Consider the following 288,358-nt stretch of genomic DNA (forward strand, 5'->3'; position numbering starts at 1 on the left):
TCAGCCTGGCCAACATGGTGAAACCCTATCTCTACTAAAAATACAAAAATTAGCCAGGCGTGGTGGCGTGAACCTGTAGTCTTGGCTACTCAGGAGGCTGAGGTATGAGAATCGCTTGAACCTGGGAGGTGGAGGTTGCAGTGAGCCATGATCGTGCCACTGCACTCCAGCCTGGGCATCAGAGCGAGACTCCATCTCAAATACAAAAACAAAAACCTGAGCAGAAGCAAAGGGAATCTAATATTTACTATGTGTGAGACACTTCGCACAGATGATTTTCTTTAATCCTGACACTCTATAAAATGATATTATAATCCCATTTTACATACGAGGAAACTGAGGGTTAAATCCTTGCTCAAAGTTACTCAAATTCCCAAGTCCTACCTCAGACCCATTAAATAAGAATCTCTATGGGTATTTCTGGTGATTACTGAGGCTCAAGAACCACCATGTGGCCTACTTAAAAGTGGTCCCGCAAACCATATACATGCCCATAAAGAAAAAGAACTAGAGAAAAACCATCATTCGGGGGACATGCAGCCCATGCAGCCAATGTTCCAGACACATGTGCTAGTTTCTGCCCCTACCCCCATTATCAGTGCCCTTCCTGGGAATCTCTGCAATACTCATTTGTTCATTCATTCAACAAGTAGCTATTGTGGGCCTCTTTTGTGCCAAATATAAATCATCATTCATCCATTTATAAATATTTTTTGAGCACTTAGCTAAATGCCATGCTTTGTCCTATGCTCTGGGAATACAGTATTGAACAACATAAAGGAATGCCTGCCTTACAAAGTACATGTTCAAACGGGGAAAGACAATAAACAACTAATAAACAAATAAGCAAATATATATATCTAGGTATATGGTGATAACTACTATGAAAAGAAATAGAGTTAAAGAGTTAGAGAGTTTGGGGGCAGGGGTGGGGAAGGTGTAGAGAGGAGCGGGGACTGTTTTATATAAACTAATCCAGGGAGACCTTGATGGCTTGAACAAAAAGGAGAGAGGGAGCAGTAATAATACCTGGGGAAAGTACAGCAAGCACAAAGGTCCTAAGACAGGAGTGTGTATGTTGTGTTCAGGAGACAACAAGGAGTCTCCTGTGTCTGTAGTGAAGTAATCAAGTGGTTGAGATGAAGCAAAATTAAATTTGCAGGCTAGGTGTGTGGCTCTGGCCAGTAATCCCAACACATTGGGAGGCCGAGGTGGGCGGATCACTTGAGGTCAGGAATTCGAGACCAGCCTGGCCAACATGGTGAAACCCCGTTTCTACCAAAAATACAAAAATTAGCCGAGCCTGGTGGTGTGCGCCTGTAGTCCCAGCTACTCAGGAGGCATGAGAATCACTTGAGCCTGGGAGGCGGAAGTTGCAGTGAGCCAAGATTGCACCACTGCTCTCCAGCCTGGGCAACAGAGCGAGACTCTGGGGGAAAAAAAGAAAAAATTAGATTTGCAGATGCAGTCAGAGAAGTGGCTAGGGGCAGGGCTTGCAGGCCATTGGCTTTGACTCCGAGCAAGGTGAGGGCCACTAAAAGGATCTCAGTGGAAGTGGCCCACTCTGACTTAGATTTCAGTGGGATCACTGTGGAGAGCCAAGTGCGGAAGCCAGGGCGGAAGCAGGAAGACCCCTGAGGAGGCTTTTGTAATAATCCCGATGAGAGGGATGGTAGCCCAGCCCAAGGTGGGCACAGAGGAAAAGCACTGGACTCTGATACATTTGTTTGAGAGTAGAGCTGAAATACAGGATTTCCTAATGGATTAAATGTAGAGTTTAAGAGGAAGAGAGGAGTTAAAGATGCCTCCAAGGTTTTTGGCTCAAGCAGCTAGAAGAATGGAATTCCCATTTGCTTCAGTGGAAACGACTGTGAGAATAAAGTCTTGAGGCAGGTATGAGATCACCTAGTGGGGTTTACTGTTCTAACCGCCTTGTCTCTATGAACTCCTTCAGTACTCACGACAACTCTCTAAGATAGGTACTGTTTTCATTCCTGTTTTATAGATGCGGAATTGAGGCTTTACCCTACAATGTGCCTCAGATTCCACGTCTGTAAAATGAGAATAGTACTCCGGAGTTTACAGTTGCATTGCCTATCGGGGAAGCCAGACAATTAGATAAGCAATATAATAATCTACAGTTATTGTAGGGAAAGTCTGAGGAGCTATAGTTACACAAAGCAGAAGCATCTTTCCAAGTTTGGGGGTGGGGGCAGAAAAACATCAGGGAAGACTTCTAAGAGGATGTAATATTAGACTAAAAGCTAAAGAATCAATAGTCATGCTGCTGCGGTTTGAATGTGTCCCCCAAAGCTCATGTGTTGGCAGATTAATTCCTGATACAACAGTGTTGAGAAGTGGGTGATTAAGAGATGATTAGGTCATGAGAGTGCTGCCCTCCTGAAAAGATTAATGTTATCTTGGGAGTGGGCTCATTATCACGAGAGTGGGTTTGTTATAAAACTGAGTTCCGCCTTCTCTTACATGCATGCTTGCTTTCTCTCTCTTTTTCACACACACACATATGTGTGCACACGCACACACACACACACACCCCTTTGCGATGCCTTCTGCCATTTTATGAAGCGCCAAGAAGGCCATCGCCAGATACAGCCCCTCAATCTCAGACTTTCCAGCCTCCAGAACTGTGAGCCAAATAAATTTCTGTTTGTTATAAATTACCCAGTCTGTGATAATCTGTTACAGCAACTTAAAACAAACTAAGACACGTGCTAAGAGAAATTTTAGGACTAGGGATAAGAAAAGAAGGAAAGAGTATTCCAGGAAGAGGGAACTGCTTGTACAGAAAAAAAAGAGGGGCGATTTTTAGTAATTGAAAGGATTTCAGTGTAATGTTTGTACTCTCTCAGAGCACCTTATTGATTGGTCCCTGCTGAGAGTTTTTCTCCACAAAGTACATGGTAATGCTGAGGCAGGCTAGGTAGTCAAGGAAACGACCATGTTCTTGGAACGCAGCAACCATGGTGACCATACAGCCAACACAGTAAGCCTCAGTATTCGCATTGGAATTGAGTTCATTGAAGCAAAGCTATCTGCAGTAGGGACTTTGCCTTCTAAAGAGCATGCACATTTTGATTTTACCTGTCCTCAAACTGACCCTTGGCTCAGTATAATAGTAAAAAACACACCCCTGGGTGGAGATTTAAGATGCTAATGAGACATGTGACATATGAACAAGCATGAACAGCTACTGTGCATGTGCACCCAGAAGACCACCCAGAACATGCTTACTAGTAACACTTCTTCCAACCTCCTTATGAATAACCATGTAAGACTGGGAGTTTCTCCAGCAATAATCAACGCTGCCCCACCCTTACAAGCAGCCCACCCTGAATTCTCTCTCTTGGGATGTGCTGTCTATTCTGCATGTAACTTTCAAAATATTCTTTTTCTTTTGCAAGAAATTACTCTATGCCATGCGTCTCCTGTTTAAATTCTTTTAAACTAAGAAGACAAGAAATGAGGTTTCAAAACAGTTGTCAACAGTGCTTCAAGGGATTTCTATTTCTGCTGTCTTTACAATGTATCTCTGAGAAGGCAGAAGTCCACTGTCCTTGAATGCTCACTGGGTCCCTGTTGTTCCTCAACCATGCCCATGAGTTCCTGCCTCCAGACTTTAGACTTGCTGTTCTCTTTAACTAGGACATTCTATTCTCCCAGAAATCTTCCCGGATCCACACCCACCACGTGGATTTAAGGGTCTCAGTCCTCTTTGTTTCCATAACAGCCATTGAATAATATGATCAACTCTTAAAAATACCAAATCATAAAGGTTTGCTTATCTGTCCATTTCTCTACTAGGTTATCAACAGCTTCTTTATATCTCAGGCTAGCATAATGTTGTTAGCCCTAAGTGAATGCTCAATAACTTTCCCCCTGCAATCAATGAATGGATACATTTAAATTTATCTCTCTTTACCATTAGTGGTGCTGCTACTGGCATTTTGATTTTCTATTCTGATTCTAGCAGAATTATTAATTTATTTTAAAATCTTAATTGTATATTACAGTATCTTGGCTTTCTTAACCTGATTTTGTTAGGTTTTTGCCAGGAGACAGGATTTCCACAACACTGGGATGTTGAAGGCTAAGATATTTTTCAGGAACATATAGGCATTGACTGCTCTTCTGAGGGATGAGGGTGTGCCCTTCCCTACACTGTTCGGTTTAAGGACTATGGAAACTCAATATCTGTTACCATTCCGTTAAATGGAGGCTCATCTATACACAAAAAGACTTGCATAAAACTGCCGATAGCAGCTTTATCATAGTAGTACAAAACTGGAAAGAATTCAAAAGCTCATCAACAGGAGAATGAAAAAACTAACTTGGGTATATTCATCCAATGCAATACTACTCAGTAATAAAATGAAACAAATTATGGATATGCTAAACAAAATTGTGAATCTCACTAACATTATTCTGAAAGAGAGAAGGCCCTGATAGAAAAAAAAAAAATACTAGGCTTCTGTACCAAATTATTCACAAACTTAGTAGCTTAAAGTAACACAAATTTGTTATCTTACAACTTGGTAGGGTAGAAGTTCTAATACATGTCTCATTGCACTAGAATCAAGGTGTCAGCAGGGCTGCATTCCTTGTAGAGGTTCTAAGGGAGAACTTTATTCCAGCTTCTAGAGGCCACTCACATTCCTTGGCTTGTGGCCCCTTTTCTACCTCTTCAAAGACAGCAATGTATTAGGTTGGTGCAAAAGTAATTGCGGTTTATGCCATTACTTTCAAAGGCAAAAGCCGCAATTACTTTTGCACCAGCCTAGTAGCATTTCTGAGCCGGCTTCCATCCTCACATCTTTCTCTGCCTCTCTTTTTCTGCCTCCCTCTTCCACTTTTAAGGGTCCTTGTGATTATATTGAACCCACCCAGATAATCCAGGAATCTTTATTTTAAAGCCATTATCAAACTTAATTTCATCTGTAACGTTAATTCCCTCTTGTCCTGTAACCTAACAGGTTCCAGGAATCAGGACAGGTACTCATTTGGGGATTGTAGGGAGCATTATTATGCCAACCACACTGTGTGATTTCATTAAGTTTTTAGAGAAGGCAAAACTCAGCTGTGGTTTTAAAAAAAAAAAAAAAAGAAGAAGAAGAAAGAGGAAAGAAGAAGAGAAAAAAGAGACTAGGAGAAGGGAGTGGGGAGGGGCAAGGGGAAGGAGAAAGAGGAGAAAAAGAAAGGTAATTGCCTTTAGGTGGGAGGAAATTGACTAGAAAGGCACATGAGGGAACTTTCTGGGGTATTGGAAATTTTCTGTATCTTTAGAGGCATGTGGGTTAAACCTGCATATGGATTTATCAAAACTCATCAAATTTTACATGTAAGATTTGTGCAATTCATTGTATGTAAATTATACCTGTAAAAAAAGAGAACTGTAAACAAATCTTGATCTCTAGATTTGCTTTTCATAGTGCTATGTGTGAGCAGGTCTGAAACTAGTTTCTGAGTATGCTGAATGAAAGTAAGGTTTCCATTGGTGTGCTGCTAAACTGTCTCTCTGGGGGAAAAAAAAAAAAAGAACACACACATACACACACCTTAATTTGTAGCATTTGCTAATTGCTATGTTGTAAATAGCCCCATAGCTGATTTGAAAACCAGCTCACAAAATTATAAATCTTTAGTAATCAGCCCTATGAGCTGATTCAAACTGGCATACCACTGCAGGTTTCTCATCGTTTAAGTTTTAAAATATGCATAAATAGATACAGAAATATAGATCTATGAGAAGATGAGTGTGTGTGTGTGTGTGTGTGTGTGTGTGCATGTGTGTATCTGTCTGTCTCCTTGTCCTCTGCAATGAGAGGACCTAAAAGCTGGGACATATTGGTAGCAGGTGCACATTTCGCTTCCAGATGTATCTTTCTACATACCATTCTCCACTTGAAAAGGAACCAGTGTTCCTTGGGGAAAAGGCTAGTTCCAGGGCTGGAGTATAATAGAAAAGTACAAAAGGAGCTTGAAATAATGGATTGCACCAGAAATTAAGGAAGTGCTTAAAAAATGATGGACGTTGGCCAGGTGCGGTGGCTCATGCCTGTCATCCCAGCACTTTGGGAGGCCGAGGAGGGCGGATCACTTGAGGTCAGGAATTCAAGACCAGTCTGGCCAACATAGAGAAACCCCAGCTCTACTAAAAATACAAAAATTAGCTGAGCGAGGTGGTGGTGTGTCTGTAATCCCAGCTACCCAGGAGGCTGAATCAGGAGAATCACTTGAACCCAGGAGGCGGAGGTTGCAGTAAGCCAAGATTGTGCCACTGCACTCCAGCCTGGGTGAGAGAGCAAGACTCTGTCTCAAAAAAGAAAAACAAAAAGAAAGAATGATGGACATATATAAAAAGGATATTTGCATACTGAACAAGTTCTACTTGGACAATTTTAGTATCAAGTATAATAAAATTACTGTTATATCAAATGTAATAGTAATGGACTAAAGCTCATTAAATAAAGATACATGTGTCAAAACTGATATAAATAAATAAATAAGTAAATGGGAGAACAGAAAGCTCTGCCTCACAGTAGAATATCAACTAATACATAAAGAACAAATAAAAGCATTAGAAAATTGTTAGTAGACAGAAAAATTCAGGAGTGAAAGTTTGGTAAGGGACAGGATGTTGACATATATCCCCACAAATACTTGTTAATTACAAAGAGGAAAGTAGTAATTCCTTACTACGTTCTTTCTTTCTTTCTTTCTTTTTTTTGAGATGGAGTCTTGCTCTGTCGCCCAGGCTGGAGTGCAGTTGTGTGATCTCGGCTCACTGCAACCTCCACCTCCCGGGTTGAAGCAATTCTCCTGCCTCAGCCCTTCTGAGTACCTGGGATTACAGGAGCGTGCCACCACGCCCAACTAATTTTTTTTTTGTATTTTTAGTAGAGACAGGATTTCACCACATTGGTCAGGCTGGTCTCAAACTCCTGACCTCATGATCCACCCACCTTGGCCTCCGAAAGTGCTGGGATTACAGATGTGAGCCATTGCGCCCGGCCATTCCTTACTACTTCCAGGGTGATTTGTAATAATCACCCTTACCCATGTGATTAAAGTTAACATCACCAGTAAGGTTCACCCTTCAAGTTCAAGGGTGATTAGTAGTAATCACCCCTACCCATGTGATTAAAGTTAACATCACCAGTAATGAGACAAATCTACATCATGGGCCTCCTGGTATGATACAGTGAGAAAGATCCAGTATCACTTCTGTGGTATTCTTGGCAAAAAAGTATAATCTGAATCTAATCCTGAGGAAACAGCAGACAGACCTAAACTGGGGGACATTCTAAAAATTCTGTAGCCTATCCTCTTAAAAAATGTCAAAGCCCCAACAGACAAAAATGACTGAGGCACTGTCACAGATTGATGAGAGAAAACTGAGTGCAATGCATGATGTTATGTTGGATCCTGTACTCGGAAAAAAAAATGAAGCTATACATGATGTTATTGAGACAATTGAAATTTAGAAACACACACTAGATTCCATAGTAGTACTATATGTTAAATGTTCTGCTTTTGATCATTGTTCTCTAGGTATATGAGAATATTGTTGTACTTAGAATTTATACACTGAAGTATTTAGGGATAAATAGGCATAAAGTCTACAACTTGCCCTTGAATTTTTTTTTTTTTAAGTTTGGAAGTAGGAAGAAAGAGAAAGAACGAGATGTGATAAAGCAAAAAAATGGAGCACAATGTACCCATTTTTTAATCTATGTAAAAGGTATACAGGAGTTATACTCCTGTTGCAACTTGTTTGTAAATTTGAAATTATATCAGAATAAAAAGGTACAAAATAGGGTACCTGTAGTGCCAGCTGCTGAGAAGTTTGAGGTTACTGTGAGCTATCATCGTGCCACTGCACCAGCCAGGGCAACAGAGCAAGACTCCATCTCTAAAAAAAAAAAAAAAAAAAACTTAAAAAAAAAAGTGGGATAGGCACATAGCAAGCTACTTTGGCAGGGCAGAGAGGTAAAAGCCCTAGAAAGGTAAAAGCCAATGCGAAGAGGTAAAAGTCCTACAAAGATATGCCCTTTCTGGTCCTGTTCTCTGTAGCCACCCCTTTTTCCCATATTCCCTGTATTCTTGGCTAAATAAATCAGGAACTGATAGGCAGTGTGTAGGTGGTGTGTTTGGGCAGCTTCAAAGGGAAAGACAGCTATTGTGACTATATGAAAGTATTCATTTTGAAATAATTGAGACCTCTCTGTCCCAGAGAGCAACTAGGGGCCCTGTAACGGTTTGTAATCAGAATATGTAAACTTGCAAAATGTTCTTAACATGAAATAGATAAAAAAGAGGTAGTGTAGGATGAGGAAAAAGGAACAGTACAAACTGTACACAATTTACTTATGTAGAAAAGAAAGTTTCCTTGCAGTCCTCTCCCATTATTTAATTCTTCTATGTAGCCTCTTTTCTGATAGTTTCTATCAGATTCTACACCTGTCATAAAACAAATCATCAGAATGCATAGACATCGGCCTAATTATTCCTATGTCTCCTAAATACTTTTGAGGAAATGCTAGTGACCTAGCCTGATATACTTTGTTTTGCTAGAACAAGATCCTGGAGAAGAACTACACAGGAATAAAAATAACTAAAATTGATTAAAATGGAACAAATATTGTTGATCAAAAAACAATGAATTATATAATAGGAAATTCTTCTCCCCTGCTATAAATCTGAATCTTTGTGTCCCCCCCACCTCAGATTCATATATTGAGACCTAACCCCCAAGGTGATAGTATTAAGAGATGAGGCCTTTGGGAGGTGATTAGGCCATGAGGGCTCTGTCCTCAAGAATGGGATTAGTGTCCTTATATAAGAGGCCTAAGGGAGCTTGTTCACCCCTTCTGCCATGTGAAGACTTAGCAAGAAGGCACCATCTTTGAAGCAGAGAGTGAGCCCTTACCAGACATTAACTGCTGGCACCTTCCTAGCCTCCATCACTGTGAGCAATACAGTTCTATTGTTTATAAATTGCCCAGTCCAGCGTATTTTGTTACAGCAGCTTGAACAGAGTAACACATTCCCCCTGACCAGGTGCTGTTGCTCAGGCCTATAAACCCAGCACTTTGGGAAGCCGAGGCAGGAGGATCTGTAGAGGCCAGGAGTTCATGACCAGTCTGGGCAACATAGTGAGACCTCATCTCTACAAAAAAAATTTAAAAAATTAGCCAGGCATGGTGGTATGCAGCTGTTGTCCCAGCCACCCGGGAGGCTGAGGCAGGAGGATTGCTTGAACCTAGGAGTTCAAGGCTTCAGTGAGCCATAATCACACCATTGCACTCCAGCAGCCTGGGCAACAGAGCAAGACTCTCAAAAAGACACTGCCCACCCACCTCCCTGTGCACATTTTCACCCTTTGTTACTAAGTTGTCATTTCTGATTCATTGATATTTAGCACAATTGAACACCAGTCTTTTTTATGCCATGCCATGGGTGAAATTTTGAGGAAGAAATGATGCCCTACGCTATGTTCAAAATTCAACACTTAAAAAACTAATTTAAAAATTCCAGCACATGAGGCAGAGAATCAAGCTAAGTCCAGTTTAAGATGGCTAATCTTCAGAATAGTAGTCTACTAGAAATAAAATCCTGCTTCTCCACCAGTGGAAATATTATGTTGCTGGAAATCAAAGCATTCCTTTGACACAAATGTTTTATTTTATCCATACGATCAAAATAGGTTAAGAGCTAACCAAAATAAATGATTTGCACTATAATTACACCATAATATTCAGCATTAATATACATGTATCTAGAGATAAAATAGTTTTAATTGGCAAAATTAGGTAATTAAATTAAATAGATAATTGTTCCTAAGGGCCAGGTAATAGCAATTTGAAAACTTACCAGCCTAAATACTCAGTTTGGATAGTCTCCTGAAGATAAAAACTGAAGCTGAAAGATGAAAAATGACCTTTTAGAAAAACCTCAAAATTATCAACCCAGAATTACACATTGCAAATATTATTGTCTGTAGTAGACCTGTGGGTGCCTCCCTGATTTCCTTGCATCCTCCCCTAAAGCTACAGCTCTGCCTTCTGGGTGGGATTGGTCCCGTCCCCCGGCCAGCTGCAGGCGTGGGACCTGATTCAGAAAATTCCACTTCCCTTGTCTCAGCTAGTTTGGGCCTATGACTCAAGTTTGTTACTTTGACATTTTAACTTTTAAATGCCAATCTTATTTTACCTCATTTCCCTCAATTTCCTGAAAAAAGTTTCAATTTTTTTTTTCAAAAAGAAACTCAGGAGTTTATACACATATTGCCAGTTCAAATTTAAGATTACAGGAGTGGGGCAGTTACTGATTTTTTTTTTTTTTCTTGTACAAAAAATCTGAGATCTGGCGAGGCGCGGTGGCTCACGTCTGTAATGCCAGCACTTTGGGAGGCCTAGGCGAACGGATTGCTTGAGCTCAGGAGTTCGAGACCAGCCTGGGCAACATGGTGAAACCCTGTCTCTACCAAAAATACAAAAAATATTAGGAGTGGTGGCACATACCTGTAATCCTAGCTACTTAGGAGGCTGAGGTGGGAGGATTGCTTGAGTTGGGGAGGTGGAGGTTGCAGTGAGCCAAGATTGTGCCACTGCACTTCAGCCTGAGCCACAGAGTGAGACCCCATCTCAAAAAGCAAACAAAATCCAAAACAAAATCTGAGATCCAAATATTAACATAATTACTTATTTGCTTTATCTAAGAATATCTATATAGCAGTTTTTAAATAACCATACCAATAATACTACTAAAAATTAAGATGATTCAATTCATTGTAACAGCCAATCAGCAATAAGGTCCAGGTTCAGTTTCATATGATTAGAGCTTGCCCATAATAATGACTGTAACATACATGTAAATCAACCAACAAATTTCTTATATTTATATTCTTTTTAAATATCTTAAAATGTTTAACAGTTATCTTTTTTTTCATATCATTTTCCTGTACCAGAAGCAGCTCCCTTCCCCCTGCATTGCTCTTCTTGTTCAGAGCCTGTCTTGTGGCTATTGTCTTATCTTTTTATACAAACTTTATAATCCATTTTCTCACTCAAAGGGAAAAAGTACCTGATGAGATTCTTATTAGCTTTGTGCCAAGATCATGCTACTGCACCCCAGCCCTGGAGACAGAATGAGACCCTGTCTCAAAAATAATAATAGTAAAATTAGCTTTTTTTGCAGTTTTTTTTACCATTTCTTTTCAATCCAAAGATTGCTTAGAAATATGTTTTTACAGTTTTAGGTAGAAGAGACTTTTATTAAAAAGTCACTATTTTAAAATTATATTTAATTGTGGTCACAGAATATAACATATCATTTGTATTTTTGGAATTCATTGAGATTTTCTTTGTGGCCTATGATATTTCAATTTTGTGAATACTCCATGTGACTTCAGAAGAAAGTTTAATCTCTATTATCAGGGTTCAGTGTTCAATATATATTTACTAGATCTACTTTATCAATGATTTTATTTAGCTCCTCTAAATCCATACTAATTTTTTTGTCTAACTGGGTCTATTCTTTTCTGAGAAATGGTATTAAACTTCCAATTATTAGAGTTTTTGCTTATGTCTCTTTTTATTCCTTTTACTTTCTGCTTTTTAATGGTTGTTGCTGTGTTATTAGGCACACGAATATGAATGATGGTTTTCTTGTTTAGATCGTGTCATTTAGCATCATAATGTGACTTTTTGTCTCTTTTTGAATTTTTGCTTGTCTAATAACAAAATTGTACTCCACTTTGTTTTTACTTGCATATGCCTGGTTTATATGTAATCACCCTCTTATTTTTACTATTTTATCTTTTATTTTAGATGAGAGTTTTGCTCTTGTCGCCCAGACTGGAGTATAATGGTGCGATCTGGGCTCACTGAAACTTCTGCCTCCCGGATTCAAGCAATTCTACTGCTTCAGCCTCCTGAGTAGCTGGGGATTATTGATGCGCACCACCATGCCCAGCAATTTTTTTTTCTTGTATTTTTAGTAGAGATGGGGTTTCACCATGTTGGCCAGGCTGGTCTTGAACTCCTGACCTCAGGTGATCTGCTCACCATGGCTTCCCAAAGTGCTGGGATTACAGGTGTGAGTCACCGTGCCCAGCCTAGATAAGTCATTTCTATCCAGCATAGAATTGAATTTCGACTACTTATCCAATCTGAAAATTCTTTTTCTCTTATAAATGAGTTAAGCCTATTAAGTATTGCAGGTAGTAATACAATTGATATGCTTCATCTCAGTTTTGTTTTTATAAATCATATGAAGTCTTTCCTATGAAGTCTGTTTTATTTGCTCTCCTTTTTCTGTTTTTGTGTATTTTAGTATCTAGGAAGATTTGTATTTTGTTCTAATAACTTTATATGATACTATTCAGACTACTCTTATTTTGATATTGTCCTTTATCTTCCTACTATCAATGGTATTAAAATTAGCTAGTAACCTCCTCTTTTCTGTCTCCCTTTGTCCCGAACACCTAATGTAACATACTTTTTATTTCATCTTTTAAAAGCAATATTTTTTCTTCTCAGATAGTTTCAGCCTTCTCCCCATTTTTGATTTTTATATTATATCTACAGTATCAATACCTATAAAAATTAAATACTTTTTTTTTTTTGAGATGGAGTCTCACTCTGTCACTGAGCAGTGGCACTGTGTCGGCTCACTGCAACCTCCGTCTCCTGGGTTCAAGCAATTCTCCTGCCTCAGCCTCCCGAGTATCTGGGATTACAGGCGCCCACCACCACACCTGGCTAGTTTTTATATTTTTAGTAGAGATGGGGTTTCACCATTCTGGCCAGGCTGGTCTTAAACTCCTGACCTCAGGTGATCCACCCGCCTTGCCCTCCCAAAGTGCTGGGATTACAGGCATGAGCCACCATGCCCGGCCAATTAAACACTATTCTTTCAAACTTATTCCCATTGTTTAGCCTCAATTCTACTGTAAAATGCTCACCACCATAACTGGGTGACTCTGGTTCAAGGTCTTTCAAGAGGTTGCAGTTAAGCTGTTGGTAGAACTGTAGTTTCATCAAAAGGCTCAACCAGGTTTGGCATGGTGGCTCACACCTATAGTCCCAGCACTTTGGGAGGCAGAGGCGGAGGACTGCTTGAGCCCAGGAGTTTGAGACCAGCCTGGGCAGCAATGTGAGACCGCACTTCTACAAAAAATTAAAAAATTAGCCAGGCATAGTTGGCATGTGCCTGTAGTCCCAACTACTGGGGAGGCTGAGGTGGAAGGATCGCTTGAGCCTGGGAGGCAGGAGGTTGCAGTGAGCCGAAATCATGCCACTGCACTCCGCCTGGATGACAGAGTGAGACTGTCTCAAGAAAAAAAAAAAAAGAAAGAAAAATGGCTTCACCAGGTAAGGACCTGCCTCCAAGCTCTCTTACGCGAGAAACTCATACAAGGAACTGACAGGATTCAGTTCCTTGTGGGCATTGAACTGAAAGTCTCAGTTCCGCCTTGGGTATTGACTGGAGGCCAATCTCAGTTCCTTGCCATGTGGAACTCACACAGGGTAACTCACAACACGTCAGCTGGCTTCTCTCAGAGTGACAGAAAGCAGCAAAACAGAAGTCACAGTCTCTTTGTAGTCTAATTTCAGATGTAACACCCCATTACTTTTACTGTATTTTATTCGTTAGGAGCAATTCACTATATTTAGTCCATACTCAAGAGGAGAAGATTACATAAGGACATAAATACCAGGAGATGGGATCCCTGGAGGCTATGCTGGAGACTGTCTGCCATGTGACAAATACCTAGGAATGGAATTTCTGTGTCATAGGGTACACGTACATTCATAAGAAACTGCTAACCTATTTTCCCACGTGGTTATACTATTTCATTTTCCCTCCCACAATGTATGAGAGTTCCCAGTTGTTTCAAGGTTTCTTTATATATATGTATATATATATATACATATAGATATGTATATATGTATATATATGTATTTATTTATGATACTTTAAGTTCTAGGGTACATGTGCACAACGTGCAGGTTTGTTACATATGTATACATGTGCCATGTTGGTGTGCTGCACCCATTAACTCGTCATTTACATTAGGTATATCTCCTAATGCTATCCCTCCCCCCTTCCCCCACCCCACAACAGGCCCCGGTGTGTGATGTTCCCCTTCCTGTGTCCAAGTGTTCTCATTGTGGAAGACAGTGTGGCGATTCCTCAGGAATCTAGAACTAGAAATACCATTTGACCCAGCCATGCCATTACTGGGTATATACCCAAAGGATTATAAATCATGCTGCTATAAAGACATGTGCACACATATGTTTATTCAAGGTTTCTTAACCTTGGCACTATTGATATTTTGACCCAGATAATTCTTTGTTCTGGAAGCTGTCCTTTGCTTTGTAGAATGTATAGCTCCCTGACCTCTATGCATTAGATGCCAGTAGCTCCCTGCTGATTGTGATGCTCAACAATGTCTCCAGGAATTGTCAAATGTCCTTTGGGGCAAAATGACTCACAGCTGAAAACCACTGAATTGCCCCACATCCTAACCAACAAGGTATTTCTAATCTTTTTAGTTTTAGCCATTCTAATAGAAATGTAGTGTTTTTTCACTGTAGCTTTAATTTGCATTTTTATAATGACGAGTGATGTTACACCTCTTTCTATTTGTTTTACATTTGTATGCCTTCTTTGATGAAGTATCTATTGAGCTTTTTTGCCCATTTTTATTGGATCATTTGCCTTCTTAATATTGAATTGTAGTAGTGTTTATATTTTCAGATACAAGTACAGTCATGCATCATTTAACAACGTGGATACATTTTGAGAACTGTGCCGTTAGTTGATTTTATCATGTGAACATCGTAGAGCATACTTGCATAAACCTAGATGCTGTAGCCTACTACACACCTAGGCTATGCCGTGTTGCCTATTGTTCCTAGGCTACAAACCTAGGAGCATGTGCAGCATGTTACTGTACTGAATACTGCAGGCAACTGTAACACAATGGTATTTGTGTATCTAAACATATCTAAACATACAGAAGGTACAGTAAAAAATGGTGTTATAATCATATGAAAACACCTTTGAATATATGGTCCACTGTTGACTGAAATGTTACTGTGTGGTGCATGCCTGTATTTCATTAGATGTAGGTTTTGGAAATATATTCTCCCAGTCTTGGCTTACCTTTTCATTTAGAGTAGCATCTTTCAAGAGCAAAATATTTTAATTTTGCTGGAGAAAATTTATCCATTTTTCTTGTATGATTATAACTTTTATGTCTTGTCTTATTCCATTCAGGCTCCTGTAACAAATTACCATAAACTGGATGGACTATAAAAAATAGAAATTTCTTTTTTTTTTGACCTCTGAACTTTTTATTTTCCTCCTGCTCCCCAAAGGGTACCCTGCTTCTGCTGGATTAATGCCTCAGAACTTTGGTGTCCTTTGTCTCAGACAGCACTTTGCCATCCACTGTCCGGCGGTGGTGGTCTTTTGGATGGTTTGCATGGAGTTGCTGCTGTCCAGGGCATCACCAAGATTGAACTCCTTGCCATCTTCCCCCAGGCAGGGGTAGGTGTCGATCTCAGCCCCTAGCTTGACCTTGATGTTCAGCAGGGCCTCGTACTCCTGGGCCTGGCGCTGTCCCTCTTCCAGGGTCTGTGCCAGCTCTGACTCCAGGTGCAGCAGGATCCCGTTGAGCTGCTCCATCTGCAGGGCGTGGCGGGCCTCCACCTCCCTCAGGCTGTCCTCCAAGCTGGCCTTCAGATTTCTCATGGAATCCAGGTCAACCTCCAAGGACTGGAGTGTACGTCTCAGCTCTGTGAGCGTCATCTCAATAGCTCCAACCTCAGTGGGCTGCGTGGTGACCACTTTGGTGATTTCCTCAATTCTTCTGAGACCAGTATTTGTCCAGCCCCTCCTGGTTCTTCCGAGCCAGCTCGTCATATTGGGCCCAGATGTCTGCCATGATCTTGGCAAGGTCCTGAGATTTGAGGGCATCTACCTCCATAGTCAACCCAGAGCTGGCAATCTGGGCTTGTAGGCCTTTTACTTCCTCTTTGTGGTTCTTCTTTATGAGGAGCAGCTCCTCCTTGAGAGCCTCAATCTCTGTCTCCAGCTGCAGCCGAGTGACATTGGTGTCAACAATGACCTTGCAGAGCCCATGGATGTCATGGGCCATGGCCAGCTCTGTCTCATACTTGACCCTAAAGTCATCAGCAGCAAGACAGACATTTGTCGATCTGCAGAACAATGCAGGCATTGTCCACAGTGTTTGCAAAGATCTGAGCCCTCAGGTCATCGATGATCTTGAAGTAATGGCTCCAGTCTCTGACCTGGGGTCCCTTCTTCTCCAGGTGCTCCCGGATTTTGCTCTCCAGCTTCTGATTCTTGGTCTCCAGGCTCCTCACTCTGTCCAGGTAGGAGTCCAGGCAGTCGTTCAGGCTTTGCATGGTCTCCTTCTCATTCTGGATACCTCCCATTCCTGCCAGACCCCCAGCCATCTCCACGGCCAGGCCCCTGGACTCCATGCAGCCCGGAAGCTGATGAAGCAGGACACAGAGATCCAGGAACCAGAGCCCCTGCTGCCTGCATAGACGCTGGCCGCGCTGCTGACCGGCCAGGTGCCATAGCTGGGTGCCTGGACAGAGCCCAGGGACCAGTAGTTGGTGGAGAAGGTGGAGCGAGTGGTGAAGTTCATGGTGTCCAGGGAGGCAGGCAAGAGGACAGGACTCAGACTTTGCCGATGACCAAAAAATAGAAATTTATTTCTTAGTGTTTCTGGAAGCTGGGAAGTCCAAGATCAAGATACTGGGAGATTTGGTGTCTGGTGAGGAAGAGCTTGCTCTCAGGTTCATAGATGGCCCCTTCTTGCTGCATCCTCACTTGGTGGAAGGGGCAAGATTGCTCTCTGGGGCTTCTTTTATAAGGACAATAATCTCATCCATGAGAGCTCTGTCCTCATGACCTGATCACCTCTAAATTCTCCATCTCTTAGTACCACCACCTTGGCAGTCAGGATTTCAACCTATGAATTTTGAACGGATAATAGCATGTTTTATCTAAGAAAGCTCTGCCTAAATGAAGGTTACAAATATTTTCTCTTTTTTTCTAGAAGTTTTATACTTTTAGCTCAAGTTTGCCTTTCTGATACATTTAGATTTAAATTACATTTGTGGTGTGAGGTAAGAATCAAGGTTCATTATTTTGCATATGGATCCAGTTATTCCAAGACCATTTATTAAAAAGAGTAACTTTTCCCAATTATATTACCTTGATACCTATGTCGAAAATCAATTAACTATATATGTGTGGACCTATTTCTTGGATTTCTATGCTGTTCCACTAGTCTAACAGTCTATCTTTACACCAATACCACTCTGTTTTGACTCGTTATCTTTATAATATGTTCTCAAACCAAACAGTGTTATGTCCTAAAACTTTATTCTTCTCTTTCAGAAATGTTTTCCCTTTTCATTTTCATATAAATGAAAGTTCTTTTCATTTCATATAAATCTTAAATCCAGTTTCTCAATTTTTACAAAACAGCTTGCTGAGATTTTGACTAGACTGCATTGGGCCTATGTATTCATTTGAGGAGAATTGACGTCATAACAGTAATGAGTTTTCTGCCCCATTAACATGGTATACTTCTCTATTTAGCTGTTCTTTAATTTCTTTAACCAAGCTCTTATAGTTTTCACTGTAATCATCTTTCACATAATTTGATAATTCTATCCCTATGTATTTTGTGTTTATATTGTGAATAAAGTTATTTTAATTTCCCATTGCTTGTTGTTAGCATATAGAAAAATGGTTGATTTTGTATATTGACTTCATATCATGCTACCTTCCCATATTTATTTATTTATTCTAATATTTTTTGTAGCTGGATCTTTGGAAAAAATCAATAAAACTAATAAACCTTAGGATTTTCTATATAGATGATAATCTCATTTGTGAATAAAAAGTTATAATCCCTTCTTTCCAATCTTTATGCCTTTTATTCTTTTCCTTGCCTTATTGCAGCAGTAAAGACCTCTAGTTAATTGCTAAGTAGAAGTGGTGAGAGTGGACTTCTTTGCCTTATTCTCAAAATTAGAGGAAAAATATTTATGATGTTAGCTGTTGATTTCTCATAGATGTCCTTTATTGGATTATGGAAATTTCCCTCTACTACTAGTTTGCAGGGAGCTTTTTATCATGAATAGGTATTAAATTTTGTCAAAAGATTTTTTTGCTTCTACTGAGACGGTGACATAGTTTTTTTCACCTCAGTCTGCTATTAGGATAAATCACATAGATAGATTTTCTAAAGTTAAAACAACCTTCCATTTCTTGCATAATTATATTTGGTAACAATATATTATCTTTTTTATGCATAAAGAAATTTACTTACTAAAATTTTGTTAAGAATTTTTGCATCTATGATAAGGAATATTGGTCTATAGTTTTCCCATAATGTCTTTGTCTGATTTTAATATAAAGCTCACCTCATAAAATGAGCTGGGAAGTATAATCATTTCTTTTATTCTCTGGATGAGTTTATGTAGAACCTCTATTATTTCTTTCCTAAAAGTTTCCTTTAACATATCAGTGTTATGGCTGATGTTTTCTTTATGAGAAGATTTTCAAATATGAACTTTTTAATAGAAGATATGGGGCTATTCAGGTTACCTATATTTCTTGAATGAGTTGTAGCAGTTTGTGTCTTGCATAGAATTTATACATGTCATCTAAATTAAAAATCTAATTGCTAAAGTTTTTCAGAATATTCTCTTATCCTTTTGATGTGTGCTAAATTTGTAATAATATTCCTCTTTCATTTTTTTTTTACTGATAATTTGTGTCCTCTCTTTTTTTTTCCTGATTAGTCTGGATACAAGTTTATCAATTTACAGATTTTTTTCCAAATAGTCAGCTTTTTTAAAAAACATTTTTCTATCGTGTTTATTTCTTATTTTACTCTATTCTTTATTATTCTCTTCCTTCTACTTGATTTGAATTTAATTTGCTCCTTTCTTTCTAGTTAATGCTGAAGCTTAGATAAATTTTTGAGACTTTCTTTTTAAATATAAGCATTTAATATTATAAATTTTCCTCTTTGCACTGCTTTTGCTTTATCACACAAACTTTGGTATTTTGTGTTTTCATTTTAATTTTGCTTAAAATATTTTATAACTTCTTTTGTATTTTTTGACTCATGAGTATTTTAGAACTGAATCGTTTAATTTCCAAATATTTGGAGGTTGTCAAAATATCTTTTTGTTATTGATTTCTAGCTTAGTTTAGTTGAGATCAGTTAACTCTGCATTATTTCAGTTATTTTCATGTTTTTTTGACTTGTTTTATGGCCTTGCATATGATCTATGTCATTGATTGCTGTAAACACTTCAAACAATGTATATTCTGCTGTTGCAGTGTCTGTATGTCAATTAGGTTAAGTTGGTAGATAGTAAGTCTTCTTTATACTTATTGGTTTTATGTCTACTTGTTCTATACCAATTTCTGAGAGGAGAGTGTTGAAATCTCCAAAAGTAATATAATATTTGTCTATTTCTCCTTTTAGTTCTATTAGTTTTTGCTGCTTATTTTATAAAGCTCTGTTATTAGGTGCAAACACAATTATTGTTATATCATTATGACAAATGTATCTCTTTATCATTATGAAAAGTCCCTTTTTATCTTTGGTAATATTGTTTTGAAATCTATTTTGTCTGATAGCAACATAGCTACTTCAGCTTTATTTTTGTTTAGTATTTGCGTAGTTTATCTTTTTTAATCACTTCACTTTTAACCTAACTATATCTTTCCAGTTAAAGCAAATTTCTTGCAGAGAGCCTACAGTTGGATTTTGTTTTATCTAGTCTGTCAATTTTTTTGCCTTTACATCTTTGAACAATTGTTATGGTCTGAATATTTGTGTCCTCTCAAAGTTCATATGTTAAAATCCCAACCACCAAGATGATGATATAAGAAGTGGGACCTTTAGGAGGTGATTAGGTCATGAAGGTAGAACCCTTATGAATGAGATGATGCCCTTATAAAGCTGCCTTGTCCCTTCCACCATGTGAGAATGCAGCAAGAAGGGGCCATCTATGAATCAGAGTGTGAGCCCTCACCAGAAACCAAATCTCCTAGTACTTCGGTCTTGCACTTTCCAGCCTCCAGAATTGTGAGAAATACATTTCTTTTATTTATAAGCTACCCAGTTTATGGCATTTTGTTATAGCAGCCCAAATGGAGGAAGACACCAATTAACATCTAATGTCATTACTGAAATGGGTATAGCTTACCTGTACTAGGACATTATTTGTTTTCTATTTACCTCAAATGTTCTTTGTTCCTCTTTATTTTTTATGTTTCTCTCTTTTGGATTAATTGAATATATTCTATGGCACCATTTTTTTTTGGAAATGGAGTCTCACTCTGCTGCCCAGGCTGGAGTACAGTGGCACGATCTTGGCTCACTGCAACCTCCACCTCCCAGGTTCAAGCAATTCTCCTGCCTCAGCCTCCCAAGGAGCTGGGACTACAGGTGCACGCCACCATGCCCAGCGAATTTTTTATATTTTTAGTAGAAACAGGGTTTCACCATGTTGCCTAGGCTGATCTCGAATTCCTGAGCTCAGGTAATCTGCCCACCTCGGCCTCCCAAAGTGCTAGTATTACAGGCGTGAGCCACTGCGCCTGGCCTATGGCTCCATTTTATCTTCACTATTGGCTGATTAGATATCCATCTTTTTAATTTTTTTTGTAGTTGCTCTAGTATTTACAATACAAAATTTTAACTTATCACCATCTATTTTCAAACCCTACTACAAACACTTCACATAAAATATGAAATCCTTACAACATATATTTCCATTTACCACCTCCATTTTCTGTGCTATTCTTGCCATACATTTTGCTTCTATATTTGTTATAAACCCCACGATACATATTTTTTTGCTTTAAACACTCAATTATCTTTTAAAGAGATTAGAAGTAGAGAAACTATGTTTTATATTTACCTTCATATTTTACAAAACTGCTCTTTTAGTTAACAACATAATTTTCTGGAAGGGAGACTAAATTCTGCCAGTGCATTTTCTACACTATCTTGGCAAGATCTGAATGTCTTCATTTCTAAGCTATTCTTAGAAACTAGCAGTGTTGATATACTTTGGATGTGTGTCCCTGCCCAAATCTTATGTTGAAATGTAATCCCCAGTATTAGAGGTGGGGCCTGGTGAGAGGTGATTGGGTTATGGGGGTGGATTTCTCATGAATGGTTTAGTACCGCCCTCATGATACTGAGTGTGGCAACTTGCTCACTCTCTCTTTTTTTTTTTTTTGAGATGAAGTTTCACTGTGTTGCCCAGCCTGGAGTGCAGTGGCATGATCTCGGCTCACTGCAACCTCTTCATCCCTGACTCAAGTGATCCTCCTGCTTCAGCCTCCCAAGTAGCTGGGATTACAGGCACCTGCCACCATGCCCAGCTAATTTTTGTGTTTTTCATAGAGACGAGGTTTCACCATGTTGGCCAGGCTGGTCTCGAACTCCTGAACTCAGGTGATCCACCCACCTTGGCCTCCCAAAGTGCTGGGATTACAGGTGTGAGCCACCATGCCTGGCCACCTTGCTCAGTCTTTCTTGCTCCTGCTCTGGCCATGTGATGTGCCTGCTCCCCCTTTGCCTTCTACCATGATTGTTGGTTTCCTGAAGCCCCCACCAAGAAGCTTAGCAGATGCTAGCATCATGTTTCCTGTACAATCTGCAGAATGGTGAGCCAATTAAACCCCTTTTATTTATACATTTCCCAGTCTTGGCTATTTCCTTATAGCAATGCAAGAACAGCCTTAATACAAATGCCCCGTTCGTTTTGTATAGCGCTGCACCTGTGGGGTACTTCAGATCTCAACCAATCATTCACAAAGTGATTTGAGGAAATTTCCAGTGTCTAGAATCCAGGTTTGTTGAGGTGGTCAATCAATCAAACAGTTAATTAACAATTATTCATTTGTTCATCTTCTTTTTGTTCTTTCATTCATCAAACGCAGATTAATCATTAACTGTGTACCTATTACAAGCTCAGTGCTGGGAATGCAAAGGATCTCTAGATTTATTTAATAGGTTTTAACTGGAAGTAGGAAGATAGTGAAATAACTTTTAAAATGCATTAATCAGTTTTTTTTTTTGTTTTTTTGTTTTTTCTCTGAGACGGAGTCTCGCTCTGTTGCCCAGGCTGGACTGCAGTGGTGTGATCTCGGCTCACTGCAAGATCCGCCTCCCGGGTTCACGCCATTCTCCTACCTCAGCCTCCCGAGTAGCTGGGACTACAGACGCCCACCACCGCGCCCGGCTAATTTTTTGTATTTTTAGTAGACATGGGGTTTCACCGTGTTAGCCAGGATGGTCTCGATCTCCTGACCTTGTGATCCGCCCCCCTCAGCCTCCCAAAGTGCTGGGATTCCAGACGTGAGCCACCGCACCAGGCCCATTAATTAGTGTTTTCTTCCTTAGTGCCTACTGTTATTTCTCTCGTAATTCTTTGTGGCCTAGCTTTTATAACTTGGTATAATATAGTGTTAATTTATTATGATGAACATAATAATGCTGCTACCAGTGAGATGGGATTATTCCCTCGACCTTGACCCCCTTCATGGGCAGGAACTGGAATGTCTCATTTCACTTAGCCTGCTGCTTGCCACACCTCACAAGAGGGAGCATTCAAGTGAGTGCAGGACCCAGAGCGAAAATATGAATGCTGGAACTCACCAGTCACTCCTCTCTGGTGAGAGCAGGCTGTGTGTGGGCTCTGGAGCAATGTCCCAGCCCCTGCCCTCATGGGTTCTTGTCTGGTGTCCAGAAAGAATCAGGTCACATCAACAGATTGAAGGGTAGTATATGTGGAGCATTTTATTGGGCAATGGATGTGGCTCTCAGTGGAACGGGGAATAAGAAAGGGGATGGTGGGGGAAGAAGGTGATCTTTCCCTGAAGCCACACCATCTGAAGTTGGCCACAGCTATCTGTAGTCTCTTCTTGTATCCCCAACACTTAGCCATTTATATTGCTCTGTCAGCTGAAGTCTTTTTATGGGCACAGGATAGGGGAATGGCAGGCTAAAAAGGCAACATTTGGGCAAAAAATGGGGTCAGCTATTGTCACTTAGGGCCACAGTTCCATGCTTTAGAGTGGGGTTTAGCTGGGAGCCCAATCATTCTGTATCACCAGTGCCATTACATACATTTTACTCCTTTTCCTCTTTTATTCCTTATAACATTCCCATGAAGTATTATTATCCTGATTCTACAAAGAAGGCCAGAAGCTCAGGGAGTGATCTGTCCAAAATCACAGCTACTAAATGAATAATATGACACTGGATTTAATCCACTCCAGGCTGATTCTGGAGCCTCTGCTCTGTCAGAAATAAGCAGAAAAGATTGGTCCAAGATTTCTGCTGCTTCTGCTTTGAATCCTATATAAGAGGGGTCTGGGCATACTGCAGGTGGTCAATAAAGACTGTTAAAAGAACAAACAGGAAAGGAAACAATAGAGTGAAAAGGCAACCTGCAGAATGGGAGAAAATATTTGTAAATCATATATCCAATAAAGGGTTAATATCCAGAATATATAAATAACTCCTACAACTCAACAACAAAAACACAAATAACCAGATTAAAAAATGGGTAAAGGAGTTGAATAGTCATTTCTCCAAAGAAGATATATAAATGGCCAACAAGCCCATGAAAAGATGTTCAGCATCACTAAATCATTAGAGAAATGCAAACCAAAACTTCAAGATATCACTTCACACTCACTGGGATGCTCACTGTCAAAAAGAAAGAAGCAACCAAACAGAAAAAGGAAATATTGACAAGGATGTGGAGAAATTGGAACTCCTGTTCACTGTGGAAATGTAAAATGGTGCAGCCACTATGAAAAACTATACGGCGGCTTCACAAAAAGCTAAAAAGTAGAATTACCCTATTATCCAGTAATCCCATGTCTGGGTATGTATCCCAAAGCATTGAAAAGCAGGGTCTCTAAGAGATGTTTGTACAACCATGTTCATTGAAGCATCGTTCACAATGACCACGAGGTGGAAGCAACCAGCACGCCTGTTGAGAGATCAATGGTAAGAAAATGTGGTATATACATACAATGGCATATTATTCAGGCTTAAAAAAGAAGAGAATCCTGTTATGTGATACAACATGTCTAAACCTTGAGGGTATTATTTTAAGTGAAATTGGTCACAAAAAGGCAAGTACTGTATGATTCCACCTACATAATGTATCTGAAGTAGTCAAGCTCATAGTAACAGAAAGTAGAACGGTGGTGGCTGGGCATGATGGCTCACACCTGTAATCCCAGCACTTTGGGAGGCTAAGGTGGGTGGATCTCCCGAGGTCAGGAAATCAAGACCAGCCTGGCCAACATGGTGAAAACCCGTCTCTACACAAAAATACAAAAATTAGCCCGGCGTGGTAGTGTGCACCTGTAATCTCAGCTACTTGGGAGGTTGAGGCACCAGCCTGGGCGACAGAGCAAGGCTGTTTCAAAAAGAAAGAAAGAAACAAAGAAGAAAGTAGAATGGTGGTTACCAAGGGACTGAAGTAGGGATAAATGGGTATAGGGTTTCAGTTTTGCAAGATGAAAATGATCTAGAGGCCTGCCACCACTGAATTGTACAACTAAAAATGGTTAAGATGGTAGATTTTGTTACGTGTTTTTTCACCAATTAAAAAAATAAATTTAATAAAAAAGGATAAAGAGGAGGGCAGCCTAATGTTATGCTCTTTATGCCCGAATTTGGCGAAATCGAGCCTTGCCAGCTCTTTTTTCCTATGACAGTGTCCGAACCTTTCTTTTTCCCAGGGATAGAAATGGCCCCAGCTCCCGCGCAGCCTCCCGGCTGCACCACGCTCGCCCCGCCTCTCTCTCGCTCCTTACTCCGCCCACCGCAGTTTCCTCCAATCGCGGCCCTCTCCCCGCCCCCTTACCCGAGCCTTTTCCCTGCATCCGGGCCTGAGAGTGCAGGCTTGAGGGAAGCATGGAGGTTCATGGCAAGCTCCAGGCTAGCGCGAGTTGTTCGTCGCCCACCCGGGATTCCTCAGGAGTCCCAGTGTCCAAGGAGCTGCTGACGGCGGGAAGCGACGGCCGCGGAGGTGACGGACGGGTGACGACGGCATGGGCCCCACACGTGCGGCGGAGGAGGCGCGGCCGGTGCAGTCTGGGGGCCAGTGGCTCCCTACCCTCGAGGGGAGCCCCGGAGACTGCTGCGGGGCTCCGGCGTGCCCTGCCCGCGGCAGGGGTGGGGACTTTGGGGCGGGCACCCGGCTGCGGGCCCGGAATGGTTTCCGCAGCTAGTGGTTCTTATATTCTGCAAGGTAGTGAGCGCCCACCCTGCCAGGCGCCGCTGCCAGGCACCTGCCCTGCCCTGGAAGCTGGGAAGCTCTCGAATTCTTTCGGGGAAGGGAGGGCTTTTGGTTTGGCTGCCTGCGTCAGAGCAGTTGGCTGGTAGGGGGAAGCGGAGTAATATTATGCTAACAGTCCCTACCTCCTTCACACCCACACAGACCATCCCTTAGTGCTGCTGTCTTGTAGAGGGAGACATGCATCCAGGAAATCCACATAGCATTTCAGACAATATAGGTAGAATTTAAAAGCATGAGTTCGAATCCCAGCTCCACTAGTAATTAACTGGTGGGACTTAGAGTTATTTTCATTCCCTAAGCCTCAGTTTTTGCATTTGGGAAATGGGGGTAGTAGTAATGCCTGTAGAATTTTTGTGAGGAGGAGAATGCGTAAAAAGGCTTGGGCATGTTGTCAGTAAATACTAGCTTGAAGAAAAGGTTTTGTGAGAACCCAGAGATTCTGAAGGAAGTATAATAATGATAACCAAAGCTTATGTAGTCCTTACTATGTATGCCCCAGGAATTAACTCATCTAATCCTCACAACAACCCTTTGCAGAAAATCTGTTATCTCTGTTTTATAGTTGAGGAACCTGAGACATGATTTATCATACAGGTAATTTACTTTCTGGAGATCATGTGGCTAGAAAGTAGCCAAACTGGGACTTGAATTCAAGTAGTCTGGCTCCAGATTCTGTGCTCTGATCACGAATCCAGTAGGCCTTAAGTAGTAGGCATTCAATGGATGTTTGTTGCGCTCTGCTTTGCAGGTGAACAGGATTTGTTTTTTAACCAGAGAGGTAAGGGATTTTCCGGGTATTAGAAATAGGGTGTGCAAAGCCTTGAGTTTTGTAAGTTCCCCTCTTGGAACTCTGATGGGATAGACAGTTGGGATGATTTGAGTAGTGAGAGATGAGGCTGGAAAGGTAGAGTGGGTGACAAAATCCCCAAAAGGCTGCTTTCCTTGGGTTGAACATCTTCAGGGAAGGGGAAATACCAGGCAAGCATGTTTTACTAGTGAAGAAACAAATGCTTGAAGATCAGGTAAGTTGCCCAGTGTTACATAACTAGTAACCATTTCTGGCTTCACTTAACCATTGTTTTGCTCTGTACTGCTTCCTCCGTTCTGTCATTGCAGACCCATGTTTGTCTACTAATGAATTTCTGATCCAGAAAAGTGCAGATTGGTGCGCATTTATTACCTGGCATTGGTGATAGAGGTGAATGAGACAGGTGTAAGAAAGGAGAGGTGGCTGTACACAGAGAATTAAAATGTTGTAATGGAGCTTGGAGTGCTCCTTTAAAAAAAAATTTTGGGGAGTGTGGACAGTCAAGACTTAAGACTGGTCATGTGAGAGGCTTACTGATGGGCCTTTGTTTTTTTATGCTGTAGTAAATTAAGGGTGTTTCTGTGTCTGTATTTTCAGGTATATGGGACAGGCTGCTCATCAACTCCCAACCTAAGTCCAGAAAGACCTCCACTCTTCAAACAGTTCGGATAGAGAGGAGTCCCTGTAAGTACTTCTTCCCCTCTCTCACCCTCTCTAATGCTGAGTTTTGTCTGATTAAGCTGTGGGACGGTCTCTGCCTTCATGGTCAGGTATCAAACCACAGATAGTCCAGTGGAACAAGTCTTACTTGGGATTTACATGATAAAGTCAGTACACAGAATAGAACTTCTTACATTATTTCTCTACTTTAAGAGGGTAACTTTTTCATGAAAAATTGCTTGTGGGATGAATTTTGGGAAGTCAAAAACAATTGTTAATCTCCATGACAAACTTTTTAGAGGTTACTGAGCTTCAAACAATATATATGGATGGAAAACCACAACCACATCCCATTGAGTTGGACACAATTATTTAAATGATAAATATTGCTTAGAATACAGAATAATGACCAGTTCTCTTTATTATTCTGTAGTATTGCTGTACTGCACATTCATAAGTATGTCCCACACTCAGACTTTAAGTATTACACGAATGCCCTCTATGTAATTCACTCTTAATATTTAAAAAAAGGCAAAAATTCAATAAAAACAATGTAAATAAGCATGAAGGTAATGAAGGTATCACATCAATAAACTAAGAAATCATGAGTACTCTGAAAGGATAATTTAACTGTAGCATCATTACTGTAGCACTAAATCTACAATAGCTGAAATGACCATATGGTGGCTGCCCATCCAAAAACCAGTTTTTGTGGACATAGGTTTTTATTTTGAGGGATTACATACCTAGAAGTGGAATTGCAGGTATATATAAGGTGTACATTTTCTTTTTTTTAACGAAGAAGAAATTGCCATTTTGCATTTCCACCAGCAAGGTATGAGAGTTTAGTTGCTGCACATCCTAACCAAAATGTGGTATGGCCTTTTTAATTTTAGCTATTCTAGTGTGGATATAGTGGTATAGCGTTGTGATCTTAATTTGTTTCTAATGGCTAATAATGTTGAGCATCTTTTCACGTGTCACTATTTGTATGTCTTCGGTGAAGTGCCTGTTCAAATCTTAAGCACATTTAAAAAATCAGGTTTCTTATTGTAAACATCATTCTTGATAGTGCAGCTCTGCTGGAGATAGACTTACCAGCCTGTATGTGTCTGAGAAAGTATTTTGCTTTCAAGTTTTTGGAAGATGCTTTAATGGATTTAGAATTCTAGGTTGACAGTGTGGTTTTTTGCTTTTTCTTTTTTCTCCAGTACTTTAAAGACGTCACTACACTTTCTTTTCAGTGGCATTGTTTCTGATGCCAGTGTCTACTGTCATTTTGTGTCATGAATATAGTGTTTCTTTTCTTCTCTGGCTGCTTTTAAGATTCCCTTCATTACTGGTTTTTACCGAGTTTATGGTGATGTGCCCTTTGTAGTTTTCTTTGTGAGTCTTGAGCTTGGGTTTGTTGAGCTTACTGGATCTATGAGTTTATAATTTTTATCAAATTTGGGAAATTTTTAGGGTTGTTGTTGTTGCTTGCTCCTGTCTCGCCTCTTCTGAAGGGACTCCAATCACACCTAATTTTGCCAGTTGAGGTTGTCTCACAGCTCATTGATTGTTTGTTTGGGTCTTATGTTTTGTGTGTTTCAATTTGGATAGCTTCTATTGCTGATTTCCTTGAGTTCACTATTCTTCTATATTGTCTAATCTGTTAATTCTATCAAATGTATTTTTTCAAGGTAGATATAGTTTCCATCTCTAGAAGTTTGAGACTGTTTATATCTTTTTTCTTTCCTTGTGTTTGTGCATTTCTTTTCTTCCTTGAACATACAAAGTATATTTATAAGAGCTGTTTTAACATTCTTATTGCTGATTCTGTCGTCTGCATCATTTCTGAATCTTTTTTTCCTACTCTTTATGAATTATGTTTTCCTGTTTATTTGCATGTTTGCTAATTTTTTATTAGATGTTGGACATTTTGAATATTATGGTGTTGTGTGTTGGATATTATTTAATTTAGAAGAACCACGACTGAACTAGCCTCAGGGTTCAGCATATACTCTCCTAGAGTACCACGGAATTATTTGGCTTCTGAGGATCACAGTTCAGGCCGCACATTTTGGTACTTGTTTTGCTCTACTTGATTCTTTAGTTGGAAACAAAAGCAGGCCAGATTTTCTATCTGTAGCAATACATTTAAATCTGAGGACAGAGAAATACCTTTATTTGTATTAGTAATTTCTCTTTCTGTATATCTGAAGGGGAATGAGAGCTAACATTCACTATTATGTCAGGCTTTATTTGTGTACATGCTCTTAGGGAGTCCTTCCAGCACCTTATTTTACAAATAGAGGTCGTCTACTTGACCTTGGCCACTATTTTCTTTTCTTCTTCCATACGCTGGACATTTTAGTTATCTGTTATGTAGCCATAGCAGTTACATAAGTTTTGAGAGTCTGTTATATGCATGGTTATGTGTTGGGCTTCTTGAGAGAGAAAATAAATATCCTTGTTTGTTGACTGCTCTGTATTTGGCACAGTGACTGACAGTTATCACTCCTCTTTTATAGATTACTACACTGAGGTTTCAAGTGGTAGAATTAAATGTATTAATTAGGATTCTTGGTTGCAAATGACTAAAATCCAGCTCAGATTGCCTTAAGCAAAAAAAGAAATTATGTTGTCTCTTTTTATTGGGGGAAAAATACTCCAGGCGCAGTGATTTCAGGTGCATCTGGATCCAGGTGCTCAGTGTCCTCAGAGGTCAGCCACTCTGTCCCTTAGTTCTGCTTTCCTAGGTATTGGCCTAATTTAGAGCATACTCTTCCCCCAGGTGTGGTGAGTTGCCAGTTTATCAGCAGCTTCAGCCTTATATTCAGCCAACTCAGTCATTCACTCAGAAAGAGTTCTCTCTCAGCAGTTCCAACAAAAGGTCCTGAGTGATCTCTTATTGGCCCCACTAGAGCAGTGTGTCGCTGTGATGCCACTAAAGCATGGTACAGTGGCCAAGGATGTGGAGGATGTAGGCATGTATGGGGTGAGGGGCAAAAGTGACTAAGAGTGACACAAGCTTAAAAGGAAAGCCAGGGTTATATTATCAGAAGAAAGGGAACAGATGTTGGGTAGGCAGAAATAACCACTACTTAATTAACTGGCCCAAGGTAATTCAGATAGAGGTAGAACTAGGATTCTGTACATACCTAGTCAGTAGTACCCTAAAGCCTCAGAACCTGGTGCTCTTAACTGTTAAGTCACACTGCCTCCCTATTTAGTTACTATTTGTTGAATGCCAGCCTTCTAGGAGTTTCCAGTCCTGGGGATATATGAGAAACATAAAACATTTGAGAAACAATTAATTGCTGGATTGTGTAGTCCTACTGCTTTATTCAGAAGAGGATGGAGGGTTTTTAAATGAAGGGAACTAAAAGATATGTAATTATGGTTGTTATTATTAATACTCAGTTCAGAAGTGTTCATAGGAAATCCTGGGTTTCAGAATTTATTAGCATATATGTTGATATGCTGTATTTACTTTCCACAGTATTGGACCAGGTACAGACCTTTCTCCCACAGATGGCACGGGCAAATGAAAAGCTAAGAAAAGAAATGGCAGCTGCACCACCTGGTCGTTTCAATATTGAAAACATTGATGGGCCTCATGGTAAAGTTATACAAATGGTAACTACGCTTTGTTTTCATATGGTGAAATTACTGGTCTGCCTGTCACCTAAGAAGAAGATAACTTTTCCATTTTATTTTCAAGTTTTCATTTTCCTGGTGTTAGCTCATGTTTCCAATGTTGTATAGGTACATAGTCATTTTATGATTTAGTCATTTTAGTCATATGATGTCACAGGAAGGTTTTTTTTTCTAAGTCAAATGCTACATTTGTTATTCTGAAGCATTAATTTACTCAGTGTCCTAACTGGATTTTTTTCTGTCGAAGCCCCAAAAGAGGTAATCATAGTCTGATTTATTGAGTATGCAAAAATAAATGATGTGTGGAAGAGAGCAATTGATTACATAAGCTGTGTGCAAAAATGTTCTCTCAGTTTATACTCATATCTTGTTTCTGCACTGGAATTCCATTTATAAGTGTGTGGAAGAGAGCAATTGATTACATAAGCTATGTGCAAAAATGTTCTCTCAGTTTATACTCATATCTTGTTTCTGCACTGGAATTCCATTTATAATATCTGTGTCTGGACCAAGCTGAGACAATTGTTAATAGTATCTAATTCATTAGCCATTCTGTTCAGCTCTCCCTCCAGAATAGATCCCAAATCCAACCACTTTGTACAACCTCTGCTGTTCCTTTGGACCTTTGTTGGCCCAGGTAATTATGGTCTCTCCTTTGGAGTATTGCAGCAATTTCTTAGCAGATTTTCCTGCATTCACTGTTTCTTCCCTGGGGTCTGTTGTTCACACAGTTTGGGACCTGGGGGCTTCCCATCACGTTTCAAATAAACTAAGTCCTTCAAAGGGCCCATATGATCCTGCCTGCAGTTCTCTGTCTCAGAGGTTCCCAACCCCCAGGCTGTGGACTGGTACTGGTCTGTGGCCTGTTAGGAAGCAGGTCGCACAGCAGGAGGTGAGCGGTGGGTGAGAGCGCATTACCACCTGAGTTCTGCCTCCTGTCAGATCAGCAGTGGCATTAGATTCTCATAGGAGCACGAACCCTATTATGAACTGTGCATGTAAGGGATCTAGGTTGTGCGCTCCTTATGAAATTCTAATGCCTGATGATCTGAGGTGGAACAGTTTCACCCCTGCCAAGGTCTGTGAAAGAATTTTCTTCCACAAAACCGGTCCCTGGTACCAAAGAGGTTGGGCACTGCTGCTCTGTCTGACGTTATCTCCTACACAGTCTTCATTTACTGCCCTCCAGCACCAGTCTCACCGCACCCGGTCTTCTCCCCTGCGGTTTTCTCAGGTAGAATGCTTTTCCCTAGATTTCTCCATTTCGACTCCCTCTGTCTCTTTTCAGTTGTCACCTGATCAGGAGGCCTTCTCTGATAGCTCTATTATTATTTTATCCTGCTTTATTTTTCCATATTGTCACAACCCTACGTTATGCTTTATATGTATTTGTTCATTGCTTTTCTTTCACCTCTGGAACAAGAGTCAGCAAATGTTTCTGTAAGAGGCCAGATAGTAAATACATTAGGTTCTGTGGGCCTTACTGTCTCTGTTGTGACTGGTGAACTCTGCTGTCATAGTGTGAAAGCAGCCACTGACAATACATACATGAATAAGCAAGGGGAAAACATTTTATTGGGGGCAAAAAAACTCCAGGGGTGGTGATTTCTGGTGCACCTGGATCCAGGTGCTCAGTGTCCTCAGAGGTCAGCCGCTCTGTCTCTTGGTTCTGCTTTCCTAGTGTTGGCCTAATCTAGAGCATGCTCTTCCCCCAGCTGTGGTAGGTTGCTGGTTTATCAGCAGCTTCAGCCTTAGAGTCAGCAACTCACTCAGATTTCTCTCTCAACAGTTCCAACAGAAGGCCCGGAGTGGTCTCTTATTGGCTCAATTAGAGCAGTGTGTCACTGTGTATGGGTGCTGAAATGAGAATTTCATATAATTTTCACCTTTCATGAATAGCAGTATTTTAATTTTTTTTTCCTTAACCACTTAAAAATAGAAAAAACATTCCTACTTTGTGAGCTGAACAAAAGTAGGCAGTGGGCAGGATTTGGTCTGCAGGTTGTAATTTACTGGTCTCTGCCTGAAAATGTAAATTTCACCAAAGTGAGGGGTTTGTTTTGATTTTTTTATTGTTATTGAGTCTCTAGTACCTAGTGTAGTGCCTAACTCATGTTAGTATTTGCTGAAAGAATGTTGTTGAATGTGTTCAGGGTATATAGAATTGGGCCGTAGCAGATATTTTAGACACTTAGAGTAAATTTAAATCATCATTATGACAGACCCTGGTAACTAAAAATATAAAAGAGCCATGTTGTATTAAAAACATTTCTTATCCTCGTGGCCTTGTGTGCTGTCTCATGCCTGTAATTGCAGCACTTTGGGAGGGCAAGGCGGGTGGATCATTTGAGGTCAGGAGTTCAAGACCAGCCTGGCCAACAGGGTGAAACGCCATCTCTACTGAAAATACAAAAATTAGCTGGATGTGGTGGGGCACACCTGTAGTCCCAGCTACTGAGGAGGCTGAGAGGCATGAGAATTGCTTAAGTCCAGGAGGCGGAGGTGGCAGTGAGCTGAGATCACGCCACTGCACTCCAGCCTGGGCAGCAGAGCAAGACTCTGTCTCCAAAAAAAAAAAATTCTTATCCTTTATGTTTCAATATGTTTGCTGAATGTTGGTCATTCCCAATATTGTTTTATTATGACTTTTTAAGGAACTGCTCTGAAATAGATTTCCTGTCCACTACTTTTTGCAGGATGTGGCTTTGTTTGAGATGAATCAGTCGGATTCAAAAGAAGCGGACAGTTCAGAAGAGAGTTCACAAGACAGTTCAGAGAACAGTTCAGAATCAGAGGACGAAGATGAGAGCATCCCATCTGAAGTCACCATAGATAACATTAAGCTTCCCAATTCTGAAGGTGGAAAAGGCAAGATTGAAGTTTTGGACAGTCCAGCAAGTAAAAAAAAGAAATAGTCAAATAAATTATCTGAAAAGAAACAGGTGACATATGTCTGCAAATTCTGTGAAAAAGAATGTGATTCACGGGTTCTTTTGCTTTTCAGGCACCTATGGTGCTTTTATATGTTAAAAACTTTAGACAAATTAAATTTGACAGAGTTTCTTTCAGCAAAGAATGATTCATGAGTTAGGTAGCATTGTAAACTGAAAGGGGTTCAGAGACCTCCGCTCTACAGCAAGGAAAGTGTGCTTTTATCAGCTGAACAGAAGTAGAGTACAGGAATAACTTGATGGACTACAGGTAGGTGTTTGCCTAAATAAGGCAAAGAGGAGACCTAAGGCTGCCTGATGTCCCATAGGTATGGTCTGATCTAAGGAGATCTAAGGCTGCCTCATCTGATGGGCTGAGGCTTGGCTGTTTGTGATTGGCCAGACTTGGCTATTTGTTATAAAAATACACTCCTGAGTTAGGTTTTGGTGTGTTCTTGATTGCAGTTAGTAATGGCCTCCTGCTTATTTAACAGTTTCCTTTTGGTCAGTCTCTCGATCTTGAAGACATTGACCAAAACCTTAGGCATCGATGCCACTCTCCATCACCATTATAATGGACTTGTTTGGTCTCAGTATGGAATTCACAAGTCATGATGTCAGGTCAGTAAGACCATTTAACGCATAATGGATGGCTGTATAAAAGTACTTAAGACTATTGAGTGGATATCACACACCAAGGAGACTATTACAGTGACTTTCAGGAGAATAATACCAAGAAACTGAAGTGTACTCCTTGACAGGAGCCCCTATGAACCATACTCATCAAAATCAAACAAGTCAAAGTTCAGGCAATATGGACGGTTCACCAGTATTTGAGACCAGTTAATCATTGTATTTGTTTGGGAAGTAGTGGTGATTAAGGACTGTGGTTGCTGTAAAATGGTCTTATTTAAAGAGGTAGCCATTTTTTGTCATTAGCCTTGTAACAAAAGTCATAGGAATCTGGAGACCCACTGGAAAACATATAAAGATTAGAAAACCTTGGGAAAGCCCAGCTTGTTGTCCACCATTTGGGATGCCTGCAAACTAATCTTTAGCTCCTCCTGCAAACATCATGTGTTCTGTTCCCTTGAGAAATTTCTTTCATGCATATGGTGACAGTGTCCAAAGAAACAACAGTATCAGCTACAAATTGTATTGAATTTTCTGTAGTAGCAAAATCTGGAAAAATAGGTACAACATTCAGTTTTGTTTAGCACCATACATAACCCCCAACATGAGCAAAGAAGAGATCTAAGGCTGCATGATATCCCATTAAGTGCTTTTGTTAAATACTTTTTCAGAGGGTGGCTCCTACCCCAGGAGGTCCAGTTGGTCATAAAATAAGATTTTTCCCTATCTGTGCATTAGTTTTAAATTCCATATGACTAGCACCCAACCACCACAAAGAGTGAGTCCCCAGGAGCCCCACTGTAATCTTTCCTCAGTGGAAACTAGCATATCTTTTTTTTTTTTTTTTTTTGAGACGGAGTCTCGCTCTGTTGCCCAGGCTGGAGTGCAGTGGCGCGATCTCGACTCACTGCAAGCTCTGCCTCCCAGGTTCACGCCATTCTCCTGCCTCAGCCTCCTGAGTAGCTGGGAGTACAGGCGCCCACCACCACGCCCAGCTGATTTTTTTTTTGTATTTTTAGCAGAGACGGGATTTCACCGTGTTAGCCAGGATGGTCTCAATCTCCTGACCTCATGTTCCACCCTCCTTGGCCTCCCAAAGTGTTGGGATTATAGGCATGAGCCACCGTGCTCGGCTGGAAACTAGCTTATCTTTATTTTCTTCATCGATTCCAAGGTTGGTGCTAATTTCAATTGCTGACCATTTTAGACTCTGATAATAGGAGGTATTTATGGGGACTTTTGGGGAAGCTATTTGGAAGGCAGGATTGAACCATGCCAAATAGCAAGATCCTAACCAGTGGGGAGCAAAATGGAGTAAGCATATTTTCTGTAGACCAATATAGGCAGACCCTCTGAGGCTGGAAAAGAGGGCTACCTAGTGGTATTTGAGCATGAGTCAGTTCAGTTCATCCACTGGTACATCTGCATAGCTCCTGAACAAGGTCCAGGAGGAAACTTACTTTTTTATAGTTCCCCTCCTTTTAAAAAGATGTTTTACATTTTATTATTTTCATTTTTTTTTAACTTTTAGGTTCAGAGGTACATGCGGAGGTTTGTTATATAGACAAATTGGGTATTGTGGGGGTTTGGTGTACAGATTATTTCGTCACCTGGTGATAAGCATAGTGCCCAATAGGTAGTTTTAAATCTGCACCCTCCTCCCACCCTGCATCCTCAAGTGGGCCCTAATGTTTGTTTCCCTTCTTTGCATCCATGTGTACTCAATGTTTAGCTCCCACTAATAAGTGAGAACGTGGTATTTTTCTGTTCCTGTGTTGGTTGGTTAGGTCCTGATTATCTGTGTTAGCTTTCTGCCTTGATGATCTGCCTAATACTGTCAGTAGGGTGTTAAAGTCTCCCACTATTATCTAACTTTCTTTGTAGGTCTCCGAATGCTTGCTTTATGAATCTGGGTGCTTCTCTGTTGGGTGCATGTATGTTTAGGATAGTTAGGTCTTATTGAATTGAGCCCTTTATCATTATGTAATGCCCTTCTTTGTCTTTTTTTATTTTTGTAAAAGTATGTTTTGTCTGAAATTAAAATAGCAACCCCTGCCTTTTTCTTTCTGTTTGCTTGGTAGATTTTTCTCCATCCCTTTACTTTGAGCTTCTGAGTGTCATTGCATGTGAGGTGGGTCTCTTGAAGATAGCATACCATTGGATTTTGCTTCTTTATCCAAGTTGCCACACTGTTTCTTTTGATTGGAGCATTTAGCCCATTTACGTTCAAGGTTAGTATTGATATGTGTGGATTTGATCTTGTCATCATATTGTTAGCTGGTTACTATGCAGACTTGTCTGTGTGGTTGCTTTATAGTGTTACTAATCTACCTACTTAAGTGTGTCTTTGTGGTGGCTGGTAACCCAATCTTTCCTTTATATAGGTAGCACTCCCTTCCAAAACTCTTGTAAGGCAGGTCTAATGTTAACAAATTCCCTTAGCATTTGCCTGTCTGAAAAGTATCTTATTTCTCCTTTGCTTATGAAGCTTAGTTTGGTCAGCTATGAATTCTTGGTTGAAAATTATTTTCTTTAAGAATGCTGAATGTAAGCCCCTGATCTCTTCTGACTTGTAGAGTTTCTACTGACAGTTCTGCTGTTAGCCTGATGGGGTTCCCTTTGTAGGTGACTTGCCCCTTCTCTCTCACTGCCTTTAGCATTTTTTCTTTCATTTCCACCTTGGAGGATCTGATGACTGTATGTTTTGGGTTGGTCTGCTTGTGTAGTATTTCACAACGGTTTTCTGCATTTCCTGAATTTGAATGTTGGCCTCTCTAGCAAGGTTGGGGAAGTTTTCATCAGCGATATCCTGAAATATGTTTTCAAAGTTGCTTGGTTTGTCTCCCTTTCAGTCACATCAATGAGTCGTAGATTGGGTCTCTTTACATAATCCCATATTTCTCGGAAATTTTGTCCATTCTTCTTTATTGTTTTTTTCTCCAAGTTGTTTCAGAGAGCCATCTTCAAGCTCTGAGATTCTTTCCTCACCTTGGTCAATTCTGCTGTTAATACTTGTGATTGCATTATGCAATTCTTGTAGTGTGTTTTTCAGCTCTGTCAGATCAGTTTAATTCTTATAATGGCCATTTTGTTTATCAGCTTCTGTATCATTTTATTGTAATCCTTAGATTCCATGGATTGGGTTTGACTTTATCCTGTATGTTGATGGTCTTCATTCCTGTCTATATTCTGAATTTTATTTCTGCCATTTCAGCCATCTCAGCCTGGTTAAGAACCATTGCTGGGGAACTAGTGTAGTTTTTTGGAGGTAAGAAGATACTCTAGTGCTTTTGTCAGTTTTTACACTGGTTCTTTTTTATCTTTGTGGGCTCATGTCCCTGAAGTTGCTATCCTTTGGATGATTTTTTTTCTTTTATCCTACTTTATGTCCTTGTGTGTTTAATTGTGGTATAAAGTGGGTTTAGTCAACTGGCTTCATTTCTAGAAGGTTTTCAGGGGCCAAGGCTCAACTCGGGATTCCTGGACTGTATGCTGTAATTCTGGGGGGCTGATATCAGGCCCCTGGCTTTGTTCTCTGGCCACTGGAGGTTAGGAACCTGCTGTGCTGGAGGGGCCAAGATATTTCTGGACCACTGGTCAGAACACTTCAATGGGTGGTGCCAGCCAAAGTGCTTTGTATGGCAGTGGCAGTGGGATCTGTCCTCATATGCACGTGCCAGCAATAGCAGTGAGGTGTGGTACACACTCATCAGCTTCGGAGGGGTGCTGGCAGTTGCAAGGGTGCTGTTTTTGTGCAGGCATTTGTAGTGGCTGTGGTGTTAGCATGGGGGTGGGGCGCTGTGGCTGCTGCTAGATTTTGTGTGCCCTCTGTGCGTGTGCTCGCACGGGTAGCAGTGGCCACTCAGGGTAGGAGGGCAGGCTGCTGGTCTCCATGCATAGTTTCACACCACTGGCAGTGTTGACACAGGGGCAGGGTACTGGTGGCTGCGGGACTGGTGCCAAATGTGCGCACGTTTATGCTGGCTGCAGTGGCTGCGCAGGGCGCAGGGCAGGTCCACTGGTCACTGTGCCTAGTTTTGCAGCTGGTGGCAATGTTGGTGTTGGAGTGGGGTACTGGTGGTCTCCGTACCTGCAGATACTCCAGTGGCAGTGGCAGCATGGTGGTCGGGTGCAGTGTACTCAAGCCAGCAGTAGTGGCATGGCCAGGTGCACATGCACCCACACACTGGCAGGAAATTGGAGGCAAGGTCTGTGTGCACAGGTGCTGGCAAAGTGATTCGGGGGTTGGCTGCATGCCAGCGCCTGCAGGCAAGGTGCCATGGGGGAGGCTGCAGTGGGAGGAGAGAGTGGGATCAGGTGGTCTGGTGCACGGTCTGTTGTGGGTGGGGGTGGTACTGGAGTTCTCTGCCATTCAGGCACGATCTGCCAACTCAGGTGCTATGGTGTAGGCCCCCAGGACGCACCCAACCTGGGCATCTAAGGCTGCACTGCAAGCAGGGACAGCCAGGCTGAGGCCCAGGAGAGGCCAGGAAACTGAGGAGTGCTTAGTTCCGATCGGCCAGGTCTCATAGGCAAGACTGCCCTGCATTTTTCAAGTCTGATAGTTCCTCTAGGGTTGAAGTCTCTTAGGGGAGCAAGGTGAGTCATGGGTGATGGGCATCCCTGGCCACAATCCACTACAGATGCTCCCGCACCAAAGCCTCTGGGCTTTGTACCAGCTGGAGTTCTGCCCCTACCACTTCTCTAAGCAGCTCTCCCTGCAAGCTCAAGGGTCCATGGGGGTCCTGGGGTCTCCTGCCAGATTCCAGAGGCCTGTGGTGAGAGTCAGTTGCTGCTTGCCTGCTCAACTCACCCCTTTTCCAGGAGTCAGGAGCCAGGAACGAGTCTTAGTGTGTGGTAGCCCCTTGCAGGGTTCCCCGCTTCCTCCCTCTTCAGCGCAGCATCTGTGTCTTCCCTTCATCCACTCTCAATGCCCTCCCTCTTAAGATCTGCTAGGAGTGCGCCGGTCTTCCTGATATCCCAGTCTCTTGGTGGCAGATGTTCCTTCTGGCTGCATCTAGCTGATAATCTTGCCTCCGACCTGTTCCCTTTATAGCATAAGTGTGTATAACCACATTTAGTGGAAAAGCACCTTACTATATTTAATCCAATAACATTATACAAATAATCACCGGTGCCCACATAGATAGTCCCCAAGTCTTGAGTATGTGATGCCTGGAAGCATAATATACCTTTTGTAGGCATCACTTGGTTTGATGTTCTGTATTTGATAGTGGTTAAGTTATTAATTGGAAAGGTTGGGATATTCCTTTCAGTGAGTGTAGGCAAGCAAATAGCAGTGACATTTAGAACATCAAGGATTGCTTTCTCTTCCTTTGGGGTTTCAGGGTAATTCTCTTTGGGAACTCAGAGAGATGTTGGCATTAGTGGAATTGTTTCCTGTGTTTTACCTATTAGCCCACAAACCCAAACAGTTGCTCTGTTTTTTCTGCTAGAATATGAGCCTTACCTAAAGCCATTGCAAATTATGGTCCTATGGATTTTCCTGTAAGGAAAAGGAAAGATTAAGACAATAGGAAATAAGGGAAAAAGAAAAGGGACATAGTTTTCATGATGACAGAGAAGAGAACTCTTGATCCATGATCAAATTCTTACCACCCATACTGCAGCAAAAGTCTTGAGGCTATGAACTTTTGCTGCAGTGTGGGTGGTAAGAATTTGGTATGGTCCCTTCCATAGGGGTTTGAGGGCAGTGTTTCACTGATGTTGTTTTCAGAAGACCCAGTCTCCATGTTCCAGATTGTGAAAGGCCTGGTTGTCCTCCATTGATAGATCATGAAAGGCTTTTTTTTTAACCTGGTGAAAATATACTTTGGCATAATACATTAAGGCCTTGCAGTATTTAGTCATGTCAGTTTATAGGAGCAGGAGATATATGAGGTTTAATTATTAGGGGCATAGGTTTTTCAGTAACTATTTCATAAGAAACTAATTTATTTTGTATTTTCTGTTGAGGTGGATCTAATTGCCCATAAGGCCAATGGTAATACCTTTGGACAAGGCAATTCAATCAATTCAGTTAACTTTACCAATTTCAGTTTAAAGTTTCATTTGTTCTTTTGACTTTTCCAGAAGATTAAGGGTGTTAGGGATGATGGTAATACCACTGTGTTTGATTAACTGTTTTAGCTGTTTTATAACTTGTCCAGTGAAACAGGTTCTTCTATTGCTGGAAATTCCTCCAGGGAAGCCCCAGAAGGAAACATACTTTCTAACAACTTCTTAGTTATTGTCATAGCATTGGCCTTCCTACATGATAAAGCTTCTATCCGACTAGAGAACACAAAGACTTTTATAAGAACATATTGTTATCCCATTAAGGGTGGCAATTGATGAAATCCATCTGTAAACATTCAGATGGTCCAGGAGGCAGTAGAAATGTACCACCTAAAATTTTGATTATCTTTCCAGGATTATGAGCTTGATAAACCAAACATTGGTTATAAACCATTTTAGCAATTTTAGAATAGTCATCCCACCAATATTTTTTCAATTTCTGCCTTTAGAGAGCATAACAGTTCTGGTTCAGGAGAGTCAGGAAACTCTAAGATTATTTGTCCGTCTGAAAGAGAATTTTATATGCCCTTTTGCCTTGGAGAGCAAGTCTTGCCCCAGCAGATTTACTGGGGTAGTATCACATAATTAAAAAGTATGATTTTCTGTAAATGACACCAGTGTCAGTTGGATGGCTTCTGGTATGGGAACCTTTTGAACTTGATTTGAAACCCTACCACAGAAATAATGTTCCCACAGAGTAAACGTTTTTACTCTGAGGGATGTATTAGCTTATTAAGGTAGAGTTTATAGTAGATGAAAGTGGCCCTAGTATCCACCAGAATTGTATAAGATTTTTCATTTGTTTCAACTTTTGTTTTTCCATGTTTGTTTCTTTTCTTTTTTTAATAGTACTTTGGGTTGCTGTTTATCCATGTTTATTTAAAGGTATTATGGGGAGCAGTTCTCTGGAGAATTCCTTGGATGCTCATCAATGTTGATTATTATCTCTAGAGTTAAGACCTTGTGGACTCATTCTAGTGGGGAAGTAGTATGGCCTAAAGGAAGGAGGCTTACTGGTATACTGAAATAAGAGTGCAAAATCTCTTTTTCAGCATCCTACTTGTTTGCAATGAAGGGAGACACCTTAGGGCAAATAATTTCTTGGTCTAAGATCTCTTGGTTTTAGCTTAAAATAAGGGAGAGGAAGTCCCTTTGGTCTTGGTTTTTGTGACTATTGTAATTAGAGAGACATGAGCTTTTTGACCTTTAGTCTTTTACTTACTCTATTCTCTCAAAATGTTTGGCTAGGGCCACCAGTTCAATCATATCTATAACCTCCTATCCTGGTTTGTGTTTTTTATTCAGGTTACTAAGTTTAGGATGAGCCCCATTTACAAATAGAGCAGTTAATCCTGTTTCAGGCACTGCCAGAAGTATCCCTTGGTGTATTGGAACATGGAATGTTTTACAAATAGTCTTTCTGAATGGGCCCTGTAATCTGAAACTGGTTCATTCTATTTTTTGTCTATGAGATTGTATGATGGACCAATCAATTTTTTATAGCAAAATCTTAGGAATTGAATTTCAAAGGTTTTCAACAATTTTTCTAGCTCTCATTGGCCCTACTCTTGATGAGGTTTTGGGGGAGTCTTTAATATCCTGATTAAGTTTTTCCCATTCTCTTGTCCTACATTTTCAAGCTTTGCCATGTCCCAGTATCATATGAATAAATTGGTCAGGGAGTCCTGGCTTGTAAGCTCCTGTGCAAATTCTAAAATCTTCAGTACATTTTTCAGTGTTTTCCCTGGGCTAGGGAAGTCTTTTACCATGTCTGGAAGCTTAATTTTTGACCATGGAGTAAAGGTGGTTATGGCAGGCAGGCCTGGCTGATCAGAGAATCCCATTTTGTAAGGCATTTGTCTAACTTGCCTTTTTTCATTATCTTTAGAATGAAAGAGTAGTTGAGCAAAAAGGTTATTAGACTCAGAGTATTGAGGTAAGGATGGGTAAAGAGAAAGAACAGAACAGGTTTGAATCAGTCAAGATATAGTCTTTTTTTGTATCATCCTTAAGCTGCTTAAGCTTTTCATTTGCCTTCTGTAAGGAATCTTTTACTGCCTGTATGTACCAATCTAAAAAATGCATCTCATTGCTTATGAAGCATTTTGGATTCTTTCTTTTGTAATGTGCCTTGCAAGTGAACAAGTTTATGTAGTTTAAAACTTTCCCACTGTGGGCCACTGGAATTCTAAATTTTTTTTTTTTGTAAGTTTCACTCGTTTTTCTAGAAAAGCAACACGCCCCGAGTCTGTAGTTCTTATACACGAAATTGGCTATAGTTCCAGATGGAGGAGTTCTAGACTCCATGGATCCAGATGAACTCATGATTCCCTGTCTTCTTGTGACTTATCATAGGCCTTCTACTGGACCCAGTCTCTGGACCCTGTTTGGTAAAAGAATTGTTCAAGTAAATTTGGAAAGCTCAAAACACAAATATGTGTAGCTTTAATCTGAAAGGGAAATCACGCACAACCTCCAGTTGCTGTGAGAGAGGAATGGATACAATAGGCCCAGCAAATACATTCATTTGGTCACTAGGGTGCTCCTGGGTGGTTGCTGGAAGTCGCCTTTGGACGCCACTTCGGACATCAAAAACTTAACTGTTAAAACCTCTAGACAAATTAAATTTAACAGTTTATTTGAGCAAAGAACAATTTTATGAATTAGCACTCAAAACTGAAAGGTTCAGAGTGTTCCACTCTGTGGCACAGAGAGTATGCTTTTATAAGTACAAATTGAACGTGGAAGTAAACTACAGAAATAACTCGATTGGTTACAGCTAGGCATTTGCCTTATTTGTGCATGTTTGATAACTTGACTGCCTGTGACTGGCTGAAGCTCAGCTGTTTCTGTCTGGCTTAAACCTAGCTATTTGTTACAAAAGTATTCTGCTAAGTTAGGTTTTGGTTTGTTTATTACTGAGGTACATTTCAGTTTGTTATATAGGAACTACAGGTACCAAGGGAGTCTCAGGCTAATGGCCTCCTGCTTATTTAATTTCACATATGTAATATTGGATGTATTTTGTTTCTCAGAGAAACCAGAGCTAGTTTTTAAAGAGTTGGGATATATAGCATTTGGATGTCTTCCCAGGGTAGAATGATCTTTATTCTCTTCTAAGGTAGAGTTTAGAAAGCTTAATTTTGTGCATGGTGATGAGTGAATTTGTTAGCATCTTTTTTCTTCAACATGGATTTCAGAAACATCATTTTATTTTAAAGTAAAAATAAAGGCCAGGTGCGGTGGCTCACACCTGTAATCCCAGCACTTTGGGAGGCCGAGGTGGGCAGATCACAAGGTCAGGAGTTTGAGACCAGCCTGGCCAATATGGTGAATCCCTGTCTCTACTAAAAATATAAAAATTAGCTGGGCGTGGTGGCACGTGCCTGTAGTTCCAGCTACTTGGGAGGCTGAGACAGAAGAATCACTTGAACCCAGGAGGTGGAGGTTGCAGTGAGCCGAGCTCACTGGAGCCTGGGCGACAGAGCAAGACTCTGCCTCAAAACAAATAAATAAATAAAAATTACCAGTTTCATTTTAAATTATCTGTTTGAATAAAATAACCTAGTTTTTTTAGGTTATTATAAAGTCAAACTTATTTGTCACCATCAAGATAGGTTTAATGAGGGAGGAATATGTGAAAAAGAAAAAAGACTTTTACAAAGAAAAGAATTACTTATACAGTTGATCCTTGAACAATGCAGGAGTTAGGGTGCTGACCCCCCTTTGTGGTCAAAAATCTATGTATAACTTTTGACTCCCCGAAAACTTAACTACTAATAGCCTACTATTGACCAGAAGCCTTAGTGATAACATAAATAGTTGATTAACACATATTGTATGTGTTATATGTATTATATATTGTATTTTTACAATAAAGTAAGCTACGGAAAAGAAAATATCACTAAGGAAATCAGGAAGAGAAAAATATACTTACTGTTCTTTAAATGGAAGTGGATCATCATTAAGGACTTCATCCTCATTGTCTTCAGGTTGAGTAGGTTGAGGAGGAGGAGGAGGAAGCAGAGGGGTTGGCACAGATGGAAGAGGTAGAGAAGAAGGAGAAGGCGCACGCATTGTAACTTTATGGAAATACATTGTAATTTCTGTCTGACTTTCTTACTTACTCATTTTGTTACCAGTGGAGGGTCTTGACTCTGAGTTGTCTGGGTTCTTGGCGTTTTGAACAAAGAATTGGATAAAACATGGAAATCAATGAAAGGATGAAGCAACAAAAGCACAGATTTATTGAAATGAAAGTACACTTCACAGAGTGGGAGCAGGCTCAAGCAAGTGGCTCAAGAGTGCTGGTTAGAGAATTTTCTGGAGTTTAAATACTTTCTAGAGGTTTCCCATTGGTTACTTGGTTTACACCCTATTTAAATGAAGTAGTGGTCAGCAGCCAGTCTGATTAGTTGCTGGGTGACCAATCAGAGGCTGAAATGAAGTTACAGAGTTACACCCTATGCAAACATCTGATTGGTTGTGGAAGGTGAAGTGAAGTTACAAAGTTATAACCCTGCGCAAATGAAGACTAGGCCTGTGACCAGTCTGATTGGTTGGAGGAGGGGACCAGAAGTACTTGCCATTTTTCATCTGTGACACAGAAGCAGAGGAGCTGCAAAGGGAGTAGCCTCTGATCCTTTTGTTACTTGGGCATGGAAAGTTGGGATTTTCCTTTTGATTCAGTCTAGGAAGTCAGTGTGAATTGGCCTTAGGTTCCCTGCCTCCAGACCCTATTCTCCTGGCTCAGTTTCTCTAAAAATATTTCTGTGCAGTACCAATCTTCTTCTACCATTTGCTTTAGTTTTAGTGTGTGTATCATAGAAAGGTCGATGTTATAAAAGAAGTCAAAAGCAACCTTGAATGATCAGAACCCTTCTGCCAGATTGTCTAATGTCAATGTGTTTTCTGATACTGATGCTTCTCCATCTTCCTCATCGTCTGGCATTGTGGCTCAGAAGCATTCATCTCTATCAAGCTGTCTTCTGTTAATTCCTCTGGTGTGATGTCTGTTAGCTTTTGAATTTCTCCAAGATCCCTGTCTTGAAACCCTTCACTCCACCTGCCCCACCTTTTTTGCCACATTCACAATCTCTTTCATGATTTCCTCGATTGGCTCTGTTGTAAATCTCATGAATTCATGCATGACATCTGGACACAGTTTTTTTCAGCACAAATTTATTGTTTCAGGCTTGATGGCTTTCACAGCTTTTTCTATAACAATGATATTGTCTTCAATGGTGTAATCCTTCTAGAATTTCATGATGTTCTATCAGTGTTCTCTTGCATAGCTTTGAAAATTTTTTCCATAGAGTATCATGTATAATGAGCCTTAAAGTTCCTCATGATCCCCTGACCCTAGAGGCTGAATTAGAGGCCTTCTGTTTAGGGGAAAGTAGACCACTTTGATACCTTCAATGTTGAATTCATGGGTTTCTGGGTGACCCTGGGCATTGTCTAATATCAAAAGAACTATAAAAGACAGTTCCTTATTGGCAAGATACTTCTTGACCTTGGAGACAAAGCATTGATTGAACCAATCCAGACAAAGGGGTCTTGTCCAAGCCTTTTTGTTGTACAACCAGAAGACTGGCAACTGGTGTTTATCTTTTCCCTTCCAGGCTTAGGGGTTAGCAGCCTTATAGATAAGGGCAGTCCTGATCATAAATCTAATTGCATTTGCACAAAACAGTAGCGTTAGCCTATCCCTTCCTGCCTTAAATCATGCTCATTTCTCTTACTAATTGATGTCTTTTGTGGCTCTTTTTTTTTTTTTTTTTTAACTTTTAGGTTCAAGGGTACTTGTGTGCAGGTTTGTTACATAGGTATTTTGTGTGTCATAGGGGTTTGGTGTGCAGATTATTTTGTTTGTGGCATTCTTTTTTCCAGATGAGGGTACTTTTGTTTGTATTTAAAACCTGTTTGAGAAGATATCCTTTCTTCTCCATGATTTTTTTATTGGCACCTGGGAACTGGGCCGGTGCCTCTTGGTCAGCAGAAGCTGTTTCTCCTATTATCTTGACTTTTTTTTTTTTAAGTCAAACCTCTAAAATTATCAAAGCATCTTATGCTGGCATTGAATTATCCGGCTTTAGACCCTTCACTTTCCCTTTGCTCTATGTTGTCATTTAATAACTTCCCTTTTTTTCAAATCATATGAGAGTCTGTAGCCTCTTTGATAGCAATCCTGCACCCACATAAAAGCTGCATTTCAACAGGAAATAAAAATGTATTTCACAAAAAGATTTTTGTGCCTGCTAGCGTAGCTGCAGCAATGGCTTCGCAAATTTCCTTTTCTTTTTTAACAATGGTCCTGATGCTGGATTCATTTATCTTGAAATGGTGGGCAACTACAGATGCAGACCTCAGTCTATGGTACACATCAAGCAGTTCATATTTTTCTTGTAATGTCATGACTTTTCTCTGCTTCTTGGAAGAAATTCCAACATCACTAGTAGCACTTTATATGGTTCCTACCTATGGTGTTATTCAAGGTTTACAATATTGCACTAAAGACGAAGAACATGTGATAACCATAAGAGATCACTTGCAGGTTTGTTACATAGGTATACACGTTCCATGACGGTTTGCTGCCGCCATCAACTCGTCGTCTACATTAGGTATTCCTCCTAATACTATCCCTCCCCTAGGCCCCCACCCCCCAACAGACCCCAGTGTGTGATGTTCCCCTCCCTGTGTCCATGTGTTCTCATTGTTCAACTCCCACTTATGAGTGAGAACATGTGATCTTTGGTTTTCTGTTCCTGTGTTAGTTTGCTGAGAATGATGGTTTCCTGCTTCATCCCTGTCCCTGCAAAGGACATGAACTCATCCTTTTTTATGGCTTCATAGTATTCCATGGTATACATATGCCACATTTTCTTTATCCAGTCTATCACTGATGGGCATTTGGGTTGGTTCCAAGTCTTTGCTATTGTGAGCAGTGCTGCAGTAAACATACATGTGTCTTTATAGTAGAATGATTTATAATCCTTTGGATATATACCCAGTAATGGGATTGCTGGGTTAAATGGTATTTCTAGTTCTAGATCCTTGAGGAATCACCACACTGTCTTCCACAATGGTTGAACTAATTTACACTCCCACCAACAGTATAAAAGTGTTCCTATTTCTCCACATCCTCTCCAGCATCTGTTGTTTCCTGACTTTTTAATGATCGCCATTCTAACTGGTAACTCATTGTGGTTTTGATTTGCATTTCTCTAATGACCAGTGATGATGAGCTTTTTTTCGTGTTTGTTGGCCGCATAAATGTCTTCTTTTGAGAAGTGTCTGTTTGTATCCTTCGCCCACTTTTTGATGGGGTTGTTTTTTTCTCGTAAATTTGTTTAAGTTCTTTGTAGATTATGGATATTAGCTCTTTGTCAGATGGATACATTGCAAAAATTTTCTCCCATTCTATAGGTTGCCAGTTCACTCTGATGATAATTTCTTTTGCTGTGCAGAAGCTCTTTAGTTTAATTAGATCCCATTTGTCTATTTTAGCTTTTGTTGCCATTGCTTTTGGTGTTTAGTCATGAAATCTTTGCCAATGTCTGTGTCCTGAATGGTATTGCCTAGGTTTTCTTCTAGGGTTTTTATGGTTTTAGGTCTTACATTTAAGTCTTTAATCCATCGTGAGTTAATTTTTGTATAAGGTGTAAGAAAGGGGTCCAGTTTCAGTTTTCTGCATATGGCTAGCCAGTTTTCCCAACACCATTTATTAAATAGGGAATCTTTTCTCCGTTGCTTGTTTTTGTCAAGTTTGTCAAAGATCAGATGGTTGTAGATGTGTGGTATTATTTCTGAGGCCTCTATTCTGTTATGTTGGCCTGTATATCTGTTTTAGTGCCAGTACTGTGCTGTTTTGGTTACTGTAGCCTTGTAGTATAGTTTGAAGTCAGGTAGCATGATGCCTCCAGCTTTGTTCTTTTTGCTTAGGATTGTCTTGGCTATATGGGCTCTTTTTGGGTTTCATATGAAATTTAAAGTAGGTTTTTCTAATTCTGTGAAGAAAGTCAATGGTAGCTTGATGGGGATAGCATTGAATCTATAAATTACTTTAGGCAGTATGGCCATTTTCACAATATTGATTCTTCCTATCCATGAGCATGGAATGTTTTTCCATTTGTTTGTGTCCTCTCTGATTTCCTTGAGCAAGTTCTCCTTGAAGAGGTCCTTCACATCCCTTGTAAGTTGGATTCCTAGGTATTTTATTATCTTTGTAGCAATTGTGAATGGTAGTTCACTCATGATTTGGCTCTCTGTTATTGGTGTATAGGAATGCTTGTGATTTTTGCACATTGATTTTGTATCCTGAGACTTTTGCTGAAGTTACTTATCAGCTTAAGGAGTTTTTGGGCTAAGACGATGGGGTTTTCTAAATATCATGTCATCTGCGAACAGGGACAATTTGACTTCCTCTCTTCCTACTTTTATACCCTTTATTTCTTTCTCTTGCCTGCTTGCCCTGACCAGAACTTCCAATACTATATTGAATAGGAGTGGTGAGAGAGGGCATCCTTGTTTTGTGCTGGTTTTCAGAGGAAATGCTTCCAGCTTTTGCCCATTCAGTATGATATTGGCTGTGGGTTTGTCATAAATAGCTCTTATTGTTTTGAAATATGTTCCATCAGTACCTAGTTTATTGAGAGTTTTTAGCATGAAGACATGTTGAATTTTATCAAAGGCCTTTTCTGCATCTATTGAAATAATCATGTGCTTTTTGTCATTGGTTCTGTTTATGTGATGGATTATGTTTATTGATTTGCATATGTTGAACCAGCCTTGCATCCCAGGGATGAAGCTGACTTGATCGTGGTGGATAAGCTTTTTGATGTGCCACTGGATTCAGTTTGCCAGTATTTTATTGAGGATTTTTGCATTGATGTTCATCAGGGATATTGGCTTGAAATTTTCTTTTTTTGTTGTGTCTCTGCCAGGTTTTGGTATCACGATGATGCTGGTGTCATAAAATGAATTAGGGAGGAGTCCCTCTTTTTCTATTGTTGGGAATAGTTTCAGAAGAAATGGTACCAGCTCCTTTTTGTACCTCTGATAGAATTCAGCAGTGAATCCTTCTGGTCCTGGGCTTTTTTTGGTTAGTAGTCTATTAATTACTGCCTCAATTTCAGAACTTGTTATTGGTCTATTCAGGGATTCAAAGTTTTCCTGGTTTAATCTTGGGAGAGTGTATGTGTCCAGGAATTTATCCATTTCTTCTAGATTTTCTAGAGGTGTTTATAGTTATTTGTATAGAGTTGCTTATAGTATTCTCTGATGGTGGTTTGTATTTCTGTGGGATCAGTGGTGATATCCCCTTTATCATTTTTTATTGTGTCTGTTTGATTCTTCTCTCTTTTCTTCTTTATTAATTGGGCTTGTGGTCTATCTATTTTGTTAATCTTCTCAAAAATCCAGCTCCTGGATTCATGGATTTTTTGAAGGGTTTTTCATGTCTCTATCTCCTTCAGTTCTGCTCTGATCTTAGTTATTTCTTGTCTTCTGCTACCTTTTGAATTTGCTCGCTCTTACTTCTCTGGTTCTTTTAATTGTGATTAACGTTAGTGTATCGATTTTAGATCTTTCCCGCTTTCTCCTGTGGGCATTTAGTGCTATAAATTTCCCTCTAAACACTGCTTTAGCTGTGTCCCAGAGATTCTGGTATGTTGTGTCTTTGTTCTCATTGGTTTCAAATAATTTATTTATTTCTGCCTAAACTTTGTTATTTACCCAGTAGTCATTCAGGAGCAGGTTGTTCAGTTTCCATATAGTTGTGCATTTTTTAGTGAGTTTCTTAATCCTGAGTTCTAATTTGATTGCACTGTGGTCTGAGAGACCGTTTGTTATGATTTCTGTTCTTTTGCATTTAGCTGAGGAGTGTTTTACTTCAATTATGTGGTCAATTTTAGAATAAGTGTGATGTGGTGCTGAGAAGAATGTATATTCTGTTGATTTGGAGTGGAGAGTTCTGTAGATGTCTACTAAGCCCACTTGGTCCAGAGCTGAGTTCAAGTCCTGAATATCCTTGTTAATTTTCTGTCTTGTTGATCTATCTAATACTGACAGTGGGGTGTTAAAGTCTCCCACTATTATTGTGTGGGAGTCTAAGTCTCTTTGTAGGTCTCTCAGGACTTGCTTTATGAATCTGGGTGCTCCTGTATTGGGTGCATATATATTTAGGACAGTTAGCTCTTCTTGTTGGGTTGATCCCTTTACCATTATGTAATGCCCTTGTCTTTTTTGATCTTTGTTGGTTTAAAGTCAGTTTTATCAGAGACCAGGATTGCAACCCCTGCTTTTTTTTGCTTTCCATTTGCTTGGTAAATATTCCTCCATCCCTTTGTTTTGAGCCTATGTGTGTCTTTGCACATGAGATGGGTTTCCTGAATACAGCACACTGATGGGTCTTGACTTTTTATCCAGTTTGACTGATAGGTCTTGACTCTATCCTGTGTCTTTTAATTGGGGCATTTAGTCCATTTACATTTAAGGTTAATATTGTTATGTGTGAATTTGATCTTGTCATTATGATGGTTATTTTTCCCATTAATTGATGCAGTTTCTTCATAGTGTTGATGGTCCTTACAATTTGGTATGTTTTTGCAGTGGCTAGTGCCGGTTTTTCCTTTCCATATTTAGTGCTTCCTTCAGGAGCTCTTGTAAGGCAGGCCTAGTGTTGACAAAATCTCTCAGCATTTGCTTGTCTGTAAAGTATTTTATTTCTCCTTCACTTATGAAGCTTAGTTTGGCTGGATATGAAATTCTGGGTTGAAAATTCTTTTCTTTAAGAATGTTGAATATTGGCCACCACTCTCTTCTGGCTTGTAGAGTTTCTGCTGAGAGATTCACTGTTAGTCTGATGGGCTTCCCTTTGTGGGTAACCCAACCTTTCTCTCTGGCTACCCTTAACATTTTTTCCTTCATTTCAACCTTGGTGAATCTGACAATTATGCGTCTTGGGGTTGCTCTTCTTGAGGAGTATCTTTGTGGCGTTCTCTGTATTTCCTGAATTTCAATGTCAGCCTGCCTTGCTAGGTTGGGGAAGTTCTCCTGGATAATATCCTGAAGAGTGTTTTCCAACTTGGTTCCATTCTCCCCATCACTTTGAGGTACACCAATCAAATGTAGATTTGGTCTTTTTACATAGTCCCCTATTTCTTGGAGGCTTTGTTCATTTCTTTTTACTCTTTTTTCTCTAAACTTCTTGCTTCATTTCATTCATTTCATCTTCAATCACTGATACCCTTTCTTCCACTTGATCAAATCAGCTACTGAAGCTTGTGCATGTGTCATGTAGTTCTCATGCCATGGTTTTCAGCTCCATCAGGTCATTTAAGGTCTTCTCTATGCTGTTTATTCTAGTTAGCTATTCATCTAGTCTTGTTTCAAGGTTTTTAGCTTCCTTGCAATGGGTTCGAACATCCTCCTGTAGTTCGGAGAAGTCTGTTATTACCAGTCTTCTGAAGCCTACTTCAGTCAACTCGTCAAGTCATTCTCCATCTAGCTTTGTTCCATTGCTGAGGAGCTGTGATCCTTTGGAGGAGAAGGGGTGTTCTGGTTTTTAGAATTTTCAGCTTTTCTGCTCTGGTTTCTCCCCATCTTTGTGGTTTTTTCTACCTTTGCTCTTTTATGTTGGTGACCTTTGGATGGGGTTTCTGTGTGGATGTCCTTTTTGTTGATGTAGATGCTATTCCTTTCTGTTAGTTTTCCTTCTCTAACAGGCCCCTCTGCTGCAGGTCTGTTGGAGTTTGCTGGAGGTCCACTCCAGACCCTGTTTACCTGGGTATCACCAGCAGAGGATGCAGAACAGCAAAAATTGCTGCCTGTTCCTTCCTCTGGAAGCTTCCTCCCAGAGGGGCACCCACTAGATGCCAGCTGGAGATCTCCTCTATGAGGTGTCTGTCAACCCCTGCTGGGAGGTGTCTCCCAGTCAGTAGGCACAGGGGTCAGGGACCCACTTGAGGAGGCAGTCTGCCCCTTAGCAGAGCTTGAGCACTGTGCTGGGAGATCTGCTGCTCTCTTCAGAGCTGGCAGGCAGGAATGTTTAAGTCTGCTGAAGCTGCACCCACAGCCACCCGATCCGCCAGGTGTTCTGTCCCAGGGAGATAGGACTTTTATCTATAACCCCCTTGACTGGGACTGCTGCCTTTCTTTCAGAGATGCCTTACCAGAGAGGAATCTAGAGAGGCAGTCTAGCCACAGCTGCTTTGCCGGACTGTGGTGGGCTCTGCCCAATTCGAATTTCCCTGTGGCTTTGTTTACACTGTGAGGAGAAAATCACCTATTCAAGCCTCAGTCATGGTGGACACCCCTTTTCCCACCAAGCTCAAGTGTCCCACGTTGACTTCGGACTGCTGTGCTGGCAGCGAGAATTTCAAGCCAGTGGATCTTAGTTTGCTGGGCTCTGTGGGGGTGGGATGCTCTAAGCTAGACCACTTGGCTTTCTGTCTTCAGCCTCCTTTCCAGGAGAGTGAATAGTTCTGTCTCGCTGGTGTTCCAGGCACCACTGGGGTATGAAGAAAAACTCCTGCAGCTAGCTTGGTGTTTGCCCAAACAGCCACCCAGCTTTGAGCTTGAAACCCAGGGCCCTGGTGGTGTAGGCACCCCAGGGAATCTCCTGGTCTGCGGGTTATGAAGACCGTGGGAAAAGTGTAGTATCTGGGCTGGAGTGCACCGTTCCTCACGGCACAGTACCTCACGGCTTCCCTTGGCTTAGGGAGGGAGTTCCCTGGCTTCCCTTGGCTTCCCTAGGCTAGGGGAGGGAGTTCCCTAACACTTTGTGCTTCCCAGGTGAGGCAACGCCCCACCCTGCTTCTGCTCCCCGTCCATGAGCTGTACCCACTGTCTAACCAGTCCCAATGAGGTGAGCTGGGTACCTCAGTTGGAAATGCAGAAATCGCTTGCCTTCTGCGTTGATCTCGCTGGGAGCTGCAGACCAGAGTTGTTCCTATTTGGCCATCTTGCCAGCCAGCCGAGAGATCACTTTTTACTGTGATAGGCAATTTACTGCAGAGAGGAACTGTTACACAGAGATGATTAGTGTCACATGGTATCGTGAGTAGATACTTGCAACACGAGCTCATTGCAATAGCAACAGGAGGTGACCACAAAGTTATTACAGTACTAGAGTTAATTTTATGCAGTTATGATTTAATACTGTGTCTTTGCATTTGTTTGTATTTCTTTCAACTGCAGATGGTACTAGGTACCATCTATAAGTGTTTGTGTGGGTAAGTGCTGATAAATTCTAACTTTTTATAATAGATTTATATATTTTTTATGGTAGAAATGATGAGATAGACTGGTATCTACATATATTTAATGCATTTTTGACGTACCTAACTTTTTAATTTTTTTAAGCCATGCAGTTCATCTGTGAATTTTTTCAAATTGTCACAAATCTCCAAAAATGTTAAAAATATATTTATTGAAAATAATCCATGTATAAGTGGACCCACACAGTTCAAATCTGTGTTGTTCAAGTGTCAACTGTATTTAGCTGTTCTCAAACATACCTATTTTTATTTTAAAAATTCCTTTCTACTTGCATTTCTCTGATGGCCAGTGATGATGAGCATTTTTTCATGTGTCTTTTGGCTGCATAAATGTCTTCTTTTGAGAAGTGTCTGTTCATGTCCTTTGCCCACTTTTTGATGGGGTTGTTTGTTTTTTTCTTGTAAATTTGAGTTCATTGTAGATTCTGGATATTAGCCCTTTGTCAGATGAGTAGGTTGCGAAAATTTTCTCCCATTTTGTAGTTTCCTGTTCACTCTGATGGTAGTTTCTTTTGCTGTGCAGAAGCTCTTTAGTTTAATTAGATCCCATTTGTCAATTTTGGCTTTTGTTGCCATTGCTTTTGGTGTTTTAGACATGAAGTCCTTGCCCATGCCTATGTCCTGAATGGTATTGCCTAGGTTTTGTTCTAGGGTTTTTATGGTTTTCGGTCTAACATTTAAGTCTTTAATCCATCTTGAATTAATTTTTGTATAAGGTGTAAGGAAGGGATCCAGTTTCAGCTTTCTACATATGGCTAGCCAGTTTTCCCAGCACCATTTATTAAATAGGGAATCCTTTCCCCATTTCTTGTTTTTCTCAGGTTTGTCAAAGATCAGATAGTTGTAGATATGCGGCTTTATTTCTGAGGGCTCTGTTCTGTTCCATTGATCTATATCTCTGTTTTGGTACCAGTACCATGCTGTTTTGGTTACTGTAGCCTTGTAGTATAGTTTGAAGTCAGGTAGCGTGATGCCTCCAGCTTTGTTCTTTTGGCTTAGGATTGACTTGGCGATGCGGGCTCTTTTTTGGTTCCATATGAACTTTAAAGTAGTTTTTTCCAATTTTGTGAAGAAAGTCATTAGTAGCTTGATGGGGATGGCATTGAATCTGTAAATTACCTTGGGCAGTATGGCTATTTTCACGATATTGATTCTTCCTACCCATGAGCGTGGAATGTTCTTCCATTTGTTTGTATCCTCTTTTATTTCCTTGAGCAGTGGTTTGTAGTTCTCCTTGAAGAGGTCCTTCATGTCCCTTGTAAGTTGGATTCCTAGGTATTTTATTCTCTTTGAAGCAATTGTGAATGGGAGTTCACTCATAATTTGGCTGTTTGTCTGTTATTGGTGTATAAGAATGCTTGTGATTTTTGTACATTGATTTTGTATCCTGAGACTTTGCTGAAGTTGCTTATCAGCTTAAGGAGATTTTGGGCACACCAGTTAGAATGGCAGTCATTAAAGTCAGGAAACAACAGGTGCTGGAGAGGATGTGGAGAAATAGGAACACTTTTACACTGTTGGTGGGACTGTAAACTAGTTCAGCCATTGTGGAAGTCAGTGTGGTGATTCCTCAGGGATCTAGAACTAGAAATACCATTTGACCCAGCCATCCCATTACTGAGTATATACCCAAAGGACTATAAATCATGCTGCTATAAAGACACATGCACACGTATGTTTATTGCGACACTATTCACAATAGCAAAGACTTGGAACCAACCCAAATGTCCAACAATGATAGACTGGATTAAGAAAATGTGGCACATATACACCATGGAATACCATGCAGCCATAAAAAACAATGAGTTCATGTCCTTTGTAGGGACATGGATGAAATTGGAAATCATCATTCTCAGTAAACTATCGCAAGGACAAAAAACCAAACACCACATGTTCTCACTCATAGATGGGAATTGAACAATGAGAACACATGGACACAGGAAGGGGAACATCACACTCTGGGGACTGTTGTGGGGTGGGGGGAGGGGGGAGGGATAGCATTAGGAGATATACCTAATGCTAAATGACGAGTTAATGGGTGCAGCACACTAGCATGGTACATGTATACATATGTAACTAACCTGCACATTGTGCACATGTACCCTAAAACTTAGAGTATAATAATAATTTTAAAAAATTAAAAAAAAATTCCTTTCTAGTTTGAGTTGGAAAACTGATGCTTGTAGTGCAATCACTGTTGGTGACAGTGCAGTCATACAATGCATGCAGAATTTACTGGTTGGAAAGATTAGTTTTTAGTTGATTTTTTTTTTTTTTGTAAAGCAAAACTTCTTATCTCAGCTATTAAAACTGTTCCACACAGTTGCCCACAGCCTGAAACCTATCAAATGTAGAAAATAGGGACATCACAGCAAAATTTGGAGGGCATAGTACAAAGAAAGGCGACAGCTGGTTTTCCCTTCCAAAGGTCAAAATGACCTTAGGCTGGAGTTGCCTTTCTGCCCTATTCTTGGTTTTATTAAATTTATTTGGGATCTCATCTGCCATGAGCCTGACTTTTGCTCAGGAAAGAGGCCTGAGAATTTAAGGACTATCTGTGAGTGTGCAGAGCTGATGGAACTTTGTCTGCTAATGTTTTCGGGTTTTCTTTGAATTCTGTTCTTTCCAATTCTTCACATTGGCCTGAGTCTTCTTGTGATTGCTGTGAAGATAATTATCCAGGTCCTTTCTGATCTTTCTTATTGGAAATTGGAACCAGCTCTCCTTGACTGTGACTCACTTGCTAAATGTGTAGAGAAATGAACAGATCTGAAACAAGATTTTTTCAGCTGGAAAGAGTACACCAACTGTACACAGCCATGAAAAGTTATTGGCATAAGTACTTATTTAAAGATATTCTTCCACTGGATGCTATGCTACCTTGTGCGAACAGTTGCATTTGTCTATTTCACTACTTAGCATAGTGTGTGGTACACAGTAGGTATGGAATAATGATAATAAATGGATTAAATGGGTGCATGAAGGTATACAGGAGACTTTAAGCCATCATAGACGGTTCCAGGCAGGAGAATATGAAGATGTAATTTCAAGTACAGTTGTTATTGTCAGTTTTGCTTTCCACGGTTTCAGCTACCCATAGTCAACCACAATATAAAAATATTAAATGGAACGTTCCAGAAATAATACATAAGTTTTAAGTTGCTGAATAATGTGATGAAATCTTAGGCTGTCCCACTTCGTCTCGCCTGGGACATGAATTGTCCTTTTGTCCTGCATATTCACACTGTATATGTTAGCCACCCTTTAGTCACTTAGTAGCCATCTGGATTCTCAGATTGAAAACAGTGTGTATAGGGTTCTGTTCTATCAAATGTTTCAGGCATCCTCTGGGGGGGTCTTGGAATGTATCCCCCATGGATAAAGGGAGACTACTTGTATAATCTGGTAAAATGGTTGAATTATTCATAAACAATGTCGGAACCAGCTATTTCAAACAAGATTAGATTCTCTAGCCTCATATCATATGCCAAGATAAATTATATATGGATTAAGGATTTAAATGTAAAAAAAGAAATTATAAGAGTTCCATACCAAAATACAGGTTTATATTTAGTAAAATAGTCAAAAAAGGGTTTTTTTTTTTTTTAAAGCATAACATCAAAGCCTAAAATCACAAAGGAAAAGAGTGGAAAATTCATCCCTATAAATATTAAAAACTAGCGTGTTGCAAATAAATTCAAAAGATAAGGGAAATACTGGGGAAAATATCGGAAACATGACAGAGTGTCATTAATATATCATGGGCTTTTACATTTTAGGAAAAAAATGACTGCTATCTCAGTAGTGAAAAGACTATAGGAAATGAAGTAATTCACAGAAAGAGTCAACTGCATTTATCAGAGAAATGCAAATGAAATCAAGATTGCATTCCTCACCTATCAAATTGGCAGATGCAACAATAGCTGGTACTTACTGAGCCCTTTCTGTGTTAGTTACTAGTCTAAGAGTTACCACCACTCATGCATATGTAAAGGCTAATGGAGTTGTAAATTTAACTTTTGAGGACTTTATTGTATGTATGCGTATTAGTCTGTTCTCACACTGCTAATAAAGACATACCCAAGACTGGGTAATTTATAAAGGAAATGAGGTTTAATGGACTCACAGTTCCACATGGCTGAGGAGACCTCACAATCGTGGTAGAGGGCAAAGGGGAAGAAAGTCATGTCTTACATGGCGGCAGGCAAGAAAGCTTGTGTAGGGGAGCTCCCCTTTATAAAACCATCAGACCTTGTGAGACTTACTCACATGAGAACAGCATAGGAAAGACCCGCCCCCATGATTCAATTACCTCCTGCCAGGTCCCTCCTACAACACGTGAGAATTATGGGAGCTACAATTCAAGATGAGATTTGGGTGGGGACACAGCCAAAACATCAGTATGTTATGGCCTTATCTAAAAGTTGTTTTGTTTGTAAGCAGTTTGCCCTACAGTGTGTGGAAAGTGCATCACTGTTGTGCTTTGGTTGTCCAACCCTTTGCTTACTCTGATGCTTAGGTGTGAGTTGATGGCAGTCATTTGGAGAACAGTTGCATTCCTGAAATGAATGAAATGTTCTCTTCAAATTTGTGGCATACCGTCTTTCTGTGGCTCTGTGACAGTTACAGATCTGAAAATTAGGTGTAATGGCTTTTGAAGCAAAAATCTCATTCTGAATAAATCTCCCATCTGTTCCAATAACATTTTAATTGTGCATCAAATATGGTACTTACTTTTAAAAACTGCCTAGCAGGATAGTTTGTGTTCCTCTGCCTTTATCCATGATTGTGATAAGAAATGTAAGAAAAGGCTAGGCATGGTGGCTCACAGCACTTTGGGAGGCCAAGGTGGGTGGATCACCTGAGGTCAGGAATCCAGACAAGCCTGGCCAGCATGGAGAAACCCTGTCTCTACTAAAAATATAAAAATGAGCCAGTTGTGGTGGTGCATATCTGTAATCCCAGCTACTTGGGAGGCTGAGGCAGGAGAATCGCTTGAACCCAGGAGGTGGAGATTGGAGTGAGCCAAGATCATGCCACTGCACTCCAGCCTGGGTGAAAGAGAAAGAGACTGTCTCAAAAAAAAAAAAAAAAAAGAAAAAGAAAAAAATGTAGGAAAAGAGGTTGAGTCTTACTTTCATTTGTATTTCTCTCACTGCCTAGCATAGTGCCTTTCACTCAGCTGGAATATACAATAAATGTTCATTAAACTGACTATTGTTTCCTTCTCTTTATGTCAACAAAATAATTCAGCTTAAACATCAGTTCACAATCCTGGGTCAAAATCCTGAAGCAAAAATACAGGATATGTATGATTTGTAGACTTTTCCCAAAAGTTTTAATGTTGGAATCTTTGTGTTTGACTCCCCACCATCTGTTCATGGAAAACTCTTGCCAGTTACTGGTTTAGGAATGGGCACGTGATGTGAGCCTAACCAGCGAGGCTTATGGAAAGTCTGTAGACTTTTGGGAAGGAAAGTGCAATCATGCGCTGCATAATAATGTTTTGGTCAACAATGGACCACATATACAACAGTGGTCCCATAAGATTATAATACTATATTTTTACTATACCTTTTCTATATTTAGATATTTTTAGATATACAAATATTTACTGTTGTGTTACAGTTGTCTACAATATTCAGTAGAGTAACATGCTGTACAGGTTTGTAGCCTGGGAGCAATAGGCTGCATCATACAGCCTAGGCATGTCATAGGCTATACCATCTCAAGTTTGTGTAAGTACACTATGATAGTCACATGACACAATCGCCTCGTGATGCATTGCTCAGAAGAAATCATGCGACACGACTGTATTTCTCATTCCTAAAAAGGAGGCACATGACGAGATGATTATTGTATCATACAGCCTAGGTGTGTTGTAGGCTATACCATCTAGGTTTGTGTAAGTACACTGTGATGTTCACACAACAAAATCGCCTAATGTTGCGTTACTCAGAAGGAATCGTGACACGTGACTGTATTTCTCATTCCTAGAAAGGAGGCACATGACAAAATGATTCCTTTCTTTTGGAAGGAAGGACAAGATAGCGAGGCAGGAAATTTTCCCTGAGTCCTTTGTGGGTGGGAACTGGAGTGCACAGGCGCTAGAACTAGCCAGCTGCTTCAGTGCCAGAAGGGCCAGACTCCACTCACTCTGTCCCACTGTGTCCCACCCCTTGCAGGAAGGGGAGTACAGGTGAGTGGGTGCAGGAGCCGGGTGAGTGCTTTTGGGCACCAGCAGGAGCAAAACTCCATGTGGCCTCATGGCATCATCTAGGGGGCTGCCTATGACCCCTGAAGCCCCAGAAAGAGGGTTACAGTCCATGCTCTTTTAGCTTCACTCTCCGTAGATGGCTTAAGTGTTAACAGCTCAGTGGGGGGTCAGTGTGACAGCCTTTTGCACCTGCACCCAAATTCTTGTCCAGCGTCCAGGAGGAATGAGGTTGATGAAAATTGGAGAGGGTAAATATGGGGGATTTTATTGCCGATGAAAGCGTCTCTCAGTGGGAAGGGGAGCTGAAAAGGGGACAGAATGGGAAGATAATCTTCCCCCAGAGTCCAGCTGTCCCTGGCCTGGCTGGGCTCCTTTTTGAAGCAACACTCTCAAGCTGTCCCTCTGAAGTCAAGCTGCTTCTCTCCAGCATCCAACCGTAGTCTTTGATGGCCAGCTGCTGCTCCTCTTCTCCCCTCTCTGCTTGCTGGGGCTGGGGTTTTTGTGGGCACAGGATTGGGGTAGGGCGGGCCATGGATAGTTTTGGAAAAGGCAACATTCAAGCAGGAAAATGGGAATGCATGTTCTCATTTTGGGCTGTGGTTCCAGGCTTAAGAGTGGGGCCCTCACTGGGGACCCATCCTCTTCTGCCCAGAATTTTCCTGCCTCCTGTCCCTATCATTATGATGGGATATGATTCCTGGAACTCCTTTCTCGTGGCCATGAATGGAGCCAGCTCTTGAGGGTAAAGTGAGCACACCACAGATAGCAGACAAGAGCAAAGAACATTATAGAGTCACTGCGTCAAATAACCTGTATACTGCACTATTGCTGGGCTCTGTTTTTGGTGGCAGAATAAATTTCCTTATTTTTTTTTAAAAAAAGGCTATCACCTTATGAGATATGCTTATATTGACTTCACAGCTGAGAAAATTGGCATAGAGATACTAAGTGCATAACTTGTAATACACAATGTTGGCAAAGATGTGGGAAAATTGTTGGTGGGATTATTGATTCAGGAATTCCACTTCCAGGTATTTGTTCTAATTACATAAGTATAGCTTTGGTCATAAATTTTATATAAGATTTTTTGTGACATTTAAAATAGCAAAAAGCAAATCTAAATGTCCAACAATAGACAATATGTTGAATTAAAGCCACTGAAATATGCAGAATTGTGTTTATTGACATAGATGCTTATGATATATTGTTAATTGAAAAAGCAGGTAACAAATTAATATACAGTATTATGTTAATTATGTAAAAAAAGTATACATATTCATAGAAAAAGTTTGGCACAATCTCAGATATCATCTGTAGGCTATTTCTGTTGGAAAATAACCAAATAGATTTTTGGGTTGACTCAACAAATTATGGTTGAGTCAATCTTACTTTCCTATTTTATAAATTTTTTTTCTACATCATTGGGTATTTAATCATTTAAAAAATCTACTCAGGCATCATTTGCGTAATAGTAATAATAATTTAATCCCCCTTATTTTTCATGTCTCATGCCTTATCCATCATCCCTCATATCCTACTCTTAGCCCAGATTTTCCTTGACAGCTTTATATTCTTGGAGGGCAGGTATGGGGAACCAAATTTGTTTCCTTACCCTAGCTCTAGCCACTTCCACAAAAGCTTTTATAGATAATGTCCATTTTGCTTATTATTATTATTATTTTTAGTTTAATCAATACTTAATATGTGCCCACAGCTCACTACCCAGGCCCTGATTTAGGCATTAGGAGTAAAAACTATCTCAACTTAGTTAAAACCACCAGATTCATTGCTTGAAAACCTGTTCTGCCACTTAATAGCTGTGTGATTTGAGCAGGTTACTTAACCTCCCCATTTGAAAGCAAACATTTATTGAGCTCCTGTTACATATTAGGACTGGAGATACAGTATTAAAACAAGTACCTGTTCATGAAACTTACATTCTAATGGGAAAAGATCATTGATTAATATACAACAGGTAGTGATAAGTGCTATGAAAATAATGCACTTATAAAAAGAATAAAGAATGACAGCAGATGGGGTGTGAATGTGGGGGCATATGGCTTATTTTAGAAAGCATAGTCAGGGAATGTGTCTCTCATCAGATGATATTTGAGGAGAGACCTGCAGGAAGTGAGCCAGCCAGCCATGAGGTTGTGTATGGACAAGAGTTGTAGGATGAGGCAGTGGTGTGCTAGTGCTGGCTTGCATTTGTTCTGATGGCAGGCATCTCTTCCCAAACTCTGTATTCAGTGAAGGCAAATTAGTGGCTCAAAAATAGCCTTGATGAGAGTATTTACACACAGATACCTGCAAATGCTACAAATTAGGGTTTTCTCCCCCACACCGGAGAACTACTTGTTAAATATTTTACCAGCATACCCCTGGGAAGAGGAAGAGTAAGGACAGAGGCCCTGAGGCAGGAGCAGGCTTGTTCTGTTGAGGAAGTCAAGGCAGTCAGGATGGTGGAACAGAATGAGAGGGAAATTGACAGGAGATGAGGTCAGAGGTAGCCAGGAGCAAGATCAGTAGGCCAGGTAAATACGTTGGACTTTGGTCTACCTGAAATGGGGGCCATTGAAAGGTTTTAAACAGAGGAGTGACACTGTCTGACTTAAGCTTTGAACAAGACCACACAAGAGAGGAATCCAGAAGACCAGTTGGGAGACGAGCAAAGTTGTAGGAAAGAGGTAACAGGCCAGGTGCAGTGGTTCATGCCTGTAATCCCAGCACTATGGGAGGCGGAGGCAGGTGGATCACTTGAGGTCAGGAGTTCGAGACCAGCCTGGCCAACATGGCGAAACCCCGTCTCTACTTAGCCAGGCGTAGTGGCACACGCCTGTAATCCCAGCTACTTGGAAGGCTAAGGCATGAGAATCACTTGAACCCAAGAGGCAGAGGTTGCAGTGAGCCAAGATTGCACCACTGCACTGCAGCCTGGGCAACAAGAGCAAAACTCTTTCTCAAAAAAAAGAAAAAAAAAAAGTAATGATGGCTTAGGGGTAGAGGTAGTAAGAAAAGCACCTTGATTTCTTCATATTTTTCAGACATTGTGAAGATTAAATAACATTTAAAATATGCTTAGCCTAAGGTCTTTCATACAGGAGGCCCTCAATAAATGGTAGCTGTCATATCGTATTATTATTGACAGAAGGCCCATACTGGAGTTGGGGAGGGTTGTTCATATCTAATTAAGAAGGCTAGTAATTTTAGTACAAGTGGTAAGTGCTATATTTGAGACAGGTGGGAATGTTGATGAGAAACAGCCCAGCCAGGGGTAGGAAGGTCCAGGAAGGGTGTTAGAGCAAAAGGGGACAGCTTTAGCAAACGCATGGGGATGGGGAATTAGAAGGAAAGTGGAACTGCTTAAAGTGTCCACACCTCCCGATTCAGGTGATAATAAGATCACAGCTTCATCCTTAGCATTATTAGCAAAATAATCTGTGATCTAAAGCAACAGAGATGATTTTATTACTCTGTGTGTTAAGTAAACCGCCCAGCAGGCTGGGGATCGTGATGTTCCAATTCCAGTTCACTTGGTAACTTTATGTATTATACAGATCCTTTGATTCCGATCAGCCAGATCTAAAAATGTAAGCTGGTAAGAAATGTTTAAAACTTGCTATGGAGAAAGGAGTTCTTAATCTGGGCCCCAAGCATGGCCTTTGGGAGGTTTGTGAACCCCTTGAAGATATTTGCAGAATTGTGTGTGTGCACATGAATTTGGGGGTAGAAGCGGGACACAGGGAGTGTTCATAGCTTTTATCAGATTCCCAAAGAGTTTTGCAGCCCAGAGAATATTTAAAACACTGCTACTGAGATGAATATTAGAGGGTAAAGTAAAATCAGTCTAGAAGAACAGGCATGTTTTTGTCTGCCATTCCATCTGTCATTAAAATAATTTGATTAAATCATATTCTAAATCACATGAAATCAGTTAAAACATTTCACTTACAAGTGATTACTTATAAAAAGGCTTTTGTCACTTTTATTCAAATATGAACTGTCATTTTGGGCCCAGTGAATATTCATTCCAACTTAAAATTTCAGCTGTGCCAAACTCTGGGATGGTAAATGAGCTATAGTATAATCAAAAGTGCTTCCAGGCCAAATTCGCTCTATTTATCATGCTGGGATCAAACCTGCTATTCTTCCCTTTGAAAATGTTCTCTGCCTCTGATTTTGTTGTTTAGTTTTTATTGACTCCCTACAATCCCTCATGTTATTCTGCCAAGTCTCCAAAATGACAAATATTCCCTAAGGCTTCTTCAAAGCCAAAGAAAAAGGAATGTTTACTGAAATTTTATTTTTAAAGGAGGATTAATAGAATTTAACTTTCTGGCTGTCTTCTGAAGACTCATGTGATTCAGAAATTTGCCGCCTTCTAGTCACACATAGATGGTGAAAATTTACTCACCTGACTACTTCTGTCTGCCAATGGGAAATGGGCTGTTAATAGTTTCCATTTCTTCAATGCTATGATCCAAACGCCTTGTTAAGTGCATTATGTATATTATCTCACTGAATCCTTGCAACACCTACTGAGATAGAGATTTGATTCTCATTTTATAGATACTCAACCTAGGCTCTGAGATATTAGATTACTATCTTGCCCAAGATCACACAGCCAGTGAGCAGCAGAACCAATAGGTGGAAAAATGGAAAGTAAGACGTCCCATGAAGGACGAGCGAGCTGCCCAAAGAAAAGCACCCCTTTTCCTTGTACTATTGCCATTTTTCATTGTGTGGCATTTTTCAGTGCTGCTGTATCAGGCATTGTGTCAGAACAATGGATGAGAAAAATATCTAGGAATTGATGATTGAAAAGGGTTGTGGGAAATGAATTCATCTAGTTAATTAAACTATCTCAATATCTTTTAAGAATAATGACGGAGGAAATCAGAGCTAAATTTGAGTACTTACCATGAGCAAAGCATTAATGTGAGGTGCTTTACTTACATTATTGCAATGAATTCTCCTATTAAGGGTCCTGAGGAAGGCATTTACTATCCCTGTTTTAGACAGAGGGAAGCAGAGGCTCAGAGGAGTTGCGAGAGTTTCCCAAAGTCACATAGATAGTAAGATGGTATGATACGACCAGGATCAGCCTTCTACTATACCATACGTAAAATTCGCTTCAAAAGCTATTTACTAAAATTTAAACTATGTGGGGGCCAGCCATCATGTCATTAAATTCTGTATACTCCTCAGAACATAATATAGTACCTGGTACCTAGTAGGTACTCAAGATATTATGTTTCTAGGTTGATCACCCATCACAGTGGGTTAAAAAATGGAACATCAAAGGCACAAAGATGTATCTTATTTCCAAATACTAAAAAAGAACTACCTTCACATTCCTTACAGGTTATACTGTTCCTTAGAAGAAGACTTATAGAAAATCTTTTTAATAACCCCCTATGTATAGTTCAGAGGTTAAAAACCTGTACATATTATACAAAGTTTCCAATAAATGCACCTTGTGTATTATAACTGCGCATGGTACTGACATCTTCAAGATGGAAACCATGAATAGATGTGTCTAGGTAGGGGAAAAGCAGCTTGGTATTTTAGAAATACGTATGATATACAACATAGTCAAAATGCAACAACTCCAAATCACTGGAAGGTGTATTAGAAAATATTCAGGCACATGTGCAAATGCTTTAACATGGCCTGGCCCTCTTCATGGTCCATCTGTGTATTTTTTGGTTTGTGGCTGACACCTCCTGCCTCAACACACCCAATCTTCTTAAGTGTGTCCAGAGTTGAAAAGGGCTGTCTGTCAAGGCTTTCCTGATGATGGTGTTGCTCTAATATTCCAGCGTCACCGTCTTGGTTTTGAGATATTCATTTAGAGCTTCCTCACCTAGGGAAGAGAAAAGCAGTTGACGGACCACATTCAAAGGCAGACATGTGATGTCTTCAGACCTTCAGATATAGGTATACGTAGGTGTCCAGGTCACTAAGTAAATGGAATGTGGCCTAAGCCAGTGCTTCTCACACTTTGAAGTTCATACTAACCATCTGAAGACTCTGTTAAGTTGCAGATCCTGATCTGATTAAGTCTGGTGTGGGCCCAGAGGTTATGTGTTTCTAACCATTCCCTGATGATGCTGATGCTAGTGGTCCATGGACCACACTTTGAATAGTAACAGCCCAGACCAGCTACCAGGCCTTCTAAGGAGCAGAGAGTGTTGGCTGGTCAGCTTCAAACCAAAACCCTTCTCTTTTATTTCCCTACTTGATGACAGACTCTGCCTTTTTGTCCATTTAAGCTAAACAGAAGTAACCAGGATACTGTCCTCTAGATTATATTAATTAAAGCAGAACTGAGCACAGGAAAGTTTGAGATCATTTGGTTTAATCTTATTTTAAAGATAAGGAAAATTCAGTTTATATTGTTTGTTAGAAACACAGGGGAACCTGTCTAGGCAAAAATAAATAGGTCTGCCTTTCTTTGACTGTTTCTATTTTGAGCTAGTACCGTCATCAGTCTCTATAGAGGTTAAAGGGCACTGAATACCATGGGAAAACTAATGAGTGCGTGATTCTGGAAGTTGAGCTAAAACAAGGGCTGTCAACTTTGTCCCCACATTAGAATCACTCAGGGAGCTTTTAAGACTCCTGACCCCAGATCACACCCCAGACCAATTAGATCAGTATCTGTATTTTTTGAAGCTCCCAGGTGATTTGAATCCACTGTGCAGCTAAGGTTGACAACCACTGGGCTAAGGGGTTTTAAAATTGGGGGAGGAAGAAACTATTAGAAAAACTGTAGTATTTTATAGTAAAACAGACCTGAAGCTGGTCAAATACACTCTCTCAAAAGACGGGTGAAACAGGGATGCCTCACTTTCTAATAATAAGTTCCCTAAGAAAGTCTACCGTGATTTGGATTCAGGCATGAAAACCAGATTAAAGACATGGAAAAGTGGGGGGAAAGCCCTTACCTTCACCCAATGGAATTTAAAATGAGAACTACTTTTACTGCTGCAAATACAGTGCCAAAGTCATTAGTAAAGAGAAAATGTAAAAAAAAAAAAAAACTCCAAATGAACTAAACTTATACTTGCAGACTGTAATTTCAGTAAATCACAAACATTTCAGTTTTTGAAACAACATACCAGACTGAGGGGAATAAGAGATGCGCTCCACAGCCAGACCGCCTGCCTTTGAATTCTCTCTTGCCAGTGCCTGGCTCTGTGACTTGAGGCAACTCACCCAGCCTCTCTGAGCCCCATTGTCCTGTTCTGTACAATAAGATAATAATAGTACCTATTCCTCTGAGCGCATGTGAGAATTGCTTTTGCTTATAAAGGCTAAGTAGAATGGGGCCTGGCATGTGTTTAGCACTGAAAGTAAGCTATTGCTTGAAAGGTGTTAGTGTCACTGCTCACAGTGAATTACATTTTGGGCTTTTTACAAACTCTTAAGTCTCATTGCTCAGACTCCCAAAAACCGTGCCAATTGCAGGGTTTTTTCAGTGTTGACTCTGAAAGCCTGCCAAGAAGCTCCAAGACAGGATTTATTCTTGGAGCTCGCTGGTTATTGCTCTCCACCCATTTGCCTCTCTTGGTTCCATTTAGTCTCGTGACAGCTAACCCAAGTTCGTGCCGAATGTCAGATTAAACACCAAACATATTTCAGCTAAAGTATATTGTTGCAATTTCTTTTTCCTTTCAAACATTAATCTTTTGAAAAGAAATATCTTTCCGCACAATGTGTGTACTTTTCTGTATGTATGGTATATTCAATGGAAATGTTTAATATTTTAAAAAATGAGTGCTCTTCTAAACCCAGATCTAACTGCCATGTAGGAAATGCCCCTCAAAATCACACACAAGTCATGAAACATAGAGCAGATTTTTTTGTGATGTGACAACAAAGGGAATGTGAAGCAGAAAAGTAAAGCCATACCTAAGTCTTTTCCAAAGCCAGATTGTTTAACTCCGCCAAATGGGGCCGCCACATCTGTCTTGTTGTATGTGTTAATAAAAACAGTTCCTGCTTCCAGTTTTTCACTCACATACATAGCTTTGTTTATGTCTCTTGTAAAAACCCCTGAGGCCAAACCAAACTCTGTATTATTTGCTCGCTGCAACACTCCATCGACGTCCCTGTGTTTTTAGGAAGACATAAAACTTCATTAAATGTAAAACAAAAGACTCATTTTATATTCTGAAAATTTTCTTATCTATGCTAGAAACAGGAAAACATTACTGCCATCTGCTTAAACGTTTTTGTTGTTGTTGTTGTTTTTTTAGAGACCAAGTATTGCTCTGTCACCGAGGCTGCAGTGCAGTGGCACAATCATAGCTCACTGCAGCCTCCATCTCCTTGGGCTCAAGTGATCCTCTCACCTCAGCCTCCCAAATAGCAGGGACTACAGGCATGTGCCGCCATGCTCAGCTAATTTTTAAAAAAATTTTTTTGTAGAGACAGCATCTCCCTGTGTTGCCCAGGCTGATCTCAAACTCCTGGCATCAAACTATCCCCCAACCTTGCCCTTGCAAAGTGTTGGGATTACAGGTGTGAGCCACTGCGCCCAGCCTGATTAAATTTTTATAAATGAAAATATCAGGCTCACACCAAAAGAAAGTCCCAAAAAAATATTACTAGTATTACATTTTTCATATATATCATGCAACACCTTTCAAAATATGACCCAAAGTCATATATTCAGTCTTCTTCAGTGGTTCTCATTCATGATGTCCCACTCCCTCCCCTCTCCCATGCTCCCACTTCTAGATAGATTTTCAGAGTGTCCTCCCTATTTCCTTCCATCCCTTCCGCTTTTGCACACAAGGTTCAAGCCTCCTTCAGTGCCTGAAGCCGTTTCAGATCCCACCAGTGCCACTGTCGAGGTGGGAGAGTAGGGTGGTTCTATGAGAGGGCTCTGCAGCCAGACTGCCTGGTGACCTTGGGTAAATGACTCCATCTCCCCACGCCTTCATTTATTATTGTGAACCATGGAAATAATAATAGAAGGACCTGTCTAGTTGTCATGAGGATGAAATGAACAAATCATGCCTGGAACACAATCAATGTTCAATAAAAGCCAGCTATCATCAGGTAGCACATATTTTTCCAAACTTAATATTTTGGTAGAACCAACTATATACTGCTGACTTAACTCTTCCTGTAGGTAATGGTTCACTCTCCATAAATTGGAAGATAAAAGCTCCCTGAGGGCAGGGATAACTTTATGTCTCATATACCTCTTTATGCTATGGTGTTGCATTGTCAAATGAGAGTGAATGGGATTACATGTGCTTATTCAACAAAATAGGTCCCGTGATTTCCCTGCCTTTTGACTTAGTTTGTATACACAACTAAACTAGGTTGTGTAGGTGAAGACATGAACCTACTCTTTTCTCAGTTGAGTTCTAATGTGCCTGTCATAGTGTATGTCACCTTCTTCTAGTGTGATCCTAATGCTTAAAAACGCACACATCTTCTACCACATGGCCAGCAAATACAAGCCAGGTTGTTGTTGTTGTTTTTCTTTTTGAGATGGAGTCTCACTCTATCACCCAGGCTGGAGGGCAGTGGTGCAATCTCGGCTCACTGCAACCTTCGCCTCCCAGGTTCAAGCAATTCTCCTGCCTCAGCCTCCCGAGTAGCTGAGATTACAGGTGCATGCCACCACACCCAGATAATATTTGTATTTTTAGTAGAGATTTTGTATTTCACCATGTTGGCCAGGCTGGTCTCGAACTCCTGACCTCAAGTGATCTGCCTGCCTTGGCCTTCCAAAGTGCTGGGATTACAGGCATGAGCCACTGCGACTGGCCAAGCCAGGTATTTCATCTGGTGCTCCAGCAAAGACACAGGATCTGTGCCAAAACTGGAGGAAAAATTCATGCTGAATTTATTGAGACAGCACAGGTTTCAGTGTAGTGCCTTATGAAGGGATTTTCAAAGGCATCTTGACTATCCAAAATTTTAAACTTGCACAAGAAATCTGGAACCTAACCTGGAGTGAACTTGGACTCTACTAAAACTCTCACACTTCTTGATGCATTGCACATGGTAGGGACCCAAATATTTATAAAATGGACTAGAGGGAGAAAGATGGTTTTATGCCATTTCTCATTGAGGACTATCAAGATATCACCATAGCTCCATTGCACATTGTTTACATCTACAGCAGTGACAAGCATATATTGATGGCAGCAGCAACAGCAAATACTTGACTTAGTAATACTCAGAATGACCTAAGGAGGTACACATTGTTACCAAACCATACTCTGTATTATTTGCTCACTGCAATGCTCTATCGATGTCCCTATGTTTTTAGGAAGACATAAAACTTCATTAAATGTAAAGCAAAAGATTCATTTTATGTTCTGAAAATCTTCCCATCTATGCTAGAAACAGGAAAACATTACTGCCATCTGCTTAAATTTTTTTTTTTTTTTTTAGAGACCAGCCATTGCTCTGTCGCCTAGGCTGCAGTGCAGTGACACAATCACAGTTCACTGCAGCCTCCATCTCCTTGGGCTCAAGTGATCCTCCCACCTCAGCCTCCCAAGTAGCTGGGACTACAGACACATGCCACCATGCCCAGCTAATTTTTTAAAAAAATTTTTGTAGAGACAGGGTCTTCCTTTGTTGTCCAGGCTGATCTCAAACTCCTGGCCTCAAGCTATCCCCCAACCTTGGCCTTGCAAAGTGTTGGGATTACAGGCATGAGGTGCAGAGTGGTTAAGTAACTGGCCCAAGCTCAGAGGGTTAGTGAGGGGAGAGGAGGCAGAGTTGGTCCTCTGACCCACTGCACCATCCTGCCTCTGACCCTCTGTGGACTGTCATCTCTGTCTGTCTCCCCTGTTAGATAATAAACTCCTTAAGGACAGGGGCTGTGACTTACCCATGTTACAGTAGATTCCCTCAAACCTGACTTCTAATGTCTGCACGTTTAACAACATCACCATGGGAGAACGTATAATGAGAAATGGCATAGCACGCATCTTTGGATGGATATATCAAAGGTTACTCACTACACCTTATAGTCCCCTGAAGTCTTTTGTACTATATCTATTAAAGACTGAGAAAGTCTAGTCTTTATTTTTTTTCAAGTTCTCATTGGCTGAAATAAATCTAAAGCCATTCTGAAGAATTTTGTGCAGTATACCATGAGACCCCATTCTATTAAGTATTGTTTTATGAGCTCAGTTACCACTTGGTCCTCTTCGATAAGCTGAAATCTTTGCAAAGTTTCATGTAGTATCACAAACCAGCATGTCATTTACAGTTGATTATATGATGATTATGAACATTTCCATGAAAAGTTGAGTATCAAGCTTTGGGGGGCAAATCCCCTATAATAACAGCACTCTTTCTCTGGGGAAATAAGATTTCACAGATGCATACCCTAGGAATGTAAATGTGAAAACCAGTTTTGTTATTTCTCAGTTATTTACTTTGTTCCACAGACATCTCAAATGTCAAGTGCAGAAAAACTAAAATTTAATCAGCTAAAAGCCCATTATGTTGGCCATTAATTGAAGCTGAAAAGCAAAAATATACTATGATCTATGATGGTTAGCAAAAGTGTAACTTCTAATTATTTAATTAAGTTAATTATTCTTATGGTAGAAAATTACATGTTCATTAATCTTATGCTGTGTATATAGCACAGTGGCAAAGGGGAAAAATGACTTATCTAGTCAAAACCTAAGTTAAATTGTGTCTGAAGAACCTACCCATTTTGGAATTTAGAAATGACCATAATAGGCCCAAAGGATTCCTCTTTGGCGAGGTACATGTAGTCTTCCACATCTGTGAACACAGTCGGCTCCATGAAAAAGCCTTTTTGGAAAAAACAAAGAAAAAAATGTCAACTATAGGTTATTTTCAATTAATAGTCCTCTCAATTACATGATAATTTTTTATTTCCCTCTGGCTCAGTAAAAGCAAGAAGAGTTGCATTTCTCTATTTGGTGTTGGCATGCCCAGGTTCTTATTTTTTAATGTCTTTATTATGAAAATGTCAAACCTATGTAAAAGAGAAAACAGTATAATGAATGGTAAAATAAATATCCATATTTTGCTGTATTTATATTTTCCTTATTGAAATATTTTAAAGCAAATTCCAGATATCATAATTTTAGCACTTCAGTATTTCAGTACAAATCTGTAAAAAATAAGGATATTTTCTTATATAACCACTATACAGTATCATGCTTAACAAAATTAGTAAGTATTCCTTATTCAGAGTTTATATTTTAATTTCCTTAATGTCTAGAAATTAGCTTTTTCGCAGTTGGTTTGTTCGAGTTAGGATTCAAATTCTTCTACACATTGTATCTGGTGTTTAGATTTCTTAAGGATCTTTTACTCTAAAACATTTCCCCATTTTGTCCTCCCCTTATTTTTTATTCCATCATCATGTTAAAGAGACTGGGTCAGCTGTTCTATACATTATCTTTCTTTCTGGTTAATCATTGCTTCCTTTGGATGATATTTGTTTCTCTATCTCTTGTATTTCTTTTTTTTCCCAATGACTTTTATTGTGGTAAAATACACATAACATAAAATTTACCATCGTACCCATCTTTAAGTGTACGGCTCAGTGTTATGAAATTCATAATATGCAACCTTCACCACCATCCATTTTCATAACTGTTTTCAGCTTATAAAACTGAAACTCTATACTCACTACAAAATAACTTCCTGTTCTTTCCTCCCTCCCTACTGCAGTTCTTATGAACAGAAAGCTTGGCTTAAAGGCATAATTAGATTCAGCTTAAGCTTTTTTTGGCAGGAACACTTCATAGGTGATACTGTGTATTACAGGTTTTATTCCATCAGGAGACACATATTATCCAGTTGTCTCTCCTTTTGTTTTGTTTTGTTTGAGACAGAGTCTCACTCTGTTGCCCAGGTTGGAGTGCAGTGGCTTGGTCTCAGCTCACTGCAGCTTCCTCCGCTCACTTTAACCTGCCTCCTAGGTTAAAGTGATTCTTGTGCCTCAGCCTCCCCAGTAGCAGGTGTGCACCACCACACTGGGCTAATTTTTGGTAGAGATGGAGTTTCACCATGTTGGCCAGGCTGGTCTTAAGCTGTCGCTGTCCATTCCAACTGAAGAAGGCGGGCACCCAGTAAACTCCCACAGAGGTGATCTTACCTGGCCTTTGGACTTGTCTTCCCCCGTACACCAAAGTAGCCCCCTCTTTCACTCCAGTTTCACAGTATTGCAGCAGCTTTTCCAGATGGGCCTTATGATTTTGGGGCCCATGATCAGTGGATCTGTCAAGTGGATCACCAATTTTCATCTTTTTAATTTCTTCTACCTGTATGTTAGCCAGTCCATAAAAACACAATTCACTGTTAATAATAATGGAGTTTCTACCATGTGGTAGGTGTTATACTAAGGTGTTCATAGATGTATTGTCATTTAGTCTTTACAATAGCACCAGAGGTAGGTGGTTGTTTTTTTTTTTTTTTTCCTTTTTGGAGACGGGGTCTTACTCTCGTCCATGCTGGATCACAGTGGCATGGCACGGCTCACTGCAACCTCGAACTTCTTTTTTTTTTTTTTTTTTTTTTTGAGGTGGAGTCTCATTTTGTTGCCCAGGCTGGAGTGCAATGGTGTGATCTCGGCTCACTGCAACCTCTGCCTCCCGGGTTCAAGCTGTTCTCCTGTCTCAGCCTCCTGAGTAGCTGGGATTACAGGCGCCTGCCACTGCGTCCAGCTATTCTCATGTCTCAGCCTCCCAAGTAGCTGGGATTACAGGTGCCTGCCACCGCGCTCAGCTAATTTTTTTATTTTTAGTAGAGATGGGGTTTCTCCATGTTGGTCAGGTTGGTCTTGAACTCCTGACCTCAGGTGATCCACCCGCATCGGCCTCCCAAAGTGCTGGGATTACAGGCATGAGCCACCGCACCCGGCTGCAACCTCGAACTTCTAAGCTCAAGTGATCCTCCCGCCTCAGCCTCTCAGAAGAAGAAACTGAGGCCTAGAGGGGTTAAGTAAGTGCACACAACCACTAAATACTGTAGACTTTTTTCCACTTGAAATCCCAAGTCCTTAACCACTATCTACTAGCACAATATAAGCTACATACACTATATGAAAATTATCCTAAATGTTAATCCATTAAGAATAGCAAACTAATGTTCTGAAATGTTTATTAATATCACATACTTACACTCTTCGTGGCAAAAGAATTTCTAAAATGGTCACATTGTTATCTTTTTTTTTCCTCCTCAAATGTGGCAGACTGCCCTTGTAAAATTCTCATGGTATAGCCATGCCAGATGACTCACTAGAATGCTCTGATGAAAAATAATCTTTACTGCACAAATTTCGTCACTGACATGTCCTTGTAATTATCTCTTCTACTCCTCAGTTATCTTAACCTACTTCTGCATCTTCTAATGTTAAGTCCAATTCTGGTAAGAAGAATGGGAGTTATCATAACCCAGCAGGTCCATGACTTTGAATTTAGGCCTGGCCATAATCTCTTAGTGCGTTCCCCAGGGTTCTGCACTGGATGAGAAGTTCTGAGTGGCCAGGGACCATGTCTGCCTTGTTCACCTTTATATTCCCAGCATGCAGTGTTTGGTACTAAGTAGGTGCTTGAGAAATGCTGCTGACGAATGAATACGAACAGCATGTTTGTAAATGTACTGATATAGCAAATCCTTGACATTTCTAGTCTCAGTGTTTGAAATTGCAACAACTTGTAGCTGATTGTGAAAGCCCATGACATGTAGCACTGCAGACTGTATTTTAGTGAGACACAAAATTAAATTACACTGTGACGTTCAGGAGGAGCCACTGCCTACCTGACTGCCCTCCATCTGCCTGTCTATATGACTTCCTTTTTACTCATTCTCATGAAGAAAGAATACCTTTGTTTTTTTTGGTGGGTTGGGGTGTAGGGAATTGGCTCTGGGGAAAATACAGCTGGATGCTGGTTTTGCAAATATAAGCAAATTCATGATTAATACTACCTTCATAATGACATATTACAGTATAAGTTAGAGTTTATTTTAGCCACATAATTCATCCTAACACTCCTATAGACGACTTTTAGTCCCATATTTATGGAGTCATGATCAATGTCCTGGGGCTGTTTATTTATTTAGCTAGTTATTTTAGTGGAAGGATTTATATGCTATCATGTCAACTGCAATTGGGGATTCATGGTGTATCTCTCATAGTTTATTTAGAGATTTATAAAAATCTAGGAGCGTAACTCACAAGTGTCAAGGATCTGATATATTACAAATGTAGAGTAAGGTATCATAGCTCTTCAATATACTTTATCAGGTTTTTATATAAACCTCTAACTTTTTTACTATAAAAAAGGCATAAACACATGTGAAAGTAGACACATAATATAGTGAAACCCCATGTACTCATCACCCAGCTTCAACAACTACCAACTCCTGGCCAATTTATTCCCCTACTCATTTCCTGTCCTCCGGGGTTATTTTGAAGCAAATTTCAGACATCTTATAATTTAATCTGTAAGTATGCCAGTATGTAGCTATAAAAACACTAGGGACTGATTTTTTTAAAAACATAACCACAATACTGTTATCACACCTGAAAATTCATGAACAATCCTAGAAGTAGGATTTTTCAAGTAAAAGCAAAATCTCTAAACGACTCAGAGGTAAATGTGAAGGTGCCTCACCACTCTTGTCACAAATTCGTCGTGGATGGATTCTTCCACAAACAACCGCCCAGCAGCAATACAGTTCTCTCCTTTGTTGAAAAATACTGCTCCCATGCCCTTCAGTGGGAGAAGACAAAATATTGCTAACATCATTTGAGAAGTCAAGATTCTCATAAAGTTGTACACAGAGGGAATTAATTGTTTTTGGAAGATAGCAGGCAACATAGATAAGTCACAGACAATCCTCTTGGCCTTGTTAGTAATGAGAGCTTCTTGGAGATACTCTGTTTTGATTTAGCATGATTTGAGAGATTTTGTTTATCCTTTCACCCTTTTGGTCCATGAGGATTTTTTTTTTAAATGTATGTGTAACAATAAAGATGTACCATTAGAAACAAATTTTGTGTTAAAAGAAAATCTAGGCCAGGCATGGTGGCTCACACTTGTAATCCCAGCACTTTGGGAGGCTGAGGCGGGCAGATCACGAGGTCAGGAGTTCAAGACCAGCCTGGCCAACACAGTGAAACCGCATCTCCACTAAAAATACAAAAATTAGCTGGGCATGGTGGCAGGTGCCTGTAATCCCAGCTACTCAGGGGGCTGAGGCAGGAGAATTGCTTGAACCCAGGAGGCAGAGGTTGCAGTGAGCTGAGATCACACCACTGCACTCCAGCCTGGGCGACAGAGCTAGATTCCATCTCATAAATAAATAAATAAATAAAAGAAAATCTAGATTATTCTCTCCTTAAATTTACTTTTTAGAGATAGAGTCCCACTCTCTCAAGCCTCCCAAGTAGCTGGCACTACAGGTGTGCACCACCTTACCCAGCTAATTTTTTCTATTTTTATTTATTGTAGAGACACGGTCTCACTATGTTGCCCAGGCTGGACTCAACACCTGGGCTTAAGCAATCCTCCTGCCTTGGCCTAGAAAATCTAGATTATTCTATACATTTAAATGTAATAACTTGTATACCAAGTTTTGCTTTTAAAAATCTCTACATTAGATTGTATAATCACAATTTTTTAAATTTTTTATTTGTATTTATTTATTTATTTAAGACAGTGTTTCTCTCTGTCACCCAGGCTGGAGTGCAGTGGCGTGATCATGGCTTACTGCAGTCTTGACTTCCTGGGCTTAAGTGATCCTCCACCTCAGTCTCCCTAGTAGCTGGGACCACAGGTGAACACCACCCTGGGCTAATTTTATTTCTTTGTAGAGATGGGGTCTTGCCATGTTGCCCAGGCTGGTCATGAACCCCAAGCTCAAGGGATCCTTCTACCTCGACCTCCCAAAGTACTGAGATTATAGGCATAAGCCACCATGTGCAGCCATAAATCATAAATATTTAGAAAGCCTCTCTAACCCCCTCATGAAAAGAAATACCTATTTTTCAAGGAGAAGTTTGAGAAATCTTTCAAATGAAGGCACTCAAAAATGACGGATTTGGAAGACTGATGAATTTTGTGCATTTTCCCTTTTTAGAAATTCAGTTTCTAATTCACCTGCAGGAAACCTCCCTGGACTATATATATATATATGTATAAAATTATATATATATTATATAATATATATATATTATATAATATTATATATTATATATATAATATTAAATATATATTATATATTATATTATATTATGTTATATTATATATATTATATATAATATATATAATATATATTATAATATAATATATATTTAATATTATATATAATATATATTATATAATATATAATATATATTATATATAATATATTTATATATAATATATATTATATATTATATATATATTATTATATATAATATATTATTATATATATAATATATATATTATAATATTGTATTTTATATAATATAATATAATATAATATAATTATAATTATATAATATAATATAATATAATATATAATATTATATATAATATATTATATATATAATATAGTATATATATAATATATTATATATACTATATTATATATATAATATTATATTGTGTGTGTGTGTGTGTGTATATATACACATATATATTTATATATATAAAATGGATGTGGCTGGGTGCAGTGGCTCACACCTGTTATTCCACCCATTTAGGAGGCCAAGGCAGGAGGATCAATTTAGCCCAGGAGTTTAAGACCTGCCTGGCAACATAGTGAGATCTCATCTCAAAAACAAAAAGTATAATGAATGCTTTGAAATACCATGCTTTTCCTTTGCATACATTTTATCTTTAAACATTACAAAATATGTTGACTATCTTGGGTTTGGGGTTCTTAAATGGTTAAGACAGACTCTTTAAGGTTATATATTCCTAACCCAGACATCCAGGGGAGTCCCGACCCCTGATGTCAGTTTGAGTACCCCCAGCCATTGTCTGTCACTGAAACCTCCAGATGGTCCATTAAAAGGCCCTGGCCGCGGGGGTACTTGGTTCTTCTTCACTCCCAGACCACTCCATTCTCTTTGGGATGCTTACATGATGAAGTTTGGCTGTGAGTGTTCATTACAATTACATTTAGGGGCAATGGTGAACAGAGTCTGCTTAGTGCATAGGCTGGACAGTTGTACAGAACTGAGAAGACCATAAGTTTCCCCCACAATTACAAGAAAGCTTAGCACAACCCATGCCGAGCATTTACTCATTTTATGCCTATATCTCAGGTGTGAAGAATGAGAACTAGGCCAATTTTTTTTAACCTTTACATTTTATTTAAAATAAGCCTTTATACTTTGAAAGTTTAAGGCTCACAAGGTGTTGCAAAAATAATGTGAGAGTTCCTTTGTGCCCTTTACCTAGCTTCCCCCATGATAACATCTTATAAAACCATAGTACATTGTTAAAACCAGGAAATTGATGTTGCTAACTACTTGTTAAATATGAAACCCTTTGTTGTGTCTAAAACGCTTACCAGAAGCTCAATGTGCAAAACAGGTAAAAGTAGGACTGTTCAGGTTGATGGGATGAGATGTTGTAGGGAAAGGAGGGAGAAGCTAGAAGCCCTAATAGAATATCTTTTGAACTTTTTTACATGCCTGCTATGACTTATATCCTGTTTTAAAAACACCTTAGTAGGGGAATTATAAAGACATTATTTTTAAAAACTAAGTGCTCTGAGTATTCCCAAATCTAAGCATAAAAACCATGGTTTTAATTTATGACTAGACACAAACCAGATCTCATTTAAGACCTCTGATAAAAAAGGAGGTGAAACGTGTTTTAGAAGCAAGCACCTATTTTTTTTTCTTTTTTTTTTTTTTGAGATGGAGTCTCACTCTGTTGCCCAGGCTGGAGTGCAGTGGCGTGATCTCAGCTCACTGCAACCTCCGCCTCCTGGGTTCAAGAGATTCTCCTGCCTCAGCCTCCCGGGTAGCTGGGACTACAGGTGCCCACCACCACGCCTGGCTAATGTTTTTGCATTTTTAGTAGAGACGGGGTTTCACCATGTTGGTCAGGCTCGTCTTGAACTCCTGATCTCAAGTGATCCACCTGTCTCGGCCTCCCAAAGTGCTGGGATTACAGGCGTGAGCCACCACACCTGGCCCAGGCAGCTATTTACTTGAATTTGACCCTCTCTTACCATTCGCACAGCCTTGTCAAGTTCACAGTCATTAAATATTATAAGTGGAGACTTGCCACCAAGCTCAAGGGAAACTTTCTTCAGGTTGCTAACAGCACAGCTAGAGGAAAACAAATGAGAAATGAGCATTTAGTTAACATCTCTCTCTCTCACACACACACACACACACACACACACACTTTTTAAGCTATAAATTACCACCTGGCATGGAAAATATATTGAGCCTCAGTAATATTAAGAAACTTATTCAAGGCCAGGCACAGTGACTCACAACTGTAATCCCAGCACTTCAGGAGACCAAGGTAGAAGGGATCCTTTAAGGCCAGAAGTGTGAGACCAGCCAGAGCAACATGGCAAGACCTCATCTCTCTAAAAAATAAGAAAATTAGACAGGTATGGTGGTGTATGACTGTAGTGTCAGCTACTTGGGAGGCTGAGGAAGGAGGATCACTTGAGCCCAGGAATTCAAGGCTGCAGTGAGCTGTGATCACCACTGCACTCCAGCCTGGGTGACAGTGTTAGACTGTGTCTCTTAAAAAAAAAAAAAAGAAAGAAAAAGGAAAAATTTATTCATAGACAAAACAGATGGTAGAATGGTGATTACCATTGAAGCTGAGTAATGAGTACATAAAATTCATTTTGCTTTTCTGCTTTCTATATATTAGACATTTTCCATAATAAAAAATTTTCAAAAATGTTGTGGTCAAATGATTAGAGAATCTCATAAGTTAATTCAAATTCTTTAGAAATTTTGGTTACATAAAAGCCTGGCAAAGGAATTAAACCTCTAACCAGACTACCGAAGCACTGGGAGAAAAAATATCAATTTTTAAAAGTGCGCTGTTTATTTTTCCTTTCCTACAAAAGTATTTTTATTTAAAACATTTTGAAAATACCTACCCCAAAATGCAAACAGAAGAAAAAAATCACAAAATTCCATTCCATGCCTCAGTGACCATTGTTTTTACCATTTTGATATACTACCTATTTGTGATCTGTCCTACCATAGCTTTTGCCTTGGTTCACATAGTTGAGATCATCCAGTGTATACAATGTTATACTTTATTTTTATTTCCATTTATTATTTTAACAACACTTTTCAATGTTATTAAAATTCTCTACGAATGTGACTGCACAGTGTTCCATTACATTGACATATTTTAACAACTGCTTTATTTTGGACATTTAGATTGCTTACAGTTTAAAAAAAATTGCTTTGGGGGACTCCATTTTATAAATAATCCAGGTTTGTCATATAAAATATATAAATTTCACATTTATGTATCTTTTTGGTTTTTTACCCATACTCTGAAAACAATTTGGGCCACAGCTTTAATACAGAAAGTCTTTTGTGCTGAATTGTTAAAACTACCAGTAGGGTGCAGAATTTCAACATAGCTTTGGTTTTATTGACTGGGCTTTAATGCTTTGGAAAGTATTTTATTGTATTCAAATATTTCAATACTTAGCAGTGATAAGTAGATTTCCTTTCCAAATTTGATGTAGTTTTTCTCACTCAAAAAGTACCCTGTTTAAACAAAAATTGAAACCTAGTTTAACAGGATCTGCAGTGAATCAACATATTGAAACCAATACCTCTTCATGATCTGTTTGCCAATAGGAGTGGATCCAGTGAAACCAAGTTTGCGGATGTCAGGATGTTCAGACAGACGTTGTCCTGCTATGCCACCTGTAGAATTAAGGAACAAAACAGGAATTAAAACATACTCAAGGCCGGGCGCGGTGGCTCACGCCTGTAATCCCAGCACTTTGGGAGGCTGAGGTGAGCAGATCACAAGGTCAGGAGTTCGAGATCAGCCTGACCACCATGGTGAAACCCTGTCACTACTGAAAACACAAAAATTAGCCAGGCATGGTGGCACACGCCTGTAATCCCAGCTACTCAGGAGGCTGAGGGAGAGTCACTTGAACCCAGGAGGCGGAAGTTGCAGTTAGCCAAGATCACGCCATTGCACTCCAGCCTGGGCGACAGAGTGAGGCTCTGTCTCAAAAAAAAAAAAAAAAAAAAAAAAAAAACCATACTCAAATTCTTATAGTGAAGATGGCTTTAAATTCATTGAAGTAGATTTCTAAGCTCTCATTGACACCTTAGTTTTACATTTTCTATATTAATTGCAAACTGATAGAAGTCTAAAATAATACCGTTTATGAAATTATCAGACTCCCAAAATAATGATGGGTAAGGCTTGATTTTTATCTTCCAGAGTAGTTTTTGAAAATCAAAATGGAATATCTTAGGGTAATTTTACATGACTCTACAAACCCCCCTCCCCACTGCCACTCACCCACCACTGTATTTCCATTTTAAGATTTTAGCACATGGTAAGTATAGTCTCCCTTAACTGTTTGGTGAATTGTATTTAGTTTTAATACAGTTATAATTCAGGACAAGTCTCTAGTGGTAAAAGAGCCACTCAGCTACCCCAGTACCATTCATTAGTTATAGCACAGTCGGTCATTTAGTGGCTTACCTGAGCCTGGAATGATGTTGATGACCCCCTTTGGAAAGCCTGCTTTCACAGACAGTTCTGCAAACTTCAAAGCAGTCAAGGGCGTGACCTGAGGAGAAGCAGACAGCAATTACCTTCTTCAGGCTCTAACCTGACCTTTAGCCCAAAACCCAGTTTTCCCTTGATAGCTGCACTAGAGCTCATTTTATTTTTATTGTACATTGTCTTATTTTTTTGCCATAATTTCAGACTTACAAAAAGATGCAAAAATAGTACAAGTATTCCTTATATACATTTCCATTCAGATTCCTCAAATCTTAACATTTTACTGCATTTGCTTTATCTTTCTATATATATTTTTCTAAACTATTTTTTAAAGATAAATTTAAGGAATATCTTTTTCTGAACTGTTTAAGAATACAGTAAAGACATACCCCATACTTCTAAATACTTCTGTGTGCATTTTCTATAAAACAAATTATTTTACATAACCATAGTACAATTGTCAAAATCAGGAGATTAACAACTGATAGAATACATGATTTGCAGACCATATTCAGATTTCACCAATTATCCCAATAATGTCTTACAGCAAAAGAAAATCCGACATCTGCATTACATTTAGTTCTATCTGTAGTCTCCAGTAATCTAGGAGAATTTCTGAGTTCTCTTTTCTGTTTCATTACACTGACATTTTTGAAGAGTACAAGCCAGTTAGTTATTTCATACAATGTCTCTTTGTCTGGATTTGTCTGATGTTTTTGCATGATTAGATTCAAGTTATGCGCTTTTGGGAACAATGCCACTGGAGCAATGCTGAGCTTTTCTCAGGACATCACATCAGGAGGCACGTGCTGTAGAATAGTTCCAATACTGGAAAGTTAATTTTGATTATTTGGCAACTGTGGTCTGCCAACTTTCATCACTGTAAGTTACTATTTTATACATTGCAGTTAATAAATATTTTGTGGGGAGATACTCCTCAAATATGTATCCACTAGTTTTAGTATCCATGGATAATTTCTGGATAATGATCCTAAACTATTATGATGGTTGCCAAAGGGTGATTTTCCAATTCCATCATTCCTTTTACGTGTACTAGTTGGCTCTCTACTCTAAGTGTTTTCCTTTCTGTTTAATTAATTAATATCAGTGTGAACACATAGATTCTTACTGTAATCAGCAGGTGATCATCGTTTACTATTGTTGTTGATTTTGATGTTCAGTTGTTCTAGATTTGGCTGAGGCAGTCCCTTCAGTACGGCCCCTTATCATTCTGACGTGCCCCTATTACTCTTTGAGCATTTACATTGCTTTCAGGCCCAACAAGATATTTCAGATTCATCTTGATTCTTCCCTACTCCAGCTACTTCTCCAAGGAACCCAAGTTTCTTTGAGTGAGGAAGGGTATTTTAGAAACCAAGATATCTAGACATTATTGAGGGGTCATCGCTTCTAGGCCCTCTTAGCAGACAGAGCTGGGAAAGAGATGTATGTATACACAACACACACACACACGTCTATATGTATGTGTGTATCTATCCCTCATATACCTATATCCATTTCTTTATTTAGCTATATAAATACATTAAAACCCATGAGTTTACACTGATACCTTTATCCGATATCTCAGGGTCAATTCTATCCTTCTGCCCTTTTTACATTTGTCATTCTCTTCTCCAAGAAAGAGAGACATGGCTCCCATTATCCACAATATATTTACTTATTTGCTTAATCCTAAAACATAGAGAAAGTAATCTGAGAATTGTGAAGCCATGTCCCTATGAAAAAGAAGCCTATTAATTAGAGTTAAATATGTATTTGGGTTTTTTTGTTGTTGTTTTGCGTTGCCTTTATCCTGAGGACATATAGTCCAAAGTTAGTCAAAAGTGACTTGGGTTCATGCTTCCTCACTCTCTTCAATGGGGTCATGTTATTCATTTGAAATATGGCTTAATTTGTTTTGTTTATATTTAATTTTAGGGTTTTGGCCCCATCTTTGTTGATTATATTTCTTTTCTTTGTTGTCATTAAATATGGGGACTATGCTTCCAAAAGTCAGGACTATTCAAAACGTCCATTCAGAGAATGTTGTTCTCCCACCCTCCTTTCCACCCCATCCATCCCATGTTCTATAATCAATTTCATTAGTCTCTAGTTTATCTTTCCTGTGTTTCCTGTTATTCAAATCAGCAAATACATATTTTCTTATTTTCCCTTCTTTCTCACATAAAAAGTGGCATAATATGGATCTCACCTTAAACATCTATTATAGCAATGCAAATCTCCAAGGCAAAATGAAAGCAATACCTTCACACTCTTAAAAACCAACGTCCATTCAATCTTAAGTCAGTACTTTGTTAGCTTGGACTCTAAAAATGGGGTGTGCAAGAGGATCCATTAAGGTGAGAAAAGAACATAGTGGAACTTTTATTTATATATTTTAGCTGACAAAGATATGAAATAAATAAACCATAACTAACATTTGTTGTATGGCTGGATAACGCTGCTCTCACACAGCCTGAATGAAGGTCATATGGTCATGGGTCACAAAGGTACGGGCAGTGTCCCAGGAAAGAATAGCAGCTCACAAGGCCAAGAGGGTGGCAGTGGTTCCTTCCCTTGCTCATTTGTTTTCAGAAGATTGCCCTCTGATGAAGTTTACAGTCCTGATTACATGGGTTCACAGGCTATGTTGTTATTTTAATTAAGCTTGTCTTTGTAAAATGGACAAGTGGCCAAAAAATGTGCATAGAAACTGCACAATAAATAATAATGGTAGCAAACAAACAAGAAAGAGGCAGGGCCACCACTTTTCCTCCTTCTAGTAACAGATCCATGACAGTCACATTGTGAGGTTTGTAAATCGTCAATGTAGACTTAACTCGATGAGATGTTGGCCCAAAATATTTGAAGTTATCAAGACTGTTGAAATAGTGGATTTACATCTAGTATAGTTGAAGATGATCCTAGCCCAAGTATATCTGATTATGCCTTGGTATGAAACCATCATAATTAGAAAGATGTTTAAAAACTAACTATCCTGAATTAATTATAATTCTTTTAAAGTAAGAATATAAAGGTTTTAAAATGTCATTTATAAATAAAATAAATGGTTTCATCTCCATCACAACTCTTTTCATTTTTATTGGTTTTCTTCCATTTGGCTATCCAGTGTCCCTGCAGGATTATAGGTTTGCATAATATATGGGAAAGCCTCTAGTATGGTTCTGGGCAAGTGTAGGTCATTGCTAAATATGAGGTTAATAAAGTCAGAACTTGTCACACCTGGACCAGACCACTCTAGGCCATGAAAATCTGTGCTTTCTTTTGTATGAAGCCAGGAGGGAATCTTTCACACATATAACAAAGCAGATTTAAGAAGAGTCATCTAAATTCAGTCCTCTTGACATTCACATAGAGCCCTAATATTATAAATGCATCACTGCATAATATTATCCAATAAAATTAAAAAAAGTCCAGCATAACAATGGCACCTTTGGGTCTTTCATTCTCAGGATTTAAATTATCTTCAACTATAAAACTGCCAGTTTTAAACTGCAGATAGAGCCAGCCTGTAATTTCCATGGAGACAGAAACTTTGTGTATCTTCTTCACTACTACCTATCTGGCAACTGGTATGCACTCAAAGAATGTTTGTAAATTTTGGACATTATATATACTCATTGCCATTCCTCAGTGATTAGCACTCATTGGATTTCATTTAGTGGTTCTCCACCCGGGCTGTGCCTTGGAAAAATGTGAAGCTTTTAAGCAATACCAATGCGTGGTCTCCAACTCAGACCAATTAAATCAGATCTCTCCTTTTACAATGCTGATATGGGGCTCCATCTCTGCCAGTGGGACCCAATATCAGCATTTTAAAAGGAGAACTTTAGGTGATTCTAATGTACAGCCAGTGTGGAGCTCTACTGGGCTAGATTATCTGTCTCCTCACTTCACTCAACTAGCTTCTTGCTGTTTAATGGGTTGTGCACCATTAAACAGCAAGTTTAATGCAAGAGTGGGAAACAGTACTCTTGTATAATGCTGGTGAGCTAATATGACCCCCATGGATGGATTTGTCAATATCTATCACACAAATACATGTATCTTTTAACTGAGGGATTCTGCTATTAGAAACATATCCTATAAATATACTTGCACATGTGCATTATACTTATAAGGTTTATAAGGTTATTAACTGTAGCATGGTTTATACAGCAACAGGAGAGAAAATCTGAATATCCATAATTATGGATTGGTTAAGTAAAATATGTTTTATCTATACAATGGAAACTGCTAAAAAAAGGAAGGCTTTTCTTTTTGGTAAGTATATAGAATGCTACTTTTTGTGTGTGTTTCTAAAAATTTTATTGTGGTAAGAGCATTTAATGTGAGCTCTACTCTCTTAACAAATTTTGAAGTGTAAAATATAGTAGTATTAATTATAGGTACAATGTTGCACAGAGGACCTCTAGAACTTATTCATCTTACATAATTGAAGTTGTTTTTTTGTGGTTTTTTTTGTTTGTTTGTTTGTTTTTTGAGACAGAGTTTCACTCTTGTTGTCCAGGCTGGAGTGCAATGGTGCGACCTCCGCTCACTGCAACCTCTGCCTCCCCGGTTCAAGCGATTCTCCTGCCTCAGCCTCTGGAGTAGCTGGGATCACAGGCGCCCGCCACCATGCCTAGCTAATTTTTTATATTTTTAGTAGAGATGGGGTTTCACCATGTTGGCCAGGCTGGTCTTGAACTCCTGACCTCAAGTGATCCACCCTCTTTGGCCTCCCAAAGTGCTGGGATTATAGGTGTGAGCCACCTCACCTGGTCAGTAATTGAAACTTTATGCCCATTAATTAGCAATATATACATATACGCATATATAATAATATATATCTACATATAATAATATATATGTCTCTACATATACATATAAAACTACATATTCATAAATATACACATATATATATGTAGAGACTATCTCTAGAATATCTAAGCCACTAATAGATAACAATTAATCACATTGGTTGTCTCTGGGAGGTAAATTAGTTGACTGGGGAATAATGATAGAAGGGAGACATTTCACTATCTACCTCTTTGTATCTTTTGAATTTTGAAAACTTTGAACGTATACCTACTTTTTCAAATAAAATCATTTTTAATGATTAAAACAAAATGGCCATGGCCACATGACCATGTAGCTATGCCAAATGAAACTGTATTTTTTTAAGCTCTGAAAGAAGAAATAGAAGAGAGGTAACAAATTGTAAACTCTTCTAGAATAAAGACCAAGTTTTCTCCATGACTTATGCACCTCAAAATGCCTACTACATAGTAAAGTTACCTGCATATAACAGAAACCCAAGTAAGAAGTTTATTTTTCTTCTTATTTTACATAGTGTGCTTTATATAGTAAAGGCTCAGCCAGTGTTAACTTGGCTGCCATATTTTTTTCTTAAAAAGCTATTGTAACATTAAGAGATATTTTTGAAAACTACCTGAACTATTTCTTAAAAGTATTTTCTTGTTATCCATCTGGATATATTTTTATAATTACGGACATTCTTTTACATGCTTTTCCCTCATCTTCTACATCATATATATATATATATATATATATATTTTTTTTTTTTTTTTCTGTGAGACAGAGTCTCGCTCTGTTACCCAGGCTGGAGTGCAGTGGCATGATCTCGGCTCATTGCAACCTCCACTTTTACAATATTTTTGACAATTAAGTTTGAATACCTGCATAATACTTTTTTTGATGTCTGATAATTACTCTAAATAATTCCCTAATTCTTGGGCACTTGGCATTTTGCAAGAATTGAATTGGTTCGTAGAAAGTCAGTGGACTTCACTGATGTGCACCATGCTTGCTTCTATTATTATGAAAATTTTAAATTGTGGAATCTCCATACAATGTATTAGGTAGCTATTAAAAATGAATATTTACTGACATGAAAAGTTGTCCATGATATATAAGAAAAATGCCATACAATCTCATTTTTGTTTGCTATTTATAAATATATGTCACCTTTTTGAAGTACTGGATATAAGAGAGGGGGCAATTCTGCACCTGGCCCTTTGTGGCCTTACCTGTGCTGGCTTGAGCACTAAGGTATTGCCTGCTGCCAAACACGCAGCACTCTTCCATGCCAGCATCATCAGTGGGTAGTTCCAGGGAATAATAATGGCACAGACACTGCAGGGGAAGAAATTCGACATGCTTAGTTGTTTCAAATAACACAACTCATGATTCACTCAGAGGCAGGCATTCCCCTTATCTTACCCAAGTGGCTCTTTCTTGGTGAAGGTCAGATTGCGATTTGGACGGGCCTGGTTGATTGGAATAGTAGAACCCTAAAGAATAAGAAAAGTTGATACTTATTTTACTAATTTAAATAAGTAAATTTCATCTCAAAGGATCCATTTTCTGTCTTCCTGTCTTACTTTTTGTTAGCTGATATGAAAAGAGTGTTTGTTGATAAGAACTATATTCATGCCAAAGAAGGAACAGCTATTTGTTTCTCAAGAGAACCATGAAACACAGGAGAATAAACATAATTCTAATTTAGTCCATTCCTAATTGCTTGGCCTGGCAGAGAATGTGAGCTGCCTGCCTATTATCCACTCTCCCCTCTGTCCTTAGTAACAGAATCCCTATATTAATAATGGGAACAGGAATATGCCCAGATGAAATACTATGGTTCCCATTCTCCAGATTAGGGATGGTCAGTGGAAGATATAAGCACAAGGCATTGGAAGGGGAATGCTACTTAAACTAGGCTAACTCAACTCTTTTATTCTTCCCTCCATGTCTGCTTCCTCCTTCTTCCTGTTTAGACTGTTGCTGAAATGGCTGGCACTGCAGTGGTTTTCTTGAGACCATAAGTCAACCTTCAGGGTGGAGGTCTCATGGTACTAAAGATGGCCTGGCAAAGACAGAAAAAGAGTTTGCATCTCACATACTAGTCCTGACTGCCTGTCTCTGGACTCCTTGAAAGTGAGAGAAAAATAATAGGATTAAAAAAACAGGAATAGGTTGGCTGTTATATGCAGCCAACTTAATCCTAACAGATTCACAATAGTAGCCTTTAATGAAAGCTATTCATTTGCTTTGCCACATAAAATATTATTGCTACTACTAATAGGGTGTACAATGTCTTAAAACACTTGTAGCCAGTTATGTTTTGGGATTCAGAATTTTTTGGACTTTAGAAGTGTAATATAGCGCATATACCTTATATTATCTACTACCCCAGCAGGATTTGGGTAAGCCTCCCGTAATCAAACACGCTAGTATTTATTCACTGAAATATATGAATATTCACTCTAAGTGATGTAAATAAATATTATTAATAGATTATGTTCATTTAGGTCAGGGTTTGGCATCAAATGAGTTTGAACCAATCAAACAATTTTCAGGTTTCAGAACTATTTGGGTTTCACAATTGGGGATAAGAGATGGACCTGAACTACCATTAGTAAATATCAATATATGCATGACTTTGTGGCTGAACCACGATAAAAACTTCATTTTTGTGCAAACCTGCTATGTTGCAGACTTGTCTAATCCTGTAGTGTACAAATACTTGTTTCCAATCCTCAAAACATAACTTGCAAAGTATGTATTATTGTGACCATTTTATAGAGGAGGAAAGTAAGGTTCTGAGAGATAAAATAACTTTAACAACATCGGCTGATACGGGCCAAAGCTGAGACTTGGACTCAGGTCTGTTTGACTGTACATTAACATTGGTGGCAGCAATGTATGCAGATGAAATGTAATGTTTCCCAGTCTCCTTAGCAGATAGAGACAGCCAAGGAGGGATATGAGCAAAAGGTACTGGGAAGGTAAGAATGCTTTGTTAAATTCCTCTTACCACTCCCTGTTTCTCACTTCCTTCTTTTTGCTGCTGGGAATGTGGTTGCAATGACTGGTACTGCAGTGGTTATTATGAGTCTATGAGGAACATGCATACTGCAGTTTGCTGCAAGCCCTACCTCTCCCTTTTGTATCCCCAGTGCTGGAGCCATTGATCACCCTGTGTTTGCTATTTATTATCATACAGTAAAATGAAATATTTATTTATTATTCCTGTATCTTTATCAAAATTTTTCTTTAAAAAAAATTTTTTTTTTGGCCAGGCACAGTGGCTCACGCCTGTAATCCCAGCACTTTGGGAGGCCAAGGCAGGTGAATTACTTGAGGTCAGGAGTTCGAGACCAGCCTGGCCAACATGGTGAAACCCCGTCTCTGCTAAAAAGACAAAAATTAGCCAGATGTGGTGGCACACACCTGTAATCCCAGCTACTAGGGAGGCTGAGGCTGAGGCAGGAGAATTGCTTGAACCCAGGAGGCAGAGGTTGTAGTGAGCTGAGATGGTGCCACTGCACTCCAGCCTGGGCAACAGAGCAAGACTCTGTCTCAAAAGAAAGAAAAAAAAATTTTTTTTTAATTTATTTATCCTAGGACACATGTTCAAAGATAAAGTTTTTCTTATACTCAGTCTGCTTCCACCATCTATGGTAGCTCTCTGGCCTCTGTAGGTATTTGAATTTGTAAACCCTACATGATACCAGGCTTCTCCAAAATGTCTAGAAAACTATTCAACACCCTCAGGAGATATTATAGTAAAGTGCAAAGAATATCATTAGACTTTAGATTCAGAAAATCTTGAGTTCAAATCTGGTCATATGGGTCACTTGCTACGAATTATAGGAAAGGCATCCATGTCCTCAAGCCTCTGTTTGCTCACATGTAATAAGGGGATAAGAGCTATACATTTACTTCCTTAGTTGTTATAACCATTGCTAGGGTCTGAAAGTGTCCCCTAAAATGCATGTGCTGGAAACTTAACCCCTAATGCCACAGTGTTGGGGGGTAGGGCATAATAGGAGGTGTTTAGGTCATGAGGGCTCCATCTTAATGAATGGATCAATGCCTCTATAAAAAGGGCTTGCAGGAGTGGATTCACTCTCTTCTACTCTTCTGCCAGGTGAGGATACAGCGTTCCTCTGCTCCAGAGGATGCACTACAAGGCACCATCTTAAAACTAGAGGCCAAACCTGCTGACACCTTTATCACCTGCTGACAGTTCCCGGCCTCCAGAACTGTAAGAGAATAAATTTCTGTTCTTTATAAATTACCTAGTCTCAAGTATTCTGTTACAGCAGCATAAAATGGACTGAGACAACCCTGTTATGTTGGTGTAAAAAAATCTACATAAAAAGAGGATCTGACACAGTGCCTGGTACAAACTAATCAATGTTAGTCCCTTTTTCTTTCAGAACAAATAATATTTGTGCTTACCTGAATTTTGTCACACCAGCCAGCAAAATATCTGAATGTTTGCACAGACATTCCAATGTGTGTCTTCAGGGCCAAGGTATAGACAGCCCCTGAATCAAGGGCTTCAATAGTTGCCAGCTCTTCTTGGTTCTCTTCCAGTAGGTCTGCAAGTCTGTGTGGTCAGTGAAAGAAATAAATTCAACAAGTGTTGATTGAGCTCCTGTCACATATAATGCAGTATCCTAAGGACGGAGAATTCAGAGGTAAACACATATGGATCAGATCTCTGCCCTTATAGAGATCATGGCCCAGTAGGGAAGAAAGACATTAAACAAATATTTTCATAAATCATTTGTTTCAAGAATTACAAAGGAGAAGCTGAGGGTATTGGAAGCATATATAACTTGCCTCATCTATGTGTTAGAAGTAGAACAATGACTGAGCCAGTAGCAGTCATTGGAACCACATTCCCAGAACCCACACTTCTGAGAACCCATGAACATTTGAAGATTTCCAGTTGGCACAAAAATATTTCCAAAACTAACTGAAGAGACAAGATAGCAACATACACAATGAATTACAAACACTATAACAGATTTCTGTTTGGTGTTCGGTTTTATGGGAAGGTAAGTGCAGGACTGTATAATGACTATGATACAGTAAAAATTCATCTTTTGTGTTCAACTTCTGTATTTATTTTTCTTCTGTATTTGTAGTGGTTCTCTGAGCTGTTCCTTTGGGGCCACTCTGGAGTCCAGCTTGAAATCCCCCTCCCACAATCTTTGTTCCAGATCTTGCTTGTATTAGTTCGTTCTCAAGCTGCTAATAAAGACATACCCGAGACTGGGTAATTTATAAAGGAAAGAGGCAACAGAGCATGTGCAGGGGAACTGCCCTTTATAAAACCATCAAATCTTGTGAGACTTATTTACTTTCATGAGAACAGCACAGGAAAGACTTGCCCCCATGATTCAACTACCTCCCACTGGGTCCCTCCCATGACACATGGGAATTATGGGAGCTACAATTCAAGATGAGATTTGGGTGGGGGCACAGCCAAATCATATCATTGCTCTAAGAGATCTATTGATCTAGGTCAGATATTGGATTTTAGGTAAACAAGCAAATGGAATTTATGATTGAATCTAATTACTCCTGGTATCCTTCATTACTGATTTATAATATTCTTCCCAGTCCTTATTATTTTTCTTCCTTGTTCCTATTCCTTACACATCAAGTCGATATAAAATGTTTTTTTAAAACAATGGGGTAGTGGATATTCTCCACTTGCCGCTCTCTGTATCCATTCTCCACCCTGCTCTGTGACCTTGACCCTGGTGAATGACCTTTATAGATTACATCACCTGGCTCCCTTGCTCTCCCATTGGGCTCGGCCAGTGAGAGGCCACTGGGAGACACCCGCAGAATATTGGTGAACTGAAGGAAAAAAGTGGCTGGGGAATTGGATTCCCTGGCTCCCTCGCTGATAGGCTGTGGTTCAGAAGCTGCCATGTCCCTCCACTGCAGTGTGGTTTTCTCCTATAGCCACAGATCTTGCGGGATTCCAGTAACAGCTCCTTCCCCTGTCCCTTCAGACCTTGAAGATGTAGCAGCTTTCCCCTGCTGCTAGCCCTGCCTGGATGTTTCAGTATGCTTTATTGGATTTCTTTGACCTCGCCCACGTCTTTGTGAACAGTTCTTTATTAAACTTCTTTTCCAGCTGGGACCTGCCTGATGCAAGCAATACTAACATAATCAAAATATATAGGATTTAATATGAGTCAAGTAACAGAAAACATATTTCATATTAGGTGAATACTAGAATGTTTTGCAGGAATTTTTAAAATCTTGGCAATGTTAGCCAATATCCAAAGGTAGTAGACTCGCTTTGCTTTGCTTTTCTTGTTTTTTTTTTTTGTTTGTTTTTTTGAGACAGAGTCTTGCTTTCTAGCACAGGCTGGAGTGCAGTGGTGCGATCTCGGCTCACTCCACCCTCCACCTCCCAGGTTCAAGCAATTCTTCTGCCTCAGCCTCCCAAGTTGCTGGGACTACAGGCACGTGCCACCACTCACGCCTGTAATCCCAGCACTTTGGGAGGCTGAGGCAGGCGAATCACCTGAGGTCAGGAATTTGAGACCAGCCTGGCCAACATAGTGAAACCCTGTCTCTACCAGACTTACTTTTCTAAAAAATAAAAAAGGTAAAAAATAGAAATACCTGTACATCAATCTTCCTCTTTCTCTTGCATTCATTCTTCCCCATTCACCGTTTTCAAAAGCATCTTTTGCTGCTGCCACTGCTTTATCAACATCCGCCAAAGAAGCATAGGATACTTTGCCTATTGTCTATTTCAAGGTAAGTAAAAATAGGTCACATGAGAGATATGAAAATATGGTTCTTGGAATTAATATTGTATTAATAGAAAAAACAGAGTATTACTGATTTTTAAAAAAATGTCATGATAAGAAATGAGTATATCCAGTACTACGGTAAAGAAAAAGAACAATTTTAATATGAAAATTGTGAACCAGAAATTTGGTACTTCTCGTATCATACTACTTTATGGAAGAACACATTTAGGAAGATGGAAGACTGTAGTTCTTCCAGTGCCTTAGGAAAGCTGAATTTCTTGCCATGAGTCTTCCAAGTCTGGAGAGTTTTTTCACATATATCTCTATGCAGATGAGTGCCTCTGGTGTGTATAGGTAAAGCTACCTGTCTAAATTTATCATAAATGTTCTATAAAATCGGTTACTACAGTTAATAGCAGCTGGTACCAGAATTGAGTCATTGAAAGAAAAGAATGAAGTACATTTGTGTGAAGTGCTTAGAGGCAGAGTGAGAGAATAAAAGGGCTTCTTAAGACTGCCTCTTTTACAATGGTGTATTAACTAAAAATCTACCACCAGTGACCACTACTAACACTAAAGAATCACTCACAGATCCATCTGTTGGGTTGATAGTGTCGTAAGTCTTTCCATCGTCTGCATCTGTGAACCGTCCATTTATGAAACACTGGTACGGCATTTTTACCATCATTTCATTGACCTCCTTTGAAATCTGAGAGAATTATATTAATAGATTCAATGGATTTCCGTGTTTACCAATTTGATGTCAAACAGCAATAAAGAAGCATATTCACGAATGCAGAGGGAGAAGTCAATGGCATTCTAGTTCCGACCGTACAGAAGACATGCATATGTGAGATTTTGGCCTCAAGATGCTTGCCTTGGCCACTGGGGCAGGAGGGTAGAAGCTGTGAAGACAGAAGTGCTCTAGGCCAGGCTTTATACAGATTTCAGATTTTCTTTCTTAACAGATAAAAGGTAACTCACAAGACCTCTAGATAATGGAAACACCACCATCTCGTGGCAGCATTGGTGGAGCGCAGCTATTGCTTTCATTGAAATCATTGAAAATGCCTTTGTCAATAGGTTTGCTTTTACACTGGTGCCATTTTAAGTTTGCTTTCCTTAAGTTCCTTTCGGTTTTCACTTTTTGTTTGTTACACACGTGTTGCCTAAATTGTACTCTCTGCCAGTGGCTGGCAAGCAAATTGAGGTTAGTCAATGAACTTTGATGAGGATCAGTTTTTTTCAACAATGCAATGGGGATAATGATACTGCCTTCATACAGTTGTTGTGAGGAAAAACTGAGGTAATATATCAATGCAAGGTATTAAAAAGGAAATGTAATTATTTAAAGAATTATTTCACAGAGAGGAATTGTCAGTGCTTTAAAAAGAAACAAAAAATAGCAAGAAGGTCTCTTGCCTTCTCCCACACTGAGTGCTCATGATCTATGAGCTATTTCCATTGTGTTTATGTGGGATATAATGAAGGAAATTTCATGGGAATTGATGTGTTCAGTGTCTACAAACAGTCCACTTTTCTAAAATTATCATTCTAGGAGTATGCTGAATATCTTACATATAACACCTAATTTGATTCTCTTAACAATTCTCTGAGGTAGATACTATCATTATTATATAATATATTATTATTATATAATATTATTACCCTGTAAATCTGGTGATATGAGTCAAGTAACAGAATATTTCATATTATGTGCATACTAGAATGTTTTGCAGGTAATAATAATTTCCCAGTCTATAGGGTAATAATAATAATATTATATAATAACATCCATCACAGAGAGTTGTTAGGAGAATCAAATTATATACTCTATAAATAGGGTAAAAATAATGGAGGAAATAATAATAATGGAGGTAATAATAATGGAGGGTAATAATAGGAGCAAACTGTGGCTTGGGGAAGTTAAGTAACTCGCCCAAGGTCACACAGCTAGTAAGCCATGCTACTTGGATTCAAACTTAGGTTGGTCTGACTCCAAAATTCATGTTCTTAACCAGATAATGCTAAACTGCTTTTCAGATTTGCCTAATTCTTATTAAAAATAAATGGGTGAGAAGCACTTCTGGGACAGTAAAGTAAGGACCTCTGAAAATCCACTCCTTCATAAAAGCAATGAGAACACTAGAAAATATTGTTAAAAATCACTTCTCTCAGAACTCTGGAAATTAACCAAAGGCTTGCAATAATCCATTTCAAGAAGAATAGCTGAATCACAGTAAGAAAAGTGAGCTTTATGGTGTATTAACTGCCTTATTCCCATCTTTCTCAAAAGCTCTGCAATAGCCTTGAAAAACCAACATCATTGCAAGTATGGTAGCTGTGAAAACCAGCAGCCTAGTAGCCCCTGGTGGGGATGAAATGAGTCTGGAGCTCTTCACAAGCCTCATCCCAAAGAACTGTTACTATTTGCCCTGCCTGGCAGCTCCCTGAAAAGCTCCACTCTCAGAGATTCTCTGTTTTTAGAGGCAGGGTCTCACTGTGTTATCCAGGCTGGAGTGTAGTGGCTATTCACAGGTGTGATCAAGTGCATCACAGCCTCAAACTCGTGGACTCAAGTGATCCTCCTGCCTCAGCCTCCTGAGTAGCTGGGGCTACAGGCACATGCTGCCATGCCTGGCTTGGGCTTGTCTTTATTTGATCTGACTCAGAGCTTGTTATGCACAAACAGCCCTATTCCTGGGACATTTGTCAAAAATAATCAGTGGCAATTATTTAGTATTGCAGCTGCCCGCAGCCACTAAAAAATGGCTGAGCAAAAAACTTAAGAGGAATAACTGGGAATGAGATATCCATAAGAGGCATTGAAAAGCTCTGACATATTCCTGGGAATCCAGAAGACCAATATACATGCAGGGCTTGTGCATGTGCCCAGAAAAGACCTTAGAAGGCCCTTATCTGTTAACTCTGGATGACTCTGAGGCTCTGTGCAGGCAGGAAGTGTGAAGGTAAGGCAGAGTTGTAAACTGCCTGCTGGAGCACTGAAGGTGTAACCCAGCACACACACAGAGCCCCCTCACAAATGCTGGGAGACTTATTGGCTCAAGGTGTCTAAGAAAATCTATGCCCAATCATTAGATGACCATTAAGGTAACTGAAAAGAGACTTCAGTAGTGGCAAACAATAAAAAATAAAGACTTTACAGAATTATCAAGAAAGTCATTGAACAACAACAACAACAACAACAAAGCAGCAGCAGCAATAGCAACAAATGTTGTGAAGGGAGATGGGGAGAAGGTCTGCTTTCTGGAGTTACCACATTCTATTATTTTAAATGACCACCTTTCAACAAAAGATTACAAGATGTGCAAAGAAATAGGAAAGTATGGCCTATAAACAGGTGGAAAAAAAGCAGCTAATAGAAACCATCCCTAGAGAAGCCTACACATTGGATTTGCTAAAGAAAGATTTTCAATAAGCTTTTGTAAATATGTTCAATGAACTAAAGGAAACCATGTCTAAATAATTAAAGGAAAGTAAGAGAATAATGTCTTGCCAAACAGAATATCAATGAAGAGATAAAAATTATTTTAAAAAGAACCAAATAAAAATGCTGAAGTTGAAAAGTGCAATAACTGAAATAAAAAAATTCACTAGAGGGACCCAACAGCAAATTCAAGCAGGTGAAAAAAGCCTGAACAACAGGAAGGAATAAGAATAAAGAAAAATGAACAGAGCCTCAGAGACTTATGTGATACCATCAAGTATACCAACATATGCATAAAAGGAGTCCCAGAAGGAGAGGAGAAGGAGAATGGAAAGGAAAAATATTTGAAGAAAGAATAGCTGAACATTTCCTAAATTTGATGAAAAACATTAACTTGCACATTTCAAGAATGCACAATCCAAGAAGCTCAACAAATTCTGATGGGAAAATTCAAAGGTTCCACATCTAGACACATCATAACAAATAATCAAAAGACAAAGAGGAAATCTCAAAAACAGCAAGAGAGAAGGAACTCATCATAGAAAAGAGATAAAATTAACAGTTGACTTATCAGAAACCATGAAGGCCAGAAGGCAATATGATGAAATATTTAAAATGATAAAAGAAAAATACCATCCAAAAATTCTATACCCAACAAAAATATCCTTCAGAAATGAAGGAGAAATTAAAACATTCCCAAGTGAACAAAAACAGAAAATTGATTGCTAGCATACCTGGCCTACAAAAAGTACTGAGAAGAATCCTTCAAGTTGAAATGAAAGGACACTAGACAATTAACTTGAATACACATGAAGAAATAAAGAGTACTGGTAAAGGTAACTGCATAGGTAAATATAAACATTGGTATAAATATATTTTTTAACTCTATCTCATTAAAAATACAACTTCATAAAGCAATAATTATAGAACTGTGTTGGTGGGCTCATGATGTATAAAGACGTAATTGATATGACAATAATGGCACAAATTAAGGGAGTATGCAGCAATTATGTTACAGCAAAGCTTTCCTATACTACTAAGTTGGTGTTCATCTGAACTAGATCATTTTAAGCAAAAATGTTAATTATAATCCTCAAGGCAACCACTAAGAAAATAGCTTAAAAATATAATTAAATTTAAAATAAGGGATTAAAAAGGCATACTAGACATATTTAACAGAAAAGAAAGCAGTGAAGGAGAAGTAGAGGAATAAAAAGGTGTCAGACAAGACATATAGAAAGCACAAGTGGTAAAATAACATAGATACATTAGACTTCATCAAAATTAAAACCTGTTGTGTGTCAAAGGACACTCAAAGTTTTCAGCAAATCTACAGAATGAGAGAAAACATTTGCAAATCTTCTATCTGATAAGGATCTAGTATCCAAAATATATAAAGGACTTAAGACTCAGCAATAAAAAGACAAGCCAGTTTTAAAATGAGCTAAGGATTTGAAAGAACAGATATTTCTCCAAAGAAGAAATACAAATGCCCAATAAGTATATGACAAGATGCTCAACATCAGTAGTCATTAGGGAATGCAAATCAAAACCACAATGAGATCCCACTTTACACCCACTACGACAACTAAAAGAGAAAAGACAGATGAGAGCAAATATTGGCGAGGATATGGAGAAGTTGAAACCCTCATACATTGGTGGGATTATATAATGGTGTGGCCACTTCGGAAAACAATTTGGCAGTTACTCAAAAAAGTTAAACATAGAGTTACCATATGACTCATCAATTCCACTCTTAGGTACATACCCAAGAGACTTGAAAACATGTGTTCATGCAAAAACTTATATATGAATTTTCATAGCATTATTCATAATAGCCAAAAAGTAGAAACAACCCAAATGTACATCAGCTGATGAATGGGTAAACAAACTGTGGTATATTTATACCATAGAATATTACTTGGCCAGAAAAAGGGATGAAATGTTGATACAACGTGGATAAACCTTGGACACATTATGCTAAGAGAAAGAAGCCAGAAACAAAAAGCCACATGTTATATGATTCTATTTATATGAAATCTCTAAAATAGGCAAATCCATAGAGACAGAAAAGAGATTAGCATTTTCTAGGAATTATCATGCTATCCAATTTTGGAACATTTTTTGTATGAGGTAGTCCTGGAAGAGTAAAGAATGACTGCCAGTGGGTATAGGGCTTCTTTTTGGGATGATGAAAATGTTCCAAAATTGGATGGCATAATAGTTGCACAACCCTGTGAATATATTAAAAACCACCCAAAATGCACATTTTGAAGGGGAATTTTATGGCATCTGAATTAGATCTCAGTAAAGCTGTTGTTTTTTAAAGGTCATAAATATAAAAACAAATGGGCAACAGGCACATCAGTCTTTTACAGTGTATGGATCTCACTGATTTAGGGTTGCAACATCAAGGAAAAGCTTACATAATCTACAACCAGCTCCACCTCTTGATCTTCTCCTCTCAGTTTCCTCACGACCTTTTGGATAAAGTCTTCAAACTTGGTGGCCATATAGACATCTTCATTCTGCAACTGAAGCCCACCACATTTCTGTCTGATCTCTTCAACCAGCCTTAAAGTAAGAAAGAGCTTTGCGTTACTTAGATTTTTAAAAGGGGTTGGGAAGATTGTGTTATTTGCATTTGTCAAGTTGTTTTGAGGTAAGACTTACATCACATGTCTAATTATATCCTATGAGATCTTCTGTGATACTCGTCAGAGAAATTGATAAGACTAGGGGCAAGAAATTAAAAATATATCTTGAAGGACAGTGGCAGTTTTTTAAAACTTTATCCATGACTAAAAATAAAAGAAATCAAAGTAAAAATATTTTAATTACTCATAAGCAAGGTAGCAAGGATCATATAAAGTCAACTCCTTTCCTTTCATATATACTCAAGGAATAAAAAACAAAGACACTTTCCTAACTGTAAAGATTATGAGAGATGAATGTCATATTATAGACTATTTTCTCTAAATTACAAGTATAAGATGGACATTTGTTTGTATTACATAGTTAACATAGGTACTAGCTAGAACCATATGCAGTAGGTCAATATAATTTTTGAAGTCCTTTCCAATCCTTTGATTTCCACTGTTAGTTTGTCAAATTACAGCTGTTATCTGACATTTCTTGAATAGCAGTAGTGTACGAGGTACAGTGTAGAAAGTCCACCGTGGCTGTGGTTCAATCATTTATTCTCTAAAAGAGATGATACCTTTGTAATCAAAATAATAATATCAGATGATTATGGTAAGCCAGACACTCAAACAGAAAACGAGTAATTCCTGCAGGAGTATCTTGCTAGCAAAAAAAAAAAAAAAAGTATTAATAATACAGTACTGGCCGGGTGCGGTGGCTCACACCTGTAATCCCAACACTTTGGGAGGCCGAGGTGGGTGGATCACGAGGTCAGCAGATTGAGACCACCCTGGCCAACATGGTGAAACCCCGTCTCTACTAAAAATATAAAAATTAGCTGGGCATGGTGGCATTTGCTTATAATCCCAGCTACTTGGGAGGCTGAGGCAGGAGAATCGCTTGAACCTGGGAGACGGAGGTTGCAGTGAGCCAAGATTGCGCCACTGCACTCCAGCCTGGCGACAGAGCGAGACTCTGTCTCAAAATAATAATAATAATAATAATACAGTACTGTGTGTGATGTACCAGGTGTGATGGCTCATGCCTGTAATCCCAACTACTAGAGAAGATGAGATGAAAGGATGGCTATCCCAGGAGTGCAAGGCTGCTAGTGCAAGTGAGCTCTGATCACACCACTGCACTCCAGCCTAGGCGACAGAGTGAGGCCCTATCTGTAATAATAATCATCATAATATAGTATTGAAATATTTAATTAAGCTAATTAGAAGTTTCTGGAAACTCATGAATCACAGCTGAGAAATCTATAATTTGAGGAGCCGAAACTCTTGACTTTAGAAAACACTATGTGCTCTTGAAATGATTGTTTTTGATTTCTGGAATAAAACCTCCATGAATAAAGGGGACCTTGTCTAGTTTACACTGTATCCCCAGTGCTAAAAGTGTCCCTGACATGTAGTAAGTGTTCAGTCAGTGTTGTTAAGTAAATGAGTGAGTAGACAGAATATTCATCAGGAACATTGCTTTGTCAATATGAAGGATTTTGTCAAGAGGAGGAACATTTTTGCCTTGTTTAATTAGTGAATGGCCACAATGTGGCCTGGGATAAAATCCTCTTAGCTTCTATTCTCTGTACCCACCATCAAGGGACTGTACAGTCCCTGGTGAGCTCCAGCTGTCTCGTTATCCCAGTTACTCGAAGAAAAACACCTCTGCAAGATGCTGCACCAGTAGGATCCTGGTCCAGTTTCCTTGCGATAGAGGCTTTCTGGGACTCCAGCACTTTCAATTTGCTCTAAACCTCTGTGGAGAAATTCTGACTATTGGGTGATTACACTTGTCCTTGCAAGTAGCCTGATAACCCTCATTCTAGACCTATTTTACTGGGTAATTTATGGGGGGGCGAGGGTAGGAGAAAAAAGATTTGGGGGAAAGCATAATTAATATCAGATATCAGATATTATTCTGGTAATATTATTATTAATATCAGGTATCAGATATTATTCAGATAATATTCTGGATCAGGCTGCACAGGAAATTCACTGTTAGCATTCTCACCCAGAGCTTCTCAGTTCTGATGTCATATTGGAGGAAAATTAGCTAAGAAACTGGAAGGACAAATTTTTAAAAGATGCAAACAATTCTAAGGGTTGCTTTTTTAGGTATACGGAAGATATGAAAACAACTTCTGGTTAGCAACAAAGAGAAATAAACAGATAGATATATCTGCTTGACCATGGAAACAACAGCAAAGAAGATGAAGAATAAAGATGCGTTGGCCGGGTGCAGTGGCTCACACCTATAATCCCAGCACTTTGGGAGGCCGAGGGAAGCAGATCAGCTGAGGCCAGGAGTTCGAGACCAGCCTAACCAACATGGAGAAACCCCATCTCTACTAAAAATACAAAATTAGCTGGGCATGGTGGCGCATGCCTGTAATCCCAGCTACTCGGGAGGCTGAGGCAGGAGAATTGCTTGAACCTGGGAGGCGGAGTTTGCGGTGAGCCAAGATCGCACCATTGCACTCCAGCCTGGGCAACAAGAGCGAAACTCCATCTCAGAAAAAAAAAAAAAAAAGATGTGTCATAGATAGGTATGATAAGGTAATCACATCCAGAACAAAGGATGTGTGTGGATTTCACTGTCAAAGCCAAAGTCAAAATCTCTAGTGAGGGAATCCCCAGTGAGTCAATAAGGTCGTGGTTTTACCTGGCAACATCCATTGAGCTTGCTCCAGATTTAAAGAAGTCTGTTGAGTCTTCAATAACGGGGACATTGCTTAAAATTCCAGCCCAGATGTCCTACACAAAAAGGAAACTCTTATGAGGGAAGTGCCACATAGAACAATGTGGCAGAGACTGGGCTAGCTCTTCACCAAACCAATTCCCTCTTCACCTTGTACACTCAGCTGTACACACAGCTGGACCACATTTCTCAGCATCTCTCCAAGTTAGATGCAGCCAATGAACAGGAGTGGAAGTGACCTGCACCACCCCAGTCCTAGCCCATGTAAACCTCCTCCACACCCTTCTACATGCCCCTTTGCCCTTCTGCTGTCTGGAAGGGAGACGCCCCCCAGGGAGACCTTGAAAATAACAGAAACTCGGTTCCTGAATGACTTCACCCCTAACTCCCATGCCAACCTGGAACTGCCTTGGATGACTTATGTGAAAAATCAGTTTGTATATACTGTGTTTTAGCATATGAATTTGAAGGTTGATTTCCTCTTGCAGCTAATACAAAAAAAGAGGAAATAAAGTTCTAATCCCACTACTTTGAGGACTGATGGTACCAGTTACGAACATGCTTCAGTTTTCCAAGGTAACAGTAAGATTAAAGTCATCATGTGTTCACCTTGATGGTCTCTGCCACTTTCACCTCTTCTGCTGTCAGTTCTACCACTGACGTCTCACCCGCTGAAAAGTACTGAGAGGCAGGGATCATTTTTCCATCTTCAAACTGCAGATTTCTCACCATCAGCTACAAAATAGCAACAAAACAAGCATAAAAATTGAGGATTGAGACAATAGAAAAGTGAGGCTAGTGGGAGGAGTCCTATAGATTATATGCATATAAGGGCAAGTTTATCTGGAAAAATACAAAAATATGGATTAAAAGCATTCACCATTGTGTGGAAAGGGGCTGAAATGGCACTTGAATAATGGCAGCAGAAAGGAAAAAGTGAGGTCTAGGGATAGGTACATCTCAAAATGGAAAATAAGTCCTGGAAAATGTGACACTTGGATGTAGGTATTTGAATTAGAATCTATTATGAAAATAACAGACACCACTAGTGCTGCTGCAACTCTGCGGCTGCTGCCTCTGAGCACTTGCCCTGCACCACGCTCAAGAATGCATGCATAAATGCTTGCTTCGGCAGCACATATACTAAAAAAAAGAATGCATGCATGTGCTGAAGGATCTTACCTAATTTCATAAAACCCAATGGAGGTGGATGCCATTATTATTCCCATTTTACTGATGCAGAAAGGGAGGCTCAATGAGGTTCAGTAATTTGCTCAGTGCCACACAGATAGTAAGTAACAGAGCTGGGAGTAGAACCCAGAACTAGCGGGACTCTTAAGCCTACAGTCTTAACTGATTTATCCTGCAGCAACTGGAAAATATCTGTAAGCTACAAATTCCCTTTGCACGATTCATTGGGAAGCTTCGCAAAGGCACACTGAGGCCCAGGGCCAACCCTCCTGAGCATAGGCAGTGTAGGTGGTGCCTGTCTGGTGGATCAGTGGCAAGGGGCATCTGAGGAGGGCCACATCCATTTCACTTGATCCTCCCAGAATCTGGCATTGGGAAGGCAGACAGACGAGATTCTCCTCTCTGTTATAAAGATGGCAAAACAGACTCAAAAGGAAGAATCATCCTGCCCAAGACCAGAGAGTGGGAAGTAGGGATTCACATCCTTATCTCGCCACTGAATTCCAGCCTCTTTCCACTTTACACAAGGCAGCCTATGCAGATCTGTGGGGCCCATCTTGAGACACCTCATCTCTATCAGGGCACACAGAGCCAGCTCCTCCCCAGCCAGCAATGGAGTGAAAGCTGTTCCCTTAATAGCTTGGGTTATAGAAGAAAATCAAAAGGTTATTTCATAGGCAGCCATATTGAACACTCACTGCTTTTCCATCGTTACCAAAAAGAACAAGTCCATTTTTGGTAACGAGACCAGGCTTCTTGGCACCTTTAATTTCCAGTGGTTCTCCAGGAGGCACAGAGCTATTTAGTAATGTCGAGCCATAGAAAGTGACCATCTAGTAAAGAGATCAAACACAGATTGTAAAATTAGGAGAAAAGCTGTTCATAGCGGTATGTATAAGCATCATTCTCTGTAAAAACGCTGAAGTTCATATTATCATCTGTAATAAAATTGAGACACCACAATGGGAGAAACTGTCTCAAACATCCATAGAAATGACACAAGACAAGAAATAGTCTGAATATGTCACTGGAGAGTCCAAAATGCCCCACATCCAGGTGACATGAGTATGCATTTATCACATATTTGCACTGATACAAAGGTGAATGAGATAAAAAGCTCTCAGCCTTTATAGCCTGAAGGTAGGGTTTGGGTGGGTGGGGAGGTGTTGGGGGTGGGCATCAGTGATGGGCAATGCACAGTGGTAACCAGACTATTACAGTGCAGGGTGATAAGTGATGAGAAGCACAGGGTGATTTGTGAGTCCATTCATGGAAAAACGACTGGATCCAGACAGTAACCAAGAGACACTGATGCTGACTGAGTTATTATTGCAATTCTAGGATGATCAGTTATCGTTTATGGAGCACTATTATGATTATGCTATAATGGTGTGTTGAATACTTACTCTAGGCCCAGGGCTAAGTACTTAAATGAGTTAACATGTATTAATTCTTTCTTTCTTTTTTTTTTTTTTGAGACAGAGTCTCGCTGTGTCACCCAGGCTGCAGTGCAGTGGTGCGATCTCACTGCAACCTCTGCCTCCCGGGTTCAAGTGATTCTCCTGCCTCAGCCTCCCAAGTAGCTGGGATTGCAGGCGCATGCCACCACACCCTATTTTTAGTAGAGACAGGGTTTTGCCACGTTGGCCAGGCTGATCTCAAATTCCTGACCTCGGGTGATCCTCCCACCTCGGCCTCTCAAAGTGCTGCAATTACAGGTGTGACCCACCATGGCCGGCCAACTCATTTAATCTTCACAATTATCCATAACCAAAGGGAGGCAGTATTATTAGTCCCATTTTACAGTGAGGAAACCAAGGCACCCAATGGTTAAGAAACCTGCCCGAGGTTACACAGTAAATTTTCATAGAAGCATTCTGGCTTCAGGTCCTGCACTCTTAACCATTACACTAAACTCCCTCCCTTGGTCACCCATCGAGCCCGTGGATTTTTATTGGCACTTAGTATGTACCCGGACTCTTGCTTAACTGCTGAGATTATCAAGACAATCACATGAAGCCCTTGCCCCTAAGGAGTTCACAGTCTAGTGTTGGGGGGAAAAAAGAGACCCTCAGAATATATGATGTTCAATGCCAGAGGTAGGCAGAGTGTTGCTGGAACCCAGAGATGGGCCATCAGACCCTGCCAGGCTGGGCATGTGAGATCAGGAAACCTCCTGGACGAGGTGAAACCTGAGAGCCTGGGCTGAGTCAATTACCCATGGATAGAAGGCCCCTGCCTGCCTCTCCCGCCTCAGCTCTCCCCATGCCTGTCCTCACAGTCCAGACCCTGGCTTCACTGAACTCCTTTTGCAAGTCCTTGACCAGGTGCTGGAGTCTCTTATCTCTGGGGCTTCACCTACTTGTCTTGCTCTCAACCTGGTTAACTCTTCTCGAGCAAAGCAGTGAGCTTTTCTAGGAAGCCTTTCCTAACATGCCTGAGTCTCAGCCTCCATGAGAGCGTTTATCTTACTGCACTGAGAGTGTTTATTCACTTCTCTGCACTCCCCATAAAACTGCAGGCTCCTTAGATCAGGCGCTGGGTTTAGTGTCTGCTGCACAATAAATGCTCAATACATGCTGAGTAAAGGGGAAAGTGAATCACAGACCTGCCTCATGACCAAGGAAGACCCATGGGAAGCCCAGATTTATCTGTAATATCTCTTACAAAGGTAATAATTGGGGAGGAAGGTGGGGGGAGTGGTCCCTAAAACATACCTGTCCATTTATCTCTGTCCAAGCTCCAGGGACTTTATCATGACCTCGAATCCAGTTATGTAAAACTTCGGCAGACTGGTCCCAAGAAATCTAGGAAGGCACAAAACACAGGCTGAGCCTCCTATGGCTGTGAAGCTCAAAGGCAATAAAAACGCTTCTTGTCATCAGAGGCAGAAACGAGTATGTTATTGGGAAATAAAGGAATTTTTGCTTCTTAGTTTTATTTGGAGTAAGTATTTTGTCAGGTGGCTGATTTAGTAAAAAAGAGACTTTATTGAAGGAAAATAAAAAGCAGAGGGCTCTTTAAAGGGACAGTATGCTTTGTAAAGATGAAGTAGAGTGAGCTGTTGAGGGGAGGAGGCCAGTAGCTGTTGGAGAGTTTTATGTTGGGTTTTTATTAGGTTGAACTTTTTTTTGAAGTTCCCACCTCTGTTAAGTGTCTGCCTTTTTTTTTTTTTTTTTTTTTTGTCTAGTTTGTTTGTGTCTGTCTTAGCTCTCTGCTTTGTCTGCACCTAGATTTTGTCTCAGGTTTATGAGACCCTCCATATTATTAGTTGGTGTGTATGTGTGGGTTGGTATTGGATATGAATATTACCTGATGCCTATGTTGTTTACTATCGTCACCGCAGGAAGGTTGTATGGTGGCCAAATCTATACCTACTGCAACTGTGTATTTTTTTTGAATTTCTTTCTCTCGGTAAGCTGTACTTATGGCTCCAGGTTTTTGTTTTTTGTTTTTTGAGACAGGGGTCTCACTGTGTTGGCCAGGCTGGTCTCGTATGCCTGGCCTCAAGTGATCCTCCTGCCTCAGCCTCCCAAAGTGCTGGGATTACAGGCATGAGCCACTACGCCCAGCACACCTAGCGTGCCAGATTTTTAAAGGAATATCCCCTTTGCCCTTTTCATTAGCATGTAGCTAGCGATATTTTGACATTTTAACTGCAGAGCGAAGGATTGTTGGGCAGACTGAAGAGGCGTTTCTGGGCATTTTTTATTTGCTTGTTTGTTTATTTGTTTGTTTGTTTGCATAGTATCTCCTCTCCTTTCTATGCACATTTGACTAAGTGCCCACCCACTCCAGCATTAGAGATACTATTAATATGCAAATTTTGGGTGGTCTCTCAGACCTGAGTCTTCCCAGACTTTATTTTCTTTAGGGGACTCCCCTCTCCTGCGTATGTCTGGCTACCTGTCTACTCTAACAGGTAGGTCTAGGGCAGGCTGGCTTACCTTTTGGCAAGATCATAGTACATGGGGAACTACAAGATCATAGTACGTGGGGAACTACCATGAATTCTGAGATGTGTTACTGAGTTGATATAAATACCTCAGCATTTTCTTTTTTCTGGATACCTTCATATGTTGCCCCTTCTTCTGGCTGGGGTATACGAGGAGCTTTTCCATCAGCTATGAGTTGGACAGCTTCTACCTAAGGCCAAAGACATCACCTATGTTACAGCCCAATGATCAACAATGGCATGGTCTATTTGACTAAAGTTTCTGCATAACAGACTTACTACCTATAAACCTGTTCAGAGAGTCAAGAGTATGATGATAACTACCATTTCTTCAGGTCCATCCCGACAAGCAGTGTGGTAGCTACCTTATGTAAAATATCCCTTGAAAACATCACACGGATCCTGTAAGGTGGATATTGTTATTCCTGTTTTACACCTGAGGAAACTGACAGAAAAAGAGCTAAGCAAGGCCGGGAGCAGTGGCTCACACCTGTAATCCCAGCACTTTGGGAGGCCGAGGCAGGTGGATCACGAGGTCAGGAGATCGAGGCCACGGTGAAACCCCATCTCTACTAAAAATACAAAAAATTAGCCAGGTGTGGTGGCAGGTGCCTGTAGTCCCAGCTACTCGGGAGGCTGAGGCAGGAGAATGGCATGAACCCAGGAGAGCTTGCAGTGAGCCGAGATCACACCACTGCACTCCAGCCTGGGCGACAGAGCGAGACTCTGTCTCAAAAAAAAAAAAAAAAAGAAAAAGAGCTAAGCAATTGGCTCAAGATCACAGAGAGAGCTTGTAGGTGTCAGAAACAGGATTTGTATCCAGGTCTATTGCCAATCGAAGTCTGCACTCTCAAAAATGACTCCCTTGTTTAAACAAACTGCTACCTCCCTGGGTGATTCACTGGAAATGATAGGAATATAATGATAAAATAAGTCTTTGTGAGTTATTTTACTCATCATGATGATTCTAAAAAATGATACCTTACTGTGTTTAATGAATTCAACTTGCTTTCTAGTTTAGGAGACCTGGAATAAAAAAAGTTAAAATCTATCTATAAGCTTGATTGCCTTTGGGAGGTGTCTTGCATTTTCTTCTCTGTCATATTTATGTTTGCCTTGAGTTGAGAGCCTCCCATTTTTACTGCGAGGCCCACATGAGTTCAAGTTCTCAGATTTCTCTCTAAGGACTCACAGCTGCTGACCAACCCACCCAAGAGCACACGGAGGGAGCCACAGGGGAACAGAGCCAAGTTTACAGCTCATTCCACCCACCCCCATCTAGGCTATAACTAGGTCTAGAATCTGGGCTTCAGCAAATGTCACTGAACACAGATAACGCTATGTTGATTGTAATGATCATTTTATGAGCACCTACCATGGGCCAGATGCTTTACACAAATAATGTCACTTAATTTCCACAACCACCCTGCAAGTCAGGTGGTATTATCCATGCTGTATAGCTGAAGAAACCAAAGCTACAGAGGCTGAGTGACTTGCCTGTGGTCATGCAACAAAGAAGAGGTATAATGGAAACTTGAGCTTAGGTCTTTCTGACATTGAAGCCCTACTCTCTTAATCATCGAATGATACAAGCAAAGCACTGCTTTCCTCTCTCCTAAATCAATGGCTACTACTGTATATACTCTTGCTACTTCTCTCATACTATCTCTGAAAAAAAATTAAATGACATCAAAATTATCAGCTGGAGCTTTCACTATTTGTGTAGGCTAATAATGCAGTATTTTTATTTGATGGTATACATGTTTTGGGATTTTTCTTTTTTACCCCAGAGTACCTCTGGATAAATACAGCAACACCAAATTTCACCCTGTTACAGAGGCTAATTTAAAGTACTTTTAAATTTCCATAACAAATTACGTAGCAAAATTTCTTAAGATTCAATCTACTTCTTTACAATGAATCATTATAGGCAGGGTTGAAGATTCAAGTATTTGGCAAAAGGATGGAGCAGTTTAAATGCTAATGCATCCATTGGATCACTGCTCTCAGAAAAATAAGTCAGTTTCATAGACTAAGAAATTGAAAAATTCAGATTTCCATCCTAAATATACCATCCCATTAGTTAAAAAAAAAATCTAATTTTGCTTTTAAACTTTATATTTTTGGTGAAAATTCATATGGATAATTTCTTCATAAAAGAAAAAAGATTTTCAAAACTTTAAAGGTTTACTAAATTCTGGGTGACAAAATATACCAACCATGGCCTTGATTCCTTCAGGAAAAAGAAACCGATTATAAAGTGCATCCACTGTATCATTGGGTTCAACATCACATGATCTCTGAAGAAGGATGGGTCCTGTATCCAAGCCATCGTCAGCCCAGAAAACAGAAAACCCAGCTTTCTTATCTCCCATAATTAGAGTCCTGTGAAAAGAAGAATTTCAATTTAAAATGTTGGTTAACTATATCATAAAGTGATGAATTAGTGATATTAAAGTATAAGATAGTTATAATGGAAAAGTAGACAATGAATGAAGCTACCATGAGAAATTAACAGTAGAACTGGGAGATGTCAGGGCTCATAAAAAGCAGTGCCTAATGGTACTGCTATTTTATATAATACATCCTCATATCTTGTCTTTCTTGTTAATGTATAGTAATGACTTGCAGTGAATTCAAAAAGGCATTAGAGTCTATTGTTACTACCACTCGTGGACTCCCAGGGATCAGTTTTCTACTTCAAGATCAAGTAATTTGCCCACCTGGGTCCAACTCCTACATCATATTTGACCCTGTATTAGGCAGAATAAGAACAGAAGATAAAATAGGATACTCTGTGAAGGACAGAATATGAAGCTAATGTGAAGGACAGAGCTGATTATTAATTCAAGCTAATACAGAGAGAGTATGATGGTAGGTCAGCCATGTAATAATGTTAATATTTTTTACTTTTTAGCTACAAATCAAGACCTAAATCAATCCATCAATCACTAACTCTTCAGAAATACTAAGAAATTGACTGGCATTGTTATCAAGATCCTTGAAAATATTCGTATGCTTTGCTCCAATGATTCTGCATGTGGAAACAGTGTAAAGTGAGAAAAAGTACAAGTCTAAGTGCAAATATATCTACCAAATAATAGTGTGTTATTTATAGGAGCCAAAAAGAAATAAATCCATGTAATCAAAGTTTAAATACAATTAATATTTTTCATCATATTTAAACCAAGTGTAGGCTTCCAGCTTATTCCAACGACTTGACACTGAGGAATATTAGGAAGATGTGCAGGTAAAGGAGAGAAGGCAGAAAGAGTAGGAAGGCCCACCTCAACCCACAGTGTTGTGTCCCTATGGTATTAGGTACCTACAATGTACCAGCCACTGTTCCTGACACTGGAAAACAGCAACACAAATGTTGTGCAAAGTCCCTTTCCTTAAGAAGCTTAGAGTTGAAAGGAGAAGATGGACAATGAAGATGATCATTTCATCATTTCAAGTAATTACTTGATGATTATTTCAAGTAATTCAGCATTTCCTGAAATGTACTTGAGATGCTCTACGCAAAAAAAAAGTTCTGTGGTCAAATAAGTTTGGGAACATTGTGTATTCAGACTCCCTCTAGGGGATTATGATACTGACATTAAAGCCCGTATTAATAGCTCAAATGAATCCTGCAATTAAAAATCCAGCATAAACCAAACTTACTGACCATAAAACCTTTGTTTGCTCAATACCTAGTAACAGTCAATGGAGCTAGTACTCCATAGGCTATTCTTGGTAAATGCTGTCCTGGTTCACGCTGTATGTCTAGATCTCAGGGGAGTTCATGCAACAGTAGTAACCAATCAGGACCTCACAATTGTTCAAGCATGACTAGTTTCTTGTCTTGATCACTTAGGTGAAAAATAGAAAGAATATAGGCAATTGAAATACACTCACCCTCTCTGTAATTAGAAAAGTCTCACTGGGTGTTCTGGCACACTCCTGAAATCTCAGCTACTTGGGAGGCTGGGGCAGGAGGATCATTTGAGGCCAGGAGTTTGAACCCAGACTGGGCAACACAGCAAGACCCCATCTCAAAAAAAAAAAGTAAAAAGAAAAAATCTCACCAATTGATAGCAGAGGCTCCTCTGTGCCTGGGCAGGATGGATGGGTGATAAATGATAGAGCCATGCTTTGGACTATCAATTATATCCATGGGAATGAACTGAGTGCAGAAAGGGAGCACATTTAGCTCTGCACCCACAGATCTGTAGGCTTCTGCCACCTCTTTGATGGTCTTGCCCTTGACCCTCCATTTAGGAAGCTTGAACACAGGGGTCCCATCTTTCTCTGCAGCCAAAGCTGAACATAAAAAAGAAGATTTTTTTTTTAGAAGTTAGCCATAATTTTACATCACTATGAATTCACATATTGTAATTTTACAGTTTCATGAAATATTTACAAATAAAACATGGTGAAGAACAATTTAGATTGTGACTAGAATTTCACCTGTTGTAATTGGATCACACTAAGGTGATACCTATCTATATACTTAAGGCATAATAAATTAGAACTGAAAAGTTTTTGGCTAGATGATATTTTAAGACTTTAATGAAAGCTTTTTCTTTTTTAGATCAAAAATGTTACCTTTATTATTGATACAACATTTTAAGAACATAGCTTTAGATTTGGAGACATGTGCCAATACTTCACCCACCAATTTAACATACTCACCTCTGGCACAGTTGGAAAGCCATGAATCTCTTCCCTCCCTATACAGAACACATTGTAGACCAGAACACATTCTCCCTGCCAAACAGGCAGATCCCAAAAGATGAAGAGCATAAGTGCTGAGCTGAGCTTTTCTACTTCCTCCTCCCAAATTCACCAAACAAATAAATTAACAAAGGTGAGAGGCTAAGGAGAATACATGCTCAGCTCCTGCTAAGGGCTTGGCCTCACTAAACAGACCAGGGTCTCCTTCCTGAGAAGAGCACTGTCCCCTCCCAAACAAATGGCTCCATCCTAATGCCATATGAAAATGGAATGGCCCACCAAAGTGCAAACAGCACAAGCCTATTTTTTTCATAATGAAATGTCATTTTTACTGTGTGCCTTATATCTTAAGTATTTATATATATATTTAAGTATACAGTTTTATATATAAGTAGTATATATATATTTATATATATTTATAGATTTATATATATTTATATATTTTTTTTATATATTTATATATATATTTATATATTTATATATATTTATATATATTTTTATATATATTTATATATATGTATATTTTTTTGAGATGGAGTCTCGCTCTTTCACCCAGGCCTGACAGCAGTGGTACTATCTCAGCTCACTGCAAGCTCCGCCTCCCCGGTTCACGCCATGCTCCAGCCTCAGCCTCCCGAGTAGTATATATTTAAAAAATTGGTCAGGCACAGTGGCTCACACCTGTAATCCCAGCACTTTGAAAGGCCAAGGCAGGAGGATTGCTTAAACCCAGGAATTCAAGACCAGCGTGGACAACATAATGAGACCTCCATCTCTACCAAAAAAACAAAAATTATTTTTAAATTAGCTGGATGTGGTGGCACATACCTATAGTCCTAGCTACTTAGGAGGATCACTTGAGCCCAGGCGTTCCAGGTTGCAGTAAGCCATTATCGTGCCACTACACTCCAGCCTGGGCAACGAAGTGAGACCCTTTCTCTAAAAAAATTTGTTTAAGTGTATAAAATATATATACATACTATTATTAATATGTAATGGTATATATTAATAAATTATAGAAATTACGGTATATATTAATATCCTATATAATATATACATTTTATAATATATTATTATATATTACTTGTATAATATAATAGTATATATTTTATATACTATATATATTTTATATATAATAGCATATATGTTAATTTTAGGCAATTTCCAGAAGTCTTAACTAAAGCTTTCTATCTGCATTTTTGTGTCCCTTTCCTTTTTCCTACATCTGAACAACAAAATTCATTGACTCAGGATGAGATGATGCCTCCACCATGAAACCTAAATTCTGAAGCCTGAGGAAGTCCTGAAGGACCCCAGCCATCACGATTAGCCCCTGATCAATCCGTTTGGAAGAATCTGAGAGACCAGCACAAAAGTGTTCACAAAATGTGAATGTTCACAAGATGTTCAAAAAACTTAACTCACATGTCAGATGACAGGAAAATGGATAAATGGTGGTTAAAAAAAATGTGATCATGGGAGAAAATTGTGAAGGATCATATGGCAAAGAAAAATGGGGTGGAGGAAACTCAGAAGTCTTCATTGTAAAAAATGTACTCCAGGCAGGGTGTGGTGGCTCATGTCTGTAATCCCAGCACTTTGGGAGGCCAAAGTGGGCAGATCACCTGAGAGCAGGAGTTCAAGACCAGCCTGGCCAACATCGTGAAACCCTGTCTCTACTAAAAATACAAAAATTAGCCGGGTATGATGGTGGGCGCCTGTAATCCCAACTACTTGGGAGGCCGAGGCAGGAGAATTGCTTGAACCCGGGAGGTGGAGGTTGCAGTGAGCCGAGATAGTACCACTGCACTCCAGCCTGGGCAACAGAGTTAGACTCTGTCTCAAAAAAAAAAAAAAAAAAGTACTCCACTGAGACAGGCTGAGACATCCAGGTGTTGGGCCTCCGTTTAAGTTTTTGGCTGCCCCAGAGCTATCTTTGACTGTCCTAGTTGACTATTCTAACAAGAATACTCAACTACTGTCATTAATGCTTCCTTATTATGAACCAGGCATAATGTGAGCACTTTGTGTAGATTAATCTAATTTAATCCTCATAGCAGCCACGTGAGGTAGCTACCACTGAACTGAGGCTTAGTAAGATTAAGTAACTTGCCCAAGGTCATACAGCTAGTAAGTGGCAGAATCAGAATCCACTCCTTGATTCCAGAACATATGCTGTTACCCACATGCTGTGCCCACTTCCTCATACAGTTACTCTATAAGTGAGGTTGGTAGTTTTTCTTTTTCTGAGTTATGCCATGAGCCCAAATGGCCATGACCAATGGAAAGGGGGTCCTGACCCTGGGACCAGGCACCAAGGAAGAGTTCATTTCCCAGGATTCATTCTGAAAGGAGGTCTAAAAGTCATATGCTTGCAGTCCTTCTGAAGTCCACGTATACAGCAGAGACTGCTAGTTGTCCCCCTTCATCCTTTAGCAATGGATTCCCCTAGTTTAGCTGAACGCATAGCCACCCCAAATCAAATCTATATTTCTCAGCCACTCTTGCAAATAGATTTGGCCTGTGACTAAGTTCTGGCCAATGGGATACAAGTGGGAGTAATATGGATTATGCCCTTAATAAAAAGCTTTTCCCTGATTCCCACTCTTTTCCTTCCTGCTTGCTGGAATGCCGATGTGATAGTAGGGGCCAAGGCAGCTACCTTGGACCATGAGATGGAAGTCCAGCCTGGGTAAGGACCTGAGAATTCTTGACCCAGTCATCCCAAGATGCACTCACCCAGAGGGTCAGCTTTTCCATCCTTGTCTGGAACCGTGAACACCCCTACTACTCGGTGGCCCTCTTTGCAGAGGTGGCTATAGACTTCTTGTCCAAAGAGGCTCTGGCCAATTAGTGCCAACTTCAGCTTGCTTTTGAAATAAACCTGTGAAACAATTCAATGACGAAGACATAAGCATGGATAGAAGACACTGGATGAGGGTGAGGGTTAAAAAATTAGCTATTGGGTACGATGTTCACTCTTTGGGTATCAGGTACACCAAAAGCCCAGACTTCACCACTACTCAATATATGCATGTAAGAAACCTACCCTTGCCCAGGCACGGTGGCTCACGCTTATAATCCCAGCACTTTGGGAGGCCGAGGTGGGCGGATCACCTGAGGTCAGGAGTGCGAAACCAGCCTAGCCAACATGGCGAAACCCTGTCTCCACTAAAAATACAAAAATTAGCCAGACGTGCTGGCACACACCTGTAATCCCAGCTACTCAGGAGGCTGAGGCAGGAGAATTTCTTGAACCCGGGAGGCAGAGGTTGCAGTGAGCCGAGATCACACCACAGCACTCCAGCCTGAGTGACAGAGCAAGACTCTGTCTCAAAAAAAAAAAAAAAAAAGAAAAAGAAAGAGGGTAATCAGAGGGTAATCAGAGGGTCATGACTTCCTATGAGCTTCCTCTCTTGGCAATGCCTCCGCAGAACTCTCTCTACCTTACATTCTTCCATGTTAGCATGTGGCTCCACGGGATCTGAACTTAGGATGTTTATCCCCCTGCAATCTAAATGGGATTCGCTAATGTTCTGGCAAGTAATTCTAAATTAGTAAAGCCTCACTGAGAAACTCTGTTTATGAAGATATTTAATTTTCCCTTATTTCCCACTTTATTAGAGGCATATATAACATGCTGTTTTTAGGAATGAACTTAAAAGGATACCAGATCACAACTTCCCTGCAAAGTTTTAACTAATTTAACTAATTAAAAAAAAAATCCTAGGGTCAGCCAAACTTTCTATCCCCAAAGAACCTAATTAAGCTTCAACAAATATTTGCAAACAAACAGATTAACTCTGTAACAACAGCAAATTCACCTGCAGATAATGCATGGCTGACCATTTAATTTCCTCTTCTCAAAAAAATCAAAATGTCCTATATGCTATCTTCAAATCCTATAACTAATGCTGTTGCTTGAAATAGAATCTACATGTTTGCCACCTTACAAAAATTTTGGCTTTACCACTTACCATTACCAATGCCAGATATTCAAGACATCTAAAATACTACTTTTCAAACACACAAGAGCCAAGAGACTGAGATGACTCAAATGTAATGTGCCGCTCAGCTGTCGTCTGGTTATTTGGAGTTCAATTCCAGATTCAATCCTCTCTGAGAAAGACAGTATTTAAAGAAACCATGTTAGCCGGGCGCGGTGGCTCATGCCTGTAATCCCAGCACTTTGGGAGGCTGAGGCGGGTGAATCACCTGAGGTCAGGAGTTCGAGACCAGCCTGTCCAACATGGAGAAACCCTGTCTCTACTAAAAATACAAAAATTAGCCGGGTATGGTGGCAGGCATCTGTAATCCCAGCTACTCGGGAGGCTGAGGTAGGAAAATAGCTTGAACCCAGGAGGTAGAGGTTGCAGTGAGCTGAGATTGTGCCATTGCACTCCAGCCTGGGCAACAAGAGTGAAACTCTGTCCACACCCCCACCCCAAAAAGAAACCATGTCAGTATCTTTGGAAACACTACATTCATTGAAACACTTTCTGAGCTTTACACTGAAGCTGAAGCTGAAGCTATAAAGGTAAGTTTCTAACACTGAGAAGTTTTCAGATTTCATGACTATAAATATGTTTATAATGAGTTAGCAAGATTCCAGAAAATTGGACTGAGCTATTTTACTTTATTTATTTATTTTGAGACAGGGTTTCACCCCATGGTCACCCAGGCTGGAGTGAAGTGGTGCAATCTTGGCTCACTGCAGCCTCTGCCTCCCATGTTCAAGTGAATCTCGTGCTTCAGCCTTCCGAGTAGCTGGGATTGTAGGCACACACCACCACGCCCAGCTAATTTTTGTATTTTTAGTAGAGACAGGGTTTCACCATGTTGGGCAGGCTGGTCTCAAACTCCTGACCTCAGGTGATCCACCTGCCTCGGCCTCCCAAAGTGCCAGGATTACAGGCTATTTTACTTCAGTCTTATTTCTCCAGGTGTAGTGCCTGCCTGTGTTGGCAGAAGTAACTGGGAGAATATGTTTAAAATGTGGATTCCTGGGCCCTACTTCAGATCTACTGACTCAGAATCTTAAGCCCAGGAAGCTGCATTTGAACAAACTCTTCAGTGACTCAGAAGTATATGGAAGTCTGAGAATCTCTGCTCTGTGGAGAGTGGTATGTCTGCCCACAAGAACAAGATTCTGCCCTGGGGAGTTTCGGTCAGGAAGAAAGGGTGGAAATAAGAGCAAACATTTTAATGAGACCCTAGTATGGGCCAAGTATTTCACATTATTATGTCATTTGATTGCACAATGACTCCTGGAGTCAGGCATTATTAACCCACTTTACGGATAAAGAAATTAAAGCACAGAGAGGTTAAGTAGCCAGGAGTCAAATAGCTGCTAAGAGGCAGCCCTGAGATTCCAACTCTGTTTATTATCCTAGTGCCTATTGTTTTTGCATACACCAGCTGTGCAGTCTTGAACTGGGCTTTATTTTCCATCATCAATTAAAATCAGAATAGTAATAGTACGTATCTCATAAGGTTGTTATAAGGATTCAATGGGATAAAGTGTGTAATGCATTAGCGCAGTGCATGGCAATAGTAAATGCTCAGTAAATGTTACCTATTATTATTATCATACCATAAGCAATACCTAGGTACCTACAAATAATGATAATAGATATCTCCTATTGGAAATATACCATGAGCCAAACACTATGTTGAGCCCTTTTCATTAATTCAAAAAGTATTTATCAAATGCTTATTATACATCTTTAATCCCCCCAGTGACCCATTTTGCAAGTGAGAAAACAAAGGAGTCAGAAAAGTTAAGTAACCTGCCCAACGGCAGAGCTAATAAGGGTCCAGGGCAGGATTCAAACCTGGATCTATCTTACTTTAGCAGATGTGTTTCTAAGGCTTTTCTATGCTGAAAGTTCCCCTTCTACTTCAGAAAAAGAAAAACATAGCAACAGTTTGACAGGTCAATTGGGAATAGTTCCATCAGCCTGTTTAAGGAAATGCCACGGTGGAAGTGACGTGGGAGACAGCACCATTCTTTAACCGGCTCTCACTATAGGTGTCTGTTGCATTAGTGAAAAAGGGCATAAAATGACACACTGTCATTTCCAAATCTGGATGATAAGTTCTATAATCTAATCTTGTTTCTTTTCTTCTTTTTTTTTTGGGGGGGGACAGAGTCTCACTGTGTCGCCTAGGCTTGAGTGCAATGGCGCGCTCTCAGCTCACTGCAACCTCCGCCTTCCGGGTTCAAGCAATTCTCCTGCCTCAGCCTCCCAAGTAACTGGGATTACAGGCGCACGCCGTCATGCCCAGCTAATTTTTTTTTTTTGTACTTTAGTAGAGATGGGGTTTCACCGTGTTGCCCAGACTGGTCTCAAATTCCCGAGCTCAGGCACTCCACCCGCCTTGGCATCCCAAAGTGCTAGGATTACGGGCGTGAGCCACCACGCCCGACCTTGTTTCTTTAGAGAGAACATTCTTCACTAGAGGAGACTTTTGCAGGGAGCAGAGCCTTTGCTTTCCAAATTGTCAAATAATGCATTCCCAGGCTGTCCACCCTCTGGTGGAATTCTTCAGGAAGCAAGTTAATACAGACCGTGACTATGCTCCAAGAATTAAAAAAAAAAAAAAAAAGGTACACATAGCTTTCCAAAGAAAACTTCAAGGCACAGTGCGAAGAGTCTGCCCTGATCTGAAGCCCTTTGGCCAGGTGCTAATAGAACCAGCTGGGCAGGGTGTAAAGTAAGGCCAAAGCTATCCAAGTAAGAATTGGCAGTTTCACACAGAGGACCTTCACACAAAAGAATAAAACAAAGTACATTTTCCTGAGACCCTGAGCTGCCTAACACTTCATGGAGCATCCGGCACACAGTGCCCCAAACTGTGCCTGACTGTGCAAGACTCATCCAACAAGCATGTTTTCAGGCTTTGCCACGCTCTGGGCATAGTGCATGGTAGAGGTGGCACATTACTGGCCTGGCAGGGATGTTTTATTTGGCCCACAAAGCATTTTTAAGAGGACTCTGTTAAGATTTTTAGGAGGTTTCACCTCAGAAGGCACAATTTCTAACTTGTCTTTAAAACTCAGGAGGTTTGGCTGGGTGCCGATCACCTGAGGTCAGGAGTTCAAGACCACCCTGGCCAACTTGGTGAAACCCCATCTTTATGAAAAGTACAAAAAAATTAGCTGGGCGTGGTGGCGCGTGCCTGTATTCCCAGCTACTCAGGAGGCTGAGGCAGGAGGATCGCTTGAACCTGGGAGACAGAAGTTGCTGTGAGCTGAGATCACGCCATTGCATTCCAGCCTGGGTGACAGAGCAAGACTCTGTCTCAAAAAACAAAAATCAAAAAAACTCAGGAGGTTTATCAACCCTGGTCTATGGCGCCATATAGCAACAGTCAGCTAGCACTGAGCAGTGGTGGCCCCTTTACTCTAGACATGGTTTTGCCCTCTATCCAGCTCAAATTTCTCATTTGCTTTAACTGTTTGGCCTCTGTGGGAATTTCTCTTTGCAACCCCTACACTAAAGATAAAAAGAAGCAGTCCCTGTCGTTGGGAATCCACCAACTAGTAGGGAGGGCACACAAGTTAAGACATAGTAACACAGTGCTAGAATAAGAGAGCACAGTTTGGTTAAGAGAGGAGAAGCCTTCTCCGGAAGGGAGTTACTTAGCTGAACCTTAGAGAATCCATCTTGGGAGTTGGCAGAGAAAAGGGAGAGGCTTGGGAAGTTCCAGGCGGAGGGTGCAGTATTTACAAAGAAACAAATGCATGTGCACAGTGTGTCCAATACTGGGAGTTAGGGAGTGGTGACAAGCGACACCGTAGCAAGAGACATTATGGAGCGCTTTGTGTCAAATACTTTGGACCTTATTGTGAAGACAATGAGATTCACTGAGCCACTTTAAGCAGGAGAGTTAATTGAAACCAGGAGAGTCTAATCTCTATGCTAATAGACTGCTTAGGCAACTCTGGAGGCATGAACTAGCTCTGGGTAGACACACCTCTCGTGTTGAGAATGGAGCAGAGCGTGAAAATCAAAGCTGACCTAGCAATCCACCTTTAGCATATTCACAGGATATAGTTTGGAATAGTGTAAAAGCTCTTGCAACCGATTATAACAAACTCTCATACTAATAGAAGCAACAAGTTACACTTTACATAGAGGTAGATCTGCAAGATTCAGCCAAGATTCAGGATACCATCGTAAATGGCAAACTTGTGCAACTTGATTTTCCTATTGCCTCATTACATAAAGAAGATATTAGCAAGGGCTTTCTTGGATGTCTGGTCAACTTTTGTTTTTTCATCATAAAAAGGATAAAATATTTTAAAAGGAGGGATGTCAATACAGGGACCTATGAGCAGGTGATGCCAGAGGGGGATGCCCAGGACTCAGAGGCTGGAGAGAGCTCCTGGGCCAAGGCTGGTGACCACAGAACACTTCAAAGACTTTGAGTAAAGGGAGAGACAGTCCAAAGGGCTCGAGTCCAGAAACGGATTCCAGTACTAGAGAGGCAGGATTTCCGTGCACAGCATTTACTATAATATTTTAATTGTATAAAATTTTTTAAATTAATTTTTAATTATACATATTACATATACACACAATCTCCTTATGAAAAAAGAAGATCACAGATAAGACTACAGTCCCTTTTGACCATCACTCCCAATCTGCATCCCCTCCTCACTCCCCAGAGGAAACTACTATTGTAGTTTGGTGTGAATTCTACAGACCTTTCCTAGGCATTTAAAAACATGGAAATATATACAAAAAGTATTGTTTTGTATTTCCAAAAATAATTCAAATGAAATAATATTATGTGTAATGTTCCACAACTTTCCTTGTTGGTACATATAATTCATTCTTTGAAATTGTTGCAGTGTTCCTTAGTGTAGCTGTATCTCAGTTTATTTGTTCATGTCCCTATTGAGAAACATTTTGGCTTTCAATATGTCATTATTACAAATACCATGGCAATGAATATCGTGGTACATGCTTCTTGTGCCCATGTAGAAGTATTTTTCTCAGATATCTACAAGTGAAACTGCAGGATCATTTTTAAACATAAATTTAATTTAAATATGTAGCATCAAATTGACCTCTAGAGTAGTGGATGAACTGTTTTCTCACCCCTGCTAAACACACAATATCATCAAATTTATGATTTTTGCCACCCTGATGAGTGAAAAATGGTATCTTGTTCTAAATTGCATTTGCCTGATTACTAGTTTGGTTGAGTGTATTTTCATATTTTATTGCTCATTTATATTTCATTTTTGGTATATCATTTTAGTTAATGTATTATGTATTATTATTCTTTTCCTAAAAACATAGATTTAATAGTCTGTCCCACTAATCTATGAGCTCCTTGAAAATGGGACTATTTCTTTCTTGTTTATTGTTTTATCTTTTGGGTTATGAGAATCTGAAAAAGTTAGTTCACTTCTCTGGTTCTCAGTTTTCTTATCAGCAAAATGGTCATAATAAACTAGGTTGAGAATCCCTTATCCAAAATGCTTGGAACCAGAAGTGTTTCAGATTTCGGATGTTTTCAGATTTTGGAATGTTTGCATCATACTTACCATTTGAGCCTCCCAAATCTGAAAATCTGAAATCCAAAATGCTGTAACGATCATTACCTTTGAGTGTCATGTCAGTGCTCAAAAATGTTCAGATTTTAAAGCATTTCAGATTTCACATGTTCAGATTTGGGATGCTCAACCTAGTACCTACTTCATTGAGATGTCATGAGGATTAAAGGAGTACACAGTTGCCCTCTGTATTTGTGGGTTCTGTATCCGTGGATACAACCAACCATGAATCGAAAACATTTGGAAAAAATTGCATCTGTACTAGACATGTATAATTTTTCTTGTCATTATTCCATAAACAATACAGTGGGACAATTATTTACATAGCATCTACTTTGTATTCATTATTATAAGTTATCTACGGATGTTTTAAAATATACAGGAGAATACACACAGGTTATATACAAATATTACCCGTTTTATATAAGGGACTTGAACATCTTCAGATTTTGATATCCATGGGAGGTCCTGAAACCAATCCCCTATGAATACAAGGGACAACAAGGGACAATTGTATATGTAAAGCATTTATTAATGCATCTATTAATATTATATCCTCAGGATTTAGAGTCCTCAGTGTATAACAGACAATTAAATACAGTTTAAAGTTGAATTTGGAGATCCTATGAACAGATAAGACACCAGAGCAGAGGTCAGGCAATGATGAAACAAGTTAAGAACCTGGTTCCTAGAACTGAGAAATAAAGCAGGTACTTGGTTCCAAAGAGCACGGAAGGGTCCCACCTCTTTGGACTGGATCATAAGGTAACCTCAAGTTACCTGGAGCCAGGCTATAAACCCAGAGCTACCAGACAGACCACCTGACCCAGACACTGGCAGAGAAAGCTAAACAAAGGAATGTCAAATGAATAGAGGGCTAAATAACTCCTACCACAGGGAGAAGAAGCAGTGAGCCAGGCAGGATATCAGAGGTGGGCAATAATATCTAATTGACAAAGGGTTTTAAAGCAAACCGTTGTTTTAGTTAAAAAGATCCAGCCATCACTAAGATGAAATCATTAAGTATTTCTAAGCCCTTTTATTTAAGACAGAAGATGGAAAAATGAATTCTATCAGGAAGTGTTATAAACTAATTTTCCCCTTGGATTTTGCTAGGTTCTGAAAGCTTTATTTTTATTCATCCTTCATTCTGCTTTAATACTAAACTTAAAAGCATTGTTTGATTTTTCAGTTTTAAAGATAAAGGGATAATTAGGCCAGGCGCAGTGGCTCATGCCTGTAATCCCAACAATTTAGGAGGCCGAGGCAGGAGGATCACTTGAGGCCAGGAGTTCGAGACCAGCCTGGCCAACATGGCAAAACCCCATCTCTACTAAAAATACAAAAATTAGCTGGGCATGGTGGTGCATGTCTGTAATCCCAGCTACTCAAAAGGCTGAGGCAGGAGAATCGCTTGAACCCCGGAGGCAGAGGTAGCAGTGAGCCAAGATTGTGCCACTGCGTTCCAGCCTGGGCGACAAACTGAGACTCTGTCTCAAAAAAATAAAAATTAAAAGATAATTTGCATAGGTAAAATGCACCCTTTTCAGTGTACCGGGCTGTGAGTTTTAACAAACACACAGTCACGTAACCACTGCCACAATCAAGATGTAGAACAGTTCCATTACCGCCCAAATTCCTTTATGCCTATTTATAATCAATCCTTCCTCCTATCTCCAGCTCCAGACATTACTGATCTTTTTCCTGTCCCTATAGTTTTACTCTTCCAAAATGTCAGATAAATGAAATCATAAAATATGTAGCATTATGAGTCTGATTCTTACACTTAGCATACATATTTGAGTTCCATCCATGTTGTATGAATCAGGAGTTCATTCCTTTTTCCCCCAACTGAGTAGAATTCCATTGTATGGATGGATATACCACAGCTTGTTTATCCTGTCACCAGCTGAGGACAATTTATTTCCAGTTTTTGGCAATTATGAATAAAACCTCTATAAACATCAATAAACAGGTTTTTATGCGGGCGAATAAGGTTTCATTTCTTTTGAGTAAATACCTAGGAGTGTGATTCCGGAGTCATGTGATAGGTATATGTTTAACTACATATAAAACTGCCAAACAGTTTTCCAAAGTGGCTGTACCATTTTATATTTCCACCAGCCACGTATCTGTTTGATTTTGAATAATTCTTATAAAACACAGTCCAGAACATTTTCTACAGGATAAAACATCCCACATTTTTCATTCATCACTCAGTAGCTTCCTTTTGACCATTGAGGAAACTGTCTTCTTCCCAGCCATGAGTATCACTGCTTTTCTATATGCACCCCTGCGTACAGTCAGACCCTGATCACGCCAGTTCTTCCCCACATCCATAGTTTTGTTTATGCCATTTGCCACCTGAGATGTTTACCTTTTATTACTGAAATCTTATGCAAACCCCACTATCAAAATCTTTTCATTCTGCAAGACTTCCTTCTGCTCTCCAAAAAAGACAAGTCAATGAAAGGTGTTGACAGAGGAGGCCAACAAAACAGGCTCAGGCATTGGGCGCAGCCCCTTGCTTTCTGTGCTATCCATCTGGGATCCCATGTGCCACGTGGTGGGGGAAGCTAATGAGGGGTCCAGGAGAGCAGGCAAAAGTCCTAGCAGAGCAGGTCTTCCCCACCCCCACCCCTCCTTTTATAAAAGGTGAATATACCTCAAAGTAATTAGAACTGGTTGCAAAGAGTAAAACGAATTCTTATTATCTGGGGTTGTCTGGGATACAGAAAGCTTTTCCTTTGATGCAAGTTTGGGCCAGTTTTTGGTGCTACTCAGGACTTCTCTCTGCCTCCAAGTTTTTTTACATCTGAATATATACATAGGTACATATGGCTTTGGCATGGCCGAGAAAAAGAATCGATAAGCAAATTCTTTTGTGTACTTCCTATAAAAGAGATACGATACATAAGACAGTTTTGTTTTTTTTTTCTCTCTCTCTCTCTTCCCTAAACAGTCCCGAGGCCCCCTGGGTGCTGAAGGCAGCACCACAATGCAACGTGTCCTCTCTCGGTTCCATTTCTGGAGGAGCTGATGCAATTCCAAGGCGCGGGGCTGGGCCAGAGCTCGGTTCTCGTGCTACAGTAGAATAGTGTTCCAGCGTGGCTGCCTCTGCAGCGCCTGGCAATTCTAGAAATTTTGCCATCTGAAGCTCAGCTCAGGAATACTGAGCTTGCAGCCATCAGCTTTGAGTGCCATTATCTGAACCGGCCCTGAGTGCCAGTCTCGAGCGCTTACACCTCCCAGGCCGCCAACGAGGACCCTATTGACTTGATACTCCCCTCCTCCAGGAGACAGTCTCGGTCCCATATGGCTCCAGCTCTTGACCAGGGATCTCATGATTGAAGTGAAAAAGGAAAGGAAGCAGACTCTGTCCTCCTTACCAAGTGACTGTTCCCACCTTGCCATCCCAGCCAGACTTGACACGTCCAAAAACTGCATCCTCAGCCCCTTCCCGGCAGAAGACAATGGCTTGCGTGCCAATTTCCATCCGGGACCCTCCCCAAGCCCTCCTCTGAGGTCTCTCTGTTTTTGTTTGTTTGTTTGTTTTAAACGCTGTCTTGGTGTTTGGCAAAGTCTAAGCATCGCTGCTCATCCCCAGCCCCACCGCCCCGGCCCTCCCGCCCCGGAGTCTGGAAACCAGGACAGGGTGACAGCCAGGACGCTCGCCCGGGCCGGACTCACCCGGCCAGTGGAGAAGCGCCGGAGCGCCTGGCTGCCCCGCCGCAGCATGCTGGAGAGGAGCGCTCGCACTGGCGACGCGGTGGCGCGGGAGGCAGGCGGGCGGCGCAGCCTGGGCGCGGCCTGCAGTCTGGATGCCCCGGACTGCCTGGCTCGCGGCTCGCGGCTCTCTGCCTCTGCTAGTCCGCACCCGGCCCAAAGCCCACCGCCCGCGGCCCGCCCCACCCTACCAGCTGCAAGGCCCCGCCCCCAGCTGGCAAGACCCCGCCCCCAGCTGGAAGGCCCCGCCCGGCCAGCTGGCTGCGTTCGGACAGCCAACCCTTTGCGACCCGGCGGAGCGCGCAGGCTTCCTGGAGCCTGTGGGCCCTGACCCTGGGGCCAAGAGCTCGCCCAGTCGCAAGGACCGCGCCTCTCCGCTGCCTGGACTTTCCGCCAATTCCAGCCAAGGTCCAGGTGCTTTCTAACTGTGGGACCCTCTACCAGTTACTCAACCCCTCCGCAATATATACGGATCTACCTTATTAGTGGTCAATCTGACATCCCAAGTGCTATCCATAGCACAGCCCGTAAAAGGCACGCCTGTAGACAGATACGTAGTGGGGGCGCCTTCGCTGTGTAGGGATCCTGATGCCTACCTCGTAGGATGGTAGGCCGGGCGCGGTGGCTCACGCCTGTAATTCCAGCACTTTGGGAGGCCGAGGAGGGAAGATGGCCTGAGCTCAGGAGTTCGAGATCAGCCTGGCCACTATGGTGAAACCCCCGTCTCTACTAAAAATAAAAAATAATAATAATAAAATAATTAGCCGGGCGTGGTGTCGCATGCCTGCAGTCCCAGCTACTCGGGAGGCTGAAGCACGAGGATCACTTGAGCCGGGGAGGCGGAGGTCGCAGTGGAGCTGATATCACGCCACTGTACTTCAGCCTGGGCAACAGGGCGACACTCTGTCTCAAAAATAAATAAATAAATAAATAAATTGGTGCAAAAGTAATTGTGGTTTTTGCCACTGAAAATAATGGCAAAGCCGCAATTACTTTTTCATCAACCTAATAGATACATGCCCTTCTCCCTCAGCTCACTGGAAAAAACGATCAGACGTGCTTTAGCTGGACGTTTATCTCAAGCCAGACTTCTTAGCCCAGCATTCAGGGCCGTCTGCAATTTGCCATTTTCTCTTATTTCTCACTGCTCTTTTGCATATGTAATTCTGCTTGACTGCAGTTCTTGCCTATTCCTTCTTGGACAATGTTTCCCAGAAAAGCTTGTCATCTGTCACTTGTAATTATCTTGGCACGACCTTTCTTTTTGAAAGGTACCGCTTACATGCTGCCTCCCGGAGGCGCTTTTTTCTGATTCTTTTCTCTCTTAGTCTCCTTATTCCCCATAAATAATTGTTCACTTGTCTTAATGGGAAAGAATCTTTGTCTATGCATCTGTTATGGCTGTCTCAATCTGCTACTGGTATTTGTATACCTATTAACGTCTCTGTTGGAAGCTCCTTGCAGGCTAAGTCCATGTCTGATTAATCAGGATTTACAGTATCCAGCACTAACCAGAGGTTTAAAAAAATAATAAAATAAAAAATAACTTGTTAAAAAAAAACTTGTTGAAATAGATGAATGTGTTTAAGAGAGTAAGGAGACAAAAAAGAACCATCATTAAAACTTGGAGAATTGCAACAAACATCCAGGGTTTTGCTTTGAGCACTACATCTTGCCTATTCAACCCACTTTCCTGACTGCATTTTGTGACTTCTTGCTCTTTTAAACTTCCAAATATTGATATTCACTTTATTTATTCTGATCTGTGTATACTAGAAGGGTGCACAATGAGTGTGTTTTTTTTTGTTTTGTTTTGTTTTGTTTTTTCTGAATGAGGTTCCATAGTTATATATTACTATTCCCAAGTTTAAGAAATGTAGAATTTATGTTCACTCAAATATAATGAAATGTTCATTGTGTTTACTTTTTCCCTGGAAGAATCAAAAGTATAGTTTCCTTGATAACTGGAAATTAGATCAGATGCAATTACAGAGTTTGACAAAGAGATCAACCCCTGCCAATCTATTTCTATACCCAGTAAAAATACTCCTTAAAAATAGAGATAAAACAAAGCCATTTTTAGAAACAAAAACTTGAGAGAATTTGTCATCAGCAGACAGACAATAAAGGAAATATGAAAGAATATCCTTCCAGCAGGAAAAAAAAATTTACCCACACGGAAACCTAGAAATGCAAGAAGCCCAACAAAAAAGGCAAAGACGTGAGCAAATTTAAAGTGAACATTGGACTGGGCATGGTGGCTCATGCTTGTATTCCCAGCACTTTGGGAAGCTGAGGTGGGCAGAGTTCAAGACCAGCCTGGGCAACATGGTGAAACACTGTTTCTACAAAAAAATACAAAAATTATACAAAAATTAGCCAGGCATGGTCATGTGCCTCTAGTCCCAGCTTCTCAGAAGGCTGAGTAAGGAGGATCGCTTGAGCTGGGAGATTGAGGTTTCAGTGAGCTGTGGTTGTGCCACTGCACTCCAGCCGGGTGACAGGGTGAGACCCTGTCTCAAGAAAAAAAAAAGCGAACATTGACCACATGAACAATAATAATATATTATTATAATTAATATAATAAAATATTGTATGTTTATATATATATACATGAAAATACCCAAATATCCAAACAACAATAGAAAATTGTTGGATAAGTTTGTAGGAAAGAAAATAATCCCAGATGGAAACTCACAGATGAAAGAATGAATAGTAATGTAAAGGGTTAATATGAGGGCAAATTTAAGTTAATATTAATTGTATAGAACAATAATAATAATGTTTTATGGAGTTCAAATATATATATGCATGTGCATAGACTATTTAATTCACTTTGTGCCATTTTTGTAAATACAATCATTTGAATAACTTTTTGTAAGTGTCTGGATTAATTTCACACTTTAGAAAGTACATAGATGATCTGCCAAGTTGAAACCCAAGAATTCCCACACAAAACTCTGTATGAAAGTTAGAGTTCTATGTAAAGCTTGCATAGTAAGAGTGGCTATGGTCTTGGGTTTACAGAATACTAAATTGGAATCTTTTTTTTTTTTTTCGGACTTGGTGTCCCTGGAATGCAGTGGTGGGATCACAGCTTACTGCAGCCTCAACCTTCCCTGGCTCAGGTGGTCCTTCTACATCAGCCTCCTGGGTAGCTGGAATTCCAGGCACACACCACCATGCTCGGCTAATTTTTTTTGTATTTTTTTGTAGAGACGGGGTTTTGCCATGTTGCCCAGGCTGGTCTCAAACTCCTGGCCTCAAGTGATCTGCCCACCTCCACCTCCCAAAGTGCTAGTATTACAGGTGTGAGCCACTGCACTCGGCCCTAAATTGGAATCTACTCATTCTGCCATAGATAAATGTTTTGTTTAGTGACTAATATCTGTGACATTAGGGGCCTTGTGCAAATATAATACATTCATCGGGGATCTGTTTTGTCCTAGACACAACGTTCACTCCGAATTTTATGAAATTGCAAGTCATATAATTTATAAACTTCTAAAAATGTGTGTAGAACATTTTTACTTCCACAGTCAACTTTGAGGATTTTAGAACAAAATTCTATGGGTTTCCATGCCTTCTTGTTTGGTTGCTCTTTGACTGAAATTAACATGTAGCCATATTGACTATTTGGAAACATTGCTATTTCTCTCTATATTTTTAAATTTTGCTCTGCTGAATACTCTGTTTTACCATAAATAAGAGTGATATGAGCTAGGCTAGTGACTCACGACTGTAATCCCAGTGACTTGGGAAGCTCAGGCAGGAGGATCGCTTGAGGCCAAGAGTTCAAGACCAGCCTGGGCAATGTAAGGAGACCCCCATCACTAAAACAAAAACAACAATTAGCCGGGCATGGTGGCATGCACCTGCAGTCTGAGCTACTTGGGAGGCTGAAGTAGGAAGATCACTTGGGCCCAAGAGTTTGAGGATACAGTGAGTTATGATTGCACCACTGCACTCCAGCCGAGTGACAGAGCAGAGACCCTGACTTTAAAAAAAAAAAAAAAAAGAGATGTTTTCTTTATAAATTTCTCTCTCTGTGTGTTTCTGTCTCTCTCTCTCCTTGAGACAGGGTCTTGCTCTGCCATCCAGACTGGCGTACAGTGGCACAAACAAGGCCCACTGTGGCCTCAATCTCATGGGCTCAAGTGATCCTTCTGCCTCAACCTTCTGACTAGCTGGGACCACAGGTATGCACCATCACATCTAGTTTTTTTTTTTAATTTTGAGGCCGGGTGCGGTGGCTCACACTTGTAATCCCAGCACTTTGGAAGGCCAAGGTGGGAGGAACACCTGAGGTCGCAAGTTTGAGACCAGCCTGACCAACATGGAGAAACCTCGTCTCTAATAAAAATACAAAATTAGCCAGGTATGGTGGTGCATGCCTGTAATCCCAGCTACTCAGGAGGCTGAGGCAGGAGAATCACTTGAACCCAGGAGACGGAGGTTGTGATGAGTTGAGACAGCGCAACTGCACTCCAGCAACAAGGTCTCACTATGTTGCCCAGGCTGGTCTTGAACTCCTGGGCTCAAACCATCCTCCCGCCTCGGCCTCTCAAAGTGTTGGGATTACAAGTGTCAGCCACTGAGTCTGGCCTAAATCTCACTTTTTTTAAGCACTCTTGACCTCGTATTAAACAGTTGTTAATTAAAACAATTATTAATGCTTAATTATTTTTTAAGCAAAAATAATTTTATGATAAAAACAAACACTTGAGAGCACCAGTCCAGCAATGTGTAACAGGAAGAACTGAATTCTGGTAAGTAATTTTAATGATGAATTAAGTGAATTAAACTTGATACAAATATATTATGTAATATAAGTACTGTATGGAATTTGCCCCTGGTAAATAATTAGGTCTTTTACTTCTGTAAATGTCACTTTAATATTCATTTCCTTTTTTTCCTGTGGTTAATCTGATTAAATATATGAATTTTAATAAAGTTTTCTTGGGACAAATTTACAAGGATGCATCATAACAATGAGGATCAAGAGCCTAAAATAAACTTTTTAAAGTTTATCCTCATCTTTCACTTGCAGAAAGCCTCCCACCTTTTGAATAAGGCATTCCTTTTGGGTCTTGTTTGCATCAGTATAAGCACTATCCAGTGACCCAAAATTATAGTGGCAACCTTGAGCATATTCACTGACAGATCTTCAGCTGCAGGGTGAAAACTGATGGCTTCAGCTGCTGTGCTCTTTGCATCCAGCTCTGCATACACATTGAGTCTATGCTTCTCCTGGGTGCTGCCAACCAATGACTGGGAGTGGCAGAAATGCTATGGTAGGTCATTTCGGGGAAGATGCATATCACTTCTGACAGGGTGACTCCTCATTGGCCTGTTGAACTTTCTTTGACTTTCATAGCAGTCTAAATCTCTTCTTTAGCCTGCTTTAATTCACAAAAGGTCAGACCTGCATTGTGGCCTGATAGCTCTCCCAACCTCCCCTCCCAGCCTCCTCACTTCCCCTCACTGCTGTTTTCCACTAATACATCCCTTGCATGTCTAATTTCATCTTGGCCTTTTAGGAAACCTGTAATAATGTTATAGGAGTTATTAAGAAATTATTTTAGGCAGATAGAGAGGAAAAGGGGTCCTTGGAAAGTTTTTGTCTCTTTAAAAGCAGCTCCAGAAACGGAAAGCCCCAGCTCTTAGAGCCAGGCTGGCAAACTTTGATATGCAAATGCCAGCCACTAGAAACTAGGTCCACCTAAACATGGCTGTTCCCACCTTTGCCCTCTTGCCCTTGCCCCCACATGTGCCTGGCAACATGGCCGCCCCCACATATCCCCACGTGTGTAGAACATCATGGTGCCCTGCATTTGCATATTAAAAGGCTAGGGTGGGAAGACCAGTTTTTTTTCACAGGCTATGTGAGTGACATGCCTGCTCAAACCAATTCCCTGAGCCCTATACAAATCAGGTACCACCTCCTCCAGCCTCCTCATATAAGCAGTTACATTTCCACGGCACTCAGGATTTCCTCTCACACCTTTGTCTCTGTTCAGGGGAGCTGCTTCTTCTCCCTTGTTTCTTGCCTATTAAAGTCTCCACTCCTTAAAACTACTCCGTGTCGTTTTATCCAATTTGGCTTGAGACAAGAGCCCTGGTGTTTTTCACTCATCAGAGCCATATTAATATATATCATGAAAAACATCCACAAAACCAAAAGTTGGTTTCTTGAAAAGGCTTATAAAATTGGTACACATTTGGTGAGATTAATAAAGAAAAAATAAAGAGAAATAACAAATATCAACAACAGAGAATTGGACAGTAGTACAGATCACACAGACATTAAAAACATAAAAAGAGGCTGGGTGCAGTGGCTCACAGCTGTAATCTCAGCGCTTTGGGAAGCTGAGGTGGGAGGCTTTTCTGATGCTAGGAGTTTGACACTAGCCTGGGCAACATAGAGAGACCTGGTATCTATTATTATTACTTTTTTTTTTAATTAGCCAAGTGTCACGGCACACACCTGCAGTCTTATCTACTTGGGAGGCTGAGGTGGGAGGATTGCTTGAGCCCAGAAGTTATAGTGAGCCACGATCATGCTGCTGCACTCTAGCCTGGGCAGCAAAGGGAGACCCTGTAGTTAAAAAAAAAAAAAAAAAAAGCGTTAAGAGACTTCTCTTTCAGCTATGATAAAGTCCTTTACAGCAGATTAATATTCATATGAAGAACAGCTAGTACATCTAGCTAAAATTTTTTGGCATATCTATTTGAAGGCATCAGAAAGCTGAAACGGCAGTCAAGACTCTATGTACTGATGTCCTAGAGGAAAAAGCAGCTCACTAAGTTGAATCCAATATTTTGCATTCTGCTTTCCTCTTCAGCATTTACAAATGCTTGGTTTGGGGTGAGAAGCCAGGCATAAAGAAGATGCTAGAGACACCAGCAGTTTTCAGCAATCTAATGGGATGGAGAAGATAAAAACTGGAGTTTGAGCTGCCAGGAATTTAGGAGCCAAGATCTTGGAGATAAGAGATGTAGAAGTGTACTCAGTTAATGATACCTGTTTTTAGCTGGAAGTACTTGCTGATTCTAGAGGTGCATGGGATTAGAGGCTATAAAACCAAGCAGAAATGATCGAAAAGCACAGCAGAGTTTTCTGTACCATGAAATTGGAATTCAGCATCTGCCAAGAAGGAAGAAATCCAGTAAACACTACAAGCTCTCGGCTGATACTCTTCAATGACATTACCCTAGGAAAGGGTGCAAACTAGAGATACTACAACTATTGTAAGACTACAGCCTAGCCTCACATGCGCTCAGCCCTGATTGGAATGAGCTGATCTGCCTGACTTTAGTTGCCTGCCAAAGAATAGGATCAATCCTCTCTGGAGAAAAATAACATCATCCAGAAAGCCTGCAATTGTTCATTCACTCTCCTGCATTCAATTATAACTGACCAGGTAATACAGGAGTTATTAAGAAATAATTCTCAGGCAACTAGAGAGGGTGAAAGTTCACAGTGGAATTTTCCTTTAATAAAAAGCGGGCCCCAAGCCATTTCTTCTTTAACAGAAAGCAGCCTGAGAAGCTTTTATATGTAAATATCGGCAGCTGTACCTGAAAGCCAGGTACATTCAATATGGGGTCTCCCGCCCTCTTTTCCTTATGACCGCATTTGCTGGCATTAAAGCAGCCTTCAGGTAAAACCACGTACACAGGTATCATGGCTGCCGCCAGGAGGAGGCTGCATTTGCATAAAAAAAGAGTAGGATGGGAGGGACAGTCTTTTCGTTGGCTACGTAAATGATACACCTGGTCAAACCAATCCCCTGTGCCCTATGTAAATCAATCACCGCCTCCTCAAGCCTCTGTACAAAACAGATTGCGTTCTGCCCCAAACTGGAGTCCCTTTGGGGCAATCTGCTTTCTCAGCATGAGGAAGCCTTTTTGCTCTCTCTTCTTGTCTATTAAACTTTCCGCTCCTAAACCCACTCCTTGTGTGTGTCCATGTTTTGAATTCTTTCTCGGCTGTGACAAAGAACCAGGGGATATACTCCAGACAATGGAGCCATTTCACCGGGACGTCAAGAAAAATGAGCAAAAGAAATAAACAGTCCCACATGAACAGTGCTAAACTGGGTAGAAATAACCACTCTCACTTTCATGTTATCACCAGTAATCTGTGCAATAATGCGATAATATGTTGCTCCATGCCTGACTCCACCAAGCTGTATGTCAAATTTAAGGACAATTGCTCACTAAGTAATGTTTGAGCATTTGTCATGTGCTGGGCACTGTAGTAGATGCTAGATGTAGAGAGATGAACAAGGCAGATGCTTTGTGATAATGTGAGCCTAAAGCTGCCAAGGAATACCATAGGAACCTAAAGAATGTAGCCCAAACTGTAGAAGACACAGAAAAGAACAGTAAAAATCCAAACAGTGATGGCCGGGCGCAGTGGCTCATGCCTGTAAACCTAGCACTTTGGGAGGCCGAGGCGGGCGGATCACCTGAGGTCGGGAGTTTGAAACCAGCCTGACCAACATGGAGAAACCCTGTCTCTACTAAAAATACAAAATTAGCCGGGCGTGGTGGTACATGCCTGTAATCCCAGCTACTAGGGAGGCTGAGGCAGGAGAATCGCTTGAACCTGGGAGGCAGAGGTTGCGATGAGCCGAGATCACGCCATTGCACTCCGGCCTGGGCAACAAGAGCGAAACTCCCTCTCAAAAAAAAAAAAAAAAAAATTCCAACAGTGGGCATCATTTGAATCCTGAAGCCAGATGCACATAAAGGCCAACCCCACACTAGATGTTTTAAAATTGACGTAGTGCGGTAAAAATGACTTTACTGTTGGTATACAATTCTATGAGTATTAACACATGTATATATTTGTGTAGGGAATACCACAGTCAAAATATCAATAGTTGCATTACTCACCCTCTGAAAAAATTCCTTGCCCTAGCCCTTTATTGTGATATCCATTAACCACCTCTTTGCCCTGATATACACTGATATGTTCTCTATGACTGCAGTTTGAATGTAGTTGTCAAATCAATGGAAACACAACAGTATGTGACTTTTAGAGCCTGGTTTCTTTCACTCAGCATGATGTCCTTGAGATTTGTGCAAATATTTAGCATTTTCCATGGAGTTTATGATGCTTCTATTACTGATTTCTAATATAATTTCATGGTAGTGAGAGAATAGAACTATATTTCAATCCGTTAAACTTTATTGGGATTTATTTTATGGCCTACCACATGGCCTGTCTTACCGAATAGTCCCTGTACTCTTGAAAAAAATGTGTATTTTGCTGTTGTTGGATGGAGTGTTTTGTAAACATCAATTAAGACATGTTGGTGAAAATATTGTTTAATTCTTCTATATACGTCTACATTCTGTCTACTTGTTATATCAAATACTGAAAGAGGAATGTTGAAGTCTCAAACTATAATTGTAAATTCATCTATCTTTTCTTCTTTCTATTCTGTCAGAATTTGTTTCATATATTTTAAAGTTCTGTTATTGAGAGCATATATATTTAGGATTGTAATGTCTTTTTGATGAATTAATCACTTTGACATTGTGAAATGTCTCTATTTATCTGAGATAATATTCTTTGTTCCAAACTCTAATTTGTATGATATTAATACGGCCACCAGCCACTTCAGCTTTTTTGTTTTTTAGATGGAGTGCAATGGCAAGATCTCGGCTCACCACAACCTCCATCTCCTGGGTTCAAGCAATTCTCCTGCCTCAGCCTCCCAAGTAGCTGGGATTGCAGGCATGTGCCACCACACCCGGCTAATTTTGTATTTTTAGTAGAGATGGGGTTTCTCCATGTTGGTTAGGCTGGTCTTGAACTCCCGACCTCAGGTGATCCACCCACCTCGGCCTCCCAAAGTGCTGGGATTACAGGTGTGACCCACCGCACCTGGCCCTCCAGCTTTCTTATGATTAGAGTTAGCATGGTATATCATTCCCTATCCCTTTGTTGCACAAAATCTGTCTTTATATTTAAAGCATATTGCTGGATCTTCTTTTTTCACCCAGTCTATCTCTGCATTCTTTTTTTATTTTGAATTTCGGTGGGTACACAGTAGGTGTGTGTATTTATGGGGTACATGAGATATTCTGATACAGAGATACAATGCATAATAATCACATCGGACAGCTGGGCACCGTGGCACATGCCTGTAATCCCAGCTACTCCAGAGGCTGAGGCAGGAGAATCACTTGAACCTGCGAGGCAGAGGTTGGGGTGAGCCGAGATCACGCCATTGCACTGCAGCTGGGGCAGCAAGAGCAAAACTCCATTTCAAAAAATAATAATAATAATAAATAAATAAATAATAATCACATCAGGGTAAATGGGGTATCCATCACCTCAAGCATTTATTCTTTGTGATACAAGCAATCCAACTATACTCTCTTAGTTATTTTTAAGTGTGGTTTTGTGCTATCAAAATACTAGATTTTATTCATTCTATCTAATTATATCAACTATATTTTTGTATCCATTAGCCGTACCCACTTGCCCCCCACCACCCCTGCCACCACCACTACCCTTCTCAGCCTTGGGGAACCATCACTGTACTCTCTATTTCCATGAGTTTAGTTGTTTTTCTTTTATAGCTCCCACAAATAAGTGAGAACTTGCAATATTTGTCTTTCTGTGCCTGGCTTATTTCACTTAAAATAATGACCTCCAGTTCCATCATGTTGTTGCAAATTACAAGATTTCATTATTTTTATGGCTGCATAGTACTCCATTGCATGTAAGTATCACATTTTCTTTATCCATTTATCTGTTGATGGACACTTAGGTTGCTTCTAAACCTTGGCTATTGTGAATAGGGCTGTAATAAATATGGGAGTGAGTGCAGTATATCTCTTTAATATACTGACTTCATTTTCTTTGGGTATATACCTGCAGTGTGATTCTTTGGGTATATACCTAGCAGTTTTGTTCTTTTTGTACAGGATAGCTTTGGCTATTCTGGGTCTTTTGTGGTTCTATATAAATTTTAGGACTATTTTTTCTATTTCTGTCAAGAATGTCACTGGTTATATTCACAGGGATTGCACTGAATCTGTAGATTGCCTTGGGTAGTATGGACATCTTAATAATATTGTTTCTTCAAATTCATGATCATGGAACATTTTTCCATTTTTTGTGTGTCCTCTTCAATTTCCTGCATCAATATTTTATACTTTTTATTGCAGAGAGATCTTCAATTATTTAGTTAAATTTATTCCTAGGGATCTTATTTTACTTGTAGCTATTGTAAATGGGATTACTTTCTTGATTTCTTTTTCAAATTGTTCACTATTGGCAGATAGAAATACTACTGATTTTTGTATGTTGATTTTGTATCCAACAACTTTACTGAATTTGTTGATCAATTCTAATAGTTTCTTGGTGGAGTCTTTAGATTTTTTGAAATATAAGAAAACGAGGATGATTTGACTTCTTACTCCCAGTTTGGATGCCCTTTCTTTCACTTGTCTAATTGCTCTAGCTAGGACTTCCAGTACTATGTTGAATAATAGTGGTAAAAGTGGGCATCCTTGTCGTTGTTCCAGATCTTAGACGGAAGGTTTTCCATTTTTCCCCATTCAGTATAATACTAGCTATGGATCTGTTTACTGTGTTATGTTACTTTTATACCCAGTTTTTTGAGGATTTATCATGGAGGGATATTGAATTTTATCAAATGTTTTTTCAGCATCAAGTGAAATGATCGTTGGTTTTTGTCCTTCATTCTGTTGATATACTCACATTGATTAATTTCCATATGTCGAAACATCCTTGCATCCCTGGGATAAACCACTTACTTGGTCATGATAAATGCTCTTTTTAATGTCTTGTTGAATTTGGATTGCTAGTATTTTTTTTTGAGGATTTTTGCATTAATGTTCATCAGGGATATTGGCTTGTGGTTTGCTTTTTTTTTGATGTGTCTTTGGTTTTGGTATCAGGGCAATACTGGCCTCACAGAATAAGTTTGAAAGTATTCCATCATCCTCTATTTTTCTGAATAGTTTGAGTGGGATTGGCATTCATTTTTCTTTGAATGTTTGGTAAAATTCAGCAGTGAAGCCATAAGGTCTCTGGCTTTCTTTGCTGGGAGACTTTATATTACAACTTTGATCTCATTACTTCTTATTGGTTGGCTCAGGTTTTGGATTTCTTCATGGCCCAATCTTGGTAGGTTGTAGCTTTCTAGCAAGGTATCTATTTCTCCTAGATTTTCCAATTTATTCACATTCAGTTGCTGATAGTAGCCACAAATGATCCTTTGAATTTCTGTGGTATCAGTTGTAAAGTCTTTTTCATCTCTGATTTTATCTATTTGGCTCTTCTCTCTTTTTTCCTTAATTAGTTAAGCTAAAAGTTTGTCAATTTTGTTTATCTTTTTAAAAAAGCCATCATTTCCTTTCATTGATCTTTTGTATTTTTTTTCATTTTAATGTCATTAATTTCTGCCCTGACCTTTATTATTTCTTTTCTTCTATTAGTTTTGGGTTTGATTTGCTTGTGCTTTTCTAGTTCTTTAAGATGCATCATTAGTTTATCTATTTGAAGTTTGTCTTCTTTTTTGATGTGGGTGCTTATAGTTATAAACTTTCTTCTTAGGACTTCTGTCACTGTATCCTGTGTCTGTAAGTTTTGGTAGGTTGTGTTTCCATTATCATTTGCTTCAATAAATTTTTCAATTTTCTTCTTAATTTCTTCATTGACCCACTGGTTATTCAGGAGCAACTTGTCTAATTTTCATGTGTTTGTATAGTTTCCAAAATTCCTCTTGTGATTTCTAGTTTCATTCCATTGAAGATGTTTTACATTATTTCAATTTTTTGAATGTTTTAAGACTTGTTTTGTGACCTAATATGTAGTTTATCCTTGGGAATGAGCCATGTGCTGAGGAGAATAATGTGTATTCTGTAGCTGTTGGATAAAATGTTCTGTAAATATCTATTAGGTCCATTTGGTCTATAGTGTAGATCAAGTCTGATGTTTCTTTGCTGATTTTCTGTCTGGATGATCTGTCCAATGTTGAAAGTGGGGTGTTGAAGTCTCCAGCTATTATGGTATTGGGGTCTATCTCTCTCTGTAGTGGTAACAATATGTACTTTACATATGGGGGTGCTCCAGTGTTGGGTGCATATATATTTACAGGTGCTATATCCTCTTACCAAATTGACCCTTTTATCATTATAAAATGACCTTCTTTGTTCCATAGTTTTTGTTTTGAAATAACGTATTTTGTCTGATGTAAGTATAGCTACTCCTGCTCTTTTTTTGTTTCCATTGGCATGGAATATCTTTTTCCATCCCTTTATTTTCAGTCTATGTGTATCTTTATAGGTGAAATATATTTATTTATTTATTTATTTATTTATTTATTTATTTATTTATTGAGATGGAGTCTCGCTCTGTTGCCCAGGCTGGAGTACAGTGGCGTGATCTCGGCTCGGCTCACTGCAAGCTCCACCTCCCAGGTTCATGCCATTCTCCTGCCTCAGCCTCCTGAGTAGCTGGGACTACAGGCGCGTGCCACCATGCCCGGCTAATTTTTTGTATTTTCAGTAGAGATGCGGTTTCACCGTGTTAACCAGGATGGTCTCGATCTCCTGACCTTGTGATCCACCCACCTCAGCCTCCCAAAGTGCTGGGATTATAGGCGTGAGCCACCGTGCCTGGCCAGGTGAAATATGTTTCTTACAGGCAATAGATCATTGGATCTTGTCTTTTTATTTATTCAGCCACTTTATGTCTTTGGAGTGGAGAGTTTAGTCCATTTACCTTCAATGTTATTGTTGATAAATAAGAACTTACTCCTGCCAATATGTTATTTATTTTCTGGTTGTTTTGTATTCTCCTTTTCCTTCTTTCTTACCTTCCTGTCTTCCTTTAAATAAAGGTGATTTTCTCAGGTGGTATTTTTAAATTTCTTGCTTTTTATTTTTGTGTATCTGTTGTCCGTTTTTTGATTTGAGGTTACCATGAGGCTTGCAAATCATATCATATAATCTATTAATTTAAACTGATGATAATACTAATTGCATAAAGAAACAAGCAAAGGGAAAACTAATACAAACTCAAAATCTCTATACTTTAACTTCATCCTCCAACTTTTTAACTTTTTATTGTTTCTATTTGTATCTTATTATACTGTGTATGTCTTGAAAAGTTGTTGTAGTTAATATTTTTGATAGGATCTTTTATTCTTTCTACTTAAAGTAGTGTACACAGCACAGTTACTGTTTTTTAATATTCTGTGTTTTTCTGTGTACTTAATACTATCAGCGAATTTTGTACCTTCAGGTGAATTCTTTTTTTTTTTTTTGTGAGACAGAATTTCACTCTTGTCACCCAGTCTGGAGAGCAGTGGTGGGATCTCAGCTCACTGCAACCTCCACCTCCCAGGTTCAAGTGATTCTCCTGCCTCAGCCTCCCAAGTAGCCGGGATTACTGGCGCCCTCCACCACGCCTGGCTAATGTTTTGCATTTTTATTAGAGATGGGGTTTCATTGTGTTGGCCAGGCTGGTCTTGGACTCCTCGTGACCCACCCACCTTGGCCTCCCAAAAGTGCTGGGATTATAGGCGTGAGCAATCGCACCTGGCCCAGATGATTTCTTATTGCTCATGAATGTCCTTTTCTTTCAGATTGACAGTGAGTGGCAAGTCCTGCCAGGCTTGTGTCCTTCCCTTGAGGGTAGTGAGTTCCCGTAGTCCTGACAGGGTTCACAGATGCCATCTAGGAGCCCGGGCCTGGAGTTGGGAACCTTAGGAATCTACCTGGTGCTCTACTCTACTGCAGCTGAACCTGGCACCAAAGCTGGAAGACAAAGTCCTTCCCACTCTTCCCTACCCTTTCTTCAAGCAGAGGAGTCTCTCCTAGTGGCATCCACCGCCCCAGGCCTTCAATGTGTACTACCTGGGTACCCCCAATATTCACTCAAGACCCAAGGGCTCTTTGGTCAGCTAGTGGTAAGTACTGCCAGTTCTTAGTCTCTCCCTTCAGGACAGTAGGCTCCCCTCTGGCCAAGGGCAGGTCCAGAAATGCTCTTGGGAGCCAAGGTCTGAAACAGGAGACCCCAGGAGCCCACCTGATGCTGTATCCCACTGTGACTGAGCTGGCACCCAAGCTGATTTTTGGTTCTTATGCTCTTCTGTGTGGATAGTTATTCAATTTAGTATTCCTGCAGAGGGGATGATCACTAGAGGCTTCTGTTCACCCATCTTGCTCTGCCTCCCCATCTCTGCCTTCTGTTGGAGTGTTTAGAATATGTTTCCTTCAATGTAATTATTAATGTGGTTTGGTTTTAAATCTATCATTTTGCTATTTATTTTCCATTTTCTTCATGTGTTCTTTTCTTTTTTTCCCTCTGTCCCTGCCTTCTTTTGGATTAATTGAATAGTTTTCATTATTCCATTTTATCTCTACTGTTGGCTTATTAGCTACACCTCTTTTTATATTTTTAGCGCTTACTCTAAGTTAAAAAATGTATCTTTAATTTATCACAGTCTACCTCCCAATAACATACCATTTTATGTTTAGCATATGAATCCTACAACAGTATTTTTTCATTTACCCTTCTTGTCCCTTGTGCTATTTTATATTTTACTTCTGCATATAATATAAACCAAACAAAACATCGTTTTCAGTTTGACTTTAAGTATTAAGGTTATTTTTTTTTGGTCTTTTTTGAGACAGGGTCTCCCTCTGTTGCCCAGGCTGGAGTGCAGTGGTGCAAGCATGGCTCACTGCAGCCTTGACCTTCCTGGGCTCAAGTAATCCCCCCATCTCACCCTCCCGAGTAGCTGGGACTATAGGTGTGTGCCACCATGCCTGGCTAATTTTTCTTTTTTTTTGTAGAGGCAGGGTTTTACCATGTTGTCCAGGCTAAGGTTAATTTTTTTTAACCTTTTTATTTTGGAGTAATCTTAGTCTCATAGAAAGGTATAGTGAAAATTTTTAAATAAGACAAAAATCTCTTATTTACCCATGTATTTACTTATTCTGGTACTCTTTATTCCTTTGGATTAATACAGATTTCTATCTGGTATCATATGCCTATTCTCATAGAAGTTTTAACATTTTTTTGTAATACACATTCAATGCTGATGAATTCTTCCAGCCTTTTCTATTCGAAAAAATTTACTATTTCATTTTCATTTTTCAAGTATATTTTGGCTGGGTACAGGTACTTTTGTTTGTTTTTGTGCCCTTTTGGCCCTTTATTGGCCCATTGTCATCTGGCTTGCATAGTGTCTGGTGAGAAGTCTGTAATTCTTATCTCTCTTCTTCTGTATAAGAAGACATATTGTATTTTTCTCTCTAGCTTCTTTTATGATTTTCTCTTTATGATCAGTTTTTTAATCGGGGGAACCAGCCCACAATATTTCAATGCAGGTTCTTTTCTATTTTCCCTAAGTGTCAGCCAGTCTGAGAAAAAAAGAGAAAGAGTAAAAAGAGAGGAATTTTACAGCTGGGCCTCCGGGAGTGACATCACATATCGGTAGGACTGTGATGATGACCCCGAGCCGCAAAATTGGCCAAGTTTTTATTAGGGATTTTAAAAGGGGAGGGGGTGTATGAACAGGGAGTAGATCACAAAGATCACATGCTTCAAAGGGCAATAAGATCACAAGGCAAAGGCAAAATTAGAATTACTGATGAGGGTCTATGTCCTGCTGTGCATGTATTGTCTTGATAAACATCTTAACAGGAAACAAGGTTCCAGAGCAGAGAACCGGTCTGACTAGAATTTACCAGGCTGGAATTTCCCAATTCTAGTAAGCCTGAGGGTACTGCAGGAGACCAGGGTGTATTTCAGTCCTTATCTCAACAACTCTCCCAGAGCGGCCATTTATAGACCGTCCCCCAGGAATGCATTCCTTCCCCATGGTATCAATTATTAATATTCCTTGCTGGGAAAAGAATTCAGTGATATCTCTCCTACTCACATGTCCGTTTATAGGCTCTCTGCAAGAAGAAAAATGTGGCTGTATTCTGCCCAACCCTGCAGGAAGTCAGACCTTATGGTTGTCTTCCCTTGTTCCCTTAAAATTGCTGTTATTCTGTTCTTTTTCAGGGTGCACTGATTTCATACTGTTCAATCACACATGTTTTACAATCAATTTGTACAATAGTGGTCCTGAGGTGACGTACATTCTCAGCTTATGAAGATAACGGGATTAAGAGATTAAAGTAAAGACAGACATAAGAAATTATAAGAGTATTATTAGGAAAGTGATAAATGTCCATGAAATCTTCACAATTTATGTTCAAAGATTGCAGTAAAGACAGGCATGAGAAATTATAAAAGTATTAATTCTAATACTTTTATAGTATTAGAACTAATAAATGTCCTTGAAATCTTTACAATTTATGTTCTTCTGCCTTGGCTCCAGCCAGTCCCTCCGTTTGGGGTCCCTGACTTCCCACAACAGTTTTTACACAACAGTTTTTAGCCATCTTAACATGATGTCAGTGTGTGTGTGTGTGTGTGTGTGTGTGTGTGTGTGTGTGTGTGTGTGTCTTGCTTGGGGTTATTGAGAGTTTAAGATATATAAGTTTATTATTTGCTTCATATGTGCCAACATTTTGGTCATTGTTTCTTAAAATATTTTCCTGTCCTTCCTTTTCTGGGTCCTCAACTATATGTACATTATAGCACTTGATATTGTCCCAAAGGTATCTGAGATTTTCTTAATTTCTTTCTTTTTTTTCTCTCTCTTGAGTTTAGATTGTTCCTATTGGTATTTCTTCACATTTATTGACAGTTTTTTCTTTGTGCCTACTCTGCTGTTAATCTCATTCCATAAATCTTTCATTATCATTTCTAAAAGTTTTGTTTGGCTCTTTTTTTTTGGATTTTTTTTTATATCTTACATTTCTTTCCTCATTGTATTCATGTTTACTTTTCTTTTTTGAGACGGAGTCTTGCTCTCTTGCCCAGACTGAAGTGTAATGGTATGATCTCGGCTCACAGCAACTTCTGTCTCCCAGGTTAAGTGATTCTCCCACCTTAGCCTCCTGAATAGCTGGGGTTACAGGCACCTGCCATCATGCCCAGCTAATTTTTGTATTTTTGTAGAGATGGGGTTTCACCATGTTGGCCAGGCTGGTCTTGAACTCCTGACCTCAGCTGATCCACCTGCCTCAGTCTCCCAAACTGTTGGGATTACAGGTGTGAGCCACCATACTCAGCCCATGTTTTCCTTTAAGAACTAAAACAGGCTGGGCACAGTGGCTCACATCTAAAATTCCAGCATTTTGGGAGGCAGAGGCAGGCAGATCACTTGAGGTCAGGGGTTGAAGACCAGCCTGGCCTTCATAGTGAAACCCTGTCTCTACTAAAAGTACAAAAAAAATAGCTGGGTGTGGTGGCATGCACCTGTAATACTAACTACTCAGGAGGCTGAGGCAGGAGAATCACTTGAGCCTCGGAGGTGGAGGTTGCAGTGAGCTGAGATTGCACACACTGCACTCCAGACTGGACAACAGAGTGAGACTCTGTCTCAATAAAAGAAAAAAAATTAAAACATAATTTTATCTTATTTTATTTTTTTCAGTTAAAACTGTTTTTTATATTTTAATAGCTTTTGGGGTACAAGTGGTTTTTGGTTACATGGATGAGTTGTATGGTGGTGAAGTCTGAGATTTTACTGCACCTGTCTCCCTAATAGTATACGTTGTACCCAATATATAGTTTTTGTATCTCCCCACTTTCCCCCTTCTGAGTCTCCATAGTTCATTATATCAATTTGTATGCCTTTCTGCATCCATAGCTTAGCTCTTGCTTGCAAGTGAGAACATAAGATATTGGGTTTTCCATTCCTGAGCTATTTCACTTAGAATAAGGGCCTCCAGCTCCATCCAAGTTGATACAAAAGATATATTTAGTTCTTTCTTATGGCTACAAAAGATATATTTAGTTCTTTTTTATAGCTGAGTCATATTGCATGGTGTATGTATACCACATTTTCTTTATTCACTCATTGGTCGATGGGCACTTAGGTTGGTTCCATGTCTTTGCAATTGTGAATTGTGCTGCAACAAACACATGCGTGCAGATGACTTTCTAATATAAGAACTTATTTTCCTTTGGGCAGATACCCAGGAGTGAGATTGCTGGATCGAATGGTAGATCTACTTTTAGTTTTCTAGGAAATCTCCATACTGTTTTCCATAGTGGTTGTGCTAATTTACATTCCCACCAGCAGTGTATAAGCATTCCCTTTTCTCCACATCCACACCACCATCTATTGTTTTTTTGACTTTTTAATAATGGCCATTCTTGTAGGAGTAAGGTGGTATCTTATTGTAGTTTTAATTTGCATTTCCCTGATCAGTGATGTTGAGCATTTTTCACGTTTGTTGGCCATTCATATATCTTCTTTTGAGAAATGTCTGTTCATGTCACTTGCCCATTTTTTGATAGGATTATTTGCTTTTTCTTGCTGCTCTGTTTGATTTCCTTCTAGATTCTGAATATTAGTCCTTTGTCAGATGCATAGTTTCCAAATATTTTTTCCCATTCAGCAGATTTTCTGTAAAACATAATTTTAATGCTGTTTTCACATCCTCATCTGCAAATTTCACCATTCCCATTATTTCTCCTCCCTCCCTCCCTCCCTCTTTCTTTCTTTCCTTCTTTCTTTCTTTCTTCCTCTGAGACAGGGTCTCACTCTGTCATCCAGGCTGGAGTGCAGTGGTACAATCTTGGCTCACTGGAGCCTTGACCTCCTGGGCTCCAGTTCCCATCTCAGTCTCCCCAGTAGCTGAGACTACAGGTACATGCCATCGTGCCCAGCTAATTTTTGTATTTTTTGTAGGGACAGCATTTCGCCATGTTGCCCTGGCTGGTTTGAACACCTGAGCTCAAGCAATCTGCCCACCTTGGCCTCTCAAAGTGCTGGGATTACAGGAGTGAGCCACCATGCCTGGCCATTCCTATCCTTTCTATGTCTATTACATGATTTTCCACTTGGTTATAGATCACATTCTCTTGCTTCTTTGGATGCCTCATAATTTTTAATTGGATATTTGAGTCTTACACTGTTGAGGGCCTAGATTTTGTTATCTTCTTATAAAGCTTTTGGTTAAAACTGTACATTGTATGTAACATATTGTGGCCACTCTGGATTCTATTTTGCTCTTCAGATAATTATTTGACTGGTATTTTTTTGTTGTTTGTTTGTTTCTTTGAGCCAAGTTCTTGCTCTGTCACCCAGGCTAGAGTGCAGTGGCAGGAGCATGGCTCACTGCAGCTTTGACCTCCTGGATTGAAGCAATTCTCCTGCCTCAGTCTTCTATGTAGCTGGGACCACAGGTGCATACCACCACACCTGGCTACCTGGCTAATTTTTAAAATTTTTTTGTAGAGATGGGGTCTCATTTTGTTGCCCAGTCGGGTCTTTGACTCCTGGGCTCAAGTGATCTTCCCACTTCTGCCTCCCAAAGTGCTGAGATTACTGGTGTGAACCACCATGCCTGTTTGACTATTTGTTTTTAAATGAAGTAAACTTGCCTAGACTCCCTGTCTTCTTAGTAGAGTGAAGCAGTTTATTATTCTGCTTAGTTCTTAGTTTAGTGAAGGATGTGGCCAGTGTTTATACTTAGATTGCGGAGGTTACATCCATCTGCAGTTGCCCTAATTATCAGTCTTTCCTTCTAAATTCTAAACTGCTTTGCCAGCTCTACTTCTATTCGCTGTTACCTCAAATTAAGTCTTCAGCTTTCTGCTACCTGAGGTGTACCTCTGTTGGGAAATATATGCATTCAAAAGAGCAGCAAACTCATACACTTCACTGAGCGCAGTTCTGTTTTTCAGGGACTCCTGTTATTTCATCAGGCTGTCTGTATTTTAGTGGTCAGCCAGTGATTTGGGCAGAGTTTACACCCAGATTTTGGATCTCACACATTTTATAGGTCACTCCCCAAACTGATGACTTCTCTTCTAACAAACCCTGTACTCAGTTTGCTGACAGTTTGAGCCAGCAAGCCTGCAGTGCTGAGCTTCAGTGGTGAGGGACACCATCAGACAAAAAGCCACAAACTCATAATTCTTATCAGTTGCTGAACAAATTTTCCTGTGGTTTTTACCTGCTTTTATTGTTTTAGGTTTTTAAAAAGTCATTTTTAGATATTTTGGCTACTCTTCTTAGTTATTAACTGTAGATGGGTTCACTTGACCACTTTATGCTGCCTCCATTATCAGAAGTGTCCTTATCAATTATTTTTACATGAAGATTTTGGAAAATGTCTATGCTTTTAAAAGTAGACTATTTCAACCTACTTTACATAACTTATATAGCAAAACTTTTTTTTTTCAAGACAGAGTCTCGCTTTATCCCCAGGCTGGAGTGCAATGGTGCAATCTTGACTCACTGCAACCTCCGTCTCCCAGGTTCAAGTGATTCTCCTGCTTCAGCCCCCTGAGTAGCTGGGACTACAGGCACGCACCACCACGCCCAGCTAATTTTTGTATTTTTAGTAGAGATGGGATTTCACCATGTTGGCCAGGATGGTCTCAAACTCTTGACCTCATGATCCACCAGCCTCGGCCTCCCAAAGTGCTGGGTTTATAGGCGTGAGCCACCGCGTCAAGCCAGCAAAAATTTTTTTATATTATTTTGCTCTTTTAGAGTTCAGGTAAGTCAGCAAACTTCCTTCCTTCCTTTCCTTCCTTCCTTCCTCTCTTTCCCTTTCTGTCTCTTTCTTTCTTTCCTTCTTTCTCTTTTCTTTTTCTTTCTTTCCTTTTCTTTTTCTCCTTCCTTCCTTTCTCTTTCTTTCTCTCTTCCCTTCTTTTTCCTTCCTTCCTTCCTTTTTCTTCTTTCATTCTCTCTCTTCCTTTCTTTTTTTCTTTTTTTTTTTTTTTGACAGGGTCTCACTCTGTTGCTGAGGGTAGAGCACACTGGCGCAATCACAGCTCACTGCATCCTTGAACTCCTGAGCTCAAGCGATCCTCCCGTCCCAGCCTCCTAAGTAGCTGGGGCTATAGGTGCATGCCACCACACCCAGCTAATTAAAACAAATTTTTTTAGAGACCAAGTCTCGTTATGTTGCCCAGACTGGTCTTGAACTCCTGGGCTCAAGCTACCTTTTCACTTTAGCTTCCCAAACTGCTAGGATTACAGGAGTGAGTCACCATGCCCAGCTGACAAACTTTTTCTTAAAGGGCCAAGTAACAAATATTTTAGGCCTGTGGGCCATATGATTGCTGCTATAACTACCCAATTGCCATTTTAGTGTGAAGCAGCCATAGACGAAACACAAATGTAAATTATGTTTAATGTAAAATACGTAAATTAATGGGCATGGCTGTAGTCTGATATTTTATTTACAAAAGTAAGTAAAGTTTTATTTTATTTACAAAAGTAAGTAAAGTTTTACTTTATTTACTGATCTGCTGTCTGTACTTTTCTGACCCCTAAGTTAAAACATCTGAAAAATTTCACTTACCAGACAATTGGGCCCTTTGAAGAGTTTTGGTCACTGTGGCATACCAAACAGAGAAAGTCCTGATTAAATACTGGTTGAAGAAATGAACAACTAAAAAGCCATGTTATTACATGATTTCTTTTATCCTTAGATTCTTTAACAAACAGTGCCATCTATTGAAGAACTATCAGTAAATACTTTTCCTGTAAACTGAGTACTTATTACAGAACACTCGAAAAAAATGACAATTATTGGTTCACTCATTCAATAAATACATGTTTATCATCTATGTACCTAGCATTATACTTGGCACTAAACTATATCAAAGAGATAAGGTTTCGATGTTTATAGAGCATACAGACAAGTGGGAGACTATATTATTGTAAGCACAATTGGAAGCTGCTGGGGTGGTATTTCCTGCCCCCCATCATATATATATATATATATATATTACATTTTTAAAAATCCATTCATTCCTCTATGGACATTTGGACTGCTTCTGCCTCTTGGCTATTGTGATTAATGCTGCAGTGAATATGAGTGTGCAAATATCTCCTTGAGATCCTGCTTTCCATGTTTCTTGTTTGTTTTTTTTGAGACAGTTTCGCTGTTGTTGCCCAGGCTGCAGTGCAATGGCACGGTCTCTGATCACTGCAACTTCTGCCTCCTAGGTTCAAGCAATTTTCCTGCCTCAGTCTCCCGAGTAGCTGGAATTACAGGCGCGTACCACCACACCTGGCTAATTTTTCTATTTTAAGTAGAGACGGGATTTCACCATGTTGGCCAGGCTGGTCTCAAACTCCTGACCTCAATTGATCTGCCCACCTTGGCCTCCCAAAGTGCTGGAATTACAGGCATGAGCCACCATGCCCAGCCTGTTTTTGGATATATACCCAGGAGAGGGATTGTTGGATCGTACTGTAATTCTATGTTTGGTTTTTAAGGAACCTCCATACTGTTTTTCATACCAACTGCATCATCTTACAGTCCCACCAGCAGTGCACAAGCGTTCCAATTTCTCCACATCCTTGCCAATACTTGTTATTTTTTGTTTTACTGATAGTGGCCACCCTAATGGGTGTGAGGTAATACCTCATTGTGGTTTTGATTTGCAGTTCTCTAATAGCGATGTTGAACATCTTTTCATATGCTTCTTGGCCATTTGTATATCTTCTTTGGAGAAATGTCTATTCAGATCCTTCGCCCAATTTTTAAGTTGCTTTGTTGTTGTTGAGTTGTAAGAGTTCTCTACATATTGTGGAAATCAATCCCTTATCAGACATATGATTTGCAATTGTTTTCTCCCATTCCATAGCTTGCTTTTTCACTGTGTTGATTATTTACTTTAACATGCAGAAGTTTTTAAGTTTGATGTTATCCAATTTTTCCATTTTTGCTTTTTTTGCTAAAATCCTTTTTGAAGGCATTGGAGACCCAGGACAGTGAGGATTCGAGGAACTGAAATTCAGGAGAGATGATCCAAAAAGTTGAGCTTGACATTTAGCACCACATTTCACCTTAAGACATCTGCTGATTTGTAATGTGGCAGCTGAGAGTTTATGAGGCTGGGGAGCCGAAAGCAGTAGCTGAGAGGTGGAAAAGCTGATCAGGTTTGGCAGGCCCTGCCAAGCTCCCCTGCAAAGCTATACCCTAGGACTGAGGTGATGACAGAAATAGATGAGCTCTCACAAAGACAGAAACCCAGTTTCAAATAAGAACAGTTCTAGATTGGGTTAAAGTAATCTGTCCCTACACTAATGGCCTTCCAGAAAATATAGTAATCCCCTCTGAAGAAAGATGACATCATTCAGAGCCTTAACTTATCTTTACAATTTTTCATACGTAAAGGTCAAGATGCACTAAAAAAATTATCAGCTATACCAGGAAATAGGGCCAAATGATGGAAAACCAAGAGAAAAAGAAACAAAACATAACAAAACAAAACATCACCAGACAACAGAAAAGAGACCCTCAGGAAATCCAGATATTGGAGTTATCAGAAAGTACTTCAGGCTTCTTGACTTCCTATATTTACTGTAATTATTTTCTGAGTGCTTAACATGTATCAGGGACTGTGCAATGTGGGAATAAATCATGGTCCCTGATACCAAAGAGCTGATGGTCTGTATTAGGCTGAATAACAGGTGCCCAAAGATGTTCATGTCCTAATCCCTAGACCCTGTGAATATGTTACCTTACATGTTTAAAAGGACTTTGCAGATATGATTAAGGTAAGGATTTTTGAGATAGGGAGATTATCCTGGATTATCTGTGTGAGCTTGATGTAATCACAAGGGTCATTATAAGAGGAAGGCAGGTGAATCAGTCAATAGTAGGAAATGTGATGGCAGAAACAAGAGGTTCAATTAATGCACAGAAGATGAGAAAGGCAAAGAAATAGATTCTGAGTGTCCAAGAGGAACCAGCCCTACTAACACCTTTACTTAAGCCCAATGAGACTGATTTTGGCGTTCTGACCTCTAGAACTAGAAGATAATAAATTTGTACCCTTTTAACCACTAAGTTGGTGACAATTTGCTACAGCAGCAATAGGAAACTAATACATAACTTAATAGTGAAGATAATTATGTCAATAGATAACTTCAAAGTGGTAAATACCATGGAAGCACAGGGCCGAAGCACTCAGTCCAACCAGGAATTCAGGGAATTAGATATAACGGTAATCTAGGCTGGGCACAGTGGCTCACTCCTGTAATCCCAGCATTTTGGGTGGCCGAGGTGGGCGGATCACCTGAGGTCAGGAGTTCAAGACTAGCCTGACCAACATGGCAAAACCCCGTCTCTACTAAAAATAGATATAGTGGTAATCTATATGATTCCACAATCATTGATAACCAACCAGTACAAGGATTTTAGGATCCCTTAAATAAAAGGGCAGATTGGAAGAAGCCTTGAGTTACATGCTATGAAGCATAAACTCCATACCATAGGTAATGGGAAGGATCTAAAGTGGGGCATGACCTGATCAGATAGGTTTCGAGAAGCTTCACACAGAGAATGTGGACAGTGGAGAGAGAAGACCTGTCACACATCCATAGTGGTTGTTCAAGTGAGAGATTACTTTGTAAATAAATACATGAATTAACATATTAGGAATTTTTTAAACAGATAGACGCAGGATTCTGTGACAAACTACTAAGTGAAATATCTCTAGTGAGTTATTGCCATAGAATTTCTACTGTAGGAAGAAGATTTTATTTATTTTAGATTTTATTTATTTATTTTAAACTTTTATTTTAGGTTCAGGGGTACATGTAAAGGTTTGTTACATAGGTAAACTCACGTCATGGGGGTTTGTGGTACAGATTATTTTATCACCCAGGTATTAAGCCCTGTACCCAATAGTTATCTTTTCTGCTCCTCTCCCCACTCCCACCCTCCACTCTCAGTTAGCCTCCAGTGTCTGTTGTTTCCTTCTTTGTGTTAATGAGCTTTCATCATTTAGCTCCCACTTATAAAAGAGAACATGTGGTATTTGGTTTTCTGTTCCTGTGTTAAGTTTGCCAAGGATAACAGCCCCAGCTCCATCCATGTTCCTGCAAAAGATATGATCTCGTTCTTTTTTATGGCTGCATAGTATTCCATGGTGTATATGTACCACATTTTAAAAATCCAATCTGTCATTCACGGGCATTTAGGTTGACTCCATGTCTTTGCTATTGTGAATAGTGCTGCAATGGGAAGATATATTCCCATGCATGTATCTTCATGGTAGAATGATTTACATTCCTCCGGGTAAAAATCCAGTAATGGGATTGCTGGGGTGAATAGCAGTTGGAAGAGGACTTTTAATGTAAATTAAGAAACAAATTCACCAAGAACTTAGCTATATAACATATACGTAAAATATTTTGGTATGGAATAAACTGGAACTTAAGGTATGGGTATATGGGGCTGTAAGTTAAAGGCAGGGATTCCTAGGAACTGGCAGGCAGGCACCTTCTGTAGGCAGCTGTTCTAAAGTTCACAGAAGCTCTCAGAATAGCACAATATTGTCCATATGAAAAGTTTCTCCTTCTATTTCCAAGCTTGCTTTTCAGAACGTACTGTGTGAATGAAGAGTAGTAGAATGAAGAATATGTGATTACTTAAAATAATGATTTGCCTTCTGCAGACTAGGTCTAAGAACTATAGGACATTTATTTTTATAAATAACTTTCAGATAGCACTTTTCATTTAGTGAATGTGCTTTCCTATTTGGTATCTAATTTGTAATTCTCCAACAAAATTTGAAATTATAGGCTGTGGAATTTGATTTAAACATATTTAAGATCAAGACAGACAATCCTTGAGTTTTTTTTTTTTGAGATGGAGTCTTGCTCTGTTGCCCAGGCTGGAGTGCAGTGGCTCAGACGACTTTCCTGCCTCAGCCTCCAGAGTAGCTGGGACTACAGGAAGGCACCACCATGCCCAGCTAATTTTTATATTTTTAGTAGGGACAGGGTTTCACCACGTTGCCCAGGCTGGTCTCGAACTCCTGACTTCAAGTGATCCACCCACCTTGGCCTCCCAAAGTATTGGGATTATAGGCATGAGCCACCACATTGGGACTTCAGAGATCTTTTTAAGATAAATCTATATTGATTCATTATAGCAACCTGATACAGTATGTGATTGGTATTGTTCTATGTACCTTATATGTATTAACTAATTTAGTCCTCGTAAGAATCCCACAAGGTGTTTAGTAGTTTTATTTTATTTTCATTTTATAGATGAGGAAATTGAGGCAGAGGTTAAATCACGTGACCCAAGATCACATGGTTAATAAGTGGCAGAGCCAGGATTTGGACCTAGGCAATTTGGCAGTCAAAACTGTGCTTTCAATTATTACATGACACTGCCTCTTGCTACTAATCACTTTAATAGATTAGTGTATTTATAGATTCAAATTGTTCTGACTTGTAAGTTCAATTTATCACAATGAGCTGCTGGGAGATTAATTACAGTGATTTAATGCAAATGTTAAGAATCCAGGAAAGTCAAACTCATGGTCACACAAAGTACAGGAAAAAAGTTTGTCAGCCATTAGACTCTAAGGATGCGTGTTATTTTCAAGATTTTTTTTTTCTTTCTGAAATGCCCATTAAGTCTGCCATAGGGTCAGAAAGCAATTTTCTTACCTGTTTCATAGTTTCTGCATCTAGCCTGGTGCCTGGTACCCAGTGGGCACTCAAACATTTAACCCAGGGCAGATCCAATGACCTCAGAATGCTCTTCAATAGACCTTTTGCCTACATTGATTAGTTCTTTTCGGTACTTTTTAAGATTACACGAGTAAAACCTTAGTAAATTCTCATTGTTAAGGATTCAAAACACATAAGTAGACATATCAAAACTCGAAAATCCTGTTACTCACCAACACATGCTTTTCCCCAGGTAACCACCGTCCTCTGTCTTCCTACGAATTTACATACATATAGGCACATACGCGTTTGTATAACTTAAAAACATAAATATAATCACAAATACACATTACTCTGCAACTGTCTTGTGTCGGTTGTTCATGCCATTATAAATATATTTCATCTATTTTAGCAGCTCTTCAGTGATTCGTAGTATGGATGTATTGAGCTTTATGTAATTCACTTGTAATGGACATTTAGATAGTTTCCTATTAAAAACCACGTTGCTATATTCTTGTGCAAAAACATGTGTGCATGTAGAATTTTACACCGATCCCGATTCTCCAAAAATCCAAATTGCAGGTGGGATCATTTTAGAATGTACTTCAATAGCGTTCTTCATCCCGCCTCGCGTTTTTAAAAGGACTGAGTGGAGAGCGGGGAAGAGGTGGTAAGATCCCCTGTTAGGGTGTTTATAAAGTAACTCCTCCTCTCGCACAGAACGTCTTGACTAAAAAACAATTCGCACAGAATGTGCAGGAGAGCTGTAGGAACTCCTGCGGTGGCGACAGGGAGGGAAACAGGTTTGTTGGAAGAAGCGCCTGGTCAGCGTTATCCTCGAGGATCATGCCTTCCTGTTAATTCCCCACCCCATCAATTCTACCCTTTTTAGGTTAGACTGAGGAGTAACTTTCCCAGGTATTAAAAATCTTCTAGAGAGAGCAGGGCGAAGTGGCTTGAGAAGCACAGTGAACGGTGGCGAAGCCCAAGCCAGGTCGCAGGACCACCGCTGGCACTGCCGGCGCCATGGCAGCCGCCTTCGGCCACGGCGGAGGACTCGCTTTCCCAGCGGCCCCCGCGGTAGCGGGGGCAACGAGCCCGGCCGGCCCTCGCGAGCGGAGGCGGGGCCGGGGCCGGAAGTCACGTGCTGTGACAGTAGCTGGGGTGAGGCCGTCGTCGCCGCACGGGCTGGTTGGGGCTCTGTCTGCGGGAGGCGGCGGGGTGATGGCGGTGGAGACTCTGTCCCCGGACTGGGAGTTTGACCGCGTTGACGACGGCTCGCAGAGTAAGGGAGCGGCAGGGCGAGGGCTGCGGGTGGACGCTCCTCCGGCCCGCCGCTGTCCTGGGCAGCGCTTCTGCGAGAGGGACGGCTGCGCAGCCGTCTGGTGCGGGACACTTCAGAGCCCTTGGGGTGTGCGAGGGACGCGCTCTCCAGCGTTACTTTCGGGGTTGGGGTCCCAGCCACGGCGGGTCAGGCTGCCAGTTCAGGGCTCGGCGTGTGAGGCGGAGACTCCTGGGGAGCCTGCGGTGCCCCGCGGGGAGCGGCGTTCCCCTTCAGCTGCCCCGGGGCTTGGGCGGGGCGCGCCCGGGAGGCCCAGCGGCCCCGGGAGCCCAGGCTGCTTCTGTCTTTGGCCTCTTGGGGATTTCGCCAGATTCTCAGAGCGTTCAGCTCTGGAGGACGCTGATGTCTGGGTTCCTGTTTCGGTTTCCTGTTTTTCTTCTTTTCCTCCCAAATCAACTTTTGCAAGTTTGGGTGTCTTTCCCATCGCGTTGCTATAACAGTAGAAGGGAGCGAAAAAAGAACTTTTCACCCCGCGAAAATAAACACGTGAATGTCATTTTATCATTTTCCAGGCCTTTTATTTATGCTAAGTGATATTTTTCAGTGATGTTCTGCAGTTTCCATCGCAGCTATAAAGGCTTCAAAAATTACAGCAAATCTTCAAATTTTGCTTCACAAGATCGAATTGTCTGATTTTAACGTAAAAGTCCATCCCGAAACAAACAAATTCTGTTTCTTTCAGTAAAATATTGAGGCCAAATTAATTGTAGTGAAATTCTACTTGAAATAAATACAAGTTGGCAATCTGCTTCTTATCTTTGGTGATAGTAATCTGTGTAAGTGATCTAAGAGAGATCGGAGCATGCTGTTTGTGATTTTTTTTTCCCCCTCATAGTTTTCCCAAAAGGTGGAAGGAACGTTGCTTTTAAAAATCCCGGATGAATTTTGATTTTACAAAGAGAGACTAATGCCTACAAAGTTAGATAAATTAGGTTTTACAAGTCTCTCAGAGAAGAGTGAGCTACATCCAGGATGGGTTGCAGTTTTTCACAAAACATTCCTGAGGTCAGGAGTTCAAGACCAGCCTGGCTAACGTGGTGAAACCCCGTCTCTACTAAAAAATACAATAGCTGGGCGTGGTGGTGAGAGCCTGTAATTCCAGCTACTTGGGAGGCTGAGGCAGGAGAATCGCTTGAACCCGGGAGGCGGAGGTTGCAGTGAGCCGAGATTGTGCCATTGCACTCTAGCCTGGGCGGCAATAAGGTATTAGCTCTTATGCAGCATAAAAATTAACCTTGGAGATAATGACAAAATCTTTAATTTTTTTTTGTGGAGAGGATTCTGTATTTATTGTTGTAAAGTGAACTGTACCTTGTCATATATGAAGTTTTATGGACAAAGATGACGAACTGGTGTCTTCAAAAAAAATTGGAATAGAGTTATGTTAATTGGGTTTGAAAATGGTTCAGCCTGGAGTAGAATGGTCTGATTCACTCAACAGATACTTTCTACAACCAGTGGCTGTGCTAGATATTAGGGATAAAAAGATAAAACAAGGAATGCAGTCGTTGACAAAGATGAGCATGTTAAGTAGGTTTTTGGAATTTTTACTCTTAAAAAATTACCATGTAGTTCTTATCTCAACTTTTGTTATTTTAACTTTCACCAATTTTACAACCGTTTATTGTCAGCAAGGAACTTTTAATGTTATTTTAGGTTTTCTGTTGCCCGTTTGTGAATCCCTAAACATACTAAAGGAGTGATTTATTGGCGTGGTGTTTTTCTAGCATTGTCTTTTTTTTTTTTTTTGAGACAAGGTCTCACTCAATGCCCAGTGCAGTGGCATCGTCACGGCTCACTGCAGCCTCGACCAGCTGGGCTCAAGTGATCTTCCTACTGCAGCCTCCTTAGTAGCTGGCTGATTTTTTCTTTTTTAATTGGGATAGAGACAAGGTTTTGCCATGTTGCCCAGGCTGTTGTTGAACTCCTGGTCTCAAGCGACCCACCGGCCTTGGCCTCCTAAAGTGTTGGGGTGAGCCACCATGCCCGGCCTAGCGTTGTCTTTAAGAAGTCATTTGCTGGTTAAATGCAGCTTTTACTGGTCATTTCCTGTGTAGTTGAGAATAAGACAACTATTTGGGGTTCTGAGAATCTAGGCAGTCTTATATGTAAGCTGTAGGGAAGAGAACACCTCCCTGTGCTTGGCTTTCATTAATTTTTGGTCTGTGAATCATATCTAGACTAATTGTTTTCCAAAATTGCCTAGATTAATGCTATAATAAGACAGAAACCTTAATGAACTAAATGGATTCGCCGGATTTAAAACTTCATGTGGTTGAAGAATAAGGGAGAATGCGGGCTAGGTCTTTATACTTTAATACAGCGTGAGTCAGAACACACTTTCTCTTACTTGCTTCACATTGCTAATTTGAGGAGAGCAAATTTTTACCTTTTTTAGAAGACAAAGGTTGAATAAAGTTATTCATATCAATAAAAGAAACTGAGTTGGAGTTGAATTTGTTACCTTTGGGAACAAGTAATGAATTTTTATGTGTAATGTGAAATACTTTCATGCATTTTGACGAATAGGCATATTTGAAAATCCAGCTTATTCCAATGATTCCTTAAAGTTACCTATGAATGTGTTAATTCCGTGAAGAACAGCATAGTATCTGTAGTCAAGCAGTGTTCTTTGCTGGTTTTTCCAACTTGATTATGACAGTTAAATAATTTAACAAATATCTTGGTTAAATTTTAGAGATTATAGAAATAATATGCTCAAGCAGGTATAAAACCTCCATTTAAAAATATTTAGGTGTATTATTAAACATTAGTGTGTATAGAATTAAAAACTACATTTTTAAATGCTACTTCTGTGACAGATTTTTTTTTTTCACTTTCAGATCATGTATATTTGTTTTTGCAAAAGAGTTGTTTATGACTAAAAGATAGAATCAGGACATTGAGTTGTCTAAGGCACTTTTCAGATTGGTTCAAAGCCCTCTATTATGGGGTAGATGGGCTAGTGACTTTTTCATAATATGTTAGGGTTTTAAGGTAGTAACTTTATATATGGTAACATCTACTGCTTTTAAAATTATTTCGTGTATAGAGAAGATTGAAAGCTGAATTGTTGTTTAACTTTGAAACTTTATTTTCAGGAAGTCCAGACATTCCAGAGTAATAATTAACAGTGCTTTGCGTGACTTTTGAGGTTATCTGAAGTAAATGTCCTGTAATTCATTACTTGTACTTATCACATACTGTTTTAAAATTTAAACTTAGAAATTCATGCCGAAGTCCAACTTAAGAATTATGGGAAATTTCTTGAGGAGTATACCTCTCAACTGAGAAGAATTGAGGACGCTCTGGATGACTCAATTGGAGATGTTTGGGATTTCAATCTTGATCCTATAGCATTAAAGGTTTGATTTGATTTTTTTTAAATATATGTATATATTTTCTGGACATACTATATCCTGAAAACATAATTTTTTAAAATGGAAAAGTATTTTTATTTGAAATCTAAGAACAAAATGAAAGTTGGAGGAAATTGTTAATTTCCTTTTCTCTAAGCCATGCAGATGATTTTTAAATGTGTGTGTGTTTTTTGTTTAAGAATGACACAAAGCCTTTAGTGTCAAACAATGACACAAACTCCAAGTCTTTGAGCTTGCCTTTGATTTTCATTATTAAGAAAATGAGGGCTGGATAGAATATTCAGGCTTTGCTTTTTCTTAATTGAGGCTATTTTACATAGAGTGAAATGCACAGATACTCTTAATTTTGCTGAACACTTGTAACTCATATCCCAATTAAGATAGAGAATATTTTCACCATTTCTGAAAAGTTCTCTCATGCTATATAGGTGTTAATGTGTGAGTAATTTTTTAATGTATAAAATACATCACTGTTTCCATTTTGAAATATTTCTTTTATCTTTAAAATTCGTTTGTTACCACTTGAAAAATAATGTACATTTTATTGAGCACTTGTGTATTACACACTGTCCTAAGTCACACACTGACTTGTTTTTATAACAGCTTTCTTGAGATATAATTCATATATCATACAATTCACTCATTTAAATTGTATAATTCAGTTGTTTTTAGCATATTCACAGAGTTGTGCAACCATCACAACAGTCAATGTTAGAACGTTCTCACCCCCCAAAAAAGAAACCATGTACCGTTTGATAATCAACCCCCTAGTTCATGCCATGGCATACCTGCCCTAGGCAACCACCAGTCAATCTACTTTTTATCTCTATGTGTTTGTCTCCTCTGTACACTTCATATAGATGAAATCATACAATATGTGCTCCTTTGTTGCTGGCTTCTTTAACTTATGTTTTCAAGGCTCATCTATGTTGTCACATGTTTTTAGTACTTTCTCTTTTTGCTGTTGCTGAATAATATTCCATTGTAAGGAATGGATAACCACATTTTATTTATCCATTCATCAGTTGATAGACATTGGATTTTTCTACTGTTTGGCTGCCATGAGCATTTGGACACATGGTTTTGTGTAGACATATATATGTATATTATATATAAAATGTGTATATACATTATGTGTATATTTTATACATGTGTATATATGGGAGTGGAAATCCTGGATTATGTGGTAACTGTGTTTAACTTTTTGAGGAACTGGCAGAATGTTTTCCAATATGGCTATACCATTTTACATTACTACCAGCACTGCATGAGGGTTCCAGTTTCTCTACATCCTTGCCAGCCTTTATTGTCTTGATTATATTCTTCCTAGTGAATGTGAAAGCTCATTGTGGTTTTGATTTGCATTTCTGATGGCTAATAATGTCGAGCATCTTTTCATGTGCTTATGGCCATGTGTCTGTTTTCTTTGGAGAAATGTCTGTTCACATCCTTTGCCCATTTTTAAATTGGGTTATCTTTTTAGTATTGCATTATAGGACAAGTATTGACTTTTAATTCCCACCACAATCCTGTAAAGTAAATACAATGTCATCTCCATTTGTAAATGAGAAAACTAAGGCATACAAAAGTTAAGTAACTTAGTCAAGTAAGTGACAAATTTAGTTAAATGATGAATATCAGGCAGCTTGACTCCGGAGCCTGTGCCCTTATCCAGTACCCTAAACTGCCTCACAAATACTTTATATATTTGTAAACTGAAGTTACTTTCCTTTGACTTCTTTCTTGCAGGCTGGATAGACTTAGTCTTACTTTAAAAATCCTCCCCCCCCCAAATTTGTAGTTGTCTCTTTTTGTTCTTCAGCACTTCTGTGAGAATCATTGTATGTAAGTTATAGGAACTCTACTAGGAAACTGTCATTCTCAACCTGTACTATCTCTGAGGGTAATAAGTTTCATATATCTGTCACTTGCCATTAAGTAATACTTGTTGATTTTTTAAAGAGATGCTGTTGGGCTTTCTCGCCATTAAGTAATACTTGTTGATTTTTTTAAGACTTGCTGTTGGGCTTTAAGGGCCTCTTCTAGATAGGATTATAAAATCTGTTTTTTGTCTCAACTCTCAGATTTTATAAAAGGGTGAAATCATCTCTTAGTTTTTATCTTCCCCTACAGAAGCTTTCTAATCTTTACAATCTTATTATCTGACAGACTCCATCTCCGCAGTTGCTTTCTTTGGAACCTCTGTTTAAGTTCTATTATTGGGCAGTTATTTTATTGTTTTTACTATGCAAGGTTCTTAGTATTTTGGGAAAAACCGCAAACTCAAGGTAAAATCTCTGTAAACAAAAATTACAGCCTAATGAGAAAGGGTATATAATAACTTCCTTGCATAAATAGTTAATTGTTAGTATGTAACCAGAAGGTAGATCTAAGATTTTACTTGATAAAGAGATCACATATAGTCAATGATCAGGAAGAGGTGGAAATTGAACAGGCTTTAGGAGTGAACTCCACATACTATTTTAAGTGTTTCTGAGCATAGATTTATACAAGAAAAGATACATTTTCTGTCTTGTTTCATTCTTAATTTATTTTGACCCTTTAGCTACAATATCTTATTAAATTTGTGGCTGCATAGAAAATTCAAAAATGATGAGAGGTTTTTCCCCATGATCATAACTAATGGAGTTTAATAATGTTACTATTACCTTATTACCTTGCATTTTCTTATACTGCACTCATAATCAGCCACCTTATGCTCCATAGGACAAGGAGAGTCGTTGCAACATGATTGTGTCATGTTGGGCCCTTTCTTTCCTTATGTGTTGTCTAATGAGATTGTTTTGGATGAGGTAGTTGATATGGTGCTAATGTTGAGTGCGGGATCTAACACAAGTTTAAGTCGAATAAAGCTAGTCTCAATTTGTGTTTTTAAAATTTCGGTTATTTTTCAAATTAAAAAGAAATGTTCTTTTCCTTTGTTTCTGTAGCTTTTGCCTTATGAACAGTCTTCTCTTTTGGAACTCATAAAGACTGAAAACAAGGTACAGAATCCTAAATCTAAAAAATTATTTAAAAAATGTTTTAGTTATCTGTTACAATTTACTTTTTATTTTGTTTTTACTCATGAAACTAGGTCTTAAACAAAGTCATCACTGTTTATGCTGCACTTTGTTGTGAAATCAAGAAATTAAAATATGAGGTAATTATTTGAATTCTTGTCTTAAAACTTTAAAAATGTCATTTAGAAGCAAGTATGTGTTTATATATGTACAGCGTGCAATAAATATTTATTGAATGTTGAATGAATTATTTAACGTAATACTAATACGGACTACCATTCATTGAGTACTTAGTATGTGCAAAACACCAGGCTAACACTGTAATCCTTATAGTAACCCCAGGAAGTAGGTGAGACATTGATGAGGAAACTGAGGCTTAAAGAGAGTGCCACTTGCATAACATCTTACTGGTAGTCAACAGTTTGAATCTAGGCTTACAAACCTCCAGAGTTGATGTTACCTGCCATGTATACTGGCTATCTAGAGAAAACTGATTTTTTTTTTTCTTAAATGCATTTAGTTTTGTGTTTCCTTACCCAAGAACCATTAAAAGTCTGGTAGAAGTTGACAAACTTCGTATTTTATTCTCCTGCTTTTTGATACCATGTGGTTGCTCTTTATTTCCCATGAACTAATGGGAGGATGTGGGACAGTGAGGGTGGTCAGGTAGGATGAAGTAAAGGCTAAAGGAATCAAGATACAGCTTTGAGTATCAGTAATGTTTTTGTTAATCTAAAGATGAATTGCTTTATAAACAGGTTTTGAATTTAAATGAATTTGTATGCAAATGACGTAGCCCTCTGTTACTAAATATACAGATCTAAGAGAGCATAGGAATTTGGAAACAAAACAACCTTTAAAATTATTTTAATTTTTTCTTAAAAACAGGCTGAAACTAAATTTTACAATGGTCTCTTGTTTTATGGAGAAGGAGGTAAGTTTAAAATTCAAAATTGTGATGCCTTTTTGATATTAAAATGAACAAAAAGTTAACAGACAATTTTAGGACTACACTGATTATATAATAGTGTGAGAAAAATAAGTATTCATATTTTTTGTTGGTATGTTTGGTAAACAGGTAAAAAATCTGATGAAGCAGCAGCAAATTTGTGATATCTTTGTACTTTAAGTACTGTAGCTAGATGAGAATTTTCCTTGAATTCATTAAATAGTGAAGCAAATACTTCTAATTATTTGATTAATGATTGTCTGATTTTTCTCTTTGGTGTAAAAATTGTGTTTTCAATACTATGCAGAGTAAAAGATGTCCTAATGAAAAAAAAAAAAAACTTTTCCCCCTTTTTTGGTATTGATTGAGTTTAAATTTAAAAAATGAAATATGCTTATTCATGTTGCCTTTTACAGCTACAGATGCCAGCATGGTGGAAGGTGATTGTCAAATTCAAATGGGGAGATTTATTTCATTCTTACAGGTAACTGATTTTTACTTTCTACTGAGCTTTTACTTTGAAAAGTTTGAGTAAATTACACAACAAGTAAAAAGTTCTGAAACCTTCAAATACTAAAGATGTGTACTCTGAGGATAAGACACTTAATTAGCATTGGATTATAGTTTAGGAGATCATAACTCCTAAAAGATTTCCAAGTATTTTTAGAGGAAAAAGCTATCAAAATAAGTTTCTTTGTATATATTCCTTTATGGACAACTTGTCACCATGCCTTTTAAAATAATTTAAACTTTGTACCCACTGGAAAAGATAAATTGTATCAGGAAAAGTTGTTAACTGATAGGAGAGAATTAAGCTGTTACATGAGCAGTGATGAAGTTGTTTAAAGTGGTAGCCCTGCATGCTTCTAACAGCTTGTTTCAGTTTAGATAGCTTCTCATCACTGCCAGTTTTAATGATTGTAGGTCCTTTGGTTTACTCTTATCAAAAGAATAAAATCGCTTCTATTTCCTCCTCTCTTTATGATAAAAATAATGCATGTACAATGTGAAAAAGCAAAAATTGAAGCTAAGGAAAAAATACCCATAGTCCCACCTGCCTTCTGGTTGTTGAGTACAAGATTTGATATATTTCATCAAATTAGGCATGCTAACATACTGTTCAAATCTTTTATCTCTTTAGTACTTTTTTTGGTCTAATTGATCTAATTGAGAACATTTTGTTCATATTGTGATATGTGTTATTCAGGGTCCTGTCTAGAAAACTCCATACAAAGTATTTCAAAAGATGTAGTTTGGAGGATACAAAGTAGCAGATATGTAAGATGAGTAAGTCTAGAGATCTAATGTACAACGTGAGGATTACAGGTAATAAAAATACCATATATGGCGTTCATGCTGAGTAGATTTTAGCTGCTTTTGCCACAAAAAAATGGGTTAGCTATGTGAGATGATGGATTTGCACTTCACTATAGTAACCTTTTTATTATCGGTATGTATCCCATAACATGTTGTATACCTTAAATATACACAATAAAATGTATTTAAATAAGAAGAGAGGGGATTCAATATAGAGAATTGGTTACCCAGGAGTTGGAGGACAAAGAAAATACCGAGGTAGTCCAAAGGAAACAGATACCTCCTTTACATCCAGAGAACAAAAAGGATAAAGATTGGGATTGCCAGGATCTGGGAGCTTGGAGAAGAAGCCCCATGAAACTGATGCCCATGCCGAGGTGGCACTGCCTAGCTGCTGCTGGCTTCTTTTCCAGCAAGGTGTCTAAAAATTGTAGTTGGTAAGGTCCCAGTAAATGTGGAAACTTTGCATTTTTCATTTTGAGGATATTTTATTCAGTGTGTACAAGTTTAGAATTGTTAATCATTCCTGGTAAATTGAATCTTTATCATCATTTGTGACCTTCCTTAGGTATAATCATGATTATGTGTATATGATTATGTATGTGTATTTTACATGCATAGCAATTTACTATACTGATGCTAATCAAGTCTGTTTTGTCTGACAGTATAATAATAGTGCTGCCCTGGCTCTGTTTTAGTTAACATTTTCTTGATTTATCTTTTTCCATTGTGGCAGCCTTTCAGTGTCATGTTTTAGTTGGGTTTATTTAAAACTACATATATCTAAATTTTGCTTTTCTAATGCAGCCTGACAATACCTGTTTTTTAATTGCTTAATTTATTCTGTTTCTAGGTCTATCTTATATAGTCTGTATGTATATCTGGGCTTGTTTCTGCCTTTTTACTTTGTTCTTTCTGTTTGTCCTGCATTTTCTCTTCTTTGCTTTTGTTAAACTTTTAGAAGTTTAATAGGACATGTAAAACTATAACTATTTGAAAATAAAATGTGTTATTTATTTTCATTTTAAAAAATGCTTTACATCATTTTTAGATCTCACAGCTGCATAAAAATTCCGTTTTTAAGCATTCAACAAATATGTTTTGTAAGCCTAGTATATGCTAGAAACTTAGTGGTGCTGGTGATATAGCAATGCACAACACCAACAGAAATTCCTGTTCTCATAGAGCTTAAAATTTAGATCAGCATGTTTTAATTAGGTTTTAAATACTTCAGATACACACTGTTTCTATAGGTTTAAAAGTTGAGAGCTTCTGAAAATGGATTTTCAGAAAGTCCAGGATATGTTAGATATGAGCTAATTATTTAATGACAAACATATCCCTAGGATTAGTGATATGACATTTCACTTGCTGTGTGCCAAGCCTGCTTATACGTACAGTTACAGGTGATCAGTGTTTGAAGTTATTTTACAGTGACTTCTGGAAACCCCTTCCTGCCATAGTTGTACTTTCTATACTGGCAGCTTTTGAGCTGCTTCACTCACTCAGATGTTTATTCATGTAATAGGGTAGAAATTTATTGAGAAGCAGTTGAGTCTTAGTCACTATGCTAGGCAGTGGATATTCAAAGAAGGAATGAGACAGCACCTATCATTTAGGAGTTATATGAGTAACTACAATATTAAACTTGAAATAGTAGTATGAATGAAATGCAGTGGGAACAAAGAGATAGGAACGACCCTGGAATGCAGGAGGTGAGTTAAGTATTGATTGCTTGAGGGATGCTTGCACTTGTCTGGCTTTTGGTTAACTGGAGGCTTTATTGGAAAACTGTTTTGTTTTTGTTAGAGTTGTTACCATAAAATTCAGTAAAAAATGGTGAGATTTAAAAAGCAACTTTGTAATATATACCCACCTTGTCATTTCAGGAACTGTCTTGCTTTGTTACGAGGTGCTATGAAGTGGTGATGAACGTAGTCCACCAGTTGGCTGCCCTCTATATCAGTAACAAGTAATGGATTTTAGAAATATTTTTGCTTTTATAATAGAGATGCAGAAAATGTTCTTTCTAAAATTAATAACTTGAAATAGTTTTTCTTTCATTCAGCATTCTTTGAACACTTACGATATTTCAAACACTACTTGATGTGTATAATACGTAGGTTAGTAAGACACAATTTCCACCATGGTGAGTGAACCCATTATCTGTCTGAATGAGAGTGTCTACAGAACAATCTTAAAGAAATTTGACCATATAGAAGAAGGCTAACATGGAATTAGTACATGTTCTGTGTTCTCTCTCTTTATTCCTTTCCTCTACACGAATGGTTGCCTGACCCTAATGGAGTCACTTGAGACTTTTCTTAGACTACAGAATCTTGAGGGATGGAGCTAGGGAATCTACATTGAAGAAATTTTGTGAGTAGTTTTAATGATCGTAAATATACCCAGTAAAATATACCTTAAATATACACAGTAAAATTTATTTAAATTAAAAAAGGGGATTTAATATGGAGAATTGGTTACATGGGAGCTGGAGGGCTGAAAGGACAAAGAGAACAGTGAGTTCATCTGGAGGAAACAGATACCACCTCTCCATCCAGAAAACAGAAAGGAAAAGATTGAGGTTACCAGAATCTGGGAGCTTGGAGAAGAAGCCTCATGGAATTGGTGCTCATGCCACTGAGGAGGTGGTACTGCCTGGCTGCTGCTGGACCATTACCCTAAATCAAGAAAAACGATCACATTTTCGTAGAGCTCTTGCAGTTTTACCGCAAAATAATATCTCACATTTGATTAGTTCTTTATACTTAAAATTTTTTTCCACACTTACAATCTAATTAATACATTAACTTTGTTTAGCTCTATGTCTAGGGATTATTAATGATGAGAAGAGATAACTGAGACCTGGAAGAGATAACAAGAGTCCCTAGCAATTTTGGCACTGTTCTTTTGGTCACCAGCACATTCATTGTTCTTACTATACCATGCTGCATATAAACTCTTTATACTGGAGTGTTAACTGTTTCTTATTCTCCCATTTTCCCCCTCAGTTAGGTATTTATTTTATGTTCTGTCTTTTCACTGAAGCTCTCATGGCAGGAGAGAATGAGAGTATAGCTTCCCCACCCGCTGCAGTACCTGATGGGTAGTTCTAAGAAGACTCCCCCTCATCCTTCCCCTGCCCTAGAAGGATGAAATTTATTTGAATTTTGTGTTTAAATTTAAAATATGCATTCTATCTTGTGGAATATCTATATGTGCTTTAATATTATAAGCACTATTTAAAACTTGTTGAGCAAAATGAGTAGGAGGTAGAAGTGAATTTTTCTTTGACTTTTGACTTTGGTATAATTCTAGTAGTATGCACTGTTTTTCAGTAGGGATGAGAACTCAAACTCAACTGAAGAGAGGACTGATTCCTAAAGACCAGTTTGGAGGCCGGGCGCGGTGGCTCACGCCTGTAATCCCAGCTCTCAGGGAGGCAAGAGGCGGGAGGATAGCTTGAGCCCAGGAGTTTGAGACCTGCCTGGGCAGTATAGTGAGACCCCGTTCTCCACAAAAAGGAAAAACAAAACAAAACAAAACAAAAAAACAAAAGACAAAGACCAGTTTGGATAGGATAACAAAAATTCTAGTTGGTAATTAAGAAATTCTAATAGTTTAGAAAGATATGAATACCACTTTTAATATTTCTCTACCTCTATCCCAAGATAAATCATTTGGGTTTAAATAGGTAAGGTTATTCATAGATCTCCTATCATCATAGCGCTACCCATGAGTGGGATATAGGCAACAATACTATTAGGTTGGTGCAAGAATTATTGCTGTTTTTGTATCACAGTTACTTTTGCACCATCCTAATAGTATGCACAAGGTAGTTCTCTTCTTGGGAAAGTGGACTTGACGCTCTTAAATTTTAAATGACTAGAGCCTTAATAAAGATAAATATTAAAATTCCAAGATCATCTGCTCCTGTATGTATTTGAAATAAGAATAAACTATGACAAAAAGGAAAGTTTTTTTTAACTTGGTTGTTATTTTATTATAGGATTGCACCCAAAATTATAGAGACAACTGGAGTTCATTTTCAGGTAAAAGACATTTAGCTTGACCTGTAAAACTGTAATTTTTACTATATTTTACTTTGGAGTTTGTATGGTTGGAGAGTATGACACTCATAGGAACACTCTTAAAGGGGTGTGTGTGTGTGTGTGTGTTTGTGTGTGTTTGCATTTGTTCTCTTTCATCTGTGAAGTTGATGAGTCATTATTGACCATTATCAGTGTAACTTAGTTTTTCCCAGTAGTGCCCTAATGCAGATTCTCTGAATGATCTCTTTGGACAATGAAATAAATCTGCAGTATTGCAATTAAGGATGAAATTTTGTTCATCTTAAAAAGAGAAAAGTGTTCTCTATTTAAGACTAAAAGACAAATAGTCCTTTCTGAGGATCCAACCTGTAGCCGAATAAATTGATTTACCCACTACTTTTACTAATTCGGTAATTAGCCCAAATGATTTTACTTTAAACGTCTACATGAGGCTTAACTTCTAACTAGTGACTAAATGATAATCATTAAAGGTTTTTTGACAGACTATGTATGAGCACTTGGGAGAACTGCTAACAGTTTTGCTCACCCTGGATGAAATTATTGATAATCATATCACACTGAAAGACCACTGGACTATGTACAAAAGGTACACCAATTAAAATATTTTAAAATGTTTCTTACTTTGGTTAATGTATTTGTGTTAGTAAAAAGTGAACAAATATAAACAATACAGATTTTCTAAAAGACCTGGGGATTGATATTTAGAAGGAGCTCATATCAAATATTTTTATGACTACAGTAACCATTCTTTAATTTCACATGAGTTTGTTGGGACGAGTATAATACATCTGTATAAAGCATCATAATTCTTATAGTAGTAGAAAGTTAATTTGCCTAGCTTAGGACTCAGATTTATTTTTTTCCTTGGGTTCTATTCAGGTGACAGTTTTTTCTTGTTTTTCTTGTTGAGACGGAGTCTCACTATGTTGCCAGGCTGGAGTGCAGTGGCGTGATCTCAGCTCACTGCATCCTCTGCCTCCCGGGTTCAAGTGATTCTCCTACCTCAGCCTCCCAAGTAGCTGGGACTACAGGCGTGTGCCACCATGCCCAGCTAACTTTTGTATTTTTAGTAGAGACGGCGTTTCACCATGTTGGCCAGGATGGTCTCCATTTCTTGACCTCATGATCTGCCCGCCTTGGCCTCCCAAAGTGCTGGGATTGCAGACGTGAGCCACCATGCCCAGCCCGACAGTTTTTCTTTCCTGAGCTTGGTTTTATTTTATTATATACCCTGAATTTTTTTTAGACTATGGTTTATTTTATTCATGTTCTAAGTACTTATTAAATGTCTGGTATGTACGGAGTATGAGGCATTTTGATTGAAGATGATATTAAAAAGCGTAAGAAAATCTATTAGGATTTTGTGTTCAAATTTTCAAATATGTAGAGCCAAACAAGAAATATAAAATTTTGACTTCTAGGAAAATTTTTAATTTTTAATTTAAGAATTTATTAGGTAGATTTAAGATGTTTCTCTTAATTTTCCACAAGGTTACTGAAATCTGTCCATCACAATCCTTCAAAATTTGGAATTCAGGAAGAAAAACTAAAGCCATTTGAAAAGTTCTTGCTGAAGCTAGAAGGGCAATTACTGGATGGAATGATATTCCAGGTAAGTAGGTCTGTATCAGACTGTAACAATTGGGCTCATATTAGACGACAAAGCTCAGAATTACAGTAGGACACTTTTATAATATACTGTTGAATATAATTTTCTTTAAAAAGTGCTTTGGCTTAAAATTATTGTTACAGTACTAAAATATTTCTGTATCTAGTAGCCAACAAAATTAATAGTATATTAGTTGTATTTGGAGTAAGAGTTTTAGAAAAATTATGTAAATGGATAAAAATATTTGAGGATTGACATCTGATCTTAGTAGTTAGGTATAGGCATATCTTGTTTTATTGCATTTCACTTTATTGCATTTCCCAGATAATTGCATTTTCTACAAATTAAAGGTTTGTGGCAATCCTGCATCAAGCAAGTCTTTGATCATCATTTTTCCAACAGCATGTGTTCACTTTGTCTCTGTGTCACATTTTGGTAATTCTTGCAATATTTTAAACTTTTTCATTATTATTATAGCTGTTATGGTGATCAGTGGTTTCTGATGTTACTATTGTAATTGTTCTGGGGTGCTACCAAATAGTGCCCCTGTAAGATGATGAACTTAATCGATAAATGTTGTGTGTGTTCTGACTGCTTTATCAACTGGCTGGCTCTTGTCCTGTCTTTCTCCCCCTCTTCAAGCCTTTTTATTCTCTGAGACACAACCATATTGAAATTAGGCCAATTAATAGCCCTACAGTGGCCTCTAAGTGTTCAGATGAAAAGAAGAGTTTCATGTCTCTTAATCAAAAGCTAGACATGGTTAAGCTTAGCAAGGAAGTCATATCAAAAGTAGAGATAGGGCCGGGCGCGGTGGCTCACGCCTGTAATCCCAGCACTTTGGGAGGCCGAGCGCGCAGGTCACGTGAGGTCAGGAGTTCGAGACCAGCCTGGCCAAGATGGTGAAACCCTCTGTCTACTAAAAATGCAAAAATTAGTAAGGCGTTATGGCAAGCGCTTGTAATCCCAGCTACTCGGGAAGTTGAGGCAGGAGAATTGCTTGAACCTGGGAGGCAGAGGTTGCTGTGAGTCAGGATCACGCCATTGCACTCCAGCTTGGGCGACGAGGGAGACTCCATCTTTTAGGGGGGTGGGGAAAGCAGAGATAGGCTGAAAGTTAGGCCTCTTGCTGTGACTAATTAGCCAACGTGTGAATGCAAAGGAAACATTTTGAAGGAAATTAAAAGTGCTGTGAACACACAGATGATAAGAAAGTGAAACAGCATTACTGCTCATATGGAGAAAGTTTTGTTGGACTGAATTGAAAATCAAACCAACCGCAACGTTAGTTTAAGCCAAAGCCTAATCCAGAGCAAGGCCGTAACTCTCTTTAATTCTCTGAAGGCTAAGAGAGGTGGGGAAGCTGCAGAAGAAAAATTTGAAGCTAGCACAGGTTGGTTTATGAGGTTTAAGGAAAGAAGCTGTCTCCATAACATAAAAGTGCAAAAGCAGCAGGTGCTCATGTAGAAGCCAGTAAATTATCCAGCAGATCTGGCTAAAATCACTGATAGAGGTGGCCACACTTAGCAACAGATTTTTCAGTGTAGATGTAACAGTCTTCTATTGGAAGATGCCACCTACATCTTTCATAGAGGAAAAGTCAATGCCTGGCTTCAAAGAAAGCCAGTGCCCATTTGCCATTCTGAAAATCTTAGGGCCCTTAAAAATTATATTACTCTACTCTGCCTGTTCTCTATAAGTGGAACAACAAAGCCTAATGACAGCATATCAACATTGAGGGAAGACCCTCGGCCAGCAAAAAGATGATAGGTCACTGAAGGCTCAAATGTTAGCATTTTTAGCAATAAAGTATTTTTTAATTAATGTACTTTTTTTAGAAATAATGCTATTGCATACTTAATAGACTATAGTATAGTGTAAATATAACTTTTTTTTTTTTTTTTTTTGAGACGGACTTTCACTCTTGTTGCCCAGGCCGAAGTGCAGTGGAGCGATCTCGGCTCACCACAACCTCTGCTTCACGGGTTCAAGCAATTCTCCTGCCTCAGTCTCCCGAGTAGCTGGGATTAAAGGAGTGTGCCACCATGCCCAGCTAATTTTGTATTTTTAGTAGAGATGGGTTTCTCCATGTTGGTCAGGCTGGTCTCGAACTCCTGACCTCAGTTGATCTGCCCACCTTGGAAATTGGTGTCACTCATGTTTTTGTGCTGGTTGGGAACTGAACCTATGGTTTCTGTGAGGTGTGCCTGTATTGTGTTTGCTGTTAACCTCTAGGTTTAGGTTTTTTTTCGTTTTGTTTTTGTTTTTGAGATGGAGTCTTGCCCTGTCACCCAGGCTGGAGTGCACTGGCGTAATCTTTGCTCACTGCAACCTCTGCCTCCTGGGTTCAAATGATTCTCCTGCCTCAGCCTCCCGAGTAGCCGGGATTACAGGCGTCCACCACTGCACTCAGCTAATTTTTGTATTTTTAGTAGAGACGAGGTTTCACCATGTTGGCCAGGCTGGTCTCGAACTCCTGGCCTTGTGATCTGCCCACTTCAGCCTCCCAAAGTGCTGGGATTACAGGCATGAGCCACCATGCCCGGCCAGGTTAAGGTTTTTAAGACAACCCTTAACAAGTCTGTTTAATTCTTCCTAGGCCCAGGGAATGTAATTTGGGTTTGCACAGTCCAGTATGGTAGCTTCTAACTACATGTGGCTATTTAAATGTAAATAAATTAAAATGAAATACAAAATTCACTTTTTTACTCACGCTAGCCACATTTCAAGTCCTTAATAGCCACATATAGTTAATGGCTAGTTATATCAGACAGCACAGATGTAGAATATTTCCATCATCACAGAAAGTTCTGTTGGACAGTGCTGCTTTGAGCAGGTTCCACTCGAAATTGCATTATATTCCATTTATAATATACTTCAAGGTTACCTTTAGTTTATGTTTTACATGATCACAGTTTTTAACCGATTGATCTCAACTCTTGTTTACAGTTGACCCTTTGAACAACATGAGTTTGAAGTGTGCACGGGTCCACTTATATACATATTGTTTTTCAATAAATGTATTAGAAAATTTTTTGAACATTAGCAACATTTTGAAAAAAACTTGCAGACAAATGGCATAGCCTAGAAATATTTTAAAAACTTGAGGAAAAGTTAGGTATATCATGAATGCATAAAATATATGCAGATACTAATCTGTTTATGTGTTAATTGACTTATGTTATCCATAAGGCTTTTGGTCAACAATGTGCTATTACTAGTTAAGTTTTTGGGTAGACAAAAGTTATATGAAGATTTTTGATTGCATAAGGGTCAGTGTCCCTAACTTTATGTTTAAGAGTCAACTATATATCAATTTAAATGTTAGTTCATTAGGTTAAGAAGAGAATTTTTTTGTTATTGATTCTTTTTCCAGGAGACATTTCTATACGTGCTATAATAAAGTGCTAGGAAAGTAATTGTAAGCAGAAAACATAAATTCTACTCTTAAAAGTGCAAAGTAAAATAAAAAATATGCTTTATCTTCTATACATCTCTGAATATCGTGTGTATCTCTTTATACAGGATTATAGATTTGGGTTCAATTTTATTACTTTCACATAACTAGTACCCAAATATATAAATACATATATATTTTTCATTCACAAAGATCTAAATATTAGATTAGATTAAGAACCTGAGCTTTAGTTTTAGTAAAATTTAAATGATGAATACAGAAATTTATCATACACTATATTTAGTGTATGATATTTAAATGTTTAATCATTTATTATTGAGAGTCTGAATTTCTCTTTCAATGTTTCCTGTCTAGGCCTGTATAGAACAACAATTTGATTCTCTCAATGGAGGAGTATCTGTGTCAAAAAATAGTACTTTTGCTGAGGAATTTGCACATAGTATTCGATCAATTTTTGCAAACGTAGAAGCCAAACTTGGTAATGTAAATCGCATTTTTTGGTTTTCGTTTATAAAATTTGCATTTCCTTAAAAGCATAATTGAAGTATATTTGTTCTGCTTTCTCTTATGTTATTGATGTGTAAGGAGAGCCTTCTGAAATTGACCAGAGAGACAAGTATGTTGGAATTTGTGGACTCTTTGTATTGCACTTTCAGATTTTTCGAACTATTGATAAAAAGTTTTATAAGTCTTTATTGGACATTTGTAAGAAGGTAAGAACTTGAAACTTATTTTTCAATTTGAGTAGATTAAAAAGATTGCAGATAAAACTAAATATTTTAAAGTGCATTTTATTCCTGTTTACAAAAATAATTTAAAAGTATTCACTTGTAAAATTCAAGTATTCCAGAAATAAGTAACCTAGTGAATGAAAATACGTCATATTTCTACATCATATTACTACATATTGGTAGATGGTGTTCAGATTTGTTCCTGTACAACTTCTTTTAGTGCTACTAATACTACTTTTTTCTTTTCCTTTTCTTTGCCACTGATTTTCATTACTGAAGATGAAGAAATTTAAAATATATTTCTTTCTATGTCTTTGCTATTTTCATAATGTGGTATCTGATTTCAAAATTGAAAGATTAGTTTGTATGTAACATCAAGTGATAGTAACTATGATAACCCAGCCAATTTTTTTTAAACTTATATACATATATAGAATGAAACTAAAGGACATGAAGATTCAAGTTTCTATTGTTGCATTTTTTTATCTGACAGTCCATGAGAGGGTGTTTTGTGTGTGTGTTATTTAATATTCAGGTGAATAAAATTGTCATGCTCAACACCAGATGTAGAAATGCCTTAACTCTGCCAAGTGAAAGATATTTGTCTCATAATAATAAGTATTTTTTGTGGTTATTTTTTCTTGAAATCAGTTGTCTTCCATGTGTATTATAGAACTTTTAAACAGCTTGTTGTTTAGCCTGCATTTAATGATTTTTCCCCTTTTCCCTTTTCTGTTTCAGGTACCAGCCATCACTCTAACTGCTAATATTATTTGGTTTCCTGATAATTTTCTGATCCAGAAAATACCAGCAGCTGCCAAACTTCTAGACAGAAAAAGTCTTCAAGCCATTAAATTACACAGGGATACTTTTCTACAACAGAAAGCTCAATCACTTACCAAGTAGGTTTTATAAACAAGTATAATGAAAATATTTAGATATCCTTTATTTTCAAAGATTATGCTCACACTTTAATGTATAGTACCATTTGAATTATAAGATTAAATGTACTTGATAAGTAAGGGTCAGGCAATCTCCAGGAGATTTGTTTTCTAGAAGTTTTTTGTAAAGAATATTTTATACTTAAAGTCAATTTAAGATGTAGACAGATTATACTTTATGGATACAAATGCATACATACATAGTTTTTATCATCTGTGTTAAATATTTTTTGTCCAAATGAAGTGAAGTCTCAGATTTTGTTGCGGTAGGTATCATTTGATGACATTAAAAACATTGTGTGTCCATGGTGATTTTGGGAGAGGTTGAGTTTTTCTTGATGTGCTTCCTTTTTCCCCCTTATTTTTATTTTTATGAAAATAGTATATGCATGTATATAAAACATCAAAAAGTGCTAAAGCTTAAAGGGAGAGATAATTCTTCTCAATTCCTTCCTGTATTTCAGTCTTGCTCTCCAAAGGCACACTTCTAACTCTTTGTTTCTTCTTTTTTTTACATCCTTATTTTTTTGTATACATCCTTATTTTTTGTTTATCTCTTATTGTGTAAATTTTCAAATATACGTAAAGTAGAGAAAATAGTATAAAGAGCCCCTACGTTCCCATCACCCAGCTTCAACAATTAATTTATTGCACATTCTTTCTTGAGTACATGGCTAAAATCACGTTAACTTGGATAAAGCTTTTGAGTGAAATGACACAGGACTCTGCCACTAGCCCCATGCTGGTGACAGATTTTTGTTTGTGATATGGCTAAAGATGTAATGGGGATACTTATCCACTTTCTGTTGATTTTGACTATCAAAGAGAAGTTGGATCACTACTATACATTGGGGGAAGGAAGAGCATGTCATTTTTGGTACTGCCATGTCCTCTGATTAAAGTGGAAAACTACAACCGATTTAGGCAGGTCTACTCATTTCAGAACTCTAGTAGGTATCCTAAATCAGGGTTGAAGAGGGATAAAAACAAATGTTTAGATTGAGATTAAAGAGCTAAATTAAGTAATACAAGATATATGTAGAGATTTATCTTTCCATTTGAGTAGCAGTAAGTGGGGAAAAATGTGGGTATTTTAGTTCTTAGAATGTTGATATTTTGTAACAGTGTGATGCAGTTACTCAAAATGCCAATACATACTTAGCTTACGTTAATAACGCTAATACCCAGGTTGTGGAAACTAGTTAGTTATAGTACAGGTTGAGTATCCCTAATTGAAATGCTCCAGTACTGGAAACTTTTTGAGTGCCATCATAATGCCCAATGGAAACGCTCATTGGAGCATTTTGGATTTCAGATTAGGGATGCTGAACTGGTAAGTATATAATGCAAATATTCCAAGATCTGAAACACTTCTGGTCCCAACCATTTTGGATGAGGGGTACTCATCATGTATCTAGGTCGTGGGAATTGATAGTTGCATTAAATTCTGTTCTGTTTTTTTTTTCTTTTTTTTTTTGAGCCGAGTCTTGCTCTGTTGCCCAGGCTGGAGTGCAGTGGTGTTATCTTGGCTCACTGTAGCCTCTGCCTCCCAGATTCAAGCAGTTCTCCTACCTCAGCTCCTGAGTAGCTGGGACTACAGGTGCCTACCACCATGCCCAGCTAAATTTTTTTTTTTTTTTTTTGAGACAGAGTCTCCCTCTGTCGCCCAGGCTGGAGTGCAGTGGTGTGATCTCGGCTCACTGCAACCTCCGCCTCCTGGGTTCAAGTGATTTTCCTGCCTCAGCCTCCCGAGTAGCTGGGATTACAGGCACCCACCACCACGCCCGGCTAATTTTTGTATTTTTAGTAGAGACAGGGTTTCACCACGTTGGTCAGGCTGGTCTCGAACTCCTGACCTTGTGATCTGCCTGCTTCAGCCTGCCAAACTGCTGGGATTACAGGCGTGAGCCACCGCGCCCACGCCTGGCTAATTTTTGTATTTTTAGTAGAGATGGGATTTCATTATGTTGGCCAGGCTGGTCTTGAACTCCTGACCTCAGGTGATCCGCCACCTCGGCCTTCCAAAGTGCGGGGATTATAGGCGTGAGCCACCACACCCGGCCTCTTTTTAAAATTTTTTTTATTTTTTATTTTTAAACTTTTAAGTTCAGGGTATAAGTGCAGGTTTGTTACATAGGTAACCATGTGTCATGGGGGTTTGTTGTGCAGATTACTTCATAACCCAGGTATATTCCATGGAATTTTTATTGGTCAGATCATAGCTGGTGTTTGGTGGTGCCATGTTTTGAGAGGGTCACAAACTGCAGCATCCCTAGATGGAGCTGATCAGGATGTCAGAAAGTCTGAGAACCATGCCTTCTTGTTTATTTTCTCTTTGTTAGTGTCTGTATAGTTTGGCCTTTAAAAGAGAAATCTGTGGAATGATGTGGTGGGTTTCTTTAAATATTTGAGGGGCATTCAGAATGAAGAGGGAGCAGATTTGATCTCTGTGGCTCCAGTAGGCTAAACTAAAACCAAAAGGTGAAGATGACAGATAGTAATGATAATAATTGCCAACATCATGAAGCTCTTAACTCTATGGCAGGCGTTATGCTAATAGCTTTAAACATATCATGTTCCATAGAGAATGTAGCAGCCTTCCGGCAGAAAATAATAAATGTAACAACTAATGTTTATGGAGTGCTTACTATACGCCAGTAGCTAGTCCAGGAACTTCACACATACCTCCTTTAATGATCAGAAAATTGTATGAGGTAGATACTATTGTTGCCATTTTGTAGATGAGAAAACCCTACAGAGATTAAACTTGCCCAGGTTTAAACAACTAGTAGGTGGCAGATGCAGGCAGTTCAACTCTACAGCCCAGGCTGTTAACTACTACTCTAAACTATTTTTATCCCATTTTTAGATAAAATGAGGCTTAGAGAAATGAACTTTGCCAGGTCACACAGCTAAGTACATGTCAGGGAGGGCATTCAAACCAGTGCCAGTCCTATTCTAGTGCCTCTGCAGCAGGTAGCGTTGTGTAGGCTGCTCTGTAGTCTCCTTCACTAAAGCTGTGTAGGCAGAATATAGATAACTGTCAGTCCAAGATCTGTGGGAAGTGAGTCTTACTAAGTGGACAGTTGAATAAGTTGACTTTCAAAGACTTATCACATGATGAGATTTTGTTTCTAAATTCTTTACTACAGAGCTCCATGAAGATGAAGGGCACAGTTATCTTTTTCAGTCTCTTTGCAGGAAACCTAAAATTCACTCCACTAAAGTGAAACTCAGGAGAGGGATGATGTGATCAGCATGGGCTTTGTCCTGACATTTTAGAGAAAGTTGAGGGGGTGTCTAAAAGGTGTCCCAAGGTCAGGCTTCAGAGTTTATGTAAGTGAGTAGGGAGCAATGGAGAGCAATGAGCAACAGTTTTCCTGCCCCCACACTATACACCAGACCCCAAGTGGCCAGTGTCCCAGCTGCCTCCTTGACTGGGGTCCAAGGTTTGTGGATTTTTGCATTTTGCTTTTGATTCACAACCACTTTAACACTGGAAAACACTGCCTTTAGAGGACAGAGGTCTGAATCTTTGTTTCAACCCCCCATATTGACATATAGGCGTTGACACTGTTTAGTGCTTTATGTTGGGGCAGGAGATTTGTTTTTTTACCCTGGTATTTTTCCTGTTTGTACTTTGAAATGCAACTGACAATCCAATAGGACACTTGGCAATTTTTGTACTCTTTGTCAGTTAACTTGCTTTTTAAAACTTGAAGCAATTTCGTTTTTATATATTTATAAGAGGTAAAGATCATCTGTCATCTGGATGTGATCACAGAGTGCTGGGCAGAAGTGACATAAAAGCCTCTGCATTATCCTATAGTCTTACCTAAAGCTGGCTGAATGCCGTTCACTGTGTATTACTGCCTTCTTCATAGTGTTCTTGACACTGTTGCTCATCAGGGAGAGTTCCATAGTCTAGCCTAGGTCTCTTTCTGCGGTCCTTGCTTATGACTTTTCTGTTCTCTCCTGTACATGGGATTCCTGCTGAGTCTTGATCACAACCTCCTCCTCAAAAGTGAAGGTGTTGCTCTAGGACCGTGCTGTCTGTTTTTAAAAAAGGACCAGGCTTTCATAAGTCAAACAATATGTTTCAGCACCATTCTAAGCAAAGCCACAAAGTACGACTATTTGTGTTTTTCGTCTGATGGAATTATGGCTCTGTAGAAATCGTTTTTCTCAGATTTTGTGCTAGGGTTTCACCTCCCTGAGTCACATTTATTAGAGATTTTGACAGGATCCTTCTTTAGATTGAACTCTTGAGATTGACAGATTGCCCAGCAATATGGCTAGCCGCTGACCTCAGTGTGGGGTTCTAAACGTAATTGAGTGTCTTCAGTTCCTTGCCCTGAAGAACTATCCTCTAGCTGATTCTGACCTGGAAGAATGAGACATTTCTTTACCCTGTGTAACTAAAGAAGATTTTGAAAGAGTTGGTAGTGTCCGATTCCATAAAGGAGAATTGCCCATTTTTGCATACTAAGTTTTTGTTTGTTTGTTTGTTTTTGAGACAGAGTCTCCCTCTGTCGCCCAGGCTGGAGTGCAGTGGCGTGATCTTGGCTCACTGCAACCTCTTCTGCCTCCCGGGTTTAAGCAATTCTCTTGCCTCAGCCTCTGGAGTAGCTGGGATTACAAGCGTGCGCCACCACGCCCAGCTAATTTTTGTATTTTTAGTAGAGACGGGGTTTCACCATCTTGGTGAGGCTGGTCACGAACTCCTGACCTCAGGCAATCTGCCTGCCTCAGCCTCCCGAAGTGCTGGGATTGCAGGTGTGAGCCACCGTGCCAGGCCACATACTAAGTTTTTTAAAGAAAAGTAAAGCTTTAACAGCTTGTGAATGTAAAGAGGTTCCCATCTGGAATGAGACTGAGTTGGGAAACATTGATGGAGTGATTTAGTATTTGTAATCATCCTGAATAGTAGAGAGAATTACATTTTGTATTGCCCTAGTCTTTCTGGGAGGGGAAAGCTTCCTGGATGTGAGCTTGAATCGTGGCTGAACTTATGATCTTGGTGCCTGCTTAACTTCTCTGCGTAGCAGTTTCTTGTTCTGTGTGGAGGTTGTAGTACCTGCCTCATAAAGTTAATGTGAGGGTTGAAAGAGGTAATGTGTGTGTGTGTATGTGTGTGTGTGTGTGTGTGTGTAAAGTGTTTGGAATGGTAGCTGTCATGTAGTAAGCATTCAATAACTATTAGCTTTTATATTCTGGTTCTGACCACTCCCACTGTTCCTATTCTGGTTCAAGCTGTCATCCTCTTCTGCATTATTACAGTAGCTTTCTGGGTGGTTTTCCTGCTTTTACCATTGCCCCCTCTGTAGTTTATTTTCAACTCATCAGATCCTCTTAAAACTAAACTTAGATCAAGTTACTTTGCTCAGATCCTCTAGTGGCTTTCTGTCTCTCTGAGAGTCAAAATCCCTACTCCTTGCAAGGCCTTCCACAAATCCCTTCCCCATCTCACCTTTCTAGTCCCCCACTCCCTCCCTCTGTATCTCGATGATCTAATCCCTGCTCACAGTGCTTCATGTATACTTACTTTTTTGTTATTACCTGAACAAGCCAGACACATTTCCAAATATCTTAGGATTTTGCGTTTGTCATTCACTTTTCTACACTTCTCGTATATTTGCATGAATTACTCATTCATCTGCTTCAAACTTTGGCTCAAAATCACCTACTCAATGAGCCTACTTTGATCATGCTGTATAAAATTGTACCTCCACCCTAGTCCTTATCCTTTTTCCCCTGCTTTTATTTCTTCTGTAGTATGTATCTTAATTAATTTAAAATTTTACTTACTGATTTCGTTATTATACAGCTCTCCTTTCTGGAATGTAAGCATCATGGAAGCAGGGATTTGTATTCATTTTATTTACTGCTGATTTCACTGTTGTGTTCTCAGGACCTGTACTGAGAAACAGTGCCTGGCATGTTTGTTGAATGAGTAAATTATATATGTCTATATAATATTTATCTTTTGAAAACCAGAAAGATGAAATGACTGCTGCAGGGAAATAATGTACTCCAATCAATATCAAGAAATGGAAGTAAATTTTCTTTGCTGAGTAACCCCAATATTTTCCTTTGTTAGAGATGTACAGTCTTACTACGTCTTTGTGAGCTCATGGATGATGAAAATGGAATCTATTTTATCTAAAGAGCAGAGAATGGATAAATTTGCTGAAGATCTCACCAATAGATGTAATGTTTTTATACAGGTAGTTGCATCTTATAATATTTTGGGGAATCATTTTTTTGTTAATCCAACTTACAGAAGTTAAACTTTGAAAAAACTAAACAAAGGGTAGAGTATGTTTTTGTTTATTAAAACAAATTGATTTGGTTATGTTGGGATCTGTGTGACTTATTAATTTAAATTTTCTAACAACCCTTTCAAAGCTCTATATTCCTTCAAAACTTGACTATTTAGCTGTATCTTAGAAGTTTTGATATGTTGTATTTTTACTCTCATTTATTTCAAACTATTTTAAAAGTTTTATTATAACTGTGGGCTTTTTGAAAGATTTCCTTATTTTGAAATATATGAGGATTTTCTAGTTATTTTATTATTGAGTTGTAGCAATAATAATTAAATAATTTTAGTATTTTGAAATTTGCTTTATGGCCTAGCCTATGGTCAACTTTGGTAAACATTTCACGTCCACTTGAAAAGAATGTATAATTTGTATTTGTCAGTTGTAGCATTTTGTATATGAAAAGAGGGTCATATTTATTAATGATACTGTCTATTTCAGATACTGAGAGTAGTGTTAGAATTTCCCACTATTATTGTGGATTTGTCTGTTTATCCTTGTTCTGTAGTTTTTGTTTTGTGTATTTTGAGGCTAAGTATATAATGTTTAGAATTGTTCTATCTTCCTAGTAAATTAGACGTTTTCTTGTTAAGAAATATTCCTTGTTATCTCTAGTAATGCTTTTTGTTGTAGGTCTCTTTTGTGTGATATTAACTATAACTGTTTTCTTTTAATTAATGTCTGCATGGTATTATCTTTTTTGATTCTTTCACTTGTGGCCTTTCTGGCTCCTTATAGTTAATGTGTGTCTTCTGTAAGTAGCGTATATTTTTCTCCTATCTGATAATCTTTGTTTTTTTTTTTTATAGTACTATTTTTTTTATATGTCATTGTTGATATATTTGGTTTTAAACTACCACCTGACTAGTTGCTTTGTATTTGTCTCACTTGTTCTGTGTCCCTTTTCTTTTCCTCTCTTGTTCTTTTTTGGAGTATTTTTAATTTTATTTCTCCTCCTCTCTATTAGTTTAATTCTATATTATTTTACTGTTCTTTTAGTGGTCACTCTAGACATTTTAAGATGTATCGTTTACTCATTTAGCTCTAATATAAGTTAGTAGTTTTACCACTTTCCTGACAGTGTAAGGATCTTAAACAACTTTAGTTCTATTTATCTCCCTCTCATCTTTTGTGCTGTTGTTGTGTACTTTGAGTTCCTCTGTATTTTAAACCTCACAAGGCATTATTATTGCTATTGTTGTTTTTATATTCAGTGTTTATTTAGATTTACTCATATTTACCTGTTCTGTCGCTTTTTATTCTTCCTACATCTCTTAATTTTCATCTTTCTACTTGGGGAATACCTGCTAGTATTTCATTAATAGAAGTCTCTGTTGATGAATTGTAATAGTTTTTGGTCTGAATATGTCTTCATTTCAATCATTGTGCTGTGTTAGAATTCTAGGTTGGTCGGGTTTTTTTTTTCTTCTAGCTTTTAAAGGTGTCATTTTATGGTCTTCTGGCTTCCTTTGTTTTTGTTAATAAGTCAACTGTAGGTTTGTTGCTTCTAAAATATGTATCTTTCTTTACTTTTTGGCTTTTAGCAGTGTTCCTACAGTGCCCCTAGGTGTGGTTTTCTTTGTGTGTTTGTGCTACTTTGGGGTCAGTAGAGCTTCTTGAATTCATGGAATATTCTTTACCATTAACTCTTCAAGCATTATTTCTTTTCTGTTTCCTCTGTTCTAAGTCTCTCTTCATCTGTCTCTAATCTATTAAATTCATCTACTGAGTTTTAATAATTTTACTTTTCAGCTGACTTTTTTATAGTTTACAGTTCTCTTCTGAGATACTTGATTTTGTGTTTTATTTTCTTCAACACATTCAGCTTATTTTGAAGCACATGTCTAATAATTTCATTATTTGGATATTTCTCTTATCTGTTGTTTCTCTTGTTTTTGTACATCTCTTACCTTTTATATGCCCAGTTATTTTTTTATAGAGTGCCACACATTGTATATGAAAAGCTGTAGACATAATTTGAGGATCTGGATATTTTCTTCCTCCAGAAGGGATTTGTATTTGTATTTGTATTTGTATTTGCTTTTGTACACAGCTAGTCTAGGACGGTTAGCAACCCAGGTTATATCAATCTAGTAGGTTGATCAAGATGATTTGAAGCGGGATTTTGATCCTGTGATGGTTGTTTAATTCACCCTTACTTTTTGGGGGGTTATCCTTCAGGATGCCAACTCAGAATTTAGGTGGTTTATGAAAACCAGCTCCGATGAGCCCCGAGCTCCTATTTTTATTTCCCTTCCCTGTGAGATGTTGTTGAAAGGTATGTTTGGCTTTTGTCTTTAAGGCAGATGATTTAAGAGAAAGCAACTCTGAATGCCAGGCTCACTTCTCTGAGTTTCTGTCTTCCAGATCTTGGCCTTATATTTCCTTATTTATTTGAATCCTCTTTGATGCCTTATGAGGCATTTTTAAACCGTTTTGCCCAGATTTTCTAGTTGTTCTCAGTGGGAAGGCTGGTCTAAATTATTCTGTCATTAACTAATACAGACTCCAGACTGCCCTCTCCCTCACAATTTAGATTTCAAAATACATCCCTTCACAAATTAATGGTTATCTGGGAATGAGCTAATATGGGTCCTGGAGTTCTGTAACTTCAAGTACCCCTAAAAAAGGGAAGCCTCCTTTTTCTGCCTGACTTAGAGTTAGATTTTTGCTGTTCCTTGTATGTGCTTTTTAATTTTTCCCGGGGCTGCGCTAGGGTAGGGTCTGATGTAATAGTCCTACAGCCGACAAGGGAAGACTGTGGCTCTTTCTGCATGTATGTGCCAAGCTTTGGTCTTACAGTCACCTTTCTTAGGATGCCATCCTCTCTTTGATTTTTTCATTTTCTTAATTTAGCATGTCTCTTCGCCACAGAGAAACTTTGTGTGTGGTTCAGAGGAACTCCTACTTTGTGCTGAGTATCATTCCTTTAGTGAGCCACTGTTTCTGATGGGAGAATACTTTCTTTCACATGTGGTGGGACAGGAGCAAAAGGTTGAGGAACACTGGCATATATCTTCTGTCCCACCTCCTTAATGTATCTACAATAACATAGTTAAGGTTCCTTGCTAAACGGTGCATGTGTCTCTTTTGGGAACTTTATAGACCCAAAGAATCTCCATCATTATCTTTGTGTTTTTCTGTGTGTCACTTTTGGGTTTAAATGAAAAAGTGTTTGAGAAGCAATATCCCTTTTTTCCTGTTTTCTTATTCCACCGTTTCACTGAGTTTAATACCATTAAAAGAATTTTAACACCTCACAAGACCTGGCTTCCTTCATGAATAGAAAGGGAGGGAGACTCTCTTCTCATTGGGCTGGAAGGAGAGAAAGCCTAATTAGCACCAAACTCGGCAAGGACGAGATAGCAGATGGACTGTGGGGATTGGTCTAGGTGAATAGGAAAGGGGGACTTGGCCTGGAACTCAGAAATTTCTGTGCCTATCTGTATTGACTGAAGAACAGCTCTCTTTCTCCTTATTTTTAAATTTGTAACTCCTTAGAGTCGTCAGCTCTTGCCTTATGTGGCAACAGATAGGAGTCTTTATTCTCTTCCCTGGCAGGTAAGATAAGGATGAATAGATACCTTTCTAACATCCAAATTGTTTCACTCAAAGCTTTTTTAAGGGAAAGATTCTTAAGCTATAATTATACACTATTATTTTGACAGTACAAAACTTCTGGTATGTGACAGGATAAATAAACGGTTAGGGCTGCTTTGAAACTTAACCACCATGTATAACATTGTCTCTGTGAGGAAGAATATTTCCAAATCTTAAGAGCTGGCTTTAAAATGAACTTTAGAAACATTAATTATGGTAAGTTGAGGAATAACTGCTGTTAAATAGATAATGAAATCTTGAAGAAAATCTTTCCTTGTGATTATAATCAATGTTTTCCTTTACAGGGCTTCTTGTATGCGTATAGTATTGGTACCATTATTAAAACCACAATGAATCTCTACATGTCCATGCAAAAGCCAATGACCAAAACCTCAGTTAAGGCATTGTGCAGGCTTGTTGAACTTCTCAAGGTAGGTTTTAGATTATTTTACTTTGCCATCATAATTGAGAAATGACCCAGGCTTAAATTAGGATAATCTTGTAAGATTTGACTACATGATTATATGAGAACAGAAAATTGTGAGAAAGTACTTCTCTCTCAATTGAATAAAGGAACTAGCCGTTTAAATAAATTTCTGAGTAACTACTTACAACTGGTCATTATATTTAAACTTTATTAAATAAAGTTAATATATCCAGTTCGCACAGTAAAAAAAAAAAGTTAATGTAGTGAGAGAGAAAAGAAAGAAAATGGAAAAGTTAACTTTAATATTATCAGTAAAGCTTTACTCATGGAAGTTTTAAAAAGGTTGCATGAGTTAAAAAAAAAAAAACAACTTGTCTACCATTATCCATTATAGTGTTTACATGCGTATGAGGTTAGTTAACATGAGGCTATTTATTTTGTAATTTAGATGAAGTGCTGTAATCTTGTGATTTGAACAGTGGACTACTTAGAGAGGTGGTCAAATGAATTAAGAATTACAGTGCACTTATGCAAGTATGGTAACGTGTTTCTTAGCTTACTTCTGTATTAAAGAAAAAACCTGTAGGCAGGAGAGCACAGTTAACCTTTTGTAAAAATTGAAATTAAGATTTGCTGGTAAATTTTCTCCTAATAATTGACTAGATTTGTTCAGGAAATAAAGATTTTTCTTTTGGAGATTCTGCCTTTGGATTTTCAGCCTTTTTTTCTTTGTATTATTTGTTTATAGATATTTTATGTTAGATTTATTTTTTATGAACTATAAATACAGACGAGTATATGTGTATGTTAGAATATGTATAAATATGTAATACCTAAGCATGGTTTTAAAAATAATAATAAACTACTGTCCCACTTAAGAAATAGAATGTTACCAATATTTTCAAATGCTGTGTTTCTTCCTAATTGCATCTCAACCTGTCCACCTCAGAGGAAACTACTGTCCTGAAGTTTATGTTTATCATTCCCTTGTTTTTCTTTTTAGCTTGCCAAATATGGATGAATCAATAAAACATTAATCGTTATATATGTTTTTGAAATTTATATTAGTGGAGCAGTATTTTATGTATTTTTTGATCCACTTTTTTATTCAGCATTTTGTTTTTTACTCAGCATTTTGTATTTGAGGGTATCCATGTTGGGATGAGTAGCACATCTATTTTCATTGTTATGTAGCTTTCCTGTGGATAGACTTTGGGTTGTTTCCAGTTTTTGTATCATAAACAATGTTGCCATCCTTGTATGTGTTTCTTGGTGTACTTGTGCAGGAGTTTTTGTAAGGAATTATATACCTAAAGTTGGTTACTGGATTATGTGTTACGTATATGTTCAGCTTTTCAAGATGATGTCACATTGTCGCTATAGACAGACTATATATATATATGTATATATGTATATATGTGTGTGTATGTATATATATATATATATATATGCCTCCCACAATACATTAGAAAATTACATTAGAAATAAAATTGTACTTCCAATTGGCCAACACTGGTATTATCGAGCTTCATTTTTTAAAATAAATTAATGGGTATAATTTGTTTTGATTATGATTTTTAATATTTAACCCCTGATTGTTAGTGATGGTAAATATCCTTTCAATTATTTATTAACTATGTTTCTTCTTTTGTGAAAAATCTGTTCATGTCTTTTCCATTTTTTTTATTGGATTGTGTGCCTTTAAAAAACAAAATCTTTCATTCATTTTGGGTCTTCTTATATCCTGAACATTAGTCACTTGTACCTGGTAGATATTTTGTGATACATCGGCTTGCCTTTTTATTTTCTTTATAGAGACTTTTGATGAACAGAAGTGCTTAATTTTAGTATAGTTGAATTTATCAGTTCTATACTTTGTAAGTTTTTTTTTTTTTTTTTGAGACGGAGTCTTGCTCTGTTGCCCAGGCTGGAGTGCAGTGGCACGATCTCGGCTCACCTCAACCTCCGCCTCCCAGGTTCAAGTGATTCTGCCTCAGCTACAGGAACTACAGGCATGCACCACCATGCTCGGCTAATTTTTATATTTTTTAGTAGAGACAGGGTTTCACTATGTTGGCCAGGCTGGTCTCGAACTCCTGACCTGGTGATCTGCCTGCCTTGACCTCCCAAAGTGTTGGGATTACAGGCGTGAGCCACCACGCCAGGCCTGTAAGGGTTTTTTGTATCTCATTTACAAATCCCTTCCCTAGCTTAAGGTCGTAAAGATCTTCTATAATTTTGCCTAAAATTTTTAAGTTGATTGTCACAAAATTATTTCTGATTCTTTTTAGGCAATAGAGCATATGTTCTACAGGAGAAGCATGGTTGTGGCTGATTCAGTTTCACATATAACACAGCACCTTCAACATCAGGCTCTTCATTCTATTTCTGTGGCCAAGGTATGCAGATTATTATGTATTTAGCATAAGTATGTTATCTTTTTTGTTTGTTCTTCCATTGTTTTGTATGTGTTTTCTGGTTTAACCTGTTTATTCCATTCCTTCAAACATAATATGCTTGGTTATTTATCCCATAGTATTTTACAATTTTTACTTCCAAGTTATTGGCATTATCTTTACTGTGAAATTGCAGCATGTAATACATTAATACACTTCTAAAAAGACATTGTTTGCACTTTTGAAATTGATGCATCATTTAAAAAATGATTTATTAAATTAACATGGAAATTTTAAAGTATGCCTAATACATTTGCTGTTTCTGACAGTACTAAGGGATCATATTACAGAAGTAAAGTATAAATATCAGAAGCTTAATGGGGAAAGTATTTGTGTATGCTCTCTTAAACTGAATCATGGAAAAGATAATCAAGAAGTTTTTCTTCTGAGTCTTTTGTTATTGCCTCAGAAACAAAACAAATTAGTTTTCCTGTTTTATTTTTAAGAAAAGAGTGATTTCTGACAAAAAATACAGCGAACAGCGTCTTGATGTGCTCTCTGCTCTAGTTTTGGCTGAAAACACTCTAAATGGACCAAGCACAAAGCAACGGCGACTTATTGTTTCTTTGGCACTAAGTGTTGGCACACAAATGGTAAGTGTATTGCTATTACTTATGGAACAGAAATGAGATCTGAGATTTCACAGTTCCCTTGTTACTGACCCTAGAGACCTTTGACTGCAACTTCTCTGCCTTTTTTTCCTGTCCCTGATAGAAAACATTTAAAGATGAAGAACTCTTTCCACTTCAAGTAGTCATGAAAAAACTGGATCTTATTAGTGAACTTAGAGAACGGTAAGTAGGACTGGGATATGCTGTGGTACTCCAAAGACAGGGTTAATAGAAACATTGGTTTTCTTTTTAGCATAGCAAGAGAAGAAATAAAATTCAGATCGAGCATTAGTTCCTTTCTGTAACTTCTTTAGCATGACCAAAATGAGATTGTGACTAGGGATCATATTTATTTAGCTTTGCTTCTGCAGGAAGCATGTAGCCCCTAGAAAAACTCACATGAGAAAAAGCAGTGCAACCTCAGAGCATCTGGCAGACTTTGATGCATATTGTGATTATTATGTTGAGTATCTTTATTGGACTTAAATTGCTGCATTATAACAGGGCTTCCTCTGTTTGTGTGAGACTTAGCAATCCATGATACGTAGTGTTCTATAATTTTATTTTAAGACGAATTTGAATTAACATTGTTGAATTAGTTTTTGGAAGGCTTATTTTTGTAGCTCCTTCTGGCTTTCTTGTTTTCTTTTTGTAGAGTAAGCGTAAGTTTCTTGAAGGGAAATTTGAATTTTGGTTTCCAGCTGAATTAAGGTTACAGCGCAATTTCCATTTAGTATTCATATTTATAACTTATTTTTTTGTTGTTCTAGAGAAGCTGACATTTTTCTTGTTAGTGGCATTTAATTTTCCACTCTTGGAAGAAATATTGAACCTTTTTCATTATAAGATAGTTAATGATCATTCTGTTGCCCTTTAAGGTGTGAAATAGTCACTTGGCAAAGATTGTAGACATGTTAAGTGTGGGTTTTTTTTTGGGGAGGGTCACAATTTTTTTTTTAAAGATTTTTCTTTCCAACTTAGAGTCAGGGAAAATGGAGCATGTCATGCAAGTATTTAAGTCTAGTCATGGCAAGTAATATTGAAAATGAGTTTGTTTTTATTTACCAAAACCAAAAATGGTCAATAAATGTTTATTTTAAACTCTGATATTTGAATATTATGCATATCATTTTTCAAGTATGGTTTACAACTAAAGCGTATGTGCAGAATTCCGACAATGTCAGGCATTGGAGTGTTTGTTACCTTTGTTTCATTTCGATAGTATTTCTTTTGTGACTTTTCTATACTATGTTGGGTTAAGTGATGTAGGGAATGCAAACTGTGTAAGATGGAACTCTTCCCTCTGTGGTAGATGTCATTCCTTTCATATTGTTTTGGGATTCTTCAGTTTTGTTGTGACTGATTACTACTTTACATTGTAGAGTCCAAACACAATGTGACTGTTGTTTTTTATACTGGCATCGAGCTGTGTTCCCAATTTATTTAGATGATGTATATGAAAATGCTGTTGATGCAGCCAGATTACATGTAAGTAAAGAACAATATAAAGAATAATTCCATCATTTTAAAAGTCACTGTGTAAACCGTTTTAGTTTAAAATAGATCATTTGATTTAATAAACTATTTTAAAATTGACTGTTTTGTAAACTGCATATTCATTGTTTATAGTCTGTAGTTAAATTTTATGTTACTGTTAATGAAGTTAATTTATTTAATTTCTTCCTTCATGTTCCTAATCATTTTCATTTCACTTAATTTTAGTTTACGTCATAGTAGTCTGACATTTACTCATCAGCAAATTACAATGCAAAAGAAAAAATATTTTTAAAAAATATTCAAATTTTTCTTTTTCTTTATGGAAATAAATGTGTTTGAATGCACAAGATAGGAAAGGACTAGTGAATGTGATTTTTTTGGATATGTTTGGTTAAAATATATGCTTTAGGTTCTTTTTCTTTAGGAAAGTTAAGACAGTTGTGGAAAATCATTTTTCCTTCAGATTGAGGTTTTGTCTTTCAAGATAATTAACTTTTGCAGTATTGTTTAGATTAGAGACTTGGTTTTTCTAAATTCATGTACATTTTAATTTTCTTCTTAGTACATGTTCAGTGCTTTGCGCGACTGTGTACCTGCTATGATGCATGCAAGGCATTTAGAGTCCTATGAGATACTTCTGGATTGCTATGACAAGGAAATTATGGAAATTTTAAATGAGGTAACATCATATTTGAGATTGAAAAGCTTAAAACGTGTTTGGAATGTAGTGTTCGGAAAAAAATGTTCGATTGAAGCAGATGCACTGAGTTAAAATTATTTATAAATTGCTGGGTAGAACAAAGAACTATTTTTAGTTACAATATCACTGTTATGCTAATTGGTCTGTAATTCATTTATTTAGAAATCACACTAGGAATTAGGAGATTTTAAATTTACTTTTGTAAATAGATATTTTAATTTAAAGTTGTTTATTAGAAGAATGCAAATGTGAAATGGGTTTGAATGTTGAAAGCTAGTGGTCCAGTTAAAGCAACTTAACTATTAATATTTTACTGAATTTTATTTGCAGAGCTCCTGAGAGAAGGAAATTATATATTTAAAAGATATAGTGTGTAACAAAAGTAATTTGAATCCAATATGTATGCCCCTCCTTGTTTTAAGGAAATATGTATTATAAACACTGATATCTTTAAAATTAAATTTCCATTTAGCGATATTTTTATTTGGAGGGAGGAATTAAAAATGAGGAAATTTCACAATATAATCCTACCTGGGTTTGATGAAATTGTGAAAATTTTTTTATAATTTCTTGTATTAAATATTCTTATTTAGGAAATAAAATACATGCCTGGATAGTAATTTAGAACTCCTTGGTAGACCAGAAAAGATGATTAATTTTATTACCTTTAGCACAATGAATTTTGTGATTTTTTTTTTAATGGTTATTACAAGGAAGCTTTTTTCTTTTCTCTCTTGCATGTTCTCATGACCTTTCCTCCTTTGTTGCTGGTTTCCATAAATTTTATGCTTTAAGTTGCATATTCATGCTCCTTATGATGGTACCATCAATCATTAGTTTTAGATTTTCTTTTCAAGAGTATTAACCTTAAGGTATTAGTGAAAATAAAGACAGAATTTATGTAACTGCTTCTGACCAAAAAACTATTGGTTTAAAATGGAGCATAGACATGTAGGGAAACAATACAATTGCAATATCATTTTGAAAAATTAAAGTTATCAAATCTTTTGTGAATAGCATTTGCTGGACAAATTATGCAAAGAAATAGAGAAAGATCTGCGACTTTCTGTGCATACTCATTTAAAGCTGGATGACCGAAACCCTTTCAAAGTTGGCATGAAAGACCTGGCTCTTTTTTTCTCTCTGAATCCAATTCGGTTTTTCAATCGTTTCATTGACATTCGGGGTGAGTGTTTTGCTTTCCTTCTTAGAGTCATATTCTCTGTTTTTTTTTTAACCCTACTGTTAAACAAAACTTTGAGGGTATATTTAAATTTTGTGTTGTTATTCTTTAATTACATTTTGTTTCTTTTCTCATTTTTATTAATACCTTATTTTAAAGGAACAAATCTGATGTTCAAGGACAAGTTGTTGTTTTTTCCTTTTTAGTTTCATTTCTTTTCCTTTTCTGCTGTTTCACAAGTTGAATTTTTTTTTTTTTTAAGCTTATGTAACTCACTACCTAGACAAGACTTTCTACAATCTAACAACAGTAGCCCTTCATGACTGGGCTACTTACAGTGAGATGAGAAACTTAGCTACTCAGCGTTATGGACTGGTTATGACAGAGGCACATCTTCCCAGTCAGACTTTGGAACAGGTATAGTATAAAATGTTTTTTTTAGCATACTGTGACTGTTGGCCGTAACAGTACTTTTTAAGGAAGTCTTTTTTCTTTTTGCTTTAGTTACTTTGTGTTTATTTTTTAAGAAATTATTTGCCATATAAAATCTTATACTTGACAACAGTAAAAAATTAGGTGCTGCTAAATTGCTTTATAAAGGAATTTACCACCGGGTTCCTGCTTATATTCAGCCTTCTGTTGAGCATTCGAGGTATATATATATATTTATATTTATATACAGCTTTTCAGAAACACTAGAATAGTGAAGTGACTTCTGTAGAATTTTAAGAAGTTCAAAGTCACATTTAAGGATTTTAAGCCTGGTTATAGTATATAAAATTTAGTATCGTAGGAAAAAATGGTTAAATTTACATGATTACAAATGTGTTTTTTGTTCTTAAAATGAGGAGTATAGGAAAACATTTAGCTTTGCCAATTCAATTAGTTAATGTACAGTATGGCATTATCTCATGAATGTAATAATTTATGTTATCAGATAATTTGCATGGAGTTCTCTCTAAGATGATCCAGATAATATTTACCAAAAAACATTTATTCAGTTCTAAAATTTGAGGATTCTAGTTTTCCCTTTATCTTGCTGCATGTAGGGATTATTTCTAGAATCAGTTTGTATATCCTTTCATTTATTCATTTATATATCATATTTATTGAGAACATGCTAGGCACTGAACTATGTTTAGGAATACAAAGATAAATAGAAATAGTCCTAGCTCATGTAATATCCTCTGGGAGAAAAAATGTGTAAACAAATTTTTAGATTAGAATATGATAAAAGTTATAATAAAAACTTAAAAAGGTATTGTGATGCTCTTTTGAGCTCTAATTAGAAAAAACTATGGAACAGTTTATATGATACCATTGGGTGTTAGAGTAATATCTGTTTAAAGAATGAAGGATTCTTAATAGAAAACTTGTACTATTTAAAAGGAGTCTGGTGTGATCAAAAGAAGCATAACAGTTTGGAATTAGACTTTCTAAAGTCCCAAGGCCCTGCTACTTCCTAGCTATTTTGCCTCAGAGAACAACTTCCTTAGCTTCTTTTTTGTCACCTGTGGAATTTAGAAGAATGATACCTCATATTTTAGAATTACTTATAAGGAACCTTGCAAAGTACCTGAAAAATAGTATGTATTTTATGAATGTCACAGCACATTCTGACTACCTTTTAGAATCTGGCTATTAGTTTACTTTGTAGAAAAATGTAGAGAAGATTGTTGAAGAGACAAATATTCTCAAGGCTGGTGGGGAGATGACTGTGGGTCATGGATCTTTGAATATTTAAACTTAACTGTTTCTGTCTGCACAAAAGATAAAGTAATAAGCAGCCAGGTTTCCCTAAGGAGATAGTCTTGATTTGTCTTTTAACGTTTGATTGTACCTTTTATATAGTTCTTTAAAATAACTTAAAAATTATTAGGAAACAATATAATCAATAAGTCATTATGCTGATACAAGTTTAACTGATTATTTTAATGAATTATAATAATAGTTGTATGTGTATTATAGGGCCTTGATGTTTTAGAAATTATGAGAAACATTCATATATTTGTGTCCCGATACCTCTATAATCTCAACAATCAGGTGAGTAGGGTTTATACATTTTTTTTTTTAATGTGGGTGGAGATAGTTGGAAGGCTGAGAGGCAAGGAATTGATTTTTATGGGTGAAAATTAAATGAAACAAAAAATAATTGTTTTCGAGGCCTTGTTTATTTTTTTGCCTTGATTATACCAGTTGAGTATCTTTTATTCGAAATGTTTAGGACAAGAAGTGTTTTGGATTTCAGATTTTTTTTGGATTTTGGAATATTCATATCATATACCACTTCAGCATCCCTAATCTGAAAATCCAAAATCTGAAATGCTTCAGAATCATCAACTTCTGACCACCAACATGACGCTCGAAGGAAACGCTCATTGGAACATTTTGGATTTCAGATTTTCGGATTAAGGATACTCACTTGTACTGTCTTGATTGCATTTTCAATTAAATTGTCTTTAATGAAATAGATTCTGAAATTTTCTTTGGATAACTGTTTGACCAGTGTTTGCTATGGGTTGTGTTGTTACTGAGCATAAATTTGTTTCATTGCAGATTTTTATTGAACGAACAAGCAATAACAAGCATTTGAATACTATTAATATTCGGCATATTGCTAATTCAATTCGAACACATGGCACGGGAATTATGAATACAACCGTAAGAACTTTTCTTTGGGGGTTGAGTGGGTAATAGACCCCTGTGTAATAGCTTGGAACGTGGTTTTCTCATAGAATATTCTGGTAAACATACACTACTAGTTTATATTTTACATGAATTCCCATTTTTTTTCTGGTTAGTAATGAAAATATCTGGTCCTAAAATTGTGTTGGATGTGATGGGAGCTGTGATACAAAAGACACTTTCGGGTAGATTACCATCTCAGAGCCATCATTATAAATAGTGCTACATATTTGAGGACATCAGCACATTAATATACGTGTGTGCACACATATATATATGTTTATCTGTGTGGATTCTGTGATCCCTGAAAGTTTACTTTTGAAAGTGAACAATTGATAGTAATTTACTTAATGTTATTTATGCCCTTTTTGGGGCAGGGGTTGCTAATTATTTGATGTCCATATAAATAGGAACTTACTAAAAATACATTGAATCTTCTTAGAAATGGGCATTCACGGCTTGGCGTGGTGGCTTACGCCTGTAATCCCAGCACTTTGGGAGGCTGAAGCAGGAGGAATCACCTGAGGTCGGGAGTTCAAGACCAGCCTGACCAACATGGAGAAACCCCATCTCTACTAAAAATACAAAATTAGCCAGGCGTGGTGGCGGGCGCCTGTAATCCCAGCTGCTTGGGAGGCTGAGGCAGGAGAATCGCTTGAACCTGGGAGGCAGAGGTTGCAGTAAGCTGAGATTGCGCCATTGCACTCCAGCCTGGGCAGCAAGAGCAAAACTCCGTCTCAAAAAAAAAAAAACAAACAAAAACGAAAGGGGCATTCACTTGAAGGAATCATTTGAACTCATATGCTATTTTTCTGTCTGTGGAAAAAGAGAAGTCTTTGAATTTATCTGGTTTTCAGAGCACAATTAATTCTCCTTTAGGGGAGAAGACTGTGAATGCTTAAGTAGTACAGTATTATTAAACACATTTGGAGTAGGGAATTGGGAGAAAATGAAAAGTTAAGTTGGGATCATTTAAGTATACAGTGGGAAGGCATTGAAGATTTTGAGCCAATGAGTGATATGATTGGAGCTCCATTATAGTGGGGTTATTAATATACAAATGAAACACACAATTTTAAATTCCAAATGAAGAGTCATCCATGTAATGATCATGTTTGTACCTTTGAGGATAAATAAAACAGAACTTTTGAGAGTAAGCTCTTCCTTGACTTCTGTCATCTATCAAATATTCATGTAACAGATATGAATGTATTTTGTGTGTCAGGGACTGTGCTGGGCACTAGTGTGAGAAAAACACATTTCCTGCTTTCACAGTAATCACAGGGATATAGACGTTCATCAGCTAATTACACTAATGAATGTAGATTGCTGATGTCTGTTGATGAAATGAGCATAGAAGGATAGAAATCAGAGGATGGCAGAATAGTTACCCACTATTTAGAGTGGAAAGGATTAAAAACAAAAGACTGTTAAAGAGATTTTTTTTTTTTGAGACGGAGTCTTGCTCTGTCGCCCAGGCTGGAGTGCAGTGGCACCATCTCGGCTCACTGCAAGCTCCGCCTCCCAGGTTCTCGCCATTCTCCTGCCTCAGCCTCCCGAGTAGCTGGGACTACAGGCGCCCGCCACCACACCCGGCTAATTTTTTGTATTTTTAGTAGAGACGGGGTTTCACCGTGTTTGCCAGGATGGTCTCGATCTCCTGACCTCGTGATCCGCCTGCCTCAGCCTCCCAAAGTGCTGGGATTACAGGCATGAGCCACCGCGCCCGGCCAAAGAGATTTTTTAAAAAATGCAAAGAAACAGAAAAAACAAGGAGAGTACAATGTTTAAGCTACAAGATAAGTTCCCGAAAATATTTTGTTTCCATAATTGGGTAAATGAATACTGAGTAAAAAGGGCACAGATTTGTCAAAATCATTAGTAATACTTGAGAGTTGGTGGTGTTGGAAATGAATTTAGGGTTTTCATTTGTAGGTTGGAATTAATCTTATGCTATTTCTGCCTGTAGGTTGGAATTAATCTTACACGATTTCCATCTGTAGATTAGAATTAATTTTACTGTGCTATTTTGACTTTAATCTCAGCTCATACCTCACTTTCTTAGCATTTTCTGAGTCAAGGTCAGGGCTTTTTGTTATTTATTGTCAAAGCACACATGTACTTAACATTTTGAGAAATTATTACAGTAGAGATTTAATAATTTATTTAACAATACTTGTTTAAAATGTTTGTCACCTGTTCTAGAATATAAACTTTGTGAAGGCAAGGACCATGTCTAGCATGGGAGAAGGCACGTTGCCTTGTGTGTAAGAGGTGATCAGAAATATTTATGGATAGATAATCGAATGCGTGGTATCTTCAGGAAGGTTCAGAGAACACCATGTTTCTTACTTTAGTATCATTCTAGACCTGTAGATTAGCAATAAGTAATCTTATTGATGGAGGAACATAGAAACTTCTCACTGGACCATGGCTTAAAAACTAGAGTCTTGAGTCTGGTTTTGTGATTCTCACTACAGCCCTTAGTCCTATCATGAGAATATTTTCCTCTGCTTTCTTTTCTTTTTTCTTTTTTAGTAAAAATATGTAAGAGGAGCTTATAGAAAGTTTTGTGAACTTGAGCAATAAAAATGTTATTTAAATATTTTCAGGTCCAATATGAAATAGACTTTATAAATAGTACTTTATAGGTAGTACAAATAGATAACTGTTATACAGTAAAATTGATTTGAATTGATTTGAATTAATTTTTAACTTTTTTCAACTTTTTGAATTTTAATTTTATAGGTTAATTTCACCTACCAGTTTTTGAAAAAGAAGTTCTATATATTTAGCCAATTTATGTATGATGAACACATCAAATCCAGATTGATTAAAGATATTCGATTTTTCAGGGAAATTAAGGACCAAAATGATCATAAGGTAGGCTACCTATTCTTTTTAAGGTATTTGATTCAGCTATTGAGTATATGGCAAATATGTATGCTAAAATTCATTATTTAGATCTCTATTGGGGTTTTAGTTTTATTTTCCCTATAATTTCTTACTCTGCATTATCTGTAGGCTTAAGGTAAGGAAAAAATTAAATCATAAATGTAGCCAGGTGATACTTTTCTTTATTTTAAAATAATATAAAAGCAGGACATGCTTATTTTGAAACATTTAAGCAATATAGAATGAATAAACTGAATATCCACCTTCATTTTTCTTTCCAGTCCATTTTCTGGAGGCAGTTGCTAACAATGTAGTGTGGTGGCTTTCAGATATCTTTGTATATAAACATGTATCTTTACACACATATATTGCTTTTAAAAGCAGTATAGTAAAAATGGAGTAATATTATACATAGCATTTGGCACTGTGCTCATCACATGTCAGTACATACAGATCTGCTTCAAGATGATAGGGATACACCCATGTATATCGTAACTTATTTAACCTTCTTCTGTTGTCCATTATTTAGGTTTTTCTAATTTTTCATTCTTACAAACGGTGTTACAGTAACATCTTTACACATCTGTCTCTGTAAATCTCAGACTTTCTGAAAACTTCCTTAAGGAGAAATTTCTAGGACAAGGAAATGTGAACATTTAAAATTCTGGTACATATTGCCTAGCACTCCAAAAACACTTCACTATTGATATTCCCACTGATAATTTATATGAATGCTGCTGTTAGCTGGATGCAGTGGCTCATGCCTGTAATCCAGCACTTTGAGAGGCCAAGATGGGTAGATCACTTGAGGCAAGGCATTTGAGACCATTGTGGGCAGCATGGCGAAACCTCCTCTCTACTAATAATACCAAAATTAGCCGGGCGTGGTGGCACATGTCTGAGTCTCAGATGCTCAGGAGGCTGAGTGTATTAGTCTATTCTCATGCTGCTATGAAGAAATACCTGTGACTGGGTAATTTATAAAGGAAAGAGGTTTCATTGACTCACAGTTCTGCATGGCTGGGGAGGCCTCAGGAAACTTAACAATCATGGCGGAAGGTACCTCTTCACAGGGTGACGGGAGAGAATGAGTGCCCAGCAAAGCGGGAAGTCCCTTATAACAACCATCAGATCTTGTGAGAACTAACTCACTATCATGAGAACAGGGTAGGGGAAACTGCCCCCATGATTCAGTTATCTCCACGTGGTCCCTCTCAGGACATGTGGGGATTATGGGAACTACAATTCAAGATGAGATTTGGGTGGGGACAAAGCCAAGCTATATCACTGAGGCACAAGAATCACTTGAACCTAGGAGGTGGAGGTTGCAGTGAGCCGAGATCATGCCACTGCTCTCCAGCCTGGGTGACAGAGCAAGACTCTTTCTCAAAAAAAAAAAAAAAAAAAAGAACGCTGTTTTCCTTTCACCTTCCAGGCTGAGTTTTCCCATAGTGAAGTGAAGAGTCTGTTGAATTGTTAAGTGGCAGCAGGCGCATGTAGCCATGTGGATTGAGAACCAGCAGGCTTAGATGGGTCCTATATTTGATTTGCCATATACGGAACTATTTTCATTACTTTTCTTAAGATACGCCTGTTTCCAGCTCTCTTGTATAATGGTTGGTAGTTCTCTTCAGTGCCAGAGTAGCAAAATATTACTTTCTCATAGGATAATCTAATAAAATTACAGGTTACGTTTATCAGTAGAGGATTGTATTAACTCATTTTTTTTTTTTTTTTGAGACTGAGTCTTGCTCTGTCTCTCAGGCTGGAGTGCAGTGGCACAGTCTCAGCTCACTGCAGCCTCCACCTCGTGGGTTCAAGCGATTCTCCTGCCTCAGCCCCCTGAGTAGCTGGGATTAAAGGTGCACACCACCACACCGAGCTAATTTTTGTATTTTTAGTAGAGATGGGGTTTCACCATGTTGGTCAGGCTGGTCTTGGACTCCTGACCTAGTGATCCGCCTGCCTCAGCCTCCCAAAGTGCTGGGATTACAGGCATGAGCCACTGTGCCCAGACCAACTCATTTTTATTGGAGCAGAAATTCCTAGTATTTAGAGATAAATATTCATGCTGTTATGTAAGAATTGCTTTCTTATTATTACAAAATGAATAATTTCCTAAATCTCCTAATCAACCAAGACCAAAAAGTAGTTTTTTTATTGGTGATGGTTACTAGAAATTTTAACCCAGCTGACATGTGTTCATTGAGAAGGAGTATGTTTCTAAGTCCCTAATACCTTTTCAGCCCACAGAAACTTGGTCACACATCTGTGAACAAGTGTTTCTGGGAGGAATTGGTTTCTTTTTTCTGTTAGAGTTGTTGGAGGTTAGGAGACTAATAATTGTGGCAGGGAAATTAGGTTAGTGGCATTGATTATTAGTCGTTTTAGCTAATGTCAAAAAGAAAAAAATTATATTGACCTTGAACATTGGTAGTGTATGAATTTTTTATTAATCTTAATTAATTTTTAAGCACAATGAAATACAAAATTAAAAGGAGAGTAGTATTGGCATGGTTTATTTGGGAGGCATTTTGTGCTTTAGAAATCTTTATTAAAAGTAGCCTTAAAATATTCTGTCTAGTATCCTTTTGATAGAGCAGAAAAATTCAATCGAGGCATCAGAAAACTTGGAATAACACCTGAGGGACAGAGCTACCTTGATCAATTCAGGCAACTCATCAGCCAAATTGGTAAGTTATGATAAAGGTGTTGGGAAATCAAGTACAGATCCCTACAGTCTATCTCATATATTAACTATTTCACACTAATAAGCAGCTCATATGAAAGCCTGAGCTCAGCTTTACTCCACTCATGTAATTTTTTTACCCCCAAAATTTGTAAGTATGATTCGACTGTTGCTGCAGAAATAATTAATAGACCATAGGCTAATCATTTAAATAAAACCTCTTCAATTATAATAAAAGTTATTTAATAACTAAATCTCAAAGGTCATATTAATAATTGTAAACTGGTAAGTACTTACCGAATACCTGCTCTGTTCAAGGCACTGTTTTGGGCTTCTAAAAGGCTCCCACAAGTTCCAGTCTAAATGTGAAGGTATAAAATATTTACATGAAAAGTTATTAAGTTCTATGTTACACCATTTTACTTGTGCATATAATGTATTGTCCTTCTGCCCTTACGAGTGGAACTTGTCTTCTGATATGTAGTACTTTATATTTAAAAGTAAGAACTACATTTCATAATAATCATGGCTTAACAAAACTTTATACTTATTTGAGCTTTTCACATACATTATATGTTCACAATAACCCTGTGAGATAGGCATGTAATCGTTTTAAAGATGAAAAAAGAGAAACTTAGAGAAAGAAGTAAGTCGTGTTTCTGGGACTTAAACCAGGGTTATTTAGCTGTAAGTCCAAATGGGTTTTATATTCTTGACAGTTTATATTAACACCAAACAGTAAAATCTTATTGACTATATTTTGGGAAAATTCTGCCTTGTGAGATTGATTTATTCATTTATCAAGCATTTACTAAGCATCTGTTATGCCACATTTTCTGTTAGGTGCTGGGAATCCCAACCCCTTTGCTTTCAGGAGACTTTAGGTTTACTAGTAGGTAATACGTTATAAGCATTTCGTTCTGGAGTAAAGTTTTTTCAGTTAATTGATTTGCATATTAGACATTTCTATTATGTTTTAGTACAAGAACTTGGAGAATTTTACCTCTGTTAATGTTTTATTATAAACCATTCAATATCAAGTATTGTCAAATAAGTACAAATAAGTTTTCTTCAAGAGGACATTTAATATTAAGCGGCAAACTTATGGAGCAATAGTTCTTAACCTTTTTTGAGAATCTGAGGAAAACTCCAGGATGATTCTTCCAGAACTAATGCCTGTATGACATATGTGCACAATTTTGTATATGATATGCTAGAGTTCATGTGCTTAAAGCTTGGGTCTATGGACTTCAGATTAAGAGCTGTCCTTCTAGAGCAGGTGTTACTTAAGTTTTATTTATTCACATACCCAGAATTTTTGCATCCTGTTAATACTGCCTTCACTATTTGTTTCATGTTTTTATATTTTTTGAGAGTATAATTTTTCCTTAGAAATAACAGTTGTTAAATCATAGTCCTTAAAACGCTAGTCATTTTTGCCCTAAATACATCATCACTAAGTGTTCTTTGGTGTGCCATGTAATGTCACCTTGATTACCCCCAGGTTGCAGTCCACAATTGGGGAATATTATCCTTTTCATTTTAATCCATCGTTTTACTCTTTATTCTCTTCTTAGAAAATATAAATTCTTTTTTTTTTTTTTGAGACAGAGCCTTGCTCTGTCACCCAGGCTGGAGTGCAGTGGCACATTCTCAGCTCACTGCAACCTCTGCCTCCTGGGTTCAAGCGATTCTCCTGCCTCAGCCTCCTTAGTATATGGGACTTCAGGTGCATGCCACCACGTCCGGCCAAGTTTTGTATTTTTAGTAGAGGTAGGGTTTCACCATGTTGGCCAGGGTGGTCTCGATCTCCTGACCTCGTGATCCATCCGCTTCTGTGTCCCAAAGTGCTGGGATTACAGGCATGAGCCACTGTGCCCGGCCAATACAAATTCTTTACCTCTGCTTATAAAACACTGTAATGTGCTTTTGAGTCTGATAAATATCTTGAAAAAGGTGTAAAGAATCTGGGAGCAAAATGGAAAGCCTTTTTGACTAATAACTTGCCTGCTGAAATAATAATAATTAACATTTATTGAGCATTTACTGTGCCATGGCTATTCTTAGTGCTTTATATGTTTTAACTCATGTGAATCGTACCACAATATTTATGAAATACTACTTCCCTTCATTCACTGCACAGGTATTCATTCAGTACAACAAATGTTTCTAGGTGCTGGTGATATTTATGACAGTAAACAAAGTCTCTGTCCTTATTGAGCTTAATTTACCAGATGAGAAGACTGAGATACAGAGAGGTAACATAATATAATTTGTAGGTCTCTTAGCTAACATGTGGGAGACCAGATTTGAACCCAGGTGGCCTGGCTTCAGAGCTTTTACTCTTAATTGTCGCTCTGTACTAGGCTTTCCTATTTTGCTTCATCAGACTTTGCTCTGATGATTTGGAGGAAAACAAACTAGACATTTGACTTTTTAAAGATGCACATTAAAAAAATTTTAATGTCATCTCTCATATTGGGACAGGCCTTAAAATAGATTCAATGTTAACTGCTATGTAGGGTTGTTAAAAACATAAGATAAGATAATGTATGTAAAATGTATGTTACTCATGATTATGAAATGTTAACTCCTTTTTACATTTTCGTCTGTTCTTTCTTTCAAGTAATTTCAATAAAGTTCAATTATAAATTGAATTCCTACTATTCGCCAGGACATGTTGGCTCTAGGGATGGAGCAGTGAAGAAGACAAAGGCTGTACTCATGGATCTTGAACTCTAGGTGGGGGAAGATGCAGACAGAAAAATACATAGTATGTCAGTGAGAAGTACTGGGTAAGGAGATGTAAGGGGGCTGGGCAGTGCTAGTCAGTGATGTTCAGGGAAAACAGGAGGTGACATTTGAGCAGGGACCTAAATAAGGTTGGGGAGTAAGCCACGTGTATCTGGGGAAAGAGTCTACCAGACAGAGGCAACAGTAAGTGCAAAAGCCCTGATTCGTTTCACATTTTTGAGAAATAGGGGCTGGAATGGAGTAAGCAAAGATCTAAGTGGCAGGGCATGCTATCTGAACAGTAGCAAGGGGCAAGATCATGCAGGGCTGTTTTGACCACATAAAGAAATTGGATTTTATTCTGAGGTGGAAAGCCATTACAGCATTTTCAGAAAAAGCATGATATGGGGCCGGGCATGGTGGCTCACACCTGTAATCCCAGCACTTTGGGAGGCCGAGGTGGGTGGATCACCTCAGGTCAGGAGTTCGAGACCAGCCTGGCCAACATGGTGAAACCCCATCTCTACTAAAAATACAAAAATTAGCTGGGCATGGTGGCGGACGCCTGTGATCACAGCTACTTGGGAGACTGAGGCAGGAGAATCGCTTGAACTGCGGAGGCGGAGGTTGCAGTGAGCTGAGATCACACCACTGTACTCCATCCTGGGTGACAGAGTGAGACTCTGTCTCAAAAAAAAAGAAAAGGCACTACATGCTCCAACTTAGTTTTTAAAAATTCACTAGTGGCTCTGTAGATATTATACAACACTGGGGAATGTGGCAGGATGCTAAAGGTGAAAGTAGGGAAATCAGGAGGCCATTGCATATTGCAGTGCTCCAGCCAAGAGCTGGTGATGGATTGGATAGCAGGATATCTTTGAAGAGGTGAATGAAAAGTGGGTGGATTCTGGCTACATTTTCAAGGCAAAGTCAACATAATTTGCCCGATCATTTTGATTGTAAAATGTGAGAGAAAGGAGCCAGGGATGACTTTAAGACATTTGGCTTGAGCAACTGAAAGGATAGGATTGCCAGTTTCTGAGATAGGCAAAATTGGGGATAAAGATCCTGAGATTGAGTTGGACATATTAAATATAAAATTCTTATTAAACATAAAAGTGTAGGCATTGGATAAAAAAACCTAGAGTTCAGAGGAGGAGTCCAGGCCAGAGATATAAATTTGGGAGGCATCAAATAAAGATTTCTTGATATCACTTCCAATTGTGTGTGTGTGGGAGATTGAATCTCAATGTGAGAGGAGAAATTATTGATATTATAATTTTAAGCTTGACCATTTTAATGTAGTCAGCATTTAATGATTTTAGTTTATCAAATGAAAATAACATTTATTTTTAAATATTTAATATAGTTGTATATAAGTATGTATGTTTATATTTTAAGTGTAGAAATATGTAACAGTTTTACTTTTTATGGAACGAGAACTGAAGTAAAACATAGCAAAATATTTTGGTTCTTAGGAGTGGAAACCTTGTAATTTACTACTGTATATAACTATATTCCTATTAGAGTTTAGAGTTATTTATATAAATATCTGATTTTTTTGTGTGGTTTTTAAGGTAATGCTATGGGCTATGTACGAATGATAAGATCTGGTGGTCTTCATTGTAGCAGCAATGCCATTAGGTATGGATGCAAACATCATTTTTGCCTTGTTTATGCCATTTTAAAAATTATGTCCATTAAATATATGTTACAAGTGATATTGTAGATAAGGTGTTTGTTCTTGATATATTTTGAGATAAAATATGGAAGAAAACTATTAATTCTACTAGATTTTTCTCAAATTTTAAGACTGCAGCAGACTTCTGAAAATATTTCTCTTAAGGTTATAGTTAATTTATCAATATGGTTTATGAATGCATGTAAAGATTACATGATTTTAAGGATTAAAATATTCATATCTAAAATTCAATTTGGAACTAAAGTGGTGATATGAATAATATTACTGAAATGCACAGTTGTTTCCCAATACACAGTTGAAAATTTTAGAGTCCTGCAGTACCACTTTCATATCTGTGTCAATTGCACATATTTTACTTGACCTAATAAATGCCTTCCCAAATTCTTATGTAGATTTGTTCCTGATCTTGAAGATATTGTAAATTTTGAAGAACTAGTAAAAGAAGAAGGTCTTGCAGAAGAAACGTTAAAAGCAGCAAGGTAATCTAAATTTGGAGATATAAAAAAGTGTGTTTATAAAAAACATTCTGAAGAGAAGACTAGAGAGTAATATGTAATTTATATGCCACTGTTTTTATTATACAAAATTATGGTCTCAGTTTATGAAGTATAATTTTTAAGACCAGTATTCTAAGACCTTTCCAGCTTCTAGAACATGCTGTCCAGTATTTCAGCCACTAGCCACACGTGGCTCTTGAGCACCTAAAATTTGGATGGTCCACATTGAGATGTGTTCAAGTATAAAGTACATAACTAACCTTGAAGATTTAGTATAAAAGGAGGAATGCCAAATACCTCAATCATAAAATTCATTTCACCTATTTTCTTTTTACTTTTTAAAATATTTCTCTTCACCAACAGTGTTCTAGAATGCCAGTCCTTTCTTGTATGTGATCTATAGCAGCACTGTAGCCACTACCATATATGGCCGGTAAACACTTAAAATATGGCAAATGCGACTGGGGAATTGAAGTGTAAATTTTATCTTAATTTAAATTTAAATAGCTAATGTCTATCTTATTGAACAGTGCAGGACTTGAGTCAGTTGTGATTTTGTAACGTAAAATGAGAGGCACACAGAATTGCTAAGAATATGTTTAGAAAACTGTATGTTTTATTCACACTTAGAGCAGGTTATTGAATCAGGCATGAAGGGGCACCCCTGGGCAAAGGGGAGATAATTTGATCGAAAAGAATAATGATAGATAAAAATCTATTGAATAAAAAAAAAATCAGTGAGTCATAATGATAAGAAGGGTTATCATAAGAAGATCATAATGATAAGAGAATGAAAGTCATTTCTTTATGGAGGAATGCTTGTTAAATTTAGGGGGGAAATTGTAACCATCACTGTAATACTTGAAATCAAGCAAGAATCCCCAATGGTTTCTAAAACATTAGGTGAAAAGTTTTTAGAGAACAGAGGATTCATTCAGTAATTCATCCCATAAAATTGCTTATTAATTACAAAGGAGAAAACTGCCTTTACGGTGGAGAAATATATTCCACCTTGGCCAAGTGATCAAACTTAGCATCACCAGTAATGGGGCAGACAGATGTTATGTGGCCTCTTGATGCAATGTAATGGCAAGTACCTAGTTTGTGTTCTTGCCAGAAATGTTTATCCTGAATTTATCAGGAGGAAATGTCCTAAAAAATTTAGAATGAGAGCATTTTATGAAACACTTGGCCTGGACAAAAAATACAAGGAGATTGTTCTAGATTAGGAGAATAAAGAGACCTGATAATCACATGTAATGGGTGATACTTAATCATATCCTAGATAAGGAAAGAAACAGCTGTAAAGGACATTTGAGGAATAATTGGGGGAGATTTGAACATGGATTGTATATTAGTTAATACTGTATTTTATTCTTGGGTATAACAGTGTTTTGTGGCTTTGTAGAAAAATGTTTTCATTCTTAATAGATTCATGCTAAAGCATTAATGGGCTAAGTGATAAAAGGTCCACAACTTTCAAGTGTTTCAGAAAAATAGAGAAAACAGTTGTGTCAAAATGTTAACAAGTGGTGAATCTAGTTGAAGGGTATACAGGTGTTCATTATACTATATTTTAACTTTTTGATAGGCTTGAAATTTTAAAAAATAAAAAAGTATATGGGAAAATGCATGCATTTCTGTGAGAATAAGGCCCCAGCACAGAAGCTTTGCTCTGGAATAGTCTGTTAGATAGCTTAGCTCTTTGCCAGATTACATAAGCCATTTACAAAGTTAAGCCATTTGAAGTCATGTGCCTGAAAATGGTTTAAATAGTTTGTGATGTGTGTCTCAAAGGAAAGGATCAGACCTTTACCTTATGTTAAATGATGCCATTCACTTCAAAACTGTTGACCATTTAAAAAATATTTTGAAGCAGTGTGAGGAAATCAGAGAGTAGGATATTGTCTTATAAGATCTCTAGGGTAAAGCTGACTGCTAGTTGCAAGATCCAGATTGGTGCAAGGGAGTGGTTGATTGAAGTCAAGGAAATGTAAGGTCATGATAATGAATAGATTATCTGCATAGACAGTGGAGAACTGGAGCTGGCATCCTAATCCTGCGTAATTGTAGGACAGTGGTTAGAAGGTTAGTAGATGTCTGCTGTTAAGAAGTAGTTGAGTATTTGGGTAGTTAGATATAGTTGGATTATGTGAGTCACAAAGAAAGATTTCTTCCTTACAGTGGTAGAGGAATAATAATTGAAAGTGGTAGTAGCTGTACATGAGGGATGCAGGAAGGGATGCAGGAGAAAAAGCAGCTGATGTTTTTGAAGGTTGAGAGGGAAACTGAGTTCTTGAAAAAAGAGCCAGGTTTATGTTGAGGTAAGGGGATGTAGGAGAAACGTTAGAGATTTAAGGGGAAGAGGAAATATTTACAATGAAGAGGAGTTCTACAGGCCTCACTGTGGGAAGAAGAAATACAGAACTATTATTTTAAGTCCCAAGATGTTCTAAATAGTCTATTTTTGGGACTAAATTTACTAATATTGATCAGTTTTCTGTCCATAAGAAAATGAGTTTATTCTGAACTCCAAGAAAATTTTCTTAGAAGTGTCTTATAGTGTTTCCTGCTTTTCGAGTGTTCTTATCTAAACTATTGAGAGATGGATTTTTTTCAAAGCCACGCTTCTTTTGAGAAAGGAACCAAATAATTTTTTGCTTTTTAGGCATTTGGATTCAGTCCTCAGTGATCACACACGAAATTCTGCCGAAGGCACAGAATATTTCAAAATGCTTGTAGACGTTTTTGCTCCAGAATTTCGAAGGCCAAAGAATATACATCTCCGAAATTTCTATATAATTGTTCCCCCTCTGGTGAGTATTTCCAGAACCTAAAATGAATTTTTTTTAAAAAGAGTATGAACGAATAGATCTGGTTTCTTTGTAACACGAAGTGCATACAGACTACACTGTTAATTTCCTGGTTGCATATAAAACTAAATGTGATCTCAGTGAATGTGACATTGAATTTTTACTTGTTAGCTATGCTGAAGGACACTTACTTATCGTTAGGTTTTTTTTTTTTCTTCTGAGTTGGGGTCTTGCCCTGTCACCCAGGCTGGAGTGCAGTGGTGTGATCATGGCTTACTCAGGCTTGACCTCCTGGGCTCAAGCCAGCCTCCTGCCTCAGCCTCCCTAGTAGCTGGGACTACAGGTGTGCACCACCATGCCTAATTTTTGTAATTTGTTTTCTTTTTTAAGATACGGGGTCTCACTGTGTAGCCTAAGCTGGTCTTGAACTCCTGGGCTCAAGCAGTCCTCTTGCCTCAGCCTCCCAAAGTGCTGAGATTACAGGCATGAGCCACCATGTATGGCCTAAGATAGATTCTTATTTTTTTAAATAATTACTGGAGAAATTTGAGTGTTTTTTAAGTTATATGAGTATATGCCATAGAATCTTTGGGCAGAATTATTAATATATCATTTTAAGTGCTTAATGTAGAATAACTTTAGTTATTATAGTTTTTCTAACACATTTCTTAAAGCATATTGTTTCAAGATAACTTCTTTCTATTCAGTAGTAAATACTAACATCTAGACTAAATTTTTAATGCTTCTTAGAGTATATAATGTGTTCTTGCTCTAACTCTATAGTTGCTATCTAAAAATAGTTCAAGTTGTCAAAAATTGCATTATAAAAACAGCTGTTCCATTAGGGAAAATGGAGTTAAGAGTTTTTGAGAGGTATATATTAGTAATAAGAGTTGTTTTTGCCTAAAGGTTCCTATAAGGTTTAAAAAAAATTGTTAAGTAGGTAGCTTTAAAATCTAAATATCACCCAGCAGATGAAGCTCTTTATTATATTTAATTTTGATCAAGAATAGTGACTTTTCATATTGCTGCCCAAGTTGTTAACACTTCTTACATATTAAAACCATTATTACCTATTGAAAGTAGCTAATAGCCTATAACAGCTTTTTTCCATGAATTTTGTTTCTTTTATACATTTGTTAATTTTCTATCATAATTGTATTTTAGCTATGATATAGCAAAAAATGTTCATATTCATCTGGTAAGAATCTTTTCATCTTAAGATAGTGTCAAACTGGAGGGAGGGTGTCTTATTTGGTAATACTATAGTTAACTTGGGGTGAGTTCTCACCATATTTTTTTAATTTGAAGGGCAATGTACTCAAACCATTGTAGACAGCAGTTAACCCATTGGTAAGCTTAGGAAAAAGTCTGGAGTTTTACAAGGCAGTTGTCAGAATTCGCTTAGTGATGGAGAAAACAAAGTGGATTAAGAGCACTACAAAGAAATATAGAATACTGTTCTTGTACTTGAGTTTGTAGTGTAGTTCCAGAAAAAAGACAAGCATAAATGAGATTTCTAAAAAAGATTGAATTAATAATTGATAAAAAGTTCACAAACAGGTGATTAATTGCTGAATAAGTTTCACAGTCAAAAAAATGAAACTTGGTTTTGTTTCCAGTGTAGGCTATTATAGTACTTAGCACACTGTATATCATAATTAGTTTTTAAACACTTCTGCATTTACTCTTCTAGAGCTGTGCTATCCATGTATAGTCACGTGTGGCTACTTAAGTTAATTAACATTTCATAAAATTAAAATCATAAGGCAGGGTGAAAAAAATGAAAATACCTTTTTAGAAATTAAAAATTCAGCTTGTCAGTCACACTAGCCTCATTTCAAGTGCTCAGTGGCTGCTTGTGATTAGTGGCTTACTGTATGTACTGGATGGTGCACATACACATTTCTGTCCCTGCCAACATTGTCGCTCTAGACTGTGAGCTCTAGATAGTAATCATTTGTTTAATCATAAGTACTTAATAATGCCTGGTATATTGTAAGCTTCAGTAAATCTTTGTTGAATAAAAGATATGATTAGATAAGGCATTTTGGAAGAGCTGAATTTTCAAGAGACGTACTGTTTTGAGGATTCACACTGAAGAACATGAGAAGAAATAGTATTTTCGAATGAATTAGGTAGGTGTAAGTAAGGACTGTCTTGCATATGTTTTTAAGAGTACTTGTGCTTTGAAATAAAGCAGGCCTACTTTGCTAACTCCAGCGTTCACTTAATATATAACTTTGGGTGAGATAATAAATCTCCCAAGCCTCGGTGTCCTTCTCTGTAAAATGTGCATAATATTTTATAATGAGATATACAAGGCACTGTTCTTGGGCTAAGTAGTGACTGAGGGAGTGTCCATATTTAAAGGACTTGGAAAGGAAAGCCATGAAGATACACTTGTATAGATTGTATCTTCACCAAGAGGGTACCTAAGGCAAATGTTTCAGATGAAAAGGGCAGGAACCTAGATTCTATTCTATTCTATTTATAGTGATTCTATTTATAATTTTTAAAATGTCTGTTTTAGGAATTCGGAAGATTTTCTTAGCAAAATTGTTTTTCTAACATCTTGTTACATCTTTTTAGACCCTCAACTTTGTAGAGCATTCCATTAGTTGCAAGGAAAAATTGAATAAAAAAAATAAAATTGGAGCTGCCTTTACTGATGATGGCTTTGCCATGGGTAAGCTTAATGGAATTGTTTTTCCATTAATTTTATATTGACCTTGTAATGGATTCTTAGAAACATTTGCTTGAGAATAGGTCTATATGTTCTTTATAGATTTTTCTTTTTTTTTTTTTTTTTTTTTGAGACAGAGTCTCACTCTGTCGCCCAGGCTGGAGTGCAGTGGCACGATCACTGCAAGCTCCGCCTCCCGGGTTCACACCATTCTCCTACCTCAGCCTCCCGAGTAGCTGGGACTACAGGCACCCGCCGCCACACCCAGCTAATTTTTTTTGCATTTTTAGTAGAGACGGTGTTTCACTGTGTTAGCCAGGATGGTCTCGATCTCCTGACCTCGTGATCCGCCCGCCTCAGCCTCCCAAAGTGCTGGGATTACAGGCATGAGCCACCGTGCCCGGCCTATAGATTTGTTTTTCATGAGTGTTGTTTACTGTGTTTTTAGCTGGGATACATGATTGATAATACTTGTTTTCTATAGTTTATAACTTATTTAATGCCTTCTTAGTATTGCTAATCACTTGTCTACTTTGGCCTAATATTTAGGCTTTGTTTTGTTGGGGTTGTACAGTTTTAACGTCTTATATTTAGTTTCTCTGGTTTCCTTGTAGCTTCCTCAATTGCCATCTTTTTAGCAGTCGAAGTGTTTTTTTCCTTTCTTTTTGAGGCAGGATCTTGCTCTGTCAGCCAGGCTGGAGTGCAGTGGTGCAATCATGGTTCACTGCAGCCTCGACCTCCTGGACCCAAGTGATCCTCCCACCTCAGTCTCCCGAGTAGCTGGGACTACAGGCATGCATCACCACATCTGGCTAATTAAAAAAAATTTTTGTTTTTTTTAGAGACAGGAGTCTCACTATGTTGTCCAGGTTGGTTGGTCTTGAACTCCTGGGCTCAAGAGGTCCTCTAGGCTCAGCCTACCAAAGTATTGGGATTATAGGTACAAGTCATGGAAAGTTTTATTCTTTACCCTTACAGCTATATCATTTCTCCTGGTGATTTATATGGCCGTGTTATTTATTTTCTTCTTAATTGACTTGTCTTTAGTTATACTTCTACATTGTTTTTAAAGGAGGAATTAAGCCATTTTGTTAAACCTGTCATTCATTTATCTGTAAAATGTAACTTGAAAGGGGACAAACTTAAAATGCTAGGAATTATTATTCAGAATGCTTAGTGTTAGGAATTATTGGTGAAGGAGTAGAATACCACTTCTGTACTCACTGTAATTTAACCTTAGTTTTGCTGATGCCTGCAGGTGTGGCTTACATTCTAAAGCTTTTGGATCAGTACCGAGAGTTTGACTCACTTCACTGGTTCCAGTCTGTTAGAGAGAAATACCTGAAGGAGATAAGAGCAGTTGCTAAGCAACAGAATGTGCAGTCGGCCAGTCAAGATGAAAAACTCTTACAAACCATGAATCTCACTCAGAAGCGACTAGATGTCTATCTACAGGTAGAGGAGCCTAAGAGTCACATCTGCTTTGACTTACCATTTGATATTCATGACTTCTTAATGTCTGAAAAGCAGAAGCCATATAGAAACTCCCATTTTCACAAGTGAGATGAATAGTGGCAAAAAGATTATATTTTAAAATGAGTGCTATTTGGAAGCCATTTGACTCAGATCTTAAAAATGGGCGGGTTACTTATTTCAGTTTCTGTATTTATGATTTCCACTAGAGCTTTTAAAAACAATAATAGGCATAAAAATGCATATATTTTTGGTATTTTGCCATAATAAGTATTTTTGGTTTTTATTTCAAATTTTTAAATTTACTTAGGAATTTGAATTGCTGTATTTCTCACTGAGCAGTGCAAGAATTTTCTTCAGAGCAGACAAGACTGCGGCTGAAGAAAACCAAGAAAAGAAAGAGAAGGAAGGTCAGTGAGTGGTTTAAATTTGGAAAGACCAATAAATGTCTTTAGTAATAGACAGTAATGCACCATTTTATCTGGTCAGACATCTAGCTTCTTTGTCCTTTTGGAAAATAACACAGACCTAGCATTAAGTCTTTTAAAAAAAGTAAAGCCTATATAGATCTTGTGTGAAATTGAAAAGGAATTTATGTAGTTTATGCATTTCACACTTGGTAACCCTTTAAAACCTTGTTCAGGATCATCTGCTTTTAATTTAAATACACTTTTCACAAGTTTGGTTTTTCTTTCATGGCTCAAACTATTAGATTTGAAGGAACAAATTAGAGGAGGACAGCTAAATGTTGCTGAAGGCAGAGTTGCTGATGACTAGATGTTGACTGAATGAGATGGGACAGAGGATTAAAGAACTATAAAATCATAGGGGCTATTTAGTTGTAGTAAATAGCATCCTGCCTTCTTTCATAGTCAGGCCCTGGAGACTCAGGCAATATAGCCATAATAACCGATAGTGATTTCAATGAACTTCAGTCATTAAGGAAAGGATTCTGTCCATTGTATTCTATGTAGGATGGTGGAAAGGAATCCATACTTTTTAAGGCGTAAGAGCATTGTTCAGTGTTTCATATTTAATGTCCCCATGATATATTTCTCTCAGATTTGAAATTTAGGAATAATCATCTTCTCTGAGGAACGGGTGTTTCCCTTTTCCTGTCATGGAAATTATATAGCATACATTTCTCTTTGCTTGGAAGATCAAAACTAGATACAGCGACTAGTTGACCCTTATAATTTTCATGTTTACTAGTCTCCTTTTTGTCTTACTTGTGCTTCATGAAGTTTTCATAAATCAAGATATAAAGCTCTTCACAAAACAAGATGTTTTTGTTAATCTTATTTTATGTTAATTTTTAAAATACACCTTTTTTCTTTATGTAGAGTAGAGGTGACTCATTTGGGTAGACCACTTACATGAACTACCTTATTTCTTGACATTGTTGCATAAATTAAATATTACTAATATTACTTATTAATTAGGTGCATATCCAGGTGTTTTTTGAATCTAGACTAAATAAACATGCTTGAAAAAATTGTTTCAGCTTATTAATCTGGAAGATACTCAATATTAAATGAAAATTTACACATACTACATTTGTGTTCATTTTCAAGGATAAATTAGCAAAGCCATTTGGAAGAATTTGAATCAATATAATCTAAATTATGAAGAAACTCAGTGATTGCCTCAGCTCTGCTCATGTGTTTCATGATGCCAGAACCTTTTCCCCAGCCCAGGTGACTGGGAAAACTCTGCGGGGTGATTGGACATTTGCTTTCAGGCTAAAGCATTAAAACAAAACAAACAACCCTTCAGTCTCATGGCAGTGGGATTCCTTGCTTTGGCCTATTCCTCTTAAGGAACTCTCCAGGGTTGCAGTTGTTATATTATCACTCACATCACTGTTCTAAGACTGTTTCAGCTAAAGATTGCTCAGAGATATAGTCAGAGTTTCTGAATACATTAGTCAAATAGTCTTTGTCTGTTAATGAAATATGCACATATGACATTTTGCACAAAAAGCCAGGAATTCATTCTGTCAAAAACAGTGAAAAGCTGCTTCATTTAAAATTATTTTAAGAAATAATATAATATATATTACATATAATTTATTATAATAAGTTATAAATACAAATGGAAAGTTATTCATTCTGGACAGTTTTGATATGTGAGTTTGCAGCCATGTTCCTACCAGGAATGACAATGTACTGTAATGATTCTTTCTTGGCCCAGCTGGAGGAACTGGCGTGAGGGGAGCGGGCCTTTCTTAGACCAGGAATATCAAGATTCCTCAGGACAAAGGAGCCCATGTGGTTTGAAGCCCCACCCCAATACAGTTCTGAGCTCCCTCAACTCCACCTTCATTAAAAACCAGTGGAAACAATTGCAGTGTTTAGCCTAGATTTTTAAAAATTTTAAAGTGTAAACAAGGTATAATTTGTGATGTTAGAGAAACATTTGATGGATGCAACTGTAATTTGAAGTTTGGCAATACAGCTCTTCTCAAATTTCTTTTACTTCTTAATTTATTGTATAAAAATGAACATAAGTATCCATTATTATTTTCACTCATGCTTTCAGAAGAAACTAAAACAAGCAACGGAGACCTGTCCAACAGCACTGTGTCTGCTGATCCTGTTGTGAAATGATACTGATGGTATTCACTGCACATACGATGAAATCGTCAGAATTGTTAAAACTTTTGCCAGTGGAATGGATATAAACTATTGATGAATTGTTTCCTGGGTCACATCTCTGGAAAATAGATGTTACAATTCTTAAAGGCAGTGCTATGAAGTGAAGTTCATTCTGTTTCCAAAGGCTCTACTTTCAAAGGTTAAGAATGAGATTTTAACATTGGATTTTTGCCTGGACTTGAGGGTAGAAGATGTTTCTATTTGAAGTGAAGTTATAAAAGGGCAAATCCAGATTCATAAACTATCACCTCGGATTTCTTGTAATCTACATATTTGTAATTTGTATTTGCATAGATCTTTGATCTATAGTTATCTCAAGTTATGGGAAATTCAATGCATATACTATATACAGCCAGTAAATACATGCTTAACAAAAGGAATGAGCCTGAAGTTCATAAAGAATACATATCAATATTCTTATAAAAGGAATATATGAAGATGGCTTTGATACTAGAAGTGAGGCACAAGTGTTCTGTGTACTCTCAGTGTACAGTATAACTGATGATCATTCTTTCATTGTTAATTTCATGTGACTCACAAGAGCTGCTGATGTCTTTGATGAGACATTTTATAACTAGTTTACATTGCTTTGAGAACATATAACCTCCAACAGCTGCTTTAAATTTAAGATTTACTTAATACTCAGAAAATTCAGATAAAGCCATAGAGTCCTGTTTGAAGCTTCACTTCTATTTTGGTTGAAGGCATGATGTATGATGTCAGAAAAAAAATTGAATGAATTATTCCTACATCCAAACTCAGGTTTCTTCTGCATTAGATTGAATTGAAATTTTGGTGATGGTTTGGGTAGACTTTTTTTTTATATCAAGTATAATTTAAAACATCAGATTAAATAATAATTACACTGTTCAGGCTTTTAAAAAAATACCACTGTGAGAATAAAGTGCTAGTAAGATACATCACTTACTGATTTTAAAAGCACAGAAAGATTTTGAGTAAATTTTGTGCCCAGCAAGCTGTTAGTTTTATTTTTGTAAAGGTATGTAAGTTATTAAATGGTTAATCGTGGCCTTTTAAAAATAAAGTGATACCTTTACAATGTAGACAAAAGTTTAAAACTTTCTAATACAAACACCATTTTGGGAAATGCTTGATTTTTTTCTATTGCATTTGTCTGCTAAACATTTCTTTGGATGAATCCTGCAAATACTTCTAACATTATTCTTTGATTCCAGCTTTTAGAATGGGTGTACAATGCCCTGTTTGTACTTACTGGTTAGGGTCAGGGTAACTTGCCAGCCCAAGATAAATACTTTAATTGTTAAAAGTCAGAAGAGACAGAATATGTAGGAAATGTTTTTTGTTTATTATGTAAACATGGCTTACAGAATTATGAACAGTGGATAGATTAAAGGCATTTAATATTTGTAATTCATAATAACTGTAGAAATGGCCCTAAAGCATGCTGCATAATAATTTATATTTTCATTATTATAAGTGTTTATATTAATGATCTTGCATTTGATTATATCAAATTCATCATTTCATAGCAACAGTATTATTTTCTCTGTTTTTTTTCTCTAACTTCTCTGAAATCATCTCCTATTAAGGGATAGAAATTGTTACTAGAAGAGAATCACATGTTCTCTGTTCATTATCCCTACACGTGTAAATTAATTATTTTATCAATACTAGATAGAGTTCACATGCTGACTCCCTGGATACCTACAGTTGAGAAGAAAATGACAGACAATTATTTTTCCTTTAGGTCAAAATAATGTCACTGCTATCTGGATAAATTATAAGTTCATATATTTGAAATAAGATCCTGGAAACAAGAATTTAAATGGTGTCAAACTGCAGAGCAACAGGGCTTCAGTATATTCACACCTAATAGGTTAATATGTATATTTGGATGATGATTTTTCTTGATAACATATTAACATTAATTTTATTTTTTCAGACATACTGTAATTTAAAAATTAATGTGAGCGTTTGTTTTAAGTTCACAGAAAACTTAATAATTCAAATTCTCAGGAATTAAGGACTCACCATAACATTGTCAGTTCTAATGAAATTTTGTAAAAGATGGCAAGTTTGTTACCTTACTTGAGTGGGGTTTTCCTCTTCCCCCAATTCTAAGAGAATATAATGTGTATAGTAAAACATTAATAAACATAATTTTGAAAATTTCCTTCCCCTGGACGTTTATGTTCAAAATTGAATGTCGTAAACCAGTAGTTCTTAATATTAACCTTTTTGGGGTCCCCCTTAATTGAATGAAATGAAATCTGTGGAATCATTTTTTTTTAAAATGCATGCACATAGGTAAAAATTTGAGGTTTAAAATTGGCTCCCGTCAATGTATTCCAGGTGAAAGAAAGGTGTTTTCTTTCCTTTACATTCTTGATCTTTCCAGAGCTTTTTTCCAATAAAAAGAACCAATATGAAGTTACTTTAAATCCTAATCCTGGAAAGGGATTATCAGTATGCATTGTTTAATGTTAGTAATAACTATAGTGCTATTTGCAAACCTGAGTTGAACTAAAACAATACAGTAGTCTCCCCTTATCTGTGTTTTACTTTCCAGTTTCAGTTACCTGTGGTCAGCTGTGGTCTGAAAATATTAAATGAAAAATTCCAGAAACAATAAGTTTCAACTTGTGTGTTATTCTGGGTAGCATGATGAAATCTTGTGCTGTCATGCTGCATCCCACCTGGGATGTAAGTCACCCCTTTGCCCAGCATCTTCATGATGTATGTGCTACCTGCCCATGAATCACTTGGTAGCTAGGTTGTCAAATCAATAGTGTTTGTCTTCAAGTAAGCCTTATTTTACTTAATAATGGCCCCAAAGTGCAAGAGTAGTGACGCTGGCAATTCAGATATGCTATAAGAGAAGCCTTAAAGTGCATCCTTTAAGTGAAAACATGAAAGTTCTCAATAAGGAAAGAAAAGAAATCATATGTGGGGTTGCTAAGATCTGTGGTAAGAATGAATCTTCTCTCCGTGGCATTGGTGACAGTATTTGTTACGGTTGTTCTGTTTCATCATTAGTTGTTAATCTTTTACTGTGCCTAACTTATAAATTAAACTTTATCATAGGTATGTATATATAGGAAAAAACACAGTATATATACGGTTAGATACTATCTGCAGTTTCAGGCATGCACTGGGCGTTTTGGTGTATCCCTCTCAGATAAGCAGGGACTACAGTAATAACAACAGAGCCTTCAAAATACTACACTGGAGACAAGATACAATCCTGTTAACTACTACACTGCAGAAATCATTCTTGGTAAAGTTAAGTCTGGTTGCTGTTCCTTTTTTCTTCTGAGGCAGTAAATTTGTAAAATTGTGGGAAAGATGAGAAAATATTGGATACTTCATGTTACTATTTTATGTTGAGTCTGCTAAATGTAAAAGGTAGGCTTTAATTGATTTTAATAATTGTAACAGGATTTTCTTTCCAGCTTCACATTGCAGACGTTTCAGAAGACGGTATTCCTTTTTTAAGGGAAGTTTTAATGCCACGTATTTTTTTTTAACAAAGGCTTTAACAAAGGCTTTCAGATGTTAGGAATACTTTAATAGGCTGTCAAAGATGTGAAGTTTAAAAAGGGAATCCAGAATAAGTGGAAATCTGTGGAGATTAAGCAAAGGCAGTGAACTCAAGAGATGGTGATGGCAAAGTTAGAGTTCAGTTTATAACACAGGTCAGCATATATATAACGTATAAGAAAAGTTGGGCAAGTATTTTCTTTTCAGTAGTTTGGCTCCTCTTTACCACTCAGTTTACCTGATACCTCCATTTCCCATTAGTGGAGATATACTCAGGAATGTAGATCAAATTTATTCAGTCGATTCAGATCTGATAACCATAATTCTTGGATCATCTCTAAGGACTATAAATACATTCTGTAGGTAAGAGCTACATGTAGTCAAGCATTCTTTAATAATGCCCTCATTTGATGGGGGAAGGAGTTAACTTGTTATACCTAGAAGCACTTGTCTTTATCAAATTAGTATTAAAGTATTTACTCTCTTCAGAATCTGTACAAAAGCTAGCAAAGTATTAAGGGTATTATGCTTTAGGTTGATACTGCTACTGAATAAATCGTCAAAGCTTAATGTATTGAGAAATATTTGGAGATTGCTTTGTATCTGGTTCTCTCTTGAAGTCATCTGTATATAGCACAGAGTGGTTAGAAGCATAGACTCTGGAGCCAGAACAATTTGAATCCCGATTTCCTGCTTAGGAACAGATTCCTTAATATCTCTGTGCTTCATTTCCTTGTGCAAAAGGTGGGATGATAATGACAGTGTGTAGCTCATCGGTTGTTTGTTTGAGGATTTAATTTGCGTAAAGCACTTTATATATCAGGAAACAGTAACTATTAGCTGCTATTGTATATAACTACTGGAAACATTAGCTATTACTGTATTACTTATGTGTACTCTCATAGGTAGAAATAAACTTGGCATATAAGCATTAGGTGTTACTATTCTTTTAGGTGCAACGATTGAAACTGAAGTCTGTATTTGACTTTAAGTGGGTCTCTAAAAAACTATTCCTTGTTAAGTGGCTTGGGTAGATGTAGACAAGGTAAGGAAGGCCCTGTTCTTCCCTAAAGGTAGTCTGATGGGTATGTGAGGCTAAACCAGCCTGGGAAGTGGGAATTGGTAAGAATAGTTGGCTTCTAAAAAGGTCCCATTTCCTCTCTTCCCACCTTTCATTTACATGGCACTTGTTAATCTTTCAGAGCACTTTAATGTGTATTAGTACACATTTCAGTAAGTGGAGAAAAGGGGCAAATCACCCACTAGTTCTAAGTTTTAAAATTATTTAAAAATATTCAGTGCATGCAAGGTATACAATATGTATTATACTATTTAAAGAACGAAAATAAAGCACTTGGAAAGAAGCTACCATATCAGTTAAGAACACTTTAGAAGCTCCTGCAGTTTCTGCCCAAGAAAACCACATGGGGGTTTGGTGTTAACCATTCTCTTGCTCTTCCCTTGTTTTACAACTGATTGTATTTTCCTAAAATTGATAATATGGTTATGTTTCAGTTTTTAAACTAAATATAAATGGGATCTTATTATATGCTTTTGTAACTTTTTCATTTTAAAAATTCATCCACGTTGATGCATATAGCTGTAGTTTATCTAGCATTTCGTTACATGAATACAGCTGTCGATGACATCTGGGTGGTTTTCACTTTTGGGATACTGTAAACAATGATGCTGTAATCATTGAACGTGTCCCTGGGTTCATGTGTTTAGAGTTTCTCTAGGCTGTGTACCTGCAGATAAAACTGCTAGGTAGTAGGGCAGGTGCCCTTTCAATGTACTGGACAGAATGCCAAACTGTTGTTTCATCCCAGCAGCGGAGGAGATTCCCCTTTGCTCCATTTCTACAAACAGCTGAATTTTTGCAGTCTGGTGAATATAAAATGTTTCTATGGTTTTAATTTGCATTTTCCTGATTACTATAAGGAGTCTGTTTCTGTTTATGAGCACTTTGTCTTTTTTAATGTATGAAATGCCTTCATGACTTTTTTTTTCAATTTATCTTTCTACCTGTAGGAGTATTTTATAATATTCTGGATGCTAATTTTTTGTTGGTCTTGTGTGCTTGCTAGTATCTTTGGTTTAGTTGTGTGTTTTCATTCTTTGTGGTGGTTTTTGATGAAGTTAGTTTTAATGGACTGAATTTCAGTCTTTTTATGTTTCCCTAATGATGTGCATGCTTTGTGTCTTATTTAAGCCATGCAGTCTTTTAAAATGGTGGATTAATAAAATAACTTTTGTAATCCAAAATTAGGTTAACATCATAGGATCCATTTGAAATGTATAAAGAAATGTATAGTGTTTCAGTTTTCAAACTAATAATTGTCTAGGACTTGAGATTCTACCCCTCTCCCAAAAAAGTCTAAGCAAGAAAAAAAAAGTTCAGGGGACTGTGGTTCTTGCAGTCTGTCAGAGACCAATTGATCTAAAGCAGTTATGTCATACAAATTTGTAAGGCATTAGTGAACAATGAATTAATTTTACGGTGCATAATCATACTGGCTTAGACTGGCTCACTATGTCTTTTATGGTGTATACATTTCAAATGGATCCTATGATATTAACCTAATTTTGGATTACAAAAGTTGTTTTATCCACCATTTTAAAAGCAACACCTTTAAAACTTTTAGCAATGGGATCACATATTCTACTCATGTTGACTGGAAGTATTTTTTGATACTATATCCCCTCTTCTGTGATTTCATTATGCCCTAGTTTTTGGGAAATTAAATGTTAAAGTTATAGAGCTGACTTTAGTTTTCTTCCAGGGATGTTCTAGAAAATAACCACAACAAACAAAAGAAAGAAACAGAATAATTTTTATTGCTAGGTTAATTTATTACAAAGATAATAATAGTCTGTTGAACTTAGTTACAGTTAAACACACTGTACCGATTCAAAATCATCATACTAGTTTCATAGGGAGGAGGGATGGGGGAGTGGGCTGGGGTTCCAGGAATTGGAAGTATCAGGGTGGAAATAGGAACTTTATACCAAGCCCCATGACCAGCTGTGCTTCAAGTGAGTTTTAAAATTAATTGGTCCCTTCCCTGAAGGAGGGTCTGGCTCAGAAGAAACAGGAACTGGTAGAGCTGCACCCTGTCCACAGTGATCCACTACTAAAAATTCTCATACATAGGAGGACCTTAAACTTCTGAATGCTGGTTCAGTAAGGCTCCACTGTAAAATCAAACATCTTTTGTGGTATTCATTTTTTTATTGCTTGATGTCTGGAACAGTTACCGAAACTAGACCTGCATCGCGCATCTCTACTAGTGCTTGGGCCTCAAAGCAGTGCTTATCACCTAACTGCACAAAGAAATGCTATTAGGTCCAATTATGAGATAAGCTGAATTATAAATACACAATTTTCAGAAAGACAGGCACTTAAAGCTCATTAAGTAAAATACAAAAATAGATTATATTAATAGGAAATATTTAGTGTTCATCAAATTGTAAATCTAGGCTTTTGCCATTTTTTAAAAAGGATACTGGAAACTGAAAAGAGATGACATTCATGTGAACAATGCATTTTTCAAACTTTTGTTCTGAGCGCTGAACAATCTAAGAAATCTTAGCGCAATCTAAGAAAAAAGACTTACCCACAAAGCACCTAAAATAACATTGTAGATGGGTGGGAACGCTGTCAACCATTTCTTAGTTTCCCTCCCAAGTCTCAGTATCAAGGCATCAAGATTACATTCCACAAACGATTGTCAGCCTTCGGAAATCAGGTCAGTGTGCCTGTATGTCAGAGAAGTTAAAACCCTTAGGAGGTAGCTCTCCTTCCTGTTTGCTCTTCCCCCACAGGCGCAAGTGAGTTATGCTTCAGATTCTGCGCCTCTATGTTCATTTGGATTTCCATCATTGTCATCTGGTTGATCGTTTAACAGTACATATTTTCCATCATTGGTTAGTGGTATGGACAGCATTAATTGAGCCAGTGCTTCTGGATCCTGAAGTTAGGAGAGTTTAAGAGGGAAAAAAGAAAAGGCTTAAGATGCATTTAAACCCCTTTGGCCTGGCTTTCAATATGTTCTGTAATCTAGTCTTGTTTCTCCTTACTCTTGTGTATGTGTGCCTTCAGCTGAGTCTCCTTGCTTCTCAAACTCAGGCATGTCACTTCTAGAATCTAGACTGTTTTCCTCTGAGCCAAAATATTGTTTACATAGTCAATTTGTATCATCTTCCCAAAGATTCCATAGAGGAACTTCCTTCACAAAACTTTTGTCTTCTCTATCTTTAAACTCCTTTCTTTTCTCACGTTTAATCTATACCAGAAGTTGGCAAACTATGGTCATTTGGCTAACCACTTGATTTTTATTGGAAAACAGCCGCGGCCATTTATTTACCTACTGTCCATGCTGCTGCTGCTTTTTTTGGGGGGGGGGGGATGGGGGCGGTTGGAGACAGAGTCTCGCTCTATCGCCCAGGCTGGAGAGCAGTGGTATGATCTTACTGCAACCTTCGCCTCCCCAGTTCAAACGATTCTTGTGCCTCAGTCTCCCGAGTAGCTGGGACTACAGGTGTGCCGGCTAATTTTTGTATTTTTAGTAGAGATGGGGTTTCACCATGTTGGCCAGGCTGGTCTTGAACTCCTCACCTCAGGTGATCCTCCTGCCTCTGCCTCTCAAAGTGCTGGGATTACAGGCATAAGCCACCACGCCTGGCCTGCTTTTGTCTTATAATAGCAGAGTTGAATTTGTTGCAAGGGAGATAGCCAAAAACATAAAGGCCCTTTATAGAAAAAGTTTGCCAACTTTTGACCAATACCATTAAATACTAGCTTACAGTGCTTGCCATTATTTCATGTATGTGGCCTTAGTCCTTGGTCTTCCTGACCTCTCCAACAGACTGAACTGCACTAATATGGTAGCCACTGGCTACATGTTACTATGTAAATTTGAGTTAAATTTAAAAATCCAGTTCCTCAGTCACACTAGCCGTATTCAATCTGCATATTAAATTGTGCAGATATAAATCATTTCCATTATTGCAGAAAGTTCTGTACATTGCTGAACTAGAAGCCCCCTGGGGGCAGGGACTGTATCTGTCTTGTTCACTATAATTCCAGGGCTTTTCTTACACAAACTAGGCTCTCAAAAATTTGCTGAATGAACAAAAGATTAAAAGCTGCTGAAAGACAGGGAGGTCTCAGAGTCCTCATTTCTTAAAAGCTCCCAGGTGACGTCTGTCAATGCTGTGGGGCATGTGATCATACTCCTGAGGAGCAAGGCCTTAGAGCACATGGTGGGTACTTATCTTAATCTGAAAGAAAGGAAATCTAGCCAACTAGTATGCAAGCAAGAAAACAGATAAGCAGGAGCTCCAGCAGTAATAAGAAGTCCTCACATGTTAACAGTGAACATGGAACTAGCTGATCAAGAACGTCTGGTGGTTAGAATACTTAAAAGGAAATCCCAAACTTGGCCACACTTTCCAGTGAACATCACTTTTCTTTTTGAAAAGACTCTTAGTATGGGTACACAGATGTGTTTTGAGTAGCTACTAAACCAGCACTAGAATGCATCTTACCTTCTGAACCTCAATAATTTCTTTTCCCAAATTAATAGCATAACATATCTGCAAAAGACAAGAAAAGTAGTGATTGGCAAAGGTAGAGAAGGATAAAATTTTAGAACAAATGTGATTTGGGAGTACAGTGAGGTCACTGTGCTCACTGTTCCCAGTTGGGAACACAGGACCTGGCTGCAGGAGACTCATCACATAGGGCCCGGGGCATTTGCGTCCAACTGTCCTGACCTCTGTTGCCAATTTATGCCATACAAAAAATATTCCAGGTAAGTGAAACTCAGGTAATTCCAGTGTTTAAAGTTCTTAATAGGAATTTTTCTTCTCTTAAATGTATTTAGCCACGATATGTTCATACACAGTGGCAAACAGATAATTTACTGAAAGATTGGTTAATTGTGATAAATTCTAAGTCGCAGATAGAGTCAAAGTTTTTCATACTAAACCAACAGCTTGTGTGTAACTTTTCTAATATCTTCCTTGGTTTGCTCTCTGAGACTAAATTATTCTCTATTGTAGCTTTTGCCTTAATTTTTTTTTAAAGAACACATTCGAGGGGAACTGCTTTCAACATTTCCTTATATCCCGACTAAATAATATGTCTTGCCATTAAAGTTCTTCCTCATTCACCCTATTCTGGTTGATAGGTATTTTCCACAGAGAAATTTAAATCGAGTTTTCTTTCAGTGAGGCCTTCTTAGGAGGTATTATCTGAACTCCTGGATGGAGACATGCAGAATAATCAACTAAATATCCAAGGAACTAATGCCAGAAAACTCTTTTAAAATGGACTTGTTTGGACTGGGATATTATGGGATCTTCACATGAAAAAGAGACCTTTTCGCCTTCTGAGTTGCTTTCAAAAATGTATGTACTCAGAGATTCTTCTCCAGTGGATTCAGGAACACGGATGACAAAACCAACCAGTCTCTTGTTTTCTTGATGAGCAGCAAATTGTGTGACACTGGTAAGTTCAAACTGGGGGGGGAAAAAAAGGCAACAGATCATACAACTACTAGAATTAAAAACTGACAAGGTTACTCTCTGGAAAAGTCATGAGAAAAAGTATCCTATTAGTCCTATTAGTGGCAGATCTTTATTAAGTGCCTAGGCTGTGTTTAAGGTAGATACAAAGGTGAATTAAGGAGTAATCACTAACATGAACCTGTATGAGGTACTTACATTGGCCCTTGATACTTGAGTCTGTGGATCTATCAACCTGAAATTTTAAAAGATACATTATGTCACAAATGTTGGATAAATTTAATATTCCTAGAAGAGTTTGTAGAAGTCCAGAATAAAAACAAATTCCCCCAAATAGAGATAACGCCTGTTAGAGGGTGAGGTGAGATAGCTCTGTGTGACCACGTGTCCTGCTTTCTGCCTTTATGGAACCTGTGTAGCTAAAGCTCAGGGTACCTATAATGGAAGATTATATAGCAAGTAAGAAGATTTAACTTCACAGGATTCTGCAACTTACCCAAAAAGACACCATTATAATTCTCAATAGATCTGCTGTATAATATGGATGGGTTATATTCTGTACAGCCTCCCTCTCAACAAACATCCATTGGCAACTATAATGTCCCTGAAGTGCAAGATCAACTTAGTCTAAATTTAACATTATTGAAAAAGATGGAGTAGCGGTGAGAAAATAGTGAAGGGATTTTGACAAAACTCTTATCAATTTGGGTAAAAGAGGAATAATGTTTAAGAAGGTATTCCAGAATATATTTCCTTTTTTTAATTATTTACTATTTATTTATTCTGAAAAGAGTCTTGCTGTCACACAGGCTGGAGTGCAGCGGCCCAATCTTGGCTCACTGCAACCTCTGCCTCCCGGGTTCAAGCGATTCTCCTGCCTTAGCCTCCTGAGTAGCTGGGATTACAGGTGTCAGCCAAAATGTCTGGCTAATTTTTGTATTTTTAGTAGAAATGGGGTTTCACCATGTTGGCCAGGCTGGTGTCGAACTCCTGACCTCAGGGGATCTGCCTGCCTCAGTCTCCCAAAGTGCTGGGATTACAGTCATGAGCCACCGTGCCGGGCCTTCAGAATATATTTAACAGTATTTTAAGCATCATCTAATAATCAGGTTGACATATCCTAGAAAATAAACTATATGAGAGAATTTATTGCTATCTTAGATAAGTGGGTATAAATTTCTACTGTATTGTACTCGTGTTGGAATAATTAACATGGTATATAAATTATTACTATACATTTATAGGTGAAAGCAAAAATATAGTTTGTAGAAAAAATGGTTATGATTCCATTTATATGTTAAATGTCCAGATCTATAGAGATGGCAATTTTAGTGGTTAATGGTTTCCTAGGGCTGGGTGGGTTGCCAGGGGATAATGGGTATTCTTTCTGAGGTGATGAAAATGTTCTAAAATTGATTGTGGTGATGGTTGTACAACTCTGAATATACTAGAAACCACTGAATTGTACATTTAAATTATATGTGAATTATATCTCGGTAAAACTGTTACACTCCCCCGCCCCCAACAAAAGGCTACAGTTTGAAATATGTGCAGTTAGACTTATTAAACCGTAAGACTTATAATCAGAGAACTCAAGATTGAGTTCTACCCTGGCTCCTCACCTGATCTTGTGCAAGTCACCCAGACTTCTTACAACTGGTTCATCTGTAAAACTGTGGTAAGAACCCCCACTTCCAAGAGGTGGTTATGACAGTTAATGAAAAGTGTGTATGGGAATTTAAGTAGACAAAGCTTAAGAAATGTTACTTTTATGTCCCTATTAATGGGTATGAATTTAATTTTTTGAATATAGATCATAAACAATTTCCCTCAAGTTGGAATAACTTTCATAGGTATTTTGTAAAATTCCCTTATAAGTGAAAACTTAACACATGCATATTTTGTGGGTCACTTTCAGAAGTTTGCTGTTTAAATCAGGTAACCTAGATTTCTTTGTTATACTTTAAGTTCTGGGATACATGTGCAGAACATGCTGGCTTGTTACATAGGTATACATGTGCCATGGTGGTTTGCTGCACCCATCAACCCGTCATCTACATTAGGTATTTCTCCTAATGCTATCCCTCCCCTTGACACCCACCCACCAACAGGCCCCAGTGTGTGATGTTCCCCTTCCTGTGCCTATATGTTCTCATTGTTCAGCTCCCACTTATGAGTGAGAACATGTGGTGTTTGGTTTTCTGTTCCTGTGTTAGTTTGCTGAGAATGAGTTAGTTTCCAGCTTCATCCATGTCCCTGCAAAGGACATGAAATCATTCTTTTTTTATGGCTGCATAGTATTCCATGGTGTATATGTGCCACATTTTCTTTATCCAGTCTATCATTGATGGGCATTTGGGTTGGTTCCAAGTCTTAGCTATTGTGAATAGTGGTGCAATAAACATAGTGTGCATGTATCTTTATAGAAAATGATTTATAGTCCTTTGGGTATATACCCAGTAATGGGATTGCTGGGTCAAATGGTTATTTCTGGTTCTAGATCCTTGAGGAATCACCACACTGTCTTCCACAATGGTTGAACTAATTTACATTCCCAACAGTATAAAAGCGTTCCCATTTCTCCACATCCTCTCCAGCATCTGTTGTTTCCTGACTTTTTAATGATCGCCATTCTAACTGGTGTGAGATGGTATTTCATTGTGGTTTTGATTTGCATTTCTCTAATGACCAGTGATGATGAGCTTTTTTTCACGTTTGTCAGCCGCATAAATGTCTTCTTTTGAAAAATGTCTGTTCATATCCTTTACCAACTTTTTGACGGGGTTGTTTTATTCTTGTAAATATGTTTAAGTTCTTTGTAGATTCTGGATATTAGCCCTCTGTCAGATGGACAGATTGCAAAAATTTTCTCCCATTCTGTAGGTTGCCTGTTCACTCTGATGATAGTTTCTTTTGCTGTGCAGAAGCTCTTTAGTTTAATTAGACCCCATTTATCAATTTTAGTTTTTGTTGCCATTGCTTCTGGTGTTTTAGTCATGAACTCATTGCCCATGCCTATGTCCTGAATGGTATTGCCTAGGTTTTCTTCTAGGGTTTTTACGGTTTTAGGTCTTACATTTAAATCTTTAATCCATCTTGACTTAATTTTGTATAAGGTGTTAAGGAAGGGGTCCAGTTTCAGTTTTCTGCATATGGCTAGCCAGTTTTCCCAACATCATTTATTAAATAGGGAGTCCTTTCCTCATTTCTTGTTTTTGTCAGGTTTGTCAAAGATCAGATGGTTGTAGATGTGTGGTGTTATTTCTGAGGCCTCTGTTCTGTTCCATTGGTCTATATATCTGTTTTGGTACCAGTACCATGCTGTTTGGTTACTGTAGCCTTGTAGTATAGTTTGAAGTCAGGTAGCGTGATGCCTCCAGCTTTGTTCTTTTTGCTTAGGATTATCTTGGCTATGTGGGCTCTTTTTTGGTTCCATATGAAATTTAAAGTAGTTTTTTCTAACTCTGTTAAGAAAGTCAATGGTAGCTTGATGGGAATAGCACTATTACTTTGGGCAGTATGGCCATTTTCACGATATTGATTCTTCCTATCCATGAGCATGGCATGGTTTTCCATTTGTTTGTGTCCTCTCTTATTTCCTTGAGCAGTGGTTTGTAGTTCTCCTTGAAGACGTCCTTCACATCCCTTGTAAGTTGTATTCCTAGGTATTTTATTCTCTTAGTAGCAATTGTGAATGGGAGTTCACTCATGATTTGGCTGTTTGTGTATTATTGGTATATAGGAATGCTTGTGATTTTTGCACATTAATTTTGTATCCTGAGACTTTGCTGAAGTTGCTTATCAGCTTAAGGAGTTTTTGGGCTGAGACGATGGGGTTTTCTAAACATACAATCATGTCATCTTTAAACAGAGATAATCTGACTTCCTCTCTTCCTATTTGAATACCCTTATTGCTTTCTCTTGCCTGACTGCCCTGGCCAGAACTTCCAATATTATGTTGAATAGGAGTGGTGAGAGAGGGCATCCTTGTCTTGTGCTAATTTTCAAAGGAAATGCTTCCAGTTTTTGCCCATTCAGTATGATACTGGCTGTGGGTTTGTCATAAATAGCTCTTACTATTTTGAGATATATTCCATCAATACCTAGTTTATTGAGTGTTTTTAGCATGAAGGGGTGTTGAATTTTATCGAAGGCCTTTTCTGCATCTATTGAGATAATCATGTGGTTTTTGTCATTGGTTCTGTTTATGTGATGGATTACATTTATTGATTTGCATATGTTGAACCAGCCTTGCCTCCCAGGGATGAAGCCGACTTGATCATGGTGGATAAGCTTTTTAATATGCTGCTGGATTCAGTTTGCTGGTATTTTATTGAGGATTTTTGCATTGATGTTCATCAGGGATATTGCCCTGAAATTTTCTTTTTTTTGTTGTGTCTCTGCCAGGTTTTGGTATCAGGATGACACTGTCTTCATAAAATGAGTTAGGGAGGAGTCCCTCTTTTTCTGTTGTTTGGAATAGTTTTAGAAGGAATGGTACTAGCTCCTCTTTGTAACTCTGGTAGAATTTGGCTGTGAATCCATCTGGTCCTGGGCTTTTTTTGGTTGGTAGGCTGTTAATTATTGCCTCAATTTCAGAACTTGTTATTGGTCTATTCAGGGATTCGACTTCTTCCTGGATTAATCTTGGGAGGGTGTATGTGTCCAGGAATTTATCCATTTCTTCTAGATTTTCTAGTTTATTTGCATAGAGGTGTTTATAGTATTCTCTGTTGGTAGTTTGTATTTCTCTGGGATCAGTGGTGATATCCCCTTTATCATTTTTTATTGTGTCTATTTGATTCTTCTCTCTTTTCTTCTTTATTAGTCTGGCTAGCGGTCTATCAATTTTGTTAATCTTTTCAAAAAACCAGCTCCTGGATTCAGTGATTTTTGAAGGGTTTTTCGTGTCTCTATCTCCTTCAATTCTGCTCTGATCTTAGTTATTTCTTGTCTTCTGCTAGCTTTTGAATTTGTTTGCTCTTGCTTCTCTAGTTTTTTTTTGAGATGGAGTTTTGCTCTTGTTGCCCAGGCTGGAGTGCAATGGCATGATCTTGGCTCACTGCAACCGCCACCTCCCTGGGTTCAAGTGATTCTCCTGCTCCAGCCTCTCCAGTAGCTGGGATTGCAGGCGCCTGCCACCACACCTAGCAAATTTTTTGTATTTTTAGTAGAGACAGGGTTTCATCATGTTGGCCAGGCTGGTCTCGAACTCCTGACCTCAGGTGATCCACCTGCCTCGGCCTCCCAAAGTGGTGGGATTACAGGCATGAGCCACCATGCCCAACTTTCTAGTTCTTTTAATTGTGATGTTAGGGTGTCGATTTTAGATCTTTCCCACTTTCTCCTGTGTGCATTTAGTGCTATAAATTTACTTCTAAACACTGCTTTAGCTGTGTTCCAGAGACTGTGGTATGCTGTGTCCTTGTTCTCATTGGTTTCAAGTAATTTATTTATTTTTGCCTTAATTTCATTATTTATTTACCCAGCAGTCATTCAGGAACAGGTTGTTCAGTTTCCATGTAGTTGTGCAGTTTTGAATGAGTTTCTTAATCCAGAGTTCTAATTTGATTGCACTGTGGTCTGAGAGACAGTCTGTTGTGATTTCTGTTCTTTTGCATTTGCTGAGGAGTATTTTACTTCCAATTATGTGGTCAATTTTAGAATAAGTGCAACGTGGTGCTGAGAAGAATGTATATTTTGTTGATTTGGGATGGAGCATTCTGTAGATGTGTATTAGCTCCACTTGGTCCAGAGCTGAGTTTAAGTCCTGAATATCCTTGTTAATTTTCTTGTTGATCTAATATTGACAGTGGGGTGCTAAAGTCTCCCAATATTATTGTGTGGGAGTCTAAGTCTCTTTGTAGGTCTCTAAGAACTTGTTTTATGAATCTGGGTGCTTCTGTATTGGGTATATATATATTTAGGATAGTTAGCTCTTCTTGTTGCATTGATCCCTTTACCATTATGTAATGCCCTTCTTTGTCTTCTTTGATCTTTGTTGGTTTCAAGTCTGTTTTATCAGAGACTAGGATTGCAACCCCTGCTTTTTTTTTTTTTTTGCTTTCCATTTGCTTGGTAAATCTTCCTCCATCCCTTTATTTTGAGCCTATGTGTGTCTTTGCACGTGAGATGGGTCTCCTGAATACAGCACAGTGATGGGTCTTGACTCTTTATCCAATGTGCCAGTCTGTGTCTTTTAATTGGGGCATTTAGCCTGTTTACATTTAAGGTTAATATTGTTATATGTGAATGTGATCCTGTCATTATGATGGTAGCTGGTTATTCTGCCTGTTAGTTGATGCAGTTTCTTCATAGTGCTGATGGTTTTTACATTTTGGTATGTTTTTGCAGTGGCTGGTACTGGTTTTTCCTTTCCATATTTAGTGCTTCCTTCAGGAGCTCTTGTAAAGCAGGTGTGGTGGTGACAACATCCTTCAGCATTTGCTTGTCTGTAAAGGATTTTATTTCTCCTTTGCTTATGAAGCTTAGTTTGGCTGGATATGAAATTCTGGGTTGAAAATTCTTTTCCTTAAGCATGTTAAATGTGTGCCCCCACTCTTTTCTGGGTTGTAGCGTTTCTGCAGAGAGATCCGCTGTTAGTCTGATAGATTTCCCTTTGTGGGTAATGTGACCTTTCTCTCTGGCTGCGCTTAACATTTTTTCCTTCATTTCAACCTTGGTGAATCTGATGATTATGTGTCTTGGGGTTGCTCTTCTCGAGGAGTATCTTTGTGGTGGTCTCTGTATTTCCTGAATTTGAATGTTGGCTTATCTTGCTAGGTTGGGGAAGTTCTCCTGGATAATATCCTGAAGAGTGTTTTCTAACTTGGTTCCATTCTCCCTGTCACTTTCAGGTACACCAATCAAATGTAGGTTTGGTCTTTTCACATAGTCCCATATTTCTTAGAGGCTTTATTCATTCATTTTCATTCTTTTTTCTCTAATCTTTTTTTCACACTTTATTTCATTAAGTTAATCTTCAATCTCTGGTATCCTTTCTTCCACTTGATCGATTCGACTATTGATACTTGTGTATGCTTCACGAAGTTCTTGTGCTGTGTTTTTCATCTCCATCAGGTCATTTATGTTCTTCTCTAAACTGGTTATTCTAGTTAGCAGTTCCTATAACCTTTTATCCAGATTCTTAGCTTCCTCGCATTGGGTTAGAACATACTCCTTTAGCTTGGAGGAGTTTGTTATTACTCACCTTCTGAAGCCTCCTTCTGTAAATTCTTCAAACTCATTCTCCGTCCAATTTTGTTCCCTTGCTGGCAATGAGTTGTGATCCTTTGGAGGAGGAGAGGCATTCTGGTTTTTGGAATTTTCAGCCTTTCTGTGCTGCTTTTTCCTCATCTTTGTGGATTTATCTACCTTTGGTCTTTGATGCTGGCGACCTTTGGGTGGGGTTTTTGTGTAGTCATCCTTTTTGTTGATGTTGATGCTATAGCTGTTTGTTAGTTTTCCTTCAGGCTCCTCTTCTGCAGGTCTGCTGGAGTTTGCTGAAGGTACACTCTGGACTCTGTTTGCCCGGGTATCACCAGCGGAGGCTGCAGAACAGCAAAGATTGCTGCCTCCTCCTTCCTCTGGAAGCTTCATTCCAGAAGGGCACCCACCAGATGCCAGCTGGAACTCTCCTGTATGAGGTGTCTGTCAATCCCTGCTGGGAGGTGTCTCCCTGTCAGGAGCCACAGAAGTCAGGGACTCACTTGAGGAGGCAGTCCGTCCCTTAGCAGAGCTCAACCGTTGTGCTGGCAGATCTGCTGCTCTCTTCAGAGCTGGCAGGCAGGAACATTTAAGTCTGCTGAAGCTGCGCCCACAGCCACCCCTTCCCCCAGGTGCTCTGTCCCAGGGAGATGGGAGTTTGATCTATAAGCCCCTGACTGGGGCTACCTTTCTTTCAGAGATGCCCTGCCCAGAGAGGAGGAATCTAGAGAGGCAGTCTGGCTACAGCAGCTTTATGGCGCTGTGGCAGGCTCAGCCCAGTCTGATCTTCCTGGTGGCTTTGTTTACACTCTAAGGGGAAAACCACCTACTCAAGCCTCAGTAATGGCAGATGCCCCTCCCCCCACCAAGCTCGAGCATCCCAGGTCAACTTCAGACTGCTGTGCTGCCAGTGAGAATTTCAAGCCAGTGGATCTCAGTGTGTTGGGCTCTGTGGGGATGGGATCCCACTGAGCAAGACCACTTGGCTCCCTGGCTTCAGTCCCCTTTCCAGGGGAGTGAACAGTTCGGACTCGCTGACATTCAGATGCCACTGGGGTGCAAAAAAAAAACTCCTGCAGCTAGCTCGGTGTCTGCCCAAATGGCTGCCCAGTTTTGTCCTTGAAACTTAGGGCCCTGGTGGTGTAGGCACTCAATGGAATCTCCTGGTCTGCAGGCTGCAAAGACAGTGGCAAAAGCCTAGTATCTGGGCTGGGTAGGACTGTCCCTCAACTCACAGCTTCCCTTGGCTAGGGGAGGGAGTTCCCCGACCCCTTGTGCTTCCTGGGTAATGCAACACCCCACCCTACTTCTGCTCGCCCTCCATAGGCTGTACCCACTGTCTAACCAGTCCCAATGAGATAAGCTGGGTACCGCAGTTGGAAATGCAGAAATCACCTGCCTTCTGTGCTGGTCTCATTGGGAGCTGCAGACTGGAGCTGTTCCTATTCAGGCATCTTGTCTGGGAATCGATTTCTCTTTTTAAATCTTCTGATTTTCTGTGTGACCTCTAAATGGTCTCAGAACCTATTCCACTGCAGGGGTATGTTTACTGTGGTGACGTATGCATAACGTCAGATTTATCATTAGTGATGTTTAGTGTCTTCATAACTTTGTGCAGCCATTACCACTATCTAGTCCCAGGACATTTTTATCATCCCAGATGAAACTCCATCCCCATTAAGCAGTTACTCATTCCTCCTCCCACCCTCTGGCAATCTCTAGTCTGTCTTCTGTCTCTATGGATTTGCCTACTCTGGATATTTCGTATAAACAGAACCCTACAGTATGTTGCCTTTTGTACCTGGCTTCTTTCACTTAGCACAATGTTTTCATCGTTCATCCATGTTGTAGCACTTATCAGTCCTTTGTTCCTTTTTAAGGCCAAATAGTATTCCATCATACGTATATACAGGTTCAGTATCCTGTATCTGAAATTGTTTTGGATTTCAGCTTTTTTTTCAGATTTTAGAATACTTGCATTATATTTGCCAGGATGAGCATCCCAAAATCCAAAATGCTTCAATGAGCATCTCTTTTGAGCATCAATTTGGCACTCAAAATTTTCAGATTTTGGAGCATTTGAGATTTCCAGATTTGGAATGCTCAACTCTACCACATTTTGTTGATCCATTCATTTGCTGTTGGGCATTTGTATTATTTCCACCATTTGGATATCATGAAAAGGACTGCTATGAACATTTGCGTATAAGTTTTTGTTTGAACACCTGTATTTAATTCCTTTGGGTAACTACCCAGGAGCCCGCCAAACTATTTTTTCACAGCAGCTGAACCATTTTGTATTCCCACAAGCAATGGGTTCCAGTGTCTTCACATCCTTGCTAAACGCTTATTTTCCATTAAATATATATATGAGATTATATATATCATATATATATGAGATTATATATATCATATATATACAAGATTACATATATCATATATATGAGATTATATATCATATATGAGATTATATATATCATATATATATATATACACATATCTGTGAGACAGAGTGTGCACACGTGTGCGCGCCATCTTAATATGGAGTGACATATCTCACTGTGGATTTGTTTTGCATTTCCCTAATAACACATAGCATCTTTTCATGTCCTCATTGGCCATTTGTATATGATCTTTGGAGAAATGTCTATTTCAAGTCCTTGGTCAATTTTTTAATTGGGTTGTCTTTCTGTTGAGTTTTATGAGTTTTTTGTATATTTTGTGTACTATATCCATATTAGATAGAATTTGTGAATACTTTTTTCCCATTCTGTAGGTTTTCTTTTCACTTTGATGTGCTGTGGTTTTTCACAGTACTTTTACATATATTTTCCTTTGATCTTTTTGGTGGAAATTATTCCAGTACCATTAGGATTATAAGAACCGTGAGCCCATTTCTGTAAAAGGTCCAGGACATACTGAAAGAAAAGGTTTTATTAGTAAGAACTTAATTCTCAGATAAGGTTCATAATAAATGAAAAGGATGGGCTTAATGAATGGAAGAAGCTATATCCTAATTTTTGCTATAGTCCTAGTTACCTTTTTTGAAGCTAACGTTCATTGAGCACTTTTCATGTGCCAGTGAGTTGTAAATGTTTTACATATATTAGCACATTTATTCCTCATGACAACAGTGGAGGGTGTGAATAGTTACTTTCATTTTACAGCTGAAAAAACTGAGGTACAGAGGCTCAAAAACTTGCTTAAGGTCACATAACTAAGAAATGCCAAAGCCAGGAATAAACTCAGACATTCTGGCTCTAAAGCAGTGCTGTCCCTTAGAAATGTAATGGAAGCCTTATACGTCATCGAAGTTTTTCCAGCAGCCACATTAAGTGAAAAGTAACAGATAAAATTAATTTTACTTAATCCAGTATATCTACAATATTACCAGACGTGATTAACCTAAAAAATTAGTGAGATGTTTTACATTCTAAATCTTAGAAATTTGGTATGTATTTAACACTGAAAACACATCTCAGTTCAGGCTAGTTATGCTGCAGATGCTACCTGTGGCTACAGTATCATACGCGCATGTTCATAGCCAGGATTTTGGTCATATCTGAAATCCAGATTGTATTACCTGAAACCCTAAATCATATAGTTAATATGGCCTGCTCTCTCTGTGATGGCCAAGTTATTTAGGCAGATTTTTAAGTTTTTTTTTCCATTATTTTTATAAATAGTACTCTCAGAAATGAAAAACAAAACAAAACCAAAAACCTTCCATTTTCAAGCTCTGAGATATAATATAGAGAATAAGTCTAGTGTGATGGCATCTTTGTGAACAGTATTCACCCACTACTGAATTTTTGAAGATACCAGTTCTTGTCTCTAAGGGAGCACTTTCTAGGCTATCTATCTTATGTAAAAAGTAGTGGGGGCAAAAGCAAGAGTAGTCTCTTCATTCCAATACTAACATTTCAGATGGGTGAATTAGCCTTAAAAGGGGAATTAGCTGAAGCCATAAGAAAGTCTGAAAATAAAACTGAATGTACCTCAAAGATTGACTGGTGACCATCAGATGGGATTCTGTCATGCGGAAGATGTTATGAATAGCCCGAGCAGCCAATACTTGTCTCATTGCTTCATAAATCACTTCAGTAGTGCTGTCTGTTTTAACTGCCATTGATCCCAAAAACCGAACTATAAACATCTGCTGCAAAAGAGAATCTGCAAGACAGCATTTTCCGCTCAGGATCTCATTTACTTCCTGCTGCTGTTGATCTGCATACCAGGGTCAGATGTGCTAGTTTTGCCTGCTTTCTGTGGAGGACTTTCTACCAAAATTTCTCAATACCGCTTTTATAAGCCCAATATTGCCAAAGCTCTGCATCTTCCATTGTCTACATTTTGTCAGTTTGTTTGGAACTACTTCATTAGACTAGAAAGGCTTTTCTTCATCTATAAAATGAAATGATGGTGGTACCAGATGAACATCCTTCTAATGCTGAAACTCTAGGTGACTACATTGTACCTTTTCTCTGAAAAGAGTGAGTTCACTAGACAATAGAAAATTCATTACTTTGGCCCACTGATAAAGTCCTCTTAGAAAAGAAATTTTATTTGCAGGATGTAAGATCTCATGTTGGGTCTCATGCAATTCATACTTCATGTGTATTACTGAAAGGCAGTGATGATGTTTCATAGCCTAAAGGAAGTCAGCCCTGGCTGCTGACAGTGGCACATAACTTGACAAAACTGACTCCCAGCAACCATAACTAGAAGATCAAAGAAGGTTTTTCTTTTCTTTTTTTTCTTTTTTGAGACAGGGTCTCACTCTGTAGCCCAGGCTGGAGTGCAATGGCATGATTTCAGCTCACTGCAACCTCTGCCTCCCAGGTTCAAGTGATTCTTATGTCTCAGCCTCCTGAGTAGCTAGGATTACAGGCGCCTGTCACTACACCTGGCTAATTTTTGTATTTTTTTTTTTTTTGTAGAGATGGGGTCTCACTGTGTTGCCCATGCTGGTCTTGAACTCCTAAGCTCAGGTGATTCACCTGCCTCGGCCTCCAAAAGTGCTGGGATTACAGGCATGAGCCAGTGCGCCGGCCATCAGATATGTTCTTAAGTACATTATAAGAATGTAGAAAACCAAAAATTTGAATTTGAAAGACTTAAATATCATTTGTGTCATCTTCAAATTCAAGAACAAGTTATTTGTGCTTTTGGTTTTGTAAAATGAAACAGCATATTTCCAGTTCACCAAGACTGCATTTGAATGTGATAACAGATTCAGATTTCACAACATTTCTATACTATGCTACAAAAACGCTATGGCTAATGGTGAGATAGCTGTAGGTGGTCTTTAGCTACCCCTCAGTTTTTATCCAAGACTTGCCTCCATTGCAGATATCTTACTAAACTTCCAGAAAGAACAACAAATCTTAATTCATACTCCTAATCATAGCTCTCTAAAACATGATTTCACATCTTAGTTCAATGGCTGTTGTCATTTTGTGCAGAGGAAAGAATAAGGACACCAAACTAGTCACTTACCTTCTGCTTCTGGAAATGATTCATCCTCAGTTTCACCAAAAGGGTTGGTACGCCTAGGGGAATAGCCAGAGTTGAACAAACACGACAGCTGCAGCTAGAAGGGCACTTAACACTTGAACTGGAAGTCAGAATGGCAACAGTCTTTGGTGGTGGAGGGGGACACAAGAGACCTCAAATTTACTTTCAGTTCTCCCAGAGATAACCTCTCTCAGCCCATACCTGCTCCCTCTGTTCTGATCAAGGAATTCTGTAGCAGGAAGCACAATATCGAATTGAATCGGCGTTCCAGGCGCGATCAGCTCCTCTGCTTCAGGTAGACTGGCTGTTGCTTTGGGAACAATCTTGTCATTTTCATTTTCCATCTCTGAATTTTTCAGGTTCTGGCTGAAGGGGAAAAAATCAATTCCCTTAACCTTACGCTTTTATAATCAAGTGAATGCTTGTTGAAGGCTGAGGTGACTTTTATGAATGAAAATACAAGGGGAAAAGATTTACCTCAATCCCTTAATCCATTCTACAAATAAACCTCCTTCAAACTTCCTTCATATCCTTGGCTAAAAACCTTCAGTCTGCCCCATTTCCTGCAGTTCTCTCTGCTGCACAGCATCCTGCACTGTGTTACTAGTTTTCTGTTTGTATCCTTCTCTGTGAGGCAGGTTTTGGAGGGCCCATGCTATAGCTAAGTCATATGTATTCTTGGAACATAGTAGGCACTAAAAAATGTTAGCTGAATGAACCAAAGGTCCTGGCTTGGCATTTAATCACAATCTGGCTCTAATTTCCCAAAAAGCCTCCCTTTTCACTCCTTTAATGCACCCTCTATGAGAGCTGTACCACACATACCACATGCTTTTCCTTATTTCCTTCTTTATCCCAATTCTGCTGCTCACCCAACTCTCCCAACCCAGCTCAAATTCCTCCTCATCCACTAGGCCAACCTGCACCCCGCCTCCCTCCTCTGAACTCCTGTGATTCTTCTCAGTAAGTCACAGGCACAGTCTTGTGGCCCTGTGTGCCTCCTGAGCTTCGCATTGTGCCCACACTCATTGCTGACCTCGTGGCCCATCAAATACTGTGCTGTCTGCGGACAAATTAATCAGGAACCAACATGTTCTTTTCCTCCAGTCTCAGAATACTGTAATTTAACTTTTCAACATTTTAAAAATTTTTTCTCCCCAGCCAGACTATAAAACTCCTTTGAAGGGCAAAGAATATCAATGTATTTTGATTTCTTTCATTGCCTGGACCTTAAAAAGCTCTCAGTGATCTTTCTGTTCATTTGATATGTCAGTATTTTCCTATTTCTCAAACATGTCAATAACTGAATGTAGTGTATCAAACTACTTTACAACAGGCATTCGACAAATGATCATACTGACTGGAATGTGGATGAAACAGTACATAGGCTTGTAGATGGTCACTGCAAGGCAAGCCCTTGGAGACCACTTGGTCTGACCTCCATTGTTAACAGAAAAGGAAACTGAGGCCTCTGGAGAAATTGAGCAGTTTTGAAGGCACTCAGTTACCTGGTGGGCGAGCCAGATTATGAACAGGGGTCTCCGCACTGCCAGGAGAGTGCATCTCCAGGATGTTATACTGCTTCAATAACCCTAAATGGGAGAGTCACATCTGCTGTTTGATCCTGTCTTTAAGAGAGGGCTGTGATATAATAAGTGGTAAGCACTGGAGAAAGCTATGAGTAGAAGCTTCAAGGGTAGAAAGTGAGTCTAAGATTTTGGCTCCCCAGAGAGTCAAAGGGGGGAGATAACAATCAAGATAGGGTGAGGCCAGGTTGTAGAGGGCCCTTATACCGTCAGGTGGGGTCTGAACTTGACACAACAGTACAGGGAGCCACCAAAGACTCTGAATATAGGAGTGACATGATGTTAAGTTTCACCTGTACAGGATCTCCATGTCACCAGCTCTAATGGACACTTTGCAGTCATCATAATTGACTTAAAGCATCTAACACAGCTGGTCTCTCCTTGAACTCTCCTCTCTTGGTTTCTGCTGGTGCCACATTTTATAGAGTTTCCTTCTACCTTTCTTGATGTTCCTTCTCACTGTCTTTTGCAGGCTCCTTTTCTACCCTAAATGCTGGAGTTCTTTAGGATTATGTTGCAGGCTCTGCTTTCCTCTCCCTCTCCTTTCTCCCAGAGGACCTCATCCACTGCTGTTCAGTGCTATCAGTCCCCAATTCATACACCCAGACCAGACGTTTTCTTTGCACTCCAGACCTGTATCATCCGTTGACTGCTTGACAACTCATTTGGGATGTTTCACAGGCCTCTCATGCTTGACATGTCCAAAACTCAACTCTTCTCTTTAAAAAACACTATCTGCCCAGGTGTTCAGCTCCAACTGGAGTCATCCTTTGATCTGTCCTTTTCCGTCTACACTTATGCATCAAAAGTCCCATAGGTTTTACCTCCAGAATAAGTCCACATCCATCTACTTTTCATCTCTGCCGTGATCCTGGTCTAAACCACCATCATCTTCTCTTGGGCTGCTGGGACGCCTCCTCACTGGCTACTGACTTGCTCTGTTCTGTGTTCTCCAGAAAAGCCGGAGCTAACTTTGGAAAATGGAGAGTGGGTATCTCTGTCTCCATCACAAACACGCACCTCTTAGAGCCCTTCCACAGCTCCCCACATGCTTCCTTCATGATCGACCCCTGCCTCCCTCCCCACCCGCCCTCATCCTGTCCCATCATCTTCCTCTGCCTGCACTGTCCCATTACACTGCCTTTTTTCAGTTCCTCAGATACACTAAGCTCTTCTCTGTCCTGTTACCTCCACAACTGCTACCAAGAATACACTACTTCTGGCTCTTTGCAAGAGTGGCTGCGTCTTGTCTTTTACTTTGCAGCTTGAATATTATCTTCACAGCCAGGCCCTGCACAGGTCTCCTCTTCACCCTCCATGACAGCACCTCGTCTCCTTAACGTCGCAGTGCTTTCCTCGTTTTAACTCAGTCTGTGCTTACCTTTTGCCTGTTCTCGCCAGTAATCCCTGTGTTTTCTTACCTAGGCCAGGCCTGGGCAAATAGTAGATACTCAAATATTTGTTGAGTAGCTGGATAAATGAATGAACAGTAGATATATAGTAACTGCAGAATGAGGGAAGTCCACACATGGTACTTGCTTAGAAGTAAATTGCAGTTTGTTCCTAAGAACACAATTTCTCTGATTCTTTCCCCCCCACTGTCATCAAAACATTGCTTTATTCTTAGTGGGCTGACCCTAAAAGAGATAGTATTCCTCTCCCCACAGCTCTGGGGCCATCTGGCAGCCACATCTGTCATCCATCCAATCACTGGGCTAATTCAGCTGGCTGGCTAGAGTAATTTTTTTTTCCCCAGGGAGTCTTCTGTGTCCCTTCTGTGGGGTCCTTTTGGTCTAAGAATGTGACTTGCTTATTCTAGAACGGGGGGAAAAATCAGTTACTGAATAATTAAATATAGGCTGCAAATTGTCTTTTTAGGAAACCTATCACACCTTCTAATTCCAAACCCCCCTAAACTATCCATCAACACCCTTGAGAGATGGCATATCAGAGCTAGAAGGGTCCTAGGAGGTTAGCTAGTTCCTTGTATGTCACAAGGCTGAGAAGACAAAGGCCCAGAGCATTTACTGACTTACTCAGGGACATCTAGCTGTGTATAACACAAGGCAGAGATATCATTAGAACCCATGTCTCTCAACTGCAGGTCTGGTATTCCCTCCACTGTGCACATCAAACATTTTTGTAACTTTACAAAGAGAAGACATACATTTACCCAGGAGAAGGCTACGGGATTAACCCTCGCTGACTGGATCTTTAGTTCCACTTCCTTTCATGTAGTGTCTTCCTTAGAGTTCCATTTCATAAAGCATGCTACTTGTATAAACTGTTAAATCCTTAAGTTACGGTGCTGAAATCTTGCCTCTTTCTCCTCTTTTTTTTAAAACATTTGTTTATGTTCTCATGTTCTGCTTCACAGTTACTACTACATCAACGTCCTACTGGGTCTTGCACTCTCCCCCCTTCTTCCCACAACCCGTATCCTAAAATTTACCCTACTCAGGTGCAGAATAGTCTTCCCTAACCCTGGTTCTGACCGTCGCCCATTTTCTCAAAACCTTCCATTTTGCTCCATTGCCTGTAACTCCTAAGCAGGGCACCCGGGTCTTTCCAGTTAGACTCAAACCTATTTTCTGGCCTTACCTTCTCCCATTCCTTCTCAGATACCCCGTGCCTGGCATGGGAACGCTGGCTCCACACTGCACAGATTCTGGGAAGTTACTTAACCACTGAGTTTTCTAATGACTTCCTTCTGGGGTCATTAGATATTTGTAAAAAATGTAATGGGGTTCTTTCTATGATGCCACTAAAAGATGAACACCAAATATAGTCGTAATTTTAATTTACCCTTTAATGCCAGGCTTTCATTAGTAAGAAAATACAACCCTTTACTATTTAACCAGATGGAAACTCCCATTAAGACAAAAGTAGGATTCCTGGAATAAATCCTAAAGCAGTATTCAAAATGAGGAAAGCTATATGCATGAAAATGTTTGCTGTAAATGATAACAGTAAACGCCGGGGAGATAACCTAAATATTCAATGGTTAATAAATGGTGGAATGGGCCAGGCGCAGTGGCTCATGCCTGTAATCCCAGCACTTTGGGAGGCTGAGGCGGGTGGATCACTTGAGGTCAGGAGTTCAAGACCAGCCTGGCTAACATAGTGAAACCCCATCTCTACTAAAAATACAAAAATTAGCCAGATGTGGTGGCGGGTGCCTGTAATCCCAGCTACTCGGGAGGCTGAGGCAGGAGAATCACTTGAATCTGGGAAGTGGAGGTTGCAGTGAGCCGGGATTACTCCACTGCACTCCAGCCCAGGTGACAGAGTGAGACTCCGTCTCGAAAAAATTAAAAAATAAGTAAGTAAAAAAATAAATGATGGAATAGGGTGTAGTTACTAAAAGGAACAATTCTGAAAAATGTAGAAATAGTAAAAAAAAAAAAAAAAAGTATGTGCAAATACAAAATAAATGTACGTATAAAACTATCACTGTATGTTCAGATAAGGCGTGGGCATTAATATGGATACATAAAAGGTGATTTTTTTTCCTTATTTTTTAAAAACATTTTTGCTTTTGTTCCATTACTTTGTTGACACTGATAGAAAATGTGGGGAGAACTCCTGACTAGCAGGACCCTCCATGCACGTCCTGTTTGCTTGGACTGCAGCAGCATGGTCCAGTGGAAAGGACAGGGATGCTGACATCAGACAGGCTTGAATCCTGGCTCTACCACTCACAATGTGGTGTGAACACAGGCAGGTATTTAACCTTTCCCAGCCATCGTTACTGTTTCTGTTAAACAGGCTGAAAAACATGCCTTGGTTTGTGTGGATTAAGCAACAACTCATTTAATATTCCTAATCAATAATTTGGCTCCACAAAGGCTAGTTTTTCTTTGTCCTTTAGTTACCTGGGGCATGAGCTTTCTTGTTTTTTTCCAAAACTTGTAATGGGAGTCACTGCTTGCAGAGCGGTCTGATTCAACTTGATCGCGACTGCCTAAAAATCCACAAGAAGACACACTCAGTCCCAGGAGGTGGATGCTTACCTTCCAGGTTGAGAAAAGGGCTGAGATGCAGGTGGCTGATAATTACCTCAGGGTTGTCGGTCAGGTAGATCTGTCTGGAGATGTTGTTTATTGCACATATCCACTGTAGAGGACATTAAAAAAGAACACTGAATCCCAAAGTCACCCACCACGCTAGGAAAGAAATATGACAAACAGAATTTTTACCTCTTCATTTTCCTTTCTGCTCTCAGCCTGGAGGATTATTCCCCTGAAACAAAAGTGTCTAAGTAATTAAGTGCTTCCCCGATCTCAGTGACTGGGAATTTCTCTACATAAACTGAACTTAGCTGGGCTGTGGGAGGAAAAGTGCCATGAAGGCAGCATGATGAGAGGGAAAGAAAATGGGGTTCCAGGGCCAAGTGCGGTGGCTCACGCCTGCAGTCCCAGCACTTTGGGAGGGCGAGGCAGGAGGAGATGGCTTGAGCCCAGGAGTTAGACCAGCCTGGGCAACATGGTGAAACCCCCTCTCTACAAAAAATACAAAAATTAGCTGGGCGTGGTGGCGTGTGCCTGTAGTCCTAGCTACTAGAGAGGCTGAAGTGGGAGGATTGATTGAGCCCAGGAGGTTGAGGCTGCTGTGAGTGGTGACTGTGCCACTGTACTCCAGCCTGGGTGATAGGGCAAGGCCCTATCTCAAACAAAAAAAAAGGAAAAAGAAAAAAGAAAATGGGCTTGTAGGTCTGGCTCTGCCCTGATTCACTATATGATCTTGGACAAACACGGCCCTTTCCCTGGGCCTCAGCATGTTCATCTATGAAATGAGAAGGCGGGACTCCGATCTTCTAGCCCAAGTCTGTGTTTGTACAGTGAGATCCATCTGTTGACCTCCTCTAATGATCCAAGATGACCAGGACTCCAAGTCCAGCCACTCCTCAAACCATGCCCAAAGAAGGACTTGGCAGCCCATTCACTCCTTTCCCAGAACTGAAAAGTCTGTTGCGTATGGAGGCCCGGGAATAAGGTAACAGTAATACTGCCCTACCTTTGTGGAGGCTTTAACTCTCTTTTTTTTTTTTTTTAGATGGAGTTTTGCTCTTGTTGCACCAGGCTGGAGTGCAATGGTGTGATCTCGGCTCACCACAACCTCCGCCTCCCAGGTTCAAGCGATTCTCCTGCCTCAGCCTCCTGAGTAGCTGGGACTACAGGCATGCGCTGCCACTAATGTGCCCGGCCAATTTTGTATTTCCAGTAGAGACGGGGTTTCTCCATGTTGGTCATGCTGATCTCAAACTCCCAACCTCAGGTGATCCACCTGCCTCGGCCTCCCAAAGTGCTGGGATTATAGGCGTGAGCCACTGTACCCAGCCGAGGCTTTAACTCTTTAAAGAGACCCCACATCTGCCAGTTCCCTTGTTCCCCTCATCTGTGGCAGATGGGGTAACATAGATCTTATCCCTATTTTGTATCTGAGGAAAGTGAGGCCCAGAGGAGGTAACTGCAAAGGACCATGATGAGCATCCAGGAATCTCCATTCCCAGGTCATTTCCCATCACCAAAGCAGGAAGGATGAGGTCTAAAGCTGCTCTGCCAAGCTGGGAGGAGAGACATCATCCCAACAACGTCCCCACCCCTACCCCTGCTGTTCAGGTCAAATCTTAATAGAATGCAATGCGAGAAGAGCGGCTCTGATGACGGGCAGGGCCACTCCTCTCCCCAGGCAGGTGAACCCTGAGGCCCCTCCATGGGACCCTGAACTCCTTGGAGCAGTTTAAAAACCACTGCTCTGAGAGGGGATCCCACTGGGATGGGATCTACTGTGAATGGCCACAGGCTGTGGATTGGTAAAGTACCACCTCTTTGGGGCCCCTCAGGTACACAGGGCATGTGGGAACAGCCTGGCAGCCGACAATACTGCTGCAGTGGAGTGCACTTCTCACAACTCCTGCTTCTGCTGGAAAAATGGCCTTCTCAGGAAGGTCGTCCTTACCAAAATAAAGTTACTCTCCCCTGCCGCAATCCAAACACAAATGCTTCTTTACAACAGGCTAGGAGTAGCCACAGCCTTCTATCTCTGAGAATCTATGCTAACAAGCACGACTTCTGTTGCTGTCTCACACATGTAGGTCATCTCTTCTCCAAAGCCACAGACAAACTCTCACTTATCTCCATATGGGATAAGGCAGGCTGGATCCCTTATGGGTCATGTGGGCTTGTTTAGAGAGAGCAGAAAATCATCCTCCTGAAAGGTCAACAATACCCAGATTGGGGCCTCTCCTACAGAGGGCTGGCACGTAGGAATGAACTAGGAGGCCCTTGGCATGGGTGGAACCACTATACTCATTCTCCTCCCAAATAAAACGTGTGAGACATACGATTTTCCATTGGGCGTGGTGATCTGGAAGCAGTAGCGCCGGTCTTCGCAATCCACGGCCATCACTGAGCAGTTGTCCAGGTCCTGGATCAAACCTCCAGCCACGGCTCCCCTGGGCTGACACATGAGATTCCCGCCTTGGGTGAAGAAATAAAGCCTCTCCCAGGTGGTGGTGACCAGCCCTGTTTTGCTGTGAGTTGTGTTTTAAAAAGCCCATTAGTACCAGAAAGCACCAGCGGCCACCTCCAAGTCTTGCTACCTCGTTATGGGTACTGGTGGCATTTTAGAAATAATGTGTTTCTTTATATCGTTAAAGCAAAACTGCCCATTCAAGTGGAAAGAGCAGCAGAAGGGTACAATTTAGCTGGAATGATCTTGGAGATCATGGGCTCTGCTTCCAAGGGAGACACCAGTCCCAGGGCCAACTCCCCGCACTGCAGCCACACGCTGACTACTAAACCAGGAGATGGAACTAGAATGAGTCCGACACCATTAAGGACTGAACACCTGGAGAATCATTTCTTTAGCACCTGGAGCTGAGCTGCTCTGAATCTAGTCAGGGTTGCCTTAGCCCACAGCACCCACCCTATAGTCCTAGAAGGCTCTCAACAGATTGGGTTTTGCTTTAATTGAAGGTCATTCTTGTTTTGTGGGCTGCTTACAAAAGGAAAATCTAGTTCCTGGCAAATAACAACAGAACCTGGTGGGTTTTCTATATCTGCAGAACTACAGGGGACATTTAGCTTGTGATCGCCGCAAGTTCACAGACCTTAGAGGTACTCCAGCCTGGTAACAGCTGGCAGTTCCTCTCCATGGACCCTCCACTGGGGGTTATCAAACACATTTACTTGGCTCAGTATTTACTGAGTAGCAACTATGTCCAAAGGCACTGGGTTTCCTGCCCCAATAATTTCCCCAAATGGCAACGGCTGACATCTGAGTGCTCACTGCCTGGGAGAGATGACCACATTCAATCTAACTTCGTAAAGCGGGTGCAGTTATCAGCTCCATTTTGCAGATGAAGAGATGAAGGCTCAGCCCAGCTGGGATGTCTGATTCCAAAGTCAGTGCTTTTCACACCACACCATGACAATATCCTCTCTGCTCACAGAAATACTTAAACCTGATCATCCCTTCCATTCAAAATGGACACTTAAAGACCTGAGTGGTAAATGTGTGACTCAATCAGTACGAATCGAACTGGCTCTAAAAGCCTCCTGACCCTGCCTCTGGCCTCGCAGGTAGGTCTCCAGCACATGGCTCTCACCTGCCAGCTGGTGTGGGGGAAGTGGCATGAGGGGATAAAAACTGTCAGTGGTCCAGGATGGCAACAGTTAAGAGTGGTCTGTTTGCAAATGGCCACAGTGACCAGAGTCCACAGCACCGGGCTCTTAGAGGACTCGTTTCCAGCCCCATCTCTTAGTGCAGTTTGGCGCCTGGGCCCCAGAGGTTTCCTGTGTTGCAAGTGGGAAGGCTGCTGTGATGGGAGTTCTTCCCAGTCTCACCCGCCCACCTCCCTCCGACTTTAATGAGGCACGTAAGATTGCTTTTCAGCCACCTCTTAGAGAAAACCGATTTCAGAAAAAGAGGCAGAGAGTGGCATTCTCACTTTCTAAGATTAAGGTAACCAGCCTTCTGGATGAGGTTCCTGTTGATCTGTGGTGCAGCCACATCAGAGTCTGGAGTGTAAACAGATTCATCAACAGAAAGTAATTCTTGCTGGGACACCCGCATCTTTTCCGCCTCGGCTTCCAGTTCTACCTGAATGCTTAAGACAGAAGGTGTTGGGTCAGTTACTCACTGCTGGCCAACCCAGCACTACTAAGAAGCCGCTAGCAGCCATCACTCCACCCCCTCAAAGCTTCCAGCCTTACAGATGGAGCTGCCAGCCTCCTACAGGGCCACAACCCTCTACCCTTAGGCCCTGAAAACTATGAATCACAGGGACTCAATTCTGCAGTAGTAAATGTGTTTATATGACTGCTGTTTTAAAACAGAACCTAAGGAATGCCATTGAACTATGCTTGAACCCAGCTATACAGTTTTTTGTTGTTGTTGTTTTTATTTTTTTTGAGACACAATCTCGCTCTGTCGCCCAGGCTGGAGTGCAGTGGCGTGATCTCCTCTCACTGCAAGCTCCGCCCCTCAGGTTCATGCCATTCTCCCGCCTCAGCCTCTCGAGTAGCTGGGACTACCGGTGCTCGCCACCATGCCCGGCTAATTTTTTTTTCTTTTTGTATTTTTAGTAGAGACGGGGTTTCACCGTGTTCGCCAGGACGGTCTCAATCTCCTGACCTTGTGATCCGCCCGCCTCGGCCTCCCAAAGTGCTGGGATTACAGGCGTGACCCACCGTGCCCGGCCGAACCCAGCTAAACAGTTTTGCTGCTGACAGAGGTATCCATGCTCAGCACCGTTGATGCAAAGTTTTGGAGAAAAGCTTTGAGAAGCCCATCCTCCAGGGCTGCTCACACAGGCAGCCTAAGCAAGTTCCATAAAGGAAGGAATGAAATGGTAGTCATGCCTCCCCTGCTCTTGGTTTAGGAAGGAGTGGTGGTGACAGGAAAATGACCAGGAAGTGGTACTAAGGTGCAACAACAAAGCCAAAGGCAATGCTTTTCCTTTTTTAACAGCCACAGATCTGCCCTGAGGCTTCATAGGCTAGCAGGCCAAGGGCTGCCCACATAGGGGTAAGTGGGCCGATGGCCTGGCTCTGGGACATTAGCCCCTGGCTTTCATGGAGGTGTGTGCTGAGGTGTGGAAATGGTGGCTGCCCTTTTCCCCTACTGAGCTAGACCTCACCAGGCCACCCCACCCAGTAGTTACAGTCTTGATTACAAAGTCCTAAACACAATCTGCCCAACAGGGCCCATCCATCTGAGAAATCACGATTTAGAGGAGGTGTTCCTCTGCACTGTGTTACAGGAGACACGGCAACCACAGGGTTAAAATCAGAAGCAAATAGGGGGCCACTGTTTCTCCACATGAGCACCTCAGGATTCTCTCTCTCCTGTAGGTAAGGAACGTTGGGCTTGGACATTCCATATTCCCCCACTCTATCTATCTATCTATCTAATCTATCTATCTATCTATCTATCTGTCTATCTATCTATCTGTCTGTCTATCTATCTAATCTATCTTATCTATCTAATGTATGTATGTATGTATGTATGTATGTATGTATCTATCTATCTATCTAATCTATCTATCTATCTATCTGTCTGTCTATCTATCTATCTATCTATCTAATCTATCTTATCTATCTATCTAATGTATGTATGTATGTATGTATGATGTATGTATGTATGTATCTATCTATCTATCTATCTATCTATCTATCTATCTATCCTATCTATCTAATCTATTCATTTTGAGAGAGTCTTGCTCCGCCACCCAGGCTGGAGTGCAGTGGCATGATCTTGGCTCACTACAACCTCTGCCTCCTGGGTTCAAGCGATTCCCATGCCTCAGCCTCCCAAACAGCTGGGATTACAGGCATGCACCACCACACCCAGCTCATTTTTGTATTTTTAGTAGAGAAGGGGTTTCACCATTCTCTACTAAAGAGAAGAGAATGGGTCAAGAAGTGACCCACCCATCTTGGCCTCCCAAAGTATTGGGATTACAGGTGTGAGCCACTGCTCCTGGTCAGCCCCTCTTCTTTAATGCAGCTCGATTTTGGCCTTTCTGACATTTGACTGGGATGATGAGGGACTCTACCATTGGTGGCCTTAGGACAGGTAAGCTGGAGGATAAACCTCATTAGCTTCGCCTGCTTGTCACTGCCCCGGCTGAGAGAACGGAACGTGGAAGACCAAGCTCAGCACATAGAACGGGGGAGGAGAGAAGGGGAAGGAGGGACCAAGAGCCTGTCAAGAGCTCAGGGTCAGCTTTTATGGGTGAGAAACCTCTTTGAAGATGTGATACAAGCGAAGGATCCTGTCCCCAGAAAGACACGGGCACCAACGTGGCATCTTGTGTACAACTCCAGGAGATTTTTAGTAGCTGCCCTGCCTTCCCCTCCCCCACCCCACACAGACTCAGGCTCAAACACTGGGAGCTCATCCAAGGTTCCCAGGAACCAAAGGAACAGGGTCAAAATTAACTGCTTTCAACTGGTTCTCTTCACAGATAAAACAACAAAAAAAAGCATGTATATACACACACACACTATATATAAAATTATATATATCTGTTGATATATAGATATGAGCTGCAGAAAGGTAGAACTGTATCACTATAGGGTTAGGGAATAAAGAAAGCTCTACAGGGTGGCTGGAAACCATGCCGCACTGTCTGGATTCCCACCACTGGGTTCTGAATCCGCCCCCACCTTGAAAGCACAGAGCACCTGTGGCATCATCCCCCGGGGAAGGGCTGCACAGCTTCAGGGCCACCACCAGATCCTGCTCTGAGGCCTCCCTGGGCGGGCTGGCTGCTCATGCATGGCAATGTGGCAGCAAAACCACCCCTTGGTTTGGAGAAAAGTGGTCATATTTACTCACCAACATGAAATGAAAAATTACAGGAAAAACAGCATTCAAAACAGTACTTTAGCTATTTGAGTCAAGTGCTGCAAGGTTCAGTTTGGAAACCCCACCAGCTGCCTGTCACCCCATAACTAAATATAGCTTGTCAGACAGGGGGTGACTCACAGAACCAGCCCCAGCCTGCACAGAGAAGGCCATGTAGCCCAGGCACAGACCCTGACGTTAATGCCCGGGTTGTGGTTCTCTCAGGATGGCTGGTGCTATACTTGGGTTGGCCTAATAATGGCTAATGGAAATGCTGACAAGAAGGGAAGACATAGGCTCTAGGATATGCAGAAAGAGGAAACCACGGCATCTCACACGCATGGGCACGAATGTCCTGCTGCCCATTCAGAAAATAATCAGGTGTGTGAAAAAAACTGAGGCATAGATGGTTCTTCCAGAAACACAGAAGTCCGAGGAATTCTGAGAGTTAAAGCAGGATGAGGAAGAGACGGTGAAAGATGAGGGATGGAGGATACTTTTACAAAGTGACCATGTAATAGCCTCTCATCGTCTATCTCCTCCTAACATTCCCAGGGGCTAAGAACCAAATAAAAGGCAAGAAACCGCAATCAGATTTCACAAGTTGGTTTCTAGCATAATTATAAATAAAAGCTACATCACTCACTGCTGCCAATTATTCAGAGCTAAACAGCTCAGTGACTTTCAGGAAGGGGTATATGCTCTCAACTCCCTTTGCATCTGTCTCAATGCTCAGCACTGGTTTTTCTCGGGACTGATTATTTTTGGAGCATTTCAGATAGACTTCTACCTAGATCAATTCCCTTGTTTAGCCTTCATGAGGTGTGGTGAAATGCAACATCTTCAAGAAAATTAGCAACTTTCTCTTCATGTATCCACATGAAAATTCCTATTCATTATTTCCATTTTGTCTATTTGTCAACTACACACACACACACACACACACACACACACACGGACCTATTTCTGTACTCCAGAACTCGTGGCAAGCACTTGGGAAGCCCACGCTGTGCTCCGGATGGACCAAGCCTGAGGCTGCAGGGGCCGGGGCCCCCCTCAGAGCTCCCTGTCATGGAAGCTGGGGAGGGGCGAGCAGCAGGGCGCCCACAGCCTCCAGTTAGTGTGGCAGTTACTCAACTACTGAAGAGAGTGATGTTGTATTTCTTAAAATAAGCAAATACAGTTTTTAAAATTAATTCCAAAAAGGCTCTATCCCTCCTTTGCCTATGATAAATTAATGCACTGGTCAGAGTTTCCTGAAAAGTGACAGCACTTCCATCTGCTACTGCCACATACTCTCAAAGAAAGCCAAGAGCTCTTCTAAAACCACAGCGAAGCTAAGCTGGACTCCCAGGCTTGTGACATGTGAAACTCCGATATTCACAACAAGAGATCTGGAGAAAACTCCGCCAGTCTGTCCCAGATATTTATGAATATTGGCAGCTAAGGCGAGGGCACTGTTACTGAGCATTGCTGGGGTGGACAGAGGCTCTGTGCGACCCTCCACAGTTAGAACCCTCCCCCCGACCTCCCAGAGATGTCAGATCAGCATGAAAGGCAAGAGGCACAGAAGACCCGGCCGGAGTGCAGCATTACCTTTGAACCATGTCTGCAACGGACGATAAAAAGCTGTCCATACGTTTGGAAAACATCTCTGCTCCCTTCTTAAAAAAGTTAATCTGAAAGATATAATTATAATATTCTGAAAATCATCCAGGGAAGTGATCAGTGAACTCACTGAAGGTGAGACAGGCAGCGTGAGGGCAGCCATCACAGCTGCCTGGCCCGCCTCGCACGCGGCACTAGCAGCATTTCTACTGAGTCTACACCTGAGCACTATGCACTTTGAAACTGGAACCACAGTTGCTGGCTTTTGGGTGCCAATGAAGGCATTCCTTACTTCCTGTGACTCCTGTCTAATATTCACTTCCCAGAAAGTCTGGGTCCCCTGACAAACCCTGGAGGGCAGGGGCATGGGAGAGGGGAAGAAGAACATTTCTGTGTATTAGTGGCATCTGCACCATCCCACCCTGAGCAGCTCCAGTTTCCATTCTTCTACAGCCATGACTTTTACAAATCTGCCCATTAGGTATGAACTGCTCCATTTTCTATGTCTGCTGGTTGGGAGGTAACAGTAACAGTTGCAAGCCTAGATGATGAAAAAAGAGAGAAAACGTTCCGTGTGAGCAAGGGTATTCTCTCACACATTAACCCGGCTCGTCTGTCTGACCTGGAGGCCTCCCTTTCCTGGCATGGTGGGCACCAAAATCGACCTCTGACCCTGAAGAGGCTAGCAGGTATTCTCAGCATAGTTCTGATGGCTTTGCATCTATTCCCCAGATACCCTGGGAAAGCATGTATTCTAATGTGCTTAGTTATCACAGGTTAAAAATGGATGATTGTGGTCATCCTAACCCAGGTGATACATGCAGGGGGCTGTTCTGGCCCCATGATCTTTAAATCACACAGAGATCACCACTGGAAATGCCATTTGGAACTCCTGAAATGTTAAATATCAAAATGAATATTAATCATTTAATATCATTAATCTGTTAAATCAGCACTCTGCATTTCTAATGGCACAATGTCATGGTGGCCTCCCTCTCCTTCCCCTCCCTGAACTCCTTTGAAATTTAGACTCCTAGGCCATGTCTTAGCTCCTCTGCTATTCTGTAAGCTCCTTAGGGCAGGGGCTCACATAATCCCTAAGAAAAGTGGGCGAATAGATGAACAGAAAGCAGGTAAGACACTGGCTCTACAGCCGCATCACAGCCTGTCCCATCAATATAACACTGGAGGTCACTGTTCTGTTCTCAAAAACCTGCGCACCGATTACAGAGCCTCAGTTTGCAGGCATGAGGACCGAACATGACTTCAAGGGCTGGAGAAGGCAGGAATGGAGTCCCCACACCTCCAAAAAGATGGGTAGTGCCAAGAAGCCTGGTGAGTCTCCACCACAACTGCCTTAGTGAGCAGCAGGAAGTGCTATGTTCACGGAACCATCAGCTCACAGAGGCTGGGGCTCAATAAACCCTAATTGCCAAGGTCGAATGAGGCAGGAGGACAGCTAATGCTTCTGAATCATCCAGAAGATGACTCCACGGTGCCAGGCAACAAACTTGTCTAGGACAAGGAGCTACTGTTTTCATCTGCATTTAAAAATAATCCATAGGGAAAGGGCCTACTTGGTCTTATGTCTTGAAATCTGGATATGAACAATGAAAGATGCCATTCTCAGCTCTCAACAATGATGCTCCTGCCACCCAATAATGATGGTGTGCTCTGCTGTTCCCCTAGAACCGGGGCTACATGTGTGCTACGGTACCCACAGCTCCTCTTCTCCCTCTGTGGCCAGAGCACTCACTTAGAGAGTCCAGGCTGGGAGCAGTGAGGTAGTCCTTGGCCATGAACGAGAATGAAACCAGCTGGTGTCAAGCTTGTCCTGTAGGCCTTGCAGGACACCCTCTTATCAAGCAAGTTCTACAGCACTGACCGATCAGGACCAGAGGTGCTCATCCTTCTGAGATGCTAGATCTGAGACCCTTCCTGACCCTAGGCCTCTGACTGAGCAAGGTTACGGCCCCAGAGGCATGGCGTCAATCCAGGAGGGGTTAACTAAAGAGAACAAAGAGAGCCCCGGCATTCTCTAAAATGGCAAAGCCATCTGCCAGCTGCGATACTGCCTGCAGGAGAGGGGAGGGCAACAGTATGAGTTACTGCACACCTGTGTGCACAAGTGCCCATCACAAGCACCTGGACAGCTCCCAAGATCTGCTGAAGACTGACGCCGCCCACAGCTGGGTGGTGCTACTTCACTCAGAAGACACCGAAAGACTCTATCGCTCTATTTAAGTCTCACTTCCAAAGGCATAGGCTGACTTCAGTGAACTCACCATTCAACAACCTAACAACTAGATTAAGAAGGAAGACAACTGAGTTTGGTTATCTTCCGAACCCATTTCCCGTTTGCCCTGAGAGTACTGTGCTGGCAGTGAGCTGCACTTTTTTTCTCTAAACAGGAAATGGCTTAAAGCTTCTCTCTCATTCCCCTTTTTGTTGAATGACACTGACGTGAGGTTTTTGTTTTTTAATATATGTGCCTTAAAAATGTATTATAGAAGTATTAGATGTTCATATATCAGGTATTTTTAAGTTGGTGACTTTTTCTTAACAACATTTTGCTTCCTCGCATCCCCTTCTGTTCCTAGATTGTCAACTGAGAGAAGATTCCTGGGTGCCTTTCTCATGGGCCAAAGGATGGCTTTGCAGACAACGTGAGTGGGACAAACGCAGAACGGGGTGGCAAGTGAGGGGGTGGTGCTATCAGCCTCACACTCATGGTCACTCTTGTCTCCGCCGCACTGATGCCACTATAGTCAACTCCCCATCCTTAAAGTAGAGCCTCTCTTAAGACAAATATTCAGCCAACCATTAAATAGGAGGATAGAAACCCAATAAATACAGAAGACCTCATAAAGCACTGGCAATGTTTCCCCATGCCCAGATGTTAAGGTGCTGGGATCACCTAGGAGAGGTGCCACCTGAGGAGCCAGCGGGGGGTGGGGGGCCTTACTACAGAGCAGCAAGGAGTGCCGGGAATCCTGGGTGACAGGCGAGCTATCCCAACCCCAGTGGTAGCTGCTTCTAGGAGAACTGCACCCAGCTGGCTTTCATTTGGATTAGAAAAAAAGGGCCACACAGGCTCCTCCCCAGGAGAGGCTTGGGACCCAGGCCTCATTTCCTGAACATATGGCCTAACTTGAGGCCAATGCATGTCCAGCTGAAGATGACCCAGCTCAACTGGAAGCTGTCCAAGTGCTGAATCCCACAAAGTTGCCAGGGAGATTGTGCATTTATGTTTCTTTCTACGACGATGCTTCAGTGTCTCCTGAGTGCCCTCTCAGCAGAACGCCACAGCTAGCTTAGGTTTCAGCCCTCAAGGAGGGACTCCCCTACCTGTCCATGGGCAAAGCCTATCATGGGCTCCATCATGGCCATTTGCTTTCTGTACTGCAGCGCGTTGAGGGCACAGTAGTACTGAAGGGAGGAGAGGTGCTGCTTCCGCCGGGCCGCGGCCACCTCTTTTCCAACTTCGGTCTTCACCTGGTTAAAAGGTGAAAGGAAAACTTCAAGTTGTCTACTGTACATGACAATTCTGTAAAAGCGTGCATTTCAAAATGTGTGTTTATGCATTATAACCATTTTTGTGACAAATATAATAAAACACAGATAAGGCTGCACCTCAACTTTCTAAAAAATCCAAATTAAAAATATGCAAGAAACAGCATCTCAGTGGTCGTGAGGCCGCAGTGAGGTGAAGCCAGTACTCTCCTGGGAACAGTGCAAAGTCCTACAGTCCTTCAGGATAACAATATGGCAGCAAGTACTGAAGAAGGCCGCAGACATTCTAGTTCACTCATAAGACTGTATGCCAAGGAAATAATTTAGCCCAAGGAAATCATGTAAACAGAAGTAAAAAGTTATATGCATGAAAATAGTCAATATTATCTAGAGTAGCGAAGGTCCTAGAAAGCATGGGTTAAAGAATCAGAGTCAACACTTGGGGCAAGAAGTTCAAGTGACCTGGGTGATAAATAAGTCAGACGAGGCAGCAAGCTGAAGTTAAAACCCCTGTGTGATCATAATCTTACAATGGCTCTAAGCTGGTGTTTAATAAACCAGTTTGAAAAGAGAGAATAGAGAAGTGGAGGTCTACTTATGAGATTTGGACAGAATAATTTTAAAAGTCCATGTATAGTTAAAAAAAAAACAAAACCATGCACCCTTTTATGCCATAAATTCACAAGAGGAAGGCATGAAAGGCCTTTATGTAAATGAAGTGAAAAATAACATGTAAAGTATTCTTACCTTCTCATTCTCCTTTTTCTTAGGCAGCCTGCTGTATTTTGCCATTGAGAGGTCATGCTCTAAAAATAAACAGACATCTGAGCACCCAGGAGGGTCAGAGTCAAAAGGGAAGAACATTTATTGGGGGTCTCCCCCCCGCCACAGTAAGCCCACACACCCACACACCAGGAACGGAGAAGGTGCCTACCATTGCTAGCGAGTCCAAATAGATCCTTTAAAGTGCTTACTTCTGAAAAGGAGAAAAGGGACCGTCTTAGAGCAATGAAAAATAAAACATGCCAACCCAGAGCTCTGCACTTTCCTCTGAAAATAAGAGAATATGTGTGCAAGGGAAGCCCCTGCACCCTCAGTCCCCTGCTCTCACAGGCCTGGCCCAGAGGCTGGGACCTGGGCTCACTAGAATATACGGCTTCAACCATGCCCCACACCCGTGACCCTGACGGCCCGAGCAGCCGTGCCTCTCCACATAGCACTGAGGATCTGTGAGGGAGAGGGCACGCCAGGGAGGTGGGCTGGACAGTGTGGTGGACAGGTACTTTTCATGGAGACCTGGAGTATAAACGTAAGTTCTGATGCCTCAGCCCCCAAATAGAGTGTCTTAATACATCTTTCTACACCCAGAACCTAAAAGCTTCCTGTGTTGCCATTTTAATATCTGACTTACTGGAGTCATCCCTGGACAAAGGAATACGCGGTGCTTGTATTAATGAAAAATGTGACACGATCTAGCATACTGTAGTTGCGAGAAGCCAACACCAATAACTATTACTCCAAGTGAGTGCCACACCCACCATGCACAGAGATGGCTGAACCAAGCCCAAGACCAAAAATCCAAAAAGATCATTGAGAGCAGTGACCATCCAAGGTTAGAAACTTAAAAACACAACGATCGATACCTAAAACAAAGCGACACTTTCTACAATTCTAAAACAATCCATTTTCATTTTATCAAACAAAGCAAAGCCATTCACATCTATGTTGGTTATACTGGTTTTCAATTTGCCTGCAAACTGCCTCCAGCTTTTAAATTCTCTTCGCGTTATTCATACTCTTTTGGTATCAGGCTACTTTCTGCCCTTTCCTGCTTGCATTTTTCTTTCTTTCTCTCCCATCTTTTACTTCTTGTTGGAGTCAAGTTTTAGGTTTCTTTACTTACAATTTTAAGTAGTTTCCTTAATATCTCTTGTGTTTTCTTCATTCAGATTATGTACTTGTGTTGGTGAGTGAATAAAGTCCGAGAAATATAAGATAAAACACCACTGTCTAGGCAGAGGGGAGATCAGATTCTAATTTGGTCTGATGTTGACTCAGATATGACCTGGGGCCAAATACTTCAAAGTGATGTCCTGATGGCATCAGAAAAGGATGGTTAACCTTTTTCAAAGATACTAAGAAGATTCCTTCTTACTACTAATGAGCAGTTTTATTCCACTTAAAAAAATCACCATCCTGGGCAAATACTACTCATCCACATTTGGGGTCACTCTGGATTAATGGAGGCCCCTGTCATTAATGCTGCTGGGCACTCTCAATTCTAGTTCTGCCTCCAATAAGCAAACCTGAAAGACATAAATCTGACAACACAGGTCTTAGGAGATGATTATTTTCTTTCAAACGGACTTGGAGTTTGTTTTTAAAATGACATCCCGTTCACTTCTAATGATTTTATTTAGAGAAAACCCTTCAAAAAATGCACGCACTAAGGCATACAGTGAGGACTGAATAATCAGCAGATGACTGAGGCAAGCATGTTTTAGCTTCCTATGCAATGACAGATGAGCAACACTAAAAAGCACTAAAATTCCTGCTTTGTTTAATCAAGGTTTCCCTTTAGCAAGCAAATGGAGGTATTACTTGTTATTTTTTATTTATTAAGTTTTAGTGCTACCAAACTGACCTTAGGTAGAGTTTATGCCAGTTCTATCCTTGTTCCTTAGCCTCAGGTGACACCAACACAGGGGATCTCAAAGCAAGGGAGGAAAATCTTCACCCTTTTTATATTTTTTTTTTGAGACAGAGTCTTGCTCTGTCGCCTGGGCTGAAATGCAGTGGTGCAATCTCGGCTCACTGCAACCTCCACCTCCCAAGTTCAAGCGATTCTCCTGCCTCAGCCTCTCGAGTAGCTGGGACTACAGGCATGTGCCACTATGCCCGGCTAATTTTTTATAGTTTTAGTAGAGACGAGGTTTCACCATGTTAGCCAGGATGGTCTCGATCTCCTGACCTCGTGATCCGCCCGCCTCAGCCTCCCAAAGTGCTGGGATTACAGGCGTGAGCCACTGCGCCCGGCCAATCTTCACCTTTAAGACTTGTCTTTAGATTTACTGCAACCTTTCTCCGCCCCCACCCCTGCTGCAAAAAAAGCTTAAAGTGATATATTTTTAAAGAGTAAGTAATATACTGACCAGATCTTTTAGCATTCAGGTTTAGGCTTTTTTGGGGCCAGCAACTTGTTTATATCAGTGTTCTAGAAAATGTAATTCTTAAACTCTAAGTAATAAATACTTCCAATGAAGAGAGAATAGGACTAGAAAATGTGGAGTCCCTTTTCTAACATCAGCTAAGTTTTTTCAAGATTATTCATTCTTTTTTATGTGCATTTTGTGACTACCTTGATTTCTAAGAAATATAAAATTGTCCTAACGCTTTATTTTAGTTGAAGAACCAAAATTAGTCCAAAAGGACAACTAAGTTTTCTGACTGACTCACAGATTCCCTTACTCACTAAGTGGTAGAGCAGTCCCCATCCATCGTTCACAGCTGCATCCCCAGAGTCTAGCACAGAGAAAGCATGGTTCCTATCCCGTCTTCCCCTTTCTCCAAGCCCCCGTTTTCCATTCCAAAGCATTCACGGTTCCCCCAAGAACAGCATGACTTTACAAATGTCCCCTAATCTGGAACACAGCCTTAATGTCATTTTTCAAAACCCAGCTCAGAGATCACCTTCTTCAGGAAGCCTTCCCTAGCACGCCTTTCTGTGTGCTGTTTCTACTCCTGTGCATCTCTGTCCTGCTACCCTCATCAAACGACATTACAATGATCTGTTTCCACACCTGTCTTCTCACTGGCCTGTGATCTCCTTTAGGTGAGCCAGGAACGTAGTGGGAAGTCAGTAAAAGTTCACTGAATTGAACTGCTCAAAAAGAAAGGCATTTCTCAGCGATCCACACATTGAAAGAAAGTAATGCAGTAAGAATTATTATTAAATGCATTACACAATATTTTGAAGGTAACTGGTATTGAACTCAGTTATTTTACCTGTGAGATCCTTTTCTCGGAATTGTATAATAGGTAGAACCATTGTGTCTGCCAACTGTTTAGCCAGCTCTGTATGGAGAAGATTAAGCTGAAAGAAAGAGAATGGTATTCAAGTAAATTAAATACATTATTATTATTGACATAGTCTCATTTCACCAAGGAATCACACTGAACACTTCTGTGTGGGCACAGGGCTCAGGTAGACTTCCTTAGCAAATAAGTACCCTTCATAAAGCAGTAAATGATATTGGCTTAGAAGCATGAAAAATGAAATGCAAGGTTCTAACTGACCAGGGCACCAATGAAGCTTGCTAACAGAGTGTCTGGGCCCACAGTTACCCTGTTCACCGGGCAGACTCTGCTTCTTCTGCGTTCCCACTCTGGGCCCCACCCCACTGGAGAATCCTAATGCCTGGATGTGTCTGCAGAGAACACAGCCAGCTGTCAGTGCTGTCATGGCTCAGGACCTCGCCAGGCTGCTCGGCTCTCTCACTCTCCAGGGAGGCTGAAGCCACGCCTGAAAGATGGGCCTGCTGGAAACCTACTCGCCTGAAAACCACAGCCAACTATGGGCCTGGAAGTGACTTTGGAGAAAGAATACTCCCTATCGGCTGGGCGTGGTAGCTCGCGCCTGTAATCCCAGCACTTTGGGAGGCTGAGGCAGGCGGATCATGAGGTCAGGAGATCGAGACCATCCTGGCTAGCACAGTGAAATCCTGTCTCTACTAAAAATACAAAAAATTAGCCAGCATGGTGGCGGGTGCCTGTAGTCCCAGCTATGCGGGAGGCTGAGGCAGGAGAATGGTGTGAACCCGGGAGGTGGAGCTTGCAGTGAGCCGAGATCTCGCCACTGCACTTCAACCTGGGTGACAGAGCAAGACTCCATCTCAAAAAAAAAAAAAAAAAAAGAATACTTCCTACCAAAGCAACTCTGCCAGATTTCAGACCTTTAGTCTAGAAAAGGACCTTTCTGAGAATAAGATGACTGCATTTGGATGTGATGCTCCTCACCAGATGATTTTAACAGCCCTTGACTCTTTCTCCCCTTCTACTTCAAGGACTCAGTAAATTTTATCTTTGTAAATTATCTAGGAGAAATAAAAATTATCCCTATCAGTGCATTTTTGAGTACTTTTTGCATGCCAGCTTTATATGCTCAATACTAAGTAGTTCTCATCCATTCTGTGAGTTAGGTATTATTTATCATCACCACTTTACAGACATGCAAATAGCTCTCCAAATCCAGAGGGCAAATAAATAGCATAGCTGGGCTTTTAATCTGGGGATGGTGGGATCTAAGATTCGTTTACTTTCCACTACATAGCCTGGGATACAGAATTTGTCCTTTATGCTCACATGTTTGGGAATCTAGACGTTGGCAATGAATACGGTGGAAGGGATTTTCCCACTAGACCACAGACTTCCAGATATTTTGGGATTCCTGCTGGGTGACTAAGGGGAAATCACCCAGCAATCATTTTTGGATTCAACATGTGGCAAAGTTTCTTTTGGCAGTGCTGGCAGTCACGCATATTCATCAACCTTCTGCACACGCGTCTCCCAACAGATCTGGTCCTTTGAGGCTGTGGCTTCAGAGGCCACTCTTACAAGCTTAAAGACTTGCCTAAGGTCAACCATTTGCCAGGCAAGGGAGCACCGGGGCAAGCTGCTAACACTTTCCCTATAGCTCGACCAAGTCAAAGCATGGCAGCTATATTTGGGGGTAACACAGGAAGACAGCCATGCCAGTAAATGCCTTCAGAACAGAATGTGATGACTACTTTTCCAGAATAACTTCTATAAGAAAGGTACTGTTGTTTTTCATTAACAGTTAACAGGCTCTATGCTTGACACTTTGAGAGACATTATTTAATTCAATCAATATAATAGCCCAGTTAAGTGGGCCTTGCTGATGCCATGTAAGATGGAGAAACCAAAACTCAGAAAGATTAAGTGTCTTTCCAATGGTTATGCACTACAGAAATGGTACATTTCCCAGCTACTCATTTTCTCCCCAAGAATTAAGGGGGTTATGTCATCAGCTTTTAACATGGGGCTTTTGAGCTGTGAGTTGTACAGGATAATCACTGCTGACCAGAGCACCTTCACTGAGGAGAATGGAAGGGGCATGCACTACCTCTCACAACGTTAGCATCACCATATAGAAAATGGGGACAACAGCATCTTCCTTGCATGGCTAATGCATGTGAGGACAAGACAGTAACATGAACAGGACACACTCAGAGCACAGTGCCTGGCATACGTGCTCGGTCTTCAATCAGTGGACTCTAATGACAATGACATCCTGTCTCAGGTGCACTCAAAGGAAGTGGTCCAGAAACTCTGCTTTTAGGGAAATCGCCATGCATGGAAATCTCTGTGTGACTTATAACATGGAAGATCTCATTCCAATGCATTCTATTACATGTAAGCCACATAAATTTCTACTTTTTGTTGAACTTTCCTTTAATTTCTGAGTCAAATAACTTGCCTTAAAATTTTTTCAACCTGGTTTAGGCCCAGGTAGAGAGAACAGCCCCAAAAGCTACTCTCCTCTTCCCAGATCTAGGCCCCACCTGGGCTAACTGCTTTCACTCTCTGGGTCTTTACATCAAAAGGTTTGTTTGAAAACTCCTTGCAGAGCTAACCCTTCCAGGGTGCCACGATACTACCTGTAACAACCACACTTCCGGTTGGGCGTGGTGGCTCACACCTGTAATCTCAGCACTTTGGGAGGCTGAGGCAGGCAGATCACCTGAGGTCAGGAGTTCAAGACCAGCCTGACCAACATGGAGAAACCCCGTCTCTACTAAAAATACAAAATTGACCAGGTGTGGTGGCGCATGCCTGTAATCCCAGCTGCTTGGAAAGGCTGAGGCAGGAGAGTTGCTTGAACCCGGGAGGCAGAGGTTGCGGTGAGCCAAGATCGTGCCATTGCACTCCAGCCTGGGCAATAAGAGCAAAACTCTGTCTCAAAAAATAAAAAAATAAAAACCATACTTCCATCCTTTGGGAACTATTCACTCCCTACTAAAACAATCATCATTCCTGCCCATGACAACGTGGTTGTAAATAAATATTTTAAACTGGAAATCTTGCTTCTGGGGTTTCGACAACTAACCGCGTTTCCTTAGCAACTCTCTTCTCAAGCAAACATGTGACTCAGGGGTGTAGTCTATTGCTTCTCGCCCTGGGTTATCTTTCTACTGTTAATTAAGGAAAACTCTTCCCCAACCTTCCAAAAATCACTTTTGCTCCTCTATAATCACATCTTCTATGTATCTTTTATCCATTTCAACACATCTGAGAGAGAGCCATGCAGTGCGTGTGATATCATGATATAATAAAAAATATGTATTTGGTCTTTGCCCTCAGTTCTTGGCATAGAACTCTGAAAACCCTTGTAATTTCCTGATCAATAGGGGTGCTAGGAGCATATTTTGTTACAATATTTGGTCTCTGACCCCAGTTTCTGACACAGAGTTCCTAATCCTTTGGAATTTCCTGGATGATGGGAGTGTCTTTTGTTCTGATGAGGCAACTCCTGGTGGCCTCCAGGATAGGGGCTGGTCACCAGAAACACCAAACCACGATTATGAGCTTGGAGCTTTCAGCCCTGCCCCCATCTTCCAGGAACGGGAGAGAGCTGGAGGTTGATCACATCCGTATGATGAAGCTGCCAATAAAAATACCTGAACTGCAGGGTTTGGAGAGCTTCCAGGTCGTTAAAACATCTGGCAGAGCCCAAAGGGGTGACGTCCCCAGAGAGGGCATGGAAGTTCCATGCTGCCTCCCCTGTACCTTGCCCTATGTATCACTTCATCTGGCTGTTCATCTGTGTCCTCTGTAATATCCTTTATAATAAAGGTAAATTTAAGTGTTTCCCTGATTTGTGAGCCATTCTAGAAAATAATCAAAGCCCAGGGGGATGTTGCAGGAACCCCCAGTTTATAGCTCGTTTGTCAGAAGTACCAGAGGCCCAGACTTGCAATTGGCATCTGAAGTGTGGGGGAGGGGGTAGTCTGGCGGGATGATGCCCTTAACTTGCGGGATCTGAGGCTATCTCCAGGTAGATATGTCGGAATTGAGTTAAATTGTAGGACAGCCAGTTAGTGTCACAGAATTGCTTGATGTGGGGAAAACCCACACTTTTTGGTGACCAAAGTGTGCTGAGTGCTGAAAGTATAGAAAGAGAATGAGTTTGTCTTTTTCCTACTGTTTATAGTAGGGTAGAGGACAAAGCCCAATAAAAATCATATGACGTGTTCACTTTTACATCCCCAGTGCCTAGAACAGCGTCTGCTAAATAGGAGGTCATCAATAAATGTTTGTTGAATAAATAATGGCTTGTTGAACTGGTTTGTTGAATAAATGAAAATGCAATCAGTACAGTTTTATATGAATGTTAGTTTCTCATTTTGTAAACCGAAGACAGTATCTACTGCAGATCAATAACTGGTCAGTTAAACGGCATCTGCACACTCCTTTATGTTTATTCTTTATCATGATTTTTTGAGTATTCAAACTCCTTAAAAGATGGAACTATTTGGCCAGGTGCGGTGGCTCACACCTGTAATCTCAGCACTCTGGGATGCTGAGGTGGGCGGATCACGAGGTCAGAAGACCGAGACCATCCTGGCTAACACAGTGAAACCCCGTCTCTACTAAAAATACAAAAAATTAGCCGGGCGTAGTCCCAGCTACTCGGGAGGAGAGCCAGGAGAATGGCGTGAGCCCGGGAGGTGCAGCTTGCAGTGAGCCGAGATTGCGCCACTGCACTCCAGCCTGGGAAACAGAGCGAGACTCCATCTTAAAAACAACAAAAAGAGATGGAACTATTTATATCCACCTAATTTTGCAGAGTTCTGTCCAGCACTAGTAGCATCTGAGCTCTTATGTTTTTTACAATTAGAATTTATGTACTTTTCCTATAATAACTGGTTTTCTTTTTTTACAAATATTCCAAATGTACTGTAAAATATAGCTATAAGAACAGTTGTATTAAACCCTTTGTAGTAAGCTAGGCATGGTGGCCCATGTCTGTAACCCCAGCACTTTGGGAGGCTTAGACAGGAGGATCCTTTGAGACCACAGTTTGAGGCCAGCCTGGGCAACAAAGCAAGAGGCCATCCCTACAAAATTAAAAAATAATAAAAAACCATAAAAATAAACCCTTTGTAGTGGGTTGAACTGTGCCCCTCCCCTAAAAGATATGACCACCCAGAACATGTGAATATTTGAAAAAAAGAGTCTTTGCAGATGTAATGAAGGATCGTGAAATGAGATCATCCTGGATTGTCACTAAATCCAATGCCAAGTGCCTGTATAAGAAGAGAAGACACGGAAGAGGAAAAACATGGGGGGTAGAGGGGATGTAAAGCCAGACTGGAGTGATGCTGCCACAGCCAAGGAACACCTGGAGCCACCAAAAGATGCATGAGGATTCTCCCCGGAGCCAACGGAGGGAGTGTGGCCCTGCCAGCACCTTGACTTCAGCCTTCTGGCCTACAGCACACTGGGAGGGGATAAAATTCTGTTGTTTGAAGCTACGTATTCATGGTAATTTACTATGGCAATCTGAGAAACTAATATACTCTCCTTTGGAAACCGAATTCTCAGAAATCTTTCTTTTGGTCTATTCTTCATATATATCGAAGCCTTTCCCCTCAAACCAGAAACAAACGTTAATAGTTAGTGTACAACCTCTCCTATGAAAGGAGCTTTGGAAGATCAACAAGTTGAGATACCTTCTCAGATATTTAAGTAGATATTTAAAAATGGAAAGTGGGCCAAAATAACAACAAAAGAAAGTTCAAGAAAGAATCAAATACAAATTTTCTATGTTGCTATCTTACCTCATCCACTACTTTGGAAAAATAGTGGAGTGTTGAAATTACTTCTTCATCACCTTTGCCAAGAGCAAAGTTCTAAGACCAAAGAATAAAAGAAGCAGGTGTTAAGTGAATACTGGGGAATTCAGCACAAAGCATCACCTGCAGAACACTACCCTCCACACCGACGTCCTTTCTTCTCCAAGAGCACGTCCTGTCAGAAGTGTCTACCTGAAGAGGGAGTCACAGCTATCCCCTTTGTCCTGCCCCCAGGGTGCACTCATCTGACCCTCCCTGGCCATTCCTTTCTGTCAAATATATTTTTTGACTTTATTTGAGTTTTTATTTCCTGGAATTGCTAATGTTGATTCACTTGTAGTTCCTTGGAGACTCGGAACCCTCAATGGCAGTTAATTACTTCTAGAGGCTAATTAGAATACCTCATAAAGACTGTGGGATAATCACCGATTTCCATACATCAGTGGAAGGGAAAAGACAAGACAAAAGAACTATGAAGAAAATGAAACAAATAATTTAGGTCTCTAAGGATGCCTCTGGATAATTCCACTTAAGAAAGTCCTGAACACAGCAGCATCATTGGCCACATAAATACCAAGTTACCTGTTTTTCATATGCCAGCAGTTGCTTAGAAAGCTGTTGTGTGGCCAGGCACATCTCATTCTGTGGAGAGAAGAGAAAAAGCAAGTAAGATTAGTCCGATGTATACACAGTCACTGAAAAATACCATCTCTGAGAATCCCTTAAAAAGTAATATTGGCTGGGTCCAGTGGTGCACACCTATAATCCTAGTACTTTGGGAGATTGAGGCAGGAAGATCACTTGAGACCAGGAGTTTGAGACCAGACTAGGCAACATAGCAAAACTCCATCTCTGCAAAATAAAAACATTTTTAATTATCTAGGCAGGATGGCATGCACCTGTAGTCCCAGCTATTCAGGAGGCTAAGGCAGGAGGACCCCTTAAGACCAGGAGGTGGAGGCTGCAGTAAGCCATCATTGTGCCACTGCATTCTAGCCTGGGTGATAGAGTGAGGCCTTGTCTCTAAAAAAAAAATTATAAAAGAAAAAAAAAATCCCTTTCCACCATATGTAGCTTAAAAAAAAAAGAAGAAAGCATATGTGTGTGCCTGTCAAATAATAAAATGTTTTGTTCAGATATTTGGAAAACAAGACCAAAACAAATCAAAAGGTTAAAGCTTGCTATTTTATTTTTTAACCCTTTACAAATGACTGCTCCTTCTGGTCATTCAGTCCATAAAGAAATGTAGTGAGCAATTATAATGTGCCAGACATTCAACAAGGGCACAGTCCCTGTCCTCATGGGGCTTTTTAGGGAAGCACGCATCAAAAAAATAGTTACAAGTGTGATGAGAACTGCAAAAGAAAAATACTGGCTGTGTTGGGAGGCTCTGACAGACAGTCTCAAGGGAACAGCTGTTCTGAAGACAAACTAGGAGTCAGCCATGGGGACGAGCTTTCCAGGAGGCGCCAACACGTGGAAGAAGCGCACTGCCTGTCTGAACAGCTCTGAAGTGGAGCGTGGCTGGAGCAAGAGCTGTGCGCTTGGAGGCGATATCAGGCTGGGAATGAGGCAGTGGGAAGGTGTGCAGGCCCCCGGGGCCCAGGCTCACACATACTGGAAGCACAGTGGGGACTGAAGCAGCATATGACAAGGTCAGATTCCACCAGGCTTAGAACACTCGCTGGCAATGATGGATGGTAACAGAAGCACAGCTAAACCCAAGTATCCCAGAAAACCCGAGGAAGCACTGCTCCTCAAGAGCTGCGATGTCCTGGGAAGCCTGTTTTGTGCCATTTTCACCAGCCCGTACTGCTCATTTTCCTCTCCTCTTGTTTATTCCTCTAATCTCTGGCTACACAGTGGTTTTCCACCACTATCCTCCTACCACTGATGTGGGCAGCCTATAAAACTTGCCTTACATTTCTAAAGCTCAGTTAAAGCTTAAGATTCAGGGTTTATTCCTAAGGAGCAGAGCCACTGGGTCTGATGTGGCACAGATGATGGGAGGACACTGGCCTACCTTCTTGGCCTCGGCCTCTACTGGCTGTTTCTTCTGGGGTTGTTGTTCCTTTAAGGCTAAGTCCTGAGTTCTGCAGGAGCTTATTTTATTTTTCCCAGTCATATTTGGCAGAATACAGTAGAGCCAAGTCCTACCTTTTTTTGACCCTCTTTGCAGACAACTGGCCAACCTGTTCCCTGACTTCCTGCTCTGCCCTAAGGAATAGGCATTAATAGACCAGGAAACGTGGCTCTTTTTCCTCAGAAAAAAGTCAGACAAATACAACAAAAGTGCCTGCCTCTGACATCCTACTGGTATTCAAACCCTTTCAAAACTAACCAGAAATGTGACTTCTAGCCACATAGTCAAGAAGCCAGCAAGTGGACAAAGCCACAAGCACAATGTCCTTCATTCAGACAGGAACGTCCAACAGTTCTTAGCACACAGCAAGCCCTCAACAAACGTTTGATGAATGAATGAATGAACAAGGTTAGAAGATTCATCTAAATTCCAAGTTTAAAACAATACCTGAAATCATGGTGTAAGGGTTTTAAAATCCTTCCTAACTATACAAGGAAACATCACAAATGAAATAAAATACGAAGCAATTGGCCAGGGACTACTACCTGTCAACCATCTTTAGCAGTGTTGTTTTGAAGATCAAAGTGCACGGAAACAAAGGTCTTACTCACTGGGCTGATACTCGGCTATGACTGAAAATCTCGTGCTCCTTCTTTCTAAGTTAGCAGCAGATGGATTCATTCAAGCTATCTTGGCATGTGCCTGAGGGCAGCACCATGTGGAACATGATTTGCAGACCCACAGAATCACTGTTAACAGCAGCTAACATTTACAGAGGGCTTCATTCATGCCAGACCCTATGCTAAATGCATTCTGTGCACGACCTCATCTAATTCCAATGACCCTGTAAAGCAGGTTCTAATTAATAACTCAATTTCACAGATGAAGAAACTGAAGCACTGAGAGATTAAGCCACCTGTGCAAGGATACACGGCTGATGAGTGGCAGGGCTGGGATGTGAACCTGGAGCTGTCCGATTCTAAAATCCACACTCCTAAATGCTGCTAAGATCCCAAGTTCTACTACAAGGCAGGAGAGGAGAAGGCCTCTGCTTTACACTAGGGTGGGCAAACTTTTTCTGTAAGGAGCCAGAGAGTAAATATTTTTGGCTTGTGGGCCATATATGGTCTTTGCCACAACTATTCAACTCTGCTTTGTAGCACAAAAGAAGCCAGAAATAACATATAAACAAGTAAATGTGGCTTCATTCTTATATAACTTTATTTACAAAAATAAGATGCTGGCCCAAGAGCCATGGATTACTGATCCTGCTTTGTCATCAGATGTCTCAAAGACCCATTCTTTTGCCACACCCTCTGCAGGAGGCTCTGTTAAGCTACACCATTTCAGATCCCAGGAGCTTCTACTCTTCTAATTCATTCTTTTCTTTATTTTAGTCAACTCTAATATGTTACTTCCCCATATATGCCTCCTTCAGAGACTGGTCAACACATATACCCACCCTCCAGGACTTCCAAACAAGCAGGGACAATGGGCCACTCAAATTCTTCCTCAGAGCTTACTGGCAAGTGCTCCGAATGTAATGGAAAGACCTGCCAGGGAACTGCCAGCATCAGGCTGTACCCAAAGCTCAAGGGGAGAGCACTCATGTGCCACCCACACAGTCACACAGCTCCACCTCCGCTCAGGGAAGAAGGGGCACAGCGTGCAACACACAACAGCTGCCTTCCAAAACGACTCCGAACAACCAGACTCTCCGGGTCTCTCCTAGGAATACCATTTGAAAATGCTGCGTGTTTTCCTATGTGTAATATTTCAGGGTGCAAGGCCAACTATGATTCTGTGCAGCCAGTATGAGTTCATCGGAAACCAACATGCTTACAACACAGCCTGTCACCTGCCCTGAACAGAGCACATTGTGTGAAAAGTCTTTCAAACGAGATCAACTTTAATCTTACTCATACTTAATCTACTGTACACAAAGCTTGTATGAAATGCTTTACCAACATCAGCTAATTAATCCACACCCTGTGCCCCGTGAGGTAAGCCTGCAAAAATATCTCTACAACAGGACTTGCAAAACTGGAGCCCGAGTGAGGAGTAAATATTAGCAATAACATCAATAAAGATAGCTGCTAACCCTGAGTCTGCCCTAAGTACTTGATGTTGCTGTTAAATGTTTTTCATATATTATCACATTTAATCCTCACAGTGCACCCATGAAGTAGATACTATTATTTCCATTTTGTAAATGAGGAGACTAAGCTTCAGAAAGGATAAATAACTTTCTAAAGCCACATGACTAGTGACTGGCAGGCAACAACTCAATGCAGGACTCGAAATCAAAAGTTCATGTTCTGACTATTATGCTATTCCAATCTAAAGTCCAAAATTGCACCTACTCAACACTCAGGTGGGCAGGACCCATAGGGCCCATAGATATGAACCTAACTCTCACACTTTTCTAGTGGTAGAAGAACAAAAGACGTGGCCTAAAATGGGAATTCTCAATGGAGTTCCATGAGCAGCATTGTTTTGGGCACTCTGGGCCGCTCTGGCTGCCATCTACACTATGCACCACTTTGTGAGAAGCCCTGAAAGGATACCCTGAGGAGGGTTTGCTGACGGCATCTCCCATGCTCAACAGAACCTCCCGGGGCTGTTGCCAAGGCAGAAAATCAAGTGGCTAGCAAGCCTGAAAGGAAAACTGGGCATTTGGCAAAGGAATGTTTATCTTTCTGTAGCACAGAACGCTAACTAAATGCAACTGTCACCAGAAACCCCCAAGGGCCTCTGTGCGCAGCAGCATCCACGGTGAATATGAATGGAGAGGCTAGAGAGTGGGGTGGAGGAAATCCACATCGACCTACACCAACTATTTGGCTGGAGATGTTGCCTAATCACATTCAGTACCCAGTGTTTATCACAAAGCTGGCGGTCACAGGTCGCACTAGTTCAGGAGCCCCTCGAGAGAGGATGCACACAGGGAATAGTGAGGGGTGTGGCAAGAACGCAGCTGGAGCGTCTCATGCGAGGCAGGCCACGGGGGGATGTCTGCTGGACCTGGACTTTATTCCAGCAGCAGTGGGGAAGCACCAAGGAACTCAGGCAGGAGTATGAGAAGCTCAGGCACGGATGGAAGAAAACCAGGAGTGGTGGTGGTGGGAAGAAAACACTGAAGTGGGAGAGAGAATAGATGAGGGGGACTGATCAGGAGGCCACTTGGAGAAACTGAGATAAACAAGGGTCTGAGCCTGAAGCAGACAGTGAAGAGCGGGGCATGGAGGTGTTCCTGAGGCAAAAACAGCAGGGTGCGGTGAGTGAGGAAGGCGGGGGAGTCAGAAAGAACTGCGCTGCCCACGTGGAAGGGCAGATGGAGAACGGTGCCTTCAGCCAAGGAACTGAGGAGGGGATATGAATTTGGAAATGACAAAAAAGTGTGCCGTTGAGATGTCCTTGCTTTTAGGTGGAGCTGTCCCAAATTCAGTCCTTCAATCAACACCTATGGGGCCAGACTGCTACCCAGCAAACACTGAATGGGGCCAGACATGGTGTAGGGCACTGGCAACATCTAACTCTGAGCTCTGGGAGCTGAGAGTCCATGAAGGGACAAGGAAACCCCGTCACTGCGTCTTAAGTGCTCTGACCTACAAGTGTACCAGGCATTTGGGCACATTTGGGCACACTGGTGAAGGGCAATGGCACTTTGGCCAGGAAGGGAGCGGAGGAAGGAAGAAAAGGTGTCAGAGAAACTTTGTCAGGCTTGCAGTCAGTCTCAGAGGCCAGGAAGGACATCTGCCAGGGCAACAGGTTAATAAAGAAACAGGCAGCAGGAGTGGCAGAGCAAGAGTGGAGGGTGTGCAAAAGGTCTGGCATGTTCTGGAACAGCCAGCAACAAGACAAGAGGAGCAGGCTGATATGCAGCTCATGAAGGATTTAGCATGCCTTGCTGAGGACTTTATGCCTTTTCCTTGTGGTTACAGAGAGCCATGGAGGCGTCTGAAGATGAGGAGGTGACCGGAAGGTTTGAAGTAATCCAGCTGCGGTGTGGAGGAAGAATGAAAAGGGGAAGACATCTTCCTGACGACAGGAACTGCAATCGCCCAGGGAAGAGCTAAAGCTAACTCTGCACAGTGACAACAGGCAAACGTTGTTTCGAATAAAGACCCAGAGTCTGGAAAGTGGCAAGGGCTAGAAAAGGATTCAGAAATGGCCAGGCAGTTGCTAAAGGGATCTTGCCCAGGGAGTGAACACAGACTCACCAGAGAAGGATTCCAAAGGAATTCTGCAGGACCCCAAGACTTCAGGGAACCACCAAGAACAAGGGGCAGAGCCCAGGAGGGGGCCAGGAGACAGCCTGTCAGAGGAACCAATGGAAGACAGTCTCGAGGGGGGTGTTGTTAACAGAATCAGATGCTGCCCATGGGCAGAGTGGAGAGAGGCTGTGAGCCAGGCACTAAGCAGCCTCCCGTGCAAGGTGGAGGCCAAGACCAGATTGAGGTGGCTTGAGAAACAAATATCAAATGTTTGGCAAGGAGCCGAAGACGGCACATACTGCTGTTCCTTCAAGAAAGGATGAGAGGACTAAACTTCTATTTAACCCAAATAACAGTGCCAGTGTACAGTGCCATTGTAACTATTATTATCATAAAACAGAAGATGGTTCTGTTCACACTGAGAGCACTCTGTGAGCAGAGACTGATCTTAGCATTTTACAGGTATTAACATGATTAACTCACAAGAACCCTCTGAGATGGGTATTCTTATGGACTCTGTTTAGCTGATAAGGAAACTCAGGGAATCAACTGATGGCTTGACCTGCCCACGGTTACACAGCAAGCGCCTGAGCCAAGACTGGAACTCAGATCTGTGAAGTCCAAGGTCACACACTTAACTCCTGTACCTGAGTGAATGAGCCTCGCCCAGAATAATCTAAAAGCAATCAATAGCTTTTACGTTGCTATCTGAAAGCTACCAATGCCAGCAGGAGGGAAAGCTGCAGACCCAGGTGCAGACCAAATGCAGAACCCAGGTCTATGAAGTCACTACCAAGAGCCACTCAGGCCCTGTGCTCCCTCCGACCTTAAGCTACATATGCACCTCCTCTCAGTCCCTGTCAGATAAGCCTCAATGTGACTGGTTTTCAGGGCTGCTAAAACACACTGATTAGAACATTTATGGATAAAAACTAATGAAACCAAGAAAGTTACTCTGGGATACAAAAAGGAACTGGGTCCTGCCTCTAACATATTACAAAGCTGTGGGCTGATAAACAGGGGTGGTTCTTCCATAATGACAAGAGGAGCCTCTAAAAGCTTATACTTCTTTGGCCTCTGCTGCCATTAATGGTGGCTAGCGTGTCAGGAGAGCAAGCATAGTGGTTAAGAGGGAGCGCAGGCTTTGCAGTCAAAGATCGGGGTTTAAAATTCTGCCACTTATCAGCTGTGTGACCTTAGGCAAGCTACTTAACCTCTCTGAGTCTTAGCTTCCTCATCTGTAAGTACATACTATACAAATACCTCTCCTCAGTTGTGAAAGCTGAGTGGCCAGCCTAGTGTGTGGCACTTTTATATGCCTAAGAAGGGCCACTATTTTCACTATTAAAACACGCAGCTGTGACCCTGATCTGCCTCCTAGGTGCTTCTCCCTCCCCCATGACAAACTCACACTCCTGGATGCTCACTACTCTCATCTGGTTTCCTGGTTGGTACATTCACTTGTTTAGCTTGCTATCTATATCATCATTCTAAAGAAAAGTATTTTTTTCTTTATATACCAAATTATGCATCCTTCACTCCTATTCCCTCCCACTGTCTTTACCCCAATTTGAGAAAATACTATTCCCACCTCCAATTCAGGCTTCTAGGATCAGGAGTTTTAAGATCAGCTTTCAGGATCAGTAGTTCTGTATTCCGAAAGCTTTGGTTAAGAACGACTGCAGACATGTAACTGTGTTAAATTAAACCTGCTTTGCTGAAGGAAAGTGAGAGTCTTAATCACGGTTCTCATTTCAAAAAAATTCCATCCCAAATTTACTTAAAAAAAAAAAAAAAAGCAAAAAAAAAAACCAACAAAAAATCTCATACAGACAGAAGGTAGCAACTACAAAGGTTTGTCATTTGGTGGAAGAGAATGCCAGGTTACAAGGGTTGCCAGGTTTCGTGAATACTGCTGGGGATAGCCTTCCTGTCCTGCCCGCCAGGAACATTATTATCGTTGACCCCACTTTCTCAGTACAACAGCTGAGAGGAGAAGCAAGATGACCTAAATAAATTTCACTGTAAGCTCCTAACAAATCCATTTTAAAAGATGAGAAAATTTTAAACCTCTTTAGGAAAGAAAGAATATTATGGCCGAGATGCAGAATGAAAATAAATATCAAATGTGTTGAATGCAAAATTTGAGCAGAATTAACTGAATATATATGCATATGCATCTATTTAGACATAACTGAAGTTTTTAACTTATTTAGCCAATAGTTTGAAAAATAGAGTGTTCTAAGTAACCAAGCTCTTCTCTGTTAATGCACTGGAAAGGTATACTACTTTTCATTCAAAGGACCCACAGTGGACTATTACCAGATGTGACTCCAGGGACTACTGTAAGATGCTGAAAACAGCTTAGAGCCTACAGTTTCATTCTAGAGGTTAAGCCAAACAAAATTTAAAATTTCCCCAAACTAGCCACAATCAGCAAAACTGCTCATAGAAGTTTTCCTCTAGTTTTTCTTGTTCTTCCTCTTTCTAAAACTAAGGTCTCTGAAGGGCATTCGCAATATCAGCATCCAGAAATATACCATGTAGTCTGATTAAAATATCTTTTATGAACACTTATCATTCATCAGCAGCATAAGCCTGCTTTTGAAAATATGATAATGAAAAACTGTATCTTGCGGAGAGTCTGTTTTTAAAAAGGAAATTATAAAACTCTATCAATCAAATTCAACATGCCTAGGTGTAAAATATTTATGGAATAACATGCAATGAAATCAAGAAAACATAACTTTAGGGGAAAAAACTTGAATGAAAACACTGAGAAATACACTATCTTAAAACATATATATGAAAACAAACAGATCAAAAAAGGAATCAGAAAAGATTTCTTTCTTCAATTAAAAACAAAACAAAACACCTAAGCTTTCAAAGAAACCTGAAAAACCAAGTGCCCCTGGCCCAGCCAATCTGAACACAGCTGATCACTGCTTGACTCTGTCTTCGAATCTGGCAGCACTAACCAGACATTCTCACCAGCCTCTGCTGCAGGAAACGCTGAGGCAGGAGGAAGGGTTTCTGGCCAGCAGGAGAACCCACGTGATGATCATATGCTGCGCATTAAAAGCTGGGTTACAGCCTCTAGGAAGGAAAGACCCACTTAATTTTGGCAAAATGTCGTTTTCTGCCTCAACAGAAAAAAATGCATGAGACAGTGTTTGGATATCACCAAGTAAATGATTCTGACAGACACCGAAAGGCAGAACAGACATTCCTCCGAGTGGCAGAGACACAGTCTCTTATGTCTTGGGGCTTTTAAGCCTTAAATAAGAGACAAATCACTTAGTGACGAAATACAAATTGCTGAATAGCAAGCAATTTCAGGTATAAGCCCAGTAAGAAAATTCCTGTTTTTTTCAATTTAGAATATTTAGGGGAAAATAAACAAATTAAAAATTGACAAAGTTCTCATATCTCTAAATTCTGAATGTCTTAACAAAACACATAAAATCACAGATGAGCACATAATTCTTTTGGTCATTATAACTAGTTCTAGCTACTCAGAAGGCTAAGGCAGATCACTTGAGGCCAGGAGTTTGAGACCAGCCTGAGCAACAAAGTAGGACCTTATCTCTACCAAAAATTAAAAAGAAAAAAAATTAGCTGGGTGTGGTGGTATGCACCTGCAGTCCTAGCTACTTAGGAGGCTGAGGCAGGAGGATTACTTGAGCCCAGGAGTTGGAGGCTACAGTGAGCTATAATCATGCCACTGTACTCCATCCTGGGTGACCGAGTAAGACTCTGTCTCTGAAAATTAAAAATTAAAAAAAGAAGGATCTAGTCCTTTTTTAAATATTTACAAAAATTTTGTGTAGAGACAGGGCCTCACTATATTGACTAGGCTGGTCTTGAACTCCTGGCCTCAAGCAATCCTCCCATCTTGGTCTCCCAAGTGCTGGGATTACAGGCCAGCCCAAAGCTAGTTCTAATTAATAAGTTACACTTATATATTACTGCAAAGTTTGCCTATCTATATCTCCAGCCCTGTACTCTGGATCTGAACTTTCAACAAGATCTCTTTACCCACTTTGATGTCCCATGGACTCCTCAAAATCAGTGTTTCCAGAGAGAATTACAGTCAGGCATCCCCATAACAGATAAGCACTCACAGGCACCCACACACACCCACACGCATCCTGCGTCTCTTCCTGTGTTCTCCCATCTATCCACCCTGCCGTTCCAGATGAATACCTGAACATCATTCTTGATTCATCCTTTACCACCTGACCCCTTCACACCCAATCAATCACCAATCTACCTCCTAAATACCTCTCAAGTACAGCTGCTGCTTTCCACTTCTACTGCCACCTTCCCTATGCTTAGGAGTGAAGAGTCTCAGCTTGGCTCCAGCTGATTTGCTCTGCCATGAATTAAATGGGTGCACCTGGACAAGTTTCTCACCCTCAGAATCCTTAAGTCTCCCAACCAATAGCACAGGCATAATAATAATAATAATACCCACCTCAGAGTTGTTAGGGGAATTTAAATAAAATAATCAACATAAAAGCCCCTGGAACTTCCTGGATGCTATTAAGTATTCAATAAATCTCAACCCTTACAATCACCCTCCTTTTGGGTGCCCAGCACAACCCCACCAGGTTAGGTGGCCCTCCGCTCCTGGCCCCTCTAAGGCTCTCTGGTGATTGCTTTGTCTGCCTCCCAACCCAACTGTCAGCTCCCCAACAGCAAGGACTGAGTCTTATTCCCACATGATGGGAAATGACTAATAAAACAATGAGCAGTAATATGAGTGGTGGAGCTATGTAATAAGAAATGACTATATATGATTAGTAAGAGCTATATACTACTGAATGTGGTATAGGTTAAGTACCCTGCATCTGAAATGCTTGGGACCAGAAGGATTTAGGATTTTTTCAGATTTTGAAGTATTTGCTGTATCAGTCGAGCATCCCAAATCCAAAACTCCAAAATGCTCCAATGAGCATTTCATTTATGTGTCATGTCAGCACTTAAAAAGTTACAGATTTTGGAGCATTTCAGATTTTGGATTTTCAAATTTGGGATGCCCAATCTATATTCCTTAAGAGATTATTAATGAGAAAAACATCAACACATAAGATTTAAGTCAGCAAGGAATCAACAATGAAAATGATCAGTTACCATAATATTGTGATGTGTCCAATGCTTTATAACATAAAGCATTTTCTTTTTGAGACAGAGTCTCGCTCTGTAGCCCAAGTTGGAGTGCAGTGGCGCAGTCTCGGCTCACTGCAAGCTCTGCCTCCCAGGTTCACGCCATTCTCCTGCCTCAGCCTCCAGAGTAGCTGGGACTATAGGCGCCCGCCACTACGCCCGGCTATTTTTTTTTTTTTTTTTTTTTTTTTTAGTAGAGATGGGGTTTCACCATGTTAGCCAGGATGGTTTCGATCTCCTGACCTCGTGATCCGCCCGCCTCAGCCTCCCAAAGTGCTGGGATTACAGGTGTGAGCCACCGCGCCCGGCCAGCATTTTATTTTTAAGTAGCTCATAAATCTTCTCTTAGAAAGCAACATACATGGACACTTCTTGACGTTAAAAAGATTCACTTTTGCTACTCAGCAATTTATTTTGCATGGTTTTGCAAGCCAGAGATATTTGTTCCACAAAACAAAGAAGCCACCCGATAGTTTCAGAACCGTGACTCAAGTCTTTTCAGAGGAAGCAGTTGAAAAAACATCTCTGCCCTCCCACACTGACATCTAAGACTCTTCCCATTTATGAAAAAGACAAAGAGTATGTGTCAAAATACTGGACCCACTCATTCACAGGTAGAAAGAGGAGACTCAAATGTTTCCCATTGGGTTGAATTTCAAAAAAATAAAAATAAAATTAGAAGCAGTTATGCGGGCCGTCTCTAATGGTTTTAATTATAGAAAAATCACTCTTAAGCAATGAGAACAGACTGTCCTTAGGTTTTTGAGGTGAAAAGTAGTGAGAAAACAGTTCAGATTTTGTTTCAAAATCTTAAATGATGTTTTGCGGATTCCAATTTCTCAACCTCTGAGGGAAGTTCAGGATGAGAGGAGAGAATGCCCACTCTGCGGTATCCAGGTGAGGGGTGGCGGCATACCTGGGCTCCATAGACGCGCTGCATCGCCTGGAGCAGCTGGTTGGTATAGTCTGTGAGGGTGCCAGCATCTTCTTCAAACACGCTCAGTAAAGAGCGAGTCTGGAATAAAAGAAGAAAAAAGGTCAATTTCATTTCTAAGTGGAAAAGTTACAGAGGAGGAGGAAGATCCACACACCCGCACATGCAGAAACCAGAATGGGAGGAAAGAAAGGTACCTGTTGGTTCCCTGGCTTCTTTTATTGATAATACCAGTACCATTTGATTCCTGGAGCTCTGGTTTAGAACTCGCTTTCTAATCCTTTAGACTACAGTGTCAGGGCAATTTCAGAATTGGAGCCAGAAAAGCCAGTTTTTAAAAGATTATGACTGAAGGGCTATTATCTGTTCTGACTTTAGCCCCTACCTAAGCACCAGTAAAGTCTATCCAATAAAAAAAGTGTTTAAAAGGACAGCCTCTCCTCTCAAGTCCATAAGATAAACACAGGTCAGGCCTATCTGTGTACCTGGGGTGTGGTCACCTAGCACAGCTATAGTGTGATCATCCCAGCAGGAACCAGCAGTCTGGTTTTCTGTAATCTTGGATGTCTTGCAGGAGTGTAGGAGTGTGTCATTCTTTCCTCTTATGGTACTACGATTTCCTTGTTTCTTTTTCTTTCTTTTTTTTTTTTTTTTTTTTTTTTTTAAGATGGAGTTTCGCTCTTGTTGCCCAGGCTGGAGTGCAATGGTGCGATCTCGGCTCACTGCAACCTCTGCTTCCCGGGCTCAAGGGATTCTCCTGCCTCAGCCTCCTGAGTAGCTGGGATTACAGGCACCCACCATCACACCTGGCTAATTTTTTGTATTTTTAGTAGAGACAGGGTTTCACCATGTTGGCTAGGCTGGTCTCAAACTCTTGACCTCAGGTGATCCACCCACCATGGCCTCTCAAAATGCTGGGATTACAGGTGTGAGCCACCGCACCTGGCCTGCTTGTTTTTAATTATATTTTATTCAACCATTTTCAAACTCACAGCCAAGAAATTTCACATCTCCTGGGCCCACCAGCAGCAGCTCTGGACATAAAACTCAAATAGCAACTTAATAAGAATGCTAGTTTACCATTTTTAGGAAGACAAACTCCTCAGTGCTCTGAGAGCAGCAGAGCAAAATCATAAGCTGAAAGGCATTTCCTATCATTTTCATCCACAGTGCTTAGAACACAAAAAGCACTAGAGAAATAGTTACATACTGGATGGTGTACAAACAAGAATCAAGGTGCACAGAGGCAGATCTACTCAAGGGATTTTCGTTAATGTGCCCAGCACAGTGGGAATTTAAAGTACTATGTTAGCAATAATTGGATCACAACTTCAAAATATAACCCATTAGGCATAGAATGAAGAATAAGTTTCAGGAATGCCTTTGAGGTGATATCAAAGCACTTTACCAAATATAACTCACTAAGGCTCATTATTTTCCTGCAAATAAATTGCAATTCCTCCTTTCTTTTTCTAACTTATTTCAGGTAAGGGAACAGTAACTGACCCCAAAGCACCCTCAAAAAACTAGAATAAGAACCTATGCATTGGGATCATTACCTCCCACCACACATGCTCTACCCCGACTCTGCTCCAAAACTCTGATGCGCTTCACAGCAATGCATGCTTATCCCGCTTTGCCCAGTCTTCCAGGCTAAAAACACCAGGACTAATGTACTGTCTTCAGTACCAATGCTTATCCATAGAAGAGCCACTGTGCAATAATGAATAAGGAAATTATAACATCATGTTTAAAAAAGCTCTCAGTGAAAGAAAAACACAGAATTCGTACAGTGTATAATTTGTGTTAGAAGAGCTCTCTGAACTTTCAAAAATTCACAACCACAGTATGAAATATATCAGGACCTGAACAAAGGTTTTCCCAAACAATATTTATTGATAATATGCATACACATTGTGGCTTTTTCCTATTTTAGTCCATTCCATTTATAAACAAAAATTGTGGTTGTGAGCCACTGGATTTCATAATCTACTAATGGATGTCAACCAGTAGGCTAAAAACACTGATTTAGGAGAATGAGAGCGATATAACTGGATTGTGGCTAGTTTTTTCAAAAATACTACTATGTCCATTTAGCCAAATCCTGTTTATTGCATTTAATACTCTTAGGGATAAAAACAGACTGGAAGCAAAGAGGTAAAAAGGGAAAGAGAGGGTTTGCATGAATGTCCTCCACAAAGAGGGTAGAAAGAAAACTACAATTACCACTTACTCTGTACCACCTATTGCCAGACGCTGTGCTGGGCACTAAACATATGTGACTTCATTTAATTCTTCTAGCAACTCTGCGAGGTAGATTCCATGGTTCCATTAACTTCATTTTACTGATGATGAAACTGAGGCTCATCAAGGTTAAGAAATGTGTTCAACCTCCCACTGTAGGAATGTGGCAGGGCTGGGATGTAAATGGGTCGGCAGCACTGAGGTCACCAGCAGGGTGGCTCTCATAAGCGAGCATGATCTTTGGTCCACAGTGTACAGCCCTGACTGGAGGCAGGACAGGGGCAGACTGGAGCTGGATGCTACTACCATGTTCCCGCCCACAATACCTGCCAGAGAACTACATCACAAGTGTCCTTTTTCCTTATACCGTGGACATGCGACTGTGATGCCCATTAGAACTGACAGAGAAACTCTGGTCTTCCCTTTTTAATTTAACTCGGCAGTGATCACCTCTGGAAAAAATATAACCAGCTACCTTGGACACTGGCTATCCTCATTTACTACACTGTGTCTGCTCAAACTTTGGTTTGGAACAACAGAGATATTCTGAGACATAAAGAAGGAATGAGACCAAGAATAAAGCAAAGGCAAACCAGTAGCTCAAAATCCCACAGTATGGTCAGAAAGACACTGGTATATCTCACTTATAAAGTAAACAACAGCAATCATTTATGGGGTTACTATGGCATACCAGCATAGAGACACTTTACATATGTTATTTGTTCTTCCTAACAACTCAACTAAACAGCTATTTTTATTTTTATTTTACGTACCTCCAAACACAACCTCAGAGAGATTGAGTAACTTGCCAAAAGTAACAGTAGCAGATTCAAGAGTGGAATTCCATCCATTTTCTACTGCCTGACACTTTTAAGGGTATGCTCGGCCAGAGAAACAAATCCAAGCACCCTATGCATACAGCCTCAGCTCCCCATCACTCCTTTACCTTAAAGAAACTGGGTATTACCTAATAAAACACTCCTAGACATTCTCAAGAATAGTGTGTAATTGTGTAATGGCCCAATGTTAACACCACTGACTATTAAGAAAATTTTAAGGTTACAAACAAAGTTCTTATCTCCATAATTTGGTGGAGGAAGAGAATGTCCTAGTGAAAAGAGCCAAGACTTTGGGAGGCCAAGACAGGAAGATTGGTTGAGCCCAGGAGTTCAAGACCACCCTGGGCAACATAGCAAGACTCTGTCTCTACAAAAATTAAAAAATTAGCCATGTGTGGTGATGCGTGCCTGTAGTCCTAGCTACTCAGAAGGCTGAGATGGGAGGATCGCTTGAGCGCAGGAGGCTGAGGCTGCAGTGAGCTGTGATCATGCCGCTGCACCCCAGTCTGGGCAATAGAGCGAGATCCTATCCCAAAAAAAAAAGAACCAAGTCTATTGAAAGGAAAAATAGGTTATAAACAAAAAGAGGAACAGCACAAAACATCTCCACAGTGAAGACCTATAAAACCACCAGGTTATGTTTTGAGATTATCTTGTTTGAGGAAAGAAAGGCCTGATTTGGTTGGAGAGGGCTGTTCCCAGCTGGGCCACTCAAATGCATAACCTCAGAACTACATCTTTCATTTCTTTGTTTCGGTTATGCCAATTGCAAAAGAAACAAACAACACACAAACTGAGCAAGCAATAGTGCTGTTGTCTTCACCTTACCTCAAAAGTGTACTACTTACAGGACAAGAGAATAAGCCCCTGAAGAAGTACAAGCTGCAGGAGCTCAAAGCTGCATTTGTGTTCCTATCGCAGCAGGATTCACACTGTACTGGAACTGTTCCCTCATTATCTGTCTCTGGAACGAACTGTGAACCAGTCAAGGGTAGGCACTCTCATTTATCATCACATTGCCAACAGCCAGTAGTGCCAGGCAAGGAGCAGAGGCTTCTAAACAGGAATGGAGGCAGATTTCTTAATCCCTAAAATGTTCTGCTTCCCATATATGAGAGGTAAGCAGAAATAATGCATGTGTATGCACACGGACTAGTTTTACAATGCATCATGCAGCACTGCAAACTAAAAAGGAGTCCATGAATAGATGTGTCTAAGGTCAGTTAACTGCTATTCAGCTCTTCCTGGGTCACTCAGTGCAATTACAAAAGCTTTGGTGTTCATTTAATTAATCCTGTGCAATCACATTACTGAAGCAACTCTCAAAATTACTCTTCATAAAACTAGAAGAAACACACAATAGATGGTTTATTAGGATATTTTCCTTTTAGTGAAACATTTTAGGTCACTGATGACAGAGAAGCCCGGTGCTAGATAGCTGGGCTAACTTGAACCATATCCCTAGTACAGACAGGTAAATTGCCTGGGTTCCAGTCCTGGCTCTGTCACTTTATGGTGTATAGTTGTAAGCAAATTACTTCTCTGCTCCTTAGTTATTTAAATAGAGAACGTACTTCAAGACTATTGGGAGGATTGAGTGAGTTAATATAAGTAAAGCATTTAGAAGAGTCCCTGGCACATAAGATCCATGAGACAGGCATTTGCTATTGTTTTTATGCTTTGCACATAAAATGAAGGGGACGGATTAGATTCCTTCCAGTTCCAAGTCTATGAGTCACCTTGGGAGTAAAGCTACATTAGGCACAGGTCACATACAAGAGAGTAGTACATAAATATGCTCTGATGATCATTAAAGACCTTCTTAAAGTCAGTTTCCATTCTGTACAACAGCATCATTAAGAGCCCTCTTAAGGGTGATGGCCAAGTCTCAAAAGCAATGACAAATAAACTTCCTATATTAAAAGGAACATATTAAATAAGAATGATAATGTCTCTAAACCTCCTCTGCCACATACAAGTTCAAAGTTATACACCACGTAGATATGACACAATGTTAACTCTAAAGCACCTTGAAGATCACCTGCTCCCTCCCTGTCTCTCATTCTGTAGATGTTCTGCAGATTAGGAAACTGAGCCAGCCACAGGGTGGAGATGAAGAGACCCACCCACATCACATCCTAAGTGAGTGTGAGAGCCAGAATTAGAACCCAGGTCTCCTGACTTGCTCTACAGTCCTGTCTACTTCCTCACAGCTGGGCAAATCCTTTAAGCCACTCAGAAACAGTGTATATTCCTTTATGTGAGAGCTGGAAATTAAGAATGTGATCTGTTTGTGAGGACAACATCAAGAATCAGTTAGTATAACCTCTGTAACCTGGCTTAGGCATCACCACGTAGGTTAGAAAAGCAGGATATTTCTTTGCACCTCAGTTCCCACAAGTGCAAGGCAAACAGAGATCCTTGTTGAAAGTGATCATTTAAAATCTCACATTGCTATCTTCAGATTCCACACAACAGATATGAGCATGGACAAAATGCCTTTTACCAAGGGCTGTAGTCTGATTAAAATGCCAGTCTACAGCTATATAAAAAAAGGGGCCTTGAAAAAGTCAGTCCAATGGATGCAAACTCACCAAAAAAAAAAAAAAAAAAAAAAAAAAAACAGCTTGCTTCCAGTTCCTTACTTATCTACACTAGGAGGATCACAAGAAATGAACAAAAGACACCTATGCATACAGCCCTTTGGACTTATTCTGAACTGTCGATGTAGGTAAATCCACACAAGGATCATCCTGGGAGGTATTATTCACTCAGAAGAAAAAGGGAAAGAACCCCAAAAGAGAGGGGAAAGTGTGAAACGAAAACAGGTTAATCTTATTCTAAGTTTTCAAGAGTTGAGACACTAGAAAATAACGGCACTTATTTAAATAAACCCGGGATGCTGAACCAGGAATGTAGGTATGAAGCCGGGGAAATGTTAAACAAAGGAGAACAAAAGACCCCTGGGGAAAGGTGTGCTGAATTATGAACTAATGTCATTCTGCACTCATTTGCTATATTTACACACCAGTTTTCATCTGCAGAGCTCAAAGGACTTGACTCTCATCTCGAGTGTGCTAATGAAGTTCCCTTGTGCGACAAATGGGGCAGGTATTGTATTTTTCTCTTCACTAATGGGAAAACGGTGCCAAAAGGAGGCCTGGTACCGCCGGGAAAGAGATCCAGGCTCTCTGCCTCTCATTCTGGCTGGCACAGGTCTCATCACATCATTAGGCGTAGCAGTAATAAGACTGACTCATTATCTGTACCGGACATTGTCTGCTGACAACTTTACAGGTGTTTCTCATTGACTTCTCCTAACAACCCTATGAAGCAGGCACAATTATTATTCCTATTTTACAGCCGACAAAACTAAGGCACAATAAGGTGGTTTTCCTGAGGCACTCAGCTACTAAATGGAGTCAAAGTTTAGATCTCGCAGCCTCAGTTGCAGCTGAGTTTGCAGGGGGGTCACGACATCAGGACTCCGGCCGCGGGACTCTCTCCCCTGTTCCACAGCTCTGCCCCGGCTCAGGACTCAGGGCCCGGCCCGGCCCGGCCCGCCCCCTCCTCAGCCCGAGAGAACCCAGGGGGAGGCGCCGCGAAGGGGCCGGGCGCACTCCCGCGGCTGCCCGGCCTGGGGCGCGGCCTCCACCCCGGGGCTGGAGGGGCCTCCTCGGCCTCACCCCTGCGGGCGAGGGGCACCGGAGCGGCGGGAGGTACCTGGGGGCTGTCCTGCAACGCCTCCTCTAGCAGGAGCTTGTCCACGGCGGGCATGGTGCGGCGCGGCTCAGCCGAGGGCTGGGTTGGAAGGACAGAGGGCAGGAGACGCGGCGGCCGAGAGCGCTCCAGGGCTCTGGGCTCAGGCGACGCGGCGGACACTCCGTGCCCGAGGCGGCCCCGCGCGCGTCCACGCCTGGCCAGTGGCCGCCGCCGGCCCTCCCCACGGCCCTCCTCCTGCCGGCCCTCCTCCCGCCGGCCCGGCCCCCGGCCGAGCCGGATCAACAGGAAGTGTGGCGAGCGCCAGGCAGGGAAACCGGAAGTGTGGTGAGCTGCGGTCCGGACACCGGAAATGTGGCTTCCGCGCTTCCGCCTGCGCTTGCCGGCTCGCGGGGAGCTGGGGGCTCTAGGTGCCAGTCCCGCTGCTGAGGGGACCGTTCGGGTGTTTGTTCTCTGTGCTGAAGGTCCGTCAAGTCAGTGCATATGAAGTCCAAAAGAGGAACTCGAGGGTGGAAAGATAAGGTTTTATCTGCTTGTGGCTACCCAGAAAGCCTTTTGAGTTGAAGGAGCGAACAGATTTTTTCTTTTAATGGAAGGAAAAACCCACGCTTCCCACACCACTTTTTCTAGATAAATTTCGACGCCCCTGAAACAGCTCTGAGAGCAAAGATGTCGCCTATGCTATGGGAACAAAGAAAAGAGGAGAAAAGCTTGATAACTGACTCGTCTGTGATAATCAGAAATAACCACTTTGGAAACCACAGCTATTTGATGTGGTCATAATTAGGTCTCGTCCTCCTGGTTTATGTTTTGTCATTTTGGAGAATTTCATAATCAAATGTTTAGAATTGGAAGGGCTAGATAATCTAGGTTCCAGTGTTGTCATTTAGAGATGAGAAAATAGGACCCAGAGAAATAAGTGGTCTGCCCAGGGTCAGTTAGTAAACGTCAGAGGAAGAAAAGAAGGAAGGGAGAGGGATGGAGGAAGACTGGCAAGTGGAACGTGACATCTTTTTACACGGAAGGCAAGGGTTTCTGAAGTTCCTTCTTTAGAAGTTAATAAGACTGGCCGGGCGTGGTGGTTCACGCCTGTAATCCCAGCACTTTGGGAGGCTGAGATGGGTGGATCACGAGGTCAGGAGTTCAAGACCAGTCTGGCCAAGATGCTGAAACCCCGTCTCTACTAAAAATACAAAAATTAGCCGGGCGTGGCGGCATACGCCTGTCATCCTAGCTACTCGGGAGGCTGAGGCAGAAGAATCACTTGAACCCAGGAGGTAGAGGTTTCAGTGAGCTGAGAGGGCACCACTGCACTCCAGCCTGGGCAACAGAGCAAGACTCCGTCTCAAAAAAAAAAAAAAAAAAAAAATTCATGCAGTATGTATGTCACCAAAATCAACAGAGGGGATATGGTAATATATAAATTCTACATTCTGCAGAGACTTCTTAGGTATATCAAGACCCAATCTGCATTGCTGACACCTCTGACAGTCTAGTATAGTAGCATGCTTCCTGATCACTTGAAAACTCCAAGGCCATTATTCCCTTGGTCTGGCCAGTGCCAACCTGACCTGAACCAGTTTATGGCCTCCATCTACCATATTTTCCTCCACAGTATTCTTTCTTCCCTATTCTTTCTTGCCTCCACCATACTCTGTCTTCCCTGTAGGTGGAATCATATTCACACCATATTTCTTCCCTTTCCTCTATTTTATACCACCTGCCATTCAGTTCATTTTACCTCATCCAGTGTCCCAGACTCTCTTCTCCACTGAAATCTAATTCCTCATGGCCAGAGTCATGCTCTTCCTTCATCCTGATTGCGAGAACAGTACAAGGATAGTATTATACCAAGGGAAATAAATGTGCAAATTTTAATTTGAAAATATACATTACAAGAAGTTAGTGCCCTCAGAACCCTTGAAAGGGCTCAGACAGCCCCTTGGGAATCACAGCATTTTTCGTGTACCACCTCATCTTCTAATCAAAGTTACTTTTCTTCAGATACTAGTATTCAACATTCAAAAATTGTTTAAGCTATCCCATTACTTTTCTGCATTTTATTGCTACATTATGGGCTAAACAGCCTTAGTGGGATTTCTTGGAACTTAAGAACTATTTACAACATTTTTTCTATGGGAAAATCTATCCCATATTCAAAACAACTAAGTTACAAAAGTAGATCTGGAAATACAACACATGCGTAAAGGTTTTAATTTATCTCATTTGTTAATTCATCCAATCATTCATTCATGTATTAAATATAGACTGCTCAGTGTTAAGCACTGTCTCCCACTTGTTTGATTCTCATTTAAATTCTGAAGACAAATATCCTCTCCTTTGATAATCTGTGAGAAACTACATAAGAGGAATTTTTATGTCAACATGAACACTTAAAAATGTTTCATTAAAGAGTATATATCTGTTCCTATTAAACTATTATGCAGGTGGATTTTAGAAATCCACCCCACTGTCTCTGAAATCCCTGGCCAGCTGTGAAGTTGGTGACAGGAAGTACAAAGATGGACAGTCTGGAGTTGTCGTGATGTCTGGAGAGAGAGCGGATGAATTATATGGAGCTGTAACCTGTGACCCATTGAAGGCCAATGGGGAAAAGGACACAGTGAGACACAAAAAAAGGACCCAGGATGGCCAGGTCAGAGAAGGCCTGGGGCTTCAGGAGTAAGAGAGAAAGGCAGGAGTGAAGAAGGCAGCTGTTTTGGGAGATGCTTAGTAAACTGCATGATAGGGCACACGCATTGAGATTCTTTCCTCTGCCAGTCAAGCCCTTTCTCCTGCCTCTTGTCTGACAAACCCAACCACAATCATCAAATCCCAGTTTAATGTGACTTTTTTGATGAAGTCTTCATTTACTCCTGTCCCCCCAAGCAGAATACATTTTCCTTTCCTTGAGTGTGCTTCAGTAGCACTTGCTGAGATAATTCTAGCATAACACTTACCTCTCTTTGTTTCCACCTCCAACCTTCCAGCTAGAATGGGCAGGAACTTGGTCTTATTTATTTCTGTAATTAGAGTGCCTAGTACATTACCTAGCACAAAAGCAGTTGCTTGATAAATACTTACTAAAATATGTTATTATAACTTATACATGATTGATACTCCAGAGTTTAAAAAATGTTTTCATGAATCTCATTTCATTTGATAGCACAATGCTGCTTTTGCTGTTAATCATTCACTAGGTAGCACTGACTGTGTGTTAAACTCTTCTCTAGAAGCTGAGGATATAGCCTGAATCAAAAAGTAGTCCTTGCCCTAATGGAGTTTATATTCTAATGGAGGAAATAATAAGAAACAAATACAAGTTGGTAAGCGTATGATAACCTTTAGTAAAGGAATAGAGGATCATGGGAAGCGGAAAGGATTCTTTGAGGTGTGCAACTGTTGAGCTGAGAATTGAATCAGGGAAGCCCAGCCTGAAGGAAAGAACAAGTGTGAGGGCCCTGAGGCTTGCTCCTCTTTGAGGAGGAGCAGAAAGGCCAATGTGGCTAAGGACAGCGAGGCGGGAAAGAATGGGAGGAGATGAGGTTGAAGAGATGCCAATCACTGGCTCACAGAGGACGCTGAGTCCATGGGAAGGACTTTGGGTGTTGCTCTTGATATGGCAGGAAGCCACTGTAAATATGAGCAGCTGAATGACAGGGTCTGATTTACATTTTTAAAGACTATCTGTGGGTTCTGAAGAGGCTTTTGCAATCCTTCAAGCAAAAGATTGAGAGATATAGGTCAAAGTCGAGGGTATGGAAATGTTGGGAGGTAGTTGAAGTCTGAACATATTTTGAAAGTAGAACTTACAGGATATGCTGGATGTAGTATGTGAGAGAAAGTGGGAAAGCCATTGGGCAAATGGTCTTGTGATTTACTGAGACAGAAAACCTTGGGGAGAAGCAGGTTGTTGGTGGCGGCGCATCAATAGTGTTGTTCAGGCTGTTGTGATTGAGATGCCCATTAGGCAATCAAGTGGAAGTTTCATGTGGGTACTTGTATATACCACTCGAGTTTAGGAGGAGACTGGGGCTGAAAGTATAAATCCAGGAGTTCACCAACATGGGAATGTTATTTAAACCAAAAGAGTAGATGAGATATCTTAGGAATCTAATACAGAAAGGAAAGAGGAAAGCTTGGTGGATTGAGCCCCAAGCAAGATCCAGCAGTTAATGGTGTAGGAGGATTATCAGGAGACTAATAGACCACCCTAGAAGCCCTATGAGTGGGAAACTTGGAGGCACTACCATCCTAAAAGCCAGGGGACAAAAGGGTTTCAAAAATGAATTGATCCACAATGTCAAATGCAGCTAAGAGATCAAGTAAGAATAAAAACCAGAAATTGACCTTTAAATTTGCCAATAAGAAGGTCACTCGGTGAATTTGGTAAGAGACTTTGATAAGAGCAATTTTATTTGAAAGCAAGATGGTGTCTGTTCAAGAGCAATGGTGGGAATACAAACAGACAATTCTTTCAAGAGGTTTTTCAATAAAGGGAAGTGGTTGAAGGGGAAGTGACTGCAGGGGATGATTTAAAAAAAGGGAGGTTTTTGGTTTGTTTGCTTGTTTTAAAATAGAAAAAGTTGTAGACTTTAGGCAAGTTATTTAATCTTTCTGAGCTTCAGTTTACTTCCCTATGATATGAGAATGGCATTACCAATCACAAGTTGTTTCCATAGACACCTGTCTCTATGTTCTGTATTAGTCAAGACTTTTTAAGTGGCAAATGACAGAAACCTAACTCCAACTGGCTTAAAGAAAACATAAAAGTCTGAAAGAGATTGGATTTCTTAGATTGTTTATATGCTGAAGAGAATGATCCAGTAGAGTAAGGGGAAAACTAAAGATATGAGAGAGAGGTGACAATTGTGAGAACAAAGTCCTTGAACAGACAAAAAGGAGTAGAATCCAAATCACAAGTGATAGGCTTGGGAGGCTGAGGCAAGTCGATCACTTGAGGCCAGGAGTTCAAGACCACCATGGTGAAACCCTGTCTCTCCTGAAAATACAAAAATTAGCCGAGCATGTGGGTGAGCATCTGTAGTCCCAGCTACTCAGGAGGCTGAGGCATGAGAATCACTTGAACCCAGGAGGCGGAGGTTGCAGTAAGCCAAGATTGCACCACTGCACTCCAGCCTGGGTGACAGGGTGAGAGTCTTTTAAAAAAAAATGCGAAAAACAAATCACAAGGCATAGGGATGGCCTTAGATAGAAGCAAGGACAGTACGTTCATAGTGATACAAGAACAGTAGGTTGGTAGATTACATGGGAGGAATGAAGGCGTTCTATTCTGATTGCTTTTATTTTTCTCAGTGAGATAAGAAGCAAGGCCATCAGCTCAAAGCAATAATGGTCAGATGGTATTGAAGGTTTGAGGAGAGAGGAGATGGCATAAAATAGTCATCTTGGGGCACAGGAAGGTGAGGCATAAGTATTAGTATCCCTATTTTATAAACGTTACAACTGAGGCTGAAACAAATGATGTGACAGTGCCCAAATTCTAAATGCCAGGGCTCTACCCACTGTACCCAAAGAGAAGAAGTAAGCCTGCTCAGTAGGAAGCTTCAGACCACCTGAGCCTAGGATTTCTGTCCTTTTACCTCCTGGGTGCCTACATGGTGTCTGACTCACAACAAATGCTTTCCTTTCCTTTTCTTTCTTTCTTTCTTTCTTTTTTTTTTTTTTTTTTTTTTTTTTTTTGAGGTGGAGTCTTACTCTGTCGCCCAGGCTGCAGTGCAGTGGCGCAATCTCAGCTCACTGCAACCTCTGCCACCTGGGTTCAAGCGATTCTCCTGCCTCAGCCTCCCGAATAGCTGGGATTACAGACGCCCGCCACCACACCCGGCTAATTTTTGTATTTTTCGTAGAGACGGGCCACGCTGGTCTTGAACTCCTGACCTCATGATCCACCCATCTCGGCCTCCCATAATGCTTTTCAAATGCTTGTTGAATGGCAACATTCAATCCTGTTCTCTCCACCCAAG

General features: G+C 39.7%; 4 protein-coding genes, 2 long non-coding RNA genes and 1 pseudogene across 18 annotated transcripts; 2 read left to right on the plus strand and 5 right to left on the minus strand.

Annotated features, from left to right (window-relative positions):
• Positions 1–15,430: 15,430 nt before the first annotated feature.
• LOC100458949 (keratin, type I cytoskeletal 18-like) lies at positions 15,431–16,770 on the minus strand (annotated as a pseudogene).
• Positions 16,771–24,993: 8,223 nt separating this feature from the next.
• On the plus strand, positions 24,994–33,485 carry NOPCHAP1 (NOP protein chaperone 1). The gene is made up of 4 exons (XM_002823679.4): positions 24,994–25,166; positions 26,842–26,928; positions 30,389–30,525; positions 33,243–33,485. The coding sequence occupies exons 1-4, from the start codon at positions 25,052–25,054 to the stop codon at positions 33,459–33,461; spliced, it is 558 nt and encodes a 185-aa protein (XP_002823725.2). The 5' UTR covers positions 24,994–25,051; the 3' UTR covers positions 33,462–33,485.
• A 27,362-nt stretch (positions 33,486–60,847) lies between these two features.
• Positions 60,848–125,173, minus strand: ALDH1L2 (aldehyde dehydrogenase 1 family member L2). 7 transcript variants are annotated; one of them, XM_063711871.1, is made up of 23 exons: positions 124,930–125,173; positions 114,408–114,552; positions 111,020–111,254; positions 109,165–109,334; positions 107,039–107,136; positions 105,712–105,801; positions 103,693–103,827; positions 102,413–102,538; positions 101,768–101,859; positions 98,884–99,031; positions 93,599–93,718; positions 92,876–93,003; positions 90,680–90,830; positions 87,656–87,726; positions 87,463–87,568; positions 81,386–81,473; positions 80,490–80,583; positions 78,894–78,993; positions 75,335–75,433; positions 72,814–72,979; positions 71,390–71,495; positions 67,602–67,801; positions 60,848–65,550 (listed from the first exon to the last, which is right to left on the minus strand). In XM_063711871.1, exons 1-23 carry the CDS (start codon positions 124,975–124,977, stop codon positions 65,495–65,497), a joined length of 2,772 nt encoding a protein of 923 aa, XP_063567941.1. In that variant the 5' UTR covers positions 124,978–125,173; the 3' UTR covers positions 60,848–65,494. The 7 variants fall into 7 exon arrangements, with proteins under 7 accessions (XP_063567941.1, XP_024112988.2, XP_063567942.1 ...); XM_024257220.3 differs by having other exon boundaries at positions 107,039–107,140; positions 109,169–109,334; positions 124,930–125,146; XM_063711872.1 differs by lacking the exon at positions 124,930–125,173 and adding an exon at positions 115,646–115,786.
• A 4,655-nt stretch (positions 125,174–129,828) lies between these two features.
• Positions 129,829–132,119, minus strand: LOC129049337 (uncharacterized). The gene is made up of 3 exons (XR_008512375.1): positions 131,990–132,119; positions 131,453–131,563; positions 129,829–130,364 (listed from the first exon to the last, which is right to left on the minus strand). It is a non-coding gene; the product is annotated as an uncharacterized LOC129049337 (long non-coding RNA).
• A 10,296-nt stretch (positions 132,120–142,415) lies between these two features.
• On the minus strand, positions 142,416–153,743 carry LOC129049336 (uncharacterized). The gene is made up of 3 exons (XR_008512374.2): positions 152,771–153,743; positions 147,415–147,447; positions 142,416–144,500 (listed from the first exon to the last, which is right to left on the minus strand). It is a non-coding gene; the product is annotated as an uncharacterized LOC129049336 (long non-coding RNA).
• On the plus strand, positions 153,676–215,105 carry WASHC4 (WASH complex subunit 4). Of its 5 annotated transcripts, NM_001372246.1 has the most exon segments (33): positions 153,676–153,822; positions 157,105–157,244; positions 160,211–160,264; positions 160,357–160,422; positions 161,171–161,216; positions 161,648–161,715; positions 164,438–164,520; positions 166,561–166,603; positions 167,107–167,210; positions 168,116–168,236; positions 172,006–172,129; positions 172,237–172,364; positions 173,124–173,284; positions 179,424–179,550; positions 183,552–183,677; positions 185,965–186,072; positions 186,576–186,722; positions 186,844–186,923; positions 188,123–188,228; positions 188,800–188,916; positions 189,955–190,123; positions 190,383–190,537; positions 192,089–192,163; positions 192,677–192,781; positions 195,554–195,688; positions 198,285–198,393; positions 202,700–202,766; positions 203,217–203,303; positions 205,990–206,137; positions 208,727–208,823; positions 210,079–210,275; positions 210,604–210,703; positions 212,835–215,047. In NM_001372246.1, coding segments are annotated over 33 exon segments (3,522 nt in total). In that variant the 5' UTR covers positions 153,676–153,761; the 3' UTR covers positions 212,903–215,047.
• Positions 215,106–219,292: 4,187 nt separating this feature from the next.
• APPL2 (adaptor protein, phosphotyrosine interacting with PH domain and leucine zipper 2) lies at positions 219,293–282,621 on the minus strand. 3 transcript variants are annotated; one of them, XM_054528182.2, is made up of 21 exons: positions 282,375–282,621; positions 275,551–275,649; positions 263,748–263,807; positions 263,151–263,222; positions 257,296–257,383; positions 254,225–254,266; positions 254,038–254,096; positions 253,126–253,272; positions 249,766–249,848; positions 245,267–245,425; positions 243,659–243,847; positions 241,512–241,554; positions 241,372–241,428; positions 241,188–241,276; positions 235,928–236,092; positions 235,709–235,761; positions 234,208–234,382; positions 223,202–223,238; positions 222,857–222,997; positions 222,023–222,070; positions 219,293–220,231 (listed from the first exon to the last, which is right to left on the minus strand). In XM_054528182.2, exons 1-21 carry the CDS (start codon positions 282,426–282,428, stop codon positions 220,223–220,225), a joined length of 1,869 nt encoding a protein of 622 aa, XP_054384157.1. In that variant the 5' UTR covers positions 282,429–282,621; the 3' UTR covers positions 219,293–220,222. The 3 variants fall into 3 exon arrangements, with proteins under 3 accessions (XP_054384157.1, XP_024112267.1, XP_024112269.1); XM_024256499.3 differs by having other exon boundaries at positions 219,293–220,443; XM_024256501.3 differs by lacking the exons at positions 219,293–220,231; positions 222,023–222,070; positions 222,857–222,997; positions 223,202–223,238 and adding an exon at positions 223,753–233,127.
• Positions 282,622–288,358: the final 5,737 nt, after the last annotated feature.

The sequence above is a fragment of the Pongo abelii genome, chromosome 10 (genome assembly GCF_028885655.2).
Source record: "Pongo abelii isolate AG06213 chromosome 10, NHGRI_mPonAbe1-v2.0_pri, whole genome shotgun sequence".
Lineage (NCBI taxonomy): Eukaryota > Metazoa > Chordata > Mammalia > Primates > Hominidae > Pongo > Pongo abelii.

What these genes read in the sequence shown, in the direction of transcription:
- NOPCHAP1 (XM_002823679.4), top strand. Translation starts at nt 25,052, where the DNA reads ATGGAGGTTCATGGCAAGCTCCAGGCTAGCGCGAGTTGTTCGTCGCCC. An exon ending in GGGAAGCGACGGCCGCGGAG is followed by an intron (nt 25,167 to 26,841) that starts GTGACGGACGGG and finishes CTGTATTTTCAG; the next exon opens with GTATATGGGACAGGCTGCTC. An exon ending in TCGGATAGAGAGGAGTCCCT is followed by an intron (nt 26,929 to 30,388) that starts GTAAGTACTTCT and finishes TACTTTCCACAG; the next exon opens with TATTGGACCAGGTACAGACC.
- ALDH1L2 (XM_063711870.1), bottom strand. Translation starts at nt 124,977, where the DNA reads ATGCTGCGGCGGGGCAGCCAGGCGCTCCGGCGCTTCTCCACTGGCCGG. An exon ending in CAACATCATTCCAGGCTCAG is followed by an intron (nt 80,584 to 81,385) that starts GTAAGCCACTAA and finishes TTAATTCTACAG; the next exon opens with GTGGCATAGCAGGACAACGT. An exon ending in TTGACAAGGCTGTGCGAATG is followed by an intron (nt 75,434 to 78,893) that starts GTAAGAGAGGGT and finishes CTCCCACTGAAG; the next exon opens with GGCATGGGAGCAGTATTTTT.
- APPL2 (XM_024256499.3), bottom strand. Translation starts at nt 282,428, where the DNA reads ATGCCCGCCGTGGACAAGCTCCTGCTAGAGGAGGCGTTGCAGGACAGC. An exon ending in CAAGAAAGCTCATGCCCCAG is followed by an intron (nt 236,093 to 241,187) that starts GTAACTAAAGGA and finishes TTTCCCCTTCAG; the next exon opens with CCAGAACCTGAAAAATTCAG. An exon ending in GATCAGAACAGAGGGAGCAG is followed by an intron (nt 235,762 to 235,927) that starts GTATGGGCTGAG and finishes CTATTCCCCTAG; the next exon opens with GCGTACCAACCCTTTTGGTG.
- WASHC4 (XM_054526360.2), top strand. Translation starts at nt 167,110, where the DNA reads ATGTATGAGCACTTGGGAGAACTGCTAACAGTTTTGCTCACCCTGGAT. An exon ending in AGGACCAAAATGATCATAAG is followed by an intron (nt 195,689 to 198,284) that starts GTAGGCTACCTA and finishes TATTCTGTCTAG; the next exon opens with TATCCTTTTGATAGAGCAGA. An exon ending in GACTAGATGTCTATCTACAG is followed by an intron (nt 210,276 to 210,603) that starts GTAGAGGAGCCT and finishes AAATTTACTTAG; the next exon opens with GAATTTGAATTGCTGTATTT.